Source organism: Adiantum capillus-veneris, chromosome 19 (assembly GCF_014529385.1).
Source record: "Adiantum capillus-veneris isolate H3 chromosome 19, ASM1452938v2, whole genome shotgun sequence".
NCBI classification, from domain to species: domain Eukaryota; kingdom Viridiplantae; phylum Streptophyta; class Polypodiopsida; order Polypodiales; family Pteridaceae; genus Adiantum; species Adiantum capillus-veneris.
The window spans coordinates 7,803,703-8,092,060 of NC_140949.1; the positions used below are offsets into that span (position 1 = coordinate 7,803,703).

Below are 288,358 nucleotides of genomic sequence, written 5' to 3' on the forward strand. Positions count from 1 at the left end.
CAATCCTTTGTTGTTTTTCACATCTAGATAGAGATGATGTATTTTTTTGATTCTAAAATAGAATATTCTACGAGGGTTATTTTTTAATTTACAAGCATTCGGACCTTCTCTTTGGTTGTCACATTTCTCTTTGGAACCACTGTAGTTTTTTGTGTACAGTAAAATGGAGATTAGTTGTGCCATTCCATTGGCTATTGCAACCAACGGCTTGATATCTTCTGGGATAGCTGGAAGTGGATCAGTGGGTGAAGAGGAGATACTGTCATCTCTTCCTACTATTCGCAATGTGCGTGCAGCAAAGAGAGCAGCTCAAAATGTCGGGAGGAATATTGCATCTGCTAATGAACGGGAGATACTTTCATCTCTTCGTATTTGAAATGTGCGTACGGCAAAAAGAGCAGCTCAAAATGTCGAGTGGAATTCTAAGAAGAAAATTATTGAAACCTTGCTAGAGATCAAAGCCTCCTGCAATAGGATGGGGGACAATGCAAACCAATGTCTCGGATGTGGTTGAAACTTTATGCTCTGCATTGGAGATTGAAAGTGGGATACTATGGAAATTGCGAGAAGAGACAAAAGCATCAAACTTGCAGAGACTAGAGAGTGAGGCATACATGAGAGAGAAACTTTCCAAAGTTGAGGATTCTCAAAAGATGATATTGGCATCTATTGAGAATCTTCAAAAAGAGGCTTCGCGGAGTCACCGTGAATCAAAAGGACGAATGCAGGACAATAATCTACGACAAATCGTGCCAGGGCTGAGAAGTATCGTCGACAAGCTTGGTGCTTTGACAAAGGTTCAAGGTTCAAGACTTTCAAATATCCGAGCTACCTCAAATAAATTAAGTACTTTGGCTAGATTAGTTCGACCAAAGAAGCGTCAAGCTTCTCAACGAGCCAATCCTACTAATCCTACTAATTGTAGAAATATATAATTGTAAGAACCAAGAACCCTGCAAGGAAAGGAGCAGAGGATCCCAAAGATTTCCTTGAGTGGATGTTTGCGGAAGTAGAAGCCTTAAAGCTGAAAGAAGCTCAAGAAGCTCAAAGGAAAGTAGAGGAAGAAGTGGCCAAACAACAGAGACAAGCAGAAGCTACTGAACAAAGTGAGTCACATCATGACCACGTGGATATGTCTCCAAGACCCACTTCACCCACTACGGAGCAAGAAGACCATCCCATGCCAAGTGCAAATCCTTCACCAACTGCTAAACCCAATGAAGGCGAGGAAGCAAAGGGAACAGAGAAACAACACGAAGAGGCCAATTTTGAACAGCCAAAAGGAAAAGAAAAGACTGAAGTTGGACCTTCTATAACAACACAACAAGAATCACCCGAGGTATCCGCAACGCCTCAAAGAGGAGAAGTAGAACCCCCTCCATGGCCACAAGCAGAAGCCACAGCACCAACCAAAGACCCACAAATTGAAATGGCCCAGACCTCTAAACAACCCCAGGTAGAGCCTAAATATTGGGAAACAAATGACGAAGTCATCATGCAAGTGAATGAATAAGGAGAATAAGCCCCTCTTTGATCATCACTTTATCAACAATCTGGTCTCAGGCAAAATCAAAGCCAAATCAACCCATCAGCTACCACCCGAAAGAGAATCAACCCCCCTTCCAGTTCTGATGATGAAAACCATAGAATATCCCCAAGATCTTCCCTTGACATCACATAAACTCCCTGGTCTATTATACAAAGAGTTTCTCCAAAAAGAAATAGCATTACAACAAAGGAAAGAATTTCTTGAAAAGCAACAAGCTCTATTTAGATGGAAAACCGATCTACAAGAAAGAGAGAAAGCTCTTCTCTCTAGGTGGAGTGAGAAATATCCACCAACCTCACCAGTTCTAGTTAGACCATCTCCAGCTCCAGTTCCATGGGATATTTTGCTGCCCAAAGAACAATCACTAGAAACAGCTGAAGAGCCAACACCAAAAGGTAATCTACTATCCAAAAAAGACATACAGAGCCTTTAAGAATTATCAACTTTGTCCATGCAACAAAAGGTCCAACCATCTTGTAAAGAGTCTTCAAAACTACCGGTGGCCAACAAATGCCAAATTGGCAATAAAGATATCCTGCCACCAAAGGCGGATATAATGGTAATTGGCAAAGACCCTCTCATAGGAGAATCACATCCAGCTTCTTCAACTAGAGAGTCAGGATCAAGCTCTTCATCAAATAAAGGTAAAGAGTCTAAAACTAAAGATAATGTCTCTATTGCAATAAAAGAAATAAGTGAAGCACAGAGACAAGATATCTTGGAATCTCCATCAATTAGTATTATGGTATTCCTGTGCAGAAGATCTACCATTTCTCACTCCTGCAGAAAAGGTAGACTCCTCTATCCATTACTCCTATAAAAAAGAAGAAACTATTTGATCCAGAATACCCTCTCAGATTCAGACTGATAAAGATAAAGCCAAATGGATTAATACCAATGTGGTAGTACTTAGAACATCATGGCCATTAACCCTCGTGGCTCACAGACACCCTATCGCCTACGACGGACGTATTATTTATTTAGTAGAGTCAGGCACCGGGCTTATCGGTCCAATAGGAAAAGGGTAGAGTGATCGCCGATGAGTGGCGCACTCTAATTGGTGTCAAGGGTTAGTTGGCTAAGCATGGGCGCCCAAGTGTGAATGGGGCGAGCTCATATAAAAGTCACCTAAACCTAAAATTGACCCATTCTCTCATTTGTGCAATAGAAGAGTTCTCTTGCTCCATCTCCATCTTCTTCTTCTTCATCTCCTTGTGTGTGTGTGTGTGTATGCGTGAGAGAGAGAGAGAGAGAGAGAGAGAGAGAGAGAGAGTGAGAGAGTGCGATCGAGCATTGCGACGACGGCACGGCGGCGGCAAAGTGGTTGAGCGCGGCGAAGCGGTGGCTCCTTCTTCTTCGCGGTGAGGAATCCTCCACGAAGCAAGCGTAGAGCGGTGAGTGACACACCATCGCCTTCTTTGAGCTTACTAGTTTAGGCTTGTTGTGTGCTTGGAGCCATTTGTGGCTCGCAAACGGTGTATAGGCAAGTTCCTTGCATTGACACGTGCGACATACGCGCACATTTTTGGTGCCGTTGCCGGGGAATGCCATGCATTAAGCTCGAGTAGCACTCTGTGCTTCTCCGTGGTGCAATTTCAATTATAGGAAAGGTAGGGAAGGAGTGTGTGTGTGTGTGTGTGTTGAGAAGAGGGATTTGGTGTTATACTGTGTGTGTTTTTTTGTTAATGGAGTTTTCAAAGGTACTGTGTTTATTCTCTGTGTATTAAGGTAGTTAGTTTTCTTTGTTAATGGAGATTTCAAAGGTACTGTGTTTATTCTCTGTGTGTTAAGGTAGTTAGTTTTCTGTGTACAGTAAGTAGGAAGTAGATTAGTGAGAGTTAATAGAGTTTGTTAGTGTGTAAGAGTAGGTGTATTAGTTAGAAGTAGGTAGATAGAGTGTGTGTGTGCTCTCGCGCAGGCCACAGCGACCTTATCCTTTTAAAAAATTTAAAAAAAATAAAAATTAAAAAATAAAAAAATTTAAAAAATAAAAAAATTTAAAAAAGTAAAAAATTTTAAAGGTAGGACCGGGATCGGGAATATCTCCTAGATCCAAGCCCAGACCCAAGCCCAAGCTCACGCTCAGGCCTAGGCCTCAGTCGCCTTTTAAAAAAACGAATTTTAGCTTCACACGTAGCTAAAAATCGATTTTTTGAGGACCAACGGAACGTCAGATGCCCGAAAATTGTGTTGTAAAGCACACAACGACCCTCTAAGTGATACGCTCATTTCGAGCTATCACACACTTTAATTAAAAAAATCAAACATTAAAAACATTAAAAATGTAAAAAACACGAGTGAAAACGGACGCTTAAAAAAGGTAAGCGGTTAACCTTTGAGGTTATCCACCGACACTTGTAGGGCACCCAAAGCACATGTATCTACGCTCTGGTCATGTGCTAAAGTCCGAACAACTAGCTAGAGCTTCGATTTACGGGGGTACTCACTGTCCTTCCACGCTAGGGTTTAGGCCCTCGGCGGGGACCCAAGGTAGTGCAACCCAAGACCCAAATATAGCGGCTAGCGACTCTTCCTCTGACTACGATATTATGGAAGAGCATCTTACACAAAGCCCCGGGGGAACAAATGAAACCGTGCCTAGCTAGGCCCAACAACTTGGAACTAGTGTTTTTAGCCGTTTGATGGAAACTTTTAGTAGAGCTACACGCTCTGAACCTACGGCTAGTGAAGTAAACGAAGGGGGTGGGGAAGTAGAATCACCATTCACATCTCCTGTAGACCCCACACTCCCTCAGAGTGTCCACGTGGACATTCTACCTACCTCATTTAATGAGGGCCCTACCGAGCTACCACCTTCCAAAGTCGCCTCTAAGGTAGCGGTGACTAAAAGTCAAAACACGGGAAGCAACATTGCATCCACCTCACGGCAACCCTCTAGTACACCAAGTTTGGACGGGGTATTTCTCAATGAAAAGTGGGAATATGACCTACACACGGAGACTTTGACCGTCTATACATGGGCTACACATACCATGTGGGCTGGTTAGAAGTTGTACAATCCACATCTAGTGCCAATAGTCTAGAGGAACAACAACACACGATCTGCAATGTCATCCATAGGATTATCCAGTCCGAGAGGCAAAATTGAGGAATGAACATACCTTCGACGGGTCCTATGCGATTTTTAGACACGGGCAAAGGGAAACAACCCACTCTATCACAAATGGAGACTCCCCCAGTGAGTCCCATCGATCCCCCATATGTTGTTTCGCTAGGGGTCTCAATGCAATCTGAGCCCACAAGTGATAGCTTTACTTTTCCAAGTCTAGCTCATCTTTCCCTAGATGACACCACGGATACCATGCCTACCCCAATGATGGGCATGCCAAGAAACACACCATGGACCTCGTTTGTTAGTAAAGCACCGCTACATGGTAGCTCAATGCATGCAATAGTACCTACAAGTGTGTACCAATCGTATGCACCTATGGGTCATCGTACTCATGTAGTCTCTACTCCTCCCATTGTTTCAACTACCTATGCTCCACAACCACAATACACAAGTTCTTATTTCCATGGGACTATACCGGCTAGCATTAGCATGTCACATCCAACGTCTGTTATGCCTAGGGCCACCCATATGAACTATGGACCACCACATGGCACAACATCATACCAGACGTGGAACCCAAGGGCTTCCTATGCGCCAAGCCCGATGCCAATACCTACTCCACATGTAGTCTCTGGAGCACCTCCACCCACGGTGCCTGCTCACTTAGGTGACTTGGCAACATTTGCTCAAGCTATTGGTTGATCTATTGTTGAGAATATGCGTAACACGCTTGATAGAGAGCCTAGAAGTAAGGCATTACAAATAGCCAAGCTCACACAAAAATTTAGTGGAGACAGGGATGTGAGAAAGCATATCGAACTGTTTGAACAAATATGCGATTCTCTAGGAGAACACAATGACCTACATAAGAGCAATGCTTTAAGCCTAACCTTAAGTGGAAAGGCTGGGGATTGGTATAGAACCCTAAGGGTGGAAGAAAAAACGATTTACCCTACTCTTAGGAGACTATTCTTAAAAGAATCCATACGAGAGGGAGTTCTTTGGGGTGTAGCCTCTCAGCTCCAGAAAGCCCAACGAGAGGAAGGAGAGTCAGTGAGAGACTTTATAAGTCGCTTGAAGCATTTGAATTCTCGATGTAATCCAAATGAGCGCTTCAACAATAACCAATTTCTTGATAGATTCATTAGGGGATTACGGCATGAGGATATCTACAATGGTCTAGTCATTAGAGGTATCACCACTTGGGAAGCAATCACCACCAATGCGATCCAATTGGAGGATAATTTAATGATTCAAGGAGAAAGAGTGTCTGTTGAGTCTAAATCTATCAGCTCACAAGCATCAGGGCATCAACCAATGACCTTAAAGCCTATTGCTAAAGAGCCAAAGATATATGAGATGACTTTAGCAGATCTCACCAAGGCTATTCAAGAAAGTCTTAGAGACAATCGTGCTCCGCAAAACAATCATATGTATCCAAGAAGGGAGCAACAATGGTGCTCAGTATGCTATGGACCGCATAGTACTAGTGAATGCCCTACTTTTATAGTAAAATTCAATGGGAACTACAATGCATGTGGGAGGTATGGTCATCAAGCTAAGGATTGCATAGTATTTAAGCGTGCGATGGCCAATAGACCAACCTTAGCATGGACAGACACACCTCGATTGCCTGCATTGATGCCGGCCCCACCTCTTGAACAAACATCACAACATATGGTCCCTAGGGCCCAAAATGTTGTTCAAACAACACCCTTACCACCTCCAGTGCTAGGACCGCAACCACCACATCCGAGAATCACTTCTGTGAATCAAGTGGGTTGTGAGTCATCTATTTCTTGTTTGGAAGGTTGTGAGGAAGATATAGATCCTAATATCGCCTATGGGATGGATGTGCTTGAAGAAAGTCCACGATACTACATGGAGGACTATTGGGGACAAGTCAAACCTGTATATCAAGTAGCTGCTCTTGCGGCAAGAGGCCAAAATATCAATTACACTGCTAAGAGACCACCTCTTCAATGCTATGAGTGTGGAGGTCCACATCATGTAGCCGAGTGTCCTATTAGGCTACAAAAGAACGCCACACTAATGCAAACCAATCAAGCGAGCACGTCTACAATGCCGATACTCATGTGTAATCGATGTGGCATAGATCATTTGATTGCCCAATGTTCAAATAATCCAAATGCACCGAAGATCACTCCATTAAACTTGATTGAAGTTACCGAGGAGCCATCACAAAGTACACCTGTGGTACCAGTAAATGTACTCACACAATTGATGCTCCAAAAACAAAATTATATTCTTGAGGAAAGAGACACGGCATCAATTGCCCAATCTCAGAAAAAGAAGAAAACACGAAGAAAGAGATCGCAAAAGCAGCGAAGTCAGACCCCATTTCAAAGACCAACATAGGGACTGGTGACGACCCCGTATATATGAACGACGCTGAAGAAGATTCTAATTCAGGTGAAACCATGGAGACCAAAACGACCACTAACATAGAAACCAACAAGGAAGATCTTCATGAGCCACAATGGCTAGGATCCAAAAAGAAGATAGGAACTTACCCAAACCCTACAGAGGAGATTGAGCGAGTCAAGCAATTAAGGAGTTTGGTAGAAGATACCCAAAGGGATCTAGAACCAGCACCTAGGAAGATCCAGATTACAGACACCGTGTTCCCTACGCAACAACAACCTCACCAAGTCCATAGACCCTTGGACATACCTAGTGTCATCCAAGAAGAAAGTGACTTAAAGTCATGGGAAAGTGGATGTACTCACTTCTTGATGGAAAGAATGTTTACAGAGGGACTACCTGATCCTATCGAAGAAATGGAGATCCCATCTTCCCCAAGTCAAGGGACTCAAGGCCAAAAGGTACCGTTAAACATTGCCAAATTGATGGATTTCATGTCTTCAAAAGTTAGAACCACCATCATGTCCAAACTATATAAAGACCCCGAGCTAGTCTCAGCTCTTCGAGCCTTCCTCAATGGAGAACTGAAGTTTGGGCTACCACAATTTGCACAGATGGATGGAGCTGGGGAGATGCCAATAGAGGAGGAACACTTAGATCCACAACCCAACCTAGATGAGAACCTTGTTATAGAAATACCTGTAAACAAGTTGGGACAATACTTTGAGGGTGATGAATCCAATGCGACCATACCAATCACTACTAAGGGATTAACTGTGAAGGGAATCCTTGATGGTGGGGCTGGGGTTAGCATTGTGACTAAAAATTGCTAGGAAACTATGGGGAGACCTCACCTTGCGACCACAACCATAGTAGTGAAGATGGCCAATGGGTCTATTGCTAAACCTATTGGGATGCTAGAAGATCTCAAGATCAAGGTCTTTGGACATAAAATAAAGATTACCTTTATTGTTATGGATTTCTCCAAACACACTATGGCATCGGAGATGATCTTAGGACGTCCTTTCATGAGGGAAGCAAAAATGGTGCATGACTAGTCTAAAAACCATGTCTACTTGCAGTTCCAAGATTCTGTCATTTGAGTGGATCTTGTGATGGGTCGAGCACATCCTCTAGGAAATAGGTTTATAATTGATCATAGATCTGACACCACAGTTCACTCGGCTCCATTGCAGTATTGTTACATGTGTAAAGCGGACACTGATGTTGGGGAAGATTCTCCTTATATGGATGTACTACCTGGGATGACTGAGTTGGACAATGTGGATTGGGTCCACCTAGCAGCAACCATAGACACTTGGGGAAATAGGGGGACGAACTGGGTAACACCAGAGGGGGATGAAATACCACCACTTGTACCCCTAAATATGCTACAAGCAATGCATATAGCTTTTGACAAGATTCATCCTAATATAACAAAGAAAACATACAAGTGGGTCCCTAAAGCTTCTTTAGCGACCATGGCTGATGCTAAAAAAAAGAAGCCTCGTAAGAAACTCCCCACTTGGCCCAAGAAATGTAAAGAAACGTTGCGATGGATTCCTAAACGATTATTGGAAGCCCAAGGCTACTATCAAGGAAATGATCAAATCTGGGTGTCAAAATGTAAATTGCGCTCTTACTTATCACCGGGCCCATGTGAGCTCACTCCTGTGGCTCCAAAACAAATTGAAGATCGTGGAAAGGAAAAAATCACGAAATGCGACACACCTGCTCCAGAGCTAGTTTGGGTACCAAAGAAAGAACGATTTGTTCCACCTAGCTCAGGAACAGGGAAAGCAAATGAAGCTTCTTACTCTTCATGTAGTTCCTATACGGAAATAGAAGCTTCGACACAACCTCCACCTACCATTGTACATATCCATACAAGCAAGAAAGAGTTTACACCTCCCGTTGTAAGTTCACCACCTACAACGATTTTGCAAATAAAATCATGGGAGAGTACCTTACCACCCTTGCAACTAGATGAAATGCATAGAGCGGTCGAAAACTATTGGTTAAAGCCTTCACCTATAACAACTTGGAACAACTGGTTTCAAAGGGTGACGACATCATTTCAAACGGTATGATCTACCCAAGGAAGGGGGGAGTGTTTGTTGACATCCATCATTCACTTGCTTCCCTCTCAACCTTTCTCCCTAACCTCTTAATCTCCAATCTTAGGGAATGTATATATAAAGCCTTATACTCACAAAAACAAGATAAAAAAGTAAAAGAGCAAGAACCATAACACAAAATCATAAAAACACATTATGCACAAGAACACGACCCTTGTAATATTTGCACTCTAATCATCATCTATTTGCGTGTACAGATATGGCTAGTACGCTAGAGTCATCCACTCTTGCCTTGGGTGAGAGGTATCCTCGTTACTTTTCACAAATGTTTCACATGGTCTTTCCGATGCTTGCATGTGAATGGGATTTGGTAGAGAGACTTGCGCGTGAGCGAAATTTTGAGGAGTTAGAATGGCTGATACGTCTATGGATAACTAGTGATCCCTACCCAGTAGCGAATGTTTCTCCGGTGGCACATGCTTATTCTTTTTCACAAGATGAGTATCCACGCATCACGAGGTTCTTGATTAACACGCTTGCGCAAGAGGATGATGAAGAAGAAATAATAGAGAACGAGGAAGACTATGGCCTCACGGAAAATGATTTCGTTTATCTAGATGATGAGGATAGAGGCCTAGCCTTAGGGTGGCCACCCGGTTTATATAATATCCTCTTTCCTTGATTCTAAAAGGGATGACAGATAGGTAGGTTAGGGGTCTGGATTGTGTTTTGAGTTTGTTTTCTAGGAGCTTTAATTTTTTCACACTGACATGCCTTCTAGAGGTATAGTGCTTGTTTTTTGGATGTGTTAGGTAGGACTTATATGGATTTCCATCCACATGGCTGAGGACATCTGCTTCAACGAAATGAGCAACTCCATACCTCCGGGTGTACTACTTTCCATGATTCATGTTGGTGGATATGTATAATTGCTAATAATGATTGTTCATGGTTTGTTTGAGTGCAATAGTTATGTTTGTTATCTGCCATTATAGATGTATAAATTTGTCTTTGCTTAAGTTGATGGAACTAGAGTTTAATCTTATGGATGAACCTTGAGATTAGGAGACCGTGACTTTAGGTTAACTCATTTACTTGACCACTAGGCCTAGCTGATAAAATTATCTGAGTATTTGAGACCTTAGGAATGTTTAAGGCATAGAGAAGCTTGCTCACTTAAACAACAAAAACACTAGTGAGAATACAAAGGAAATGGAAGCAAAAAACATAAGTGCCACAAATGAAAAATCTAATGCTGGAAGAGAAATCCTGGCTTGATTTGGTACTTCACTCACATGTATTGTCTATGGTACTAGAGCCCTAGAGGTCCCCAGTGTGGGCGCTTTTCTTTGAGAAGCAAAAAGGCCCGGACATTCAAAATAAGCACACACGTCAAATGATTGTGAACCAAAGTAAAAAATGAAAAAAAGAAAAAAATGAATGACATTTAAAAGACTTCCATCGCGCTTACAGTTAACATTTCAAGCTTTTGTTTGTAGTTGTGAGAGCTAGTTGGATAATCAAAGCTGAAAAGCACAATTAGGGAATCTTGCATTTAGATAATCTTCTTAGCTTAGCTAGTACTAGAGTAGTTGTTTTAACCTTAGTCATCTAATTGATAGACTCACCCATAAGCCCAAAACTCTTGATTAATTAATTTACTCAAAGTGCGATTTATTTGTCCTTAATGGCAGTCTAACATTTCATAAATCTTGCATTTACTCATTTCCACATGTACTTTACATTCCCCTCATGATTTATGGCCATATAATTCTGCTTGCTGAAATAGTGACTTTGCCTTGCAGATTCAAATCCAGATGCTCTACAACATGGACATAACAAGCTTCAGCTCAATAGCTTCCGAGGATGGAATCTACATCAGGAAGGGGGGCATGTTAACCCTCGTGGCTCACCGACACCCTATCGCCTACGACGGATGCCGTATTATTTATTTAGTAGAGTCAGGCACCGGGCTTGTCGGTCCAATAGGAAAAGGGTAGAGTGATCGCCGATGGGAGGCGCACTCTAACTGGAACACGCAAGGGTTAGTTGGCTAAGCATGGGCGCCCAAATGTGAATGGGGCGAGCTCATATAAAAGTCGCCTAAACCTAAAATTGACCCATTCTCTCATTTGTGCAATAGAAGAGTGCTCTTGCTCCATCTCCATCTTCTTCTTCTTCATCTCCTTGTGTGTGTGTGTGTATGCGTGAGAGAGAGAGAGAGAGAGAGAGAGAGAGAGAGAGAGAGAGAGAGAGAGAGTGCGATCGAGCATTGCGACGACGGCACGGCGGCGGCAAAGCGATTGAGCGCGGTGAAGCGGCGGCTCCTTCTTCTTCGCGGCGAGGAATCCTCCACGAAGAAAGCGTAGAGCGGTGAGTGACACACCATCGCCTTCTTTGAGCTTACTAGTTTAGGCTTGTTGTGTGCTTGGAGCCATTTGTGGTTCGCACACGGTGTATCGGCAAGTTCCTTGCATTGACACATGCAACATACGCGCACAATGGCATAGAGACTAGAGAAAGTTTTATGTTAACTATGCAAACTCTAATTCAGAAGCAAAAATCTCTGAAGAACCTCACCCTCGTAAGCAATTGGACGCTGAACAAATCAAGCCAATTAATCTTGAATCCATAAAGAAAGCATGGATCAATCCAATCGACATACAAATTTAGTAATGTATTGATGATCCTACATAGCTTCAAGTCTTTGCTTGAATAATAGATGATAAGCAACCACAAGAAGAAAGATTCTACCAAACAATCACCCTTGAAATCATAGACATCCTTAACTATGGAGTAGGGAAAATAAAGTAATAGCTAGTCTTGTTACTTTGGATAGAGAGTCCCTTTTTACCCATTGACATTCTTCCACAGTGGTGACTAATTCCACTTGGTGCTTGGAAGACTTAGACATCGCAAGAATGTCTTTACTTATCCCTTACATCTTCCAAAGTAGGTATGCTTGGTGCTTGAGGGACTAAGCTACCGCAAGCATGTATTTATTGTATGCATACACTTAAATAACTTATGAATATTAAAAAGAAATCTTAGAGTCAAAACAAGACAAAATTCTTTATAAAACATGTTTTTTCATACCTGGTTCTTACCTTTGTCATTAGTCATTGTAAGTATTTACAAGGTTTACATTATCCTTTAGTTGGGTGTCTTGGATTCACCTTGCATCTTAAAAAAAAATAGTTCTTAAATTTGGCAAGATATTGTAAGATAGTCTTACCACTTCTTAAAACCTTCTCTTCAGGTCAAAGAATGCTCTTCGATGCAAGATCTCTTCTTGACCTTCCAACTCGAGCGGTTCTTCAATTATTGGTTCTTTGGGTGGCTAGTCCTTATAAGGTTTCAAACATGACACATGAAAGGTATTATGAATGATCCAAGTGCTTGGTAACCTGAACTTGTAAGTCGATTCATTAATGGGCTTAAGGACTTGAAATGGGCCATAATATTTTTTAGCTAGCTTAGCATAATATTTTTGGTGACCGGTTGGACTTCTTGTGTCCCCTTGCCCGTAGTATGGCTTAGGTATACTTTAGAAAACTTAAGCAATACCCAATCGTTCGCTTTGCAGGTCAATGCTATTGTATGCTTATCAAAAGCAACCTTTTTCTTCTATTGCATGATGATATAGTTTCATTAAAAGATTTTTTAAGGTCTCTACTATACTCATGAGCAACAAAAAATTTCCCAAGTGTCTTGACTATCAATGGGAGCTTGGGTCTTTCTTCACCTCAGGGTTCCTTTCTTTCAGAAATATAGATAGTGTTATTGTATGCATACTCTATTGAGGGTAAATAAACTTTCCATTGATCACTTTGATCTACTTTTGTAACATAGGCTTTGAGTAAATCGATAATAGTTGAATTTTCTATCTCACTTTGGCCATCTATGTGTGGGTGATAGGCCAAGGAGAAATTCAACTTACTACCCAAATTCTCAAAGAGACCCTTTTAAAAATTGCTAGTCATTCTTCGACTTTTGTCAAGGGTGCTATCAATGTTGGTAAGCTGTGATATTTTAAGATCTTTGAGATGAAGAGGGTTGCCATATGATGTGCTTTAACGGAACTTTTGACCAGTACAAAATGCACTTGTTTACTAAACCGATCTACTTTTGTCCATATTCCCTTATTTTCATGAATGGATCTTGATGATCCAAAGATAAAATTCATAGATATACTCTCCCATTGGGAATCAAGTATAGGCAAGGGCTGAAGCAAGCCATGCCACTCCCCTCTGTCATGCTTTGTCTTTTGACATACAATGCATTTGGCAGCATAGCCTAGTATGTCTATCTTCATTGTTGGACAATAAAAGTATATTTTTACTCCCTTAAGAGTAGCTTGAATCCCTCTATGTCCCACATGAGGGGGAACATGAGATTCATACATAACTTTTTCAGGTAAGCTATGTGTAACACATAATCTATTGCCGTAGAGAAGATAACCATCTTAAACATTGTATGGGTCCTCTTTCTTTCCTAGTGCAATAGTTGACATTGCATCTACGAAGTGTGGACCTATAGCATACTCATTTATCATAGAAGATAGATCGTTGTGAGTAGCTATTGATATAGCATTTATCATTGATCTTTGTGGAAGGGAATCGACCACTTGGTGGTGCCTACCACTTATGTGAACAATATGAAAGTTGATGCAGGCAAAGAGCATAGCAAGATAATGGATTCATTTCATCATCAAAATTTAGCCCTTTAGAAGTCAAATGTGTGAAAACACTATTGAATTCGTCAAATGCAAACTGACAGTGCTACCCTCTTTCATATACAAGCGCATAATATTCTTCATTACAAACACTTTGTTTGATACACTCTTACCATCCCAAACTGAGCATAATGACTCCCATAATTTCTTTATAGTAGTTTGTCCATAATTGTAAAGAAAATGGACTCACCAAGGTTTAGACAAATGGTTGCCATGGCACAACCATCAAGCTCCTCCCACTCATCATCAGTGTAAACACCCTCTTTAACAAAATTGAGCCTAAAACAGTGTATAAACCAACAAAGAGTGTTGATTGCGTATAAATTGACATATACTGCTCAAAGAAACTGTTGAATGATTGTTGGTCTCAAAGAACTTATACATATCTATACATGTACTATGGCGAGGCCATGGATGGGATCTCCAGCAACCTAATCCGTTTCACACTAGGTAACCGGGCCCCAGTGCTTGGCTTCAAAAACCCTCATGCAATGACCGTCACAAAAGTCTATGCAGACATGACTAGCCATAGTCTCACAAAGGGCTCTTCTAGACTCAGTCTTAGAAACGATCGGGACTAGCCAAAATCGGCTCCACAATGATATACAATGGCAATCTCTGCAACACATCATACATCCAAAACGTAAAACTACCACTACAAAGCCGTAGGACACGCACTCAAACAAGAGCCAATGAGTATGCAAGCAAAGTCACATAACCAGCTCCCTATAGGGAGTATAAGGCTCTCAATAGAGCATAAGCACTCTCAAGTGCTAGTCACGCATAAACCATATGCATCCAAAACTCACATTGGAATTGTAATGGTTGTCATTGCCAAAGATACTCGTAGAGATTTTGTGTCAAGAGAAACTGTGATTGTCCCTGTGCATGTAAAAACTATATATGAGAGTTGTCTCTGAGAAGCCATCAACGGCTATGCATGAGCAATACCACAAAGAACATGCATCAATGCCAAGAACGCATATGAAAATCTAAATCTGCTCTAAAAAATGCACAGAACTACGACAAAAAAAAACAATTAGTAATCTGCCTCTCACTATCGAGGACAAACTCTGTCTCTGTCTCACTCTCTACAATGCCAGAGAGCATGTGAAAATCTGTAGTCGATGTCTTCGAAGTCGATAAAAGCTAGAAAAATGGGTTGTCGATGCCGAGAATCGAACGGTGTGTGTGTGTGTGTGTTGTACTATGCACATAATTCCTCTTTCTTTCTATCGAGAATCTCATTTCTCTACATCATCAAGAGTGTGTGTATTTGAGGCCTTCAATACTAAAGTTGAGATGAAGCTGTCTCTTTCTCTCTCTCTCTACAATCTCTCTCCTCTCTTACTCAACTCAAATGCACAACCTGCCCTAAACTGAGCAACTTCCTTCTCTCTCTCTTTGAGCTCACAAAAAGCTCAATCTCTTACCCCTTGTGGCTTGTGGAGTTCAGCCCATTTCCACCTTGATATCCGAGCTCTATGTGTCAAGCTCAAAATGCCTCCGTAGTGATGGAAGCTCCGAGCTTCGATTTGATGCCGATGTGAAGCTCACCAAGAAGAGGGAAAGGCTGAGAGAGAAGTAGCATTGCAACCTATGGCTCTGCTACCTCTTGAAGAGTGCACGGTGCATGCAAAGTGTGAGGGAGAAGAAGAGCAGACACAGAGTGTTTAGTCGAGCTCTCAATGAGCATTAGAGTTACCTCACTACTCCTTATTGTTCTATATGTTCAAAAGAATAGATAAGATTATTAGGGTCACTGTGATGGGTGTCCGACTAGTTGGCCTGAACCCTAATTATCCTCCCTTTCAATCTGACAACCAAAAAGCAAGCTCGTCAATCATGCATCAAAATTAGAGGCTAGGAATACATGCAATCTCTTATATATGTAAATTTGATTTGATCCAATGAATCTCCTCTTTTTGGCTCAATGTTGTATAGGAGATCTTTTCAGCCTCTTGACGAAATCTGGAATGTGAATTGAAGATTGTGGTGTCGAACTCTAAGAATTTGGTAATGAAAGCTTCTTCCAATCTTTGCATATACTAACAAGATAAACACTATTTTGTAGGATAAACTACCATCGAAACATTGCACATGGGACTATCAAGGAGATCGTAGCATAGGCCTCTACTATCTTCTATAAAAACAGTCCGTGGGTGGTCTGTTCGGTCTATATCTTTGAAAGCCTCTATGGCAATGACCAACATTTATGAAACTTTTAAGAGTATAAATGACGACCTAATCCTAGTGACTCCCTCAAGAGGTTAAGTGTGGCTTTAACAGTAACGATCGTGAACAGCTTACTTTATAGAACATGAGAAGGTTGCCTGCTAAGATAGCATAATTAAGCATTGTCTTCTCTCAGGACTTCTATGTTGTTAGTAGCTAAGCAAATAGTAGCAACAAAATGCAAATCATGTAGCACTATTTTTGTAATTTTTCCATTATTTGAGAGATTGGTCCCATCATTTTGTCATCTCAAATTGTATATATCTTATTTTTCTGGATGTGTAATTGATTCATTAGTGATTAATTTGGGGCTATGATCTTCCACATTTTTACTTCATTAGTTGGCACTTATATTGTCAGATTATTGAGCCATGCTAACCAACGACTAGATTTTAGACCTTTGGCTAATTATAAAGCCAACTTTGTAAGTTGAACCATAAGTTTTAATGAAATAAGATTTCTAAACATATGAATGTGTACTATTGTATCTACTACAGATTTTTCTACTCGTTCTCCTTCATGTGAAGTTGCATTTTGATTGTGAGAATGGTTTTTCATTACTAGAGGTAAAAGCTCTACATGCTGATGTAAGTCTCTTTCCATATTTCAATAATCTGTGTCTGGATCTCTATAAGTTTTCTTGGTTCATATTTGAATTTTGTAAGTGGTTGTAGATAGATCTCGACATAACTCAATCGTAGGATTCCTTGGTTGTGAAAATAGACCTACTAAAATTAGGTTTATAATTTAGTATTGTTTTTTCCTCTCACCCTTATATGATGGGTTTGAGACCTTGGTGTGGGCCCGAATGGTTTAGTCTATCATCATAGCAAGTTTGGTAGTAATAAAACATCACATGCTAGGTGAAATGAATGAATTAGACTAACGGTCATCTCAATAATCATAGACTAGTCTTTAATGGTTTGGATATCCCTTGAGATCCAATATTTGATTGTAGTGCACTTAAGCCTATTTTTTGAGCATCTCAGACACTCTTGTCACCTCTATGCTCTAGTCAAGTCAACTACATTCCTCTAATTGACATTTTTGTTAAAGACTCTCATTTTTTAAATAAGACTAGCTGAGTTTGGGAACCCTGTAAGTATTTGATCTCATTGTTGATGAAACAACCATCTAAACTAGAGAAAACAATGTATCATTTTTCAATACTCTATTCTCTTCATTTTTTGCACAGTTAATTTTCGGGTTTGATGTCTGTGTTTGGGGATTTGGAAGTACGTGATCTTGGGTGGGCACGTCCTATTATTCTTATCCATGGCATATGTAACACCTCTTAGCCCTATTAGCATGTGTGGCATAATATCTAGCCTAAATAGCCTGTGTGGCACTATGCCAGAAATAATATCTTGGATATTTTCACCACCTTACCTATGATGTCACCTTGTATGTCATTGTATGGCTCTTCTATATAAGAGCACCATTGTACATTTTTATAATCAATCCTTTTTGCAAGCTTTATTTTGTATTTTGCCATTTGCATATCTCATCTCTCTAATTAAGTGTAATTACTCATAATCATGTATCAAGCATGAATGTAACTTACAACACACCGCCTTAATTAGAGCCTTACACCTGGTATCAGAGCCACGTTAGGTCCTAGACTACTTAGGCATAGTCCCCCTGCTTGATTATATAGTTCTTCTTTTAACTAGGAGATTGAATCAATTTCTTTATACTAGCATTATTACTGATTGTAAATATTTTTATCTTTTACTCTTTTTATTTTTTAAGTGTCTCTCTATCTACATGCATGCTAGGTGTAAGAATCTTCATAATCTAGGTGTCTCGTTTAGGTTCTGATAAGTGGCATGGAAAGCATGAGAGAATGAGCCAAGAGTCAAGAAGTTTAGTCATTTTCATTTAATGAAAGAGATTTTTTGAATCTTCAATTTGGGGATATTATCATTTTTCTTGGCTACCCTCGTTTCCTATCTTTATCAAAGACTCCTCACTGCATAAACTACGCCATACCCTCATCTTGCACTGGACACAATCAGCCTGCCACCTTGTCATCATCAGCACACTAGAGCACAATAGTTAACAGCATTATAAGCAAAGCCCGCCTTCAACTATGGCTTCCATATTCAGCACATCAGTGCTGTCTCAATCCCCCATCCGAGTTTGTGGCTTTCCCACTCTCTATAGCTCCTATTGCTACTCCTCGGAATCACACCTACCCACTGCATATACTTGATGCTTTGCACCTTTACAAGATCGACACCTGCAAAGCCTCACTCCGCCATCAAGCCAATTGTGTGGCGTCATTACTGGAATCCGCTTGGATCACCCTCAACACCGCTTGGCTCGCCCTTATGTGTTGTTCTCAATCCATTTCTCTCTTGTCATCGCCTGCAACTACAACTACTCTCGCGCGTCCTCATCATCATCCTGCCCTATTACTTGGCTCATCATTATTTGCGCCATCTGCTCGGCCTGCCGCGTCACCCTACTTGCAGGCGACTATCCAACTGTAATAGCCTTTATTTTTATTTATCTTTTTTAAAAAATCTCCAAAGCCTTATAGGCTGTTCTCACACGAAGTTTCTTTTTAGTAATAGACTCATTATTCCACTCTTGGCTATCCTAGTTACAGCTTGACAATTGAGCATTATCATCAGTTGTTGAACGAAGCATGTTTATGGACTTTTTGCATGGCTAGTAACGGCACCTCCTCAAATCCAAAAGCCAATCAAGAAGATTCAACTGCCTCGACTGCACGAAAAGCAAGAATCTTAAGGAAGGAATATCAAGACCATTGGTGCAAAAATCTTAGGCCGCAACAACCAGCTCCTCAACGTCAACGTTGTACAATTCGACCACAAGTCAACCCCATTGAAGAGGTCAGTGAAAAAATAAAGTGCTTAATTTCTAAGGTCTTCTCAAGACTTTTATGATTTGTATGCTATCACTTCGGTGATTATTTAGTTGTAAAGAGGAAGACACTGGAATTAGGAGAGTCTCCTAAATCTAAGACCCCCAAACAATGGGTGAGAAAGGAGTGGAAAAATTCAACGGTGAAGGATTTCATACATGGCAAACAAAACTGAGAGGATATTTAATGAAAAAGAACTTGTGGACAGTAGTCAAAGCACCTTTAGAGCAAGCAGAACCAGAAGGGGTATAAACTAGGGCTACAACTGCCACAGTGAGCGCACAAACCCAAGGCATCATAATCACTTCTTTGAATGATAATTATGTCCATTTTATAGATGACTGCTATCATGCAAATGAAACTTGGGATATTTTAGAAAAGAACTTTGGTGCAAAAACTAAAAAGAGCAAAATAAGTCTCAAGAAGCAACTTTACAAACTCACAATGCTCGAGGATGAAGACATAGCAAGCCTAGTAAATAGGCTGAAAAGCATTGTTACCCAGCTCATCTACATTGAGTGTGAAGTTCGAGAGGATGATAAAGTCGCAGTTCTTCTAAGTGCATTACCTTCTTCTTATGATCACATTGTCACTATGCTTGAAGAAAAAGAGCCCACACCTGCACTACAAGATGTTGTAAATTCACTACAAGCAGAAGAAAAGAAGCACATGAAAGACCTTCCTTTAAGGGGAGGAGCATATGTAGCATCATCCTTATCAAATAAGGTCAGGAAATGTTTTGATTGTGGTAAACTATGCCACATTGCTAAAGATTGCTACTTGAACAAGTCTTGTAATATATGTGGAAAGAAGGGACACCCCCCTTCTAGATGTTATGCAATGAACTCCAACAATAGCAACAACAATAGCAGCAACAACAACAACTTCAATGACAACAAAACAAAAGGCCACATGAAAGGGAAGAAGAAAGTACAAGGAGCAGTACACATAGTTGAAGAAGATGATGAAGAAGAACCTTATGAAGAAGGAGATAACAACCTTGCACTTGATGATGACATACTTTGAAAACTTTTCTCACCTAAGGGAGGTTTGTCATCCTCAGTGGATACCATTTTGTCATCCTACATGGATACCATGTTTGTCATCCTGAGTGGATACCGTTTTGGATATTGTACCTTGTCTTCATTTTTAGTCCAAGCCCAAGGGGAGGATTGTTGGGTGGACACGTCCTATTATTCTTATCCATGGCATATGTAACACCTCTTATCCCTATTAGCATGTGTGGCATAATATCTAACCTAAATAGCCTGTGTAGCACTATGCTAGAAATAATATCTTGGATATTTCCACCACCTTACCTATGATGTCACCCTGTATGTCATTGTATGGCTCTTCTATATAAGAGCACCATTGTACATTTCTATAATTGATCCTTTTTGCAAGCTTTATTTTGTATTTTTCCATTTGCATATCTCGTCTCTCTAATTAAGTGTAATTACTCATAATCATGTATCAAGCATGAATGCAACTTACAGCAAACCGCCTTAATTAGAGCCTTACACGTGATTCTTGCCAGCAACATTTTAGAGTAGGAATAGACTAGTGGGATATGCTTTTGGGATCTTAAGTGAGTTGAGAGGTATTCCCCGATTCAGAGACTAACGTGTGTTGGTTTCATTATTTTGGCTTTTTGTGAAAATTTTCAATTCTTTAACAAAAGTAGAGTAAGTAGATATAGCATTGAAGGTATGAACCATCCCTAATATTGATCTTTCTTGACAAAATACGCCTTGGTACATTTCACAACCTTATGTGAACTTGGCGGCTTAAAAGATTTTTCTAATTGTTTGCATGAAGTTTTGCACTGGACCAAAGTTCCAAATCACAGCCGGATACACAAAAAAGACCTTCGAATTCAGAATCTCTAACTTTTTTACTATTGTTTAGTATCATGATCTAAACCTCTAGGAAAAAGTGAGCATTGAATGTACTACTTATTTATATGTTGCATGCCAAGTTTGGGGAAATATGAACCATCAAATTCAAACCAACAGAGAAAATCTACAAAGTAATGCAAACAACCCAAGAATCCAGAAAAGTTATATCAAACAAGCTCCAAGTTGTGAAATAAGAATATTCACTCGACTTACCTTGCATAAGGCAATCAATGACACAAGTTTGGTAAAAAAACAGAGCACAAGTTTAGATCATGACACTAAACACTTGGGTCAAATCTTGGGTTTTGTGTATGTTGTTGGTGTACATTGTATGTAAATGCCCTTGGTGAAGTTTGATGAAGCTTGGTGCTTCTGCTTATTTACGAAGACCAAATTTGGAATCAACTAAGTCTGGAAATATAGGAGACTAGCTATCAGGTCAAACAAAGGAGATCCAAATCGAACTAAAATTTGTTAGGGAGCTTAACTTAACATTGGGAACAAGCATATCAAGTCAAACTCCTCACAAAAGTCCAAAAACAAAATAATGATACTAAAGTTACTTCACATTGGGGTATCTGACTTGATAGGCTTGTATATATACTTTAGTATATCTTAAAGTTTAATTTTAGGCTTGAAATAACCACATATCCCAAAATATGGACAATACAAGTTTCAAGGGAATTCATATCTTTGTGTATATTTCAAGTTTTAACGTGCGATTTCTTCGTGTCAATTAGGTCATACAAAAAATGCATATATATAACTTTTGTACTACTCATACATAGTTTTTTTTTTTTGAGATTGGAGCGTTGCTAGAGATGGAAGTTCTCTAGAGTAGATTGGAGCTAAAAATTGATGTGATCAATTGAGCAAGCTTAGCATTCAAATTCACTTGTGATTTGAATTTTTTATGAACCTTAGGTCTTGCAAGTTGCTAGGAAACCTAGGATTGGTCAAAGATTTTGAGAGCCGAGCTTCAAAGAAAGAGTCAATTAGGGGGAAAAGTTATTCACCCTCTTTAAAGAAGTAGCTGACACTTACTCTCACACTAGTTCAGGCATGACATCTCACTTCAGTAATTCTAGAATCAAAACCACTATTAGACACTTAAGTAGCCTGGTATTTTACATGAAAAACAAGCATGGGGCCCATATCTACATAGACCCTTAGGATGAGTATGTGGATCGGAAATCATGATGTAGAATTTGAAACACAGCTATTGATTCAAAAACAAGATAACTATTATATGGACCATAAAGGGATGAGGTTCCTTAAAGTGGAGGACCCCAACAATGTAAATATCTTGGGAAAGATAGTAGTAGTCATGGAGCCAACGAAGGAAGTCCTAAAAAAACCATCTCTTGTGGGTCTAGAGGGGTCTGTCTTTTCACATTGGAGAATTTCACAGAGAATGAAGACACTGATGATAAGAGATTTAATGTTTATCATTGGCAAATTGGGAGCTCAAACAAACTCTTATGGACATTAAAGACCAATCAAAAACACTCCAAGATAGTAAAATAGTGTATTTCTTCATACATGTGGTATTGATGTTTGTAAACACACTTAGGATTGTCAAGGCATTTTTTCCCTCACTAGGAGGTTTTCCCCTGTGCATTGTACATACGCTCATCACTCTAGTGCTAACTTATCTTTCCATCGCACACTAATTAATACACTCTCTGTTGTGTGCCTTGAGCTTCCTTTATCTTTAGAGGCATTCGCCATGGCTCACAACAACACAAATGTATTCACGATGTTTGTTGTTGAGGATAGATTCGATGGGGACAATTACCTATGTGGGCTTACATGATGCAGCATGTCCTTGTGTCAAAGGGCGTTTGGAATATTGTGGAAACATTGATGTTTGTCTTGGTTCTGAGGATGTAAGCGATGTTGCAGGTTTTGGTGGCACGGTTGCTGCTGCCAGAGCTGTTTTGCCTATGGCTGAGCAAGCTCGTTGGGATGTAAGAGATGCGCCGGCTCATGCATTAATTGTAATGTCTATGAAGCGCACTATTACTCCTCGTATTTGTTCAACAAAATCTACAGAACAGGCTTGGGATATTCTGGTTGGTCTTTATGCAGATTGCAATGAGGCTAAAATTGCATTTTTGGGTAAAGAGATGGAGTCAAAGATTAGAAGATGAGATGGACACTTTCCTTGGTGGTGTCAAGGATACTCATGAGCAACTTATTTCTGCAGGCAGACTCACCTCTGCTAATAGAACTTGTGCAGACTGTCCTTGATGCTTTGCCAGATTCTTACTAGACTTCTCCTAGTACTTATGACCCAAGTAAATTCACAGATTGTGCATTATGCACATTGTTGTTGTAAGAGTCACTTTCCAAGAAAAACAGGGCTAAATAGCGCGTGCAATTGAACAGCCTTCATTGTTGCTCAAAGAGAAAGTGGTAACAACAACGTAGCCACTTCTCATGGTTCTTCTAGAGTGGTAAATCACTTGTTCCTAACGCTTCTATGTGGCCACTTCTAGTTGTGAGGCTGAGTACATGGCAATCTTCACAACTACGGGTGAGTGTGTATGGCTCAGATGCCTTATGACCGAATTTGGTGTTGGACAAGACACTGCCAACACCATCTACACTGACAGTCAGAGCGCATTGGCATTTGCGAGGAACCCACTTTTTCATGCTCGCACAAAGCACATTGAGGTGCACTACCACTATGTCATGGAGAGGCTCTCAACAAGAGAGATTAGTGTTGACCGTCGGGTCAACAACACAACATAACTCAAGTTTCGTACCAAAGTCTTATCTTTTGCGAGTTATGAAATGCTGCGGATTATGGCTATAAACATCATTTGTAATGAGTAGTTATTCTAGTTTTAGAAGCCGGGGTGCAATGGCACTTCCAGATTGTAAATACAAAGCCATTTGACCCTTTCAACCCCATTTTTTGTTAAACCTAAGGTAGCCTTAGTATATAAGGTACCTAGGTCATTTTGTGAAAGACTTTTTATCATAATCAAAACTTAGCGCTGCCGTCTACTGTATGTGAGAGAGAAAGAGAGTGAGCGTGAGCTTTATCCTCTTGCTACGCCCGGCTCGCTCAACACATTGGAGATCCGACTGCACCATTGTTGTAGGCTTAAGGAGAGCTACGCGACAATGCCAAGCATTCCACGCGAGACGAAGCGCACACGCCGATGCATCTACGAGCTATTTGTGGTCGTAAGTGTATCAAACGATGTCTATTTTCTGCGTACTAGTAGTCTATAGAATCGTGGTGACATAAGCTATGCATAGGTACTCATAAATATCAGTTTCGGGCACTTTCAAAATTTTGCTCTGTCATCCTACGCGTTTTCCGCAGATGGGTTTAGAGTGAGGGTTTTGAGTGTAGAAGCTTAGGGACAGGTGTATCATAGTGAGGGAATGGTGTTCCTTAAGTTTCGTATGAATCTGTCATGATTAAGCGAGTTACCTTCCGTATGTGTCTATGTGACTAGGTGGTGTAGTTGAGGGCAGTGAGGTTCTTGATTGTGGTTTAGTTGGCCTTCCAGAGTGTTGTATGTGTAGGATGGTCTCAGCCTGACAAGCTAAAGAGATTTCCTCCGTGTGCCTATCGTGTCATCTGTGTCCTCGATTGACATTATGTTGATCTAGGTAGTGTTTGCATGCACTTCATGGGTGTGTGAGTCGCTCCCGTCCAACATTGGCACCACTGCCGGGGACACAAGGACCTAAGTAGGTTTCCTACTAACACTTGTGTGATGGTTGCTTGATTTAGTTTCGGCTAAAGAAAGCGTTTTTCTTAAGTGGATCCGGAAGAGGATATTCGGCGATCAAGTGGATAGCCAGGAAGCGTGTGTCTTGCCGAGGATCTGCGACTAGATAGGTTTAGTTAGGATCTGTGGATTAGAGTAGTTGTTGGTGGTCGAGTGATTTGTGAGGTGATAAAAGCATTTACTAGTCCGTGTGTGGCAGTGAAGCGTTTTTCTACTCATAGATGCAAAACCCCATATGATTTGTAGGAATAGCTTTAGGTAAGTGATCCGATTCTGATCTAGAGCTATTCAGCACTGAATTATTTGCTGAAGTGCTCTTGATTGCATTTGAAATCACGGAAAAGTGTGCTTTTGAGGGTAAAAATGCATTAAACAAGCTTTTGTGGATATTTTTGTATGACTGACTGATGCTGTGCATATAAAAGAGCATTTGCAAGGGTTCTGTGAAGAAAACCTGCAATTCTGTAAACATAGGCATCCTACGCGTAGGATGTCTCAAGGGGGTTCTGGAGACCAAATTTGAAAATTCTGACTGCACCAGTGGGTTCAAAGGGTAGGTTTTACCCTAGTAACATATTGACTTGAGTGTTTTTCCCTATTTTTGTTGACTAAAAGCCAAAAGGCGGAGTCAGAAAACGTAAAATTTCAGCAAAGGCTTAATTGAGTGATTTTTGCATGTTTTTGCAATTGTGAAGCATACTTGCACTTGCTGAGAGCATAAGGAAGCATCAGGGACACTTCAGTCTCAAAAAATCAGCAGTAAACATCCTACGTGTAGGATGTCTACAGGGTGATCTGAGCATTTTTTTGAAAATCTGAGGTTACCAGTGTGTTTAGAAGGTAGGCTTTACCCTATTTTCACCTGGAAAGTGGAAATTTGACCAAATTTTGACAGATCAAAGCCAAAAGACGAGAATTGCCAAACATCCTACCCAAATTGTGTCCAAGGCCTAATTTTGAGACCAAACCATAGGATGACTCCAAAGGCATGTTCTAAATGTTGTATTGAGTGCATATGATAAATTTCATCTCATTTGGGTCAGTGAAAGGAAGATTGAACAGACTAACATTGTTTGACTGAAAAAAGCCAAGAACAGCTAGTTTTGGGGTCTTTTGACATCCAAACTCAAATCTAAGCATAGCATTGGGTTGCTGACATCAAGGGGAAGCTGTGGCTCAAGTTTGGTGCAATTCTAAGCACTTAGACATCCTACGCGTAGGATGTCTTCACCATGATTTAGCACTCCAAATCAACCTCTGAGCATACCACAATGATCAGCACCTTAAGGAGAGTCTGTGATTCAAATTTGGGGCAATTCTGAGCAATTAGACATCCTATGCGTAGGATGTCTAAGGCATGATTTAGAGGCCAAATTCAAATTGTGGACATAGTAGGGTGTTGTATAGCCTTAGGCAAGCCTCCTAGTCAATTTTGGTCCAATTTGGAGTTGATTTGACTTGAGAATTCATCAGAACAGACATCAGGCTTTTGGAACAGATTCTTGATCATTTGACCAACCTATAGGTGTCGGACTCAAAAAGTAAACATAGCTATGAGCTCAGCACATCAAGGGGAAGCTACAGTGCAAGTTTGAGCTGAAACAGAACAAAAAGACATCCTACGCGTACGATGTCTCCAGGGTCATAAAGTGGTCAAAATTCTACTTTGGCCATATAGGGAGGTTCTAAGTGTCTCAAGGATTCCAGAACTTTTTAACAACAACACAACATAACTCAAGTTTCGTACCAAAGTCTTATCTTTTGCGAATTATGAAATGCTGCGGATTATGGCTATAAACATCATTTGTAATGAGTAGTTATTCTAGTTTCAGAAGCTGGGGTGCAATGGCACTTCCAGATTGTAAATACAAATCCATTTGACCCTTTCAACCCCATTTTTGGTTAAACCTAAGGTATCCTTAGTATATAAGGTACCTAGGTCATTTTGTGAAAGACTTTTTATCATAATCAAAACTTAGCGCTGCCGTCTACTGTGTGTGAGAGAGAAAGAGAGTGAGCGTGAGCTTTATCCTCTCGCTACGCCCGGCTCGCTCAACACATTGGAGATCCGACTGCACCATTGCCGTAGGCTCGAGGAGAGCTACGCGACAATGCCAAGCATTCCACGCGAGACAAAGCGCACACGCCGACGCATCTATGAGCTATTTGTGGCCGTAAGTGTATCAAACGATGTCTGTTTTCTGCGTACTAGTAGTCTATAGAATCATGGAGACATAAGCTACGCATAGGTACTCATAAATTTCAGTTTCGGGCACTTTCAAAATTTTGCTCTGTCATCCTACGCGTTTTTCGCAGATGGGTCTAGAGTGAGGGTTTTGAGTGTAGAAGCTTAGGGACAGGTGTATCCTAGTGAGGGGATGGTGTTCCTTAAGTTTTGTATGAATCTGGCTAGGTGGTGTAGTTGAGGGCAGTGAGGTTCTTGATTGTGGTTTAGTTGGCCTTCCAGAGTGTTGTATGTGTAGGATGGTCTCAGCCTGACAAGCTAAAGAGATTTCCTCCGTGTGCCTATCGTGTCATCTGTGTCCTCGATTGACATTATGTTGATCTAGGTAGTGTTTGCATGCACTTCATGGGTGTGTGAGTCGCTCCCGTCCAACAATTAGCTTGGCTTATGTGCCAACACAGGACAACCTTGCAAATCTTTTCACAAATGCATTGTCTCGTGAGAAGTTCCAAGATTTCTGCAAAGCTTTGGGCTTACTCCCCTTTATAGACCGATCATGTCCTTGGGCATGACACTTCCCTATACTCTATGTGACAGCTCTCATTCACTGCATCACTCCCAGGCGGGTTTGTTATCATATACATGTGGTAGTGGTGTGTGTGAACACGCTTAGGACCGTCGGGGCATTTTTTCCCTCACTAGGAACTTTTTTTCCCTGTGCATTATACATACGTCCATCACTCTAGGACTAACTTATCTTTCCATTGCACTCTCTATTGTGTGCTTTGAGCTTCCTTCGTCTTTTCCAAGCTATGTGTGTTTCCCTGCAACCCTAATTCCAACAATTACCTCAACATAAAGGATAAATACAATGGTTCAATATCATTAAAAAATATAAAATTGAGAAAAAGACTGACAAAGGTCATTTTGTCAAGTACTAGATGCCTAACAAGAAGAAAGAAGACCTTGAACTATCATAGGCTTCCTTTGGGAGTACAAACAATGAATAAATGTCTACACAACTTAAGACCAGAATAGATGAGAGCAACGATTTCATCCCCAATATTGGATTAAAGGGTCCAACACCTCGGACAATTTAATATCTCTACTGTGCACATGTATTTTTCCTTGTTTCCTCCTCTCCTGCCCCCTTTTCTCTTGTATCCGGGTGGTGGTGAGGGAAGTGCTGGCAATGATTGTGGCAAAGGCGGTTGCACTGGTTATACATCAAATTATCATGTCTAATTTTCACCAGATGTTCTTGACCATCTCGGTCCAATCCCTATATATGTGGCCTCCGTTGTCTAACCAAGACTTGGAATTGGTGGGACTAGTACCTCCAAGTCATAGACAAGCAAGAGTAGACTCGAAAAAGGTCAAGACTCATGGATTTCCAAAAATGGATTAAAAGTACAACGAAAATGGAGATTCGTACAATCATTTAGCTAGCTTCAACCAAGTGTTACGATTTGAGAGAGTATAGATTTTAATACACAATACGAGGATCTCGGGATGACCATTCAAGACAAAACTAGGACTTGGTTTTAGAATCTAGGAATAGGAAGTGTAACAGATCTTCAAACACTTGCAAGAAGACTTGTGGCTTTCTTTTCTAACTAGAATAGAGCATAACACTATACATTAAACCTATATCTTTAGGAAAAAATAAGGGGAAATGTTTAAATACTGTGCTCGCTATATGTGACAATACCAACGTTGCTCGATGTACGGAATGACAAAATCTTGAGGGATAAAGGCAAGTTTTTAATTATTGGAAGGGATTTTGAACAAGCAACTACATGCTAGCTTGTATAGCTTGTAGCATATGACACTAAAATCGTGCATTCTAGATGTGATAAGACTTGGGAGGCATGTGCAATATGTATAAGTGAGACCACAAGGAAAATCTATGTTTAGGTATCCGCTAAATATTGCTCAAATTTCAAAGCCTGCAGTGGGATTTAAGAAACGTCAAACTATTTAGGTAAACAACCTCCATTGCTGAGAAACAGGGCAATTCTTGTCAAACCTATGCAACCGAAAGCGCATGTACCCATCACTACATATGAAGAGAGTACTCAAGCCTACCATTGAAAGAGGGATAATATATACCACAACCGATGCCTATGGTAGAACCCACCTACTATGCCCCAATAGACGTTGCTCCATTCTATGTTATTGCAAATCAAGGGGTTAGACCTCCAATTACTAGGCAACAACCACCACCAAAGCAAAGGACAAGGGCAAGTGGTAATGATAGTTGTGGAGCATTGGGCCATTAGAAGAATGAGTGTCCTCATTTTGACAAGAACCTAGTGCCGCCAACGATATATTGCTACTATTCTAAAAAGAAAAGTGGACACTTTACAAAGGATTGTCTTAAGAACCCAAGAAACAAGGATAAATGCTATCAACCTGATGGAAGTAATTTCATCAACTTCATCAAACAATGGACCTACCGTAGTAGTAAATGTCGTAAAACAAGAGCTCAAGCTAAGCTCCAAAAACAAGAAAAGAAAATATTGAAGCTTCGTATGGAAGTAAGCAATCACCTAAATTCAAGAGAAGTAGAAAGAATATAACCAATTCGAGAAAATGAGGAAACAAAATACCATAGCTAGGAAAGCTAAAGTCTAGACCATCTATCTTAGTGGATAAAGTGTTGAGCGAGCCAATGCTGCAATGGAAGCATATCAAGCAAGGCAAGTGGTTGGAAAAAGTGGACTTGGTAGATACTCCTTACTTGTTTTCCCTTGAGGTTTTTGGATTGGCAACAACCGTGCTGAGAGCTCAAACAGATTCAACATCGAGTCTAATGTAGTGTCTACTACAAAAGGTGAGTTAGACATTATAATTTACATCTTATACCAACATTGACTATTTACAATAGTCGCTATAATAAAAGTAAATTTTGACTTAATCCCATGCCGACTCAAGACTCTCTACCATTGCAAATTTACAATGAGCTCGGTATGTTTAGACCAAACAAAGCTAGAGTTGACATGATGCCCTCAAGAGGTTTTAAGATGATTTGAGACTGACATGCAAAAAATCATTGCAGAAGAATTCATGTTTTGCTTAGAGTTCCAAATAAAAATACAAGGGCCATGGTCAAAATTGATCTTTAAGGCTAGTATCTAATCAACATTGACGATATCATGTGCACCCGCATCAGTTATTGGAAGCCAAAAAGAATGTACTAGCTCTCGCATTTCTGGATGCCAATTTTTTATTGGACCAAAGAAATATATTACCCTATACCTGCAAGTCTTCAATCTTGAATTGATTTGTTAGAAAATTATACCAAAGTTTAGTATAGTAATGTTTTTGTATCTTTCCAAATCCATGTTGTCAAGATGCCCTTTTGTTCTATTTAGATTGGTTGAATGTACCTCCTACAGTCTACACATTCTAATGCATGGATTTTATTTGAGGTTACATCAATTTAAAAAATGGAATTTGCCTGGCAAAAATAATGTAGTTATCATAGTAAGGACGACTAAAGCACCATTAAAACTACCAAAAACGTAAATTTGTGTAAGGTGTACCCTAGTTGTGACGTAAAGCTATTGACACAAAAAGCAGTAATCTAAATTTTCACCCTTGTGCATAGGGGCAACTCCAAGAGGACCATAGGGGCACCTTGCAATTTTCACCCTTGTGCATAGGGGCAACTCCACTCCTCGATAAACAAATGAACAACATTGAGATGCCCTTTGAGCCTATAAAATTCTGCTATGGCACTTCTCCAAGAGATATGACTTGTCTAGATACATTAGTGAAGTGTTGATGATTTTAGTGCATCAAACGACACATTTGTTAATCATCAATAATAAAGAAATAGATGCTATTACCTCCAAAGTCGATTGCCTAGCTGTGAACTCACTGCAGCTATTGAGGTCACATTACTGGCATGAGCATGGACATTGAAACGATTGGAATTTTCGCTGAAACCACGCAGACCTACCGTGTGTATAATGGATCCAAAGTTTAGCTGGTCAAAATGTGCACTTGGTTTTAAATGGAAGCAGACAGGCAAACATGCATTCATGGGGACGCGAGAGAGAGAGAGAGAGAGAGAGAGAGAGAGAGAGAGAGAGAGAGAACAAGAGAATTTTTAACATCGTGGGAAACTATCCCAAGAGACCTCAAAGATCTAACCGGCCTACGAGAGTTGAACTCAAGACTTGGAGAGAGAGAGAGAGAGAGAGAGAGAGAGAGCTCTCTTGCGCTTCAGGCATGAATGTTCTGTAGCAAGTCAAAAGAACCAGTCCCCATATCTACGACTTGACCTAAAATGATCCGTGATGAAGGGGAATCCAAGTGGTCCCACTGTCTTTTTAATGTGCTCTCCACTAAGAACTTGGATGCTGTTTCAAAGCTCATTTTCAGGAACGGGGAGCTTTTGTCATGAATCCCAATCCTATTACAGGGGCGAAAGCCTCCACTATGGGTCATAAAGTCAGCGATTAGATTCAGGTGTCTTATGTCTACAGAAATGCCATAAGACATGAAAACCTTTTTCACCTCTGATACAATTGTTGCACGGGCTGCTTCTACACCATAAATCTCCAAAACTGCTGCAATACTGTTTGTTGTCAGCCTGTTGACATCAAGGTCATCAGACATTGACCAAAGGCCCTCAAAGTTAATACCCTCCGTCTGCAATGCCGGCGTGCCCACATCACCATTGTAATCAATCACAGATACTCGATCGATCCCTTCCATTGATCTCAATGACACCTGCTTAGCAACCCTTTCAACCGTCTGCAATAGAACATAAAATCCTTCATTGTTGAACAAAATTAGAAGCCTTAACAAAACTCCAAACACAGCGAATGCGAATACCTCTGAAAGAAGGATATGGGGAGTGTCATGCTTCACAGACACACGCATTTCAAAGCATGCACCATCAAATGTACTGCGTACTTTTGCTTGCTTCTTTTTCCCCGTTTCAGCAGAAATATTCTTCTCCAGTTCATCCTCGAGTGTGGCATGCTTGTTTTTGTTGTCTTCCTTTTCAGCCTCATTCTCAACCTCGTCTTCTGATTGCGCATTTTCAACATCAACTCCATCAGTACTTTCCTCCTCATCTGCTTCTTCATCATAAGCTCGTTCATCTGTCTCCTGAGCTCGCCTTTTCTCTGCATCTGCTCCATCTTCTTCAGCTGCAAGATCCCCATCATCCTCCTCAATTTGCTCTCCATGCTCAGTATTCCTGGCCGACTTCGTCACTTTATGGTCTTCTTCATCATCAAGGCCTTTATCCTCTTCCCACTCACCTAACTGAGAGAGTGACAAAACACGAATTGCATCTTTTGCCTTTTCACCTGACCGAAAAGAAACAGCCTTTCCCATTTCTCTTGTGATGATAGGACTGAACTGATGGCGAAGAGCAAGCTCATATTCATGCATCTGCAGTTGCAAGTACGGAGGATACCTTTCCTTGGAGAGGAAAGTTAATTTAATATTGTAAACCTTTCGCATTCTCCCATCCTGCATTGAAAATGGAATAACCCCAACCTCCAGCTTTTCTATCACATCAACCAATCGAACTCTGCGCAATTTCGCTGCCAAGCGTTCTGCATCTTCCCTACCAAAATGATATGAAAATAACTAAATAAAGGCTCCCAGATTATGAAATGATCAAATTTTTCATTGTGCACACAAACTACCTAGATTTTCCAGGTAGGAGAGGACATGTCATGACTGGGGTAGAGATTTTCTTTGCTGCAGTCATAAAAATTTCTCGTAAACGAGGTATTCCAAGAGTCACATTCATCTCTCCTCGACCAGCAAGATGGAAAGTATTCAGCCTGTAAAATGTCATGAATCAAAGGCTTGGACATACAAATAAACTAAAAATCCAGTTACTTTTGTCCTCTAATTTGTTGCCACCTCAACAGAAACTCACGTCATCTGTGTCGATGGCTCACCGATAGACTGAGCAGCTAAGACTCCCACAGGTTCACCTGGCTCAGCACAACTTGATATAAAATTGAGGTTCATTAGGTTTTTGAACTTCCTCCGTTCTTTATGCTTCGCCAAATGTAAAGCCTCTTTCTTGCTTTTTGGTATTGTCCGTAAAAATTGTTTCAACTGCTGATGGAAAGATTCTGAAATCTTTTCAAAAGTTGCATCGGTGTCATTCTGCAGTGTCTCTTCATCTGTCGCGTCAACTCCAATCCTCTGAGACAAAAGGGTGCGATTCTGGCAACAGTATGATCAATGTTATGCATTAGGGTTCAGCCAGACAAAAGCATTGCTACCAAGAGAACTAGCTTTTCCTGTCCCTACACTTTCTTGATGGTCCAACCTGAACGCCCGTCCACCATAGGCACGTTGCATGCATGCACCTGGACCACTCACTTTAACTGACTGTGTCGTGTTGAATCATAAGCACATGCATGCACATACTTAGGCTACTTGCTATAGCAGGGGAAGTCATTAAGTCATCAAGGTCAGAACTGCCTGAAAGAAGCTCAAGGGATGCGTATTGCCTTTTTAGTTCAGTGACAAGACCTTGAATGAATCACCATGTCATTTCTTAATAAAAAAGTCCCACTGTCCCTCTTCCAACACCGCAAAAGAGCTGTAAAATGTAGTCAAAGGAGGAACAACTCTCTAAAAGATGCAAAGAAAAAAAGCCAAGGAAATCCTAAAAGAAATCCTTTCAATGCCAGAGCCAGCACATACAGCACCACCATTATTCTGCAGCCTGATGAACTCAATTGTGGCACTCACTACAAGTCCCTCTTCCAAGGAACAGGAATAATACTTAAGGACTAGACAGAAATTTCCCTGCTTAAATTGCTACACAATCCTACTTCCCTCCGCTTAGCATTGACTTCTTTCTGCCTAGCCACAAACCAAGAAAACACGCTAAAAAAACAAAACAATCCTTGATTTGATTTGAGGGCATTTACCTCCATTAAAACTTGCTTTCTTGCACACACACAGGTCCATGCATCTCGCAAATAAAGATAGCAAGCAGAGCCTACATTCAGCATAGCTCCACATTTTCAATGCCCAAACCTGAAAAAGCAGGAGCTTAGCAAGGCTACTACTCACAGCTGCTAGTGTTTTGAATTGTGTCAGATAGTTCGTCTTCATTACATCCACCCCATCCTCTCCATAGCGGAACTGTATGATAGAACCATCTGAATCGCGAACAGAGTAATCATAGTGTACTCTCAAGCATTCAAGATTCTTTATAAGACACCTCTGCAAATATCCACTCCTTGATGTCTTCACAGCAGTATCAACAAGGCTGCACAATTTAAATAGCGAGTTACTTTCCTTGTTTCTTCACATGCCTATTGAAACATGACCTTTTCGACATTATATACAGAGTTGTTTTGAACATCTACACACTGATCCACTAGTTAGAGAGTTGAACAACTTGGTGATGACTCGACAAGTGCTGACTTTGGTGTGCAAAGATTCAAATACAAAGGATTTGCATTTAGTTGAGAAACTAAAGAGCAAATGCTTCTAAACTTTACGGCTGCAGGATAAAGGGATTATGCCCTGTTGCAACGTATTAATATTCATTGCAGCTAAAACCATATGCTTATAAAATTTAGGGCTGCAGGATAGGCCCTGTTTCTTTTAAGAATTTAGTATAAGGTTATTGATTTGAACTTTGAAGCATGCTTGCCTGCCCACCATTTTCCCATGACTGCATAAAAGATCAAAACTTTGTTTAAAAGCGAGAATTTCAGAGGCAAATTTGGTCGATCTATCCAATAAGTGGTACGGTCAGTTTGCTTAAAATCTCTTCAGGGCAAGGGATGACCTCAAGAACGCCTTTTGCAGACATCTCCGACCAAACAACTCCAGTGAGAAGGCTCTGGACTAGCTAGAGAAAATAGAGCTAGGTGTTGGGGAGACCTCGGTCAAGCTAATGGCCAGGACCAAGGCTCTAGTGGCAAATTTACCTCAACCGCTTAGGGATTTCATTGTAAGGAAATGGATTGAGAAGACCCTGCCACGGGCTACTCAACAAAAGCTACGTGAGACCTTGAGGCAAAATTCCACCTTGGTGGACTTCGTCACAATGACAACTAGAATTGAGGATGCCAGGCTTCTTTTCCCAGAGTCGGGGTCTCCACTACCACACCCGTCAACCACCTGTCCGGCTCCTTGACTACACTAAGGAGAGACAGCGGAAACTAGAATTGAGGATGCCATGCTTTTATTCCCAGAGTCTGGAACCTCCCAATACCACACTCACTAGCAACATGTCTGACCCTTTGGCTGCACAAGAGAGAGCCGTGATGTCCCCTCATTGGTAATTGTCGTCTTATCTATTTTTAGAGATCTTTAAACCACTGGCCAGGTGAGAACTTTAAAGATTCGGAATGTTTGCAAGTCGTTCATTATTATTGACTTAGCATGTTGTTTTCTAAGTCTCTCACCTTACAGAGTGTCACTGCATAGAGTGACGTCTTTTCCTTGAGACTTATGACGAGCACTTAATTGGCCGCCAATCTTAAGCCGTGAGTTTTTACACTCACGTTTTTCTAAAAATAACTTATGGTTATCCCTTTACTTCTTCCTCCCTTGAGGACTTTATCTGTCCTCAGATAAAACTTTATTGTCAAGCGTAACAACCACACCGCCTTCACTTTCTGCCTCTGGAGTCTATGCTCGAAGTTGAGTACCAAAGCATATACGAAGTGCTATCACATGAAACCATTAGTCCCATACCATACGCTTCATTCAAGGTCGCTTGGTTGACAAAGTCTTTTGAGGATCGTAGATCCTATTCATTGAGCCTATTATCCAAATTCTCTCTCTCTATTCGTTTTTTGGTCATTTGTACTGGACTAGAGACCGACTCCTCCCAAGGTAACAATCCAAGAAGCCTCTATCAGCTGAGTGTTCAAAAACGAGGGACTAACTCACATGGATGACTATCCAGGTGTCTCCTGCATGAGGGTCTACTCAGGAACCTAGGTGGCCATGCACATCCACCTTTGGCCAAAGTTTTCATACTCTAGATAGCCACACAAAGACTACCTCTCAATTTGTTACCAAAACTGCCTCTAATTGTCTCAATAGGCATTCCAGTTTTAACGCCTTGACTGAAACTTTACAGACCTTGTCTTGCTTCCAAATGTCCAAGATAGTCAATAACAACTAACCTTTGGTATTTATGTTTGTTAGCATTCTTTTCATCTTTCAAGCACCTTCTTTATTAAGCGGAGTTATGGTGGAGGCATCTTTCCCGACTCTTAAAAATTGCAGCAAAATAAACCATTGCAAATAAACTTTAAGTTGAAACAAACATATCTCTTTAAATGAATGAGTAATGTACCCAATGAATCCTTACCACCCTGATACCGATATAAAAAATTCCGCCACGGAATTCCCTTCAAAGAGCTGCTCATCTGAGCTCTCCACCTTGAAGCACAACATAGAACTGCCGACCCAACCATAGGAGTCCCATACTAATATAATCCTGGCTTGGTCGATCACACTTGGACACGACCCAGGCCTTACAGTGTGCCTCCTCAAATCTTGTGTGGACTCGGCCCCCAAGCTCTAATACCAATATAACGAACTTCGTAACAGAAATTCCTTAGAAGAGCTCTGCTCTGATCACTCTACCTTGGAGCACTACCTAGAACTGTGCCAGCCCACACACCTGTGTGGTGGTCTAGGCCTCCTCAAATCCAGCGTGGTCTCCACCCTCGAGCTCTGCATACACAGTGTATTGTCCGCACCTATCTGTGCATGCCATGAGTGCTCCATGGTCCCGATGCTACAAATGACCTGACACACACCCAATAGTCCTAGTGGCACAAAGTTCACTTTTCCTATCACAAGTTGGTGATGTGGCAAGGGCCACACAACGGATTCGGCTTTTAAACCTAGCCTTTTGCAGATTTCGCCAAGGGGCCTAATAGAAAGAAACTGAAGACTGCTCAACTTGTAAAAGTTTTGTCGACGGACTTAAATAATCGATTGGCCAATAGTAAAATTAAAAAATATTAAAAAAATGATGGCGGGCTGATTGTACAGAATTTCCATGTTTAGCACTGACAGTGCCACGTGGCAGCCTACAGAATTCCGCAATTTCCACTGGTAGGTTTGGGCAAATTTGGCGCAAGATTAGGTTTTGGGGCAGATGCCTTTGGAACCTATTGTTTTTAGAACTTATGCTCTGTTTTTAGCATCCCTTGTACTCTTTATAAGTGCCCCTAGGGCCATTCTTTGACGCACCTCGACACAGAGATGGAAGATCTGGACACAACAAGAGTTGTACCTTTGCAAGTCAATAATAAGAAATACCGAAACGGGCGCCAGTCATTGGGGCCAACGCGTCTACGATCAGAACTCCGTCGTGCCGTGTGTCACAAGACGGGCACCACGTGCCAGTAGAAAAGAACAGACTGAACGGACTTTTAGCACTTCATTAACAACTAAACTGAGAGAGAGAGATAGAGACAACACGCGACACGAAGTGGCGGAATCCACCCCAGAGAGTATTGGCCCCAAACCTTGGCGCCCCTTTCGGTATTTCTTTATATTGCATCAACACAGTACAAGCCAGTACTCCAGACTCTGCACCTTCTCCAAGAAGCATGCCAGAGAATGAGCCCTAACCTCATATTTAAAGGCCCTGGGCACCAAAAGCAGTTTACAGTAAAAAGCCTTCAAACTCAAAAGCATCTGGTCGAAAAGCAAAGCCAAAAAGCTGCTAGCGTAATTTACGAAAATCCGTACAGCCTGCCACGTCATCAACCAATGTAAAACGCGGAATTCCGTACAGCTTGCCATGTCATCATGTCAGCGCAATTTTCAAAAATCTGCCACGTCATCAGTTTGCACAAGTCTTGAGAGTCCAGCTTTATTTAAATCCTTTATGTCACTCGGGGCCCCATCAGACGGGGTCCCCATAAGTTGGTAGGACTTCTTCTTCTGTTACTTGTTCTCTTAGGGTTTAGGCCCCTCGGCCGGCATCTATAAGTTGGCTCAATTCTTTAGGCTTTGACTCGTCAGCAGTTTGTGACATCTCCCCTTCTTGAAAGAGAGTAATCGTCTGCGATTACAGCATATCTGCAAAACAACTCAAGTTCGCTCAAAAAAAAAATCCGAGGGACAATCAGTTTGCTCTTTTTATTAAGGAGTTAGCTTCTCCTTTCGGCTCTTTTGATGAAGGAGTTAGCTTCTCCTCTCGTCCAAATCGGAACTCTTGATATTCCGACGTAGTAAAATTAGCCATCGCACCCAAACCGTACTCATGCAACACAAATTAGGAATATTCAGTAGTTGGCACATCACAATGCAACACAAATGCTCACATATGCATGTTACAAGACATAGAAACATAAAGCCGCCGATGAACACTCCCCCCACAAATAACCATCCAAGTCCGGGCCATGAGCTGTTCAACGACTACCTCATCACTCCTCTCGCAAATAACCTAAACAGGTCTGGGCCATGAGATACAGAGGCCTTTTACAACCAAATGCCCCCCCAGACCGCAGCCTACGTCGTTTGGAGGTGCTGAGAGTAACCACTACTCAAACTTCTTAATACTCCCCCCGTAAATAACCATGCAGGTCCGGGCCATGAATAACAAGAACAATACTCCCCCTGTAAATAACCACAAGGGTCAGGGCCATGAGTATGAACAAGCATTCTCAAACATAATTTCTCACTACTCACCCGGGAGTAAAATTCACCAATCATTGAAACCAGTATTAAAACCAGAGTCAAACAATTCAAATCGGCACCAAGACAAGTTCAAAACAGATACCATCCATTTCAAACAAACTCCAAACAGGATCACCAAACAACTTCTCAAACAAATTCTCAGACAAAATTCAAACTCAAAAAGCAATCTCGACATCAGTCGAGCTCAAAAAGTCGATTGACTTTCCATCCTGAAACCTGCACCAAAAATTAGGGTTAGGCTCCTTCCATGAGGTCGTAGCCGAGCACAGCATGGTCCATCAGCTCTTTGACACACAATGTTTTCTTTGGCGGCGATGGTAGTCCCAAGATAGCAATAGCACTAGACCTTCAAGGTCATCTGCTCGTGAAGAGACATCTATTAAGAGATGTAGAGAAATTTCAAGTTATAATCTGCTAGGGTTTCCATGGCAAGCATTTCAGAATACCCCACTCTGCCAGAAGTTACACTCCGAAGGAAGATTTCAGAAACCATATAACTTCGGGAAATTTTTTTTCTTGAAAGCTTGCCAAGTCCTTGGAAGTGTGCGGCTTGGTAGCTATAGACATCAACATCTGCATGGCACTGTCTCTGAGAAAAATAGTGACTTGAAACAAATCTTGGATCCTTCTTTTGCAAGTGATTTTAATGGCTTATGCCCTGTAAGACATGAGCGGTGAAGACAGGAGCGCACCCGATGCGCGATGAAGTAAGGGTGGGAGTGGCTAATAAGCCCGGGTTGGAGGGCGAAGATCTCTCGAATAAAATTCCAATAGCTCTGTCTGCTCTTTTGTAGGACCGGTATGCTTTCAGAAAAGTACACGCCTGATGCTCTGATACCACTGTCACAAGACGGGCACCACGTGCCAATAGAAAAGAACAGACTGAACAAACTTTTAGCACTTCATTAACAATTGAACTAAGAGAGAGAGAGACAACACGCGACACGGAGTGACGGAATTCCACCCCAAAGAGTATTCGCCCAAACTTCGGCGCCCCTTTCGGTATTTCTTTATATTGCATCAACACAGTACAAGCCGGTACTCCAGACTTTGCACCTTCTTCAGGAAGCATGCCAGAGAATGAGTCCTAACCTCATATTTAAAGGCCCTAGGCCCCAAAAGCAGTTTACAGTAAAAAGCCTTCAAACTCAAAAGCATCTAGTTCAAAAGCAAAGCCAAAAAGCTGCCAACGTAATTTACAAAAATCCGTACAACATGCCACGTCATCAGCCAACGCAAAACGCGGAATTCCGTGCAGTCTGCCACGTCATCATGTCAGCACAATTTTTGAAAATCTGCAACGTCATCAGTTTGCGCAAGTCTTGAGAGTCCAGCCTTCTTTAAATCCTTTATGTCACTCCGGGCCCCATCGGACGGGTCCCCCATCAGTTGGTAGGACTTCTTCTTCTGTTACTTGTTCTCTTAGGGTTTAGGCCCCTCGGCCGGCATCTGTAAGTTGGCTCCATTCTTTAGGCTTTGACACGTCAGCAGTTTGTGACACCATGTCTCTTCTCTCTCTTTGTTTTCAAGTTCTTTTGAAATACTAAAGTGTTGCCAAGTGTGTAGATTACGGTTATCTCTGTGTTTCCATCAGATCCCTTGCCGGAATTGATTAGAGCATCACTTGTATAGTTTATAAGGAGGCCCTTGGGCCACTCTCTGGCAAAGCATCTGGACGTAGAGTTGTGCACAGTTGGACCCTCAAGAGTTCTACCTTTGAGATCGGCAATCAAGAAACAGGGCTGCCCATTGTCTCCTACTCTATTTGGTATGTATGTTGATGAGGTGTCTGAGTACATTGACAGAGAGGGTGACAGGGGTGCCCCGCTGGCAGGGACGTGGATCCCATTGCTACTATATGCTGATGATATTGTGCTGATATCTGACTCAGCACAAGGTATGCAATGACTTTTGGATGCACTACACAGTTTTGCAGAGGATAGTGGATTGTGTGTAAACCTAGGTAAAACTAAGGTTATGGTGTTTAACACCACACCACAATGGATTAGGAGATCTGTAACTACCTTCAAATATGGTCAGGAGATTGTGGAGTATACAGATGCATACACTTACCTGGGGGTAGTCTTTATTGGGCCGAGATTTTCTTTGAGAAGAGCAGCAGAGACTAGACTAACTACAACTGGTGTGGCTCTAGGAGGAATGGAGAGGATGTGTTCGCAGGTTCAGTTCCAGGAACCTAGGACAAAGTTATGGCTCTTTGATACTTTGGTTCCTTCTACTATGTTATATGGGGTGCAGGTTTGGGGACCTTCTATACGCCAAGATGGCTGGAGGCATATGGAGAAGCCCCTAGTATCTATGATCTCTCGGCTAATTAGAGCCAAGGCTTCCGTACCGCATGATATCATTCGAGCGGAATTAGCTGCCCCCCCTATGGAGATTGAGGCGCTTACCAGATCAGTCTCCTTTGTACACAATCTATGGGATACTACTAGAGACAGATATGCCAGGGTGGCTCTAGAGTCCTCCACACAATTAGCTCTTAATGGGGATACATCATGCTGGTTGCACAGATGGCATCATGGTTTCAGACACATGGTTTCACCATGGACAGGTTGCCTCCTTTTCAATACTCTCTTCAGGCACCCTTGAGATCTCTGACACGGGTAGAGATTAATAGACTTATTCGTCAGGATCTGATCCAGTTGGACACGAGGAGGACATGGATAGAGCCGTTACAGGAGTTGGGCACAAAGATGGCTTTCTATAAAGAGCATCTTCTCCACCTCACGGGGGATGGGTTTGTGATTCGACCTAGCTATATGGACACGCATCTTTCTCATGGTCTGCGCTGTGCCATTGGCCAGATACGCACATCATCACATCAACTCGAGATTGAGACTGACAGATTCAGAGGGACACCAACAGATAGCAGGATATGCTGCTTATGCCATCTAGAGCCAGAGACAGAAGTACATTACATATGTCATTGCACAGTGTACTATGAGATACGAGGCCGTTTTCAATGTCTATTGAGAGAAGGTTTTGGACCTCTATCTAGGGTCATGAGTTATGAGGATCAGAGATGTCTTGGGCTATATCTACTTGAGTTACACAAGCATAGAGAAATTTTACTGAGGAGAGTTGAAGAGCGACAACCCCAGAGACAGATCACAGATTTCTTTACACTAGATATTGTACACCCAGAAGAACAGACAGAGGAGCAACCAACAGTGGAGAGGTCTACCCGCACTACTGGCATTCTCATAGACCGAGCATTGGAGCTAGGGAGATCTAGACGACCCCAATGGGGAAGAGGAGCTACACGGTTTCGAAGGAGGCTACAGCAAAGGATTCGAGCCATACTCTTTCATCGTCCACCGTGCAGATGAAGATGGATCCCTATGAAGATGGATCTCTACTCCCCTCCCATATTGCCTTCACATTGTACTGCTTAGTTTAGGGTCCCGCAGTATTTATATTTTGTTATCCTAGTTTAATTTATTTTGTTAATCTGACTTTGTATCAGATACACCGCATTGTAACTTTCTGGTCTCATAGGTCACTTTGGCCACATTTCATTTCTCTCTCTCTCTCTCTCTCTCTCTCTCTCTCTCTCTCTCTCTCTCTCTCTCTCTCTCTCTCTCTCTCTCTCTCTCTCTCTCTCTCTCTACTGGCACTCTCATCGACCGAGCACAGGACCTACGGAGATCCAGACGGCCACAATTGAGGAGAGGGGCTACACAGCATCGACGGAGACCAAGGTTGTACCATACGTACTGTACGTCGTGCCGTATGGATAATTTTTTTAGGTACGTAAAAATACGTACCTTTGTAAAAAAACAACACATGAGAGGAAATTTAAGAAAATTTTATTTTCCTCGTTAGAGGGTTAACCAACCTATATCATGCAAAGTACTTCGGGACACATTACTACACACATTATCCACTAGAAATTCACTTAACTTCAAAACAAGTACCAACCTTCAAGAAACAATATACATTGAACAACGTAAAAACATTTCTACCTGCTGACAAGAGAACTTAGAACAATGACAAACCTTCAAGCATGAAGCAATTGAACGAAAAGTAAGTTGCTGACAATAAACTCAAAACTGTACAAACATTGCTTCAAGACTCAAGTAGCCCACATGGCACAAACTGCTAATAAGGATGGAACCAAAATAATGTCAAATGTCAAGCCAAAATGGCTCTTGATAGAGCGTACATAAAAAACAACATCCTACTGAAATATGTGAAAATGTCTAGACTCTAGACTCGTAACCAGTCACTAGTGCCTAGTGAAACTCATCGTCAGAAGAAGAAGAAGATGATACAAAAGCCTTTCTGTAACGTTCGATAGCGGCATTGGGCAGCGAAAAACTCACGCAATCGATATCCAGAGTCCAGTAGCCTAAAAGGGCTTTAAAATTTTTTATAAAAAAAATCATCGTATTGTACGATCCGTACATGTACTGTACGGATCAATACGGACGTACCGTACTGTACGGTTCCACACGTACGTATTGGTACAACATTGACGGAGACTACAGCAGAGGATTCGAGCCATACTCTATCGACATCCAGAGTGCAGATAAGGATGGATTCTATCAGTAGTAGTATTTTTGTTCTAGTCTTTTTGTACCCAGACATGGTATCAAATTCACAATTTGTAACAGTTTGGTCTCATAGGTCATTTTGGCCTTTTGAAGACGTTAATATAACATTTCATCACATCTCTCTCTCTCTCTCTCTCTCTCTCTCTCTCTCTCTCTCTCTCTCTCTCATGCAACAAAATGTAGGTCGCAAAGCATATGAGGAAAGAAGTAAGAAGGTTCAAGTGTCATCTCAAGAAGAAAAGCCACTTGAGGAGAATGCAAGTCCACCCAACAAATAGAGACACACGATCTATGAGACCAACTCACGCTTGCGAATAAGATTTTGGAACTGTAACGGGTATCTATGGAATGCGGGAATGGGCAATGATGAGCTTACCAATGACTCCAATGTGATACTTCTTGTCGAAACATGGGAGCATGATGCGCAACGAATTCTTGGATTTGACAAATACGATGTGCATTCTTCGATGTGGACCAAAAATGCAAAGCAACGAAGAGGCCAAGGAGGCGTAGCATGTATGACCAAATGTTAAGCATGATAGACCATCAATAGAGCCCAACATTAGAATGCAAGTGGAAAGATTTCAAAGAAGTAATCTTCTCTTGTGCGAAGGAATGCTTTTCGGTGAAACACAAGTCTTGCAAAAGGTCTAAGAAGGGTAGCACCAAGAAGAAATGGTTTGACATGGAATGTAGTCAAGCCCGAAAACACTTGCTAAGATTGGATGCAAGCAAAGACAAGGAAGTCTACTTGGAATGTTCACACACATACAAAGCACTTGTTCAAAAGAAGAGGAGAAGGTGGGAAGTCAAAAAACAACTTCTTTTAGCGCAAGAGAGAGCATATGCATGTGGCAAGTTTTGGCAAAATCTTAAAACGCAAGCGCGTTGAGAGCTTTGGTAACTTGACTCTTGAGGATATGCATATGCATTGCAAGAACCTCTATGAGCAACCCAATGTTGCTCCCTTCCGTTTATGTATCCCTTCTTTACCATTGAAGATGTATGCCACGCGCTTGAGAAATTTGCTACTCGCAAGGCAGGGGACCTTCAAGGTATCAAGGCTGAAATGATTAAATGGACAAGCAAGAAAGCAGGATATTGGGTATACGATATGTTCAACCTTGCACTTCAGCATGGCATGCCTCATGATTGGAGTGCAAATTGGATCAAACCTTTGCACAAAGGAGGAGATGTAAACAATGTGAACAACTATCGCACTATAATGGTTGGTTCTTTGATGGCAAAGTTATTTGGAATGTATCATGGAGATGAAGATAAGTGAATGGGCTGAAAAGAATGGCAAACGTGCGCTTGGCCAAGTAGGTTTTTGAAGGCATCATAGCACTATTGATCACCTTGTCACTCGGAGTTCTTATGGAAGCGTCTCGATTGAAAGGAAAAAAGTTGTATTGTTGCTTTGTGGATTTCAAGAAAGCTTTTGACATGATACAACGAGGAAATCCATGGAGACGTATGCAAAGTCTTCAAGTGTCGAGAGAATTTATGCATGCAGTCTTTCGCATCTACCAAAAAGTGATATGTAGATTACGGATGGGAGATGGAATTTCAGAATTTTTTTGCAAGCACCATTGGTGTCAAACAAGGATGCCCACTTTCCCCAACCCTCTTTGGGCTACTCATTGATGAATTGGAATGTATGGTTCTTGATTTTATGCAGAAAGAAGGCATAGAAGAGGTTAAGATCGGAAATGCGAAGATCATGCTTTTGCTTTATGCCGATGATGAAGTGCTCTTGGCACATACCTTAGAAGATGCACAAAAGCTTATGAGTGTCTTGCAACGCTTTTGCCTACATAGCGGGCTGATCGTGAATTGATTCAAAACCAAGGTTATGCTTGTAAAGACCCTCAATGACGAAAATCCATGCATTGTATACAACAATGAGAAACTTGAAGTGGTAGATCACTTCAAGTACCTTGGCCTTGAGGTTCCATCCAATCATAAATGGAAGGATTGTGCAATGCGTCGCTTGGAAGCCGGAAAGAGGGCTTATTATGCATTTGAGAATGCGTACAATGCTTGAGAGATCAAGTGTTGGGCTCTCAAAAAGTACCTCTTTGACACATTGGTGACAGCGGTGCTTCTTTATGGAGTGGAGGTGTGGGGATGAAGCATCGGGAAGTCTACTTGGAAAGAGTTTGAGAATGTCCAAAAGCGTTTTCTCGCCAACTTTCTCCAAGTCAATACACAAACACCCTACATGCTCTTACTTCTTTAGTCCGGATCGCTTCCCATTGAGGTCTTGGACATGCAAAGGGTTGTGGAGTATATGCTTAAGACACAACGTAGCCTTTTGCAACGACTTCCTAGAATCGCATATGAAGAAAGTCAAAAGGTCCAAAAGACATGCAAGAGCAAAATGGGTGGATGCTTGACATCAAGAAATGGTTTGGAAGATCGGGTGCATGTCACTTGGTCAAGGATGCGTCGATCGACTCCCAAGTTAACGAGGCCTTCTTACAACGCCAATGTATCACGGCTTGCGAGAAATCCAGAGGTTCTCGCTTCAGCCATTACACCACACACGTTGTCCCAAACTACAAATCTCTCTTCTTCTCCGAACGAGGTAACCGAACCCATCCCTACATCCTTAAGCCCATCCCGTTGAGTGCGATCCGCACCATTGCCTTCATTCATCTTAGCTCCCATTCTCTACGCTGCGAGATAGGACGTTGGGGCAATGGCAAGAGTCTCAATGACTTTGCACCTTATGCCCTCGTCAAGTGCGAGAGAGAGAGTACCACACACTACTTGAGTGCTCAGCTTTTGACCACATTAGGTCCTCTTTTCCCCATATATTCAGCCACAAACTCTACCTACATATCTTTCTCTCCCAACCACGATGTGAATCTCTATTGCGATGCTCATTTCAGCCATTTTTGAGCATCGAGAGTCACTTATGACCTCCACTCACACCACGTGACATGTTCATTTGGTCCCATAGATCATATTTGACCTTCGAGGACGATAATAGAACTCTCTCTCTCTCTCTCTCTCTCTCTCTCTCTGCGGGCTGCCCTATCGTTGCAACCCTCTGGGCGCTGCCCTCTTGTTGCATTGCTTGGTCCTTCGATGTTTCTGTTGCACCTGCACGTCACCCCCCTTCTGCCCTCTTGCGCCAAAAAACCGCAACCCCAACCCCAACGCCCCCCCCCCCCAAAACTCAACAAACATACACATCCCCAACTCTCTCTCTCTCTCTCTCTCTCTCTCTCTCTCTCTCTCTCTCTCTCTCTCTCTCTCTCTCTCTCTCTCTCTCTCTCTCTCTCTCCTTCCTACCTACCTCATGAGCATACCACATTAACCCCCCCTCCCAAAGTGCCGACATGCCAAAGAACGCTTCGTAGGAGGAGACCAACCAAGCCGTCGGAGATGAACAAGCCGGATGATAAGATGGCGTCCTACATCGCGGATACTCTCGATGGCTTCACTAATCGGCTATACAAGCTTGAGAAAGAGGTTGAAGGCTTGATCAAGGAGTAGAAAGCATGGCAGAAGGAGAAGAGAAGTGGGAGGAGAAGAGAGAGAAGGAGAAAGAAGAATGAAAGAAAGAAAAGGAAGAGCTTAAGGAGCAAATCGACCTCATCCGTGCTTCTATCGCATCCCTCATCCCCGAAGAAGGAGAGATGAAAAGCGGAAGCCTAGGAAGCCCTCAAAGAGGAGATAACCAAAGCTCTCACGGCAAGCATCGACGACAAATTGGAGGCTAGCAAGGAAGGATGGGTTGAAGTAGTCAAGAACAACATAAAAAAGGAGGCGAAAACGGAAGCCCAATTAGAAGAAGTGCTCATCATACACACAACCATTGAGGAAGAGAAGATGCGACAAGCCCTATGCCTCAATGTACGAGTGACTGGCATCAAAGAGGAGGTCCACACCTAAGAGTGATAGGAAAGCCTTATGCATGAAGCTTGGGTACAAAGAAAACAAGGAGCCACCCTTCTCCAAAGCTTGGAGAGCCGGTAAAGATCCACAAAAAAGAGCCCTCATCCTCCAATTCACCTCCGAGGACTCTCGAACTTCCTTCATCCAAAAGAGGGTCATCCTCAGAGCGCTCGAGGGGCCACCGTTGAGCATGCATGCCTAGAGTCAAGAAAGCTCGCAAAGAAGGGAAGAAGGCGGTATACCAAGATGGTAGGGTCATCATTGATGGCAAGACCATCACAAAGGATCTCGTGGCCTATGGGACACATGAAGAGAACCACCTCGCGGTTTGGAACTGCAACGGAGATCTCAGGACACACCCAGAGAGACTTCAGGAGGTGATGAGAGGACGGGACATCATTCTTCTGACACAGACACATGAGAATCTAGAGCGAAGTCTACCAAAGATTCAAGGCTTTCAGTGGGAGTCCTCACATCGAGACAGCACCCACCAACACACCACACGAGGATCAGGAGGGGTGGCTATACTCTTCAAACACGGATTCCAGAGCACAATACAGATTGTTGCACGAGACCCACAGGCCTGTTACCTTTGTATCCATTTTGAGCTATCACAGGCTAGGACTATCTGCATTGCCCTCTGCCACTTCGCCCCCTCGCTCCAAATTTGCTACCACAGAGACAACAGGGGAGAGGGAGAAGAGACCATTCCCATACACATGCATGTCAGATGAGATTATGGAGTACTCTACACTAGGGGAAGTCTTCCTTACGAGAGACGTCAACGCAAGGACATGTAGGAATCAGTGTAAGACATACGACACAGAGGACCCGGTGGCACTATTACAAGAGGAGGCCACCATGAGAGAGTCAGCTGACACAGCTCACACCGTAGAGTACGGCCATCATTTGCTCAGATTAGGCTCCCAGCACTGCCTCGTTATTTATAACGGGATGGCACAATGGCCTACTTCAGGAGGACTGACATGCATACCACATGGAGTTGCGGCCACGGGGGCAAGCACCGTGGATTACATCATGGGACCCAAAGAGGCCACCCACCTACTTAGCTCTTTCACCATCCCACCCATATCAATTGGAGCCCACCACACCTATATTGCATTCTTCTTTACTGGCGACGCCACATCCCACACACCCATGACGCGCACCCCCCACACCACGATCCATTTCCCACATGAGCTAGTCCCCCTTATACTCAGTAGAGGTCGAGAAGGGACTCCTACTCCACCCTTCTACACCACTACCTATGCTTGCCTCTCACATCACATCTGTTCTTCAGACATCAGCCATCAGCTCTTTCCTACACACCACCCATACAAATCACACTCCCCCCCCCCCCAGGGACCATACCACAGAACCGTTGGTATGATGATGAGTGTAGAGATCTCTACCGCTAGCAACGTTCACAACGGACTCTTGGAGAGACCATTGATCGAGAGTCGAGAGTCGAGAGGCCAGATGAAGACACTCACACGCCGAAAGCGGCAAACTTTCGAGGAGGCACAAGATCTAGAGCTATATCACATGTTCATGAGCATGCACAATGCCGCAACATGGCGCACCCTCCAGAAGCCACGACCAACTACCCTCATCCAGGATCCGCAGGTATGCCATAACCACGCAAAGAAACTCTATGAGGTGCCAAACCAGCCTCCGATTCCACAACCCACCCACGAGCTCCTCCTTCATAGGAGAGATGGTCAAGAAGGCCATCCACTGACAACAGCACCGCCGATCATCAGACCATACATGTTTACAGAGTGAGCATCTCATTTATGCAGCCGCCACGATAGCCCTGTTGATTGCCCATGCATTGAACATTCAATCCGACCATAGGAGAGGGCTTCCCAGAGGAGTGGACCAAGCACACCATTGCCAATCCACAAGACCTGAGACACTCTGGACCCAGGGAATTACAGGACTATCATGATCAGCCATAGAATGGCCAAGCTATATGGGGCAGTTCTTGAGGCTGAGCTTAGTTCCTACGAGGAAGCTGAGGGCGTACAGGCTCCTAGTCAGGCAGGGTTCAGGCGGACCTTCTCTACTATCGACCACATCTTCGTTCTACACTACCTCATTGATGGGGCAAAGGTGCGGAAGAAGAGGCTTTACTGCTGCCTCATGCATGTAACTCATGATGTATGAGTCCAATTCACCGGCTATCAAGCACGACTAAAATTACTCGTTGAAAACCACCTTTTAGAAGTTAGACCAACCCGAAACTCTTGCAAATGACTAAGCAGAACCAAGCCTTTATACATAAATTTTACAAGAGCACTCTAAAAACTCAAAGCATTATGTACATCTATGTACTCGAGGCTAGTGAGCAAGCTTTTTAGCATGGATTAGTGACTTTATCTTTATCCAAAAAATGCCTGACATAGCTTGCCAACCCCCCCAGCCTGCTTGATCATTCATGACAAGTAGAGGTGTCTAGGGTGAACAAGTGCTGCATCTCATCCCTAGAAACCTCATCCACACTTTCAGATGTTTCCACATTGTCTCCTTCTGTTAATAGAATTTCATCAGTCACAATTGTCATCAAACGTGCCAGATACTTTTTCAATCTATAACCATTAACACGATATTTATGTTGCGCACCATTCAAGTCTGCCAATTGAAATGTGTCATTTTCAAATTTATTCACAACAGTAAAAGGACCTTCCCACTTGATTTGAAACTTCTTCTGAAAGGTATTGTCCAACTTACTATTGTATCGCAACACCAAATCACCCTTTTCAATTTTCTTATGCTCTACACATTCATTGGCTTTTAGCTGAGCCTTTCTTGACACTTCCTCATAGTAACCCAAAGCTAAAACTCTATCCAATTGCAAGCATTGTAAATCTAATAACCTTTTGTGCCATGTATTTGTTTGCTCCTCATCTTCCAATGACAATAACTTGCGAGCAAGAATTTCCACTTCAATTGGCAATAAAGCTTCCTTGCCATAAACCAAGTGGTAAGGGGTAGTTCATGTGCTCGTTTTGATAGCAGTTTTGTAGGCCCATAAGGGACAAGGCAACTCTGAATCCAAGTCTTCCCATGTGTCTGAGTCATCTTTGTCAAGATCTTTATCAACTCTCCATTGAACCTTTCACTAAGACCATTGCATTGTGGATAATAGGGAGAACTGTACCTATGTTGTATTTTGACCTTTTCGCATAAGAAATCAAACAGCTCTCCTCTAAATCTTGGTCCTCTATCAGAAAGTAGCTCTAGTGGCACACCAAATTTGCAACATATGTACTCATAAACAAATTTCTGCCCATCGTGACAAATAATCCACTGCGGTCAAGATGTAAGCATTTCTTTTGCTAATCATAGGTAAGGGTCCAATGGCATCGAGACCGCATTTCTCAAACACATCAAAAGCTAGAATTGTCTTCCGCAATTCAGGCTTCAAAATTCTCTTTCCCATCCTATGACAAGGCAAACACGAATTGCATCAATGATTAACATCCCGTTGAATACTAGCCCATATATAACCTTCTTGCAAGACCTTACGCAACATGATCTTCATAGCAAAATGGCCTCCACAAGATCCCTCATGATTTTCTTCCAGGATTTTGTAAATTTCCTCTTTCCAAGGCACACGACGCAAAACCAAATCACATCCTTTCATGTAAATACATCATCAAGCATTTTGTATTTCTTGGCTTTCCGTATGAACGCATACTTTTTAGAAGACGGTAAACCTTCAGGTAGAACACCTGTCAAAAGAAAATCCACTTCCTTTGATAAGATTTCCCTCCCATGATATAAAGGGGCATCTGCTTTTACTACAAACGCACAAGTGATCATCTCTTGGGCAACATCATGAGCTTCTTCATTTAGAGACCTCTCAATATGCTGCAAACTCCATGCTTCAAGGTTTTTGAGCAACGCCTTCACTTTGAAGCATAAATTTTTTAGTTTAGGGTTCTTATTTTTCCATACTCCCAACACTTGCTTCACAACCAACAAAGTATCTCCTTTGATTTGCAAGCGTCTAATTCCCAATTGTAATCAAATATGCAAACCACCTTCAAGAGCCATGTATTCTGCTTCATTGTTACTTTTGGCATCAAGTTTCATCCATTGCTTCCTCATAAGCTTTCCTTGTGCATCATAAATAACAATGCCTCCTCAAGCAACATCATGACTTCTTCGATAAGAACCATCAAAATATAACAATGAAGCATTAGAGATGGCAAGAGGCCCGAATTCCTTCTTTCGTACCACCTCTTCTTTAACCAAAACCGGAGTATCCTTATAAGTGAGAAGATCTGCCAAGGTAGCCCGAGTACTTTCCTCTACCAAAAAGGTGAACTGAAACTCCTAAAGCTCAATAACCCATTTCATCACTGTTTTTGACATATTTGAATTATTGAACAGCTGCGGAAGCAATGAATAACTGGTGAGGAAAGTGAATGACTTTTGCAGCAAGTAGTGTCTGAATTGTGTGCAAGCATAAACCATATTGGTCATCACCAATTCAATCTCAGAAAAATCTCTCTCATGAGGAGTCTTCACTCTGCTAGTATAATGAACAAGCTTCATATACTGAGATTCCTTCCCCCTTTGTAATAACATAGCTCCGATAGCATCATCTCCCAATGGGGAGCATACTCAAAACCTCTTTAACTCTATCAAAAACCTCGTCAGAGTCATGAGACCATTCCAAGGGGTCATTCTTGATTGTTTGCTGCAATGGATATAATAGTTGTGATGCCAAGGGTATGAAGCAAGACAGATATTTACCTTTCTGTATAAAATTGGCCAACTGTCTGCTATCTTTTGAGGATGACAATAATAGCAAAGCCTCCAATTTCTCTGGATCTGTTTCAATTCCATTTTCTAAAATAACATGCCTAAGAAGCTTCACCCGTGGTTGTGCCAAATGACATTTTTTAGGATTGAGCTGACCCCTGCATTCATCATACCTGGCAAAAGTCATTTCAAGCTTTTAAACATGCGCTTTCCTTGAACTGTATACACATAAATCATCTATGGAATGCGCCAAAAATAAAATTTCCGAAAAAGCCCCCACAGCTCGCTGCTGCTGCCCCCACAGCCCCCCCCCCTCGCGTTCCCCTTTGCCTCCCCCTCGCTGCCCTACCTGCCTCGCTGCCTACTTGACAGCGCTGCATGCACGCCCGCTGCCTACCCCGTGCTGCCTACCTGCCACCACTGCCGCCCCGTCACCCCCGCTTGCCCCAGCCGGCTGCCCCTCCCCCCCCCCCCCCCCCCCCCCCCCCCGCCCCCGTCTGCCCGCCCGCCTGGGTTTCATCTCAACAGCCCCTGCAATTCGGCCCATTCAACATTGATTCAATCCTTGGGACGGTGCTCTGTGCGCCTGATTGAAGCGTCCTCCCGTCGACCTCTTCTTACGCCACAGCAATAGACACTGATGGAGGCTCCAGATTCACCACAGAGGGACTCGCCAGAAGCCCCCTCGCCCGACCCCGCTGAGCCCACCATTCGACTTGCTCTCTCGCCGACAGAGCAAGCGAGCCTTGCCGCACAGGTAGAGCGATTGCAGGCGACTTCGGTCATCTGCAAGATTCTCGGGACCCGACCTAGCAGAGGAGAGCTGCGAGACCTTCTCCAGGCCTGCCTTCTTGCAGACATGGGCAAGATCTTGGATGTCCAGATTCTCGGACTGGGTTACTATCAGATCGAGTTTGAGACCTCCGAGATGGCGTCCACGGTCATAGCTATGAGTCCACTAGCCATTCGAGCATCACGCGCCTACTTTCGACAATGGCGACATGGTTTTGACCCGGCTCCCGATGTTCTAGTAGAGGAGGAAGACATCCCCATCTCAGTCTACTTTCCCGGTTTGCGGAGGGAGTACTTACCACCTCTATCCAGAATCGGTTCCGCCATTGGGACGGACCTGGAGACACCTCGTACGGCAGCATCAGTAGCTGCCAAGGCGCACACATGCAAAGCCACCCTCCAAGCCTCGGGCTCCAGCGGAGGAGGGGTGGCAACAGGCCCGTGGTCCACGACGACACGGGCCACAGCGTCAGCCTGGCACTCAGAGTGGCCCTCAGCCGCCTACTCAACAGCAGTGGGTTCCCACGAGGAACCGCTTTGGTCCTCTTGCGCAAGAGGAGATCCCTACACCAGCCCCCACCACCGCTTCACCCACGACAGCCCCGCCCCCCCCCCCCCCCCCCCCCCCCAAAGTTCCCCCCCTCTGCCTCATCCTCCCCCCCGTCTTCTGCTCCCGTCACCTCTCCACCTCGCCCCTCTATCCTATTGCCCATCCCGCCCCTCTTCTCCTCCGCTCCCCCCAGCTCCTTCCCCCCCCCCCCCCCCCCAAAGTTCCCCCCCTCTGCCTCATCCTCCCCCCCGTCTTCTGCTCCCATAGCCTCTCCACCTCGCCCCTCTACCCTATTGCCCATCCCGTCCCTCTTCTCCTCCGCTCCCCCCAGCTCCTTCCCCTCCCCCCCCCCTTCCTGCTCCAGTTCCACAATCGGCCCAAGGGACTCGTCCTTCTCCGGCGGCTAGGAGATCTCTTGGCAACGCCTTTGCCACGAATCACCTAGCGAGAGAGGGTCAGCCTTTCTTACGGCCCCTTTGCAGATTCAGACATCTTCCCTTGCAGCTATCCCTCGTGGTCTGACGAGCATTGACATCCGGCGCCGCTGGGACTTCTTCGACTACGGCTTCACTCATTTTCTCAGCGATTCCGCAGCAGACCATGAGGCAGCCTGCTTCAGGGTCCATGCTTTGTTCCTTGCCACTAGGGGGACAAAGGCCTTGCACTCAACAATTGGTTTCTCCTTCCCCCTCTATGGCAGGGCCGAGTCAGAGTGGACCCTTGACTCAGTGTTGGGATAGTTGCATACACAAGTCCTAGAGTTCTCTCACCACATGGGAGAACTTGGAGTTACAGATATGCTGTTGACTTTGTGGCCATTGGCCAAGTTTGCGGTGACGCCCCCAGACTCAGCAGGATGTAGGCACATTGTGGTGTACTTCTTTGCTGATACGCAGTGTTTTCCTTGCTATGTATACATTCATGAGGACTCCTCTGAGGTATCTGTACGCATGACTCACTCTACTTGGGCTTGGGCTAGGCACTCATTGCAGTCACGCCTATCTAGAGGATGCTCGGATGCGGATTACTCCGCATCCAAGCCATCCTCGAAGATAGCCCGTCTAGCTGCTGCGGCAGCATCTGTTCTCTCTCGCTCCCCATGAGGATCGTCTCATGGAACGTGCAAGGACTAGGTGGGCCCCAGTTTCAGCATCAACGGGGCCGATTGTGTCAAGAGCTTCAGCGTTGTCTTGTGGTAGGAGAGATTGATCTCCTTATGTTTCAGGAGCACCATCTGTGTGAGAGCCGGATTCGGCGATGTGGTCAGATTTTGCGTGGACGATATGATACCTTTTGGTCAGTTGCTTTTGGACCTGGAGGCATCCAGGGTGGGGTATGTATGACTATTGCGGACTCATTGCAGCAAGCCATTATGGGCAGAGGGATTATTGTGCCAAGGAGGGCTCAGTGGATTACTATGCAGGTTCAGGGTAGCCTTGTGGGTTTCCTGCACATCTATGCGCCCAATGTGGCGAGTGCTCGTGCAGAGTTTTGATCAAAGATTGTTGAGTCTTTGCCGAAGGCAGATCATTGGTGCATAGGAGGGGACTTCAACATCTTGGAGGACCCTTTTGACAAGATTGGTGGCAGCCATGCTACTTTGCATGGAGTTGAGTTGGCTGCTTGGGAGAGGTTGTGTATGACTTTGAGGATCTCGGATACATGGCAGCACTCTGGTTTTGTGAGGCCCCCAGACAGTCTTGCCTTCTCTGAATCGGACCGCACAGTGAGAGGAGTGAATCTATCACGGATAGATTGCTTCAACACTAGTGACCACTTAAGTGACTTGGAAGGATCAGTGGGCATCCTGGCAGGGACCTCCTTCTCGGACCATGCACCAGTGATCCTCACAGTGGCAGACAGGCAGAGGAGTGGGAGCACGATGCTCCGCATCCCCGAGAGGGTTTTGTTGGACTCAGCACTCAGAGAGAGGGTAGAGGCTCTCTGGACAGAGGGCATCGACAGACAGGATTCTCCTGCAGACAGAGTGGCCTCAGGCTTGGCTCAGCTTAGCCACTTTTTTCTTCAGGAGTCTCTATCTCGCCACGCTACAGCGACAGAGACGGAGCAACGTCTTAGACGGGCATTGCTTCACTACAAAGGATGCAAGAGCAGCATCCAGACAGTCCATGGTTGGAGGAGCAGTTACAGCAGGCTCGACAGGAGCTTGCTAGCGCAGAGGAGAGGCGCCATGCGTTTGCCTTCAACCGACAAGCATCTCAGTGGACCCAGGTGGGTGACAGAGTGACTGGTGCTTTTTTTGAGATAGTGGGACCTCGGCACTCGCATGCCAAGGTCAGTCAGTTGAGAAGGCCTGATAGGTAAGTTGCTTGTGAGCCCGAGGATATGCGTGCAGTTGCTACTGACTTTTACCGCACGTTACTGTCTGCTGTGCCCAAGTCAAAGCGGCAGGATGCATGCAAGGAGCAAGTTTGGGCACAAATGCCATGTCTTGTGACTGAGGAGATGTGCTAGAGGCTAGAGATGCCACTTCAGCTCGAGGAGCTGCACACGGATCTCAAGGCCCTCCCCCGTGGTAGCTGTCCAGGTGAGGATGGGTTGACTCCCAGCTTTTTCTTGGAGTACTGGGACTTGCTTGGCCCAGATCTCTATAGTGCTTTTCAGTACATTTTTCACACAGGAGTGATGCCTGACAGCATGAGTGAGGGCCTCATCTACCTCATTCCCAAGGAGGGTGGCTCCTTGGATGAGATTCGTCAGTGGCGCCCCATCACCATCCTCAACTCAGCCTACAAAATTCTTGCCAAGGCTCTGAGTTTGAGGATTCAGCCACTGTTAGAGAGCCTTATACATGGGACTCAGACAGGGTTTGTCAAGGAACGCAATATCCTTGACAACATCTTTACTTTTTGGGAGGCTTCTGCCCTGGCACGGCTCCGTGGTGAGGACCTCGTGATTCTTCTTCTCGATTTTGAGAAGGAATACGACAGAGTTCGCTGGGACTTTCTAGAGGGCACTCTACGTAGGATGGGCTTCTCAGATGCTTGGATCAGAGGGGTGTCAGCCTTGTACAGACAGGGTCACAGTCAAGTGCTTTTGGCAGGAGGTAGAGGGCTGTCCTCTTGCCCCTTTTCTCTTTTTGTTCTATGCAGAAACGATGAGCAGATTTTTGGTGTCACAGCAGGTTGGTCTACGAGGCTTAGCACTCCCTATTCGGGGAGAAGAGCTACTGACGCTGAGTTTGCCAATGACTCAACCTTGTACTTAGATGGCCAGGAGGCCAATCTTCACAGATGTGAGCAGGCTTTGGAGACCTTCTGTTGTGCATCGGGCGCATTGATCAACTAGAGAAAGACAGTGGCTTTCTCGGTTGGTACTGCTCTTGTGCCAGATTGGATGCCAGGAGAGGGTTTCAGGTGGATTCCCCCAGGGACTGCAGCTCGGTACTTGGGTTGTCAAGTTGGTCTGGATTTGTCCCCGCGCAGCAGATTGCTCCCCTTCTCCTGTCCATCAGAAGAAAGTTGTTACATTGGAGCTCAGCACGACTTTCTCTGGCTGGTAGAGTAGTAGTTGCCAACCAGGTGTTGTTGGCGACTATGTGGTACATCACCTCCTGCGAGATCTTCTCGAGTTCTTGTATCAGCCAGGTAGAGAGGCTCATCAGGAACTTTCTTCGGTCAGGACGTGACACTCAAATACCCCGAGCCAAGGTGGCTTGGCAGGTCATCACGCTTCCTTGTTCTCCGCACGGGAGAGCCCTTCTTGGGAAGTTCATAGTCAGAGGACTTCTTCCAGGTGAGGAGCCCTGGAAGGAGTTCTTGCTACACAGGCTTCCTGCCACGGTGCCTCAGTCAGGAGACGCTTGGCAACCTTCGACCAGATGGATCTTTACAGAGATGCGCAGAGTTGGTTTGAGCAGGAGACTGGAGGACCCTTCGCTGTGAGTTTGCTTCGATCTTGGGAGCTCTTACGACGTGGCTTGGAGCAGAGACAGCCGACGTGCACGGAGGAGCGCTTACGGCAGCCCCTCGTTTGGAACCCCATGGTTAGCACTCAAAGAGGCCACTTGGTTGGTAGTCGGCCTCATGTTTCCTGGGGTCCCATGGCAGCAAGCCCAGCGCGCTCTCTAGGTGACTGGCTAGAGTTCACAGGTTTGTCAGAGGAGGTGCAGGGTTTCCAGCTCCAAGGCATGAGAGGGGTGCAGAGCATGTGTCAGGACATCTCAGAGTCAGTTCCAGCTGAGTGGCTCACGCTTCTCAAGCCGGTAGCACCCCGGTGGACGGGAGCCTTCACACGACTGGAGGTTCTCATTTCAGTCAAGGCCTGCTCAGAGACTGTCCCAACCTTTTTCTTCAAGCTTCAAGGTGGGGGACGACTACAGCGAGTTGCAGAAGAGGCCCTACAGGTGGCTGAGTGCTGTTTCCAGCGGATCCAAGTTGTGGGCATCTGTGGGAGGACATGCGTCATAGACTCTGACCCAACAGCTCTTGAGACTGGACACTGGAGGCTATGGGCTTAGGAGTGTTGTCCATTGACACGAGTGCAGTGGGATCCTGGTGAGTGGCTATGGAGGGACCCCTTCTCTTCTGCAGACCACCCAGGAGTCCCTTTCTTTCATTACACTGTTCGGCTTGGCTGTCATATACTTGCAACACAGAGAGAGGCCCGCCCCACTGCAGCACATCATTGGCAAGAGAAGGGCCTCACAGTCGAGTTCTTGGCAACCTTTTGGGAGAGGCTGTGGGACTCCAGACAGCCGAGGCGCGTCCCCTTGTTCCAATGGCTGGTCGCACACAGAGCTACAGCAAATAGGGAGTTGGCTAGTGCCTGTGACCATTTGGTGGAGAGTTAGCGACACTGTCTTTGGGACTGTCCCTCGGCCCAGCAGGTGTGGCTACGAGTTCTTCGGCTCATGCCTACTCTCTCCACGGCTAGACAGTACACTTGGGGGGCAGCGGCTTGGTCGACTCTCTCGGGCCCGGCACGAGTTCTTAGGCTGATGCCTACTCTCTCGGGCTAGACAGTACACTTGGCCTGCTACAGAGCTTACTCTCACAGGAGTGGTGCAGTGAGAGAGAGGAGTGTTGGGAGCTCATCAGTGGCCTGACACTTCGGTTCATCTGGCGGGCCTGTTGTTTCCGCATCTTTGAGGCTCGCCCTATGCCACCAGCAGAGACTGTTCGTGACTTTTGGCTAGAGTTGATCTATACTCTCAGAGGACAGCTTGAGGGACTACAGGGCGGCTCCGACCGCATGCGGGAGCGCCGTGAGGCTTTTCTTCGACTCTGGCACCCTGGGTCTTTCTACACGATTCTCCAGGGTGTGCTCAGATGGCACTACCGTCCACCTGTGTGGCTTTTCCCTCCTATCATCTCTTGATTTAGCCTCATTGTATATATGTTGTTTTTTCATTGGGAGAGTCTTCCCATCATGTTTGTTGTAGCCCTCTCTTGCAGAGGTAGTTGTAGCCCTATGGGCAGTTTTCATTAACTAATAGAAGGATCTTTTTCTCGGGGAAAAAAAAAATCATCTATGAATCCTTTGACAAACTTCTCACAAGGAACGGGGTAAGGACCCAATCTACTTTTCTTTCAAAGGCTCCTGGCCCATTTGTCAACCCAAAAGGAAGGCAACAAAAACAGAGACAACCCCATGCCGTGATAAAATTAGTCTTTTTCCTGTCTTTAGGAGCAAGGAATTCTCTCACCACATGGGAGAACTAGGAGTTACAGACATGCTTCAGACTTTGTGGCCACTGGCCAAGTTTGCGGTGACCCCTCCACATACAGCAGGATATAGACATATTGTGGTCTAATTCTTTGCCGATACACATTGCTTGACATGCTATGTACACATTCATGAGGACTCCTGGACAGAGGAGGTTGCTTTACGGACGGCTCGCTCTACTTGGGCTTGGGCTAGGCATTCGTTGCAGTCACGCCTATCTAGAGGACGCTCGGATGCGGATTACTCCCCATCCAAGCCAGCCTCGAAGATAGCACGTTCAGCTGCTACGACAGCATCTGTTCTCTCTCGCTTCCCATGAGGATCGTCTCATGGAACGTGCAGGGACTTGGTGGGCCCCAGTTTCAATGTCAGCGGGGCCGAGTACGTCAGGAGCTTCAGCCTTGCCTTCAGTGCTTTTCAGTACATCTTGCACACAGGAGTGATGCCTGACAGCATGAGTGAGTGTCTAATTTACCTCATTCCCAAGGAGGGTGGCTCCTTGGATGAGGTTCGACAGTGACGTCCCATCACCATCCTCAACTCAGCCTACAAAATTATTGCCAAGGCTCTCAGTTTCAGCATACAACCACTTCTAGAGAGCCTTATACATGGGACTCAGACAGGTTTTGTCAAGGAGCGCAGTATCCTTGACAACATCTTTACTTTTTGGGAGGCTTCTGGCCTAGCGCGGCTCCGTGGTGAGGACCTGGTGATTCTTCTTCTCTACTTTGAGAAGGCATACGACAAAGTTGATCGGGACTTTCTAGAGGGCACTCTCCACAGGATGGGCTTCTCAGATGCTTGGATCAGAGGGGTGTCAACTTTGTACAGACAGTCACACACTCACGTACTTTTGGTAGGAGGTAGAGGTGATCCTTTCATGCTCACACGTTCGGTCAGACAAGGCTGTCCTCTTGCCCCCTTCCTCTTTCTGTTCTATGCTGAGGCGATGAGCAGGTTTTTGGTGTCGCAGTAGGCTGGTCTACGGGGCTTAGCACTCCCTATTCAGGGAGATGAGCTACTGGACGCTGAGTTTGCAGACGACTCAGCCTTGTACTTGGATGGCCAGGAGGCCAACCTTCACAGATGTGAGCAGGCTCTGGAGACCTTCTGTTGTGCATCTGGCGCACAGATCAAGTGGAGAAAGACAGTGGCTTTCTCGGTTGGTAGTGCTCTTGTGCCCGATTGGATGCCAGGAGAGGGTTTAAGGTGGATCTCCCCAGGGACTGCAATTCGGTACTAGGGCTGTGCGGTTGGTTTGGACTTGTCTCCCGAGCAGCAGATTGCTCCCCTCCTCCTGTCTATCAGGAGGAAGCTCTTACAATGGAGCTCAACACAACTTTCTTTGGATGGCAGAGTAGTAGTGGCCAACCAGGTGTTGTTGGCGACTATGTGGTACATCACTTATTGCTGGATCTTCTCGAGTTCTTGTATCAGCCAGGTAGAGAGGCTGATCAGGAACTTGCTTTGGTCACGACGTGACACTCAGATAGCCCGAGCCAAAGTGGCTTGGCAGGTCATCACTCTTCCTTGTTCACAGGGACGGCTTGGAATCATTGACCCAGCACAGCAGAGGCGAGCCCTTCTTGGGAAGTTCATAGTTAGAGGACTTCTTCGAGGTGAGGAGCCCTACAAGGAGTTCTTGCTACAGTGGCTTCGTGCTAGGGTGCCTCAGGCTGGAGGTCCCTGGAGACCCTCGACCAGATGGATCTTCACAGAGATGCGCAGAGTTGGTTTGAGCAGGAGACTGGAGGACCGCTTCGATATCAGCTTGCTTCGATCTTGGGAGCACTTGCGGCGAGGCCTCGAGCAGCGACAGCCTACTTGCACGGAGGAGCGCCTACGACAACCCCTTGTTTGGAACCCCATGGTTAGCACTCAGAGAGGCCACTTGGTTGGTAGTAGGCCTCATGTTTCCTGGGGTCCCATGGCAGCGGGTTCAGCGCGCTCTTTAGGTGACTGGTTAGAGTTTTCAGGCTCGTAAAAGGAGTTGCAAGGTTTCCAGCTACATGGCATGAGAGGGGTACAGAGCATGTGCCAGGACATCTCAGAGGCAGTTCCAGCTGAGTGGCTCACACCTCTCGAGCCAGTAGCACCTAGGTGGATGGGAGCCTTCACACGACTGGAGGTTCTCATCTCAGTCCGAGCCTACTCAGAGACAATTCCATCCCTTTTTTTCGAGTTACAGGGTGAGGAACGTTCACAGCAAGTTCCAGTAGAGGTCTCGCAGGTGGCAGAGTGCTGTTTTCAGAGGATCCGAGTGGTGGGCATTTGCGGGAGGACTTGTGTCATCGATCCTAACCCAGCAGCTCTTCAGACCGGTCACTGGAGACTCTGGGCTTGAGAGTGCTATCCACTGGCACAAGTACAATGGGATCCTGGAGAGTGGCTTTGGAAGGACCCTTTCTCTTCTGCAGACCACCCAGGTGTCCCGTTCTTTCAGTACATTGTTCGACTGGGACGTCACATACTAGCAGCATAGAGACAGGCCCTCCCCGCTGCAGCACCTCATTGGCAGGAGGAGGGTCTTACAGCTGAGTTCTTGGCAACCTTTTGGGAGAGGTTGTGGGACTCCAGACAGCCGAGGCGAGTCACCTTGTTTCAGTGGCTGGTCGCACACAGAGCTACAACAGTTGGGAGTTGGTTAGTGCATAGTGATCTCTCGACCACATGTGCAGCTTGTGACCATCTTGTGGAGAGTCAGCGTCACTGTCTCTGGGATTGTCCTTTGGCACAGCAGGTGTGGCTTCGTGTTCTTCGGCTGATGCCTGCTCTCTCCACGGCTCGACAGTACACTTGGGGAGCAACGGCTTGGTCCACCCTCACGGGCCCGGCACTTGAGTTTGAGCTATCTTCCACCAGCAGGATGATAGTGATGCAGGGGAGGCGACCTACACTCCAACCTACCGCACAGAGCTTACTCCACAGGAGTGGTGCAGTGAGAGAGAGGAGTGTTGGGAGCTCATCAGTGGCTTGACACTATGGTTCATCTGGCGGGCCCGTTGCTTCCGCATCTCTGAGGCTCGCCCTGTGCCACCAGCAAAGACTGTTCGCGATCTTTGGCTAGAGCTAATCCACACTCTCAAAAAACAGCTCGAGAGACTACGGGGCAGCTCCGACTGCATGTGGGAGCGCAGAGAGGCTTTCTTTCGACTGTGGCGTCCTGGGCCTTTCTACACCATGCTCCAGGGTGTACATCGATGGCACTACCGACCACATGTGTGGCTCTTCCCTCCTCCCATCTCTTGATTTAGCCTCATTGTACATATGCTGTTTTTTCATTGGGAGAGTCTCCCCATCATGGTTGTTGTACCCCTCCCTTGAAGAGGTGGTTGTAGCCCTATGGGCAATTTCATTACCTAATAGAATGATCTTTTTCTCGAAAGAAAAAAAAAAAGGGGATAAGCTGAAAGTATCCTGAATACCCATCACAGACACTATATCTCTCAAAACCAGCCACTCCATCTAACAATTGATCAATAAAAGACAAAGGGTAAGGATCTTTCTTGGTCACCGCATTTAGTGGCTTGTAATCAACACAAACTGTCCAACGCCCATCTTTCTTTGAGGTGACTACTACAGGGCTCACCCATTCAGCATTATCCACTGGCACAATGAACCCTGCATCCAAAAGCTTATCCAATTCTTCCTTTAAAGCATTGATATGTTCCTTATCCATCCTTCTTAATTTCTGTTGTATTGGCTTTGCCCCTTCAACTAGTTCGATCTTCATAGGATCCCCAACAAAACCCCTTATTTCTTGATATGAGGTAATGAAAAGATTTAGAAACCTGTCCACCATTGCTAACTACTCCCTTCTTTCTTTTTGTGTCAAATCAGTACCCAACATATTTTGAATCAACTCTTTCTTCACTAGCAGTTCCTGTTTAGGTTGCATCAACTCTTCAAGTTGCTCTAAACGGCTTGAAGCATTCATATTCCCTAATATTTGCAACACTTAAATAATTTCTTTATGTTCCTCATCCAACAACACGAATGACAATTCACCCTCATCACTGGAACTCGAAGTAGTGCTACTTTCTGAGTCTTCAGAATTATCATCACAGGTAGTTTCGGACTCATCATTCTCACTCACATCTTCAAATGCCATAGGCTATTTGGTAGTCATATCAAACACTCTCTTTTCACCCTTCTTGTCATGCACACCGATTGTGCCCTTGCGCCAATCTTGCACGGCACCACAGCTCTCAACAAAGGTCGTCCCAAAATGAGAGGAAAGGCTCCCAGACCAGCTGGCATAACATAAACGTTTACCATAACCTTCACGTTAAAGACTTCGACTTCCAAATTCTTGATCATTCCCAAACATTTTACTTTGGCATGGTTTGCTAGTCGAAACCGAAACCCAGAGCTTCCGCAAGTAATGAGACCCAAACTCTCGACACATGACTGTGTGATCACACAAACTTGAGCACCTCCATCAATGTAGGCTTCTCCCATGCCCACACCTTTGTGCCAAGCGTTCACCACAGGACAGATGTTTGGTAACTCTTCCACAAACAACACTCTGACTTGTACATGCTTCGACTCTTTTTCTGGATTCACTAGTGACTTCCATTGCCTTGTAAGTTTGGGCACCATATTCATCAACTGTCCAAAAGTACAATCTACTTTCCTCCCAATCGGGTCTTCCTTTAAACTGTAAGTTGTTTGGCCTTCTCCCAACGGTAATCCGCCACTTCAAATCGTCTACGAGGCTTTCTCTTTCTCTTGGCTTTGGCATCTTCACCCTCATTCTCCTTCCCTTTCTTTCTGCTAGGCCCTAGTGCTGCATAGCCTTCCCTCTCTCTTTTGACTATTGGCAACACATATGCGTCTTTCTTTTCCACCCGCACAATGCCCACGTGACCACCAAAGGTTGAGGCTTGATTTTCCTGTCCAGTACTTTGATCTCCCCGTATATCTAATGCATAATCATTAGCTCTGTTAAGAATCTGTTGAGGAAGTGGAAACATATCCCCTCCCATCCTTGTTGGCTTTGGACAATAAATGTTGATGTGACCAAGCTCACCACAATTATAACAAGTAGGAATGAACCTCCTCAGCGGCTCAAAACCACCTTGTCCACGACCCGCATTAGCATTAGGATGAGCTTCACATGCCTGAGCAATCCCTGTACCACGTCCACGACCACAACCACCTCCACCCACCAAGAACACTAAGTCGTAATTCCTGCATCATGGTCATCATGTCTTGCATATTTCGTTGCAACTGTTCGGTATTAGCAGCCCTTTGAACAGGTTGGCCTCCAACTTCTGTCTGATTCTCCTCCTTTGGGCTACCATTATTTTGCTCAGGCATCACTTTCCCATATTCATTAAGCCTTTGAGCCTTCCATTCTTCCTCTCTGGCAATGGCGACTGCCTCCTCGAAGGTGACGGGTCTTTTCGGCTCAACTTTGAACTTCAGACTTTCTTTTACGTTTGCCACCAGACGGTCCTTCTTTAACAAGGATGGAGGGATCTCGTTTCCCAAAGCCCGGGCCCATTTATCCCATAAACGGATCAATTGCATAACAAAATCATCAACACTTTGATTAGCCCTCTAAGTGTACCCCAGAATTTCATGTCAAACTTCATCAAGTACTTCGATGGATCGATATTGTGCCAGGAAAGCTTGCTTCACACGATTGTAGTCCAAAACCACCCCTGGATTTTGTGCTTGCATCAACTCCTCAAAATTCTGTAACCAAAATTTTGCCTCATCCTGCAAACTATATTGCAACAGTCGTAACAATATAGCTTGGTCTAGTATATTGTGCAGTAAGCAATTGACTTCCAACTTTTCAATAAACATCTGTGCATTTTCATTAGGCAATCCATGAAACTATGGGAACTCGTCTGCCATGTTTGATTACCACAAAAACACTTACATGTGACGTCAAAAACTCAAGGGACGTCGATGGATCGCTCCAGTACCTAATCCACCTCAAACTGGGTGACCCGGCCCCCAGCGCTTGGCTTCACAAACCTCACGACCCTCCAAAGGATGCAATCCAATTATACGACCGCCTCAAGTGTTGTCCACAATTTGCACATACATAGGTGGTTGTCCATAAGGACCCACATCCCTTTTACATTCACTGCCTGCAGAATAGACATATTTCACAGGAATTGGAGCATAGGATCAATTGCTCCTCAGTGGGGCCACCAAAACGATGTTAGCGTGCAAACAAGAAGGAAAACGAGAACCTCTATATCCTTGCACACACCACACCGTGAGAAGGAAACACCATAAAGCTGCAAAAAACACCTATGTCGAACACCTATAAAACGGGCGGGAAACAATCCTAACCTGAACCATGATTAAAATTGATGAAAACCAAGACCATATAGATGAAGCTCGTGTCGTGTAGACCTCCGTAGAGTATACATATGCTTGAAGTTGATTCCGACAACAGATCAGAGAGTATCTCTCAAAAGCTCCAAAAAAGCTAGTCTCTGTAAGCAAGAAGGGTGTGCAGAGAATTGAAGCTCTTAAAAAGGGGATTTTTTTGGCTCTTATCCCAAGGAATTTTCTCTCTCCTCTTAGCCGACATGATTCTCTCTTTGGGCACCTTTTAATTGGTCCATTTTTTGCCTTTTTTGGGTGGAAAATGAGCTGTCGGTGACCATTTGACCAAGGAATGGGGTGGGGGCAAGTATTCGGGGACCAAAAAGGTGGCCAGGCGCCTGTCCACGCAATGGGAACTCACAATGGGCGTCCCCTCTCTCCCCCAACACCCATGAGCAGCATTAGCAAGGAAAGAGAGCTCCAATTTCCCCTCTGATACAACCTTAGAGGGTACCTACTCCCCTCCTTATACCCCACATTTTCCACTTGCCCCCCCCCCCCCCATGTGGGATTACTTCATTGCCAATGGCATCATCCTTCCATCTCTCCACTTGAGCACAAAAATTTTCCGTTTTGCTCCTTACACCGAGCAATCTTGACGGAGGAGTGGCGGGTGACTCCGAGCACCGAATGCTACGCTATAAAGCTTGGCTTCCATGGAGCTTATCACTTTGGCCATTTCCAAAAATCTTCGACCACACCTTTTCTAATTAAATGTATCAAGTAGGCCCGCTTGCCTTTCCGCGCATGCATCCGCACCCACTTTCTAAGTAAGAAACCGCCCATTTCACATGCATGTAACTCATGATGTATGAGTCCAATTCACTGGCTATCAAGCACGACTAAAATTACTCGTTGAAAACCACCTTTTAAACATTAGACCAACCTGAACTCTTGCAAATGACCAAGCACAACCAAGCCTTTATACATAAATTTTACAAGAGCACTCTAAAACTCAAAGCATTATGTACACCTATGTACTCGAGGCTAGTGAGCAAGCTTTTTAGCATTGATTAGTGACATTATCTTCATCCAAAAAATGTCTGACAACGTTAAAAGCTCTCTCTCTCTCTCTCTCTCTCTCTCTCTCTCTGTGTGTGTGTGTGTGTGTGTGTGTGTTTCTCTTCAAGTTCATTTATTTGCAATTTTTGTTCATGTGTTGCTATTGATTTCTCGCTTAGAGTCTCCAACCTTGTAACAGTGGTATCATTGCTTAGACAAATTTTCTTCTACAAAGGATCCAATCCTTTTTCTGTAGCACATATGGGTTCTAGCACTAAATCCGACAAAGACAACACCCTACCAACTACTTGTCTAAAGAGATGAAGAAAACTCAAATTCCAACCGAGAAACAGAGGAAACCTACGGAGATTCCAATGAGAGCAAGTCTTCTTCCGAGGATTCAAGAGATCATGGCCAGTTTCTTACGGGGGATCTCGACAAGACAAAGTACTGATGTCAACTCTAGGTTGACACGTGGGTGAAAAGAATGATCAAGTACTCTAAGAATCCTGAATATGTGAAGTACCTAGTGAATCATCCACTTGACAAGGTTCACTCATGATGGCAAGACGCCGCCCATTTACCTCTCAAGCCAGCTATGAAGAAGAAAGCAAAACGGAGTGCACAAAAGCAGAAAATGAACCTAGGGAACAATCAGATAGTTCATTGGAGAGTTCCCAAGTTTCAGAATACTCTGCCACAGGACACGAGGCCAAAGTAGCAAGGGAAAGGACAAAGGGGAAAGTTTGCTTGCTTGCTTTTCGACCATCTTTTTGGTCTCCATAATGTCTAGCAGAAAACGGTAAAGCTAAATAAATTGCAACCAACAGGTCCCAAGGCACAAGGAAAAAAAAAACAAAACACAAGAGTATGCTAGCTCCACCAATAATTTGGTCAAGGAACTTTCCGGCTCTCGGTGCAAAGTGGACGCGAGAGGAGGACCTTGCAGATTCTCCTCAATTTTGAGATGTACCTTTAGGCTCCTGGATTTTTAACAATGTCTATTCCTTAAGTGCAGGTAGAATCGACAAGTTGAATCTAGTGTGGTGCGTGGTGCACAAGAGGGGAGTCATTTTTTTTCAAGAAAAAGATTCTTCATTAGTTAACAAACCTGCCCAATGGGCTACTAACTGCCCCTGTAACAGAGGGCTACATCAACAAATGGGGAGACTCTCCCAACCAAAAAACAAGGTATATTCAATGGCTAAATCAGGAGATAGGTGGGGGGAAGAGCCACACTGGTGGTCGGTACTGCTATCCGGGCACGCCCTTAACCATGGTGAAGAATGGTCCTGGCTGCCACAAACTCAGAAAAGCCTCCTCGCGCTCACGCATGCGGTCATAGCTACCCTGGAGCTGCTCGAACTGGCCCTTGAGAGTGTGGACCAGCTCTAGCCAAAAGTCGCGAACAGTCTCCGTCAGAGGAACAAGGCGCGCCTCAAAAATGCGGAAGCAACGGGCTCGCCAAATGAACCAAAGTGTCAAGTGGCAGTTAACCTCCAAACACCTCTCTCTCTCTCTCTCTCTCTCTCTCTCTCTCTCTCTCTCTCTCTCTCTCTCTCTCTCTCTCTCTGCTCCACTTCTGAGGGACGGTCTCTGTGACTGCCTGCTAACTGAAGCCATCTCGAAGCGCAATGTTGGGCCGAAAAGGGTGGACCAACCAGCACCACCCCAAGTATACTAACGAACAGAGGATAGCGCAAGCATCAGTCACAAGACCCGAAGCCACACCTGTTGTGCCATGCATAATCCCACAGATAATGTCGCTGTGTCTCAAGTGGATGGCCGCAAGCTCCGCATGTTGTTGAGAGGCCACTGCGCACCAACCAACTCCCGATTATAGTCGCTCTGTGTGTCACCAGCCCCACTGGAACAAGTAACTCTCTTCGGCTGTCGGCTGTCCCACAACCGCTCCCAAAGTCTGCTAGAAACTCTGTCGTGAGGCCCTCCTCCTGCCAGTGGGTCACTGCAGCAGGTCGAGCCTCTCTCAGAGCTGTCAGTAGTGATGCCCCAGCCAAGCTGTGTACTGAAAAAAGGGGGTCCCACGATGGTCAGCTGACGCAAAGGGGTCTCACCAGAACCACTCCCTTGGGTCCCACTGTAGGCGTGTCAGAGGCCGGCTCTCCCATGCCCAAAGCCGCCAATGTCCTATCTCTAGAGCAGTAGGGTCGGGGTCGATGACACAGGTCCTCCCATTGATGCCCACCACTCGAATCCTTTGGAAGCGGCACTCAGTGGCTCGGCAGGGACGCTAAGAAGACGCCCTCTCTCTGTACCTCAAAGAACAAGCAAGAGTCTGAGTCTGAGTTGGCCCTCACTACTATGAGGACCTCCAGTTGCATGAAGGCCCCCATCCATCGAGGAGGTGACGGCTCCAAAGGGATGAGCCAATCTGCTGATAGGGCCTTGGAAATGTCCTAACACATGTTCTCTGCCCCTCTCATGCCCTGTAACTGTGTGCTCTGAAGCTCCTCTAGAAGACCTGTAAAAATTAGCCAGTCCCCAAACGAACGAGTTCGCCCCTCTGCCATGGGGCCCCAAGAGAAATGTGGTCGGCTCCCGACCATGTTGCCACGCTGAGTGTGGACCAAATGGTTCAGAACCAGTGGTTGTCTTAGGCGCTCCTCAATGTATAGTGGGCTGGTGCTCCTCCAAGCCACCCCTCAACTGCTCCCATGCCTGCAACAGGATCTCTGCAAACCGATCCTTCCACCTCCTACTCAGACCCACTCTGCGCATCTCTGTGAAAATCCACAATGTGGGGGTACTCCATGGGCCCCCCGTCTGAGGGACTCTCGTGCTAATCCGTTGCAACTCCTCCTTGCAGGGCTCCCCGCCTGGAGGAAGACCTCTGATCACCAGCTTCCCAAGGAAGGCTCTACTCTGCCGTGCTGTGTCTATGATCCCGAACCCCCCTAGGAGTAAGGTAGTGTGATGACCTGGCAGGAAACCTTGGCCCAAGCCACGTGTGTATCCCGCCCTGACCACAAAAAGTTCCTGATCAACCTCTCTAGCTGGCTGATGCATGAGCTAGAGAAGATCCAGCAAGATGCAATGTACCACATAGTAGTAGCCAAGAGCCAAAGACAGCCACACTGAGCTCCAATGCAGTAGCTTCCTCCGAATAGACAGGAGAAGAGGAGTGATCTGCTGCTCTGGGGGGACCCACTCCAAGCCAACCTGACAACCAAGATATCGTACAGGTGTCCAAGGGGGGATCCACCTAAAACCCTCACCTGGCGCCCCCTCTGTCGTGGGAGCACTGCCAACCCAGAAAGCCATTCTCTTCCTCCAGTTGATCAATGCTCCCGACGCACACAAAAACACCTCAACAGCCTACTCACACTAGTGTAGGTTGGCCTCTCGGCCCTCCCAAGTACAAGCCTATATCGTCGACTTTGCATCAGGAAGCTCCTCTCCCCTGATGGGCACTTGTAAGCATCGCAGTCCAACCTCCTGTGAAGTGAAAAACCTGCTCATCGCCTCAGCGTAGAAGAGAAACAAGAAGGGGGCAAGAGGGCATCCTTGTCTAACCGATCGCGTGAGGAAAAAACGCCCCCCTCTTCCCCCTGCCAAAAGCACCTGAGTGTGAGCCCGCCTGTAAAGAGCTGACACCCCCCGGATCCAAGCATCTAAGAGCCCCAGTCCAAGAAGAGTGCCCTCCAGGAAATCGCTGCCGAAGACTGTCCAATCCCCTATGCATGAGGGGCACGAGCCGGATCAGGAGAAGCGACTGAAGCCTCAGTGGGGGGCACGGGGAGGCCGGGGGAAGGGGAGGGGGGGGGGGGGGGGGGGGGGGGGGGGGGGGGGGGGGGGGGGGGGGGGGGGGGCTGGGGGGGGCGAGGCTGCCATGGTGGGAGGCTCCACTATGTCCTCCTCGTGAGGAGGGTCGAAATGGTTCCCTCTAGGCTATGGACCTACTGCCAGCCATCTGCTGCTTGGGCACATGGTTCTGCAGAAGTGCCAGCCTGAGTGCCCTGTGTACGTGTCTCTTCTGCCTGCTCCGACCTCGGGGGCTATGTCCGCACCGTAGGTCGATGTCTCCGACGAGGACAGACCCTCACTAGATGGCCCATCTGTCCGCAGATGAAGCACTGATTCGGGAGACCCGAAAACTCTACCTGCTGGCAGGCCAGCCACCACTCACCCTCGCAAGGAGGACTACTTTCAGGAGAGCGTGAGTATCCCGAACCAAAACGTGAATTGTCGGAATGTCCATTGCCTTGGCAGGAACTGAAGCTGCAGTGCGTAGAGTCTCCAAGACTGTTTCAATCGTGGAACCAATCCTAGGGAGGAGCGGGAGGTACTCTCTCCTCAGTCAAGGGAAGCAGACCGAGATGGACAAATCTGCTTCCTCAGCAAGAACATCCTTAGCTGGGTCGAACCCATGGCGCCATTGTCTGAAGTGAGCCCTGACCGCACGAATGGCCAACGGGCTCATTGAGATGACCTTGGAAGCCATCTCGGGGGTCTCAAACTGGATCTGATAGTAGGCTCCCCCAAGAAGCTGAATGCTGACGATGTTTCCACCTCTGCTGCTAGGCTCACTTCATCTGTTGGCGATTAAGTCGGATGGTAGCCTCGGCGGGGTCGATCGAGGGGGCTTCATCTGAGTCCCTGTGAGGTGGAGCATAAGCATCCATCTGTGTCTGCTACTGCAAGCGAAGGCGAAGGACAAACTCGGCTACCACTCACACCGTCAAAAGCCGATGAGACTGTTCACGGTCCAAGTTGCACTCAAGCAGGGGGTGTGTGTGTGTGTGTGTGTGCGCGCGCGCGCGCGCGTGCGCATGCACATGCGCAGGGAGGGGGGGGGGGGGAAGGTCGACGATGAAAAAGGCGACATTCTGGGAGCATGCCCCAGAATAGTTCGTATCACGAGGAGTGCAGAGAAATGAGAGCCCAGCTCCAGAGATATCTTCTTTTAGGAGTCATCACTTACAGACAGTCTCGGATTGCTTCCCCACGCCTTGTGCGACGGAAGAAACAACGTACTTGGTCCAGATGGAACGAGACTTGTATCAACTGTTTTTGAGTAGAGACACAAGAGAGGCATGGCGATTCTTTCATGACCACTCCCCTCCCCCAGTCATTACTTCTCCTGATGTGTGAGGCCAGTATGTGACATCGTTATATACAGTTCCTGGACAGGACCCCCTTCCAGATCCTTCAGAGCCATGCCCACCTACCAGCACCTTCTTTACCATTGAGGTGGTAAAAGAGAGCCATTGACAAGATGAGGACCAACAGGGCATATGATCATGATGATCTAGTAGCATAGCACTTTATACATGCTAGATATATGCTGGTAGAGGTTCTTGCAGTGTTCTTCAATCCTGCCATGTGAGAGATTACCTGAGACTTGGAGGTTGTCTACTATTGTGCATATCTTCAAGGCAGGTGATCTACGGAGCCTAGGAATTACCGCACTATTATGGTTGGACACACATTGGCACGGTTGTATGCATCCATTCTTGAGCAACATTTGAGTAATTAAGCTTCTTATCCGATTTGCGTAATTGAGTGCCGAGCTGCAAAACCCGATTAGAGAAAGACATAACCGGCATATCATTTTTCTTGAGAGCTCGCCAGTCGTCCTTCAGTCGTGCAAGGTACTGAGATGGCATAAACCGCGCCTTGAGCTTGTCTTGGAAATCAGCCCAACTAAGAGAGAGGGCCGTGAAATCGTCGGTTGCCTCTAGGTGCGCGGCTAGCTGTGCCTCTTGCCATGCCTGGTACCAATTTATTGCATCACCGGCAAGGTACATAGCTGCCGTCAAAACATTGCTATTGCTTGTTTTCTTAGTTGTCGCAAAATAAGCATTAAATTGATGCAACCAAGAATGAATAACAGTAGAGTCCATCTTCCCGTCATACTTACTGAAAGTCAACTTCTCTGTGACTCGATTGTGTGTATCCGCATCATGGCTTGCGCCACTTGACGAACTTCCACGATCTTTGGGTGGTACGGTCTTCGACGCTAGGACTTGGAAAATAAATTCTTGATTACAAATCTCCCTTTGAGCTTCTGGCTCGGCGTCCCTTTCTGCTTTGCGTTCTTTGCGTTCAACGTGCTCGCGTTCGAGAGCAAGTCGCTGTTCTTCTTGTTTTGCGGCAAGAGCAATGCGCTCACGTTCTTGAGCAAGTCTATTTTCTTCTTGTTTTGCAACAAGTTTGTCGTTTCTTTCATCGCGCTCGCGTTCTAAAGCAAGGCGCTTGTCTTCCTGTCTATCTATCATGGCCATCATTTGCTTCATCATTGCCTCCATAGAGTCTGGCATAGATAGCGAAGGGGGAGGGTTGGAAAAATCTCCTGGTGGGGAAAATCCTTCGTCGCCTCTCTCATGCTCATCACCTGAATGCGAAATATCCATGCCGCTTCGGGTGACAACCATGCACTATGATCTTGGGGTCTGAAGCTCGCGAGGAACTTGGGTTCTTGAGGTTCTTGAGGTCCTTGACTCGTGAGAATCTTGAGGTTCTTGAGGGGTTCTTTCACTTGCAAATCAAGTTGGAAAAGGATCTTCTCTTCACCCGAGTTCTACTCCTTTCTGCGGTCGCACCCCTTGGCGGCCTTGCTCTCGCACCAAGGTTGCTTTTTCCCACCTCACGTCGATTGGCCGGCCGCTAAGTGCATGGTGCGCTCTCAATGAGTGAAAAGAGACACAAGGGAGGGCTGGACAAGCCCTTCTTTCTTGGGATTCCTATCACTCTTCAACAAAACACGATCGCCCAAGTAAACTTGGGTTGGTGCGATCGCAACAAGCAAAAAAAAATCTTGTGGTTCTTTCCTTGAGTAATGCAGAACACTTCCAAAGCTCTGATACCAATGTAAGGTGCAGCAGAATGAATGTTATATTTTCTCAAGATTAGTGATCTTTACTACTCAAGGTTCCTTTTAGTTCTTAGGGAAAGAGAGAGCTTTCCGTCTTGTGGAGAGTGCTATCATCACAAACAAAGTGAATGGATATTGTGCGTGCAAGTGAAAGAGACTGAGAGAAGGAGAGAGAAGAGATACGACACCAAGAGGTTGTAAAACCCTCCTCCGAAGGCCCCACTCTCGTCGGCGAGAGTGGTCTACTTGATTGCACAATGCGTACAAGGCAAATGCAATAGACTGATGCAAACGGGAACTATGTTGGTGAAGACGATGAAGATTTTAGGGCTGAAATAGATGCTTCTTTATCTGCTGTCCGCAAAGGGGCAAAAGCTGAAAACCTGCGCCACTTTTGGGGCTGAATTGGCTGGTTCCTCGATCTTTGAACTTCAAAAAATACTGTCGTACTTGTTTCTTCGAACCATGGCGAAACCGATGCAACAAGACTTGCTCTGGCTCCATGACTTCTGCTTCATCGATGATCTCCGGTTCTTCTTCTTCCGAAACGTCCTTTGGAGGTGTTCCCTGAAACGCTTTCAACCAAGAAACATGGAAAACGTTGTGCATAGACAATGAGCTAGGCAATTGCAATTTCATTGAAACCTCATTAATCTTTTTGATGACTAGAAATGGACCATACATACGAAAAGATAACTTAGGACATTTCTTTCCAATTTGCTTGAGACGCTGTTTCATAATTCCTAGATACACCCAATCTTCTTCCTTGATCGAGACCTCCTGACGATGCTTGTTAGCCTGTCGCGAATAAGATTCCTGAGTCTTGCTTAGCCGAAGTTTCACACTCTCAGAAATCTCATCCAATGACGGACTCTCAGCATTGGCATCAGTCATTTGACTAATCGATCGAGTCAACAGTGACTGGAATCGGCAGCCAAAAGCTGCCTCATACGGAGTTCGACCAATAGCAAAAAAAAAGGAATCATTTACAATAGCCTGTATCAATGAGAGATAGAGCTCCCATTGAGACTGCTGATCATGAATATAAGACTTCAACACATCAAAAGCCAACTGATTATAAATTTCCGTTTGACCATCTGACTGTGGATGAAAAGTGGATGAAAAATTCAACTTTGCGCCAAAATTTTCAAAGAGTGCACGCCAAAAGTTGGACGTAAACTTAACATCCCTATCTGAAACAATGGACTTTGGCAAACCACAAAGGGCGTACCAATGCTTTATAAACAATCGTGCAACATCTTGTGCAGTAACTGTGGCCTTACAAGGAATCAACATGCACAATTTGCTGAAACGATCAACAATAGTTAAACATTGAGTGTTCCTTGAATGCTGACTTGGTGGTAAGTTAGTCACAAAATCCATAGAGATATCCTGAAAAGGTCCCTCGGGAATAGACAACGGAAGCAAGAGGCCTTGCTCCTTACCTCGAGGAGCTTTTACTTTTTGACATATAGTGCAATGTGTGACATAACTAAACACATCTTTTCGCGTTTCAGGCCAATAGAAAAATCGTTCAATCTTTTCCAATGTGGTGTTCATACCCCTGTGCCCACCCGTGAGAGAGTCATGTGCATCATGCAATATGGCTGGCCTGAGAGAGGGCAACACACATAGACTACAATGTACAATCTCAAGCAGCAAGAGGGCAAGGAAGGGTAGTATGTATGGTTAAGAAAGGATTGGAAGATTTTGTATCAATTGGGAATGATGACAAGTACAAACGTTATGTATGGCTGAAAATTATGACACCAAAAAGAGCACCAATTTTTGTATCCGGTTTCATTATTCCTCATCACGATTGTCCCTTTAATGCTTGCATAGATAGAGACCGACCATTTTTTGATTTAGAAGAGGACATTGTTTATTTTAAAACCGAAGGTGATTCCCTCTTCTGTGCTTGCATAGATAGTGATTATCCATTTTTTGATTTAGAAGAGGACATTGTTTATTTTAAAACCGAAGGTGATTCCCTCTTCTGTGCTTGCATAGATAGTGATTATCCATTTTTTGATTTAGAAGAGGACATTGTTTATTTCAAAGCCGAAGGTGATGTTATTGTATTTGGGGATATGAATGCTCGCACGAAAACATTGCAACATGATAGTCAACAATTTACGAAAAAATAACAATCCATCACGAATGAGATAGTTGTTGGGCCCTTGAGAAGCAAGAGCCTGCAACCAATACTTACCAAACTCTGCATCTGCATACTGATTCTTCATGCTGTCAAAAGACTCACCCTGTATAGAAAATGTGGTTCTGGACTCAAGAGCCAAAATCTGTCCTTTGCGACTCAACGCATCTGCAACAGGGTTAGCTTTTCTAGGCATATACTCAATCAAACCTCCAAATTGCTCAAAAAATTGTGACCACCGTGCTTGGCGATCACTCCAATGTGCACTACGCATAGACTGTAGCCACTTGAGGGCATGATGATATGTGCGCACTGTAAACTCTCTACCATATAAAAAATGCTTCCAATGCTTAAGAGAGTGAATGACAGACAAAAGTTCTTTATCATAAATTGTATAATTCTTTTCGGCACTATTGAGCTTCCGGCTAAGGAAAGCTACAAGACGACCATGCTGCTGAAACGTCCATACCTCAAAGGGATCATCCATAGAAGCAAGGATAAGACACGGAGCTTCCGTAACCGCAATCTTGAGAGCTGCGAAAGCCTCAATCGCTGTCTCGGGCAAGTCTACGCGCTGACGGCAAGTCTTTACCCCTTTCAAAACATCAGTCATAGGTGCAGCAATGCGTGCAAAATTCTCTATGTGCGAACTATATGCTTGACATATCCCAAGAAAAGAACGCACATCATATGCAGTTTTGGGAAAATCCCAATTACGAACATGTTCCACCTTCGCGGGGTCTAGCTTGACGCTTTCTGCAGAAATGATATAACCTAGATAAGTGACTTCAGTAAGAAAAAATTCAGACTCCTTAGCTACAATGTACAACTGACACTCATCCAAACGAGTTAGTACCCTTTCAACATCTCTTTCATGTTGTTCCCACGATGCAGAAAAAATGAGAATATCATCTAAAAAGATGAACACACATACACGTACCATGTCGCCGAAACGACCTACCATGAGACGATTGAACGTACCCACGGCTCCTGTCAATCCAAAAGGCATAACAATATACTCCCATTGCCCTCGCTCGGTGCAAAAGGCAGTCTTAAAAATGTCGCCTTTGAATACCCGTACCTGATGGTATCCACTTTTGAGATCAACCTTGCTGAAAACCTTTGCCCCATTGAGCCTATCAAGGATATACTCAATGCGAGGCATCGGCAACTTGTTCTTGATGGTCATCTTGTTTAATGCCCTGTAATCTACACACAAACGAAACGAACCATCCTTCTTGCGAACGAACAAAATAGGGGCACCAAAAGGATTTACACTAGGACGTATGAATCCTCTAGCCACCAACTCCGTGAGTTGTCGCTCTAACTCTTCCTCCTGTGACTAGTTCAAACGGTAGGGAGCCTTACTGACAGGCTGCGCTCCCTCATAAGCTCGCTGCGATGGTCTTCTGGCCGCTCCACTGGGAGGCGAGGTGGAAGATCATCCTGCAAAAAGAGATGTTTAAATTTCGTAAACAACTCCGAATACTTATATGGGGCCTGAATGCTCTGGGAAACTGGGGCAGCATAAATGAATGCCGCTTGTGCTCCTCCTCCTAATTCACGCTTTACCTGTACATGCGAGATGAGAGGCAAAGAATGCAAGCCCTCCTCAGCACGAATGATGAAGGGGGAATCAGATTTGGCATGTAAAATGAGAGTGTTAGCTTCAAAATCAATGAGAGCGTTGAGTTCACGAAACCATTTTATGCCCAAAATCATATCACATCCTGAGAGAGGAGACACAACAAATTTTCTACAAAAAGAAGCTTGTTGAACGGTAAACATCACATCAAGGCACTCCTTCGTGATGAGACAGTCCATACCAGGAGCAAAGCCAGAAACCTAGAGAGGAGATTTCTGACTAACCTCTAGGCGAGCTCTCTCAACAAGAGGGAGACTAATCACATCATGCATACTGCCTGGATCAAACAATATGATGAAACGTTGTCCTTTTACATGACCATAACACTTCAAGAGAGATTCATCAATGTGTGTGTCAAAGTCAGGAGAAAATGCTGGTTGTGTTGTGACAGAGTTTGTGGTAGTTGTGGGTGCCTTGGGTTCTTTAGGTGGGACTGTCTTAGGACAGTTTTTCTTAATGTGACCAATAATGTGACATTGAAAACGTCTACCTTCTTTAGCATAAATCACTTGTTCTTCAGCCGTGATGTATCCTCCTATGATTCCTTGTGAAGCTTTTTCATCAGGGGTTAGCTTAGGTTAGAGTTCTTTTCCAAGGAATTAGAGGAAGAAGGGCTAGAAGAATTACCATTCTTTCCGTTCTTACCATTTTGTGTTCTGAGAATTCTGCGGGGTTCCTTGAGAAGTCTTGTTTTCCTTAGGCTTGCCTTTGCTGTGCTTCATCTCGTGGGCGAGAGCAATCGCTACCGCTTTGGTGAGATCCGGTAGATCGAGTACCTCGACATCATACTTGATATACTCGTCCAATCCGTAAAGAAATGCCTCCTTGCGCTTCTTATCCGATTTGCGTAATTGAGTACCGAGCTGCAAAACCCGATTAGAGAAAGACATAACCGGCATACCGTTTTGATTGAGAGCTCGCCAATCGTCCTTCAGCCGTGCAAGGTACTGAGGTGGCATAAGCCGCGCCTTGAACTTGTCTTGGAAATCAGCCCAACTAAAAGAGAGAGACGTGAAATCGTCAGGTGCCTCTAGGTGTGCGGCTAGTTGTGCCTCTTGCCATGCTTGGTACCAATTTATGGCATCATCGGCAAGGTACATAGCTGCCATCAAAACATTGCTATTCCCTGTTTTCTTAGTTGTCGTAAAATAAGCATTAAATTGATGCAACCAAGAATGAATAACAGTAGCATCCATCTTGCTGTCATACTTACTAAAAGTCAACTTCTCTGTGACTGGATTGTGTGTATCCACATCGTGGCTTGCGCCACTTGACGAACTTCCACGATCTTTGGGTGGTTCGGTCTTCGAGGCTAGGACTTGAGAAATAAATTCTTGATTACGAATCTCCCTTTGAGCTTCTCGCTCAGCGTCCCTTTCTGCTTTGCGTTCAGCGCGCTCGCGTTCGAGAGCAAGTCGCTGTTCTTCTTGTTTTGTGGCAAGAGCAATGCGCTCACGTTCCTGAGCAAGGCGCTCATGTTCCTGAGCAAGTCGATTTTCTTCTTGTTTTGCAACAAGTTTGTCGTTTCTTTCATCGCGCTCGTGTTCTAAAGCAAGGCGCTTGTCTTCCTGTCTATCCATAATGGCCATCATTTGCTTCATCATTGCCTCCATAGGGTCTGGCATGCACTATGATCTTGGGGTCTGAGCCTCGCGAGGAACTTGGGTTCTTGAGGGTCTTGAGGTTCTTGAGGTCCTTGACTCGTCAGAATCTTGGGTTCCTGAGGTTCTTGAGGGGTTCTTTCGCTAACAAATCGTGTTGGAGAAGGATCTTCTCTTCACCCGAGTTCTACTCCTTTCTGCGGCCGCACCCCTTGGCGGACTTGCGCTCACACCAAGGTTGCTTTTTCCCACCTCACGTCGATTGGCCAGCCGCTAAGTGCACGGTCCGCTCTCAATGAGTGAAAAGAGACACAAGGGGAGGCTGGACAAGCCCTTCTTTCTTGGGATTCCTGTCACTCTTCAACAAAACACGATCGCCCAAGTAAACTTGGGTTGGTGCGATCGCAACAAGCAAAAAAAAATTCTTGTGGTTCTTTCCTTGAGTAATGCAGAACACTTCCAAAGCTCTGATACCAATGTAAGGTGCAGCGAAATGAATGTTATATTTTCTCATGATTAGTGATCTTTACTGCTCAAGGTTCCTTTTAGTTCTTAGGGAAAGAGAGAGCTTTCCGTCTTGTGGAGAGTGCTATCATCACGAACGAAGTGAATGGATATTGTGCGTGCAAGTGAAAGAGACTGAGATAAGGAGAGAGAAGAGATACGACACCGAGAGGTTATAAAACCCTCCTCCGAAGGCCCCACTCTCGTCGGCGAGAGTGGTCTACTTGATTGCACAATGCGTACAAGGCAAATGCAATCGACTGATGCAAACGAGAACTATGTCGGTGAAGACGATGAAGATTTTAGGGCTGAAATAGATGCTTCTTTATCTGCTGTCCGCAAAGGGGCAAAAGCTGAAAACCTGTGCCACTTTCGGGGCTGAATTGGCTGGTTTTTCTCTGCTATATATGGCTGAAATTGACTGCTTTGTTGGCTGAAATTCTGAGGGAAAAACGCTATGAAAAACCTACTCCTTTAGGCTGCGTTTTTGGTGTTGACAACTTGGCTGAAAACGCTGCCACAGAAGGAGGTCTCGGGCTGAAAAACGCTGTCCCAGCAAGTCATATAATGCTGAAAACGCTGTCCCAATGATGATCCAAAAACGCTGGATGTTCTGTCTTGCTAGCGTTAGTAAAGGGCTGAGGTTGCTGATGTTGGGGCTAGGGAAAACGCCAGGAGCATGAGGATGATGGCGATGGTGGCTGGGGGTGGATACACCAGGTATGCAAGAAGCAAAAACGCTGATGGCTGCGGGTGGAAGGGGCCTCACCAAGTCGGCTTGGAGAGGGTCTTGCTGAGAGAGGGAGGGAACACCTATTGCTTGGTAGCCTGCTGTGCTCCTTGGCTCCTCTGCCAATTTGTGCTAACTTGGGTTTGCTTATAAATTAACTTACCCAATTTGCCCTACTGAGTACCCAACAAAAGTCACTTAATAAATAAGTGAAAAATGTCAAAAATAGGGAAAAATGGAATAAAGTCATCTGAAAAATCCCCAAACTGACTCTGATGGAATCTGATGGAAATGCTTATGCTTATGCATGGTGCAACCAGAGGATATGTATCTACACTGAGTGACTGGGCATGCACGGTCTAGGAATAGACTCACAAAAGTGCCAAATTACTTCTAATCTAACTTGACTGGACTTGACGGAAACCTTGCTATAGTGTAGCTTGTCCACGGACAAATAGGGTTGGGATGTGTCACGTGACATCTCGACATCCAGAGTGCAGATGAGGATGGATTCAAGTAGTAGTAGTATTTTTGTTCTATTCTTTCTGTACCAAGACATTGTATCAGATTCACTATTTTGTGACATATTGGTCTCATAGGTCATTTTGGCGTTTTGAAGACGCATATCTCTCTCTCTCTAGGACGACACTGAAGATGGCTACCTAGAACTGTAATGGATCTATGAGGTTGGACGTGGGCGCATTTGAGGAGAGTTGCAAAGACAAGGATATTGTATTCTTCTCAGAGACTCATCAAGCCCCTGGACAGGTAATGCCACATGTGGTGGGATACAGATGGGAAACAGCTCACAGCACAAATGCGAGATCTGAGCACGGGAGTAGAGGTTCAGGAGGAGTAGCAGTGCTATTCAGAGAGGAACTATAACCATTACTGCATATTGTACGAAGAGATGATCATGCTAGATATATGTGGGTGAGACTGAGACCTGACAGGTCGATTCCTATATATTTCCATATGTTACTTTCCTCCCAGTACATCAATGTATGCCGCATCCTGAGGGCAGGCGCCTTTCTCTATCCTAGATGATGACATTTGGGAGTTTTCTACGGATGCTGATATCATTCTCCTAGGGGACTTCAATGCCCGAACGAGGAACTTGCAGATAGTCTTCTACGACACTTCAGATGAGATGCTTAGAGAGCTGAATGTGGGTGAATCGGGGCTTGAAAGATGCTCAGATAACAAAGAGCAAACGGAGTATGGGAGATACCTCATGGAAATGACGACTACACATGGATTAGCTATACTTAATGGCTTACAGCCATTTCCTGGAGCAGCCGGTTTCATATGCTTTCCACATAGACATGGGCCAGTACACTGGATTATGTTATGACACAACCGAGCTTTATCCCCTGCATTCAAGATTTCACAGTGGGAGCCAGGCCAGTGGGCATAGCAGTAGACCATGCTCTCTTGACACTATCCGTTAAATTTCAGTATAGTACAACCTAGACATCAGGAGGCAGGTCACACACCCGCTATACATTTACTCCAGAGATTGATTTCGTTTATTCAGAGGAGATCTGGCACCGTCTATTGGAAGGCACAGCTGGCACAAATGGTACAGGCCTCTCAGTGGAGGAGTGCACCACGCTACTGACTGAGACATTGCACGGGGCTACATCAGTGGCATACCCACACACTCAGCCGGGCAAGAGACGACATTCTGGGAGCATGCCCCAGAATAGTTGGTATGATGAAGAATGCAGAGAGATGAGAGACCAGCTTCAAAGGGATCTTCTTTTAGGAGTCATCACTTACAGATAGTCTCGGATTGCTTTCCAACGCCTTGTGCGACGGAAGAAGCGAGCTTACCTAGCCCAAATGGAGCGAGACTTGTATCAGATGTTCTTGAGTAGGGACTCAGGAGAGGCATGGCGTCTCTTCCATCACCACTCCCCTCCCCCAATGATTACTTTACCTGAGGTGTGGGGCCAATATGCGACATCATTATATACGGTTCCTGGACACGAACCCCTTCCAGACCCTACCAAGCCTTGCCCAGCTACGAGCACTTTCTTTACACCTGAGATGGTACAAAGGGCCATTGACAGAATGAAGACCGGGAAGGCATATGATCATGACGGTCTAGTATCGGAGCACTTTATACATGCCAAGGATATGCTGATGGAGGTTCTCGCAGTGTTGTTCAATCGTGCCATGTGTGAGGGATTACCTGACACTTGGAGATTGTCTAATATTGTGCCCATCTTCAAGGCTGGTGACCCTACAGAGCCAGGGAACTACCGCACTATCATGGTTGGACACACATTGGCACGGTTGTATGCATCCATCCTGGAGCAACACTTGAGTAATTGGGCAGAGGGCGAGGGGGTACGAGCAAAGGGTCAAGCCGGCTTCAGGAGGGGTTTCTCCACTCTTGATCATATTCTGACACTCAGGGCCATCATTGAGGAGGGCAAAGCACATGGGAGACGAATATATTGTAGCTTTGTGGACTTTCGTAAAGCATTTGACATGGTACCAAGAGCTCGACTGATGTGCAGACTACAGGAGATTGGGGTGCCCATAGAGGTGATTTGGGGGATTATGGCTTTGTACAGATGAGTGATAGGACGGGTACACACTCCGGAAGGGGTATCTGATTTAGTTCACTCTACCATTGGAGTGAAACAGGGCTGCCCATTGTCTCCTACTCTATTTGGTATGTATGTTGATGAGGTGTCTGATTACATCGATAGAGAGCGTGACAGGGGTGCACAGCTGGCAAGGACGTGGATCCCATTGTTGCTATATGCTGATGATATTGTGCTGATATCTGACTCACCAGAAGGTATGCAACGACAATTAGATGCACTACGCAATTTTGCAGAGGATAGTGGATTGTGTGTTAACCTAGGTAAAACCAAGGTTATGGTGTTTAACACCACACCGCAATGGGTCAGGAGATCAATACCCACTTTCAAGTATGGTCAGGAGATTGTGGAGTATACAGATGCATACACTTACCTGGGGGTAGTCTTTACTGGGCCGAGATTTTCCTTGAGAAGAGCAGCAGAGACTAGACTAACTAGAGCTGGTGCGGCTCTGGGAGGAATGGAGAGGATGTGTTCACAGGTTCAGTTCCAGGAACCTAGGACAAAGTTATCGCTCTTTGATACTCTGGTTGCCTCTACTATGTTATATGGGGTGCAGGTTTGGGGACCTTCTATAGGCCAGGATGGATGGAGGCGTATGGAGAAGCCCCTAGTATCTATGATCTCTCGGCTGATTAGAGCCAAGGTTTCTGTACCGCATGATATCATTCGAGCGGAATTAGCTGCCCCCCCTATGGAGATTGAGGCGCTCACAAGATCAGTCTCCTTTGTACACAGTCTGTGGGATACTACCAGAGACAGATATGCCAGGGTGGCTCTAGAGTCCTCCAGACAATTAGCTCTTAACGGGGATACATCATGCTGGTATGCTCAGATGACATCATGGTTTCAGACACATGGTTTCACCATGGAAAGGTTGCCTCCTTTTCAATACTCTCTTCAAGCACCCTTGAGGTCTCAGACACGGGTAGAGATTAATAGACTCATCCGTCAGGATTTGATCCAGTTGGACAGGAGGAGGACATGGATAGAGACGTTACAAGAGTTGGACACACAGATGGCTTTCTATAGAGAGCATCTTCTCCACCTCACGGGGGATGGGTTTGTAATTCGACCTAGCTATATGGACACACATCTTTCGCATGGTTTGCGTTGTGCCATTGGCCAAATACGCACGTCCTTACATCAGCTCGAGATTGAGACTGGCAGATTCAGAGGGACACCAGCAAATAACAGAATATGCCGCTTATGCCATCTAGAGCCAGAGACAAAAGTACATTACATATGTCATTGCACAGTGTACTATGAGATACGAGGCCGTTTTCACTATCTATTCAGAGAAGGTTTTGGGCCTCTATCTACGCTCATGAGTTATGAGGATCAAAGATGTCTTGGGCTTTATCTACTTGAGTTACACAAGCATAGAGAAACCTTACTGAGGAGAGGTGAAGAGAGACATCCCCAGAGACAGATCACAGATTTCTTTACACTAGATATTGTACACCCAGAAGAACAGACAGAGGAGCAACCAGCGACGGTGGAGAGGTCTACCCGCACTACAAGCATTCTCATAGACCGAGCATTGGAGCTAGGGAGATCTAGACGACCCCGAGGGAGGAGAGGAGATTCACAATTTCGAAGGAGGCTATGGCAAAAGATTCAAGCCATACTCTTTCGTCGTCCAAAGTGTAGATGAAGATGGATCTCTACTCCCCTCCCATATTGTCTTCACATTGTACTGCTTAGTTTAGGATCCCGCAGTATTTATACTTTGTTATCCTAGTTTAATTTATTTTGTTAATCTGACTCTGTATCAGATACACCGCATTGTAACTTTCTGGTCTCATAGGTCACTTTGGCCTTTTGAAGAAGTTAATATAACATTTCATTTCATTTCATTTCTCTCTCTCTCTCTCTCTCTCTCTCTCTCTCTCTCTCTCTCTCTCTCTCTCTCTCTCTCTCTCTCTCTCATATTGACCAAGCTATAGAGCTGGGGGGATAGAGACGACCACGACTGAGAGGGGAGCCACACAACACCGACGGAGATTGCGGTAGAGGATCCACAGGATTCTAGCACGACACCCAGAGTGTCGATTAGGATAGACCTCATGCTACTGCTATATTGTATCATGGTGACACTTATCCCCATTTTGTACCGTTGTGGCATTACACCATTCCTCAGCTTACCAGCCACCCATAGGAGTCGGTAGCACTCCTATCTCAGTTTCTAATTTCTAGTTTTCTTTGTTTATACCCAGACTTGGTATTAGACTCACCATTGTAATCAGTTTGGTCTCATAGGTCATTTTGGCCTTTTGCAGACGTTAATATATCATTTTATTTCATTTCATCTCTCTCTCTCTCTCTCTCTCTCTCTCTCTCTCTCTCTCTCTCTCTCTCTCTCTCTCTCTCTCTCTCTCTCTCTCTCTCTCTCTCTCTCTCAAACCGGCCCGTGCGGTAGACGTTGGCTTTCACCCGAAATTCTTTACTTTAGACACACACACAGAGCACTTTGCAAAGAGAACCTGCGACGGGAATTAACACTTAATCACACACACGGCTCGGAAGCTAGAATGCTCCAAGCAGACGCCGACAACCTGTAGGCCCCAAAATTGGCGCCCCTTTCGGTATTTCTTTATTCTTTAGGAGGGTAAAGTACAAAGAAGAGTCCTAGGAATTTTTTGACTGTATCCCACTAGATACCGCCTATTTTGGCCAGATTTCGGCAGTATAACAACCCCTAAACTTGCACGAAACCAATTCCCTTGCTGGAACTCGCTTCTACTGGCGTATACCCTCTGGTTCCTGCCCAAAAACAGCGCTGAAAACGCACCTGTACGGTGAGGTTATGACCCTCACCGGTGCCTGCTTTGGAGTAGCAATTAGCTACCCCTGTTCCTACTCAAGGAGGCTCTTGCCTCAGCACAAAAGCATGAAACCACACAGCTGTACATCAATCAAATGAGGAGCCCTTTTGTGGGGCATCACATAACTGCACGTAGGAGAGAGAGAGAGAGAGAGAGAGAGAGAGAGAGAGAGAGAGAGAGAGAGAGCAGTGTGTAGTGTGCAGGGCATCACTCCTAGCACCACATTGTACATGGAGGGAAAGAAAGCACTCCATAGCTCTTAACCTGTGACAGGCTCTCAATGAAGCAATCCCCCAGCATAAATCGAGCCCTTGACCTGTAATGCATCTGTGAACAAATAGATGCAAAAAGGGGAAGATTTCCGTGGCTGCCAAAACCTGCGTATCGCTGAAAACACAGCAAAACAGCCCTGCAAACACGCATCTGATGCCTTCCAATGCTGAAAATGAGCTCCTTGGACCTAGGCAAAGTCATGGGAAGCTCAAAAATAGAGAGAAATGGCTGAAAATCATAGTTAACACCCTCCAAAACTGCTCCCAAAAGTTAGTTATGGATTCTCTTCTCCCAAACTTAGTAAATTGACTAAAAAGTGCCACTTGGCACTCATACATGCAATTTCCCCGCATTGAGCTTCCTGCTTAAAAATCTCTCAACTGGTGCATCAGTTCACTTTGCAGCAGAGTAATAAAATGTTCCCCTGGTCATACCGAAGGTAATGACGCAAACACATTTCACGGCCCAAAATAGCAGTTCCCTAAATTTTAGGAAACGATTCCGTTGGGCTCCCTGTGGTCATCTGACCATCTATCCTCATTGGGACCGCATCCAAAATTGCAATGTGGCCCAACTATCGGATACTTTCTGTTGGTAGTCATACCTTGACTTTAGGCCTTCATTGAGTTCACTTCCTAGTATCCACCAACTTGCTAAGTGCGACGGGGGGACCTGTATGATCTTGCTCTGAGCCTAGACATCCTCTTATTGTACGAATTCCAGTGCCGACCACTACCAATCTGCGGGTGAAACTACCGTTCCCATTGGCCATGCAATGTCCGACCATTTGCAACTTCAAAAAGAGGGTCTCAAAAATTAACCAAAAATCATTGGAAACAAACCAACAACTAAGGTTAGCAGTTGCCACGTCCTCGTGACTCTCTCTCTCTCTCTCTCTCTCTCTCTCTCTCTCTCTCTCTCTCTCTCTCTCTCTCTCTCTCTCTCTCTCTCTCTCTCCACTCGCCTCCTCAGCAACGCACCACTCACCTCCAGCCCACCATCGCCCCTTCACACCTCTAGCCTTGTGCTGCAGCTCCACCATCACAGCAGCCCAGAGACGAGCAGTCCAGGCCACCCCCATATCCATTAGCAGCTCAACATTCAAGGGGATGGGCTGTAAACACTAGGCTTCCCGTGTGCTCAGCCTCGCCTCCTCGAGCTCGACCATGGCACCTCTTGACAGGAAAGAAGTGGAGGACATGGTAGCCAGAGCTATCATACAGGCAAAGAAAGATGCGGACAAGGCACTGAACGCCGAAGTAAGGAGGATGACGGAAAAGATGAAGCAGATGGAGGATAACATCAGAGGCCTCACAGAAGAAAAGCAGGCCTGGAAGAAAGCATTCGAAGAACTCCGTGACACCTCCAACACGGAGATACACCGTATACAAGAAAGCATCAAACACCTCCGGATCTCCAGGGAAGAGGAGGAAATCTCGAGCTTCGAAGATATAGAAGTAGAGATCAAAAATAAATAGAAAGCAGACATCAAAGAAGAGATCCAGACAGAAATGGGGGCCAAACAATCGGGATGGGTGGAAGTAGTTAAAAAGAATATCAAGAAGGAGGTATGCGAGGAGGTTCACATGGGAGAGCACTTGAGGGTTCAGCTTACTCTCGAGGAGGAGCAATTGCACCATATGAGGAAACACAATGTTAGGATGACTCGCCTTAAAGAGGGACCTTCAGCAGAGGAGGATGCACGAGAGCTTTCTAGCCAACTAGGCTACAAAGAGACTATGCCTTTTACAAAGTAATGGCGAGCTGGCCGTGACACCACTCGAGCTCGCCCGTTGATCATGCAGTTACGAGGAGATGAGGACCGCACCACTTTTTTTCACAAAAGGGTGCTCTTACGAGGCCTCCAGGGCGGCCATATCTTTACGGACGAGGACCTCACTAGGATGCAGATCGAGCACAGGAAATCATGCATGCCCAAGGTCCTTCATGCACGGAAAGAAGGTAAAAAGGCCTTCTTTCGAGATGGTAGAATCTTCATCGACGGACGCCCAATCTCATAGGGATTCGGGACCTATGAGACACATACACTAGCACAAGAGACACCACTCAGAGGGGCAGTCTGGAACTGCAATGGTTCTATATGGACACATTCGGAGCGCCTAGAGGAGATCATCAGTGAGCATGACTTTGTATGTTTTACGGAGACCCATGAGAGCCGAGAGAAAGGACTACCTGTAGTCACAGGATTTCAGTGGGAGCGACTTACAGGACCATCACCAGACAGAGTACTGCTCGGGGGTCAGGAGGGGTGGCCATACTATTCAAACAGAGCTTACACAACCGGATACTCACTCGGGAAGTCCTCCTCATGGGGGACATCAACGGGAGGACACAGAGCCGACAATGTGAGATCTATGATACGGAGCAGCCGGAGATCATGAGGGCACTTGATGCAGAGGACATGGGGGTGAGTAGGTGTCTGCAGATGGGGGACAGGACAACACTGGATATGGCAGACACCTTCTTGAGCTTGGCAACAGGCACCATCTCGTTATTTATAACGGGATGGCGAGGTAGCCAGATTCTGGGGGATTCACTTTCTTCCCACACAGTGGCGGAGAGAGCACAGTGGACTATTTGATGGGCTCTACCCAAACAGCAGAGCTTATACTCTCCTTCAACGTTGCACGCACACCGATAGGGGCGGATCATACCTAATCTTACATTCTCCCTTCTTGCTACACAGCTTGCTGACCCCCCCCACACTTCCACTACCATTTCTTTCACTCTTGTTTATATACATCACCTGCATGAGCACCTTATCAACTTAGACCCCATAGCACCTCTGGACACACTCACCACACACATTACATCCATCTTACACGAGTTAGCCACTCAAAGTTTCCCACATCGCATACACACACTGGCAATATGCCACAAAACAGGTGGTACGACGACGAATGTCGAGATCTACACAGACACCTAAGTACATTGGAGATCAGAGGGGAGATTACACATCACCAGGCTGAGCGCAGGATGCAGACACTTACCCGTCATAAAAGACGGGAGTGGGAGGAGCACCAGCATTGGGACATCTATCATTTACTCATGAGCCAAGATAGTGCTGAGGCATGGCGCCGGATCAAACCTCCAGGCCATCCACTCTCCTATTCAGGACCCACCGACATGGCACAGATATGCTGAGAGCCTATACGAGATCCCAGGACAGCCACCCATACCAACGCCATCGGCTACCCGACCCACATCATCTACTTTCTTCACCACCCACATAGTGAAGAAAGCTATATCCCACCTACAGCATGGGAGGGCTAGAGATCAAGTAGGCCTACAGGCATAGCATCTTATATATGGCTATGATGCATTGGCACCACTCATTGCCCACCTCTTCAACCGCACGCTTTCAGAGGGATTCCCAGAGTCGTGGATAGAGCACACCGTTGTGCCTATCGCACTATCATGCTTGGTCCTATACTGGCCAAACTATATGGCGCGGTTTTAGAGGAGGAGCTCAGTTCTCTAGCGGAGGGAGAGGGCATGAGGACACCACGATAGGCAGGCTTCCGCCGACCTTTCTCTACTATTGATCATATCTTCACCCTTCGTTGTCTGATCGACCAGACACGGGTGAGGAAGAGGAGATTATATTGCTGCTTCATGGACTTCCGCAAAGCATTTGACACAGTACCTAGAGAGAGACTTTTCAGACGCCTGGCTGCGCTTGGGATTGGAGAGGAGATGGCATGGGGGATCTATGCATTGTATGAGCATGTATCTGGGAGAGTGAGATGCTTGGGTGGATTATCTGACACCCTTGTGAGCACCATTGGTGTGAAACAAGGTTGCCCTCTATCACCTACACTCTTTGGTCTATACATTGACGAGATTGTAGACTTCATCTTGCACAGGGGTCGAGAGGGTGTGGATATTGCAGGGACTACTGTACACATACTCTTATATGCATATGAAATTGTCCTGATGTCAGAGACGGCAGAGGGACTACAGCTACATTTGCAGGCCTTGGATGATTTCTACTCACAGGGAGGACTCACGGTGAACCTTCGCAAGACCAAGGTTCTCATATTTCATACATCGGCTTAGATTCGCCGACAGAGTAGATTTACAATAATTGGAGGGCATATAGAGGTGACAGGCTCATATGTATATCTGGGGGTTACATTCACCGCAGCATCAGGGACCTTCTCCATGACACAGACAGCCAGAGATAGACTTACCAAAGGATGCGCATCACTAGCTATGATGGAGAGACAGTGCCACCAGGCCCACTTCCATGAGCCCCGGACAAAGGGGTGGCTCTTTGACACACTGGTCACACCTACACGCCTCGGCCATTTGGGGATCGGGACTGGCAGACTCAGTATGGACACAGATAGAGAGGCCACAAATTATTATGATCTCCAGGATGATTCGTGGCAAGCCATCAGTTCCACACGACATTATTAGAGCTGAGCTGGCTGCACCACCGCTGTTGGTAGAGGCACTCTTTCAGACTATTTGCCTTCTTCGCAGATTCAAAGATATGGATCCAGATAGGATCTCTCATAGAGCCTTCATTGCATCTAGAGAGATGGCACAAGCAGCGGACACTAGCTCATGGTATGCCCAGACAGGAGATTGGCTAGCTCAGCACGGTTTTGATATCGATAGACTACCACCACTCCAGTATGACACCCAGGCCCCGACCCATTCTCTCTCACGCTCTGAGAGGAATAGGGTCATCAGACAGGAGATATGGCATACATATATTCAGAGGACATGGCGCAAGCTCAGAGACACCCTACCTACTAAAATGCTATATTACTATGAGCATTTTCTGAGGTTTTCAGAGCAGGGATTCATTGAGAGCATGAGTACATGCCACACCGACTTCGGGTCAGCATTAGCCAGCTACGAGTGTCATCACATCAGCTAGAGATTGAGAGTGGCAGAGCCAGAGGCATACCACAAGAGGAGCGTACATGCCGGATCTGCCAGACAGAGGTGGAGAGTGAGGAGCATTTTGTCATGAGATGCCCAGCATATACAGAGCTAAGAGAGACGTATAATGGCATTGGAGACTCATTACAGCAGCATATGATAGGCCGAGAGCAGAGGAGGTTTGGCCAGTTCCTGGTTGCGGCTTTAGAGGTTCGAGAGTAGTTGTTACAGCCACGACAGACTCAGGATAGCAGGACACAGACTACCATCACACAGTTTTCCCGACGAGCAGGGCCAGACCCCCCCACACTACCTACACAGAGCAGAGGGCTTACCCTTCAGCGGGCAGAGTCTCAGAGGCCACGTCGGAGACCGAGGCTCTCTTAAGGCTCCATCACTGGCAATTACACGAAAGGAGAATAATAAAATCATCCGCCAGGGATCTTATACAGTTGGATACTAAGAGGACATGGGTAGACCCTACACAAGAATTGGGCACGAAGATGGCCGACTACAAAGAAAACTTCCTACAGCTATCTGAAGATGGATTTGTGATTCGCCCGAGCTACATGGATACCCACCTGTCTCATGGTTTGAGATGTGCTATTGGTCAGATTCGTAAATCCTCACACCAACTGGAAATTGAATTTGGCAGATTTAGGGGAATCCCACCTGAGAGCACAATTTGCAAGTTATGCGGAATGGAGCCGGAGACAGAATTACACTACATATGCCATTGCACCGTATACTATGAGATACGTGGGCGTTTCCATTGCCTATTTAAAGAAGTCTTTGGACCTCTAGATAGAGTTATGCAATACCAAGATCAAAGATGCTTAGGCTTTTACCTACTGGAACTACATCGGCACAAGGATAATCTAATGAGAAGACAAAGAGCACTACAGCCTCAGAGGCAAATCACAGATTTCTTCGGATCGAGAGAAGCAGGAGTGAAAGGAGAAGCAAGAGGCCAGCAGCCAGCACAAAGGAGTACCCACATTCATACCAAAGGCACCCTCATTGACAGGGCGATTGAGCTTAGGAAATCGAGACGACCACGATCGAGATGCAGAAGCACACTTCACCGGAGGAGACTACAACAAAGGATTAGAAGCATTCTAGCCAGACACCCAGAATGCTCCTAAGAAGTTTATTTAATACTTTGTATTTAGTTTTTTGCATTTATTTTCACACTTAGTACTTTAGTGCTAAGGTACCCAGACATTGTAACAGATTCACCACTTTTGTATCAGTTTGGTCTCATAGGTCATTCTGGCCTTTTGAAGACATTAATATAACATTTCATTTCATCTCTCTCTCTCTCTCTCTCTCTCTCTCTCTCTCTCTCTCTCTCTCTCTCTCTCTCTCTCTCTCTCTCTCTCTCTCTCTCTCTCTCTCTCTCTCTCTCTCTCTCTCTGCATTGCTATAGATTCCTTGCTTGGAGTTTCCCATCAATATGATTTCAGTTACATCAACTCCACCCCAACCCTTACCCTCTACTTCTGCATGTCCCCAAGGAACACTTGGCCTCACCAAATACCCATGGTGTCCATAACAGAGCTCAAAGGGCTGCACTTGAGCCTTAGGACCACATCTAGATCCTAGCAAAGAGGCTCCTCTCTAGGTAAAGCTAGTGCACCCTCACTAGTAGCAAACATTGATGAAGCTTTTGTAAGCGTTGTTCATAACCTCTAGATGATGCTCTCATGAGCACTCAGACCGCCTAGTGGAGAAGATTCTAAAGAATACCAAAAAGCCCTTCGTCTCGACCCTACATTTTAAAATGATACATTAGCGATGATACAGTCCATTCCCCTCCACCATGATGTACAAAGAAGTGGAGCCACCATTGTACCCATACTCAAGTCTTGGTCTAGAGCTAGGCGTGCTACCATCCAATCGTCAATCTCCGGTCATGGTCTTATAGTCGCCTTATGGCAATGCTAGTACAATGACTTGTTCAATGTTGTCAAGTGTTCTCCTAATGTGCCTTGTTTGTAGCTTCACCGCCTTGAATTGAACATTGTAGTGTACTTCTGTGTGATTGAGAGTTCAGCATACTACATAGGCAACCCCTTGCATTGTACTTTGTAGTGTACTTGTGTGTGATTGAGACTTCAGCTTACTACAAAGGCAACCCCTTGAATTGTACTTTGTAGTGTATTTGTGTGTGATTGAGACTTCAGCATACTACATAGGAAACCGCTCTCATAGAGAGCATAGAACTCACTTTCTTGCTAGTATAATATGCAAGATATAGAGCCTTTTGTCTCTCCGACACATTTGCCTGCTATCACCCTCTTGATGCCCTACCCGTCGAGAGCACCAAGCTTACATATGCCTAGCTCTACTACAAGCACATTAATGTCCTTATTTCCCAATGAAGATAAGCCTTTGTCATGTTTCTTCTCCATTTTTGGTGGGAAGAGAGATAAATTGAGGAGGGTCCTTTAGTCTCGAGAGAGGGATAAAAGATAACTCAAAAAGTGGGGGTCGTGTAACCATGAGACAATGCCTTGCAAGATACATGGCAACGAAGCACTTATCTTCTTTGGCCCAAGAGCAACAAAGAACTTATTCGTCAAAAACTTGGGGGTCGATAGGATCTAGTTGGCTTAGAAACCGACGCCATGCTAGCTACTCGCTAAACTAGCAAAGCCACATCACTTATTGGATTGGGATTCGATCTCTCGACAACTATTCACGGTTACCATAGAACGGTGGACTTTGAGATGATGAAGCTAGAACATTGTGATGCATTAATGGGCGTGCCATGGCATTACCAAGACGAAACTAACATTGACATTCGAAAATGAAACATTACTCTACAGCAAGACGGAAAGCCAGTCACACTTTTGAGTCCAACTGACAAAGACATTTTGTTTAAGAATACTTTCTGAATTTGCTCATTTGGTATTGTTTGAACTTAGAGAATCTTGTTTGGCCCGGTTTTGGTGCTGTCTAAACTTGTTTGATACTTCTCTAAAAAAAGACTTCGACACTCCAAGTCAAGAATCAATCACAATAGCACCAAATAACCACTTCAAAACAGTTCACAATAGATTTGCAATGGCCCGGCGGAGTTCCGTGCCCAGAGATATTGGCCCCAAATACTCGCGCCCCTTTCGGTATTTCTTTATGTATTAATCAGTTGAACGTACAAGAGAGTGGTTAGGCTTCCGATCTCAGACTGTGAGTCCAGATGCTCTCCAGAGTGGGAGCCCAAACCACTTATTTATTGTTTACAAGGGTTGCCAAAAGCAAAGCCCCAAAAGCTTCAAAATCAAAAGCCTAATAATAGAAGCAAAGGCTCTCTCTCTTCTCTCTCAAACGCTCTTGAGTCTTCAAATAAAGAAAAAGCTATTCTCTTTCTCTCTCTTGCGTGGAAAAAAGCAAAACTGCCGCAAATGCTGAAAATCTCCGCAAATTACGAGACTGCCGTACGGTGCTACGTCAGCATGCCAACAAGTTTCACGGAATTTAGTCCTGCTACTTTAAAGGGTTAGGGTTAGGGTTATGGTTAGGGTTAGGTCAGGGCAGATTTTAGGGTTAGCTTTCCATAATTAGGGTTTTCAACAGCAGTCAGGGTTAGGGTTTCCCGCATGCTCTCGGGCAAACACGTCATCACTGTGACCTACCCCCCTCTTGAAAGCATTGTAATCGCCCCCGATTACGCCTGCAAAACAGACAAAGGCCATAAACCGTCTTGGCAGACACTGACTACTACTACCTACGTACTAGGAACACACATCTAGCACATGTACCAATCGACAGTCACATCACATGACATTCAACATCCATTTGGATCTTAGACCATGATATATCGGCAATGTAGCTAGCAATCGGATCTAGATCCAATCGGGACCTCATCGATGTCCGATTGACTAACCCCTATTGCAACCATATCTATTCGAGATCAATCAGACCAAAATGCTGCAGTCATTTCATCTATCAATTCCTGCACTCAAAAGAAGTCAAGAAGAAATCAATATCATAATCAGGAATTCCATTTCATAAAGTCATAGAGCAGAATACTGTCAGCTTTCAGTATCCCTGAAGTTCAAAGAGACATCAGTGACTAGTATCAAAATCGAGGCATCTGTTGACAAGGGAGCGGAGTGACTCCCCTCTTGTGCATCCCACTGCACCAGATCTCCGGCCAAGCTGAATTCTGGGTTCCGTTTGGAGTAGACTATGCTAAACCAAAACATCGAGGTAAAGTTTCACAATCCGAGGAGTATCTGCTAGGTCCTCCTCCTCCATCCACTTCGCATCAAATGCAGGAAAGTTCTTGAACTTAACCAAGAACCGCCTTCGGACTTTACCTTTATTCTTCATATCCTTATGTGTCAAAATTTGTTCAGGAACAAGGATCTCCTCGTTCTCTTCCACTTCGGGTTGCTCATCAGGCTCCTCATCATCAGGCACATCACCTTTAAAAGGTTTCAAGAGACTCACACGAAAGGCATTGTGAATCCTCCAATTATCAGGCAGTTTCAATCGGAAGGAGACATCATTTATCTTTTCACTGATCTGGAAACGTCTGTAGTATCGCATACTAAGCTTTGGAAAAAGCCTCTCCTTTCCCTTTTTCTTCCTCAGGCGTGCCTTCCCAAAACGTAAGAGCATCCAATCATCCTTCTTGAATTTCAAGTCGCAACGATGGCGATCCGCTGCCTTTTTCTATCGTTCTTGATATTTCTACAAAGTCTCGCGAACCTTGACAAAAGCCGTATCCAAGTCTCACATATATTCATCCGCTTCAAAAATCTTATCTTTCGTGCTTAGGAAGGGTGGAACTTTCGCAACACCTTCAACAATCTCAAATGGCTCCTTCCCCGTCGAAGAGTGTATCATGTTATTGTAGGCAAATTCCACCAAAGGTAGGTACTTTTCTCATTGAGTCTTCTGATCCGAGATATAAGACTTCAATAAATCTAGAACAACTGAATGAGCAATCACAAATTGCCCGTCAGTCTGCGGATGGAACAATGACGAGAACTACAACCGCGTGCCAATGTTCTCCCAAATTGCCTTCTAAACAAACTCGTAAATCTGGGGTCCCTATCGGAGACAATCGTCTCAGCCATGCCATGTAATATGAAGATCTGGGCCACAAACAGTGTTGCTAAGTGATCCGGCTTGACTGTTTTCTTCATTGGAATGAAATGAGCCTGCTTGCTAAATCTGTCAATAACAGTCTAGATACCATAGTGACCACTCTGTGTTCTCGGGAGATCAAAAATGAAATACATTGCAATACTTTCCCAAGGGCGGGTGGGTATGGGTAAAGGCTGTAACAATCCTTGTGCTTTATGCCTGTCAAACTTGGCCTTCTGGCATACTAAGTAACTACGCACAAACTCTTCTACATCCTTTTTGAGTGTCGGCCAAAAGAAGTATCTCTCTATCCCTTCCATGGTGGTAGCAATGCCGCGGTGACCAGTAAAAGGTGGACAGTGGCATTCAGTCATAACCTTTTTCCCTCAATGGCTGTGTAACGCACAGCATGGTTTTTCTCATCAAGTAGCCATCCCGAAAGGAGTATCCCACTACTGTCTCCCCATCCCGTATCCGTGTGAAAACGTCTGCAAAATTTGTACCTGTGGCATACTGGTCGACCATATCCTCGAATCTCCTATGATGAATCGCGGAAATAGCCAGAACCAACGACTTCCGAGACAGAGCATCTGCCACCACATTCTTCGGTCCTTGCACATGGACAATCTCAAAGTGAAACTAAGACAAGATGTTCGCCCACCGCATCTGCTTTTCCGAAAGCTGCTTCTGTGACAAGAAGTAGCGCAAACTCTAATGGTCTGTAAAGACAGGAAAATCTGCTCTGAGTAGGTAATGCCGCCACTGAGTAAGAGCATGGATAACCACCAAAAGCTCTTTGTCATAAATCTGTGCTGTCGGCCTTGACAACAATCGGCTCTCGTAAGCAATGACATGGCCTTCTTGCATTAAGACCGCACCTAGACTACGACCACAAGCATCACAATATACTTCAAATGACTTCTACAAGTCCGACAAAGTCAAAACTGGTCCCATAGTCAATTTCTCTTTCAATGTCTGAAAGGCACTCACCTCTGTGGGTCCCCACGAGAAAGGGACTCCTTTCTGTGTCAAGATATGCATAGGGGAAGCAACCTCTGCAAACTTTCAAATGAACCGCCTGTAGTACGAACACAGTCCCAAGAAGCTTCCAACTTCATGGACATTCTTCAAATCAGGCCAATCACGGATAGTCTCTATCTTGGCCGGATCCATTTGCACTCCTATTGATAAGAGAATGTGTCCCAAAAAGTGTATCTTTGGTAGGAAAAATTAACTTTTCTTTCCATTAATCACTATCTTGTAATCTCGTAATGCCTGAAAGGCCAGAAGCAGATGATCTCTGTGTCATAGTAATAGGGAATGGCCATTTTTAGGTCTCCGTTCCCCGTTCGCATCCCAATTTCCCGTTCCGGATTCCCGTTCTGTGTTTCAGACGTGAGTATTCGATACAGGGAATGGCATTTTATGCATGTTGCCATTCCCCGTTCCCGTTTTGATTTCCCGTTCCAGGTATCTATGTTTTGTGTTCTGTCTCATTCTTGGAGAAAACAATGATATCGTCAAAGAAAGTGCCAACAAATAGCCTGTACTCTCGAAAAATCCTGTCCATCATCCAGTTAAATGTCGTAGGAGCATTGATTAAGCCAAAAGGCATAACCAAAAACTCAAATAACCCAAAAGTCGTCCGAAAAGCTCTCTTGTAGACGTCTCTCGATGCAATTCGAATCTGATAATATCCACTCTTCAAATTAATCTTGCTAAAGCACGAGGATCCCTGTAATCTATCGAGTATATCATCGATCCTAGGAATTGGAAATCTGTTCTTGATGGTGATTTTGTTGAGAGCTCTATAATCGATGCACATTCTCCAAAATCCGTCTTTCTTCAAAACCAACAACACTGGAGAGCAATACAGTGAACTACTAGGCTCGACAAGACCCTTTTCCAAGAGGTCTTTCAGTTGGTTCATAATCTCTTCATTCTATGCTCGGCTCACACGGTAAGGTGGCCGGTTCGGTGGTGTGCTTCCAGGTATCAGATCAATGGTATGATCTTCAGGCCCTCTAAAAAGCAATCGGCATGAGTGTGGAGAAAACTCTTGGCGTTCTTTTGTTCAAGTCAAAACATATTCGACTTATTCCATCGTTCGATTCTATCCCAAAAGAATGAGTAAAGAAATTGAAATTCATCAAGTACAATCTCTGAGCCCTTCATTTGTCAAAGTCGCTTTCTCGGCCCGATAGTCAACCACGGCGTAGTTCTTGTGGAACCAAGGGATTTTGAGTAGAACGTCACTCACGTGCCCTGAACACCCCTGTCATTGCAAACAAAGTTTGCCAATGCTCAATGTAATGGCAACATCCCGTCTGAGTGCCACTCGAACTATCTCCGCCTGTGGCCTCAGCCTGTCGAGCGTAGTTCCAAATCGAGCCGCCAATTCCAAGTGAAAAGAAGTTGGCCTTAGCTCCTTCAAAAGAGCTTCCTGATCCTTCACTTTGCCCCAAAAGCGGCAAAAGTTTGTACTTTCATTCATTTGATTCGGTTCAGGTCCCACGCCATGTGGTACCTGTTCTGCTTTTTATCTGCCTTTTCTGCCACGTCTTTCAGCAGCTTTAGAACTTTCTGGCCTTTCTTCATCTTGTTCATTCAGTGCCTTCTAAGGGCACTTCGTGGAGATATGTCCATGTTCCCCGCATCCAAAGCACTTCCCCTCCCAGATGAAGCGAGCTCTCTCCTGACAAGTAAGCTTGGGCCGTGCATCCTTCTTTTCTGGGTTGCTCTTTCTCTTTCTACTTTCATTCGCTGATTTCTGTTCCAAGCAGTGATCTCGGATCTCTATAGGTAGACCCAAGGTAAACCGCTCAGTCTGTTCTCTTAACGAGATCTTCTTCAATGAAGAGGCGGGTAGAAAAGAGCTCCAGAATCTCTCGCAATAAGCATCCACTGTATCTCGCTTGGTCATCCGAAGATGGTTCCAAGCAGCTCGTATATCGCGTTCATACTCTTGAGTCAACCAAGAAGAAATAAAAAGCTTCTTAAATTTCATCCATTTAACTGGCGCAGTCTTGTTTAAAATAAGCGTGGACCACCAAGTTCAAGCATTCCCCTTAAAATAAGAGGCAGCTCTCCAAATCTTGGAGTGCTCTGAGTAGCGTCCTCCCGCGAAAGCGATGTCAAGCTACTGTAAAAAAGACAAAGCCTTTGAATCATCTTTGTATCGTGAAAAAGTGTCAAATTTGATCGACTGTCCACCTTCCTTAAACTCCAGGACTCTCTTGCTTTTATCTTCCAGAAAGTCATACTGGTTGCCTTTATAAAAATTCTTCTTGTTCGAATAATATTTGCCATCATCAGAGTCTGAACTATCCGTAAATGAGTCCTCTGTAGAACTATCACTCATTGGGCGCCTTTTTGTTGCCCTTTCCGAAGCGTTGTTTCTTACTTCGCTTTTTGCCTATTCTGTCTTCTTCGCTCGAATCTGAAGAGCTAGAAGGACTAGAAGAAGAAGAAGAAGAAGAAGAAGAAGAACTGGATACTTCTTCAAATCGAACCCGCTTCTTCTGTTTCTTTGCTTTGTCAAATGTCGACTGACGACCCAAATAACCCAGGAAGTCAGTGCCTTTCTTCTGGCTTTTTGCCATGCTTTTTAGCTTTGTTCTGCGCGTCAAAAAGCTGAGCAAACCGTGCATCAACCACCTCTTCTAATTCCTTCTCTGAATAGGTCTTGTGAGCAGAAGGTTTCTTGAGAGTGGGTTTCGGGGGTGGTGCTGTGGTTTTCTGGCACTTCTCGTGCACTTCCTGAAAAGGAGTCTCGCTCATATATTTGCCAATTTCGGGTCCTTCGCAAAACTGAGCATCATCTTTGTCGCATCCCCAATCAATTGACGACGCTTCATCTCTAGTTACTCCGCCTGAGTAGGCCGAGGTGGGCCATACTCTCTTCCGGAATCTTCGTTGTGATCCCTGCCCGCATCTCCGGATGCAGACGGAGTCGACTGATGCTTGCGTGAAGCCATAGGTGCCGCGGAAAAAAAAAAATTGGGCATTGGATTTCTTGTAGAAAAGAAATCTGCCATGCTTTGATACCACTGTAACAGACTTGGAAACTCCAAGTCAAGAAACAATCACGACAACACCAAATAACGACTTCAAAACAGTTCACAGTTCACAATAGATTTGCACTGGCCCGGCGGAGTTCCGTGTCTAGAGATATTGGCACCAAAGACTGGCGCCCCTTTCGGTATTTCTTTATGTATTAATCAGTTCAAAGTACAAGAGAGTGGTTGGGGTTTCACTCCCAGACTCTACGTCCAGATGCTCTCCAGAGTGGGAGCCCAAACCACTTATTTATTGTTTACGAGAGTTGCCAAAAGGAGAGCCCCAAAAGATTCAAAATCAAAAGCCTAATAATAAAAGCAAAGGCTCTCTCTCAAACTCTCTTGAGTCTTCAAATAAAGCAAAAGCTATTCTCTCTCTCTCTCTCTCTCTCTCTCTCTCTCTCTCTCTCTCTTGTGTGGAGAAAAGCAAAACTACCGCAAATGCTGAAAATCTCTGCAAATTACGGGACTACCGTACGGTGCCACGTCAGCATGCCAACGCGTTTCACGGAATTCAATCCTGCTGCTTTTTAGGGTTAGGGTTAGGTCAGGGCAGATTTTAGGGTTAGGGTTTCTGTCAAAAATTAGGGTTTGCAGGTTTTAGGGTTAGGGTTTCCAGAATTAGGGTTTTCAGCAGCAGTCAAGGTTAGGGTTTCCCGCATGCTCTCGGGCAGACACGTCTTTACTTTGTGACATGTTAGTTGTCTAACCCCGCTTCGATGAAGGGTTCTTACGCTAGTTTTTTTTTATTCGGCGGAGGATTCTACTTTAAGCATGTGCTTAAGCGGTTGGACATCTCCTTAATAGACAGACAAGAGTTTGGATTCTACATCGTTGACCCACCTCTCGTGGATAGACTTCGTGTAATTATGTCTACGTGAATGCATCTTGGACTTAATGGATGGACTTTATGTATTTATGTGTACGTGAATGCATCCCAGCATTTGCATTGACATTGACATGTATTCTTTCGCATTTGTGAACCATTCATTGAATTGTGGTGCATCAAAAGTTCATGCTTGGATGAGATAGACTAGATCGATGGTCTTGGTACTTCAAGACATCTACAAGAGATCACTGAGATTTGGATGTGATGACTCAAACGATCACCATTCTAGAATATCAACAGATCTGAAAAGGATGAGATGATTATATTAAAGTTATAGCATCTGAAGTGAATAGCCCAATGTGTTCCTAGTACTTATTTTATCGGAGAGCTAACATGTAGGTGCCAAGGACCACAAAACGTTGTTGAAAAGTCATAATTCTTTTCTATTTAAATGTCTTGGAGTCTTTGGGTACCTTCACACAAACCCACTTATGCTAGTAAGTGGTAACTGAGCTACCAACTGTTCTTACACTATCCGTGGCCAATTTGTGCATTTCTTGCATGTCATACAAGATATTGCAAGCTTGGCGATCTTTGACTGCTAACAACAATTGGGGACTTCAACTCGGGCTCATATCCATAAATCAGCATGAATGGGCTAAATCCAATGATAAAATGGTTGCTACTATTACAACGAAATTCTAATTTTGGAAGATACGTCTCCCAATTAAATTGCCAATGAAAGACAAATCCTCTAAATACACACTCTAATGTGGGATCATCCTTTATGTCTGTTAGTTAGGCTAAGGCTGATCTCATTACAAAAGTTTGTTTGAAAGCGATCAAATACATCTGGCCAAAATCATCCAATGAACTTAGTGTCTCAATCACTCACATTATCATCTGCAAGTCTTATAGCTTATAAAGCTAGTCATTGAATAAAACCGCCAAATTATTGCCTTTTATTGTCGATGACGTTGGTAAAAAAATTTCCATTTTTGTGAGTCTATCAACCATGACCCAAATGGCATCATTGTCGCAACAAAAAATTGACACACCAACTATAGAATCCAGAGAAAACTCTGTTACTACTTAGCACTAGGGATTTATAACGAATGTGCAAGCCAGCTTTCCTAAGGCGCACTATCTTATTGCCTTGACACTAAGTGCAACCCTTCACATAGCTCTCTAGGTAAGAGTGCGCTTGACCAATGCTAAAGCTCTTTGGATGCCTAGGTGGCTAGCACTATAAACATCAACATTCCAAACAAAAATCCTCTATCAAACCTCATCGATACACAATGGTCCACCTATAACGGGATATTGTCTCTATCTCGTCTCTTTACCAAAACTCACTTCAATGACCATCGTTACCCAAAACTCCACTTTTCCCTCCTTTCATTGTTTCGATTTTTGTTCTTGATTTCATTTTTGTTTCAACTCCCCTCACTCTCTATAGTTCCTGGAAGCTTCCCAAAACTCCAAATTCTTGTCGTTCCCATTTCTATTTCCATTCCTGTTCATGTTCTTGTCTCCCCGTTCCCATAATTAGGCTCGGGTCTCTGGATCAACCAAGCCTGTACGTGAGTCACATTCTACCTTGACCTCATTTCATATCTTGGCAAAATGACAACCCAAATGGCATAGCCTTCGAAGAGAAATAGAGATTTGTTGGGATTTCAGCCATAGACAAAGCGCTAACCTCTAGAATTCCATTGTCATCATCAGCACCTCCATTGTGTGATCCCTTCTTATAGTGCATCTGAAAGTCAAACTCTTCCACAGCATCTAGCCTTCCTCTCTCTAAGATCGTCTTAATCACCGATATGGCATAACCAAAGATGATATCTCCATGCAATAAAAAAGAACCATAAATGTGTGCTTCAACACCTCCATTGTGTGATCCCTTCTTTTAGTGCACCTCAGAGTCAAACCCTTCCATAGGTTCAAAGCGCCTAGCCTTCTGGCCTCTAAGATTGTCTTAAATCACCGATATGGCATAATGAATGTTGACATGTCCATGCAATTAAAAAAAAACAGTCATTAAAGATAGTGCCACTACTTCCTCAAAGTATGGCCCATAGCATAAGGCTATTTCATTGTCAAATGATATGACCCAAACGCACAATCTCTGTCTTGAAGAACTCGCACTTGAAAGCTTTATCAAAAAGCTCCTTTGTTCTCAATACCTCGAGGACAGTGTGTATACATGCAATGTGATCTCTATATGTATATCTTCTTTCCACACCTCTCCATATTTTGTTATGCACCTTGAAAGAATTTGTAGATATTCTTACAAGCTTGAAGGGGAGACAAACTAGCTAGGAAAGGTAAGGGAGTGTGAGAACGAATAAATTAGATCATTGAGAGGGGAAAATTTGCATGCATGTGGCCCACATATATGCTCGTATGTGCCCACATGGGGGAGAGAGACAATTAAAGCTCCTCACAATTTTTTTTCTAGTTTTTATCTTTGGGCCCTTTTGATAAAAGCAACTCGTGTTGTAGTCTTAAGGCCCCATCTTCAATTATGTTTTGTAATTGCATGCATGTGCCCACATATATGCTCGTATGTGCCCACGTGGGGGAGAGAGACAATTAAAGCTACTCACAATTTTTTTAATAGTCTTTATCTTTGGGCCCTTTTGATAAAAGCAACTCGTGTTGTAGTCTTAAGGCCCCATCTTCACGTATGTTTTGTACTTGATTGCTCTAAATTACATCCAGCTACTTTCTAACAACTTTCATGCCCTAACACTAGAAATTCCATAAATGGCGAGCTATAGCATGAACTTTCTCATTAAATTTTCTTTTTGTATCTAAATAATTCAAAATATGTATAATCATGTTTAATAATTTAATTTTCATTGATTCACCTTTGGTCACAATAGTTACAAAGGTTCATGGAGTCAATCTATCAAATCATCGACATGGAGGAGCGGGTACTTATTCTTGACATTGAGTTGTCTTATGCATTTGTACTCCATGAAAAATGTCACAAGTGATGATTGGCAGATAGCTTTTGAGGCGCCAAGTTTTTAGTAGACCTGCGCCTGTTTTCAACAGAGTTGTGGGCGCCTAGCTATTGTAACAGGTGCTTATGGGCCTCACTGACTTGAAATATGAGCCTTGGGGGTCACTTCTGACAAATTAGTGCATGGTTGCACATCTGTAGAGTGACTCCCTGGCAATTGTACTCTATGGAAAAAGATGTACAAAAGGGGCGCCAAACTTTGGGGCCAATGCTTTTGGGAGTGGAACTCCACCACTCTGTGTCTCTCGACTACTTGAGAAGACTCTCTTTCAAGTTCAAGTGTTTAATGTTTCAATTCAATTTTGGTGATTATTGCAGTGATTTTACTGCCTTGCCAATGGCTTGCCGGTTACATAAAAACGCATAGTGCTATCTTTCTTCCAAGAAAGTAACATGGCTACTTCCCAAGGACACTTACTAGGCCCAACAAATACCCTATCAAGAGAATCCTTCAATTGTGGATTATCAATAGAGGTTGGGGGATGCGGCTCTCTAATTATGATGGCTGCATCTCTGTTCATGAATACATGACACCTCATCAGCTTGTCATTGCAACTTGTGAAAACCCGTAAGTTGGCTCATTTGTCTTTGTGTGATGTTCCCCAATGCCTATATTTACGAAGGTGCTCTCTGCAGTACTCATCATACCATGCGCTCTAGGGCCTGCTCCCGAATATAGTTTTGTGTGGAGTGTGTGTAGGCGGGAAAGCTGTTATCGGAGGCCAAGTGCAGCAAGGATGATAACTGAGAGCGTATGCAATTCATCCAAAGTTGGCCATCATGTACATTCAAGATCATATATGTCTTTCATTTCATGAGTAAAGAAGGTGTAAGCTATCAGATCACTTGTGACAGTCAGAGATGAAAGGACAAAGTAAAGATGTTACTTCTAGTGTGTTCTCTAGAAACTCATGATGTAATCTATCCTCTTCCATTTAGGAAAGGACGAGAGTCCCCAGCTAGAATCAGTATTTCCCCTATTACATTTGACAAACATGAGACCACACTCTTTCTCACGAATTTGCCGATGCATCAGCTATATCTGACATGTTTTCCAGATAATACATATTACTTATCAACCTTTCTTGCAGATTTCTATAAAAACACTGATGTGCAAAATGCATTGTTCATAATCCCTGTCATGACGAAGGTCATCTGAACAGCGATTCTACTTGTGTACTTGAATACACAGTAGACAGATTAGGAACCGCAAGCACAGATTTACGCATGAATAGAATTGCATACCCATCTCTGCCTGCCATACAGTGAAAATAATATTCTTGAAGTCGCAAGCCTGACAAGAAACGATCACTTATAAAACCACCTGCACGAGCAGCTGTGTCCCAAGGAGGAAAACATGGAAGAGTTTTCCCAGAGCTCATCCGAGGGACACGTCTTCCTTCCAACTCCTGCTGGCCCAAAAGGGAAGAGATTTGCGTAAAATTGACCTGCACAGCGCCACAATTGAGCTACTAAGCAAGAGTAATGCATGTACACACACACACACACACACACACACACACAGACAGAGAGAGAGAGAGAGAAAGAGAGAGAGAGAGAGAGAGAGAGTCTTATACAAAAATATACATACCAATCCACCTTTTGCCCCTGTTGTTGTCATGAGGGACAAGCAGTTATGAGGAAAAGGCTTATAAAGTCCTCTTGGAAACAACGCATTATTCACTTCTGAAGTGACCACATTCATAGAGCTGGACATTAACCTATCCAACAAAGCGCTTGCCGAAGCCCCTTTTGATTGTAGACTATTCTCAATTTCCAACTTCAGTTCATTGGCACCTAAGAGAATACCAGGAAGAGATGTCCATGCCAACTTTGTTTCGCAAACATAACAGCTTCAAAGACCTTTACTTTGTATTTACTTTTATACTAGAATTAAACAAGTGATAAAGACAATACATGTACAGGATTTCTAGGATAATATGTTTCAACTATGCAGAAGATATTCCTTTTTGTGATGATTCCAGCACGCCCGCTCGCTGCTGCTCACGTGCACCCTCGCCATCGCTACTCCCATCCTCCCCCTGCCCGTCAGCTCGCCCTGCCCCCCCTCCACGGTCGCCCCCGCTACCACCTGCCATCACGCTCCCGCTGCCCCTGCCTGCCAGCCCTCGCTGTCCTTTACACCCCCGCAGGAATTGGTTATATTTCGGAGTGCTTGCCATCGTGGCAAGCAAGCACAAACCGGTCCCCCAGTGGAATGAACCGGCTAGCGTTCATTTGACCAAAATTTTCCACACGGTGGTATTGAACTGAACACCTCTAGCCAGCGAGTGTAATGCTCTGCCACTACGCCCGCATGTGGGCTTGCAGCGACACATAAGTGAAGAAACGTTGGTGGCCCACGAAAAACTAATACCACCGGCCATGCCGGTCACCACCACCCACACGGTAGCTAGCAGGCCGAAATTTATACAGAGCCCCCTCGCGCTGCCCCCTGCCTTTCGCCTTCACTGGTCCCCACCTCCCCCTTCCACTGCTCGTGTTCCCCCTTGACCCCTCAGCCCTGTCGCTCCACCCCCCCCCCCCGTCCTGACTTGCTCTTTTGCCGATAGAGCAAGCAAGCTTAGAGGCAAAGGTAGCGTGCCTTCAGGCCACCTCTATTATCTGCAAGAATATCGGCACCACACCTAGCAGAGCGGAGGTGCGAGATCTCCTCCAAGCCCACCTTTTAGCAGAGGTGGGCAAGATCATCGACGTTCAGCTTCTCGGGCGCGGCTACTATTAGAAAGAGTTTGAGTCTTCCAAGATGGCGTCCAAGGTCGTTGTGATGAGCCCCCTGGCCATCTGAGCATCTAGAGCTCACTTTCGGCAGTGGCACCATGGATTTGATATGGCTGCCAATGTTCTCATTGAGGAGGTAGACCTTCCCATCTCAATCTGCTTCCCCAGCCTGAGGAGAGTACCTCCTGCTCGTTTCTAGGATTGGTTCAAAGATTGGGATTGTCCTGGAGACACCTCGCACGGCAGCTTCTATAGTTGCCAAGGCAGTTGGCATACCTACACTTCGCGTTTTGGTTAGTGACACCCACACCCTCTCGAAGGTCATTCTACTACCTCGAGTGAGTGGTGGTTGGCTCCGCCATAATGTGGAGTACTCGGGCCTCCCGAGACTGTGCTTTATTATTCAACGTATGGGCCATCTAGCAAAGGCCTGTCCACAAAGGAGGCCCAGACCTTCGGCACAGACCCAGATTCACCCTCCTAGGGCTAGGGGCTAGCCAGACACAGCAAATAGAGACACAGGGAGCTAAGGGAGGTTCCTCCTCCGAGCCTAGTACCCAGGCAATGGAGGGATGGCAGCAGGTTTGTGGTCGTCGCCGCGAGGGACCACCACGCAAGTTCGGTCCTCCCGGTGGTCCTACACCAAGCCAACAACAGTGGGTTCTCACAGGGAACCGTTTCGACCCCTAACAACAGGACGAGCCACAGTTCCACCCTACACCTCAGCTTCACCACCAACGGCCCCTCCTCAGTCCTCATGTATATATACATAGCATGGTGGGCTCTGCATCTCATCAAAAAAGTGTATGTTGTGTCCGGAGGTGTCACAGAGAACTTGGCAACCGGCCACAAAGTCTATACCTGTAACCCCCAAGTCTCCCGTGTGATAAGAGAATTCAAGAGCCTGAGCCTGAAGCGAGTCCATCACGGAGTCCAGAGTCCACTCAGACTGGTCCCTACCACAGAGAGGAAAAGAGAAACCAACCGTTGTGTCCAAGGTCTCTATCCCTCTAGCTGTAAGAAACAATACATGGACTCTGAAGCAAGCCGCCTGAAAGTGTGTTGAAGAGTCGTCGAGGAATCGTGTGAAGTCGTAGGCGAGTAAGTCCCACCAGGGACGGATGTCGAAACTCGTCAATGCCATTGGACGGTGACATTTGCAACGGAAGAGGGGTCCGCAACAAAGTCTGCTCCTCTCTCGCCATGCGGCTCAAGACAAAAAGCGCTGCCAAGAGATCTCCTAGCAAACGATAAAGGTCATGTCCCTTGGGCCGGCTGAGGGGCAGGAGCAGGAAAGGATGAGAAAGCAAGAGGGCTAGTGGGTGGAATAGGAGGGAGGAGGCAACAACGGGGGGAATGAGGAGAGGTGGAGGAGATGGAGGCTTTGGGGGGGCGGGCGATGGGTGGCACGGGAGCATCTGAATGTGCGCACGCCTGTAGAGAGTTGAAACACCTCTAATCCAAGCATCTGAAAAACCCATCCTGCGTAGAGTGCCCTCCAAGAAGTCCCAGTCAACTCTTTCCTAAGCCTTCTCAAAATCGAGGAGTATCACCAGATCTTCTCCTCTCATACGCACAAGGCAGATGCCTCCCAAAACCTGAAGTTGTTGTCAAGGATGCTACGCTCCTTGACAAAACCTGTCTGGGTACCATGTATAATGATCTCTAGTATTGGCCGAATCCTCAAGGTCAGAGCCTTTGCTAGAATTTTGTAGGATGAGTTGAGGAAGGTGATGCACCATCAAATGTCATCCAAGGACCCTCCCTGCTTGGGAATAAGGTAAATCAAGCCCTCACTCATATTGTCACGCATCTCTGTGCAAGATGTACTGAAAAGCGCTGCAAAGAACCAAGCAAGTCCCAGTACTCCAAGAAAGAGCTGGGAGTCAAACCATCCTCCCCTGGACAGCTACCTTGGGGAAGTTCTTTGAGGACCTCATGGAGCTCCTCTAGCTGGAGGGGAAGCTGACGCATCTCGTCAATAACAAGGCAAGGCATTTGTGCCCAAACTTGCTCTATGCATGCATCCTGACGCTCTGACTGAGGCTGAGCTAATAGCAAATCACCATAAATGTGACAAGGACATGGCAACTGTTAACTATGTTACGAGGACATGGCAACTGCTAACCTTAGTTGTTGGTTTCTTTCCAATGACTTTTGTTTAATTTTTGAGACCCTCTTTTTGAAGTTGCAACTGGTCGGACATTGTATGGCCAATGTGAACGGTAGCTTCATCCACAGATGGGAAGTTGGTCGGCATTGGAACTCATATAGTACGAGGATGTCTAGGCTCAGTTCAAGGTTATGTAGGTTCCCCCTCCCCCCGGGTCGCACTTGGCAAAGTGGTGGATACTAGAAAGTGAACTCAATAAACGCACAAAGCCAAGGTGGGGCCGCCAAAGGAAAGTACCCGACAACTCGGCCACATTGCATTTTTGAATGCAGTCCCAGTGGGGATAGATGGTCAGACGACAAGCGCGAGCCCACCGGAAGCATCTCCTAAAAATAAGGGACCTGCTATTTTGGGCCACGAAATCCGTTCACGTCATTACCTCCGGAATGACAAAGGGAACATTTTAGAACTACACAGCCTAATCAACTGGGCAACCAGTCGGGAGATTTTTAAGCGGGAAGCCTAAAGCGGAAAATTGCTTATAAATGTGCCAAGTGGCACACTGTGGTGCACTTTCCTCGTGCAAAAGAAGGTAGCGCTGAATTTCTAGCTGGGAGAGCTCATTTGCAATTTTTTGTCACTGGTTAAGAGCTATTGAATGCAAGCTTTCCCTCTCATGTACGGTGTGGTGCAAGAAGTCATGTCCTGCACAGCTCACACTACTCTCTCCCCCCCCTACGTGCAGTAATCTGATGCCCCACAAGAGGGCTCTTCATTTGACTCACCTACAGCTGTGAGGTCTTCTGCGTTTTTGCTGACACAAAAGCCTCTCTGAGCAGGAACAGGAGTAGCTAACTGCTACTCAAAAAGCAAGCACCGGTGAGGGTGATAACCTCACCGTTCAGGTGCATTCTCAGCGCTGGTTATGCGCTGAATTTGGAGCCATACGGATGCCAGAACCATTGAGAACAGTGCCCCACTGTTAGAGAACAGTTCAGGGACTGTTTAAGGCTGAAAACAAGGCAAAAACCAGTAAATACAGCGTGCTGAATTTACTGTTTTTGGGCATAAATCAGAGGGTTTATGTCAATGGAAGTGAGTTCTAGCAGGGAAATTGGTTTCGGGCATGTTTTGGGACTTTATGCTGCCGAAATTTTGTCAAAACAGGTGGTATCTAGCAAAATACAAGTAAACAATTCCCAGGTCTCTTCTTGTAAGTTACCCTCTTAAACAATAAAGAAAAACCAAAAGGGGCGCCAATTTTGGGGCCAACAGGCTGTCGGCGTCTGCTCAGAGCATTCTAGCTTCCGAGCCGTGTGTGTGCATTAAGTGTTAATTCCCGTCGCAGGTTACCTTTGCAAAGTTCTCTCTCTGTGTGTGTCTAAAGTAAAGTAAATTGTTTCGTGTGAAAGCCAAAGTCCACCGCCCAACGGGCAGGTTTCAGTAGCAACTACGCGCATATCCTCAGGCTCTGAAGAATCTGACCCGTGGGTCTCCTCAAATGGCCGACACTAGTGTGAGCATGGCGGAGATCCACCGTCTCAAAGAACTCCCTACTAACTCTATCACCCACCTAGGTCCACTGAGATGCTTGCCGATGGAAGGCACACTCATGACGCCTCTCCTCAATGCTAGCCAGCTTCTGTTGAGCCTGCTGCATCTGCTCCTCCAACCAAGGACTGTCTGGGTGATGCTCCTGCATCCTCTGCAAGGAAACAATGCCCCGTCGCGATGCTTCTCCTCCTCCCTGCTTGCAGCCAAGCGAGTTGCAGACTCCTTGAGGAAGAAGCGACTAAGCTCAGCAAGTCGAGAGGCCACTCTATCAGAAGGGGTGTCTTGCATGTCCAAGCTCTCTGTAAAAAGTGTCACCACATGCTCTCTAAGCTCTGGATCCAACAAGATCCTCTCAGGGATGCGTAGCATCGTACTCCCCCTCGTCTGTCTATCTGTCTGTCTGTCATAGTGAGAATCACTAGCGCATGGTCGGAAAAAGTAGTCCCTGCCAAAATGCAAACAGATCCACCCATGTCACAGATGTGGTCACTCGCGTAGAAACGATCTATCCGAGATAGATTCGCTCCTCCCACTCTCCGGTCAGAGCGAGAGAAAGACAAGCTGTTTGGGGGCCTTACAAAGCCTAAATGCTGCCAAACATTAGAAACCCTCAAGGTATTGGTGCCGTTTGAACCAGTACGACCATCTCGAGAAGAAAATAGGAAAAACAAGGATTTTAGAGGATGGGCAAGCACTTAAGTTTGATACCTTTTCAAGCTATAAGCACACCCACTGAGCTCTTGCATTCATAGAGCAGTTCGGCATCGTCTTTTTGAGAGAACCTTTTTCAAAACACTCCAAAGTGCAAAGAACACCATCTTATCTAAAAGGGAATGTCCAGACGTGGTGATCTACCCTACTATTTCCCAAGGAAGCGACTACAATGTGGTTAAAATTCAAACACGTCTTCACTTCCACTTGGCTTACAAAAGAATACGAAGAGGATGTCATTACAGCGTGGAATCTTCTAAGGATGACCACAGAAGACACCTTGGATGACTATTGCCACAGGTTTTGGGATACTTTTCTACTAGCCTCTTCTTTTAAGAAAATTACCTTCAAGCAACAAGTTGAGCGGTTTTGTTGCGGTTTACCCAAAGAGATACAGCTACATTGCCTACAAAAGAAGACTTATGGGTAATGCCAAACAGGGTTTTGGTATGCATGCCGACACACTAGCGTACCTTGAGACAAGCCAATGTCCGTTCAAGAGGGGCCAGCTTCGTTCAACGGTAACAAGGAGGGTAAATAGCAAAAGAAAAAACCAATTGGCCCAAAACTATTAGTCAAGCAACATGTTGAGTACTACAAAGAGGGCAACGGTTACGGTTGCGAAGTGCAGGAGCACATTCTTGCTAAGTGTCGCATCAAGGGATCAAGTAGAAGACAAACCAGAGAGTTCCAAAGCGGCAGAGGAGCGTGCAAAGAAAGGGAAGACAAAGGTAAGATTGGTTCTGGATTTGTGGAGACAAACCCAAAACAGATAGACGAAAACACAAAGCCTTGTGAACTGAGCTTGTGACGGTCTCGCTGCCTGCTGTGCTCGCCCACCTTCACCCTCTTCGCGTTGCCCTCCCCTCAGCCCGTGCTGCTCCCCCCCACCCCTCCCGCTGCTACACGTTGCCCTCAGCCCGCCATCTCCCCAGTCCGCCTACCCTTAGCCCTCCTTCACCCATCCACCCCTTTCCATCACAGCAGCAGACACAAATGGAGGCTAATGCTCCACCCCAAAGGGACTCTCCAAAAGCCCACCATCCGACTTGCTATATCGCCGACAGAGCAAGTGAGCCTCAGGTGAGTGGTGGTTGGCTCCGCAAGAGCGTGGAATATTCGGGCCTCCCTAATCAGTGTTTCATTTGTTGTTAGATGGGCCATCTTGTGAAGGCCTGTCCACGGAGGAGGCCCCGACCTTCACCTCAAGCTCAGTCCCCACCTCCTAGGGTTGGACAGTAGCACCAGACAGAGTCACAGGGTACTCAAACAGACTCACCCTCCCAGCCTAGGGCTCACGCAGAGGAGGGCTGGCAACAGGTTTGTGGTCGGCATTGACAAGGGCCACAAGTCAGCCTGGCCATCTAGGTGGTCGCCAGGCTCTAGGCCAGCAGTAGTGGGTTCCCACAGAGAACCGTTTCGACCCTCTTTAGTAGGATGAGGTCCGAGCTCCACCCTCCACCTCAGCCTCGCCATCCTCCCCCCCCCCCCACTCTCTTCTATCTCTCCTTCCCCCACCCACTCCTCCATCCCCCACTTCCCCCCTTGCTTCCACATCTCCTCTCGTTCCTACCCCGCAGCTGACCCATGGAGTGGGACCTTCCTCAGCTGCTAAGAGATCTCTTGGCAGCGCTTTTGCCACGAGTCGCTTGGCGAGAGAGAGACAGCCTTTCTTGCCAACCACCCTTCTGGTGCAAACGTCTCCCTTTGCAGTAGTCCCTCGTGGACTGACGAGCTTCAACATTCATCGTAGGTGGGACTTCTTTGCCTACAAATTCACACGGTTTCTCCACGACCCTTCACCAGACATTCAGGCAGCTTGTTTCAGAGTTCATGTACTGTTCCGTGCAGCTAGAGGGATAGAGGACTGGACTAAGCGGTTGGCTTCTCTTTCCCTTATGCGGCAAGGACCAGTCTGAGTGGACTCTGGACTCAGTGATAGAGTGGGTATAGACACAGGCCCTCGAGATCTCTCACCACACGGGAGACTTCGGGATTACACATCTGCTACAGACATTGTGGCCGTTGGCCAAGTTCTGAGTGACACCTCCAGGCTCGGTAGGATGTAGGCACATTGTGGTACACTTCTTTGCTGACAAGCAGAGCCCTCCATGCTATGTATACATACATGAGGACTCCTAGAAAAAGGAGGTTGCCCTGCGCACCACACGCTCTTCTTAGGCCTGGTCTAGGCATTCTTTGCAGTCACGTCTATCTTGCGGACGCTCGAATGTTGATTATTCTCCATCCAAGCCAACCTCGAAGATAGCGCGGTTAGCTGCTACTGCACCATCAGTTCTTTCTCATTCTCCATGAGGATTGTCTCATGGAACGTGCAGCGATTAGGTGGGCCCCAGTTTCACTAACATCGGGGCCAATTGCGGCAGGAGCTTGAGCGATGCCTTGTAAGCGGAGAGATTGTTCTTCTTATGCTGCAAGAGCATCATCATCGTCAGAGCCGCATTACACGATGTGGTCAGCTTTTGCGTGGGCGATATGAGACATTTTGGTCAACTGCTTTTGGACCTGGTGGTATCCAGGGAGGGGTATGTATGACTATTGCGGACTCTTGGCATCAGGCCATTGTGGGCAGAGGTATTATTGTGCCTGGCAAGGCTCTGTGGATTACTATGCACATTCAGGGCTGCATCTTGGGCTTCCTGAACATCTATGCGCCCAATGTGTCAAGTGCACGTGCAGAGTGTTGGTCTCACATTGTAGAGTCTCTGCCTCATGCAAAGCAATGGTGTATTGGGGGTGACTTCAACATGCTAGAGGACCCCTCTGACACAATTAGAGGTAGCCATGCTACTGTGCACAGAGCTGATTTGGCAGCTTGGGAGACTTCAACATGCTGGAGGACCCCTCTGACAGGATTGGAGGTAGCCATGCTACTGTGGCACGGAGCTAAGTTGGTAGCTTGGGAGAGGCTATGTATGTGAAACCGGCCCGTAGGGCGGTAGGCGTTGGCTTTCACCCGAAATTCTTTACTTTATACACACACACAGAGCACTTTGCAAAGAGAACCTGCGACGGGAGTTAACACTTGAATACACACACAGCTCGGAAGCTAGAATGCTCCGAGCAGACGCCGACAACCTCTAGGCCCCAAAATTGGCGCCCCTTACGGTATTTCTTTATTCTTTAGGAGGGTAAATTACAAGGTAAGGTCCTGGGAATCCTTCACGTGTATCCACCTAGATACCATTTGATTTGGCCAAATTTCGGCAACATAACAGCCCCAAAACTTGCGCGAAACCAATTCCCCTGCTGGAACTCGCTTGCACTGTCGTATACCCTCTGATTCCTGTCCAAAAACAGTAAATTCAGCACGCTGTATTTACTGGTTTTTGCCCTGTTTTCAGCCCCAAACAGTCCCCTAACTGTCCTTTGCCAATGGGGCACGATTCCCAATGGTCCTGGCGTCCGTACGGCTGAAAAAAAGTGAATTTACAGCCCATACACAGCGCTGATTTTGCACCTGTACGGTGAGGTTATGACCCTCACCAGTGCCTGCTTTGGAGCAACAGCTAGCTACCCCTGTTCCTGCTCAAGGAGGCTCTTCCCTCAGCACAAAAGCATGAACCCACACAACTGTACATCAGTCAAATGAGTAGCCCTCTTGTGGGGCATCACATAACTGCACGTAGGGGAGAGAGAGAGCAGTGTGTAGTGTGCACGGCATCACTCCTAGCACCACACTGTACATGAGAGGGAAAGGAAGCACTCCATAGCTCTTAACCTGTGACAGGTTGCAAATGAAGTCTCTCCGAGCTTAAAAATCAGCGCCCATTTTTCTGCAAGAGGAAAGTTCACGAAAATGTGACACTTGGCGCATTTTCAAGCATTTTCCCGTTTTGGGTTCGCCGCTTAAAAATATCCCAACCGACGCGTCAGTTGACCTCGCGGCAGAGATATAAAATGTTCCCCTAGTCATACCGGAGGTAATGACGCGAACACATTTCACGGCCCAAAATAGCAGTTCCCTAAATACTAGGAGATGCTTCCGTTGGGCTCCCACTGGTCTTCTGACCATCTATCCTCATTGGGACCGCATCCAAAAATGCAATGTGGCCCAACTGTCAGATACTTTTTGTTGGTAGTCCCACCTTGACTTTACGCCTTAATTGAGTTCACTTCCAAGTATCCACCAACTTGCTAAGTGCGACGGGGGGACCTATATGATCTTGCTCTAAGCCTAGACATCCTCTTACCATACGAATTCCAGTGCCGACCACTTCCCGTCTGCGGGTGAATCTACCGTTCACATTGGCCATACAATGTCCGACCGTTTGCTACTTCAAAAAGAGGGTCTTAAACAAATAAAATAAACCCCATTGGAAAGAAACCAACAACCAAGGTTAGCAGTTGCCACATCTCTGTGACATGGTTAATAACTGCCACGTCCTCATGACAGTATGACTTTGAGGGTTTCAGATGTTTGGCAGCACTCTGGCTATGTGAGGCCCCCAGACAGCTTGGCCTTCTCTGGCTCTGACCGCAGAGTGGGAGGAGTGAATCTATCTCCAATACATCGCTTTCTACGCTAGTGACCAAATTTGTTACTTGGGTGGGTTAGTTTGCATTTTGGTTGCGACATCTTTTTCGGACCATGCACCAATGATCCTCACTATGACAGCTAGATAAAGGAGGGGGAGCACGCTACTACTCATCCCTGAGAGGATCTTGTTGGACTCAGAGCTCAGAGAGCGAGTGGTGGCTCTTTGGACAGAGGGCTTGGACATGCAGGACTCTTCTGCTAAGAGAGTGGCCTTTGGACTTGCTTAGCTTAGTCGATTCTTTCTCCAGGAGTCTACAGCGCGCCGCCTATCTGCACCAAGGGAGGAGGGGCAACGTCTCCAACGAGGCGTTGCTTCCTTGCAGAGGATGCAGGAGTAGCACCCAGGTAGTCCTTGGTTGGAGAAGCAGCTACAGCAAGCTCGCTAGGACCTTGCCACCATAGAGGAGGCGTCATGAGTTTGCTTTCCATCACAAGGCATCTCAGTGGACCCAGCTGGGTGAAAGAAGTGACTGGGCGTTCTTTGAGGCAGTGGGACCCCGTCATGCGCACAACAGAGTCAGCCACTTGAGGAGACCTGACGGGTGAGTTGCTTTAGAGCCAAAGCATATGCGTGCCGTTGCTACTGACTTTTACCGTGACTTCCGGTCAACAGAGCCTCAGTCAGAGCATCCAAATGCATGTAGAGACCAGGTTTGGGCATAGATGCCTTATCTTGTGACTGAGGAGATGCGCTAGAGACTTGAGCTGCCTCTTTAGCTAGAAGAGATCCATGCGGCCCTCAGAACACTTCCCCGAGGTAGTTGTCCCGGTGAGGATGGTTTGACTCCTAGCTTTTTCTTGGTGTACTGGGACTTGCTTGGCTCAGACCTTTGCAGCGCTTTTCAATACATCTTGCCCACAGTACATCCTACAGACGACTCAGATTTGTACTTGAAGGGCCAAGAGGCCAACCTGCACAAGTGTGAGCAGGCTCTAGATACGTTTTCTTCTACATCAGGCGCACTGATCAACTGGAGGAAAACAGTGGCTTTCTGAGTTGGCAGTGCTCCTACACCTGATGGCTGCCAGGTGAGGGTTTTAGATGGATTCCCCCAAGGACTGCAGTTCAATACTTGGGATGTTCGGTTGGCCTGGACTTGTCTCTTGAGCAGCAGATTGCTCCCCTCCTCCTGTCCATCACGACGAAGTTGCTACATTGGAGTTAGGCACGACTCTCTTTGGCAGGCAGAGTTGTAGTGGCCAACCAGGTGTTGTTGGCTACTATGTGGTACGCTACATCTTGTTGGATCTTTTCGAGTTCTTGCATCAGCGAGATAGAGAGGCTGATCAGGAACATTCTTTGGTCAAGGTGCGACACTCAGATAGCCCACGCCATAGTAGCCTGGCAGGTCATCACTCTACCTTGTTATCAGGGGGGGTTGGGGATCCTAGACCCAGCACAACAAAGCAAAGCCCTTCTTGGGAAGTTTGTTGTCAGAGGACTGCTTCTAGGGAAGGAGCCCTGAAAGGAGTTTTTGCTTCAACGGCTTAGAGGTCGAGTGCCTCATGCAGGAGGCCGTTGGAAACCTTCCATCATATGAATGATGCACAGAGTTGGTCTGAGCAGGAGACTTGAGGACCGTTTTGCTGTGACCCTACTTCGCTCTTTGGAGCAGCTACGGAGAGGCTTGGAGTAGCACCAGCCCACCTGCACAGAGGAGCGCTTGAGACAAGCCCTTGTTTAAAACCCCATGGTCAGCACTCAGAGAGACCACTTGGTTGGTAGAAGGCCTCATGTTTCTTGGGGTCCCATGGCAGAGGGTCCAGCATGCACTCTACATGACTAGCTTCAGTTCTGAGTTTTGCCAAAGGAGTTAAAGAGCATCTAGCTGCAGGGCATGAGAGGGGTGCAGAGCATGTGTCAGGTCATCGCAGAGGCTTTACCAGTTGAGTGGCTCACTCCTCTAGAGATAGCAGCTCCCAGATGGATGGGGGCCTTCACGCGAGTAGAGGTCCTCATCGCAGTTTGAGCTTGCTCAGAGACTCTACCATCCATGTAATTCGAGATACAGGGCAAGGGTTGACTACACACAAACTCTCAATAGAGCCTCCATAGGTCGCAGAGTGCTGTTTTCAGAGGATCCGAGTAGTGGGCATCTGCGGGAGGACTTGTGTCATCAATCCTGACCCAGCAGCTCTTGAGACAGGCACTTGGAGGCTTTGGGCTTGGGAGAGCTCTCCACTGGCATGAGTGCAGTGGGATCCTGGAGAGTCATTTTGGAGGGACCCTTTCTCCTCAGCCGACCATCCAGGGGTCCCTTTCTTTCAGTACACTGTTCGACTGGGATGTCACAAAGTGATGACGTGGCTACCGAGAGCAAAAACCCTAACTTTTGCCTGAAATATATATGAGCAAGACTTCTTTTCAAAAAGTGCATGCACAGTGGCAGAAAACCACTACACCACCCCTGAAACCTGCTCTCAAGAAACCTTCTAATCATAAGCAATATTCAGAGAAGGAACTAGAAGAGGTAGTTGATGCACGGATTGCTCAGCTTTTTGACGTGCAAAAAAATCCAAAAAGCACGGCAAAAAGCAGAAGAAAGGCACTAACTTCCCGGGTTATTTGGGTCGTCAGTCGACATTTGACAAAGCAAAGAAACAGAAGAAGCGTGTTCGATTTGAAAGAGTACCCACTTCTTCTTCTTCTTCTTCTTCTTCTTCTTCTAACAGTTCTTCTAGCTCTTCAGATTCGAGCGAAGAAGACAGAAAAGGCAAAAAGCGAAGCAAGAAACAACGCTTCAGAAAGGGCAAGAAAAAGGCAAAAAAGTCTAAATCTCGCCAAGTGAGTTGACAGTTCTACAGAGGACTCGTCTACAGACAGTTCAGACTCTGATCACTGTAACTTTTATACGAACAAGAAGAATTTTTATAAAGCCAACCAGTATGACTTTCTTAAAGATAAAAGTAAGAAAGTCCAAGAGTTTAAGAAAGGTGGACAGTTGATCAAATTTATTACTTTTTCAGGATACAAAGATGCTTCGAAGGCTTTGTCTTTTATACCACAGTTTGACATCGCTTTCACGGGAGGACGCTACTCAGAGCACTCCAAGATTCGAAGAGCTACCTCTTACTTTACGGGGAATGCTCGAACTTGGTGGTCCACGCTTCTTTTAAACAAAACTGCGCCACTTGAATGGCTGAAATTTAAGAATCTTGTGGCTGACGCAAGAGTATGAACGCGATATACGAGCTGCTTGGAACCATCTTCGGATGACCAAGAGGGATACAGTGTATGCTTATTGCGAGAGATTCTGGAGCTCTTTTCTACCCGCCTCTTCATTCAAGAAGATCTCGTTCACAGAACAGATTGAGCGGTTTACCTTGGGTCTACCTACAGAGATCCGAGATCACTGCTTGGAAAAGAAGTCAGCTTCTATTCAGGATTTGATCTCTCATGCGAAACGGGGCTTTGCCATTCACTCTGGCAGTCTAACCTACCCCACCGATGATGTCATGGCACAACGAGCCGAACAGACTTCAGCGAATGAAAGTAGAAAGAGAAAGAGCAACCCAAAAAAGAAGGATGCACAACCCAAGCTTACTCAAAAAGGAGAGAGCTCGCTTCATCAAGGAGGGGAAGTGCTTTGGTTGCGGGGAACATGGACATATCTCTGCGAAGTGCCCTAACAAGGCACCGAATGACCAAGATGAAGAAAGGCCAGAAAGTTCAAAAGCAGCTGAGAGACGTGGCAGAAAACGCAGATAAAAAGCAGAATTGTGGGACCTGCACCGAATCAAATGAATGAAAGTACAAACTTTGCCGCTTTTAGGGCAAAGTGAAGGATCAAAAATCTCTTTTGAAGGAGCCAAGGCAAACTTCTTTTCACTTGAAATTGGCGGCTCGATTTGGAATTACGCCCGACAGACTGACGCCACAGGCGGAGGTAGTTCGACTGGCACCAGGATACGGGATGTTGCCATTACACCGAGCATTAGCAAACTTCGTTTGAAATGACAGGGGTGTTTAGGGCACGCCAGTGACGTTCTACTCGGAATCCCTTGGTACCACAAGAACTACGCCGTGGTTGACTACCGGGCCGAGAAGGTGACTTTGACAAATGAAGGGCTCAGAGATTGTACTTGATGAACTTCAATTTCTTTACTCATTCTTTTGGGAGAGAACTAAACGATGGATTAACGTCGAATATGTTTTGACCTGAACAAAAGAACACCAAGGTTTTTCTCCACACTCATGCCAATTGCTTTTTAGAGGGCCTAAAGATCATACCATGATCTGATACCTGGAAGCACGCCACCGAACCGGCCACCGAACCATGTGAGCCGAGAACTGAAGAGATTATGAACCAAGTCAAAGACCTCTCGGAAAAGGGTCTTGTGCAGCCTAGTGCTTCACTGTATTGCTCTCCCGTGTTGTTAGTTTTGAAGAAAGACGGATCTTGGAGAATGTGCATGGATTATAGAGCTCTCAACAAAATCAACATCAAGAACAGATTTTCGATTCCTAGGATCCATGATATACTCGAAAAATTATACGGATCCTCGTGCTTTCGCAGGATTGATCTGGAGAGTAGATATCATCAGATCGGAATCGCGCCGGGAGACGTCTACAAGACAGCTTTTCGAACGACTTTTGGCTTATTTGAGATTTTGGTGATGCCTTTTCGCTTAACCAATGCTCCTGCGACATTTAACCGCATGATGGACAGGATATCTCGAGACTACAGGCTATTTGTTGGCACTTTCTTTGACGATATCATTGTTTTCTCCAAGAATGAGGCAGAACACAAAGATCATCTGCTTCAGAGATACACTTTTTTTTTGGGACACATTGTCCTAGCAGCAGGAGTGCAAATGGATCCGGCCAAGATAGAGACTATACGTGATTGGCCCGATTTGAAGAATGTCCATATAGTTAGAAGCTTCTTGGGACTGTGTTTGTACTAGAGGCGGTTCATTCAAAAGTTTGCAGAGATTGCTTCCCCTTTGCATATCTTGACACAGAAAGTACTTTCTCGTGGGGACCCACAGAGGTGACTGCCTTTCAAACATTGAAAGAGAAATTGACTACAAGACCAGTTTTGACTTTGTAGGACTTGCAGAAGTCATTTGAAGTATATTGTGATGCTTGTGGTCGTAGTCTAGGTGCGGTCTTAATGCAAGAAGACCATGTCATTGCTTACGAGAGCCGTTTGTTGTCAAGGCCGGAGATGACAGCACTTGATGAGAAAAAACCATGTTGTGTGTTACACGGCCGTTGAGGGAAAAGGTTATGACTAAATGCCACTGTCCACCTTTTACAGGTCACCGCGGCATTGCTACCACCATGAAAGGGGTAGAGAGATACTTCTTTTGCCCGAGACTCAAAAAGGATGTGGAAGAGTTTGTGCGCAGTTAATTAGTATGCCAATAGGTCAAGTTTGACAGGCATAAGGCACAAGGATTGTTACAGCCTTTACCCATACCCACCCGCCCCTGGGAAAGTATTGCAATGGATTTCATTTTTTATCTCCCGAGAACACAGAGTGGTCACGATGGTATCTGGACTGTTATTGACAGAGTTAACAAACAGGTTCATTTCATTCCAGTGAAGAAAACAGTCAAGCCGGATCACTTAGCGAGATTGTTTGTGGCCCAAATCTTCAGATTACATGGCATGCCTCAGACGATTGTCTCCGACAGAGACCCCAGATTTACGAGTTTGTTTTAGAAGGCAATTTGGGAGACCATTGGCACGCGGTTGCAGTTCTCGTCATCGTTCTATCCGCAGACTGATGGGCAATCTGAGATTGCAAATTCAGTGGTTCTAGATTTATTGAAGTCTTATATCTCAGATCAAAAGACTCAATGGGAAAACTACTTACCTTTGGTGGAATTTGCCTACAATAACACAATACACTCTTCGACGGGGAAGGCGCCATTTGAGATTGTTGAAGGTGCTGCGAAGGTTCCACCCTTCCTAAGCACGAAAGATAGATTTTTGAAGCGGATGAATATACACGAGACCTAGATACGGCTTCTGCCAAGGTTCGCGAGACTTTGTAGAAGTCTCAACAACGACAGAAAAAGGGAGCGGATCGCCATCGTCGCAACTTGAAATTGAAGGAGGATGATTGGGTGCTCTTACGTTTTGAGAAGGCATGCCTGAGAAAGAAAAAGGGAAAGTAGATGCTTTTGCCAAAGCTTAGTATGCGATACTACGGACCTTTCCAAATCACTAAAAAGATAAATGATGTTTCCTTTGGACTGAAACTGCCTGATACTTGGAGGATTCACAACGCATTTCATGTGAGTCTCTTGAAACCTTTTAAAGGTGATGTGTCTGATGATGGGGATCCTGATGAGCAACCCGAACTGAAAGAAAACGAGGAGATCCTTGTTCCTGAAAAGATTTTTGCACATAAGGATACGAAGAAAGGTAAAGTCCAAAGGCGGTTCTTGGTTAAGTTCAAGAACTATCCTGCGTTTGATGCAAAGTGGATGGAGGAGGAGGACCTAGCAGATACTCCTCGGATTGTGTTACTTTACCTCGATGGTTTTGGTTTAGCATAGTCTACGCCAAATGGAACCCAGAATTCAGGTTGGCCGGAGATAGTGTGCACTGAGATGCACAAAGAGGGAAGTGATTCCGCTCCTTTGTCAACACATGCCTTGATTTTGATACTAAAGTCACTGATGTCTCTTTGAGCTTCAGGGATTCTGAGAGCTGATAGTATTCTGCTGGATGACTTTATGAAATGGAATTCCTGATTATGATACTGATTTGTTCTTGACTTCTTTTAAGTGCAGGAACTGATAGACGAAATGACTACAGCATTTTGGTCTGATTGATCTCGAATAGACATGGTTGCAATAGGGGTTAGTCAATCCGACATCGATGAGGTCCCGATTGGATCTAGATGCGATTGCTAGCTACATTGCTGATAAATCATGGTCTAAGATCCGAATGAATGTTGAATGTCATGTGATGTCCTGTGATGTCTAGTGATGTCATGTGATGTCGTGTGATGTGATTATCGATTGGTACATGTGCTAGATGTGTGTTCCTAGTACATAGGTACTAACAGTCAATGTCTGCTAAAACAATTTATGGCCTGTGTCTGTTTTGCAGGCGTAATCGAGGGCGATTACAATGCTTTCAAGAGGGGGTATGTCACAAAGTGTTCCTAGTACGTAGGTACTAACAGTCAGTGTCTGCTAAGACAATTTATGGCCTCTGTCTGTTTTGCAGGCGTAATCGAGGGCGATTACAATGCTTTCAAGAGGGGGTATGTCACAAAGTGATGAAGTGGCTACCGAGAGCAAAAACCCTAACTTCTGCCAGAAACCCTAAAACCTGCAAACCCTAATTTCTACCAGAAACCCTAATTTGTGTAAAGTGTGAGCTTTGTCCTAAAGTGTGATTCAAGGAGAGAAGAGTGGAATTATCCCACATGCTGTGGAGCAAGGCTGTAGAGGTACTTAAAGCTCATTTCAGGAATGAATAAACACAACTCTATTTTGCACTACATGCTTGTCTATGGTGAGCTTGTTCTAAGCTAAGTCAATACTCAAGATTATGTTTATGAGTCCAAGGTAATACTATCTTGGAACCTAATTCACTTGAGTGACAACCTTGCTTACACACACACTCACACATTGACGCTATGTTTCTCTTTCATCCACCATAGCTAGCACGATCCCATTCCCAACAATTGGTATCAGAGCTATGGTGTGCTAGCTAGGATTGTTGTTATGTGTTTGTGTGTTAGTACAATTAGCATTACTTTATCATCATTAGATAGATCCATTAGATTTGCTCTTCTATTGCATATTGCATGCCTGATTAGTGTTCCATTGGCTAGCATGAGCATGTTCTTGAGCTAAAGACTGTTGGGCCACTACTCACTAGCTAATTGGAAGATTAATTAGCATAAGATTTCATTAATTTGCCATTAGAACTTGCATTTCGCATTCAATAGTTGCTCCCTATTTTAGCAAAATTAGCACTTACAACTGATGTGTGTGCATAGCCTGTCTCAAGAGCTCTGTACCGACTATCTCCTTAATCAAATCAGGCTCCGTTAGAGCACTTAATCATTTAATCAATTTTTCACTCAAAGTGCATTCTCAGTCTCTCTAATCCCTGCAGCAGTTCAGAATTTTATGTGTATGTGTGTATGCCTAACAGCAGGTACTGCCATGTGCCAAAACTTCTCAAAGTCAATATAAAAGACATTGGGCAATGGGTAGTCCTAATTTGGTGGGTACCCTTCCCCAAGTAGGAGCTCAAGGCCCCACACTCAAAGGGACTCTGTCGGTGGACCTCACATGCCGTCTTAGGCCGAATTGAAAAGAAGTTTCAGATCCGAACGGACCCCGGCCGGCCGCACCAAAGCTAGGAAGCCTCCGGGCGTCCGCTCTTGCCTGCGCTTGCCCGAAAAAGTTGCCCGCTGCCCCGTGCTTGCCCGCACTTGCCCGGGAGTGTTGCACGCCGCCCAACTTGCCCCCGCCTACCCGGTGTCCTGCCCGGCTGCCCGATCTGCCCGACCCACAAAAGAGGCTCTTCCCGCGTGTTGTCTTCAAACCCTTAACATCCCTGCAGAGGGCCCGTTCCCGCGTACGAAGAATGCCACTCCTTGGCCATCTTTCCCAAGCCTCGGATTTATTGGTGCCCCCACAAAGGCAACGATTCTCTTTGACATTCACAGGCGGCCTCAAGCACTAAAGAGAAAGGTAGAAGACCTTCATCAACGGCTTCTTCAAGCATACAAAACAAAGCGTCCAAGGAGTTCTTTCAAACTTCCTTAAGGCCTCTAGCTTTGAGTTCCTTCTCACGGGAAATACCAAGTGAACACTCCACAAGCAAGGCTTGCTCCCACCAAGCTGCAGCAAAGCATCTTCAAGCATTTAAAAAAAGGAGCTCCAAGGGTATCCAAAGTCAACTTCAAAGGCTCATTCCAGTCATCAGAGAAGAGCTCAAGGCTATCAAGGGTGACTTCACCCAAAAGGTGAAGAGGTACTTCACAAAGGAATATTCAAAATAATTCTCTCTCTCTCTCTCTCTCTCTCTCTCTCAACTTGCAATGAAATGAAAACATCCAAGCACAATGAACTTCAAATAATTAATTTTTAAGGGACATTTGTGCTCGTGTAAAGAGGTAGACACTGGCTAGGAGAGCCTCCTAAGCTAAGACCCCTCTATTAGCACAAATGGAAGACAAGCTAATAGAAAAATTCAACGGGAAAGGGCTTCACACCTGGCAAACAAAATTAAGAGGTTACCTTATGAAAAAATGTTCATGGTCTGTCATCATCACTGCCTTAGAGCAACAAGCCGAACCCGATGGAGTGCACACTAGGGCATCTACACTCATAACAAGTGCACAGAATTTGGCCAAAGACGAAGCAACGTTAGGAATCATCATCACCTCCTTGCATGACAATTATGTGCATTTCATAGACGAATGTACGCATGCACATGATGCCTGGCATGTTTTAGAAAGCAATTTTGGAGCCAGGGCCAAAAGAAGTAAAGTTAGTCTCAAAAAACAACTTTACAAGATCACCATGATTGAAGGGGAGGACATTGCAAGCCTAGTAAATAGGCTTAAGAGCATTGTCACGCAGCTCACTTACATCCAGGTCGAAGTACCGGAAGACGACAAAGTGGCCATACTATTAAGTGCACTTCCACTTTTTATGACCACTTAATCACAATTCTTGAAGAAAAAGAACCAGCTCCACCTTTTCAAGATGTCATCAACTCAGTCCAAGCAGAAGAAAGAAAGCAAAGAGGTTCATTAACTCCATCAGGAGGGGCCTTTGTCACAACATCCTCCAGGGGAAGACATTCACCATCGACGTCATCAACCGGAAGAAAGTGTTATGAATGTGGAAGAATGGGACACGTAGCAAAAGACTGCTACACAAACAATCCTTGCAACAAATGTGGTAAGAAGGGACACCCACCTTCTGGATGCTACTCAAATGGAGGCAGTGGCAGTGAAGAAAGCAACAGTATAGCACAAGCAACAGCAGAAGCTACGAAGGCAAGAGACCTAACAAAGGATCAGCTCACATACTAGAAGACGAAGAAGACAAACGAAAGACCAACCTTTGTCTTTTATGAAGACGTACTTTGAAGATACAGCCTCTCTACTTGTAGGGGAGTACTTTTATTTTCCTGTGTGGATATTATCATCCTGTGGGGATTTTGTCAGCCTGTGTAGATTTTACCATCCTGTGTGGATACCAGCTTATCATCCTGTGTGCATCATGCATCTTCAGTATTTTGTCATAGTCCAAACCTCAAGGGGAGGAGTGGAATTATCCCACATGCTGTGGAGCAAGGCTGTAGAGCTACTTAAAGCTCATTTCACGAATGAATAAACACAACTATATTTTGCACTACATGCTTGTCTATGGTGAGCTTGTGCTAAGCTAAGTCAATACTCAAGATTGTGTTTATGAGTCCAAGCTAACTCTATCTTGGAACCTAATTCACTTGAGTGACAACCTTGCTTACACACACACTCACACATTGACGCTATGTTTCTCTTTCATCCACCATACCTAGCACGATCCCACTCCCAACAATTTGCAGAAACCCTAATTTCTGGAAACCCTAACCCTAACAGCTGGTTGAAACCCTAAATGTGGCTGAAACCCTAAATCTGGTGGCAGATATACCACGTGGCAGAAGTACGGATTTCCGGATTTTACGGCGCTAAAATCCCAACTTTTGGCGACGCAATTTGGACATGGAAGAGAGAGAGAGAGAGAGTCCATTGCTTTATTTTAATGAAAGCCCTAAAGAGGGTTTGAGAGAGAAACAGAGTCTGCTTTATTTTTGAAGCTTTTGGGGCTCTGCTTTTGGGCATCCCTTGTAAACTTTAAATAAGTGGTTTAGGGCTCAATCTACAGAGCATCTGGATGCAGAGTCTGAGAGTGAAACCCTAACTGCTCTCTTGTACTTTGACATTGATTAATACATAAAGAAATACCGAAAGGGGCACTAGTCTTTGGGGCCAAATCTCTAGGCACAGAACTCCGTAGGGCCAGTGCAAATCTATTGTGAACTGTGAATTGTTTTGAAGTGGTTATTTGGTGCTCTCGTGATTGATTCTTGACTTGGGAGTGTCCAAGTCTCTTATAGGGACGTCACATACTGGCAGCAAGGAGAGAGGCTCGTCTTGCTGCAGCACCTCATTGGCAGGAGGAGGGTCTGACAGCAGAGTTCTTGTCAGGCTTTTGGGCGAGATTGTGGGACGTCAGATAGCCGCAACGAGTCACTTTGTTCCAATGGCTAGTTGCACATAGAGCTACAGCAGTGGGGAGCTGGCTAGTACATAGTGGCTTTTCGGAAGCATGTGCAACTTGTGACCATCCTTTGGAGAGTCAACGTCACTGTTTCTGGGACTGCCCTATGGCACAGCAGGTTTGGCTTCGGGTCCTTCGACTGATACCAGCTCTTTCCACAGCACGACACTACACTTGGGGGCAACTGCTGTAGTCTAAAATCAGTAAATTAACAAGTAATTCTCTGATTTTCGATGAAAATGATAAAGTGAAGTTGCTGTTTTTTATTAAAAAATCAGCAAAAGACCGCTAATCCTCACCTACGAACACACTTACGAGAAGAAAAACAAGTAATTTCAGCATTTAATCACTAAAATTTACCTCGAACCTATCCGTAGGTGTGCACACGGTCCTCCAACTCATAGGGGATGGGTTTGTGATTCGACCCAGCTATATGGATACACATCTATCTCATGGGTTACGGTGTGCCATTTGTCAGATACGGACATCTTCACGCCAGCTTGAGATTGAGACTGGCAGATACCAACAACTAGCAGGATATGCAGCCTATGCCATACAGAGCCAGAGACCGAGACACGTTATATATGTCAATGCACAATGTCTTACGAGATACGGGGTCGCTACCACTGTCCATTCAAAGAAGGCTTTGACCCTTCTCGAGAGTCATGAGCTATCAAGACCAGAGATGTGTTGGCCTCTATCTACTTGAGTTACACAGACAAACAGATAGTTTACTGAGGAGATCTAGAGAGAGACAATCCCAAAGACAGATTAGAGTTTACTGATTTCTTCACACCAAACACTGGACAGATAGAGGAGCAGCCACCACTACAAAGCTCAGCTCATACTCACACCCGCGGTATTCTCATTGACCGAGCATTGGAGCTAGGGAGATCGAGATGCCCACGACTGAGGAGAGGAGCTTCACAACATCGACAAAGACTACAACAAAGGATTCCAGCCATGCTATCTCGACATCCAGAGTACAAATGAGGATGGATCCATCACCCATAGTATCTTTCTCTTGTATTGGGCACCCACTGTATCAGTGATCACACATGCCCCTCGCAATTCCAACTAGTAGCACTGCTAGATTCATTTTAGTATCTCTTTTTTTTTTTTTGGTACTCAGACACGGTACCAGATTCACAAGTTTGTAACAGATTGGTCTCATAGGTCATTTTGGCCTTTTGAGGACGTTAATATATCATCGTATTTCACTTCATCATCTCTCTCTCTCTCTCTCTCTCTCTCTCTCTCTCTCTCTCTCTCTCTCTCTCTATGCTGCTCCCGCTGCCGCTCGCACTCCATCACTCTCTCTCTCTTTGTGCTCTCGCTCCCGCTCGCACTGCTGCGCGCGCTGCTGCTCCCACAACTCCTGCACCCGCCCTCTGCTGCCCGCACGCGCTCCCCCCCTCCCTACTGCTCCCTCCCACTCGCGCTCTTGTGCCCCTGGCCCCGCTCCCTGCTGCTCCCTCGCGCTCTCCCTGCAACTCCCAAACCTAGCTCGTAGAAAGAGAAAGAAAAATTGCATAGAGAGAGAAAGAGCGAAAAAATACGTAGAGAGAAAGAGGGGGGAAAGTAGCATAGAGAGAGAAAGAGGGGGAAAAAATGTCGCGAAGAGAGAGAAAGAGGGAGAAAAAAGTAGTGTAGAGAGAGAGAGAGATGAATAGCCTAAAGAGAGAAAGGGTAGAGAGAGAGTCTCTACCCACGTAGAGAGACAAAGAGGGAAAAAAAAAGCGATCGTAGAGAGAGAAAGAGTTTGCACGCGTAGAGAGAGAGAGAGAGAGAGAGAGAGAGAGAGAAAAAAAAAACTATTCTTCACTTCTATACCCCTCTCCCTCTCCTGTTGTGGCCTTTCAATCATGAGAAAGCAAAATGGCAAGGATGACCCGGTGGAGGATGCCATCCAAAAATGCAAAGAAGAGTTGAGCGAGTCCATCAACAAGATCAACCGCCACCTCCTAGGTACTATTAACGTACTCGACGCGCGCGTGGCAGCACAAGAAAGCACAATACATACGCTCGAGGATCGCGTGAAGGCCCAAGATGAGGAAATCGCACTACTCAAGAAAGAGCTTGCAGAGGTGCGATCCCAGAATGTCCTCGAAGAGCGAGAGCTTCAACCCTCAGTAATTGAAGAGCTTAACACGATTAAGGAACAAGTGCGGGCCATCAAAGAAGGTGGGGAGCAACAAAAAGAAATGATGACCTCGTGCATAGATGTCATCACAAAGACCCAACAAAAAGCAAAAAAGGCCGAAAAATGGATCGAGATTGCCAAGAAAGGAAAAGGCAAGGAAATAACCCCCACCCCCACACCAACCATCATCTACTTGACACTAGAAGAGGAGCAAAGGAGATGTGTGGGAGCCTTACACGTAAGGATATGTGGCCTCAGAGACCAAGATAATGTGGATGAAGAGGTGAAAGAACTCATGACTCTCGTGGGGGGTCAACGAGCAGACGCATACGAGGGCTTGGAGAGTGGGCACTAAAAAAAGTGGGAGCAACGGAGAAACCCCGAAGGAAAGGACACTCATTCTCCGCTTCCCCTCCATGGAAGCGAAGAAGGACTTCTTGAAGAAGAGACCGACTCTAAAAAAGACTGGCATCTTTCTTGGAGATGACCTCACCCTCTCGCAGATTGCTCATATGCAAGAAGTAATGCGAGAAATTAGAGCAGCAAGGGAAAAGGGGAAGATTGCGTTTTACAGGGATGGAAAGGTGGTGATATTGGAGCGATGCCCCGCATGACGATGCGAGACCTATGGGACCACACTAAAGATGGCAACCTGGAATTGTAATGGGTCACTCCGTCTTGATGTGGAGGCCTTTGAGGATAGCTTCACAGGGAGAGACATCATTTTCTACCCTAAGACGCATCAAGCCCCTGGGCAATCCATGCCACAGGTGAGCCGAAATAGATGGGAGACATCCTGCAGGCAAGAGACCATATCGGAACATCGAGGACGGCGCTCAGGGGGAGTGGCAATTCTATTCAAGGAGGAGTTGCAACCATTGATATATATAGCACGCAAAGAAAAACAGGCTAGGTACATGTGGGTGAGGCTCAGGGTAGAGACGGGGGCAGAGACCTCTACATTGCTATCTGTTACTTTCCTCCGAGTACGTCAGTATATGCATCACCTAGAGGACAATCCCCCTTTGTTATTTTGGATAATGACACATGGGAGTTTTCCAAGGATGACGACATTATCATGCTAGGGGATTTAATTGCTAGGACTACCCACCACCAGATGATACTTTCGAGAAGATGCTTAAGGAGCTCGACGTTACAGAGATGGGTTTATCCAGACTATCACAAGATGAGGAATACACTGAGTATGGCAGATACTTGATAGATATGGGAACCGCACATAGATTGGCCATTTTGAATGGCCTACAAGGATTTTCCACAGCTGAAGATTTTACTTGCTTTCCACACCGACATGGTGCCAGCACACTCGATTATGTTATGGCCCAGCCAGGTCTCATTCCATTCTTTCAGGATTTCATGGTGGGCACTAGGCCAGTTGGAGTAGCAGTTGATCATGCTATCTTGTCTTTCACCCTGACGTTTCAATTCAGCACACACTCGGTATACCTTCATGAGGGAGACGGATTCTGTGTATATGGATGAGGTATACAGCAGCTATGCACCCAGGAGCCGGGACGGCCACTAGATGAACTCACTCAAATACTAACAGAGACGCTCCATGACGCAGCATCAGAGGCATACCCCCAAAGCCAGCCTACACGGAGATGATCTGGGAGCATGCCCCAGAACAGCTGGTATGATGAGGAGTGCGACACGAGGATCAAATTACAGAGGGAAGTGCTCATGGGAATTACCACACATAGACAGTCACGGATTATCTTTTGCCGCCTAGTGCGACGAAAAAAACGGGCTTATCTATCTCAGCTAGAGTGGGATCTGTATCAGCTATTTATAAGTCACGACTCAGGCAAGCATGGAGGCTATTCCACGAGCATTCACCACCACCAGAGGTTGCCTCCAATGAGACATGGGGGAATATGCCACATCTCTCTACACAGCATCAGGGCAACCACCTCTACCGGACCACCCGGAGACATGTTCTTTCTTTACTACCGAGAGGCTAAGGAAAGCCATTGACAGGATGAAGACAAGGAGAGCACATGATCATGATGGTTTGGTAGCAGAGCACTTCATCCATGCCAGAGATATGCTTGCAGAGCTCCTGGCTATGATGTTTAATTGAGCCATGTATAAAGGCTTCCATGAGACTTGGAGTTTGTCTACGATTGTGCCTATTTTCAAGTCAGGAGATCCCATGATTCCTGAGAATCATCGCACCATCATGGTTGTTCACACATTAGCTAGGCTGTATGCATCCGTTCTTGAGCAGGAGCTAAGTAGATGGGTGGAGCGAGAGGGCATAAGAGCATTAGGGCAACCAGGTTTCAGGAGAGGTTTCTCCACTCTTGACCAGATTCTAACACTCAGAGCTATTATTGAGGAGGGTAGACACCATGGCAAGAGGATCTATTGTAGCTTTGTGGATTTCCGCAAAGCTTTTGACACAATGCCGAGAGACAGACTTATACGCAAACTACAGGACATGGGTGTGCCTACAAAGCTGATATGGGGTATTTTGGCTCTATACAGGACAGTGACGGGGTTGGTAGGCACCACTGAGGGAATGTCTGACATGGTCCACTCCACTATTGGAGTAAAGCAAGGATGCCCCCTATCCCCGACTCTTTTTGGGATGTATGTGGATGAGTTTTCGGACTATGTAGAGCGTCACGGAGACAGGGGGGCTCAGCTAGCAGGGCAATGGATTCCGTTGTTACTATATGCTGATGATATTGTGCTGATTTATGACTCTCGAGAGGGGATGCAACATCATTTGGATGCTCTGCATAAATTTGCTCGTGACACTGGATTGTCTGTCAACAAGGGGAAAACCAAGGTTATGGTGTTCAAGACCACACCAGTGGGTCAAGAGGTCAGCACCCACATTTACGTATGGCCAAGAGACTGTGGATTACACAAATGCATATACTTATCTTGAGGTAGTCTTCGGTGGACCGGTGTTTTCACTAAGGAGAGCATCAAAGACTAGACTGACGAGAGCATATGCAACTTTGGGAACACTGGAGAGGATGTGTTCTCAGGTTCAGTTTTAGGAACCACGAACAAAGCTCTGGCTTTTTGACACTCTAGTGACTCCAGCTATGCTCTATGGAGTTCAAGTATGGGGGCCCTCAGTAGACCACCATGGGAGATCTGGCAACACAGATGGATGGAGATGTATGGAGAGGCCTCTGGTCTCTATGATCGCTCGGATGATTCCGGCTAAGGCCTCAGTGCCGCATGAGATTATCCGAGCCGAGCTAGCCGCCCCCCCCCCCCCCCCCCCCCCCCCTCGTGGTGGAGGCATTGACCAGATCAGTATCCTTTATGCACGGTCTATGGGATCTCCCCAGGGACAGATACGCTCGGCTTGCCCTGGAGTCATCTCGACAACTAGCTCTACAAGGCGACAAAGCATGTTGGCATGGACAGATGACAGCATGGTTTCAACATGGATAGATTGCCTCCTTCAATACTCCCTGGATGCACCCTCCCTGTCTCTCACACGGACAGAGATCACCAGACTCATACATCAGGACCTGATTCAGCTAGATACCAGGAGCACATGGATACACCCAACATAGGGCACGAGGATGGCCTTCTACAAAGAGCATCTTCTTCAACTCACGGAGGACAGCTTTGTGACTAGGCTTGCATACATGGATACGCACTTATCTCATGGGATAAGATGCGCTATTGGGCAGATACGCACATCCTCACATCAGCTTCAGATCGGGACTGGCCGATTTCGAGGGGTGCCAGCAAGGGCCACGATATGTCACCTATGTGACTTAGAGCCAGAGACAGAGCTGCACTATACATGTCATTGCCCGGTGTACTATGAGATACGCGGCCGCTTCCATTGCCTGTTCAAAAAACGTTTCGGGCCTTTTTCTAGAGTCATCGGATACAAGGATCACACATGCCTCGGATTGTTCCTACTAGAGCTACACAGACTTAGGGAGAGCTTGTTAAGGACATCGTGGGAAAGACATTCTCAGAGACAAATCATAGGTTTCTTTACACCAGCCAGGGGAGAGCCAGAGGAGCAATCATTACAACAGATCTAAGAGCCCACCCATACTAGAGGTACACTGCTTGACCGATCCACTGAGCTAGGCAGATCAAGACATGCACGACCTCAGGGCATCTCCCACCACCAACGAAGGCTGCATCAGAAGATATAGATCACTCTAGCTCGACATGCAAGACGCCCAACCAGAGTACTGACCATGGAGGAGGTTGATGAGATCCGACAGCGACCGATGAGAGATTTCATCTAAACCCACAAACCCCCCCCCACTGTATCTCGTCTAAATCTCGAATCAACTTCAGATTTATTTCCTTTCTCCTTAGTATTTTAGTGTGAGTTCTTTGTAACTTTGTAATTTCCGTACTGAGACATGATATCAGATTCACCAATTGTAACTTTTTGGTCTCATAGGTCATTTTGGCCTTTCCAAGACGTTAATATAACATCTCTCTCTCTCTCTCTCTCTCTCTCTCTCTCTCTCTCTCTCTCTCTCTCTCTCTCTCTCTCTCTCTCTCTCTCTCTCTCTCTCTGTGGTCGCTGGTCCTCCTACGCGAGCTGGACTCCTACGCGTCGCGCGAGCAGGTCCCCTACGCGAGTTGGTCCTCCTACGCGAGCTGGTCCATTACGCGGGAAGGTGGCGCAGAGCAGAGGTCTGCTGCAGGTCGCAAGGTACCATACTCTACAGGGGCAACAAGTGAAGCATGTAAGGCAAGCAGCGTGAGCAGTGAGGCTTGTAGGGCTGGTGAGGCCTGGACAGCAACGGCAACGCAGGGCAGAAGCCAAGGCACGCGAGGCTAGGGCAGAGCAAACGAGGCTCGGCAGAGAGCGTGAACCGCTCTGCAAGCTCTTCTACGCGTAGAAAGTCCTATCCTACACGCACCCCAGATAAAGCCTTTTAAGATTTTAAGTTAAATATTTAAGTTTTGCCCTATTCTCAGTCTCTCACCCTAGCTAAAGGAACTCCATGTATGGAGACATGATGAGAGAACTAAGGAGAGAGATCCGGGGGACACAGAATGAGGAAATTCAGATCTTGAAAACGGAATTACGAAACCTAATCAAGGCCGAAGTAAATGTAACAGAATGCGTTATGCAAAAGAAACTCGATGAGGCAGTAGCAAGTTTTGAAGCATGGAGAACAAATATGGAAAAGCACATGGGGGAAAACGATGCAATAACCGAGGAGCTAAAAGAAGAACTTGCGGCTTGCAAATGTGCAACTAAGGAGAAGGGAGACGACCAACCTTCGGTGCTGAAGGAGATCGAGGACATGAAGGATCACATGAAAGCTCTACGGGAAGGAGATGAACAGAAATTGAAAACGGCATCTTCATGGGCGGAACGTCTTTTTAAGACACAAGAAAAGGTTGATGAAGCAGAGAAATGGATTGAAGATGCGAAGAAAGGGAAGGCCCAAATGCCTGAGATCACACCTACCTCCACCATTATTAATATGATCATTAAAGAAGAGCAAAAAAGGAAGAATCGGGCTCTGCATGTGCGGGTCACAGGAGTCAAAGACAAAGAGAATGTAGATGAAGAAGTGAAGGAACTGCTACAACGCATGGGCATCACAGAGCCTACTCACACAAGTGCATGGAGAGTGGGCAAGAAAGGAATCGATGAGAAGGGAAACGTAAAGGATAGGGCACTTATTCTCCGCTTCCCGAATATAGAAATAAGGAAAGAATTTCTAAAGAAGAGGCCAACTCTTAAGAAAACCGGTATTTTCCTCGGAGATGACCTTACATTGGCACAAGTGGCACACATGCAAGAGTTGATGCCAGAGATAAGGGCAGCAAGAGAAAAGAGGAAAATCGCCTTTTATAGAGGAGGGAAAGTAGTGGTTCTGGAAAAGAGCTCATCATGACAGTGTGAGACCTATGGGGCGACGCTCCGGATAGCGGCGTGGAATTGTAATGGATCATATCGGCTAGATGTAGGTGCCTTTGAAGACAGCTTTAGGGACAGAGACATAGTTTTCTACTCATAGACACACCAGATACCGGGACAGCTTATGCCACATGTGAAGGGTTATTTATGGGAAACAGCTGGTCGACCAGACAAGAGATCTCTACGGGGTAGCCGGGGTTCAGGAGGAGTAGCAGTCTTATTTAAAGAGGAGCTGAAACCACTACCACAGATTATCAGGAAAGATGAGCAAGCAAGGTATATGTGGGTGAGAATGAGAGCCGAGACAGGTAGATTTCTATATATCGCTATATGCTACTTCCCTCCAAGTACATCAGTCTACTGCTCACCTAAAGGACAGTCCCCTTTCTCCATATTGAATAATGACATATGGGAGTTCTCTAGAGATGGAGACATCGTTCTCTTAGGAGACTTTAATGCCATACCGGCCAACTCTCAAGCAGTATTCTATGATACTTCTAAGGAAATGCTCAAAGAAGTGGATTTATCACAAAAGGGGCTTACTAGAAACTCACCGGATAAAGAACACACTGAATATGGGAGACATCTCAAGGAGATGGCAACTATATATGGTTTGGCCATACTTAATGGTCTAGAGAATTTCCCATTATCTGGGGGATTCACATGCTTCCCACACAGGCATGGGGCCAGTACAATGGATTATATCATGACTTCACCAAGCTTTATTTCTAATATCGAGGACTTTAAGGTGGGACCCAGACCGGTTGGGATTGCAGTGGATCATGCTCTCTTGACCTTATCAATCTCCTTCCAATACAATGCCTCTCAAGTACAAAGAAAGAAGACACACACAAGATATATTTTCACGCCAGAGACTGATTCGGTCTATGTGGAAAAGATCTATAATAGGATGTGGGCAGCCGAGCCAGTATATATCGTAGAGGAGATTACTTCTCAGCTAACAGAGATACTACATGGAGCAGCACAAGAGGCATACCCACATACTCAACCTGATCAGAAGAGAGGACCTGGGAACATGCCTCAAAGCAGGTGGTACGACGAGGAATGCAGAGAGACGAGAACCCAGGTCCAGAAAGAGCTTACACTTGGGATCAACACATATAAGCAGTCTCGGATTGCTCTTCGGCGTATAGTACATCGCAAGAAAAGGGCATTTTTAGCCAAACTGGAGAAGGATTTATATCAGCTCTTCTTGAGTCAGGACTCACATGAGGCCTGGCGTTTATTTCACGAGCACTCATCGCCCCCGACAATTACTTCTCCTGAGATTTGGGGTCAATATGTAACATCATTATATATGGTATCTGGACAGCCTCCATTACCAAATCCGCTAGAGCCATGCCCTGCTACTACTACTTTCTTTACTACGGAAATGGTGAAAAAAGCCATTGATAAGATGAAGACAAGAAGAGCATATGATCATGAGGGTTTAGTAGCAGAACATCTGATCCATGCCAAGGATCTACTTTCAGAAGTCCTTGCTCGTCTGTTTAATCGGGTCATGTGTGAAGGATTACCTGAATCTTGGAAATTATCTACTATCGTACCTATTTTCAAGTAAGGGGATCCTATGATACCCGGGAACTACCATACCATTATGGTAGGTCACACATTGACCCGACCGTACGCATCCATTCTTGAACAAAAATTGAGTAGATGGGCAGAGAATGAGGGCATAAGGGCAAGAAGACAAGCTGGATTCAGGAGGGGTTATTCCACTTTAGATCATCTTCTTACGCTCAGAGCCATTATTGAGGAAGGAAGAGCAAGCGGGAGAAGGATGTATTGTTGCTTTGTGGATTTTCAGAAAGCTTTTGATACAGTACCAAGGGCCAGATTGATGCGCAGGATGCAAGAGTTAGGGGTCCCCAAAGATTATTTGGGGGATCATGGCCTTATACGGGTCAGTAACTGGTTATGTACGTACTCCAGAAGGGGATTCCGACATTGTTCATTCCACCGTTGGAGTAAAGCAGGGATGCCCATTGTCCCCTACTTTATTTGGTATGTATATAGATGAGGTATCAGATTACATTGATAGAGAGGGTGACAGAGGTGCTCAACTTGCAGGGTCATGGATCCCTTTGTTGTTGTATGCAGATGATATTGTATTGATAGTAGAATCACCAGATGGAATGCAGAGGCAATTAGATGCATTACATAAATTCGGGGAGGACAGCGGACTATCGGTAAACTTGGGTAAAACCAAAGTTATGGTGTTTAACACCACACCGCAGTGGGTTAGGAGATCGGCACCTACATTTGCATATGGCCAGGATACAGTAGAGTACACAGATGCATACACATACCTTGGTGTGGTATTTGCACGACCGAAGTTTACTCTTAAGAAAGCAACGGATGCTAGATTGTCCAGAGCCTCTGCGGCCTTGGGAGGGTTGGAGAGGATGTGTTCACAAGTGCAGTTTCAGGAACCACGATTATAACTTTGGCTCTTTGATATTGTGGTGGCTTTGGCTATGCTTTATGAGGTCCAGATTTGGGGACCATCTGTGGATCAAGATAATTGGAAGTCAATGGAGAGACCTTTGGTATCTATGATTTCCCAAATGATTAGAGCCAAGGCCTCCGTACCACACGTGATTACCGAGCGGAACTAGCCGCCCCTCCGATAGAAATTGAAGCTCTTACCAGATCAGTGTCCTTTATACATGGTTTGTGGGATACAAATAATTGCCGATATACTAGATTGGCCCTCGAATCCTCTCGACAATTGGCAATGAAAGGGGATACATCATGCTGGTATGCTCAACTGTCCTCGTGGTTTCAGAGACACGGGTTCAGTATGGAAAGATTACCCCCCTTCCAATACTCTCTTGAGGCTCAATCACTGGCAATTACACGAACAGAGATTAATAAAATCATCCGCCAGGATCTTATACAGTTGGATACTAAGAGGACATGGGTAGACCCTACACAAGAATTGGGCACGAAGATGGCCGACTACAAAGAAAACTTCCTACAGCTATCTGAAGATGGATTTGTGATTCGCCCAAGCTACATGGATACCCACCTATCTCATGGTTTGAGATGTGCTATTGGTCAGATTCGTACATCCTCACACCAACTGGAAATTGAATTTGGCAGATTTAGGGGAATCCCACCTGAGAGCACAATTTGCAAGTTATGCGGAATGGAGCCGGAGACAGAATTACACTACATATGCCATTGCACCGTATACTATGAGATACGTGGGCGTTTCCATTGCCTATTTAAAGAAGGCTTTGGACCTCTAGATAGAGTCATGCAATACCAAGATCAAAGATGCTTAGGCTTTTACCTATTGGAACTACATCGGCACAGGGATAATCTAATGAGAAGACAAAGAGCACTACAGCCTCAGAGGCAGATCACAGATTTCTTCGGATCGAGAGAAGCAAGAGTGGAAGGAGAAGCAAGAGGCCAGCAGCCAACACAAAGGAGTACCCACATTCATACCAAAGGCACCCTCATTGACAGGGCGATTGAGCTTAGGAAATCGACACGACCATGACCGAGATGCAGAAGCACACTTCACCGGAGGAGACTACAACAAAGGATTAGAAGCATTCTAGCCAGACACCCAGAATGCTCCTAAGAAGTTTATTTAATACTTTGTATTTAGTTTTTCGCATTTATTTTCACACTTAGTACTTTAGTGCTAAGGTACCCAAACATTGTAACAGATTCACCACTTTTGTATCAGTTTGGTCTCATAGGTCATTCTAGCCTTTTGAAGACGTTAATATAACATTTCATTTCATTTCATCTCTCTCTCTCTCTCTCTCTCTCTCTCTCTCTCTCTCTCTCTCTCTCTCTCTCTCTCTCTCTCTCTCTCTCTCTCTCTCTCTCTCTCTCTTTTTTTTTTTTTGGAAAAAGTCAGGGCTGTATATTACTGAGTACAAAATAATCCCAGCGGATGCCAAAGTAGCCTATCATGTGGGGTGTACAAGCTGAATGAAAGGAGGAGAGCCACTATAGCGACTACTCGACTAGAACAATCTCATGGTGGTCGGTGTGAGGAGTGGAGGAGAAACCACTGAGGAGGGGGCATAATGCCAAGTAATCTGACCACCCTTCAATGTGAAGAAAAGTGGGGAGGAGGAAGGCAACAAAAGTGGGGAGGAGTAATCTGCCCAACACCGAAGGAAGGCAAATCGACAAGCCTCGGCTGCTGTAGATGTACCGGAGGACGAATCCCACTGCCAAACCAGGGTGTGAATGGTGTCTAGCCAAATGGCAGTGAGGATATCCAGGAGGAGCTGTGGAGCCGCACTGAGAATGTGAAGACAACGAGCTCTCCAAATATTCCATAGTGTAATACTAGTGATGACTGAGAAAACTGCATCACGTGTCTGCGAATCTCCCTGCCAAGCAATCTGTGGTAGCATAGCCAAAGTCCCTCATCGATAACCAGTGGAGGTAAGCATGAAGGCTGGATCTGTGGCTGAGCCCTCGTAGAAAAGATGCGGGCCGGGCATCGACATCAACCATGAGACAGATCCCCAAGTAAGATCTCTCTCTCTCTCTCTCTCTCTCTCTCTCTCTCTCTCTCTCTCTCTCTCTCTCTCTCTCTCTCTCTCTCTCTCTCTCTCTCTCTCTCTTGAGCAGCAGTTGAGTAACTGGGCAGAGGGTGAGGGTGTACGGGCAAAGGGACAGGCAGGTTTCAGGAGGGGTTTCTCCACTCTTGACCATATTCTGACACTCAGAGCTATCATTGAGGAGGGCAGGTCACATGGGAGACGGATTTATTGTAGCTTTGTGGATTTCCGCAAAGCATTTGACATGGTACCGAGAGCTCGACTGATGCGCAGACTGCAGGAGATGGGGGTGCCCACAGTGTTGATTTGGGGGATTATGGCTTTATACAGATCAGTGATGGGACATGTACGCACCCCAGAGGGGATATCTGACTTAGTTCACTCCACTATCGGGGTGAAACAGGGTTGCCCATTGTCTCCTACTCTACTTGGTATGTATGTTGATGAGGTGTCTGATTACATTGACAGAGAGGGTGATAGAGGTGCCCAGCTGGCAGGGACGTGGATCCCATTGTTGTTATATGCTGATGATATTGTCTTGATCTCTGACTCACCAGAGGGTATGCAGCGACAGTTGGATGCATTACACAGTTTTGCAGAGGATAGTGGATTGTCTGTAAACCTTGGTAAAACCAAGGTCATGGTGTTTAACACCACACCGCAGTGGATCAGGAGATCGGCACCGACCTTCACGTATGGTCAAGAGATTGTGGAGTATACAGATGCATACACTTACCTTGGGATAGTCTTCACTGGGCCGAGGTTTTCTTTGGGGAGAGCAGCAAAGACTAGACTGACCAGAGCTTATGCGGCCTTGGGAGGCTTGGAGAGGATGTGTTCGCAGGTTCAGTTCCAGGAACCTCGGACAAAGTTATGGCTCTTTGATACTTTAGTAGCCTCAGCTATGATGTATGGGGTACAGGTATGGGGACCTTCTGTAGGCCAGGATGGTTGGAGACGTATGGAGAGGCCCTTGGTATCTATGATCTCCCGATTGATTAGAGCCAAGGCCTCCGTACCTCACGCGATCATTCGAGCAGAGCTAGCTGCCCCCCCCATGGAGATTGAGGCGCTTACCAGATCAGTGTCCTTTGTGCACAGCCTATGGGATACTACTAGAGACAGATATGCTAGATTGGCCCTTGAGTCTTCCAGACAGTTAGCTCTACAGGGGGACACTTCATGCTGGTATGCACAGATGACTTCATGGTTTCAGACGCATGGCTTCACCATGGACAGGTTGCCCCCTTTCCAGTATTCTCTTCAGGCACCCTCGCTGTCTCTTACACGGGTGGAGATCACTAGACTCATTCGTCAGGACCTGATCCAGCTCGACACCAGGAGGACATGGATAGAGCCGCCTCAGGAGTTGAGCACGAAGATGGCTTTCTATAGAGAGCATCTTCTCCACCTCACAAGAGATGGGTTTGTGATTCGACCCAGCTACATGGACACACATATGTCTCATGGTTTGCGTTGTGCCATTGGTCAGATACGCACATCCTCACATCAGCTCGAGATTGAGACCGGTAGATTCAGAGGGATACCAGCAGACAGCAGGATATGCCGATTATGCCAGAGAGAGCCAGAGACAGAGTTGCACTACATATGTCATTGCACAGTGTTCTATGAGATACGGGGGCGTTTCCACTGCCTATTCAGAGAGGGTTTTGGTCCTCTATCTAGGGTCATGAGTTATGAGGATCAGAGATGTCTTGGACTATATCTACTTGAGTTACACAAGTATAGAGACACTTTACTGGGGAGAGCTAGAGAGAGGCAGTCCCAGAGACACATTACAGATTTCTTTTCACTAGATATGGGACAGCCAGAGGAGCAGCCACCACTGCAGAGCTCGTCCCACACTCATTCGACCACTACTGGCACTCTCATCGACCGAGCATTGGAGCTACAGAGATACAGACGACCGCGACTGAGGAGAGGAGCTACACAGCATCGACGGAGACTACAACAGAAGATTCGAGCCATACTCTCTCGACATCCAGAGTGCAGATGAGGATGGATCCTCACCATTTCTTCCATCTTTGTTTCACACACTGTTACATCCAGTTTACCGGGTACCTATTGTATCAGCTGCTACACCCACGTAGTTTTAGATTGTAGTAGTAGTAGTAGTATTTTGTTCCACTTCTAGTTCTTTTCTAGTTCTTTTGTACCCAGACATGGTATTAGATTCACTATTTTGTAACTGATTGGTCTCATAGGTCATTTTGGCCTTTTGAAGACGTTAATATAACATTTCATTTCATTTCATTTCTCTCTCTCTCTCTCTCTCTCTCTCTCTCTCTCTCTCTCTCTCTCTCTCTCTCTCTCTCTCTCTCTCTCTCTCTCTCTCATTAAAAAAAAAGTGGGGCTTTGACCCTTAGCATTACATAAAATCGATCATAGGTCCATATATAAGAAAATTCGAAAAAACCCCAGAAAGGTGTACAAGGAGATCGCGCCACTCAAATCTGGATTGGTTTCTCACGTAAGAACATACATTCCAGGAGGACCTTGTATCTTTGATGCTGATTTGAGTGGGACCCACCCCCCCTCCCCCAAAAAAAAAAGGGTTCTGATGCTATGGAAGGTTCAGGAAATCAAAACATTCAAATTTAAGGCGGAAAGTTGAATACTACCAGATATCCAGATGGGTGCTTACAGCACTGGCTGCTAGGTATGAGCTGGTCCGTCCTCTATGTGGCTAGAAGGCTTCAGCAAGGATTCATCGGCAATTTCTAAATAGTCTTATGTGATCAGCACACTTTGACTTCGGTCTCTGTATTGGCACTACCTGCACTCTCATCTTGTGCGGTTGGTTGCCTAAGGAAACAACCCTGCACTAGACCAATGTGCGATGGGCTCTCGCCTTTCGGAGTAAGTGCCTTGCGGATAGTAAAAGTAGTGACTGAAGTCCATGGCTTGTATCAGGTCACGCATAAGGCATGGGCATTGACGAAATCTATTTCTAAACAACAGAACAGGTAAAGAACTGGAATGACTGAACAAGTAAATTAAACATAGATTATAGTGATTAGAAGTTACTTGAGTTCTCATCATCATCCAGACCCACAAATCGCTTGTGAACTCTTAGACCCAATTCTTGAGCAGCTGCTAGTTTCATCTGCCTGTGTTGTTCTCCCTCAGGAACCAGAAGCAAATCAGAAATTCCACATGTGAAGCCATACATCTGCCAGGAAACTACCATTCCTCATTTTGTTGAAAGAGCATAAGCTAAGAAGCTTCTATAACTGGAAATAAATACCCAATACCTGTAAAAAGGATGTAAACAGCCTGCTGAAACTTGATAATAGTTGCCCAGCGGCATCAGCTCCATAAAACTCTTTAAAAGCATGTACTAGGCCATACTTTCCAAACTGTGCTTTGTCAATCACACCATGAAGTAGCTCATTCTCTTTAATCCTTAATTTTGTCTCACCACTGTTTCTGCCCAAGTACTCTCCAGAGACCTTTCCCGTGTTCTTTATGGTGTAAGGTAACCTCCCAGATGTGACATAACCTAAAATTGTGGATACGACCTGAGGTCTACATGGTTATAATAACGCACATACAGAATCCAAATAGCTTATCAAACAACATACAAATTTTCAGCAATTTGTACCTGTTTTCCAGTCCATAACTGCTTAGGTTTTAAAATTGCAGGTGCCAAAGGTTTAATAGACCGGTCACGTGCAATGACACCAACTTTTCGCCGGCCTGGTCCTTTTAAGTACGTTGCAGGGATGGAAGAAATGCAAGCTGAGTACACAAGCTCTTGATACTCTTCTCTTGTCAAAAACGTGTCTCTCTTTGTTAACAAAGTACCACTAACAATGTGATCCTGAAAGACATAAGCAGCAAAAAGAAGAACGAGGAAATTTAAGAACAATAGATGCTGGAAAAAGCCCTTTTAACTCAACTATTCACTTTGCACTTTATGCCTAAGGTTTCAACACTATACTCTGTTCACGTGATGTTTTTTATTTGTCCGAAATTTTGGTGACTTACTGGATTCTATCATTTCAATCTATTTAATTTTCATTTTGCCTCTTTTCCCCAAAGCTCTTCAAACCGGCAAGCAGATAGAGTTGGATGTCCAAAGACAATGCATGAGCAGTGTAAACTGGGCCAAAATCGGTGACCCAGTTTGATACAATTTGCATTGAAATCCAAGACGTGTGACCCAGTTTGCAGGGCCTAAACTGCCATCTAAAATCAGGACAAGGTGAACTATAAGATCAGGTGTAGAATGAATTAATGGGAGGACAAATTTGTCCGAGCCACTTACAAATCACAATGTGGAAAGAAGGAGCAGCCAATGGGCTCTGAGGTCAGTTTTTGCATTGTTTTGAGATTAAAAAAATGACAGAAACGTAATCTGGGATTCTCTGACCCCAACTGCTCGCTGCTTGCCGTGCTTCACCCACTCTTCTTCCCCCTCGCTGCCCACCCTCCTGCTCGCGCTCCCCTGCCGATCCCCTTCCAACCCCCACGCTGCGTCCCGCTCTCACCTGCTGGCCCCCCGTGCTGCCTCCCCCCAGCCCTCCCGCTGTCCCTCAGCCCGCCAATCCTCAGCCCTCCATCCCCCTGGCCAGCGCAATTCCCTGCTGCACCATTCATTGCCCCCGCCCCCCCCCCCCCCCCCCCCCCCCCCCCCCCCGGCCTTGCTCTGCTTCGCCTCGTAAGTGATGATTTTGATATTACTCGTCGGAGCTTCTCAGAGGGTTGTCTTCACTCGGCCCCTTTCCATCACAGCAGCAGCACACACATCGAGGCTCATGCTCCACCCCAGAGGGACTCCCAAGAAGCCCCATCGCCCGACCCTGCAGAACCCACCATCCGACTTGCTCTTTCACCGACAGAGCAAGTGAGCCTCGCAGCAGAGGTGGAGCGCCACCAAGCGACCTCCGTCATTTGCAAGATCATCGGCACCCGCCCTAGCAGTGGAGAGGTGTGTGATCTCCTCCAGGCCCACCTTTTAGCAGAGGTGGGCAAGATCCTGGACGTTTAGCTTCTCGGGCTACTACCAGATAGAGTTTGAGACCCTCGAGATGGCGTCCAAGGTCATTGCGATGAGTCCTCTAGCCATCCGAGCAGTTCGGGCTCATTTTCGACAGTGGCGCCATGGTTTCGACCCAGCTACCGATTGTCTTGTCGAGGAGGCAGACCTTCCCATCTCAGTCTGCTTCCCCTGCCTGAGGAGAGGGTACCTTCTGCTCCTGTTTAGGATTTGCTCAGAGATTGATACTGTCCTGGAGACACCTCGTACGGCAACCTCTGTAGCTGCCAAGGCAGCTGACATACCCACTGTACGCATTCTGGTTCGGGACACCCACACCCTCCCAAAGGTCATTTTACTACCTCGGGTGAGTGGTGGTTGGCTCCGCCAGAATGTGGAGTATTCGGGCCTCCGGAATCAGTGCTTCGTTTGTCGACAAATAGGCCATCTTGCGAAGGCCTGTCCACGGAGGCCTCAACCTTCACCTCAAACTCAGCCCCTAAGGCTGGCCAGCATCAGCAGACAGAGACACAGGGTACTCAGGCAGATTCACCCACCAAGCCTGGGGCCCAAGCAGAGGGTTGGCAGCAGGTCCGTGGTCGGCGTCGACGGGTCCTCTAAGTGAGCCTGGCCCTCCAGGTGGTTGCCAGGCTCTAGGCCAACAGCAGTGGGTTACCACAGGGAACCGTTTCGATCCTCTTCAGCAGGACGAGGCCCCAGCTCCACCCTCCACCTCAGCCTCACCACCGACAGCCCCTCCTCCCCTGAGTCCTCCTCCGCCCACCGCCCCCCCCCCCCCTCCTCCATCCCCACCCTCTAGCCCCCCTGCTTCCACATCTCCTCCCGCTCCTACCCCTCAGCCGGCCCATGGGGCAGGACCTTTCTCGACTACTAGGAGATCTCTTGGCAACGCATTTGCCACGAGTCGCTTGGCGAGAGAGGGACAGCCTTTCTTGCGAACCCCTCTTCTGGTGCAGACATCTCCCTTTGCAACAGTTCCTCGTGGACTAACGAGCCTCGACATCCATGGTAGGTTGAACTTCTTTGCCTACGACTTCACACGTTTTATCAACGACTCTTCACCAGACTTTAAGGTGGCTTGTTTCAGAGTCCATGTATTGTTCCTTGCAATTAGAAGGATTGAGGCCCTAGACACAGCGGTTGGCTTCTCTTTTCCCCTATGTGGCAAGGGCCAGTCTGAGTGGACTCTGGACTCATTGATGGATTGAATGCAGGCCCAGGCCCTTAAGTTCTCTCACCACATGGGAGACTTAGGGGTTACAGATCTGGTACAAACTTTGTGGCCGTTGGCCAAGTTCTCAGTGACACCTCCAGACACGACAAAATGTAGACACATTGTGGTACACTTCTTTGCTGACATGCAAAGCTCATCATGCTATGTATACATACATGAGCACTCCTAGACAGAGAAGGTTGCCCTGCCCATGGCACGCTCTTCTTGGTCTTGGGCTAGACAGTCTTTGTAGTCACGCCTATCTTGGGGACGCTCGGATGAGGATTACTCCCCATCTAATCCAGCCTCGCAGTTAGCTACTGTTGCAGCATTGGTTCTTTCTCGTACTCCATGAGGATTGTCTCATGGAACGTGCAAGGATTAGATGGGCCCCAGTTTCAGCGCCAGCGGGGTCAATTGCGTCAGGAGCTTCAGTGATGCCTTGTGGGCGGAGAGATTGATCTTCTTATGTTGCAAAAGCATCATCTTTGTGAGAGCCGCATTAGACGATGTGGTCAGCTTTTGCGTGGTCAATATGAGACATTTTGGTCAGCTACATTTGGCCCTAATGGTATCAACGGAGGGGTATGTGTTGCTAAATTGGCTTTATCTTACAGAGAAATAATTCTAAATGAATTATTGGATTTAAAAGTGAGAGGGTTTTCTCGCTTGGAACACCAAGGAAAAATAATTCTAAATGAATTATTGGAATTTTAAGTGAGAGGGCTTTTCTCACTGGAGACATCCGAGTACAGAGTATTCCTAGTGCGTCATTCAAAGTAATGACGGGAGCACTGAGAACGGGAATATCTGTAAGGCCACCAGGAACAGGTACTTCTGATGCGTCACATCGGATGGGTGACAGGGAGCATCGGAAAGAAGTATCCGACCATCCGGGAACGAACATCTCTGATGCATCATAGGATGGGTGACATAGAGCATCGTGAAGGAGATTGTCGGTAGGAAAGGACTAGGTGATGGGTATTCTTGATGCGTCACAAGGTGGGTGACGGGTGCATCGGAAAGGGAATATCCATAGTTGGGAGGAAATTCCGAACTGTGTTAGAATTGTGCACAAGGAAAAAACAAGCACTTGAATGAAGATGGGTTCAGAGGAAACTTTGAGGAAAAATAGATGCTTTCTGAGAAAGCGGGACTGCTTTTCGGGAAAGCAGATGCTTTTCCGCAAGGAAGTCTATGTCTGCATTGCAACTGTGCATGTGATTGCATCCAAGGACGCCTAGGAAGTGCTGTGAAAGCATTGTTTTTAACTTATAAGGTTTTATTGAGTTTTTGGGCAGGTTCAGACTATTTTTAAAATACGCCGGCCGCCCACTTAATAAGTGGGCAGCCATCTGATAAATAAGGCAACAGATCAGCCAGCGTTTCCTCTCTCTTTTGCTGGCGGAACATCGAAAAATTAAAATTAAAAAAATTAAAAAAAAAGGCCGCGATCTCTACGCGAGCAGCTATTCGTGCCCGTGGCTAGGAGCTCTAAAAGCATCACATGCCCTCACTCAGAGGGGAGGATCAGTTTTTGCAAGAAGGAGATGCGACTGCAGAGTTCACCCGCAAAGAAGACGTTTGCCGATGATGCCCATGGCTGCCCCAAGTGTACCAGATGTCGCCAAGACCCAATGCGCAAGTTGCGTTACGAGCGTCGCGACTTTGCAGGTACGATTTTTATGTTATGATCTCTAAGTATTTGATTGTAGGTGTACTTCCTCTTCGTGAGGGAGTAGGAGCAGAGAAAGGCATGAGCCTCTGCAGGATAAAAGCGCTCTGAGGAACTAGAGCCAGATCAGCCCAAGGGTTTCGTACCCAAGTTTGGGAAGCAGATTCATGGATTGAAGAGAGGTAGACTCTCGAGATGTGATCTGGAAGTTGAAATTTCCAAGAGAAGGACTTCGTGTCCAAGAAAGAGGAGTTATTCTGCAGGAACAGGACTCTGGAAACAAAGTTGGAAAAGAGTTGCAAGGATGCCATGCCCTGAGTCTGGAAGGTGTGATCCAGAGGCGAGAACCTTGGTTCTCAAGGATTTGGAATAAGGAACGGAAGTTCCTTGGAATAGGGTTTTGCCCTAGGAATCGGAAGCCGAGGCTTCCGGGAACCATGAAGTCTTATTCTAGAACGAACATGGTAATACGTTCGGTTCAAGTGCTTGTATAGACTTCTCCTCAGTAATAAAGATACTATTACGGGGGGGGACCAGCCCATCTTTTGGTCCCCAGTACTATGTCGATCTTCTCTCTCTCTCTCTCTCTCTCTCTCTCTCTCTCTCTCTCTCTCTCTCTCTCTCTCTCTCTCTCTCTCTCTCTCTCTATATATATATCTATTTCTCTCTATATCCTTTGGCTTCAGTACTAAGTGATAAAGTCTATTTATCCGAATGTATTTTATATTGTTATGCGCTCCCGTTTGTGACAGTATGTATGAATATTGCAGACTCATGGCAGCAGGCCATTGTGGGCAAAGGTATTATTGTGCCTGGCACGGATCAATGGATTACTATGCAGGTTCAAGGTTGCCTCACGGGCTTCCTGAACATCTATGTGCCCAATGTGGCAAGCGCACGTGCAAAGTTTTGGTCTCACATTGTAGAGTCTCTGTCGCACGCAGAGCAATGGTGCATTGGCGGTGACTTCAACATGCTGGAGGACCCTCTAACATGATTGGAGGTAGCCATGCTATTGTGCACGGGGCTGAGTTGGCAGCTTGGGAGAGGCTATGTATGACCTTGAGGGTTTCGAATGTTTGGCAGCATTCGGGCTTTGTGAGGCCCCCAGACAGCTTGGCCTTCTCTCGCTCAGAGCGCAAAGTAGGAGGAGTGAATCTATCTCGGATAGATCGCTTCTACGCCAGTGACCACATCTGTGATATGGGTGGATCTATTTGCAATTTGTCTGGGACTTCCTTTTCAGACCATGCACCAGTGATCCTCACTGTGACAGAGAGACAAAGAAGGGGGAGCACACTGCTACGCATCCTGAGAGAATCTTGTTGAACTCCCAGCTCAGAGAGCGAGTGGTGGCTCTTTGGACGAAGGGCTTGGACACGCAGGACTCCCCTGCTGACAGAGTGGCCTTGGACTTGTTGAGCTTAGTCGCTTGTTCCTCCAGGAGTACACGGCTCGCCTGGCTGCAACGAGGGAGGAGGAGAAGCGTCTCTGACGGGGCGTTGCCTCTTTGCAGAGGATGCAAGAGCAGAACCCAGACAGTCCTTGGTTGGAGGAGCAATTGCAACAGGCTCGTCAGGAGTTGGCCAACATAGAGGAGCGGCGGCATGAGTTTTCTTTTCATCGACAAGCATCTCAATGGACCCAGGTGGGTGACAGAGTGATTGGGGCGTTCTTTGAGACAGTGGAACCCCGTCATACGCACACTAGTGTCATCCATTTGAGGAGACCCGACCGGTCAGTTGCTTCAGAGCCAAACGAGATACGTGCATTTGCTACTGACTTTTACCGTGACCTGCTGTCAGCAGAGCCTCAGTCAGAACGTCAGGATGCATGCAGAGAGCAGGTTTGGGCACAGATGCCTTGTCTTGTGACTAAGGAGATGCGCCAGAGGCTTGACCTGCCTCTTCAGCTAGAGGAGCTCCATGAGGCTGTCAAAGCACTTCCCCAACGTAGTTGTACTCGTGAGGAAGGATTGACCCCCATATTTTTCTTGGAGTACTGGGACTTGCTTGGTAAGATCTTTGCAGTGCTTTTCAGTACATCTTGCACACAAGAGAGATGCAAGACAGCATGAGTGAGGGCTTGATCTACCTCATTCCCAAGAAGGGTGGCTCCTTGGATGATATTCGACGGTGGCGGCCCATCACCATCCTCAACTCAGCCTACAAAATTCTAGGCAAGGCTCTGAGCTTAAGGATTCAGCCACTTCTAGAGAGTATTATACATGGGATCCAGACAGATTTTTTCAAGGAGCGCAGTATCCTTGACAACATCTTCAATTTTTGGGAGGCGCTTGCCCTCGCGCGCCTCCGTGGTGAGGATCTAGTGATACTTTTTCTCAATTTTGAGAAGGCTTGCGACAAAGTTGACTCGGACTTCTTGGAGGAAACTCTACGCAGGATGGGTTTCTCAGACACTTGGAACAGAGGTGTGTCAACTCTCTACAGGCGTGCACAGAGTATGGTGCTTTTGGCAGGAGGTAGAGGGGACCGGTTCACGCTCACACGTTCGGTCAGACAGGGTTGCCCTCTCGCCCCCTTCCTCTTTCTGCTCTACGTTGAGGCGATGAGCAGATTCTTGGTTTCACAACAGGTTGGTCTGCGTCGCTTAGCGCTCCCTATTCGGGGCGATGGGCTACTGGACGCTGAGTTTGCAGACGACTCAGCTCTGTACTTGGAGGGCAAGAAGACCAACCTGCACAAGTGTGAGCAGGCTCTAGAGACGTTTTGTTGTACATCAAGCGCACTGATCAACTGTAGGAAAACAGTGGCTTTCTAGGCTTGCAGTGCTCCTACGCCTGATGGCTGGCAGGTGAGGGTTTTAGATGGATTCCCCCAAGGACTGCAGTTCGCTACTTGGGCTGTGCGGTTGGCCTGGACTTGTCTCTTGAGCAGCAGATTGCTCCCCTCCTCCTCTCCATCACGAGGAAGTTTCTACATTGGAGTTCGAAACAACTCTCTTTGGCAGGCAAAGTTGTAGTGGCCAAACAGGTGTTGTTGGCTACTATGTGGTACACTACATCTTGTTGGATCTTTTCGAGTTCCTGCATCAGCGAGGTGAGAGGCTGATCAGGAACATTCTTTGGTCAGGGTGCGACACTCACATAGCCCGCGCCAAAGTAGCTTGGCAGGTCATCACTCTACCTTGTTCTCAGGGGGGGTTGGGGATCCTAGACCCAGCTCAGCAGGGCAGAGCAGGGCCCTCTTGGGAAGTTTGTTGTTAGAGGACTGCTTCCAGGGAAGGAGCCTTGAAAGGAGTTTTTGCTTCAACGGCTTAGAGCTTGAGTGTCTCATGCAGGAGGCCCTTGGAGACCTTCCATCAGATGAATGATGCGCAAAGTTGGTCTGAGCAGGAAACTTGAGGACCGTTTTGCTGCGACCTTGCTTCGCCCTTGGGAGCAGCTGCGGAGTGGCTTGGAGCAGCACCAGCCCACTTGCACGGAGGGGCGCTTGAGACAGCCCCTTGTTTGGAACCCCATGGTCAACACTCAGAGAGGCCACTTGGTTGGTAGTAGGCCTCATGTTTCTTGGGGTCCCATGGCAAAGGGTCCAGCACGCACTCTAGGCGACTGGCTTCAGTTCTAAAGTTTGCCAAAGGAGATACAGAGCATCGAGCCGCAGGGCATGAGAGGGGTGCAGAGCATGTGTCAAGACATTACAGAGGCTTTACTAGCTGAGTGGCTCACTCCTCTAGAGACAGCAGCTCCCAGATGTATGGGGGCCTTCACGCGGCTGAAGGTCCTCATTGCAGTTCGCGCTTGCTCAGAGACTGTACCCTCTATGTTCTTCGAGATCCAGGGTGAGGGTCGACTACACAAAGTCTCAGTAGAGGCTCCACAGGTTGCAGAGTGTTGTTTTTAGAGGATACGAGTAGTGGGCATCTGTGGGAGGACTTGTGTGATAGATCCTGACCCAGCAGCTCTTGAGACAGGCCATTGGAGGCTTTGGGCTTGGGAGAGCTGCCCTCTGGCACGAGTGGAGTGGGATCCTGGAGAGTGGTTTTGGCGGGACCCTTTCTCTTCAGCCGACCACCCAGGGGTCCCTTTCTTTCAGTACGTTGTTCGACTTGGGCATCACATATTGGCAGCAAGGAGAGAGGCCCGTCCTGCTGCAGCACTTCAATGGCAAGAGGAGGGTCTAACAGCTGAGTTCTTATCAGCCTTTTGGGCGAGGTTATGGGACTCCAGACAGCCGCAGCAAGTCACTTTGTTCCAGTGGCTAGTTGCATACAGAGCCACAACAGTGGGGAACTGGCTAGTACATAGTGGCCTATCGACAGCATGTGCAACTTGTGACCATCCTTTGGAGAGTCAACGTCACTCTCTGTGGGATTGCCCTATGGCACAGCAGGTTTGGCTTCAGGTCCTTCGGCTGATGCCAGCTCTTTCCACAACGCGAAGGTACACTTGGGGGGCAGCTGCTTGGTCCACCCTCACGGGCCCTGCACTATAGTTTGAGCTATCTTCCACTAGCAAGATGATACTGATACAGGGGGGTCGACCTACACTCCAGTCTGCTACAGAGCTTACCACACAGGGGTGGTGCAGTGAGAGAGAGGTGTGTTGGGAGCTCATTTGTGGCCTGACACTCTGGTTCATTTGGCAGGCCCGTTGCTTCCGCATCTTCAAGGCTCACCTTGTCCCACCAGCAGAGACTGTTCGAGACTTTTGGCTGGAGTTGATCCATACTCTCAGGGGACAGTTTGAGACTTCAGGGCAGCTCTAACCGCATGCGGGAGCGGGAGCGCAGAGGCGTTCCCACGACTCTGGCGCCCTGGGCCTTTCTTCACCATGGTCCAAGGTGAGCCCAGATGGCACTACCGTCCACCTGTGTGGCTTTTCCCTCCTCCCATCTCTTGATTTAGTTCTCATTGTACAAATGCTGTTTTTCATTGGGAGAGTGTCCCCTTATGGTTGATGCTAGTAGAGGTGGTTGTAGCCCAATGGGCAGTTTTATTAACTTATGGAAGGATCTTTTTCTCGGAACAAAACAAAATGATAGAAACAAGCCAAGCCATACTACAGGTCATGGCAGTTGTTGGCATACGCTCCCACACCCCTGTCCACATATACATGTTGGTTTTACAGTTGCACTCACTCAAAAACCTTAGCCTCAATTCGTAGAGCCCATCTCTATATGGATAATGCTGATGGGCTTGACTTTGCTGTGAAAATCGGCAAAACACATGAGGGATGCACTGTTTTGCACATCTACCTTTACATCTCGCAAAACATCATAAAACTTAAGGGGGTGATGCTCCAAAAAATCCTAACATCCAACTTATAGCCATCTACTTGTACAATTGTTTGCCAAAACATGCTCAAATCAAGGCTTAATTTTTTGCTGTGTTTGTACAATTTGGTGATATGAACAAAGACGGGATAGAAAGAGGAGTCATGGCCCATAGGAGCCATTAGATCTCTCGCGGAAGTGATGTGGAGTGAGCAAGGTGACAGCCTACTCGCCAATTTTCTTACAAGCTTTCTAGCACTCTTTAATGACTCTCCATATCAACGATGGATTCGGTGATTGTCCCCGACATAGTACTTCGCTACAGGAAGAAGCAAAATAGCAAAAGGGACATGGATTTTTCAAGAAAAATCCGGTGCCGGTCTCTGTTTCCCTCTTTCTTTCACTCTACATGTGTAAAGTTTTGAATTCCATTCACAAGCTACGAGACACACCGACTTTGTGTTCATAAGCTACAGGGAAAACTGAATAAGAATATTTGGTTCCATTTTATGCTGTACTGCCCTTTGGTGGTCCCATAAGCGGGTTTCATGGTTCCCTTACAGTGACATGCGTCAGCTTTTTGTTGGTCATATTTGGATTTAGATGCTTGATTTTCGCATCACAAGCCTTTTAACATCCAAGTGAGGGGCTGTTATTGACTGAATTTCCAGCAATATGGCTGACAGGAGAGAATACTAAAAAAGCAAATTCTTCACATGGCAACGGGACAAAATCTAAACAGCGCCACAATAAAATTGCTCGCTTGGTAGATTGGTATCTGCACTGTGGGCTTGACCATACGAGGGAGACATGCTGCATACAGCATTAAGGTTAAAAGCAAATGTATGAGATGTTGAAGAGTAGAAGTTGATGCATGCCCCACTAAAGGCACAAATAGCTTGAACAAATTCAAGAAATTTATTCATACACATGTTTCAAGTTTCAACAAAAAATATACATGTTTCAAGGTCACAACAACATACTACCACAATATTTTTTCCTCATATTGCTGCTTGTAAAACATGTTACAAAACTGTACCTGGATAAGTCCTCTAATAGGATTGCCACTTGTGGGTACAACAAATTGTTGATTGGCATTCACTATCTGATAAGCCTCTGCTCTTCCAGCTTCATCTTGGGGAAAGTGAACATTCATCTCGTCCCCATCAAAGTCTGCATTATAGGTGCTGCAGACGCGTCGCATGTCAATAGAAACCAGAGAATACAAAGTCTTCATAAAACGCAAGAACAAATAAAATTAACCTGCAATTTGCATAATGAAGCCGCAAGGTCTTTTCCCCTTTCAAAACACGCGCAATATGCCCCATGAGACTAGGCTTATGAAGAGTGGGCTGTATCCATTGCGTATGACTGTCAGGATCACACATGTATGATTTAGCCATCTCTTTAAAAATTAGAAACAAGTACCTGCCGATTCACCAGTAGTGCATCCCCATCCCGAAGATGCCGGTAGACAATTTTTCCACCTACTTTTACACTGTCAGGGTTACCTCCACCAGTGCTGCCTGTGGTTGAGCTTGGAGTAGATAGAAGGGTTTTACTTAAAGCAAGGCGCTGGGGTCTAGGAACATTATTTAAACTGACGACCACCCCAAGCTCATCCTCCACATGGGTTGCACCAGGATAAACTGAAGCTCCATTTGTTACAGCTTCTCGCAATCTATTAACATTCCAGTGGGTAACCTTCTGTTAACGATACAAAACGCCCAAAAAACAAATTAGTTGGCATATAGTCAATGAAAAAAAAAGAACAAATCTGCTGAAAGAACATACCTCAGGGTAAGTTAATCTGGTTGCAAAATAAGGAGGTATCCCAATTTCATTGACGGCAATGTATGGATCTGGAGATATAACTGATCGACACGAGTAATTTACCCTTTTACCCATCAAATTCATTCGAAAAAGCCCATCTTTTTTTTCAAGCAACTGGCGCACACCATTTTGCTCGCCTTTTTTTCCAATAGCTTCAAGAAATTCAATTAGTTTAGCTTACAATACTGATTTAAAGCTCAAAAGTGTGTGCAGCTTGGGCTAAACTGTTGCGTAGAAACAAGCTGAAGTTCTTTCCGCATCCTTTTGTAAGTTGAAAGGTTTGCGCTTGCTAGAAAGGCATGAAATGGTATTCACCAACATGCTGACATCTAACTGGCTTCTTGAAAGTGAAGAATTAATCAACTTAGTATTTTAATGTATGACGTCATCTGATGCTCAAAGACGAGTGAATTGATAAAGTTCATCACAAAGTTACACCAGCTATGATAAATAAAACCAGCTACGTGCCTTTCCATCTAAACAAGCAAGGCTAACTTCAAAGCAACTAATACCACTAGATACTATTCATGCCATTTCCATTTCCTGTTTTACGTACCAATGCACTTGTTTTGCACCAGACCACAGTCAAGACTTGCTCATTCAGCGCACAACCTTTCAGATGTGCGATTTGAATTCCAGGATAGTAGACATTATGTTCAAATCTAATGCTAAAGAAGACAAAGAGCCAAAACAAAATCTTTCCTTCAGGATAAAACCTTCTCTAACAATTTCTTCAGAAAACAGCTGAAGATAACAAGCTAGGAAGATGGGCTGCCTCATGGGAGCTGAGGCTTGAGCAGAAGAAATTGAAGACAGGAGGCCCAAACAAGATTCAGATTGTCTAACCTGTAGAGCTGTCAATGAGTTTGTTTGTGCAGTTTTGTAAACTTAGCCAAAGGGCCGTCACTTGTGCAGAGTTAATAGCAGCAAAATCCTCTGGCTTGTATTTGATAGAGCCATCACGGAGCACATTCATCAGATTCATGTTAGCTTGAAGAAGGTCAGCATAGAGAACATTCATTGGATGCTCCATCATCTAAAACAAACAAAAAGAGAGAAGATTTTACAATTTATAAGACCTGCCTGCTACAAATATCATTGCATATTTCAGGCTGCCATTGCACAAATGCTACTAATGAAGGGAGAACCAACAATTCCGAGTTTTCCTTGACCTCTTTTGGAATGTTTTAACTCTAGAACAGTATGTTCTTTATGTAGCTACCATCACTACATTCATCACCACATTGCCTGTCACTTACACATAGTATATTGAATGAAAACAATAACTAGTGCAAAAAAGTACAAAGATATTTTCGAAACTTATACATAGACTTGCAACACAGCCCAAAAGCAAATGAAACACCCACCACTCCTTGTAGCCTATTAGGAGGCCGAAATCTATTTGGCGGAACAAGCACTGCTTCAAGAAAGAAATCAGATGATCCCAAAAATGCTTCATTTGATCCTTCATTATAGGCTTTCTGAGCATCCCATATAAGGGAACAAATACGCTTCTCCTTGCTCCATAAACGATTTATATGAACTTTCACCTGTTTTCACAAGCAGAAAGATCTGTTCTTTCTTTATCGAGGGCCATGTAAAGCCCAACAAGGCCACACTGTGATTATATATCAGCAAGCATTATGGATTCTGAAGCAAGCAGTACCTATACCGTCTACTTTCTAAACAGTGTTTATACCTCAAAAGTTGTCAAATACCGCAATTGAGAGCTTAAATCTGCGGTGGTTTCAAGACCTTTGACTGTGGTCAAGACACTGTTTGCATTCTGATCAGAAGCAAGGCCAACTGACCTACCTTCTTCATCCAAATTCCCCTCATCAAGCAAAGCATCATTAATTATCGATGCCATTTCAAGTCTATGGCCACTCATAATGTTTGAGCTCAATTTGCTTTTTTGCAAAGGCATCTGTAATGACAAAAGACATCTGTAGATGCTCAAGTAAAAAAGTCAAAGCATCACTACTTGGCAGAAACAGAACCTGGAAAATTTTCCCAACGCCTTCACTCCTTAATGTTGGAACATTTGCCTCACAGTTCTCACACTTGCTCTTAGGGATGTCCTCCATGAATCTCTTTAAGAGATCTTTAATGGCATTCAAAACCCCAGAAGTTTTGACTTTGGTCTGATAAGCTCCTTCTGTTGAAGACTCCAAATCAGAACTTTCTTCACCCATATTTAAATTGGTCTTTGCAGATTCAGCTTCATGTCCATTATGAAGCAGCTCCAGCTGGTCAGCATATCTCTGAACCTGTAGTTTCAATCCCCAAAAAGTGACAATGACATATAAAGATCTGAAATTCAAAATACTTTTGAACACACTCGAGCCAGTACAAGAAAGGCACTCTCTCAGCCTTGCTCTTCTATAAGATGACCATAAACTCACCCGTTTTCTGTCCATCTTGAAACAGTGGCAAAATAAGCAAACGTGCTTCAAAATCTTAACAAGTGGTGAGAAGACCAATGGATTGTACACGGGAAGAGCAAGATCAATGTGCCCAAAATGCCCAGGACACAGGAGTGTTGGTTCGCCACATGTAGGACATCTAGAGAAACAAAGCAAAAAAAGATATGCTTGTAAATACAAAAGGCACTCTTATTCACATAAAACTTAAAAAAGCATCACAGTAATAGAATACAACAATGGTATCCACCAAAATCATAAGCAAACCAAAAGTAACATTTGGATAATAGAATATCACAATAATGGTATCTAACAATACTTTAAAACACTACTTTTGAATGATGCCTCCTGTAAACAAATCTAGCACTAGCATTTTCGCTTTGACTTCCTTTAGTTAATTATATGTGAAAAAGCTTAATAAAGGACATAATAACTTCAATCTTATGCTGAACAAAAGCATCTGCCTTTTGTAGGCAGAAAATCAGCGTTACTGTCGCAAACGGGAGCGCATAACAATATCTCCCAAGAACTTACACGATGATTCCTTTGTGCTTGTTGTTCTTCAATTGGCTGCACAAAGGATTCCCTTGCCAGATAAGTGCTGAAAATGAGGCTAGGGACAACGGTGTCACCAGATGATGGTGTGGCAGCAGAGGACAGAAGCTCATGCCAGGTATTTGCTTTTCTTCCCTATGTACTGCCTTCTAGCAATTATTTGTAAAGTCACGTATGCTTCTTGATAGCTGCTTTTCAGGGGCAATAAATTGTAACGCAGAGAGGTGAACCGAGCTAGACGCCGACCACGAGTCACAGGCTACAGGGGCGCGAGCTCCCACCACCGACAGATCGAGGAGATCCAAGCCCGGGAGCGCCGTGCCACTGAGGAGCGAGTGGCTCAGATGAGGGCCGACCCGACAGCTTTCATCCGGGTAGCCTTGGCACCAGACCCACCCATGTACCACATCTTACATCCCCCCATTAGTACAGGATGGAGCTAGATAGCTTGATGCATTCTCATGATTGTACTACCTTGAGCATACAGACATGCATATACCCCTAGAGATAGAGCTCCATCCCTCCTCAGATACTCCACTACCTACATTCAGTTCAGTTTTGTATCAATTTTGTTTCATTTGTCTTTCCGATAGACGGATGACATACACACAATGTACATTTGATTTGTCTCATAGGCCGATTTCGGCCTGACATAGACGTTAAAAATCTTTCTTTCTTTCTTTCTTTCTTGTACAGGGAGAAATTGTTGAAACCTTTCTCTCTTGTACAAGAAGAAATTGTTGCAGCCTTTGATGATTAATACTTAAAAACATACCCCCATGGGCACCTATATTGGTAGCCGATGCTTCTCTAGAAAGGAACTCAACCCATCTCAAATAAAGTGATTGTGTCTCAATGTGAAGTGTTTTCAAGCTTCGTACTTTTAAGTCATGTAATTGCAGATCTTGGCAATACTTCACGATATGTCAAGTTGTGCAAGCGGGTTTCAGTGGTAAAACATCTCAGCTGATTGCTTTTCTTCGATTCAGCAGTTGTCACATACTTTCATTGTGAAGAAAAAAAGAACCAGGAGTTAAAGCTAGATGTGCAATGGTTCAAAATGATACACATCCTATGGTCCATGGGAGTCAGTTTATGATGATGAAATTTGCTAATCTAAGACCAGGGGATGTGAAGGACAGATATGGTCTTATATGCAAGAAGCCAAATCAAGCGAAAATTGAATAGATTGCATGCAAGAGGTTTGATCAGATAGCGGTTATAGACTTACCCATGTGAGTTCATTGAAAGTGCAAAACAAGGGGAGGTGCATAAACATACAAGAACCCCTTTTGGATCAAAACTTGCTGACAAAAGAGAGTTAATATTGAAAGCAGCAGATTTACGATTCTGAAGGTAAAAGAAGAATCACGACAAATCCAATAGTTGGTCTATATATACAAAGTGGTGATATACTTGATTAGGTAATGAGATCTTTTAAAAAAGCAAAAGAGAAGAGCTTTCTAAGCTATTCATAGGTGAGTCAAATGGCCATAAACTTGAAGATGTCACCATATTTGATGGAGGAGAGTGACTTGGCACATATCCCTCAGGTAGTCTTTTTTCTGAGACCTTTGGTTTCAAGCTTCCATGTAAAAATCTCAGGCAGGTTGGAACCAGCAGTTAAGTCTAATGTAATTACCTACTAAAAAGGAGCCACTCCACTCCCTCACCAAAGACCAACGCAATTGAAAACATAAAGGTTGCATGGTTGTGTTGTTTAGCACACCCAACGTACTCGACTGGTAATAGTCTCCATATGGAAATTTTTTGGGAGTTGAATGACTGCAGAATTCTATCAAGACACCTCGAGGAGTTCGATGAAAAATGTCAAGCATAGCGGATCAAAGACGTGACACGGAGATAAAATATAACACTATTGACACAAAGATCACATATCACACTAAACGTTCCCCCTATTTTGTGCACCAAGGACAAATTTTCCAGGAAAATCACTTTGTACAGGATCTAAAGACAGCTTGTGCCAAGTTATAGGAGGCTGAGAATGATTGGGTGCGGGTGCTCCTCCCGTTTGAAAAGGCACTCCTTACAAATAGGAAGCGTAAGGAGAGGCTTTTCCTAAAGCTAAGTATGGCCTTCCAGGTCTCAGAAAAGATCAATAATGTGTCCTTCATATTGAGGTTGCCAAATACTTGGAAGATTTACAATACTTTTCATGTGAGTTTGAGACCTTACAAGGGTGAGGTGCCACAGGACAAGGAGCCAATGGTAAAAGAAATTCAGGAGATTCTTATACCAAAATAAGTCCTAGCGCACAACAAAAGGAAAGTGAAGGGTTTTTCTGGTCCTAAAATTGCATCCGTAAGTATTGTGCGGATCCGTACGTGATCATTAAAAAAACAAATTTGATCATCCTCTCTAGAGTCGTGTGGGCGCCTCTACTTCACAACTTTATCACACTTTCAAAATAGACTCGACACAGTCTGGTGTAGTCCCGTGCCCAAAAATATTGGCCCCAAAATCTAGCGCCCCTTTTGGTATTTATTTTTATATTAATGCTTGAGCAAAGTTACAACTCCCGCGGGCCCTCTCTCCTCAGATGCTCGTCAGCACACTGAGTAAAAGAGTGGCCTTGGGTTCTTATTTAAAGGTCGTTGGCCTCAAAATCAGAAGCAGTTACGTGAAAAATTGCTGACTCAAAAGCGCTGGCCCAAAAGCAGCCAGCAGAAATTGCAGAAATCTGTACAGCCTGCCACATGGCATGTCAACGCAAAACGCGGAGTTCTGTATTGTTGCCACGTCAGCATGCTAGGGCAATTTCCAGTCGTCCGTACAGTTCTGCCATGTCATCAGATTGCCACGTCATCAGTTTGTGACATACCCCCCTCTTGAAAGAATTGTAATCGCCCTCCGTTACGCCTGCAAAGTCAGACATAAGCCATAAACCAATTCAATAGACATTGACTCTTAAGTACTGACACACTAGACAACACACTAGACGACACAAATCCAGCACTTATGCCAAGACGATAGTCACATCACATCACATTCAAGTCATATGACATAAAATCCATCCAAATCTAGGACCATGATTCCTGGTAACGTGTTTAGCAATCGCATCTAGATCCACAACGGACCTCACTGATGTCGGATTAACGAATGCTTATTGCGATCATGTCAATAAATTTCTCAAGACCGAAATATTGCAATCATTTCGTCAATCATTCCATCTTCAACCCTCCACTCAAACACAATCACATGTGTGAGTAATCATTTCCGGGAATTTCAGTTCGTCAATCAAACACTAAGTTCATACTGAACAAAATGTTTCAATCATTCAATTTTAGTCATTTTATCCCTGTGTAGCCATCTCATCCCTCGGGAACTCTTGATGCGCTCACCACATATCCAGTCAGAATATTCATCATCAGTCTTCATCATCATTCTAAAGCTGTCATTGCTCCAAATTCATTATCATCTCATTCTCGATTTCACTTGTTAGTTGTACACAAATAGCAAGATCTTCCAGAAAACATTAATTTCATACATAAATCAAAGTCATCTTCGGAAATTTTTCATTTCAAAATTATTCATTCATAAAGTCATAAAGCAAAAATATTCTCAACACATCATTAGTTTTTTTTCAATTTTCTATCCAATATCTGTTCTGGAGCGAGTATCTTGTAGTCCAATTCTATTTCAATCTGTCGGTCGTTCTCATTCTTGTGCCTTTTTGGGGCACCGCGCAGATATGTCTTTGTTCCCCATAGTCAAAACATTTCCTCGTTTTGAGATATTCGTCTTTCTGTTCCTCTGTCAATCGCGGAGACGGTATCTTTGTTTCCTCTTTCTCTGTCATCGCTTGTCGAAGGTTGATCTGTTGGATAAGTCAAGTTACCTGAATGCATAGCAAACCCTTGCTTAGCACCTCCCATCAACTGCTGTATGGACTCAGATTTCTGTAACAAGTAGTAATCTCGTATCTCTTTGGGCAGTTCACAGCAAAATCGCTCAATTTTCTGCTTAAAACTGATCTTTTTAAAGGATGGAGCAGGTAAAAAAACATCCCAAAATCTCTCGCAGTAAGTATCCAGAGTATTTGCCTTCACCATCCGAAGATGATTCCAAGTGGTAATCGCATCACGTTCGTACTCTTAAGTGAGCCATGAGGAAATAAAAAGTCTCTTGAACTTAAGCCACTTTGTTGGTGCTTCTTTTCGTAACAAAAGAGTGGACCACCATGTTCTTGCATTTCCCTTCAAATAGGAGGCTGCCCTTCTAATCTTGGAGTGCTCTGAATAGCGCCCTCCAAAAAAGACTATGTCAAACTGCTGAATAAAAATGAGGGCCGTGTGCGCATCTCGAAAACCTTAAAAGGTATCAAATTTTATTGTTGGTCATTCGAGTCCAAATTCTCAGAAGAGGACGAATCCTCCTCAAAACTGTCAGAAAATTTCCGAGATGAGCAGTGGGATCTGCTTTTCTTGGCCTTCTTGTTATTTCCCTGTCTTTGGTTCTTCTGTCGTTTCTTGGCCTTTCTGTCCTCATCACTAGAATCGGAAGAGGAACAGTTGTCGGGCTTGTCAGAAGACGAACTAGACACACCCTCAAAGCGTACACGCTTCTTGGCTTTTCGTGCATTTGCAAAAGAAGATTGTCGACCCAAATAACCAAGGTAATCTGTTCCCTTGCTACATCTCTTTGAATGCTTCATGGTCTTCAATATTTGGTTGACTCGTCGTTCAATCACATCATCAAGTTCATCTTTAGTGTACATCCGCGGGACACGTGGTTTCTTAAATGCGTACTTTAATGGTGAATCAATGGCCGTATGCCATCGGGAATGTATCTCATCAATCAAGTGCCGGGTCAAAAATTTCGCATATTGGGGATCCTTCGAATATTGTAGCATTCGCTTGGCACAGGCATCAACTTCTTGTTGACGCTACATCTCCATTTGTTCATACCCAGTAGGTCGTGAAGGCCCGTACTATTGTTCTGATTGCCCATATAATTTTACCGTACTTTCATCCGATCCGGAATTGTCGGGTGGGTTCGTCTAATTCTTACGGGATCATTGTTTGAATCCACGTATAAATTGGGGTTCTTTATGGCTTATGCCCTGTAAGAAAGAGCAAGGAAGACGAGAGTGCACCCGATGCGCAATGAAGTAAGGGTGGGAGTGGCTAATACGTCCCGGATCGAGACACGGAGATTCTTTAATATTATTTCCAATAAAGTTTGGCAGATCGGTATGCTTTGAGAATTGCACACGTCGGAAGCTCTGATACCACTATTTTCGACTTGGACACCCCAAGTCGGAAATCGGGCATGACACACGAGAGAAACACTTAAAATACTTCACAACTTTATCACACTTTCAAAATAGAGTTGACCCGACCCAGCGTAGTTTCGTGCCCAGAGGTATTGGCCCAAAATCTGGAGCCCCTTTTGGTATTTATTTTTATATTAATGCTTGAGCAAAGTTACAACTCCCGTGGGCCCTCTCTACTCAGAAGCTTGGTATGGCATATGTAAGGTGCAACGAAGATATTAAGGATTTAGCTCGGATCTAGTACTCCGCACAAACACAAGGGACACTGTCACAAACCAGTGACGTGGCAACCCGGATACACACACTCTCTCTCTTTGGCGGGCACGCAATCCCGGAAAACGCGTTGTAGGGCTGACGTGGCAGCAACGTACGAACCCTCGAAAAAAGTGACGCGAATCGCGGAGAAAAAAGCAGAGACCGTACGGACTGGCTGACGTGGCAAAAGCATACGGACAGACAGCTTTTTGGGCTACGCAAATTCTACGCAATAGCATGCGAGAGTGAGAGCTTTTGACAATTGCTTTATTTTAAAAGTATGGAGGCTTTTGGGGCTCTCCTCTTAGCAACCCTTGTAAACTTATGAATTGGTGGACAGGGCTCCCACTTCTCAGAGCATCTGGACGTAGAGTCTAAGGATGACACCCTCCCACTCCCTTGTACTTTGAGTTGCAGATTAACACAAAAAGAAATACCGAAAGGGGTGCCAATCTATGGGGCTAATATCTCTAGGCACGGGACTATACCGAGCCTGTCGAATCAATTGTGAACTCGAACTGTTTTGAAGTGAATTCCTGTCGTATCGCAGTAGAATCTTGACTTGGAGTGTCCAAGTCTGTTACAGTTGTATCAGAGCACGACCGATTTCTCTTCTACCCGGAAATTCGATCCTTTTTACGCGGCACTTATGGATTCAGACAGAGATCAGTCGACTTCCTCTGCGTCCGAAGAAGCGGGAAGAGATCACGAAGAAGATTCACGTGAGGAGTACGGCCCGCCTCGGCCTACTCAGGCGGAGCTTGCAGAGATGGAGCGTCGACGATTGATTGACGATGCAACAAAGATGATGCTAAATTTTGCGAAGGACCCGAAATTTGCAAAATTTATGACCCAGACCTCCTTCAACGAGGTGCACTCACAGTGGCCACAAACCACAGAACCACCCCTCAAACCGGCACTCATAAAACCTCCTACTCCAAGGATGTTTACAGAGCAAGAATTAGAAGAGGTGGTTGATACACGGATTTCTCAGCTTTTTGACGTGCAGAACAAAGCCAAAAGGCACGACAAAAAGCAGAAGAAAGGTACTGACTTCCCGGGTTATTTGGGTCATCAGTCTACATTTGCCTCGGCAAGAAAGCAGCAGAAGCATGTGCGATTTGAAGGAGTACCCAGTTCTTCTTCTTCTTCTTCTTCTTCTTCTTCTTCTTCTTCTTCTTCTTCTTCTTACAGTTCTTCTAGCTCCTCTGACTCGAGCGAAGAAGACTGAAAAGCGAAGCAAAAAGCAAAGCTTCGGAAAGGGCAAGAAAAAGGCAAAGAATCTAAATCTCGCTCAGTTGTTGACAATTCTACAGAGGACTCATCTTCGGATAGTTCGGACTCTGACGACAGCAGCTTTTATGCAAAGAAGAAGAATTTCGATAAAGCCTACCAATATGACTTTCTGGAGAATAAAAGCAAGAAAGTCCAAGAGTTTAAAGAAGGTGGACAGTCAATTAAATTTGACACGGTTTCTGGATATCGAGATGCTTCGAAGGCTTTGGCCTTCATACAGCAGTTTGACATAGCTTTCTTTGGAGGGCGTTACTCAGAGCACTCCAAGATTCGGAAGGCTACCTCTTACTTCAAGGGAAATGCTCCAACTTGGTGGTCCACGCTTCTATTGAACAAGACAGCGCCAGTTAAATGGCTGAAATTTAAAAGGCTTTTAATTTCTTCTTGGTTGACTCGGGAGTACAAACACGACATACGAACTGCTTGGAACCATCTTCGGATGACCAAGAAGGATACATTGTGAAAGCACAAAGCACCGGTAGGTGCACGTCGCGATGTAGTGCAGGATTGGGGCAAGAAGCAGGAGACACAGTGCAGCAGAGAGCTAGCGCTAGAGATCGAAAGCACAGAGAGAGAGAGAGAGAGAGAGAGAGAGAGAGAGAGAGAGAGAGAGAGAGAGAGAGAGCTCGTATGATTTGGGGAAACTCAATTGTTGAGTTTTTGGGCTTTCTCACTTTTATTATAAGTGACTTTAAAAAATGTGTCCAAGTTCAATGTGAACCTGGACAAAGTATAAAAATATACAATAGAGGTCATTTAGGGCCTTTAACCCAACAACCTCCCACTTAAAGGCATAAATGACGCCTTTAAGTTAACCAACTCCCACCAGCTGTATGCAATGCTGATGTTCAGCCTTAGCAAGACTCTTGGTGATAACATCTACAGGGTTATCCTGTGTATGGATCTTAGTCAAGGTGACTAGACCATCCTCCAATACTTGACGTATGAAGTGGTACCGCACATCTATGTGTTTGGTACGCGCATGAAACATGGCATTTTTGGCTAAGTAGACAGCACTCTGGCTATCACAACTCAATACAGGTGTATGAGCAGGCATGCCAAGTTCTTTTGCAAGTTTGCCCAACCAAATGGCCTCCTTTGAAGCCTCTGTGGCTGAAATATATTCAGCCTCAGTAGTACTCGATGCCACAATTTTCTGCAACCTAGAACACTAAGAGATTGCACCACCAGCAATAGCAAATACATATCCACTGGTAGATTTTTTGGTATCCATGTCACCTGCCATGTCTGCATCACAATATCCCTGCAACTTTAAGTCACTTTTGCCATAACAAATACACTTTGATTGTGTACCTTTCAAATATCTCAGAATGCATTTGACAGCTTCCCAATGCGCTTTGCCAAGATTCGACGTATATCGACTAACAACTCCCACTGCATAAGCAATGTCGGGACGAGTGGCAACCATAGCATACATAAGAGAACCACAAGCTGATGCATAAGGGATTCCCTTCATTGCTTTCAATGCCACCTCATCCTATGGGCAATCTGCCTTGCTAAGCTTAGTGTATGGAGGTAATGGTACTCCAAGAGGCTTAGCATCAACCATATTAAATATGTCAAGTACTTTTGCAATGTACCTTTCTTGAGATAAAAACAGTAATTTCAGTTTCTATCTCTTTTAATACGCATGTCCAAAATATGCTCTGCATCACCCAAATCCTTCATAGCAAATGCTAAATTTAGCTTACGTTTCAGAGCATCAAGACTAGTCTTATGTTTCCCGACTACCATCTTCATCCCTTTTCGTATATAAACAATGATCTACATGGTTGCGTTTAAAGCCTTGAGACACCATAAAAGTGTCAAACTTCTTATACCACTGTCGTGATGATTGTCTCAAACCATACAGAGCCCTTTTCAGTTTGCATACAAGTTCCTCACATGCAGGAACTACAAAACCTTCAGGTTGTTTCATGTATATGTCCTCTTCAATGTCACCATGCAAAAACGTTGTCTTTACATCCATTTGATTCAATTCCAAATCAAGCACCACAACGAGAGCAAAAAGGATACGTAAAGTTGTAAGCTTTACAAGAGGGGAAAAGATTTCTTGAAAATCAATTCCTTCTTTCTGTGCATATCCTTTTGCAATCAATCTTGCCTTGTACTTGGGTTTTTTATCCACAATCTTAATCTTGTACACCTATTTCTTAGGAGGAGCCTTTCTCCCTTTAGGCAATGGCACAACATCCCAAGTATCATTTGCATACAAGGATTTCATTTCCTCTTGCATTGCAAGCTCCCACTTACTGCTTGACTTACATGACTTGGCATCTTTATATGTAAGAGATTCACCCTCATCTGTCAACATTACATGATCCAAAGAGGTGTTAAATCTCTGTGGTTGCCTTCTCAAACGGGTTGACTTGCGTACCGAATGATCTACATTCTCAGGCAACGGTTCTACATCATAAGGCAACTCATTTTCAGCTCTATCATGCTGCTGAAAATCATTTTCAGCCACTTCAAGTGGCTATCCATCCTCATTAGGAGCATCAATATCATATCCTACCTCTTCGGACTCCAGGTTAATCGGCTGATTATCAATTTCAGCTTGCAGTAATGCATCATGAGGCTCTTTTTCAACATCAATGGGTGGCACGGAAGACTGAAATCTAACTGTTTTCTTACCAGCATCAGGTTTTGTAGCATTCTTAAGCAATTTTGCCTGATTGAACACTACATCTCGGCTGCGAATTACCTTTCTAAATTGTGTAACCATACTCTATAGCCCATTTCACCTTCTTCCCCATAACCTAGGAAGACTCCCTTAATGGACTTCATATCAAGCTTTGTTCTCAAGTCATTGCGTACATGAACAAAAGCTTTGCAACCAAATACTCTCAAATGATCATAAGAGGCAGGTTTGCAAACCAAACCTCATCTGGAATGTCATTTTTCAGAGTACTATTAGGAGAGCGATTGCAAATATGAACTGCAGTTTTCAATGCCTCCCCCCAAAACTCTTGGGAAAGATTAGCGGTGGACAACATGCAACGCACTCTCTCGTATAAAGTACGATTATACCTCTCAGCCACACCATTAGAAGACGGATTATAAGGGGCTGTCAACTACCTTTTAATCCCATTTTCATCACAAAACGCTGAAATTCAGCCTCGTCCATTATCAGATCTGAGACATTTAAGCTTAGTACTCTTTTGCGTAGTGACAAAAGCATGAAACTTCTTAAAAGCATTAAAAGTCTCACTTTTACTTTTCAACAAATACACCAATCCTTTCCTAGTACAATCATCAATGAATGTAACAAAATACAATGCACCACCAAAAGACTTAACAAGCATAGTGCATACATCGGAGTGAACAAGATCAAGAGGATTAGCTTTGCGAGAGACACCAGAGTAATAAGAAGATTTCTTTTGCTTTCCATAAAGACAATCGTTACAAAAATCCAAGTTTTTGCCTTTTACATCAACCCTCTCCAGAGAGGAAAGCACATCAATACCCCTTTGGCTCATATGGCCAAGTCTCTTATGCCACAATTCCGTGTGTGAAGCAACTTCAGCAACAGCAAGAAACTTGCAAGGCAAAGCTTGGCATCAAAGATAGTACAAAGTACCTCTTTTAGACCCTTTTGTAACAAGCATAGAGCCCTTGAGCAACTTCCATGAACCCCCAGCAAAAATGGTCGTATAACCATGTACATCCAATTGGCCGACGGATAGCAGACTTTTCTTAATGCCTCGCACATACCTGACATCATTTAATAAAAGCTCTTGACCATTGTTAAGAGCCAAACGCATAGTACCCATTCCCTCAATATTGCAAACAAAATTATCACCAAGGTACACCTTGCCATAATTCCCTGAAGCATATGTAGCAAAACACTCCAAAGATGGAGTCACATGGAAAGAGGCACCTGAATCTACTATTCAAGACTGAGATAGGCCATCATTAGCACTAAGCAATGCATCAATGACAACTTTCTTAGAGATAAGCATGTCTTCTGCATTAGCTATCACTAAAGCTGAGGGGCATGAAGCCGCAATCAAGATTTCCTCAACGTCTGACAACTCATCAATGATCACACTACAAGATACATTTGCATTCTCAGCATCCTTAGAGGAATCACCTGCTGATTTTTCCCCTTTCTTCTCATCTTTCTTCTTCTTATCTTGGATTTCCTTCTTTCTTTCCTGCTCTTTCTCGAAATACCTGCAATCGGATTTCTTGTGACCCTTTCTACCACATTGATAACAAGTGACATCTTTATCCTTTGTCTTGCTCTTACTTCTATTTTGAGTCTTGTTGCCCGCATCACGCTTTGATTTCTACCTCTTGCAGTGTAGGCAAAACTGCCACCTTCCCCACTAGACTTGCGTCTAATCTCTTCATTGAGAATAGACCCTCTCACACCGTCATACGTGAGGGTGGGACTGTTACTCAAGGAGACAACCAATGTTTCCCAAGTATCTGGCAATGTCATAAGCACGAAAATATCTTTCAACTTATCATCAAATTGTTGAAGCCCAATGTCCTGCAACTAACTCAACACATCTATAAAAGCACTCAAATGCTCAGAAGCTGACTTCGAGTCATCAAGCTGCATATTCACCAACTTTCGCATACTTTCGCATCAAATGCGCCTGGTTCACAGGCGTGGTGTTCTCATAATTGGACTTTAGCTTTTGCTATATAACATAAGCAGAGTCCAAATGCTTGATGTCCGTCAAAATGTCATCATTGATAGCCATTTTGATGTAGGTCATAGCCTTCTTATTTAACCTGGCCCACTCTTCGTCAGACAAACCTGGTTGCTTATTCTGTTCCAATGCATCTTCACAATCCTTTAAGAAAAGGACACCTTGCATGCGTTCTTGCCAAAGATCGAAGCCTTGACCATCAAACCATTTGATTTCCATCAAACTTTTAGTGTCAGATGAGAAAGAGGAAGAAGCCATCTTAATTCAACCACAAGTATGTATACAAGAGAGATGCAATAGGCTGAAAATTTCAGCAAATAGTAGCAACCACAAGACTTTGCATACAAAGAGCCACAGTTTCTTTACATGAAACAGTCCAAATCTGAAATTTCAACTGAAATGTGCAATTTCAAGCACCTATACTGAGCTTTTCACTCAATTTGTCGCGACAAACATCGATACATGTGATCCCACAACTTTGGTACACCTACGTATTGCTGTTTTGACCTATAATAACCTGTAAATCACCTGTTTTGGCTTAAAAACAGCATGTTTTGGCTTAAAAACAGCATGTTTTGGCAGTTTTGGTGACTTTTTCGACCCCGGAAGCAAGGGGCTTCGCAATGGAAGCGAAATTGATCGCAGGAGAGCAATTTTAACTTGCTGCCAGCAGACTGCATAGGGCTGTTTTGAAACTCTAGAGCTCTGATACCAGTTGAAAGCGCGAAGCGGAGGATACCGATAGGTGCGCGTCGCGATGTAGTGCAGGATTGGGGCAAGAAGCACGAGGCACAGTGCAGCAGAGAGCTAGCGCTAGAGATCGAAAGCGCAAAGAGAGAGAGAGAGAGAGAGAGAGAGAGAGAGAGAGAGAGAGTACGATTTGGGGAAAACTCAATTGTTGAGTTTTTGGGCTTTCCCACTTTTATTATAAGTGACTTTAAAAAATGTGTCCAGGTTTTAAAAATGGAAGCAAAATTGATAGCGAGAGAGCAATTTTAACTTGTTGTCCAGCAGACTGCGCAGGGTTGTTTTGAAACCCTAGGGCTTTGATACCAGTTGAAAGTGCGAAGCAGAGGGTACCGGTAGGTGCGCGTCGCGATGTAGTGCAGGATTGGGGCAAGAAGCAGGAGGCACAGTGTAGCAGAGAACTAGCACTAGAGATCGAAAGCACAGCACACACACACACAGAGAGAGAGAGAGAGAGAGAGAGAGAGAGAGAGAGAGCGAGCTCTTACGATTTGGGGAAACTCAATTGTTGAGTTTTTGGGCTTTCCCACTTTTATTATAAGTGACTTTTAAAAATGTATCCAGGTTCAATGTGAACCTGGACAAAGTATAAAAATATACAATAGAGGTCATTTAGGGCCAACACATTGGACACATATTGCGAGAGATTCTGGAGCTCTTTTCTACCAGTCTCTTCATTTAAGAAGATCTCGTTCAAAGAACAGATTGAGCAGTTTACCTTGGGACTTCCTACCGAGATCCGAGATCACTGCTTAGAGCAAAAGTCAAATCCCATTCAGGAACTGATAAGTCATGCGAAACAGGGTTTTGCCATTCATTCAGGCAGTTTGACCTACCCCACAGATGAAATCATGACGCAGAGGACCGAACAGACTTCAAATAATGAAAGTAGAAAGAGGAAGAGCAACTCAGAAAAGAAAGAAAAGGATGCACGATCCAAGCTTACTCTTCGAGAGAGAGCTCTCTACATCAAAGAGGGGAAGTGCTTTGGATGCGGGGAAACAGGGCACATCTCCGCGAAGTGCCCTAAAAAGGCACCGAACGAATAGAACGACAAAGATGAATACAGGCATGAGGATTCGGAAGCAGCTGAGAAACGTGGACGAAAAGGAAAGATGAAAGCAGGACTGGTTCCAGATTGCACGGGTACTGACCCAAGCACAATTGACGAGAGTAGAGAACTTTGCCGAGCTTGGTGCAAAGTGAAAGACCAAGAAACCTTGATCTTCTTTGATGGAGGAGCCAAGGCCAATTTCATTTCACCTGAATTGGCGGCGCGGCTCGAGATCACACACGATCGGATGGGACCACTAGCAGAGACAGTTCTAGCGCCACCCGGCAGCGACGTAGCCATTACACTTGTCATTGGCAAACTTTGGTTGCATTATCAGGGGTATTTGGGGCACGAGGATTTCTACATAATGCCCTTGGAAAGTTGTGATGTCCTCTTGGGAGTTCCCTGGTACCACTATCGGGCAAGAAAAGCAACTTTGACTACAGAGAAGGGCCGAACTATTGTACTTGATGTAAAACTTAAGGGCAAGTTTGTCCCTATTGTATCGGCTTCGACCGTTTCAAAATTAATGAAATCCAGTCTGTTTGTTTATTTGATCTTTTTGAAAGAGTTGAATGATGAGAATAGGACAAATATGTCTAAACTTGATAAAGAACGCCAGAATTTTCTCCACACTCATACCGATTGCTTTTCAAAGGGCCTGCCAGGCGAGTTACCACCCGCTCGTCCTAAGGATCATACCATTGACCTGATACCTAGAAGCACACACCGAACCGGACACCTTACAGTGTGAGCCGAGCCCAGAATGAAGAAACTATGAACCAAGTGAAAGACCTCTTGGAAAAGGGTCTTGTCCAGCCTAGTACTTCACCATACTGCTCTCTAGTCTTGTTGGTTTTGAAGAAAGGCAGATCTTGGAAAATGTGCATCGATTATAGAGCTCTCAACAAAATCACCATCAAGAACAGATTTTCAATTCCTAAGATCGATGATATTCTTGATCGACTACAAGGATCCTCGTGTTTTAGCAGGATCGATTTGAAGAGTGGATATCATCACATCCGAATCGTGCTGGGAGATGTCTACAAGACAGCTTTTCGAACGACTTTTGGGTTATTTGAGTTATTGGTGATGCCTTTTGGCCTAACCAATGCTCCAACGACATTTAACCGGATGATGGACAGGACTTTTCGAGAGTACAGACTCTTTGTTGGCACTTTCTTTGACGACATCATTGTTTTCTCCAAGGATGAGACAAAACATAGAGAACATTTGCTACAGCTCTTTCAGACATTACGAGATCACAAGTTGGTGATTAACGCGAAGAAAAGTGAATTTTTACTACCTGAGATGCACTTTTTGGGAAACATTGTCTCAACAGCAGGAGTGCAGATGGACTCGGCCAAGATAGAGACTATCCGTGATTGGCCGGATTTGAAGAATGTCCATGAAGTTAGAAGCTTCTTGGGCTTGTGTCCGTACTACAGGTGGTTCATTAGAAAGTTTGCAGAGGTTGTTTCCCCTTTGCATTTGTTGACGCAGAAAGGAGTCTCTTTCTCGGCGGGACCCACAGAGGTGACTACCTTTCAGACACTGAAAGAAAAATTGACTACACGACCAGTTTTGACGTTGCCGGACTTGCAGAAGTCATTTGAAGTATATTGTGATGCTTGTGGTCGTAGTCTGGGTGCGGTCTTAATGCAAGAAGGCCATGTCATTGCCTACAAGAGCCGATTGTTCTCAAGGCGAGAATTGACAGCACAGATTTATGAGAAAGAGCTTTTGGCGGTTATCCATGCTCTTACTCAGGGTGACATTACCTACTCGGAGCAGATTTTACTGTCTTCACAGACCATCAGAGTTTACGCTACTTCTTGTCACAGAAGCAGCTATCGGAAAAACAGATACAGTGGACTAACATCTTATCACAGTTTCACTTCCAGATTGTCCATGTGTAGGGATAGAAGAATTTGGCGGCAAATGCTTTGTCTCGGAAGCCGTTGGTTCTGGCTATTTCCGCGATTCATCATAGGAGCTTCGAGGATATGGTCAATCAGTATGCCACAGATACAGATTTTGCAGATATTTTCACTCGGATACGGAATAAGGAGATAGTAGCGGGATATTCCATTCACGATGGCTTTTTGATGACGAAAACGATGTTGTGCGTTACACAACCATTGAGGGAAAACGTCTTAACCGAATGCCACTGTCAACCTTTTACGGGTCACCGCGGCATAGCTACCACCTTGAAAGGTGTGGAGAGAGACTTCTTTTGGCCGGGACTCAAGAAGGATGTGGACGATTTTGTATGCAGTTTCTTAGTATGCCAGAAGGTCATGTTTGACAAGCATAAAGCACAAGAATTCTTACAGCCTTTACTCGTATCCACCCGCCCCTAGGAAAGTATTGCACTGGATTTCATTTTTGATCTCCCGAGAACACAGAGTGGTCACGATGGTATCTAGACTGTTATTGACAGATTTAGCAAGCAAGCTCATTTCATTCCAGTGAAGAAAACAATCAAGCCGGATCACTTAGCGAGACTGTTTGTGGAACAGAATTTCAAATTACATGGCATGCCCAAGACGATTGTCTTCGACAGGGACCCTAGATTCACGAGTCTGTTTTGGAAGGCTATTTGGGAGAACATTGGCACGCGGTTGCAGTTCTCCTCATCGTTCCACCCGCAAACTGACGGGCAATCAAGGATTGCCAATTCAATGGTCCTAGATTTATTGAAGTCTTACATCGGATAAGAAGACTCAATGGGAAAAGTATTTACCTTTGGGGAATTTGCCTACAATAACACGATACACTCTTCGACGGGGAAGGCGCCATTTGAGATTATTGAAGGTGCTACGAAGGTTCCACCCTTCCTAAGCACGAAAGATAAGATTTTTGAAGCCGACGAGTACAGGCATGACTTGGACACGGCTTTTGCCAAGGTCTGCGAGGCTTTGTAGAAATCTCAAGAAAGACAGAAAAAGGCAGCAGATTGCCATCGTCGTGATTTGAAATTGAAGGAGAATGATTGGGTGCTCTTATGTTTTGAGAAGGCACGCCTGAGAAAAAAAAGAGAAAGGAGAGGCGTTTTCCAAAGCTTCGCATGCGATACTACGAACCTTTCCAGATTTCCGAAAAGATAAATGATGTCTCCTTTAGACTAAAGCTGCCCGATACTTGGAGGATTCACAATGCTTTTCATGTGAGTCTCTTGAAGCCTTTTAAAGGCGATGTGCCCGAAGATGGGGAGCCTGATGAGCAACCCGAAGTGGAAGAAAACGAGGAGATCCTTGTTCTAGAACAGATATTGGCAAATAAAGACAGACAGATTAAAGGTAACGTGATAAGGCGGTTCTTGGTTAAATTCAAGAACTATCCTCCATTAGATGCAAAGTGGATGGAGGAGGAGGACCTAGCAGATACTCCTCAGAATGTGAATCTTTACCTTGAAGCATTTGGATTAGCATAGTCTATTCTAAATGGAACCCCGAACTCAGCTTGGGCGGAATCTGGTGCAGCAGGTATGCACAAGAGGGGAGTTGCTTCGCTCCTTTGTCAACAGATTGCCTCGAGTTTTTATACTAAAGGCACTGATGCCTCTTTGAGTTTCAGGATATTGTGAGCTGACAGTATTCTGCTGTTTGATTGTATGAACTGGAATTCCCGATAACATGATACTGATGGTATTAAGGGTACTGCAAGTACTAATGGGTACTGCAAGTACTGATGGGTCCTAATGGGTACTGCAAGTACCGATGGGTACTAAGGGGTACTACGGGTACTGAAGATCCTTATCATGAGCTAGGCGAGAGCCAAGCCAGAACACAAGGGTGCTAAATGTTGGGGTACTGTGTCGACAACGACGATGAGGCTAGGGCTGAAGGATGAATCGTGTGGCTGTTTAGGGCTGAAAACGCTGAGGAAACTCTGAGTAAAACGATGGGATCTGGCTGAAAAATGTCACTGAGGCTGAGACGACTGCCGGTACTTCTCCTCTTGCTTTCCTACCTTCCAAGCGCCCCATTCAGGCTACCTATAAACCAACCAAAGGCTGGGTTGAGTAGACACAAGGGAGAGCCCACGACCCTCGAATAATTAGGCTGAAAATCACTTGTTAACAAATGCCATGCTAAGAGGTGGTTCACACGGCAAAACACCTAAATGCTGAAATGTTGTACTATGCAAGAGAGGGTATGCAACTATGACCGGCCTAGACATGCACATCTTGCTAGAGGCTCACAAAGGTGCCAGGCTAGGTCCTAAGCTAAGACTCATGCTAGACTGTAGCAAAAGCATGTCCACGTAGCGCAAGTGAAGTGCGCACATGACATCCCCCCCTATTAACAATTGCCGAACTTTTATCTATACTGCTGATGTTGAATGCTTCTGATGCGTGTGGATGCATAAACCGATGAGAACTCCTCCAAACAGGTGGATACTATGGAGGTAGCTACTGTTGCGATGTAAACACCGACCAACCGAGTTACTAAGTAGCCTTACTACTGTCGCAGAATACCAGCCTTGATGCTCACTTTGCCTTGCGAGCAAGTACGACCACTCAAATAGTCCTGTCGTGAAAACATTACGGGTAAGGGTGAAGATGAAAGGTAAGGGTGCTCGGAGATATTTCCAATGGTTGCTTGTCGACGGAAGTGGATGCACGTTACATGCGAATGCAGAAGAGGGTTAGGGATCCTTTTTCCTACTCCTTCCATATCCGCACACAAGACAAGTAGATCTTGGTACTCAAGATTTCGATTTTCGTGGATCCGATATCGATCTTTGTTCAAAGACATAGCGATGAAGACGGAAGCGCGCCCGATGCACGATGGACTAAGCGTGGGAGTGGCTAATAAGTTCGGGATTATGACACAAAGATTCTTCGAGGGAAAAAAAACTTGAGAGAGGTTCATTGGGTTCTTGGTTTTGCTTGGTGTAAGGTGCAACAGATGTGAATGTTGAACTTTTGCTCGAGATGCATGCTCCGAACTGTAATCAAGATTCCTTTTACTTACGGAAGGGAGAGCCTTCCATTCTTTAGTAAGAGAGTGCAAATGATCACAAACAAAGTGGATAAACACTGTGAATGATGATGGTGCTGAGATTGAGAGAGAGAGAGAAGAATACGATACCAGAATGTTGTCAAACCCTCCTCCGAAAGGCCCCACACTCTATGGCAAGAGCGGTCTACTATTGATTGCACAAATCTCTACAATGCAATGGACTGGCCGATGATGTCGACGACAATCAGGACGACGACGAGACGGGCTGAAATCTAGAAACACTAAGGGCTGAAATCTGCAAATCTTGTATCTGCTGAATTCTGACTCTATGTCGGTGACAATGACGATGCGACGACAACGCGCTGAAAACGCAGATGCTGAAATCTACGTTTTCCGGGCTGAAACTACAAACTTCGGCTAATCTAGCCGTGCGGCGAGGATTTGCTGCGGGAAGGTGAGATCTGTGAAGTTTCGGGACTGCGGTGCGAAGTCTAGATGCTGAAAACTGAAAAGCTGATGCTTATGTTGGTTCGGTCACGGTGGATCTACAAAACGCTAGGTTGCCTGCTGATCCAAAAACGCTAGGGCTGAATCTGTGCCTGATGCAAAAACGCTAGTGATTTGCTGTGTCCTGCTGTCGCCAGGCTGCTGCAAATACAAAATGCTGGGCTGATCTGCAAAGTTGAAAATGCTGGCTTGTTCTTGGGCTGAATGCTAGGTGATCATGCCGAGGGGTCTTGCTGAGAAGGTGCACTGCCAGATGTCTGGTCCATGCTACCTCTTCTGCCAGAAAGTGCTAGCGCTAGGGTTTCTTATATACATGCTTGTCAAAATTGCCCTACCCAGTTTCCCAACAAAAGTCACTTAAATAATAAGTGAAAATTGGCTAAAATAAGAAAAATAGGTCTATGCACTGTAAAAATGCTCCGGATGGGTTCTGACTGTAATCTGATGATCATGTTGTGTGCAACCAGAGGATATCCATCTACTCTAAGTGTCTGGACATGCACGGTCTGAGAACAGACTCACAAAAGTGCCAGAACACTTCCTAATCTATTGAACTTAATTGAATTGAACCCTAGTCATGAAGTAGCTTGTCCACGTACACATAGGGTTAGATGTGCACGTCACATCCCCTCCTTTTCAAAGTGAGGTACTGGTACCGAATTGTATGGCGTCGAGGGCGATCGCCAACAGCGTCTAGAATCCTGGTAAGGATTCTTCGCCGGCCCACTCGGATGCATGGGTTGTGCTATACTTGAACTTCATAAAGGTCTGCAACGCTTGCTTCTTTGGGCCACGCTGAAAGCGACACAAAGTCATATGTCGCTCCTTCAATGCGTCAACTTCGTCGATAGTCATGCGTCTACCTTCTTCAAGAATCTTCGAGGATGAAAATTCATGAAACCACTTTCAACACAAAAACATAAACATACCCATTCCATGTAAAGTGACTGGAAAAATTCTAGTTTTCTATAAAGACTGTGCATGCAATGTAGATGAACATATAGATGGAGTGCCAAACCGTTCATCAAACACACGCAAACAATGGGATTGAAACTTGTCTTTTTTATCTAAATCAATCAACTAGCAAATCACAATGGAAATGCCTATGCTTGATGCTCAATCCTTCTTGTGCTCTTTCGGATACTGTGTCATGCCAAGGAAGAGACAGGGAATGTGAATTCCTTGAATGCAAAAATTTCAGCTTTTCATGAGTAATCTGCATACATCCGTGCTCATTCATGCGTAAATCGTGTTCATCGTACCATATGTCATGCTTATAAAAAGGGATCACATAAGGACGGTGACTAAAATACAGGAAAGCATCACGAATGAAACACTCGAACAATGCGTACTGACTAATCATTTGAACACAGAATACTTCCTGTGGGGGTTCTTTGGCCCTCGACTCGAGAGCCAAGATCGATTCTTCGTGATTGATCGAATCTACAATGAGGTTAGCTTCACTAGACAAAGTATCAACTAAACCATCACCCTTTTGAACAACCACGTCTTTATCCTGCAAATCATCATGCTCATGAATAATCACATCTTGATCATGCAAATCATCTCTGTCGTGCTTTGGAGAAGAAAAGACCGAGAGAATCTTCTTCTCCTGATTCTTTTTTATCTTCGCCTGCACAATAGAAATGAGAGATGAAGAATGAACAACTTGCTCCCCATGAATGACAATGGGAGAGTGACCATGAATGACAACGGGAGAGTCACTCTTGGCATTGAAAGTGAAAGTATTAGCAGCCCAATCAATGAGAGGGTTATGCTGACGAAACCATCGAATGCCTAAAAGCATATCACATCCTGAGAGAGGAGAGACTACAAATATTCTACGGAAGGATGCTTGTTGAACAGTGAACAAAACATCAAGGCACTCTTGCGTGATGAGAGAGTCCATACCTGGAGCGGTCCGACACCTCGAAAGGAGATGTCTTGCTAACCTCCAAGCGGGCTCTTTCGACAAGAGTCACTAATCACATCATGCATACTGCGTGGGTCAAACAATATGACAACGCTGTAGCACAGATAATGTGTCGTGCTCTCTACAGTGTGGGTGTCCCCAGTGCAATGTGCATGACAATCTCACTCAAAAAACAGAAACTCTCTCAACAGAATGAAATACACGAAACAATGGATAATAACAGAGACACAGCAGTAGACTAGATCATGTGGACTCGACTAACTCAAAGGACCATGTACAGACTCTGGAGTGGCAGCACACTCAGCTCCAGCCCAAGACTCACAGGTACAAAATAGGGTGTCGAGGCTCAGATGTGCAAGGATGGTGGAGCAGTGCTCTGTGTAAGACTCGCTACCTCGATGACGCCGGCCCAAAGGCGAAGAAGATAATCCGATGACCAACCGCTACCACTCCTATGTACCACCATAAAGAGCCACCAATGGCTCATAAATGTCAGCCATGTGGTGACCTGGCCACGAGGTCCACTAGACCACCGTCGGTACCCTGCCACGTGTCACTCCTAGGCCAGAGGGTCCAGAGGGTCCGTCCAGTGTGAACCAGCCTGGACCAACTGTACTAACTGTGTCCTGTGAAAGTGACAGTAGCCCGGCTACAGGTTGCCCACCACAAGACCGCTCACCGTCTCGGTGAGGAATACTGAAAAAACTGTGAAGGAAAACCACCAGGTACTGCATCCGTATATCTTTCTGAAGCAGGTGTTAGGCCCATGACCTTACAGACTTCAAAAGTGGAGTTAAAAACACTGCATTGCTTGCAATCGCCTTAAGCCTCTAACTAAGCAGGAACCCAGTATGTATGATTGTAAAGCCTGGGTCATGCTTGTAGTTGCAGATGACCCTTGCCACTCTTTTTGCAACAACACTCTTCTCGAAAAGAGGGATGACCATAAACCCGAGTAACACCGCAAATAGGGTTAAGCTCCATGATGATGACAGAATGAAAGCTGAACTTGAGAGGGCTAGATAGGGTTTAGGGGGAGTGAGGGGTAGGTAGTGGTGAGAGGGGAAGTGAGGGGGTATGGGCGAGGGGAACTGGGTAGGGGCGAGAGGGGTAGGTTGCTAGATAGGGACGAGAGGGAATGAGGGGGTGGGTAGGGGCGAGAGGGGGAGGGTAGGGGCGAGAGGGAAGGTGGGGGTGGGTAGGGGCGAGAGGGGAAGGGTAGGGGCGAGTGGGGTGGGTAGGGGGAGGGTAGGGGCAAGAGGGGTGAGGGGGAGGGGGTAGGGGCGAGAGGGAGAGAGGGGGAGGGTAGGGGCAAGAGGGGGAGAGAGAGGGTGGGTAGGGGCGAGTGGGAGAGGGTAGGTAGGGGCGAGAGGGGGAGGGTAGGGGCGAGAGGGGAAGGGAGAGGGTGGGTAGGGGCGAGAGGGGGAGGGTAGGGGCGAGTGGGAGAGAGTAGGGCGAGAGGTAGAGAGGGGGAGGGTAGGGGCGAGAGGGGGAGGGAGAGGGTGGGTAGGGGCGAGTGGGAGAGGGAGAGGGTGGGTATGGACGAGGGTGTGTTGGTAAGGGCGAGGAAGGTCGGAGCATTATGAAAGTGCAGGTTGAGGACAGAACCAACTATTCTCAGCAAGACTACGAGCAGGAGTAGGGAATTCATCCAGCACATCAAGCAGGACCTGCTCTGTGAAGGGAGTTGGCTAGACACTGAGGTTAGCTTCGTTCTGGTTGGAGAAGCAGACACCAATGGGGCTGATGTCTGAAGGGGGTTGAACTCCTGTAGGGGAGATTTCTTTTTGCTTATATACTTTGTCCCCGGCTTTCCAAATTCAACGGCTTTTCTCAAGGGCTTTCACCGAGAGCGCATCAGGAGTATCTTCTGTGACCTTCAACTCTTGAGTTGGCTCATGTGGCTCATAAGGTTTAGTTACCTTGGAAACATTGGAAGAGGGTGTACTCTCAAGCAAAGAGTGAATAGAGACTCCATAACAAGGCATAGATTTGGTAGCCTCCAGCCACTCCAACAGATCTTCGTTTGACCCTTCAGGTGTAGTAGGCTGTTCTTGTTCAGGGTTGGTTTCCATTGACACGGAAACTTTCTGCACCACTGGATCCATGCCTCCTTCTAAGAGGATGGGTTGCATCGGGGAGCCAGAAGAGGAGCCAGAAGTATGTATCCACATTGCATCGTTTCCCCAATCGTGGAGTGCTTTAGTGTGTCGCAGCCATGGTCTTCCAATAAGCAAGGGAAATCCGCCCTCAACCTGGGGAAGACGAACCACCACAAAATCCAAGTTAAAAGTAAAGTCTTGTACCTGCAGAGGCACATTATTCACTATGCCCACTGGGTAGACTGTCCGCTGGTCAGCCAATGTAACTGTGAAGGGAGCAGGGCGAGTAGGCTGTAGACCTAGAGCTAGCATAGTGAACTCGGGCATCAGGTTGATGCCAGATCCACCATCCACTATCACTCCTGAGAATTGCCGACCTAAAACGGACACTGTAAGGCGAGGGCTTCTATAATCAGTGAGTGGAGCAGCAGGATTGGATATCATATAGGACTCTGACTGTTGCACTGGGAGGTGCCCGCCACTAGGACCTGCTCCAGGGTAAAGTGACTGAATAACTGCAAGGGTGTCACTTCTGAAACTCTCATCTAGTCGAAGCATGTCATAGAGGGACACTTGTTGGAAAGTGTTCTTCAAGACTATCTCTGCTGTATGCTTCTCTTTTTCTACCTGTTGTTGTTCCTCTGGTACTTTGATCTTTTGTAAGTCAGCAACTGCTTCTAAGAGAGCCCCATCAATATCGGAGAGCATAGTAAAAGATCCTTTCTTAGCACTAGGGGATGGCATGTCAGCTGCTGGAGGAGGTGTAGGCATTGGGGAGGAAAGGGCTGTACCTGCTGGAAGATTGAGGCTGAGGGCTGCCCTGTGAGCTCGTGTGAGGACACCAGCTGGCTCCTCTACCAGCTGCAACTTGTCTTGAGAGGCAATCATATGGGCAGAAAGGGGTGGCTTGGGGTTGGTACTAACTGCTATCAAATTGATCTTGGGAAAGGTGAATTCAGGTTGGCTCTCACTTGGGCTCGCAGAGGTAGAGGCGCGTTGTTTTGGACAATCCTTAGTGTAGTGATCCTAAGCCTCAGGGCAAAGTTGGCACGGAGAAGAGCCTTCTGGCAGAGGGCATTTGCTCTGATAATGCCCATACTCTCCGCATCTGTAGCAGAGTATGGGCCGATTGGAAGGACGAAACGGGGGACGAGGTGGTTGCTGCATGGAGTTGGAGGCTGAAGTGTAGAAGCTCTGAGGGGTTGAGGTGGCATTAGCATTATAAAAACTTTGAGTCGAGAAAGTACTTGACATACCTTGGACAGCAGGGGTATTGAGCAAAGGTGGCATGTAGTTGGGATGGCCGTAGTGGGAAACCATGTTGGATGATGGTGCTAACCCTTGTTGGAGAGAAGGACCAAGACTTTGCTGTATTTTGTGCAATCCCTTTAGGTAGTAACAATCCTTGTCCTCATGTCCAGATTTTTCAGAGAAGTGGCAATAAACCCGAAGGGGGCATTCCTGCGGAGGGTGCCCTGGAGAGCGGCATGAGCTACACCAAACCGTAGCCTTAGTCTCTTGCTGACACTTGAGCTCTTCTAGCTCGCGCTTAATCTGTTCCAATGCCTCATGATTTGGAGGCTTCTCTTGTCTAAGAGAGAAGGACCTCTCCTCTTGAAGAGCTCGCTGTAACTTTAGGGCTTCCAATTCCCTGCGTAAAGAAGTTAAAGGATCAGTAGGACTACCTTCCGAGAACACAGAGGGAGTATCTATTTGAGGAGAGTTGTTGAAGAGCTTCCTAGCTCCCTCTATTCTAGTAGCAGCTGCGATGAACTCGTCGAGAGTGGCGTCGGGTCGGAGACTCTCTCGGAGTTTTTGCTGAGAAGTTTTGGGAAGCGCCTTCTCCACCCACTTTTTAACCATGAATTCACCGGGTTGTTGGGGAAGCTTGGCCACCAGCGACTTAGTTTTCATCATAAGCTCCGCAAAAGTCTCCTCAGGTTTGAGCACCATGTTGGCCAACTCATCCAACACCTTCTCCTGGTAGTCACCTGGCCTGAAAGCTGCACATAACTGCTGTCTTAAGGCTGCCCAAGTTGAAAAATGGTTCTCTGCAAATTGGCTGTACCATTTATCTGCTAGGCCATCCAGGGTGGATGGAAATAGTACCAAGTAAGCATCTTCTCTGTTCAGCCCACGTCCCCTACAGAGAGATACAAATCTTCTTGCATGGTCGTCAGCATCTTCTAAAGACAGCCCTTTGAATGTAGGGAACTTGATGTTCACCTTGGCCAAAACACTAGCTAGTGGCTCCATGATTCCTTGCTGAGCCTGTTGCTCTATAGCTTGCTGTATCAGAATAGGAGAGAGCTTTACTGGAGAAGGTGATCGGGAAGATGGGGAACCTGATGAAGGAATGGGTGATGTGGTATGTGGAGGTATAGGTGATGAGGTTGAAGGATTTCTACAAGGTGTCAAAGGTCGTCTTCTATGATAGTACTTCAGAGGGCTCAGTAGTGCGTTTTGACGCTCGACTGACCTCCTTGTATGTGTCATGCACTGACCACCAGTCCAACCAAGCTTGGGGCAAGAAAACTTGTGACGGGTCTAGACTCCACCAGACCAGACCAGGTAAGTGACTAGACCCGGCTGGACCAGGGACGAGACCAGGCACGAGGAGGACTAGACCAGGGTCGAGGAGGTCTAGACCAGGGACGAGGACAGGTTGGACCAGGGCGGGAGAGGACTAGACCAGTTGGACCAGGCGAGAGGGGACTAGACCAGTTGGACTAGGCGAGAGGAGAATAGTGCAAGGCAAGGCTGGCGAAGGTAGGCGAAGCTAGATAAACCTAACTAGCTTCAAGATTTGCACCTCACAGAGTGAGATTTCAGTTGAGGTCCCCAGCATGATCGCCAAAATGAGAGCACCTGTAGCGCGGATAATGTGTCGTGCTCTCTACAGTGTGGGTGTCCCCAATGCAATGTGCGTGACAATCTCACTCAACAAACAGAAACTCTCTCAACAGAATGAAATACACGAAACAATGGATAATAACAGAGACACAGCAGTAGACCAGAACATGTGGACTCGACTAACTCAAAGGACCATGTACAGACTTTGGAGTGGCAGCACACTCAGCTCCAGCCCAAGACTCACAGGTACAAAATAGGGTGTCGAGGCTCAGATGTGCAAGGATGGTGGAGCAGTGCTCTGTGTAAGACTCGCTACCTCGATGACGCCGGCCCAAAGGCGAAGAAGATAATCCGATGACCAACCGCTACCACTCCTATGTACCACCATAAAGAGCCACCAATGGCTCATAAATGTCAGCCATGTGGTGACCTGGCCACGAGGTCCACTAGACCATCGTCGGTACCCTGCCACGTGTCACTCCTAGGCCAGAGGGTCTAGAGGGTCCGTCTAGTGTGAACCAGCCTGGACCAACTGTACTAACTGTGTCCTGTGAAAGTGACGCTGTAGCCCGGCTACAACCGCTGACCCTTCACATGACCATAACACTTAATGAGAGACTCATCAATGGGAGGATCATAAGAAACTTGGGTCACACTCGTATTCTCATTTATGCATTACCAGAGGAAGTGGGTTATGTGGGTTCTTTAGATTCATTAGAGTCAAGCTTAGGACCTGTTCTTTTTATGTGACAATGATAACAACGACCTTCCTTAGAATAAATGCTTTGTTCTTCCGACGTGATGTATCCTCCTAAAATTCCTTTTGCTGCCTTTTCATCTGGAGTGAGCTTAGGTTTAGCAATTGTGTTAGCTTTACCCTTAGGTTCATTTAAAGAGTTCTTTTCTGAGAGACTAGATGAAGATTGGTTAGAAGTGTTACCGTTCTTACCATTCTGAGGGTTCTGAGAAGTCTTAGTGGTACCTGGAGAAGTCTTGTTTTCCTTAGGCTTTCCCTTGTTGTGCTTCATCTCTTGGGAGAGGGCAATTGCTACCACCTTGTTGAGATCCACGGGGTCGAAGACTTCTACATCAAACTTGATATATTTGTCCAACCCAAAGAGGAAAGCCTCTTTACGCTCATCATCCGATTTGCGTAATTGGGTGACGAGCTGCAAAACACGGTTAGAAAAGGACATGACTGGCATACCATTCTGTTTGAGGTTGCGCCAATCCTCTTTCAACCGCGCTAGGTACTGTGGAGGCATAAACCGCGCCTTGAGCTTGTCTTGGAAGTCGGCCCAATTGAAGGAAAGGGGCGCCTCTTCGTCGGCTGCCTCTAGGTGCGCTGCCAACTGTGCCTCTTGCTATGCGTGGTACCAATTAATGGCATCACCGGCAAGGTGCACGGCTGTCGTAAGAACCTTGCTATTCCCTATCTTCTTAGTTGTCGCAAAATAAGCATTAAATTGATGCAACCAAGAATGAATAACACTAGCATCCATCTTACCGTCATACTTACTGAACGTGATCTTCTCTATGACGGGGTTGTTAGAGTCCGAATCTCGGCTTTCGCCACTTGATGAACCACCAACATCTTTGGCCGGCTCGGGTTTCGAGGTGAGAACCTGTCAGACCAACTCTTGCATGCGTAGGTCTCTCTACGCCTCCGCTCTGACTCCAAAGCCGCTCGTCTTTCTTTGGGCCGCCTCCTTTCTTTCTTCGGCCGCCAAGCGCGCTTGCTCACACTCACGCTCAATAGCTGCCTTTCTTTCTGCTTTTCTTTCTTTTCGTTCCTCGGCTGCCAAGCACGCTTCGCGATCCAAGGTAACGCATTGCGCTTCTTGGTGTAGCATCATGTCCATCATCGACTTGACCAAAGCCTCCATAGGATTTGGTGTAATCCTTGGCGTAGATGGGGAAGGGGGAGGGTCAGAAAAACCTCCTCGTGGGGAAAATTCTTCTTCGCCACTTCCATGCTCATCACCTCCATGCGAAGTATCCATTCCGCTTCGGGTAACGAGCATACACTGAAGTCTTGGGTTCGTAAGTTCACAAGGAACTTGGATTCTTGTGGGTCTTGGGTCCTTGGGTTCTTGAGTCTTGAGGTTGTTGAGGTTCTAGAGTCTTGAGGTTCTTGAGGTTCTTCTTTCGCTTGCAATTTGTGTTAGAGAAGGATCTTCTCTTACTCGAGCTCTCCTCTTTCCTACGGGCGCACCCCTTGGCGGCCTTGCGCTCACACCAAGGTTGCTTTTTCCCACCTCACGTCGATTGGCCAACCGCCGCTAAGTGCACGGTCCGCTCTCAATGAAGGAAAAGAGAAACAAGGGGAGGCTGCACAAGCCCTTCTTTCTTGGGTTTCCTGTCACTCTTCAAAAACACAATTAGGAATCAACACGCCCAAGAGGATTTGGGTTACGTGCAACCGCAACAAGCAAAAAAAAAAAAAAATGTGGTTCTTGTGGTTCTTTCCTTGAGTGATACAGAGCACTCCCAAAGCTCTGATACCAATGTAAGGTGCAGCGGATGTGAATGTTGAAATTTGCTCAAGATGAGTGCTCCGAATTGTGCTCAAGGTTTCTTTTACTTACGAAAGGCAGAGCCGCCTTCCGTTCCTTTAGTGAGAGAGTGCAAATGATCACAAACAAAGTGGATAAACACTGTGAATGATGGTGCTGAGATTGAGAGATAGAGAGAAGAATACGACACCAAAATGTTGTCAAACCCTCCTTCGAAGGCCCGACTCTCTATGGCGAGAGCAGTCTACTATTGATTGCATAAATCTCTACAATGCAATGGACTGGCCGACGATATCGACGACGATGAGGACGACGACCAAACAGAATCTGAAAACACTAAGGGCTGAAATCTGTGAATCTTGTATCTGCTGAATTCTAACTCTATGTCGGTGACGACAGCGATGACTACGATGTGACGACGACGTGCTGAAAACGCAGATGCTGAAATCTGCATTTTCTGGGCTGAAACTGCAAACTTCAGCTCGTCTAACCGTGCGGCGAGGGTCTGTTGCGGGAAGGTGAGATTTGCGATGTTTGGGGGCTGCGGTGCGAAGTCTAGATGCTGAAAACTGAAAACGCTGATGCTTATGTTGGTTCTGTCGCGGTGGATCTGCAAAATGCTAGGTTGCCTACTGATCCAAAAACGCTAGGGCTGAATCTGTGCCTGATGCAAAAACGCTAGTGATCTACTGTGTCCTTCTGTCGCCAAGCTGCTGCACATGCAAAACGTTGGGCTGATCTGCAAAGCTGAAAACGTTGGCTTGTTCTTTGGCTGAAAACGCTCGGTGAGCATGCCGGGGGGTCTTGCTGAGAAGGTGCACTGTCGAATGTCTGGTCCCTGCTACCTCTTCTGCCAGAAAGTGCTAGCACTAGGGTTTTTTATATACATGCTTGTCAAAATTGCCCTACCCAGTTTCCCAACAAAAGTCACTTAAAAATAATATGTGAAAATTGCCTAAAATAGGGAAAATAGGTCTATGCACTGTAAAAATGCTCCTGATGGGTTCTGACTGTAATCTGATGATCATGCTGTGTGCAACCAAAGGATATCTATCTACTCTAAGTGTCTGGACATGCACGGTCTGCGAACAGACTCACAAAAGTGCCAGAACACTTCCTAATCTACTGAACTGAACTGAACCCAACCCTAGTCATGAAGTAGCTTGTCCACGTACACATAGGGTTAGATGTGCACGTGAAACTTGGGTTCTTGGTGTCTTGGAATTCTTGGGTACTTGGGGTTTTTCCCTTGAGTTCGCAAACCCAAAGCACGCAAAGAGCTCTAATACCAATGTCGGGTGTTACGGAAGGGTTTAAGGATTTAGCTTGGATCTAGCACAGCGCACAAACACAAAAGACTCTTAAAAGAACTGAACTGAATGAGAGAGACACAAGAGAAAGAGATATATACCTTCATTAGTTCAGAATAGTCTGAACTCATGAATTATAAGAGAGAATAAACCATTCATAAAACTATAAAAGCAAGGGACACAAGAAAAGAAAAGAAAAGAAGAAAAAAACAAAAAAACAATCAAACAAACTAACTAAATCACTTTATTTGCTACAAAACAAAACTAGATAAAACAAAACATGAAGAGAGAGAGAGAGAGAGAGAGAGAGAGAGAGAGACCACACCGAATGTTGGGTCCCAAACCCTCAAGGGCCCCCTTCCTCTGTTGCCAGAGCAAGTACTTTCTTTATTCTTCCACAATGCTGATACAATGATGCTAAATGCTGAGATGCTGATGCTAATGGGTACTCATGCTACTGATGTTGGGTACTACTGAGGGGTACTGCCGGTATTGAGGGTACTGAGAAGTATTGAGGGGTACTAATGGGTACTAGGGTACTGCGGGTACTGACAAGCATTGACAGGTATCGATGGGTACTCGAGAGTACTGCAGGTACTGAAGATCCTTATGCTGAGCTAGGCAAGAGCCAAGCCAGAACACAAGGGGTGCTAGATGTTGGGATATTGTGTCGACGACGACCATGACGACGAGGCTAGGGCTGAATGTTGAAAGGGCTAGCGATGTCGATGGCTAGAATCTGCAACCATGACGAGGCTAGTGCTGAAATCTGACGGCGATCATAGGCTGAATCGTTGGCTGTCTAGGGCTGAAAACGCAGAGGAAACTTTGAGGAAAACGATGGCGATCTGGTTGAAAAACGCCAGTGAGGCTGAGAGGATTGCCGTTACTTCTCCTTCTCTTGCTTTCCTGCCTTCCAAGCGCCCCCTCCAGGCTGCATATAAACCAACCAAAGGCTGGGTTCAGCAGACACAAGGGAGACCCCACGACCCTCGAATAATTAGGCTAAAAATCACTTATTAACAAATGCCATGCTAAGAGGTGGTTCACGCGGCAAAACAGCTATATGCTAAAATGTTGTATTGTGCAAGAGACGGTATGCAACTATGACCGGCTTGGACATGCACGTCCTGCTAGAGGCTCACAAAGGTGCCAGGCTAGGTCCTAAGCTAAGACTCATGCTAGACTGTAGCAGAAGCATGTCCACGTAGCGCAAGAGAACTACGCACGTGAACTTCCCCCTTGCTATAGGTGAGGCACAATTGCCGAACTTCTATCTATACTTTTGATGTTGAATGCTTCTGATGCGTGTGGATGCATAAACCGATGAGAACTCCTCCAAACTGGTGGATACTACGGATGTAGGTATTGTTGCGATGTAACCATCGACCAACCGAGTTACTAGGTAGCCTTAGTACTTACTACTGTCGCAAAATACCAGCCATAATGCTAACTCTGCCTTGCGAGCAAGTACGACCACTCGAATAGTCCTGTCGTGAAAACATTGCAGGTGAAGATGAAAGGTAAGGGTGATTGAAGATATTTCCAATGGTTGCTTGTCGACGGAAGTGGATGCACTCTACATGCGAATGCAAATGCAAATATAGAAGAAGGTTAGGGATCATTTCTCCAACTCCTTCCATATCCGCATACAAGGCAAGTAGATACTGGTACTCAAGATCTGAATTTTCGAGGATCCGATGTCGATCTTTGTTCAAAGACATAGTGATGAAGACGAGAGCACGCCCGATGCGCGATGGACTAAGTTCGAGATCAAGACACGAAGATTCTTCGATGGAAAAAAAAAACTGAGAGAGGTTCCTTGGGTTCTTGGTTCTGCTTGGGTTCTTGGTGTCCTTGGGATTCTTGGGTACTTGTGGTTTTTCCCTTGAGTTCGCTAAGCCGAAGCACGCACATAGCTCTGATACCAATGTTAGGTGTTGCAGAAGGGTTTGAGGATTTAGCTCGGATCTAGTACTGCGCACAAACACAAGGGACACTATCCTTCATTTGAAAGAACTGAACTGAATTGAATGAAAGAGAGAGAGAGAGAGAGAGAGAGAGAGAGAGAGAGAGAGAGAGAGAGAGACCACACCGAATGTCAGGTCCCAAACCCTCAAGGGCCCCCTTGCTCTATTGCCAGAGCAAGTACTTTCTTACTGACGATCCTTATGTTCAGCTAGGAAAGAGCCTAGTCAGAACACAAGATGTGCTAGATGTTGGGCTACTGTGTCGACGACGACGACGACGAGGCTAGGGCTGAATGCCTAAAGGGCTAGCGATGTGGATGGCTAGCATGTGCAACCATGACGAGGCTAATGCTGAAATCTGATGGCGATCATAGGCTGAATCATTGGCTGTCTAGGGCTGAAAACGCTGAGGAAACTCTAAGGAAAACAATGGCGTTCTCGTTGAAAAACGCCAGTGAGGCTGAAAGGACTGCCGGTACTTCTCCTCCTCTTGCTTTCCTACCTTCCAAGCGCCCCCTCTAGGCTGCATATAAACCAACCAAAGGCTGGGTTGATCAGACACAAGGGAGACCCCATGACCCTCGAATAATCAGGCTAAAAATCACTTATTAACAAATGCCATGCTAAGAGGTGGTTCACACGGCAAAACACCTATATACTGAAATGTTGTACTGTGCAAGAGAGGGTATGCAACTATGAATGGCTTGGACATGCACGTCCTGCTAGAGGCTCACAAAGGTGTCAGGCTAGGTCCTAATCTAAGACTCATGCTAGACTGTAGCAAAAGCATGTCCACGTAGCGCAAGTGAAGTCCACATGTGACATCCTTCCTGTTAACAATTCTCTCTATACTTCTGATGTTGAATGGTTCTGATGTGTGTCGATGCATAAACCGATGAGAACTCCTCCAAACCGGTGGATACTACGGCTATAGGTACTGTTGCGATGTAAACACCGACCAACCAAGTTGCTAGGTAGCCTTACTACTGTCGCAGAATACCAGCCTTGATGCTGACTCTGCGTTGCGAGCAAGTACGACCACTCAAATAGTCCTGTCATGAAAACATTGTGGGTGAAGATGAAAGGTAAGGGTGCTCGGAGATATTTCCAATGGTTGCTTGTCGACGGAGGTGGATGCACGCTACATGCGAATGAGAATGCAAATGCAGAAGAGGGTTAGGGATCCTTTCTCCAACTCCTTCCATATCCGCATACAAGGCAAGTAGTCTTGGTACTCACGATCTAGATTTTCGTGGATCGGATGTCGATCTTTGTTCAAAGACATAGCGATGAAGACGGGAGCGCGCCCGATGCGCGATGGACTAAGGGTGGAAGTGGCTAATAAGTTCGGGATCGGGACAGGAAGATTCTTCGAGGAAAAAAAAACTCGGAGAGGTTCCTTGGGTTCTTGGTTCTGCTTGGGTTCTTGGTGTCCTTGGGATTCTTGGGTACTTGGGGTTTTTCCCTTGAGTTCGCGAAGCAAAAGCACGCACAGAGCTCTGATACCAATGTCAGGTGTTGCGGAAGGGTTTAAGGATTTAGCTCGGATCTAGTACTCCGCACAAACACACGGGACACTTTATTTCACTTGAAAGAACTGAACTGAATTGAATGAAAGAGAGAGAGAGAGAAGAGACTCAAGGGCCCCCTTGCTCTGTTGCCAGAGACAGTACTTTCTTACTGAAGATCCTTATGTTGACCTAGGCAAGAGCCAAGTCAGAACACAAGGGGTGCTAGATGTTGGGGTACTGTGTCGACGATGACAACGAGGCTAGGACTGAATGTTGAAAGGGCTAGCGATGTCGATGGATAGAATCTACAACCATGACGAGGCTAGTGCTGAAATCTGATGGCGATCATAGGTTGAATCGTTGGCAATCTAGGGCTGAAAACGTTGAGTAAACTCTAAGGAAAACCATGGCAATCTGGCTGAAAAACGCGAGTGAGGCTGAGAGGACTGCCAATACTTCTCCTCCTCTTGCTTTCCTAGCTTCCAAGCGCCCTCTCCAGGGTGCATGTAAACCAACCAAAGGCTGGGTTCAGCAGACACAAGGGAGACCCCCCGATGTAACAGACTTGGACACTCCAAGTCAAGAATCAACCGCGATAGCACCAAATAACCACTTCAAAACAATTCACAGATCACAATAGATTTGCACTGGCCCGGCGGAGTTCCGTGCCTAGAGATATTGGCCCCAAAGATTGGCGCCCCTTTCGGTATTTCTTTTTATATTAATCAATCATCAAAGTACAAAAGAGCGGTTAGGGTTTCACTCTCAGACTCTGCGTCCAGAAGCTCTCAGAAGTGAGGCCCTCACCACTAATTTAAAGGTTACAAGGGATGCCCAAAAGCAAAGCCCCAAAAGCTTCAAATCAAAAGCAATTGCTCTCTCTCTCTCACAGAGAGTCAAAACATGAAAGCAAAAGCATTCTCTCTCTCTTTCTCATTTAAGTAGAGAAAAAGCGAAATTTGCGTTGCTCGTCATTTTCCAAAAAAAAGTTAAATTTCAACCTCCGCGATTTCCGGAAATAAGGGTTTCTGGCAGAAATTAGGGTTTCTGTTGTCCGCCACGTCATCACTTTGTGGCATACCCCCCTCTTGAAAGCATTGTAATCGACCGCGATTACGCCTGCAAAACCGACAAAAGCCATAAACCGTCTTAGCAGACATTGATTGTTAGTACCTACGTACTAGGAACACACATCTAGCACATGTACAAAATCGACAGTCACATCACACGACATCACAAGACATCACCAGACATCACAGGACATCACATGACATTCAACATTCATTCGGATCTTAGACCATGATTTATCGGCAATGTAGCTAGCAATCACATCTAGGTCCAATCGGGACCTCATCGATGTCCGATTGACTAACCCCTATTGCAACCATGTCTATTCGAGATCAAGTAGACCAAAATGCTGCAGTCATTTCGGCTATCAGTTCCTACACTCACAAGAAGTCAAGAACAAATCGGTATCATAATCAGGAATTCCATTTCATAAAGTCATCCAGCAGAATACTGTCAGCTCTCAGTATCCCTGAAGCTCAAAGAGGCATCAGTGACTTTAGTATCAAAATCGAGGCATCTGTTGACAAAGGAGTGGAGTGACTCCCCTCTTGTGCATCCCACTGCACCAGATCTCCGGCCAAGCTGAATTCTGGGTTCCGTTTGGAGTAGACTACGCTAAACCAAAACATCGAGGTAAAGTTTCACAATCCGAGGAGTATTTGCTAGGTCCTCCTCCGCCATCCACTTCGCATCAAATGCAGGAAAGTTCTTGAACTTAACCAAGAACCGCCTTCGGACTTTACCTTTCTTCGTATCATTATTACCAAAATCAGTTCAGGAACAAGGATCTCCTCCTTTTCTTCCACTTTGGGTTGCTCATCAGGCTCCCCATCATCATGCACATCACCCTTAACAGGTTTCAAGAGACTCACATGCAATGCATTGTGAATCCTCCAAGTATCTGGCAGTTTCAATCGGAAGGAGACATCATTTATCTTGTCAGTAATCTGGAAAGGTCCGTAGTAACACATACTAAGCTTTGGAAAAAGCCTCTCCTTTCCCTTTTTCTTTCTTAGGCGTGCCTTCTCAAAAGTAAGAGCACCCAATCATCCTCCTTCAGTTTCCAGTCGCGACGATGGCGATCCGCTGCCTTTTTCTGTCGTTCTTGAGACTTCTGTAAAGTCTCGCGAACCTTGGCAAAAGCCGTATCCAAATCTCGCGAATATTCATCCGCTTCAAATTTCTAATCTTTCGTGCTCAGGAAGGATGGAACCTTCGCAGCAGTTTCAACAATCTCTCATGGCGTCTTCCCCGTCGAAGAGTGTATCGTGTTATTGTAGGCAAATTTCACCAAAGGTAAGTTCTTTTCCATTGAGTCTTCTGATGCGAGATACAAGACTTCAATAAATCTAAAATCACTGAATTGGCAATCTCAGATTGCCCGTTAGTCTGCAAGTGGAACGATGACGAGAACTGCAACCGCGTGCCAATGTTCTCCCAAATTGCCTTCCAAAACAAACTCATACATCTGGGGTCTCTGTCGGAGACAATCGTCTCAGGCGTGCCATGTAATCGGAAAATCATCGTGATCATTCTGTATTCTCGGGAGATCAAAAAAAAATGAAATCCATTTCAATATTTTCCCAGGGGCGGGTGGGTATGGGTAAAGGCTGTAACAATCCCTGTGCCTTATGCCTGTCAAACTTGACCTTCTGGCATACCAAGCAACTGCGCACAAACTCTTCCACATCCTTCTTCAGTCTCCGCCAAAAGAAATCTCTCTCTACCCCTTTCATGGTGGTAGCAATGCCGCGGTGACCCGTAAAAGGTGGACAGTGGCAATCAGTCATAACCTTTTCCCTCAACGGCTGTGTAACTCACAACATAGTCTTTTTCATCAAGTAGCCTTCCCGAAGGGAGTATACAGCTACTGTCTCCCCATCCCGTATCCGTGTGAAAATATCTGCAAAACCTGTATCTGTGGCATACTGATCGACCATATCCTCGAAGCTCCTATGATGTATCGCGGAAATAGCCAGAACCAACGGTTTCCGAGACAAAGCATCTGCCACCACATTCTTCTGTCCCTGCACATGGACAATCTGGAAGTGGAACTGTGACAAGATGTTCACCCACCGCATCTGCTTTTCCGAAAGCTGCTTCTGTGACAAGAAGTAGCGCAAACTCTGATGGTCTGTAAAGACAGTAAAATCCGCTCCGAGTAGGTAATGCCGCCACTAAGTAAGAGCATGGATAACCGCCAAAAGCCCTTTCCCATAGATCTGTGCTGTCATCTCTAGCCTAGAGAACAAACGGCTCTCGTAAGCTATGACATGGCCTTCTTGCAGCAAGACCGCACCCAGACTACGACCACAAGCATCACAATATACTTCAAATGACTTCTGCAATTCCGGCAAAGTCAAAATAGGTCTCGTAGTCAATTTCTCTTTCAATGTCCGAAAGGCAGTCACCTCTGTGGGTCCCCACGAAAAAGGTACTCCTTTCTGTGTCAAGGTATGCAAAGGGGAAGCAACCTCTGCAAACTTTCGTATGAACCGCCTGTAGTATGAACACAGTCCCAAGAAGCTTCTAACTTCATGGACATTCCTCAAATCGGGCCAATCACGGATAGTCTCTATCTTGGCCGGGTCCATTCGCACTCCTGCTGCTGACACAATGTGTCCCAAAAAGTGTATCTCTAGTAGGAAAAATTCACTTTTCTTTGCATTAATCACTAACGTGTGATCTCGTAATGCCTGAAAGACTTGAAGCAGATGATCTCTGTGTTCTGCCTCATTCTTGCAGAAAACAATGATGTCGTCAAAGAAAGTGCCAACAAATAGCCTATACTCTCGAAAAATCCTGTCCATCATCCGGTTAAATGTCGCAGGAGCATTCGTTAAGCCAAAAGGCATCACCAAAAACTCAAATAACCCAAAAGTCGTCCGAAAAGCTGTCTTGTAGACATCTCCTGGCGCTATCCTGATCTGATGATATCCACTCTTCAAGTCAATCCTGCTAAAGCACGAGGATCCCTGTAACCTGTCGAGTATATCATCGATCCTAGGAATCGGAAATCTGTTCTTGATGGTGATTTCGTTGAGAGTGCTATAATCGATGCACATTCTCCAAGATCCGTCTTTCTTCAAAACCAACAACACTGGAGAGCAATACGATGAAGTACTAGGCTGGACAAGACCCTTTTCCAAGAGGTCTTTCACTGAGTTCATAATCTTTTCATTCTGTACTCGGCTCACACGATAAGGTGGCCGATTCGGTGGCGTGCTTCCAGATATCAGATCAATGGTATGATCTTCAGGCCCTCTCAAAAGCAATCGGCATGAGCGTGGAGAAAAAAAAAATCTTGGCGTTCTTTTCTTCAGGTCAAAACATATTCAACCTTTATCCATCGTTCAGTTCTCCCAAAAGAATGAGTAAGAAAACTGAAGTTCATCAAGTACAATCTCTAAGCCCTTCATTTATCAAAGTCGCTTTCTCGGCCCGGTAGTCAACCACGGCGTAGTTCTTGTGGTACCAAGGGATCCCGAGTAGAACGTCACTCACGTGCCCTGAACACCCCTGTCATTGCAAACGAAGTTTGCCAATGCTCGGTGTAATGGCAACATCCCATCCGGGTGCCAGTCGAACTACCTCCGCCTGTGGCGTCAGTCTGTCGGGCGTAGTTCCAAATCGAGCCGCCAATTCCAAGTGAAAAGAAGTTGGCCTTGGCTCCTTCAAAAGAGCTTCCTGATCCTTCGCTTTGCCCCGAAAGCGGCAAAGTTTGTACTTTCATTCATTAGATTCGGTGCAGGTCCCACGCCATGTGGTACCAATTCTACTTTTCTATCTGCCTTTTCTGCCACATTCCTCAGCTGCTCTCGAACTCTCAGACCTGTCGTCGTTTTTATCATGCTGTTCTTTCTGTGCCGTAATAGGGCACTTCGCGGAAATATGTCCATGTTCCCCGCATCCAAAGCACTTCCCTTCTCTGATGAAGCGAGCTCTCTCCTCAGGAGTAAGCTTGGGTCGTGCATCCTTTTTTTTTCTCTGGGTTGCTCTTTTTCATTCTACTTTCATTCCCAGAAGTCTGTTCGGCTCGTTGTGTCATGGCCTCATCTGTGAGGTAGGTCAGACTGCCATAGTGAATGGCAAAGCCCCGCTTCGCATGACTCGTCAACTCCTCAATAGAAGCCGACTTCTGTTCCAAGCAGTGATCTCGGATCTCTGTAGGTAGACCCAAGGTAAACCGCTCAATCTGTTCTCTGAACGAGATCTTCTTGAATGAAGAGGCGGGTAGAAAAGAGCTCCGAATCTTTCACAATAAGAATTCACTGTATCGCTCTTGGTCATCCGGAGATGGTTCCAAGCAGCTCGTATATCTCGCTCAAACTCTTGAGTCAACCAAGAAGAAATAAAAAGCCTCTTGAATTTCAGCCATGTAACTGGCACAGTCTTGCTTAATAGAAGCGTGGACCACCAAGTACGAGCATTCCCCTTAAAGTAAGAGGCAGCTCTCCAAATCTTGGAGTGCTCTGAATAGCGTCCTCCCGCGAATGCGATGTCAAACTGCTGTATAAAAGACAAAGCCTTCGAAGCATCTGAGTATCCTAAAAAGTATCAAACTTGATCGAGTGGCCACCTTCCTTAAACTCTCGGACTTTCTTGCTTTTATCTTCGAGAAAGTCATACTGGTTGGCTTTGTAAAAATTCTTCTTGTTCGCATAAAACTTTCCGTCATCGGAATCTGAGCTGTCTGTAGACGAGTCCTCAGTAGAACTGTCAGTCTCTGGGCGAGATGTAGCCTTCTTTGCCTTTTTCTTGCCCGTTCCGAAGCTTTGTGTCTTGCTTCGCTTTTTGCTTTTTTCTGTCTTCTTCGCTCTAATCCGAGGAGCTAGAAGAACTGTCAGAAGAAGAAGAAGAAGAATTGGGTACTCCTTCAAATCGAACACGCTTCTTCCGTTTCTTTGCCTTGTCAAATGTCAACCGACGACCCAAATATCCCGGGAAGTCAATGCCTTTCTTCTGCTTTTTGCCGTGCTTTTTGGCTTTCTTTTGCGTGTCAAAAAGCTGAGCAATCCGTGCATCAACCATGTTCTCGAGTTCCTTCTCCGTATATTTCTTGGAGGCAGAAGGTTTCTTGAGAGCGGGTTTCGGGAGTGGTGTTGTCATTCTCTGCCACTCCATCTGTACCTCTTTCAAAGAGGTCTGGTTCATATATTTTGCCATCTTCGGGTCCTTGGCAAAATTGAGCATCATCTTTGTTGCATCGCTGATCAACTGGCGACGCTCTATCTCTTGCCGCTCCGCCTAAGTAGGCCAAGGCAGGCCATACTCTCTGCCTGAATCTTCGTTGTGATCCCAGCCCGCATCTCCAGATGCAGAGGGAGTCGACTGATCATTGCCTGAAGCCATAGGTGCCGCAGAAAAAAATTCGGGGATCGGATTTCCCGTAGAAGAGAAATCCGTCGTGCTCTGATACCACTGTAACAGACTTGGACACTCCAAGTCAAGAATCAACCGCGACAGCACCAAATAACCACTTCAAAACAATTCACAGATCACAATAGATTTGCACTGGCCCGGCGGAGTTCTGTGCCTAGAGATATTGGCCCCAAAGATTGGCGCCCCTTTCGGTATTTCTTTTTATATTAATCAATCATCAAAGTACAAAAGAGCGGTTAGGGTTTCACTCTCAGACTCTGCGTCCAGATGCTCTCAGAAGTGAGGCCCTCACCACTAATTTAAAGGTTACAAGGGATGCCCAAAAGCAGAGCCCCAAAAGCTTCAAATCAAAAGCAATTGCTCTCTCTCTCTCACAGAGAGTCAAAACATGAAAGCAAAAGCATTCTCTCTCTCTTTCTCATTTAAGTAGAGAAAAAGCGAAATTTGCGTCGCTCATCATTTTCCAAAAAAAAAATAAATAAATAAATAAAATTTCAGCCTCCGTGATTTCCGGAAATTAGGGTTTCTGGCAGAAATTAGGGTTTGCAGGAATTTTAGGGTTTCTGGCAGAAATTAGGGTTACTGTTGTCTGCCACGTCATCACTTTGTGACACCCGACCCTCGAATAATTAGGCTGACAATCACTTATTAGCAAATGCAATGCTAGAGGTGGTTCACGCGGCAAAACACCTATATGCTCAAATGTTGTACTGTGCAAGAGAGGGTATGCAACTATGAATGGCTTGGACATGCACGTCTTGCTAGAGGCTCACAAAGGTGCCAGGCTAGGTCCAAAGCTAAGACTCATGCTAGACTGTAGCAGAAGCATGTCCACGTAGCGCAAGTGAAGTGCACACGTGACATCCCCCCATGTTAACAATTGCCGAACTTCTATCTATACTTCTGATGTTGAATGCTTCTGATGTGTGTGGATGCATAAACCGATGAGAACTTCTCCAAACTCGTGGATACTACGGATGTAGGTACTGGTGCGATGTAAACACCGACCAACCAAGTTACTAGGTAGCAAGGTTGCATCCGTACGTATGTACGGATTCTATCTGTACCGTACGGTTCTGTACGTACGGATAGGTTCTGTACATTTTTTAATTTTTTTATCCCCCCCCCCCCTCCCCCCTCCTGGTGGGTCTCCCAATCCTATTTCAGCCGATTTCAGTCCTCATCATCATCTTCATTCCTATTTCAGCCCTGTTCAGCTGAGTGTGCAGTTTTAGTGCTTACTAGTTATTAGAGTCGGGACTCCAAACTTCAATCTTAGATTTATCATTTTCATGATTCATTATGTATTTATTTTGATGCTCTTAGTTTTATGTGACCATGATAGCAAACATCTGATACTATTTGTTTGTAGACATTGATCAATGGTTAGCTAATCTCAGCTTTGCCTTTTCGTTGTTCAGTTAGAGTCGTGGACTCCATTTTTGGTATTTGTAACGGTGTACCTTTGATTTGCTAGTCTTTATTTGAAGTCTTGGTAAATGTATGAAGTACTCTCAGTTTTAGGCTTTGTAAAAAAAAGGACGAATTTTTACGTACCTAAAAACTCAATCCATTCTGTACTACGTACCTTACGTACCGAATTTGTACCGAACACTACGTACCTAACTACCTTGCTAGGTAGCCTTACTACTATCACAGAATACCAACCTTGATGCTGACTCTGTCTTGCGAGCAAGTACAACCACTCGAATAGTCCTGTCATGAAAACATTGCAAGTGAAGATGAAAGGTAAGGGGGGTGCTCGGAGATATTTCCAATGGTTGCTTGGTGGATGCATGCTACATGCGAATGCGAACGCGAACGCGAATGCGAATGCGGAAGAGGGTTAGGGATCCTTTCTCCGACTCCTTCCATATCCGCATACAAGGCAAGTAGATCTTGGTACTCGAGATCTGGATTTTCGTGGATCGGATGTCGATCTTTATTCAAAGACATAGCGATGAAGACAAGAGCGCGCCTGATGCGCAATTGACTAAGGGTGGGAGTGCCTAATAAGTTCGGGATCAGGACACGAAGATTCTCTTCGAGGGGGAAAAAAAACTAGGAGAGGTTCCTTGGGTTCTTGGTTCTGCTTGGGTTCTTCGTGTCCCTGGATTCTTGGGTACTTGGGGTTTTTCCCTTGAGTTCGCCAAGCCGAAGCACGCACGGAGCTCTAATACCATTGTCAGGTGTTGCGGAAGGGTTAAAGGCTTAGCTCGGATCTGGTATTGCGCACAAACACAAGGGACACTATACTTCACTTGAAAGAACTGAATTGAACTGAATGAGAGAGAGAGAGAGAGAGAGAGAGAGAGAGAGAGAGAGAGACCACACCGAACGTCAGATCCAAAACCCTCAAGGGCCCCCTCGCTCTGTTGCCAGAGCAACTACTTTCTTTATTCTTGCACAATGCGGATACAATGATGCTAAGTGCTAAGATGCTAATGCTAATTGGTACTGATGCTATTGGTGTTGGGTACTATTGAGATATTGAAGGGTATTGCGGGTACTGAGGGAGGGGACCCATTGCTGGTACTGATGGGTACTGAGGGGTACTGCAGGTACCTAAGATCCTTATGCTGAGCTAGGCAAGAGCCAAGCAAGAACACAAGGGGTAGGTGCTAGATGTTGGGTTATTGTGTCGACGACGACGATGACGACAAGGCTAGGGCTGAATGCTGAAAGGGCTAGCGATGTCGATGGCTAGAATCTGCAACCATGACGAGGCTAGTGCTGAAATCTGACGGCGATCATAGGCTGTATTGCTGGCTGAACTACGGCAATCTGGCTGAAAAACGCCAGTGAGGCTGAGAGGACTGCCGGTGCTTCTCCTCCTCTTGCTTTCCTGCCTTCTAAGCACCCCCTCCAAGCTGCATATAAACCAACCAAAGGCTGGGTCGAGCAAACACAAGGGAGACCCCACGACCCGGGAATAATTAGGCTGAAATTCACTTATTAGCAAATGCCATGCTAAGAGGTGGTTAACGCAGCGAAACACCTATATGCTGAAATGTTGTACTGTGCAAGAGAGGGTATCCAACTATGACCGGCCTGGACATGCACGCCCTGCTATAGGCTCACAACGGTGTTCCCCTGTTTGCTAGGGCTCTTCACCCCATACCCACCATGGATGCCATCTTACTAATAGAGTTTTGGAGGTCATCTCCTTGGTTTCTTGTGAGTGAGAGCTTCTTTGTCATTGTGTTCGGCCTTGTGCAGCTTTTCCAGATTCTAGGCATATGGAGGATCTTTTCCATATTTGGTCCAACCAGCCACTTGTGGCCTTTTTGGTGGGCGTCCTATTTTTGCTCTTATTTTGCCACATTTTATGGGTTGTGGGGTGTGGGTCGGGCGTTTTTGCTTGGTCCATATATGTTATGTCCCGCTCATAGAAAAGGGGATCTAGCCTAAACGCCGTCGGGATGGGCGTCCAATGTCCGGGCGGACGAAGTGTGAACCCGGCCAGTGTGGCCGGCCATTATTATAAAAGGGAGGCCAAGGCCTCATTTGCAGTTATCGATCCCCACTGGCAGTGTGCCAGTGGCTAGCCCACGAGGCTAAGAGTGCACGAGGTCACCTCGAGGAGATGAGGCCGGGTGGTATGGGATGCTCGGTCTTACAGGTGCACGCCTACGTCCTCGAACGCTGGCCCTGTTGGAATTAGGGTTGCACAGAAACACAGCTTGGAGAAGACGAAGGAAGCTCAAGGCACACAATAGAGAGTGTGTTACTTAGTGTGCAATGGAAAGATCGATAGCCCTAGAGTGATGGGCGTATATACAATGCACGGGGGGAAAAACCTCCTAAAGAGGGAAAAAATGCCCCGGCGGTCCTAGTGTGTTCACACACATCACTACCACATGTATATGGTAACAAATCCCCCCTGGAGTGATGCGGTGAACGAGAGTTGGCACATGAGTAAAGGGAAGTGCCATGCCCTAAGGATCAGTCCACAAAGGGGAGTAAGCCCAAAGCTTTGCGGAAAGCTTCAAGCTTCTCACAAGACAATGCCTTTGTGAAAAGATCTGCAAGGTTGTCCTGTGTTGGCACATAAGCCAAGCTGATCTCTCCTGCTGAGAGCCTCTCCCTGACATAGTGGTAATGCACCTTAATGTGCTTTGTGCGAGCATGAAAAACTGGGTTCCTCGCAACTGCCAATGCGCTTTCACTGTCAGTGTAGATAGTGTTGGCAGTGTCCTGTCCAACACCCAAATCAGCCATAAGGCGTCTGAGCCATACACACTCAACCGTAGCTGTGAAGACTGCCCTGTACTCAGCCTCACAACTCGAAGTGGCCACATTAGGTTGCTTCTTGCTCAACCATGATATACATGTGCCAAGCATGAAACAAAAACCACTTGTGGACACTCGCGTGTCAAAACAACCAGCCTAATCTGAGTCCCAAAAAGCATGTAAGTCTGGCGGCAATGATCCCCCCTTGGGATAAAACAAGCCAAGATGTAAAGTGCCACTAAGGTAGCGGAAAATCCTCTTGACAGCCTGCCAATGCTTAGACCCTGGGCTATGCATAAATTGCTGACCTATGAGACTGCAAACTGAATATCCGGCCTCGTGTTGCATACATAAATGAGGCAGCCAACAGCAGTTTGGTAAAGAGTGACATCAGCAGGATCGCCGGCATCATGTAGACTCAACTTCAAACCTGTTTCCATGGGAGTGGCAATAGGTTTGCAATCCTCAAGTCCAAACTTACATAGCAATGTCTCTATGTAACTTTTCTGACACAAGGCAATACCACCATCACACTGCTTAAACTGTATACCCAAGTAATGATGCAACAGCCCCAAATCTTTCATCTTGAAAGTAGCATTCAAATCAGCCTTAAATTCAGCAATATGTCTCTCATTTGGTCCAGTGATCAGCAAATCATCAACATAAAGAACCACACTGAGAAATACATCACCCTCACGCTTTACATACAATGTGCTTTCTGTTGGGCTGTTACGAAAGTCTTGTTTGACCACATGAGTCTCAGCTTTCTCATACCAAGCACGAGGAGATTGATTCAACCCATACAAAGCCTTGTTACATTTGCACACTTTGTCCTTTTATGACAAAACCGCGAGGCTGCGTTACATAAACTTCCTCAAATATGTCACCATTCAAGAAAGCAGTAACAATGTCTGATTGATGTACATCCCAACCAAAATGAGCTGCCAATGCACATAGAAAACTTACAGTAGTCATACGACAAGTGGGAGCAAAAGTCTCTTCATAATCTATGCCGTTTTGCTGTGCATAACCCTTTGCAACAAGTCGAGCCTTACGGCGATCAATCTCACCATCCGGCTTGCGTTTCAACTTGTAAACCCACTTCGTACCAATGGCCTTTTTGCCAGAAGGCAAATCACATAAAGTCCATGTGTCATTTTCTATAAGTGCATCATATTCTGATTGCATGGCAGCCATCCAATTTTCTGAATTGTGCTTCATCAACAGACAGAGGCTCCTCAACATCATGTAAGCTAGACACAGCCAAAGCATAACAATCTCATGCATAAGATGCATGGCGAGAGCCTGAACTAGTATGACTAGACAAAGGTGCATCCAATTTACTGTCACGCAAAGTGTGCACCAGCAATTTTGGCGTACCTCTAGCCTGCTCATTTTCAGCCCTTTCCTCATAAGTACATCATGTACATCTGCATCAGTAATAGGCTGATCTAAAACATTTTCAGAAACCCCCATAGGCTGTACATTTGCCTCATTGGAACTTACATTTGGATTTCCACCACTGAAAAGAGGCAACAAAGTGTCATAAATGTCATGTGAGCTTACATTGTTGTCTCTAGTACATGACAGCAAGGGCTAAACAGAATCTTCCACAAACACTACATCCTGAGAAACCAGAATACGTTTTGTTTGCGGATGATACAACCTGTAACCTTTGCTTTCAGCACTATAACCAACAAAAATAAATTTGACAGCCTTATCATCCAATTTTCTGCGCTGCACTTGTGGCACAAAAGCATATGCCAAACAGCCAAAAACATGCATGTGCTCAATAGAAGGCTTTCTATCATGCCATGCTTCATATGGAGTAACAGACTGCAAAGCTTTCATAGGACACCTGTTAAGTACATAAGTGGTACACATGATGGCCTCAAGCCAAAAAGAATGCGGCAAAGCTTGACTTTTGACCATACATCGTGCCATTTCCGTCAGTGACCTGTTTTTCCTCTCAGCAACACCATTTTGCTGAGGTGTATAAGGCACTGTACATTGGTGTTTTATCCCACGATTAACCAAAAATGCATTAAATTCATGAGACATATACTCCCCCCCTCGATCCGAACGGAGGGTGCCCATAGTACATTTCGAGACATTTTCAACCATAGCCAGAAATTGTTTGAAGCACATAAAAACTTCGGACTTCGCTTTAAGCGGAAATACCCATGCATGCTTGGAGTAATCATCAATGAAAGTCACGAAGTACAGGTAATTGCCCAAGGACCGAGTTTGCATGGGCCCAGAAACATCACTATGCACAAGCTGCAACCTGCATGTGGCTCGAACTGAACCATCCTTTGGAAATTTAGAACACTGCATCTTACCCAAAATACAGCCTTCACAAACATGTTTGACAGGTGCTTCAAGAGGCGGCAAAGAAGCAACCATATCAGATTTCTGCAAACACAGCAAACTGGCAAAATCAAAACGTGCATGCCAAAGTTTTGCATTTGAAATAGCCCTTGAATCTACAACAGCATTTGCAAAATTTTGTCCACACTTGTCATACAAAGTGAGCTTATACAGCCCACGGCACAAAAGCCAAGATGCAACAATTTCATCACCAAAACTGAGATCATGAACTGTATATCTGTCATCCACAAATTTGACTACAAGTCAAAGTCTAGCAAGTGCGGACACAGACAAGAGATTCTTCTTGATCCCAGGTACATAAAGTGCATCAACAAGTGTGAAGGAACTGCCATTAGCAGCAGTGAGCACAATCTTTCCAACTCCCTGAATTGGATAAGAGGCGTTGTTGGCACAAGTGACTAAATTCCCATGAGGGACAGACTCGAGAGAGGTAAACAATTCACGATGTGAGGTAATGTGCTTTGTAACACCACTGTCGAAATACCACACATATGAATCTACAGCAACTGACAAGCATGCATCATGGACAGCAGGATTGGAAGTGCACTCTACGCTAAAAGCCCATTCTGCATCAACATCAGCATTACAGTCTCCTTTCACAGAAGACTCAACAATGGCTGCATTTGTAGTGGCACCAGCATTTGCAGTGGAACCGTCCTCTTTCTTCTTAGCCTCTTTGGCCTTCAACTTAGGACACGACTTGATCAAGTGATCATTGGCTTTACAATAATGGCAACGCATCTTCTTTTTGCCCTTATCACCAGAATTTCCAAACGAATTGTTGCCAGCAGAAGCATCAGGAACATAATTTTTGCCACTCGCAGCAGAACCATAAGAAGTGGTTGCATTGCTGTTACCACCCTTTCTTTGAGAAGCAATAAAAGCCTGTTTAACTGCACGCTGTCTAGTCCTGTTTTTTCTGGAAAGTGACTCTTGCAACAGCAATGTGCATAATGCATAAAAGTTGACAACTTCTGGATTTCCTTGGGTCATAAGTCTCCAAGTACTAGCAAAAGTCTGGTAAGAATCTGGTAAGGCATCAAGAACAGTCTGCACAAGGGAACTGTCTGAAATGACTTCTCCTGCAGAAATAAGTTGCTCATTGATATCCTTGACACTAGCAAGGAAAGTGTCCATATCATCTTCCTCATGCATAATCTTCGACTCCAACTCTTTACGCAGCAAAGCAATTTTAGCCTCATTGCGACTTGCATAAAGACCAGCCAAAATATCCCAAGCCTGTTTTGCAGATTTCGCTGAACGGATGTGAGGAACAATGGTGCGCTTCACAGACAACGCAATCAATGCATGAGCTTGCGCATCCTTACCATCCCAACGAGCTTTTTCTGCCGTAGGCAAAACAACTCTAACAGCTGCAATCCTTGCAGCAAGACCTACAACATCCTCAACATCGCCTACATCCTTAGAACCAGGACGTACATCAATGCCCTGCACAATGTTCCAGACACCCTTTGACACAAGAACATGTTGCATCATATAAGCCCACATAGGGTAGGTGTCCCCATCCAACCTGTCCTCAGCAGCAAACATCTTGAACACATCTGTGGTGTTGTTGTCAGCCATGGTAAATGGTGCACCTGATGTGAAAACTGCCCGAAAATAGGAGAAACGGAGCGGGAACAACCTGTGCTATATAACACAAACCGTAGAAGACTATAAGGCACTTGTATATTCTGCACAAAATGACGAAATAGCCTGTGCAATACTACCTGTAGTGGAAACGGAGGCCGAAATGAGCCCAAATCAAAAATCTGAGCAGACCGCGCTCTTCGAGCTTACCCCAAGTATTTGTCGACCTGCGAACGCTCGCCAAACCTCACTGAAATCGGAGAAAGTGAGCAGGCATGTGCTGGAGCAGCTGGCGACTAAGCCAGGGAGGACGTGACCTGCTCTGATACCAATTGTTGAAATTAGGGTTGCAGAGAAACACACACAGCTTGGAGAAGACAAAGGAAGCTCAAGGCACACAATAGAGAGTGTGTTACTTAGTGTGCAATGGAAAGATCGATAGCCCTAGAGTGATGGGCGTATATACAATGCACGGGGGAAAAAACCTCCTAAAGAGGAAAAAAATGCCCCGGCGGTCCTAGTGTGTTCACACACATCACTACCACATGTATATGGTAACAGGCCCCAGCACGGGGGAGCTGTCGGGTGATAGCTATGGTCGGGTGGTTCGTTCGACGCGTGTCTGTAGGCGGTCCATGTAGCCGGGAGATCCACTCTCTACGTTCATTTCATGGTATCAGAGCCGGCTTGGCTACGGAATGGACCGTGTGCACACCTATAGGCTAGTTCGAGCCAGATAATCATTGTTTCATGCAAAATTGTTGTTTAATTAATTGCTTTACCTTCTCGTATGTGTTTGCGGGTGAAATTTAATGTTCTTTTTGCTTATTTTTTTATAAAATCCAGCAATCTAACTAGTGGAAGTGCTGAAAATTGGAATTTTTTTGCGGATTCTATTGATTTTCAATGGACATCGGAGGATTGCCTATTAAATTGTTGATTTTAGATTGGAATTCTGTTAGGTGCAACGGAATGAATGTTGTTTTTTCTCAAGATTAGTGATCTTTATTGCTCAAGGTTCCTTTTAGTTCTTTAGGGAAAGAGAGAGCTTTCCGTCTTGTAGAGTGATGTGGTCACGAACAAAGTGAGTGGATTGTGCGTGCAAGTGAATGAGACTGAGAGAGGGAGAGAGAAGAGATACGACACCGAGGGGTTGTAAAACCCTCCTCCGAAGGCCCCACTCTCATCGGCGAGAGTGGTCTACTTGATTGCACGAAAGAGTACAATGCAAATGCAATGGACTGATGCAATGGGACTATGCCGATGACGACGACGGTGATGACGACGACGACCTTATGGCTGAAATCTGAGATCTTTCTACTGCTGTCCAAAAACGCTATGGGCTGAAATCTGCAAATCTTCTATCTGCTGAATTTTGACTCTATGTCGATGACGACGACGCGCTGAAAACGCAGATGCTGAAATCTGCGTTTTCCGGGCTGAAACTGTAAACCTTGCGGAAATTGACCGTGCGGCGAGGAACTGCTACGGGAAGGGAGATCTGCGAGGTTCGGGACTTGATCTGCGGGTACTAAGGGCTGAAAACTGAAAACGCTGTAGCTAAGGCTGAATCTGTCGCCGGAAATCTGCAAAACGCAAGACTCGGATGCAAGTTGCAAAAACGCTAGGCCTGTTCTGTTGTCTGCAAAAACGCCAGGCTGATCTGGGAGTTCTGCAAACGCTAGATGATCTACTGCAAAAACGCCAAGGGTTGTCTGCTGCAGAAAACGCTAGCTTGGTCTTGATGAGGAAACGCTAGGTCCTCCTGATGGGTTCTGCTGAGAAGTTGCCTGTTGAGCAAGGTGCTCCTGCTGCCTCTTCTGCCAGAAAGTGTGAATTTTGGTTTGCTTATATATTAACTTAGCAAAATTGCCCTACCTACTTTTGTAGGAAAGTCACTTAAAAATAATAAGTGAAAATCCCAATAAATAAGAAAATAGACTAAATGTACTAGAAAATTCCCCTAACTGATGCTAATGGATTCTGATGGGAATTCCGATGATCATGCTGTGTGCAACCGGAGGATATGCATCTATGCTAAGTGACTGGGCATGCACGGTCTACGAATAGACTCACAAAAGTGCCAGATCACTGCTAATCTAACTTGATCGGACTGACCGAACCCTGCTGTGGTGTAGCTTGTCCACGGACACATAGGGTTGGGATGTGTCACGTGACAAATTCAGCATACTATATCCTTTCAAATCTCTCTCTCTATAATGTTCCTCTGTGCACAGAGCAGAGAGACAGGGAGAGAGAGAGAGAGAGAGAGAGAGAGGTACCTCCCTCTCTATAGCAAGGACTTTCTTTGCAAGCGTGGAAAGACAAAGTAGTGGCGGACTGTTTTTTTTTTCCAGCGTGGAGGACTGAGTTGGCTCCAGCGTGGGCAACTAGTCGCATGCTTGGCACAAGCCCGCACACGCACATAGGCAGGGGAGGATTTGCCACGCGTTGAGCTTTCTCTCTCTACGTGCGTCCCTGCTCGAATTTTGTTTCGCTGTTTCTTTCCAGCGCCGGACGTTTTTTTTAACGCTATATGATGGGTTGTGTTTTTATTTTATTAAGTGGCCCTTTTATTTTAACATGGCCAAGACCTTTTTTAAGGTAAAGTTGGAAACCTGCACATTATTAAAATCACTTACAGAAACTCACCAGTTTCCAGAGAATTCAGTTTTTGGTTATGCTTCTTCTCTCCCACCGCTCCTCTCTCTCAACCACTCGCACTCCCGCGCTCCCGCCATCACCTACTTGCCTTCGGACGCGTACGCCAGCACGTAGCGCTCTTCGAAGTTCAACTTTTCGCGATCGAAAAGTGCATAAAAGGCCCGGTTTCACGTAAAATTTTCAGTTTTTCACACATTTCGCCATGGATTCCTCCAGCTCGGATGCGCAACGTGACAACGCGCCAGGTAACATTCAAATTCCATTCACGCATGCTCTATACACATGGATTACAAGTACTTTCGAGAGCTTCAACCAACATGTTACCGCTCTGGAAAACGCGAACGTACGAACATTCGCTTGGCCTCTCTCGAAGGGGCCAAGGGCGGGCTTAATTCCCGGCTTACCACTCTGGAAAATACAATTCACTCGACGACTGCGCGTATTTCCGAGGGCGAAACCCATCTCCAGCAACTACGGACGCAGATTGCTGCTTTTGGGCGTTCACAAGGTGGTCCAACTGCCACGATTCCATACAAAACTACAAATTCCTCAAGGGAGGAGAAGGAATGTACGGAATTGGCCGTAAATAATTGGCTTCATAGGTGGACCACGTATTTTGGTCTCCATGGGAAGCATGACGAACGGAGGATTCAGACGATTCCTCTTTATCTGTGCAAAAAGGCGCTTACCTGGTGGCGTGATATGACAGAGAAAGCTACAACGTGGGTAGACTTTTGTGTGAAATTCAAGAAGGATTTCACCAAAATGGATCTTTTGAAAGCTTACACCAAATTACAGTCTTTCGATAAAAGCTCTATCTTTTGATAAGTACACAATGGCTTTCAAAGAAGCGGTCACCTTCTGCAAGGTGGATGTACCTGCTGGGATTACATGAAGATTATCGTTGGGCCTTAATCAAGGACAAAGCCCCAACTGACGTCGAGGATACAGTGGCAAAGGCCAGGACATTCCATTTGATAAATGGAGCGAACTATGAGAAGAAAAGAAGTTCAGACCATCAATCTGGTGAGGGCACTTCGAGGAAGCAACATCGATTCCAACAAAAGTCCACATCACGGCCGAGACCTTCTCACGAGAAGAAGAAAGCCAAAAATGCTTCGGTTGCTGATGCAGGGAAGAAGGGGGCTTGCTTCGGATGTGGCCAGACAGGTCACCAAATCAAGGATTGCCCCAAGAAGAAGACAAAGAAACCGCAAGGTCGTCCTTCGGTTCAGATTCACGAGATCTCACGTAACTCTGATGTCAATCAAGTTGAAATCCATCATTTAGCGCATAGTTCATGCACTAATTGTACTTTTAGCCCCAAAGTGTTTGATAAGCACGATCTTTCTCCGTTTCCCCGAGAAGATCAATGGTCATGACGTGACCGTACTCCTTGATAATGGAAGCTCACACAATTTTGTGGCTGCAAAATTGGTGCAAAAACTGGGCCTGCGGATGCGGGACAGTGACCATGAGTATCGCGTGAAGATGGCTCGTGGCAAGGATACGGATGTACGGAATCGGATGGTTCCAGATTTGTCACTCGAGCTAGCTGATTACAAAGAGAACTCGGATTTCCACATCATGAGTCTGGATAGAGCAGATGTTAATTTAGCAATTCCATGGTTTTATGATAAACAAGACTCATTGTATATAGACTATGTACATCACTCTCTTGTTTTTGTTAAGTAGGACATGCCTCATGTATCTGTTTCGCTCTGTAACCAGATTCTGTTAATAATGGTTTTGCAATACCAGTTGTTACTACTTTGGAAATGTATAAAGATACAAAGTCTTCTGATGTTGACTTTTATCAATGTGTACCATCTCCTTGGTTTGATTCATTAGTGCTTGGTACTTTTGTCACTGATTTTCGTAAAAATGTTTCATGTTCTTCCGTTGAGCTTGGAGATTCAGACGAATCCAACCTTATCCGAGAAATCATGACTGATTTCAAGGATGTTTTTCCTAATGATCTACCTCTTGGCTTACCGCCTTCAAGAGGAGTAGATCATGGCATTGAGTTGGTGGCTGGTAGTCGGGCCTTCTCAAAGCAACCCTATCGGTTTAGTAAAACAGAGGAGGACAAGATTCAACGGCAGCTGAAAGTTTTTCTCGACAGGGGCCAAGTAAATCCTTGTGGGGAGCGCCAATGTTACTTTCTCGAAAGAAGGATAACACTATGTGCTGTTGCGTGGATTACAAGAGGTTGAATAAGCTCACTGTCAAGAATAAGTATCCGCTCCTACGCATCGACGATCTGATAGGTCGGCAGAATGGAGCGCTGTATTTTACGAAGATAGACCTGCGATCAGGCTATCACCAGATACCGATCAACCTGGAAGATGTTCCCAAAATGGATTTCCATACGGGTTATGGTCACTATGAGTTTTTGGTCTTGTCTTTTGGTCTGACCAATACTCCAACTACGTTTCAGCAGATGATGAATGATCTGCTAAGACCATTTTTAGGCAACTTCGTTGTTGTATTTCTCGATGACATCTTGATCTACAACCGAAGTTTGTCCGAGCACTTAGCCCATATACGCGCTATTCTTGAGGTACTGAGAACTGAGAAGCTTTATGTTAAGGCTTCTAAGTGTGGATTCTTTAAGAAAGAGCTTCTGTACTTGGGTCACATCATTACTCGCAATGGAATTCGCGTTGACCCTGAAAAATTGGATAACTTGCAAAATTGGTCCATTATGAAGAATGTGCGCCAAGTAAAGTCCTTTTTAGGCTTTACAAGATTCTTTCGCAAATTTATCAAGGATTACTCTAAAGTTGTTGCTCCGCTCACGCAACTTCTAAAAGGAGGGGTGAAAGGACCGAAGTCCTCACTGTAAAGGTACTCGTGTTGTCCGAAATGAGCGTCTCGACGAGAGCCTTTGCACACTAAAGCACTTGGTGACTACTGCGCCAATATTGCACATTGTGGATCCTAGCAAACCGTTTGTGATTGAAACAGATGCTAGTAATTATGCCATTGATGCGGCGTTATACCAAGATGGACGTTCTGTTGCGTTTGAAAGTAGGAAACTTTCTAACGCTGAAATGCGTTATCCAACGTACGAGAAAGAGCTTTACGCCGTAGTCCACGCCTTGAGGAAATGGCGACGCTACCTGTATGGCTCTACGTTTGTTGCATGGACAGCTCATCACTCTTTGTGCTATGTCTGTGATCAGGGTGACCTCAGAGGCGGGAAGGCTAGATGGGTTCAGCTTATGTAAGAGTTTGACTTTGAGATTCGTTATAGAAAAGGATCCAACAATCAAGTTGCCGATGCACTCGACAAGATTCCTGAGGTTAATGCCTTGTCTATGGCTCAATTTTCAACGGATTTCTATCTCTCTCCAAGGGCTATGTCGTTCCAATAGCCATTTTGGAAAGATATGGAACGAGGTCGAAGCGAGGCATGACTCGTGTACAAGCTTGGGTGGTCCGGAGACCCAAGTAAGTCGTGCTGGAGAGACGAGACAGTGACAATACTCCATTAGAGGTGGACTATTGTTCAAAAATGGAAAAGTCTGCATGCCGGAAGTCGATGAGGTTCGACAAAGGATTTTATTCGAATGCCACGATGTTCCTAGCGCTGGGCACCAAGGCACCCACAGAACTTTGGCTTTGGTCAAGCGATATTTATATTGGCCAAGAATGCGCTCTTACATAGAGAGCTATGTAAAGAGATGCACTCAGTGTCAGGTCAATAAGGCAAAGCGCCTTAAGAAAGCTGGCCTGCTACATCCATTGGAAATCCAAGATGCCAAGTGGCAGAGTATTTCCATGGACTTAATCGTTGGTTTGCCAAATACTAGTCACAGCGATGACGCCATTTGGATTGTGGTCGATAGACTTACAAAAATGGTGAGATTCATACCAACGAAGTCGACAGTAAAAAGTCATGAGTTGGCAGTTTTACTTGTCGATCAACTTTAAAGCTGTATGGTCTGCCAGAGGATATCGTCAATGATCGAGATACTAAGTTCATTGGCCGATTTTGGCGAGATGTGTTTGCTCATCTTCGAACGAAGTTGAGTATGTCGTCTTCTGACCATCCTGAGTCCGACGGACAAACAAGAGGATGAACCAATCGTTAGTGGACATGTTGAGAGCTTATGTCTCTCACAGGCAGTCTGATTGGGAAAGGTATCTTCCACAATTAGAGTTTGCCTATAATAGTAGCAAGCATTCTGCTACTGGATTTAGCCCGTTCATGCTGATGTATGCATTCGAGCCTAAATCCCCAATTGCTATTGGCTTAGAGAAAGTCAAGGAACGCCAAGCTCGTGACTTCCTGTATGACATGCAAGAAATGCTCGTATTGGCTAAGGATAGTATAAGGACTCAAGATCAAGTCACTACTTGTGCTAATCAAAACAGATCTCCCACGACTCTAGAGGTTGGACAATGGGTCTATCTGAAGATACCCAAGGATTCCAAGACTATGCGAATTGGAAAGCATTATAAGCTTTCAGCTAGATATTGTGGTCCATTCTTGGTCACAGAGAAGATTAGTTAAGTTGCCTATAAATTGGCTCGTCCTTCGGATGTTAGTGTACATCTGGTGTTTCATGTCAGCCGCCTTAAAGGAAAATTAGGCGAAGCGGACGTTGTTGTTCCTGTCGAGGAAAGTGTACGGCAAGATATGCAAACTATGCATATTCCTCGAGAACCCGAGCCATTGTACCCATCATTCGCGCCAAAAGGCTTATAGCGAGTACTTAATTAAATGGAAGGGTCAATCTGAAATGTTTGCTACTTGGGAACCAATTAGAGCTTTGAAAGCTTAGTATCCCCACTTCATTGATGAGGACACAATGGTTCTTAAGGGAGGAAGTATGTTATGTCCCGCTCATAGGAGAGGGGATCTAGCCTAGACGCCGTCGAGATGGGCGTCCAGTGTCCAGACGGACAAGTGTGAACAAAGCCAGTGTAGCCGATCATTATTATAAAAGGGAGGCCAAGGCCTCATTTGCAAATATCAACCCCCACTGGCAAAGTGCCAGTGGTTAGCCCGCGAGGCTAGGAGTGTGTGAGGTCACCTCGAGGAGGTGAGGCCGGGTGGTATGGGACGCTCGGTCTTACAGGTGCACGCCTACATCCTCGGACGCTAGCCCCAACATGAGGGAGTTGTCGGATGGTGGCTATGGTCGGGTGGTTCATCCGACGCGTGTCTGTAGGCGGTCCGTGTAGCTGGGAGATCCACTCGCTCCGTTCGTTTCAATATATAAATTATACACAGAGAGGGGACGCCCCTCATTTTGGCACTGTCCAACAACCTTGTCCTCTCTTGTTTGCAGAGTTTGTGACCCGCAGGATTTGTGCCTCTTTCTCCATCTCTTCTCTCTAGCATTTCTTGCTCCTCTCTCCCCCCCGGATGTTCCCTTGTCGACACTAGGACCTAGTGGACTCTAATGGCGACTACAAGCACTTTTTACCATTGCTGGACAAGATTGTCTATCTTGAGCCCTCGGTTAGAGGAATATGCTTGATGCAGTGGTGGACTAGAATTACATATTCCTTATTCACTCTTGGAGGTGTAAATCCCAGGTCTGTTGTGTACCCAAGAAGGGCCAAGATGTAAGAGGGTGTTATAGAGTTTTGGAGGTCATCTATTGAGTTTCCCCGTCTAGATCTTGTGAGTGAGGGCTTCTTTGTGGCTATGTCCAGCCTTGTGAGGCTTTTCCATATCTAGGCATGTGGGGTGTTTTCCCCAGATTTGGTCCACCAGGCCACTTGTGGCCTTATTGGTGGGCGCCCAATTTATTCCCTTTTTTCCACATTTTATGGGTCGAGGGGTGTAGGGTGTGGGTCTGGTCTTTTGCTTGGTTCATATGTATGGAGAGGGGGTGCCCCTCATCCTGGCAATGTTCAAGAGCTTGTTTGCAGAGTTTATGCCCCGCAGGACTGGTGCCTCTCTCTCTCTCTCTCTCTCTCTCTCTCTCTCTCTCTCTCTCTCTCTCTCTCTCCAGCATGTTCCCTTGTCACCACTCTTTCCGCTGCACTTTGATACTTACACCATTGGTATGGTACCAGATGGAGCTAGCTAGATACACGCATATCATGATGGTACCCCCTAAGCATATAGCTTTATAGCCAAAGACTTAGAGCTCCATCACATCATCCTCACAAAATTGTTGATCTTTGAAGTTTGGATTCTAATTCACAAGTATCATCACCTTCAAGTTGTGCAAAAACATAGATGACAAAGGCTATGGGCTTCATTTGACAATCAACCAATGGGGGTGAAAAGGCTTTTCTATGGGCATAGCCAAATTCTCGATGTGGAGCTGTCCAAGCGTCTACGAAGGACCAAAAACAAGGCATATCTAAGGGAGGGAATGAGGAGAGAGAGAGAGAGAGAGAGAGAGAGAGAGAGAGAGAGAGAGAGAACTACAACAATGGCAACCCCACTTGCGGTTGACAGCTTCTGAACTTCTACTTCTCCATCTTACGAGTACTTTCAAAATGGCCTAGAGCCTAGCAACCCTTCAATTTCAAGTGACACTTCAAATGAAGGTCATGTGCCCATCTACCCTTCTATTAACAACTCTCCTTGTCACTCTTAATTTTTTAAAGATCATAGAGACCTCCTCCTTGTGTTTTCATTTGTTACCTCTTCATCTGAAATGACTCCCTTTCAGCTTAAAATCCAAGTTCACTATGCCACTACATCTGAGGGGGACTGCACTGGAACCAGACGGTTTCAGACGAGAATCAAACACCCATGAACAATGACTGGAATAATGAAGCCAACAAGAAAGAGTAACTTCAGACAAACCTCCCAGTTTGATCCAAGGGGCCTAAAGCAGGATCATAAAGACCTCCTGGTACTGGATTTTCCATGTTATCTAGCAAAATGGGAGATGTGATCTGCTTAACGCTAATCGCTCGGGCCTCTGCAGTGTTGTAAAAGCTAAAACCCACTCTTTCAATCACCTTACTCACAACCTGCATCCAAAAACCCAATGATCTTTCCACATCTCTCTCTCTCTCTCTCTCTCTCTCTCTCTCTCTCTCTCTCTCTGTGTGTGTGTGTGTGTGTGCACCTGTGCTCTATTCTCTTTCGTAGCCATTGCGACGTGCGGAGCTTAGAGAGTTGGGAGGTAAGCTGCCCAGGCGACTCCAGGGTTTTGTTGTGGTTTTTATTTTTTGTTGTAATAATTAAAAGGTTTCAAACTAGTAGGGTACCAGCTGAAGAAAATTCAAAAAATAAACCATTAGTAAAAGGAGCGGAAGCCTGGAAGGTCTCTCACACACACGTGTGTGGCTCTCTCTCAGCTTTCCCTTCTGGATGTCGCCGCCTCCATGGCTTGAGTCTCTCTCTCTCTCTCTCTCTCTCTCTCTCTCTCTCTCTCTCTCTCTCGCTATAGGCTGGTCGCTTGCGCTGGTGTGCGCGCCAAACAGGGCTGAGAGGATTGGTAGGAGAATCAGACGCCTGTCACATATTTCTTTCTCTCTCTCTCTCTCTCATCTCTGTGTCTCACGGTGACAGTGGTCGCATGAACTTTTTGCCTCCTATCTGCGAGAGTAGTCGCTGCTGAATCGGATGCGTGCTTTGTTGCTGCGTTGTCGGAGGGAAAGATGCGGAAGCATCTCTAAACTATTGCATTTTTGTAAAAAGTCTCCCAATAGTAGACCCAAAATTGGTTGCCAAGCTTTGGAGGGGGCAGAGAAAGGCACCAAGTTGGAGAGTGCATGGGTGTCATGTACGCCCTTTTCCTAGCTCCAAAATCGGATGTCATGCCTATATAAACATGGTTATTGATTTTGCATCTAATAGAGTATATTATGTAGCTCTCTCTGTCTGTCGTTGTCTTTTGGGCGTTGTAGCGACGTCGGAACAGACTTCTTCCTCTTGTGAACTTGTTATATTGTTGGGGAGCTCCTTGCTGGTATCGATGTTGTTGTCCTATACTGCAGTGGTGCGTTCAGTTAGTATTTAATTACATAATTATATTCTTGAAGGGGTGAAGCTCACCATATAGCGGTTCAAGTTTTCGGAATGGATTGATCGTCTCCCCAAACCGGGCATCGAAAAGGTCTTTATTAAAATGCCATGTGAATTTCTCATCAGTTAAGATTGCCCTCTGGTTCCCTTTAAGTTCGTTTCCAGACTCTTTAACCATGTTTGAAAGTGCCTGGCTTGCAGTATTCTTGTCGAGGAGGACAACCAATTTATCGAGGACAATCTTGTTACCTTAGTGAAGTATCTCGATTGCATAGGTGGTGATTCCAACACTCTTCGTGTTCAGTATTTCTTGTGCTTTTGTGTCTAACAGTAGTTTGTTTGACTCGTCAAAATCAATGCCGAAGGATAGCAGTGTCTCTTTTTGTAACCCTGCAAAAAAAGATAGAGGTTGTAGGAGCAACAAAATTTGTTAATGTTTAGTGTTTGTAATACGAGAACATGAAGAGTTCGAAGTACCTGTTGCCAACTTTAGCTCGCTATTTCTATATTATTTGTTTCAGTTGCTACATTTATTGATGTAGATTTGAGGAGCTGAGTCATGCGAAACCCTTCAATAAATGTACCCGAGGCCTCGCCAGCCATATTTGCTAGTCGCATTTGATTTGAAGTTGGGTATACGAATGAACTGTTTTTTGGTTTTGAGGTAGCTGCGATGTTGATGAACCTATCAAATATCTGAATGATAGAGATATATCGTGGTTGAGTCCCCTAAATATTGAATGGCATAAAATGTAGCCACAAAATAGATTAATGCAAGGAATGGTTACCTGGTCAGTGTCCATGAGGAGATGTTGGAGGATGTTGCTTGTGAAGAAAATCTGCAATCAAGAAAACCGTCATTGATTGTATAGTTTACGCACCGAATGAGATCAAAGACCCAAATAAGTAGAACACCTTGTTTGTCAAAAGGAGGGGAGAAATGTCTAACCATTGGGGGAGTATTTTACTGGCCGGCCAGAACATCCTTGGGGTTGGAATGTTCGGTATTTTGAGATGGCGTCTTTCTGTCACACGAGAGAACATGACTTACGAAATCTTGTTTTATAATGAGGATGGCTTTCTTTGATATCGTCACCCCTTGAGATTTGTGTCCAGTGATTGCGTACACGAGTGACAAAGGGAATGTGCTTTTGTGGAACCATTTGCAGTTGATTGCCCTGGTAGCATGCTTAGTCCTTTGTATTGTCATGGTGGCACCAGTGAAAAGTAACATTACTTCTATAGTAGCATTTTGACATGTGCAATCATATGAATAAGAAAGTATACGACAGGTAGAGCCGTTTGTTGCACCTATAGCCAAGTTAATGTTCTCTGTAATCATACATCTAGTCCCAATTGCAATATTGTCCATCCCATGGAAAGTCTTTTCTTGGAGCCATTCATGTAGAAATGGCTTTGGTCTTGAGTGGAATGGCAACTATATCGCATGGCGAGAAAGACTTTTGTAGAATGAAGTTGTTGTACTTATATACATCCTCCCTATGAGTGCATATTAATGTAGTTAAGTTGTCGATTACTCTTAGGAGTTCAGTTTTGTTAATCACACATTGGGATAGCGTCTCTGCTATTTGTTGTTCTGTTGGTTGCTTGACACGGGTCGTATCCAGGAATCGAACATATGCGGGTCTACGGCATGGCGAACTGAGAAGGTCATGTTGTGGGTAGTGGCTGGAACGATGTATGCTGAGTTTTGTATGTTGCAAACATGGCATAATGGCTCCTGGTGATGGCACACTGGAGGAAGCTGCACCAAATCTCCAAAAAGCAAGATGAGTTTCTGACTTAATGGATCGAGAAGTGTTCTATTATTGATGTTAACTATCTGATAAACGATCATATTGAAGATCATACTCGTTAGAATCGATATCTCGTCTATGATAATGATGTTGGCACCATGTATGGCAACAAATCTTTCATCTATGGGATGAATTTCTTGCGGAAAATGCTGTTTGGAACAAGGAAAACTCGAATTGATAGTGGATTGTAGTTGCCAGGCTGCTGAGGCGGGCAGCCGCTGCTCTAGTTGATGCAATGAGGATAACGGTCTTATTATCTTTTATGAATCTTGAGGTGAACAATTTTATGAGGAATGTTTTTCCACATCCTAGAACATCTGTAATGACATGGAGGTCATTACTTAGGCCTGATATACGATCAAAGATTGTTTGTTGTTGTGAGGTCAGAAGTGCATTGTTGGTCTTATCAAATTCTTGTAGTAGTTTCAACATTCTCGCACGACTTTGAGATACTCCTGGATTGATTGTGTCATTCATTGTAGGAGTGGATTTTCACGAGTGAGAATGAACTTTTGTTTTATGCGGTTTAAATTGTGTCTCTTGTATTTTCAGAGATGAGCGTGTTGCGTTGGGTGTGCTCATTTATATACATCTCTAAGTCTTCATCATTAAGAATCATCCCATGGATGTGTTGGTTGGTGATAATAGCTCCATCTCATTCCTAAAGGGAAGTTTTTGCAATAAGATGTTGAAGAAGAATCCCTCTGTTTGATGGCTGGGATCATATTTTGTGAATCTAACGAGGCATTGTTTCTTTGTGATGATGTTGTTGTACACATCACAAAAACTCACTACAGGGGCATGTTTGTGTGGCTTAAGGATTTTGTATCTTCTGTGGTAGTCATAAAATGTAATATTTTCAAGAAAAAATGGCCTTGCACTATATAAATCAATTGGATGCATGACTATAGTTTGGCTTCGAGATAGCAACCTTTGCTGAAGTGATGGTGGAGAGGAGTCAATGTACTTAACCCGTTCACTCCTTGTGATGATTGGTATCTTAAGACAGTTGATTGCTGCCTCTGTTGTAGATATTGGCTTTGATACTACAATTAGTTGAAGCTTGACTTTGTCCAATCCGTGAAGTCTGAGCCTTGTTGCGTCATCTGTGGAGAGGTTCAGTTTCCCAGGGGGTTTCGGTTTCATTGCATACTTGAGAAGGTAATGCAATGTAGATGAATTTGTGACTCTTCGAATATTCATGTGTGCCTTCCTTAGGAGCAAGCCAGTGGGATAATATGGAACAACATTTTGAGGGTCATACCTAGGACGGTAGTAAAGCCATCTAGCGGTGCAGGAATCCATAGTTGAAGTTGTGTTGTATTGTGGTTCGAACAGGAAGCTGTATTTGCACACTCTAGCTGATCCCATGACTCTACAAGAGTCTCTGCATCTATGTATTCATTTTGTGATAACAAGGTTCCGCAGCTCGGTGGTGAGAATGTCTTGTAATTTTGCTGGTATGTATGTAGCAATCTCATTCGTAACTCGGCACAAATCTTCACTAGAGATCTACATTATGATATGTGCATGCAATGGGCCCTGATTCTACACTTCGTAGCGCACCATGTGATGCTCTACATGGCCAAGTATGCTGCTTCCATTGATAATGTATTTATTCAGGAAAGTGTGCAAGTGATGGTGAAATAGCGTTGCACACTCAACAGGGCAATCGTTCCACTTGAAGTCTCGGTTGTACCCTTGAGCAAGTTTCTCGATCGCGGTGACTTGTTGCCACCTTGTTTGGGAAACCTCACAGCAGTGAATGTCAAGAACAGATGTGGTAGTCCCCATGTGTCCACCATTGTTATGAGGTCTCTCAAGTTTCATCGATGCCATGATGGAGTACCCGGCATTGTGGCTAGGATATTGTATCGAATAATATGATTTATTGCATCATGCATAGATGCAATGGTGTGTGTTCGTTTGTAGTTGTCAATATCCCTTTGCAAAAATGTATTATTTGTGGAGTTTGCAATTATGATAGCTTGTTTCAATTGGAACATCATGAGCAAATATGGCTTGTATAATGTGTACACATAGAAGAAAGTTCCGATCCTCATTCTAATGTATTCACTAAAGTCAAATTCTCCTTAGTAGTTTCCTTTTCTTGTGGGAAAGAGGAAAGGGAATATCTCTGATTCTAATGTAATATCCTACACTTCGGATTCATGGGCCGAAAATCCATTGTATTGAAAGGTGGTTGTCCACTCGCTTAGATGAGCGGTATCGCGTATTTGTATGGAACCAAACTCGTGTTTGTCTTTTGCAGTAAATGCAGTCTTTGTTGTGGTGAACAAATTTTGCAATATGCTAATTTCACATTGTGCCTCTGCTTCTTGCATTAGTTCAAATGGATCGTTCTCCAAGTGGTCCCTTACAATATTCTGTATAGCTAATGCCGATAGAATACAAATAGATGTCCTCTTGTTTGGCTGCTCAACGATGCATCGGTACCTCTTGAGAATTGGATTATTCTTTATGTTGTATGCTAGCACTGCTGCTAGTGGCGTGTTTGCAAGTAGTGAAGTTGTCCAATACATGTTTTTCTCCTGACGAGTATATCAGTGGATTGTTGAGTAACGACCTTCTATCAAAGCAAACCTTTTGCAACTGCAATTGATGTTTTTGTGACGCTGATTGTGACATCGATGACGCTAAGGAGCTACACAATTAAATGATTTGTGTTTAGGATGGCTTGTATGTAGTCGGGTTGCAAGATGACAACGCTGCTTGTTCTTGGACTTTTTAGGCAGGCAGGACAACAAGTCCAATTCACTTTGAGATTATGCATTGCAGTCGTTTGCAATAAGGTTGTGTTTGCTAACTTTGTGCGGGTGGTGTTAAGACCATTGTTCTGGATATCTTTTTTTGATAGATTACAAATGCCACAACTTTCGCAAATGGAAATTTTGTGAGCTGCAATATTGCATTCCTCTTGCCAAGCCTCATAAATATGTTGCACACTAAACCATGAAGAAGCAATAGGACAGAGTGGCCTCTCTAGTGACAGACCCTTTCCATTATGTTTACCTGAGAGTAAGAAACTGCCTTCGTGCTTTGTAGTATTGCATTTTCTATATTTGAAGTACATGTGTCATACAATGAGACCATGCTTGCTCTTGGCCAAGTTGGTTCTTGGAGTGTTTGCCCCATCAACACTTCCCTCTATTGTTGTCATGATGCTCCCCCAATGTGCAATACGCACCTTCCACAACTCAACCAAGAGTCCATTGTAGGCATGTTTTTATCTATGCAATTTCAATTTCGTCACCATTGTCGAAGGAGATGACACTTTGTTGCAACTGCCTCTTTAGAGGGGGCTAGAAACCAGTTTTTTCATATGTCTTTGTAATTAGTTTGTTGAGATGAAGAGACAATGTCATTTGTGGTGTGTGCCAGCATGCTTTGTTTCCAATGAAAAAGGCAAGATCGCTCTCGATGTTGTAGAGCATTGTCTCTGGTCACCATTGAACACGGTGCGAGCTGCATTCCAGTTGGCTTGAGCTTTGTCCGCCATGAATCCATGGAAATCTGCTCTCTCACATCCATGACCCTCCATACCTTCATTTATGTAGTGCCAAAAAAGAATTTGTCCTTCCATGCCTTCCTCTTTTATCTCACAAGTTGCAATAGTGAGGAGATCTTGCATGCTACAACATAAGACAAGCACATTAGTAAACACGCTGTTGGTTGTTTCTTAAGATATGCCAAACTTTTGAAATATGTTCCTAAGACAACAGACCCTGGATCGTAAATGTGGCATGCCATGGTCACCCAATCCGCCACTTGGTGAGTGTGATCAAACTGCACCCAAGCATGTCAAAGATCTCCAGGTCCACTTCATCGCATTCGATTAACCAAATCCAACCCACATGCAGGACGAACTACAGACATCTTGAGCAAAAAGCACCGCTCTCCTTTTGCTCCTTGCCTGAGAAACCTGTTTTTTTGAAAAAAAATCATATGTGCAATCTCTTTTTAGCTGCAGAATGGACAAAGCTCTCCTTTGTTGGCCCATTCTTAGTTGTAGCCAACAGACCTTCAAAACCTGTATTTTGAGTTAAATTACTTTGAAATATTATGTCCAAACAAGAGAAACATGTAAGCATCCTCACCAATTGTCCTCCACTAAGGGACCTATTGTCTCAGTAACATTTAGAAATTCTTGCTCACCAAGTACATGACAACATCTCCCCTCTTGCATCAAAGTCGTTGTCACAATTTCCTTTGTCACACACATTTGTACCTTTCTTGCATCTGCATTTCTATCCACACCGAGAACTCGTGCAACCATTTCTTTGGTTTTATTGGTGAGCCCTTTTGATGAACCATTCCTCATGTCATGTTGGTGAGTTCCTTGATGTACCATTAATCTGATCATGCTTTCATCCCTTGGCATGACATAATATACGAAGCAATCACATGTACGCAAATAAATGGGCAATTGACCGCAATAGTGGCAAGTAAGCTTGCCACCAAGTTCGTCGCTAAACTTGCCCATGCAAGGTAATTTTAGCATGCTGCCATTGAAATGCGTTGTGTTTGAACTTCCAAAATTAACCAATTTGGTACAATTTTTATTGAAATGTCTACGGTTGGTGCCGAAGATCTCCAGTCCACTTTGTCACATCGATTAACCAAATCCAATCCAGATGCAAGACCAACCGTAGACATTTTAGAGCACCTGCACACTACCTTTTGCAACACACTCCATGAAATGCGATGTTTGAGGTTTGCAGTTTGACCAATGGTGTCGATCATACTTATGTTCCATAGCATCCATTGGATGAACCTTTCCTAGGGTCGGTGGAAACTCAAAAACCATGTTACTATTGTACACCTTTGGTATTTCGCACACTTGTTTGGTTTCCACTATCTTTGAAAGAAGCTTCGTCAAGATGTTGGGCTTCGTCATTGCATTAAAAAATGACAACATACTTGTTGTACTCCTTACCTCGATAGAGTTTCACAATGCTTGCTCTCCAAAGAGTTGTTCCTTTCTTGGACTAGTAAGGTCTATGTAGGGAACATCCACCAAGGGAGCAGCCATGCCACTTGAATTTGAGACTGTGTCATCTTCGACAAGCACCACGAACTTTGTAGAGAGAGATTTGTCCACAACATAAAACTCCTCTCCCAAGTGATTGCTTGTTCTCTCCATTGGCACTGTCAACTCTTCACTCCCAACCATGACAATTGCATGCAAAGCAGTAAATGTTTGTGGTGCAACATGCTCCTGTAGATATCTAACCCCAAAGATAATCTTCCCATTGGTAAAGGGAAAAGCCATTTTGAAAGAAGGAAAGACTATAGTGCATGACATGATAGTAGAGTAGAAAATATAAGTAGGAGATTGAAAAGATGAGAGTGAAAGTGTTTAGTTGTGTTTAGAGGATTTAAGAGAATTTTATATTGATCTTATTAGTTAGTAGTAATAATTAGTTAATAGTAGTTGTGTTTAGAGGATTTAAGAGAATTTTATATTGATCTTATTAGTTAGTAGTAATAATTAATAATTTTTGAAATCCATATTAAAATTAACTTTTTTAAATTGCATTTCCCTCTCCTGTCGGCCCTCTCTCTCTCTCTCTCTCCTGTGAAAACCGACCGCCCCCTATGTTTCTCTCTCTCTCTCTCTCTCTCTCTCTCTCTCTCTCTCTCTCTCTCTCTCTCTCTCTCTCTTTCTGATGAGTATCAGAGAAACTTTCCTCTATAATAGCTTTTAGAGGATGCAATGGTTTTTGATTCACACTACCTTTAATTAAGTGATTGCTCACTTGGTCTACGACATTGGGGTTCCTATTCTGGTACAATCTTGTTGATCGCAAATACATGAAGAATTGATCCTGCAAAATCCAAACCTTGTTACCTCATTGGCTAACTTGAATTCCCCGATTTGGTCTTACTTGTTGGGTGTTACTCTCTAGCACTTACAACCTGTCCAAAAATGCTTGATGCTATGAGTTTACAACCACTCTTGTTAGTTCAATCTTTCAATCGACAAAATTTAATCAAATACTTCAATAAATCCACAATTTTGCTCACAACATCAACAATTCAAGTCTAATTTCAATTTTGAAAAGACCACCAGGGTCTTGGAGACTATCTCTCTCTTTGGTGAAATTCTGCTCTTATTTTGACTCATTAACATGGATTGCGATCCATGTTGGGAGGCCAAACTGACTTTTCGTGGTGCCAACAAAATAGCATGATTAGTAGGTCATTTGGCACTATAATTTTTAAAAATGGATATCTAGATTGAAAATTATGTCAGTTCTAGCACTTGCTTAGAATGCTTGATAGTTTTAGGCTTGTGCCTTAGTTTTTGATATCTAAATTCGGTTTTGAAATGACCATTAGAGTCCCTGTGATATTCCTTAGCTATGGTGTAGGTTTGGTATCAATTTGTGTCAGAGGAACATGGATCGTGATCCATGTACCTAGTTGGCAGAATGGAATGAAACTTAGCACAACTTCCCTTTGGTTCCTTGATGTCAACTTTATGGTTTTTGTAGGATTTGGACTTTTTTAGGCCAACCAAAAGTCAATCCTTTAGTCTGTTCCAGTGGTTTTCACCTTGAAGTGGCTTCTGCCCTTTTGACCCACTTGTTGAACTTTTTTTGACAATGGTTGTTTTGGGAAATGTAATCCTCAAAACTTGAGTCTGAATTGTAGTTGTTGTTTGCTGATGAAGAAGACTTGCTTGCAAACTAAGCAATGCTGAATTCGAACTCTAAGATATCTCAAGAGGATAGCTCTGAGTAGTTATACCCATCTTCTAGGATTATATATTTTGAATGCCACTGATTTTTTCTTCTTGGGACATTCAGAGGCCCAACGACTTGCTTTGCCCACAAATAAAGCATTTGTTATCATTCTTTGAAGATGTGGACTTACATTTTTGAAAAATCAATGCTTGGGTCATCGTTTGAACTTCTTCTCCTTTTTGCCCTTCTTGGGATGCTTGCACGAGCATTCCTTTTTTTGTTGGTGTATTCAAAATCTCTGGAGTAGTAATTTTGCTTGCAAAACTTATTTGAAGGTTTTGAGTCCTTCAATTCCTTTTCTGCCTACTTTTGAATACATAATTCCTATATTACTACCTGTAAGGCTTTCATCATATCTCCAAGTGTAGCTGATTGAAGATCCAAATTTTGGTTGTCCAATTTCTCAATAAGCAGCTTTGTAATGGTTTTTGGCAGTTTGTGCACAAATTCTGCTTTGATTTCTCCAAAATGGTATTTTTTGCTTTATATATTGAATTTTTGCAATAAATACAAAAATCCCAAATGGAGGAGAAATTACACATTTGAGCTAATGACAATGTTGCTTGATCTTCTCGATGCCCAATGAACTCTTTATAGATACTCTCAATTAGGAGCAAGAGAGGAGAGGCATTTCCTTCAGGTTGCATAATAGATATTTTGACTTCGGGGGTAAGCATTTCCAACCATCGTTTGAGGATGCTTGTAAAACCATTTACTGTAGCTTCTACTGCAGTCTGATGTCTCATGCACCCAAATAACATTTGTTGTTAAATCCAATTATGCATATATTCTAGAACTAGGATGATATTATCATGCTCTAGATATCAATGATGTAGAAGGTAATATCTCCTACCTTTTTTATACCTTGCACAAATTGGGGAGTTTTTTGAGTTTGGGTGGCACTTGTGGATGCTTCTTCCATTGGCTTGTCCTTTTCCATTTGTAATGGAACCAGAGGGTTTTCAAATTGAGAGTCATCTATTTTTGGTTCACCTTCAAGGTTGAAAGGACTTTCATATGCACTGGGAGGAGATAGAAGGCTATCTCGAATGATTTCTGCTTGAAGACCATTGTAGATAGTTTCCTCATAAAAGTTATTAAATTGGTCCCAATTACCTTGGAAGAATACATTGCCATAATCTTTGATTCCTAACCTCTGTTCTGCATTTGACACATCCCAAATTGGTTCTATCTAGTCTTCTTCCCAATTGTAGTCGATTGATTCTGTGACAACTTCTTTAGGGTTTTTTGATGGAGGTGTGCCTTTGTTGTCGATTAATTTGTTGCGATCTTTGTGACAACAAGCAATAGTGTAGAGATCTCTTTCATCTTCCGACAAGCTTCTTTGCATCTTGTGATAAAGCCGCTCCGCTGCTTCCCAATCTTCCCTCCCCAGATCAATGTATGAAGAATGACCCTTTTCTTCTTCAAATTTTGAGACATTTAAGAGCAAACTCTTGTATGAGTGACCCGGACGACGATGCAAGGAAGGTTTAGTGAATGAGAAGTATAGCAAGTTTCTAGAAGATGGTACGATTAAATTAGTATGCCAAGAGGGAGAAGATATTGTGAGCATACTTTGAAGTTTTGTATACAATTGAGTAAGATTCTGGCTTGACTCAGAAACAAGCCTATGTAAGTTCTGTAACTATTTTTCAAGCATATGCAACTTCACAGTCTGATAATTACTTTGAAGTACTTCAGGACTAGGTTTTGTGTGTTCAGTCATTATAATATAAGGGGTAATAAAGACTTTATCATTATCTGAGATAATAAAAGCTGTACCATCAATCATACAAAATTGTATAGAGAATGCACAGGATGACGAGGCAGTTTCTACAAAAGGTTTTATCTTCATTTGTAAAAGTTTTTGAATATTGACAATCCTTTATTCCCATTGATCTAGACTTGGTAGGGGCTTTATGCAGGAGAAGAGATAGGTTTTTGAGAGGTAATAAAATAATTAGATGAGTCTATGTTATCAATATTAAATACTCTATTAACTATTTTTTACTTTAAGGTAGGCTGAATGTCTACCATGCAATTCTCAGGTAAATTTACTTCTGTCCATGCAATTTGATCACATCACAGCATTTGAGAATGATCATCAGAACACATAATTATGTTTTGCCCTTTATGATCTTTTTTCTCTTTTGCTGTCAATTTTCCTTCATAAATTGCAGGAAGTCTGAGTTTACTACTCTTCCTAAAACAGAAAAGGCAATTTCTACATTGGGGGTCATGTGCTTTAGATCACAACCAACTATTTTAATTGCAAGAGTTAAAGCTTTGCTAAAATAGGGGTCGTCAAGTGACACATTATAATTTGGGTGAACTTGTAGATAAATTGGTCCATCTGCTAAGTTGCTTTCAATTCCTTCAAGGAATTGGTCTTGCAGATTTCTATGTCGGGTATCTAGAATCATTACTAAACAAGATACATCTAAACCTGCTCTAAACGAAGGGTTTACTCCTATTTGTACACAACCAAGTTGAACAAAGTAATAGCCCTTTTTAATGGCTTCACCTTTATCATGCTGTAGGATCTCAGTGAGGTTTATGAAATGCATTTGATTATCTGTAGGGATAGATGCAATTGATCTATTATTTAAGTAAACTATTGAGGCTTGAAGTTTCAATAGATTTTAATATTTATATGCATGATAGGTCTCAGGTATGGTATCTGCCATTGGGCAGAGGGCTCTGCTTCTTCTACATCTATGGAGAGATGCGCAAGAGACTAGGTCACTTTTGACAATGATCTATTCAAGAATGCCATTAAAATTTTACATGATATTGGGTTGAGAGATAGGAGTTTCTGCGGGAATTTATCGAGGATTTGTTGCCTATAGCTATATCTCAAAATGCTGATGGCAACTTCGGACCACGAGACCTTTCCTTTCGACACAATACAAAAAAATGGCAATAGCTTCTTAGAGCAGACAATGTTAAAAGAGAACAGTTTCTGCTAATCACTCTTATAGTAGGAGACAAAGAGATTATAGACGTTGATCATTTAGATGAAACTCACAAGAGATACTTTCACAGATAGGTGATACCTTCATACACACACAATAATTACAAGCAGGAGGTGTGTATTATGAAGTAAAAGGATTACAAAGGAAATACACTAACTGTGTAGGGGATTGATATGGTGGATATTTCTCACCCCGCCTAGAGAGAAGAGCTTTCTACCTTTCTTGTACATCGGTTTCCCATCTAAGTAGAGCTTATTGCTTTTCAAGCAATTCTTCCCTTTGTTGTAATGCTATTTCTTTTTGGAGAAACTCTTTGTATGATAGACCAGGGAGTTTATGGAATGTCGAGGGAAGCTCCTAGGGATATTCTATGGTTTCATCATTAGAAATGGAAGGAGACGAGATTCAAGACCCCGTCATGGGATCCATAGAGGAGAACTCCAGGCACAAAAGCAGAGACGTGCGATGTCGTGGGACTTGGGAAAAGTAAACTCATACAAGTTTTGTAAACTCGGACATCCAGAGAGTAATCTCAGACAAGCATAAGTAGATGTAAACACACCTACGTTTCAATGAAATGCATGCGTGCACCTGATTAGGGGATTGGGATGCCGTGGCACCCATCGAGGGGGGGCACTAGCTCCCGATTTTTTGCTTGCCATCATTGAATCTCCTTGAGATCACGCCGTCTGTCGTCCACTGTCAATCCCAAGGCCCCGTGCCATTTAGTCATGAGGGTCTTGATGCTGGTTGAGGACACAATAGGAGAGGTGGTCCAAGTAAACCATGTTCACACATACTTTGAGGTTCCCTTGTTTATCTACACTCTTCCTCGATTGTCCTAGGTGCTAGTTTACCAAGCTTGGCCCATGTTTCGATGGGAGGGAACTGACACACAAAAATAAAAAAGGCGCTCAACCCTTGCATGTGTTGGAGTTTAATTTTTAGGTTCAAGTTTACTTTTCAGCATTTTTGTTTTGCTTTTATGTCTATGTTTTCAATGCACGGATTCCATTTGTCTATGTTTGGTATGCATGCAGAGGTGCATGATGAGGATTTTACATGCATGCCATAATAAAAAAGAACAGGTGCATCCCGCTCCATGGTTAATTTATTGCATTATGTTTATCAAGTTTTTGTTTGATTTTGATGCACTGATTCCATTTAACTATGTCTGGTCTTGATGAAGAGGTGCATGATGAGGATTTTACATGCATGCCTTGGACATGAGCAGGCAGAGGACAATCTCCAAGGAGAGAAAAAGGAAGATGATCTTGGTGATGTGATGAGATCCCAAATGAGCCAGAAGAGGACAATCTACAAGAAGAGAAAAAGGAAGATGGAGGGGTCTTGGAGGGAGAAGGGTCCAAGGCGAAGGAAGATGAGGCTACCACTAGTAGCGGGTCTACTAGCTCTAGCTCCTCCATTGGCCTTGGAGATACGCCACTATATGAGATGCCACCCCGTGATGATGCCAAGGATCTTCCAGTGGTCAATACTGAGGGTCACCAGTGTGATGAACCCAACAATGAGCACATTGTGGACACCTTTGATAGATTCACTTCCATGACATTGAACATCGGTGTTTCCCAAAATGAGGTAAAGATGATTATGGTTGTGTTTTTTACCCGTTTTTTGGGTTGTCACTAATTATGGATGTGTGTTTTTGCTGGATCTGGAGGTTGTCACTAAATGCGATTGTGCTTTTATTTGATGGTTTGATTATGGTTGTGGTTTTTTGTTGGGCTAATCGTTCTAGGAACTTTGTGTAGGGACTGATAATGGAACATTGGCAAAAGTTTCCAATTCGGTCATCTACAAAGACAAGTGTGGTTATCGATGTCTCATCACCGAGCCATGAGACCCATGTATCTCTTAAATTCACCATCGAGACTGGCCAAGTATTAGTTTCGCAAGAGGGGGGCGGTAGGTTGGTCACCACACAAACAAATATTGCGACAGCCAGGTGATTTCATATCCCAGCTTTGCATTTTAAAGAGTGTCGATAAATATTAACATTATTCTAAGTCTTGCATGCTGGTGTTTTAGGCTTGCTTCTAATGCTAGCATCACATTCAATTCCTCAAGATTCAAATTGTCAACGTATGTAGATCAACCCCTGGTCAATGCTATATTGCATGGAGAGGCTATCTCTCGGACCATAGACTTGTTTGGCGAGTAAGTTCCCTCTCTCTCTCTCTCTCTCTGCTGGCAATGTGTTCTTTTATGTGGAGGATTCGTGTATCTAATCTCCAAGGTTGTTGTTTGCATGCAGGTGGACGGAACATGTTTTGCCACCTTCTATTCTTAAGAAGGTTTGCTTTGTTGATGCTTTATGGTACACAATGTTTGGCCACATTCGAGCAATTTCTCTTAGCACAATTTGCTAGTCTTGACTTGTGCGGAAATGACATTATGTTTTTGGCCACTAATTTGTAGGTATTGGTCACATCCAAGAAAGACATTGTGCAATGCTTCAAGGATAAATACTCTTATTCACAATTGTGCTCTTCTTGTTTTAGGCACCATTGGTCGTTGTTTGTTCTTTATGTTAATAGAGGTGCAAAGCTCCTTCGCTTGCCCACAAAGAAGCACTATTTGCTCTATTTTGACTCCTTACATCTCATGAGTCCATTTGAGTGCCTTGAGGCTATGCACATGTCAGTAAGCTTGATACCTATGCATGTACATTTCTTTCTTCTACATGACCTTAAGCAACTAACCCATTTAGTGCCATGAATTTTTTGTAGTGGCCTTCGGAGTCTTGCTCAAGTGGTGCATGATACAACCCTTCAACGTGCCTTGGTTGATGAGTCACAACTTGAGCTTGAGTTTTTGGATAGCCAAATAGTGTTGATTGTGGATATTATGTCATGAAATACATCAGGTGCCTGGCTAGCCAAGGCACACATCAAGTGGATTTTATATGTGTATCTCTTGGAAGGTTTACAAACAATTGGGTTGTTTTACAGGGAGCTTTTTGTGGGAGGATTGGTGGAGAGGCCGCGAAGGAATTGGCTGACATGGAACTGATTTCAACATGACAAAGTATGCAACATGAAGCAACAGCTCCATGATTGGTGTCTGGAGTGCTTGTCCAAGATGTAAGCTTATTGGCGACATAGTATAAGACTTGTAAAGGTTTCTTTCTAAACATGCTATGGTTTAATGTTCGTTGTCATCCCAAATTATGTCTCTGTTGGGAATTTTATGGTTTAGGTTGTTGTCTCTAGGGTTGTCAACTATACGCATTATGTCTGGAATATGGTCATCGGTTGAAAGGTGAAATTGAAATGTGTTGAAGTCCTTGCATTTGAATCTGTTGGTTAGGACTTTGGTATGCAACAGGGTTATGGCATGCGGTTGTGTTCTCAGCAAGTGAAATTGCAACCGTCTCCATGTTCAAACTCATAAGTTATGGCCATTGTCACCTCATTATGCACCCATTTAAATTTTATAGTTAAGGTTGCTAAGTCTCAATATGTTGGTTATGATCATCCTAGATTATGTCCCTGTTGATGATTTTATGGTTTAGGTTGTCGTCTCCCGGGCTGTCACTTATACGCATTATGTCTTGAATATGGTCATCAATTATGCGCATTGTGCCTTGACCAAGGTCACTGCCCGTGGTTTCAAAATTTTTATCTCAATTCATATTGCCCGCCTTTGTTGGTTATGGCTATGCTTTGAAGGTTATGGTTTGCGAATGCATTCTGTAAAGGTGAAATTGAAATGTGTTGAAGTCTTGGCCTTTGAATCTATTGGTTAGGGCTTTGGTATGCAATAGGGTTATAGCATGTGGTTGTGTTCTCAGCAAGCGAAGTTGCAACCATCTCCATCTTCAAACTCATAAGTTATGGCCATTGTCACCTCATTTTGGGCACATTTGAATTTTCGAGTTAAGGTTGCTAAGTCTCAATATGCTGGTTATGATCATCATTTGTATAGTCACTGGTTATGGTTTTTGCATTCTTTACTTCAAGTCTTAGTCTTTGAGGCTACCGGTTATGGCTATGGTATATGAAGGTTGTGTCTTATGCAGTTGTTCTTAGTAGATAGAGTTGCAATGGTTACACTCCATGTTTAAAGGTTATAATCATTACAGCCAGCATGGTGGCCAACCTTTATCATTGGCTATGGTCGGCATAACTTGACGATAGTCACTAGTCATGGTACTCATGGTGGATTTAAACTTGTTTAAGGCTATTGTCACCCACATAACCTTAACTCCTCAGCGCATGAGACATTGAGACACACTGGATCGATTCCAAAACCTATGCAACAATGGTTGTCAATGTCCAAATCCATCTCCCCTACTTTAGCCTTAGACATAACACTACTCACTTGCCCAACAGTTTGGTACGACCTCCAAAGCTAAGAGATGTCGATCTAAAAAGTGATGCAATAAGTGACTAGGCATGGTACGCAGGGGTCTTGAAATCTACAGATATCGGCCCAAAAATTGATGCAATAAGAGAGTCGGCATTAAAAGCTACAAATAACAACCCAAAAAAATCGATGCAATAATTGATTGCAACCTCGAAAACCATCTCCACTACTTCAGCCTTAGACACAACACTATTCATTTGCCCAAAAGTTTGGTATGTAAGCAGGCCTTAAAAGCTACAGATATCGATCCAAAAATCAATGCAATAAGAGATGAGGCATTGAAAGCTACAAATATCAACCCAAAAATATATGCAATAATTGTCGTCAACCTCCAAACCCATCTCCACTACTTCATCCTTAGACAAAATACTATTCATTTGGCCAAAAGTTTGGTATGTAAATAGGCCTTAAAAGCTACATATATCGATCCAAAAGTTGATACAATAAGTGATCGGGCATTGAAAGCTACAAATATCAACCCAAAAATCGATGCAACCTCGAAACCCATCTCCACTACTTCAACCTTAGACCCAACACTGCTCATTTGCCAAAAAGTTTGGTATGTAAGAAGGCCTTAAAAGCTACAGATATTGATGCAATAAATGACCAGGCATTAAAAGCTCCAAATATCGATCCAAAAATTGTTGCATTGTTGGTTGTCCACCAATTTGGTATGTAAGCAATTCTTGCATGTCTGAAGAAAAGGGAAGAAAAAAGCTATCACTAACCAACATGACTGCCTAGCAATGACCATTTAAGACAACAAGACTTTCTTGCATTTGTGAAGTCCAAAGGCCATACATCACAAAAACTCCTAGTCAAAGTAGTATCAATACAAACATGCATTATGAAGATCCACTTACACAATCTTGGCTTGGCATAAATCACCGCATGTACTACTTTGTTATCAAAGAGCAATATTTTCAAAGGGCAAATTCTCTTGGACCAAGCAAAAGACTTTTGCTACAACAATGGGAGCAGAACACTTTAGGCCTCTTTTTGAAGCGTACTTGACTCCTTCCTTGTTGATGTTTGCGTCTTAAAACGCCAATAGTTGAGGTCTTTGGAGGACAAATGAGAAAAACCCAACATTAGCTCCACATCCATTGGCTTCTCGTGCCACAACATGACCTAGCCGAGTTTGTGTTACATGTGCTTGGACCTGTCTGATTGAGCCTCTTGCAGGCAAGTGGATGTGCCTTGGGACAATCAAAGTGGAGAGGCAATCCCTTGAGTTGCACAACTAATTAAAGAGGACTAGTTTTAGGTCACTATCATACTCCCCCAACTGTCCTTCAAAGCTTTGTAGCAGTCCTTTCAAGTCCAAGATGCATCCAAGAATCTGGTTATCAATAATGGCTACACTTTCCTCAACCATGGTGGGTAGCCAGCTTGACATCTCTTGGTCCCCCATTGAATATTGGCCCCCCATCACTGCATCTTGCTCCCTTGCTTGAGCATTGGCCTCCCAAACCACATGTGTTGAGTATGTATCCAACAACTATCTATATCCCATATTAAAAATCTCCTCACTTGGTGCTTGCATTAGATTTGATAAGTGATTATAGACATTAGCTCGCTTGTCCTTAGGGACCTGTGAAATGATTTCAACATGTTGGTTATTAATATTCATAGTAGTTCTTGACACACCAAAGGAAGGGAAAGCTATGCAACAATTACAACAATTGCATACCTGCAGAAATAGGTTCTCCACCTATGCCTTCTTAACATGGAACTAGCATAGTAACACATGGAATGCAACTTGTTTTGGGTTGACGGCTTTATCCTCTCTCTAGCAATATGGATCGGCATTGACCACCTTGAGAATTGCTTCCAGCTCTTGCTGATTCTTGTCAATGCCAATAGCTGCAGGCCAAATTTTGCCTATCTTTGCAAAGACAAACTTGAAGGTCAACTCCAAAGCCACTTTTTCTTGATCAGTGCCCACATCGCTCGTGCATAACGTTAGCCATATTGGCATCCCTACACCAATTTGGTTGGGCAAGACTGCAACATAAAGCGGGGTTTTGAATGTGTTGTCCACTGCCCAAGAGTTATGACGAGAGAAACAAATTGCAATTTCAAGCATGTCCTCATCTTGAATAACAAGAATAAAAGGTCTCTTGCATTCATCATCTGCCCTCGGGTTGTACGGTTGGATAAATATGACCTACAAGAAAGCGCATGCACATGAACAAAAAAGCATGCTGAATGTAACCAGATGTTGAGCTCTCAATGGTACCTTCTTCAAATCTTGCAAGCAAAGTGATTCTATAAGCATGGTAGTCCATTCATGCTGTGAAAATTCTCCTACAATAAGGCCAAGAGATGCAACATAATATAGATGTGTAAAGAATTACTCGTAAAATGATACAATTGAGCCCTTGAGATGCTTTGGGAGAGAGTGAAATACCTTGTGTGCGCATCCGGTGTAGCAATATTCGCACCTCTTTTGGTATCATGAAGAACCGATATATCACACGATCAAGTGTAGATGCATGATCCATGTGAAGGTGTTCTTTTGACTTTGACATTTTTGCAACATGCCGGCAAGTGCCTATATCAAACATGTCCTTTGTGCAACATGCAATTATAGATGGATGCACTAGCAGTTGATAAAGGTCTACACAAGAGCCTGGTACATGTCACTTATGAGTATCTTGGACTTTGATAATCACCTTATCAAATTCTTCAAAGTGTTGGACCACATCCGCATCTTTTGGATTTTCATTCTCGTCGCTTGTCTACACCTTTTCGTTGAATGCTACCCCATTGATGGCACATGTATTCTTACACCCACTTGCTTAATCCATGCTTCTTTGTTGATCTGACCAAGACAAGCCTTGTCTGGTGCTTTATGTAACATTTTAATGGTCTACTAACTTGTGTATAGCGGAAATAATTTAGACATAGTGAGCATTTCATTAACAATAGATTCTTAATGAGCATAGCAAAAGTGCTTGGATGGAGAGAGAAACAAAAGCATAACACCTAGTTAGATAGGCATGAACAATACTTCAAAACGAGAGAGAAATTAAGCTATTGGCAACAGTTGAGGACCAGATTTACATGGAGCCGGTCCCCCCTCCAAAAGGCTTTATATTATAGGTTTACCCCATGAAGGGAGAGATTTTACAATACAATACTTTGTGTTCCTTCAATAACTTGCTGGTGCAATGAAGATGGAAGCTTCAAGCACCAAGTTTACACTTGAAAACACAACATCAATTCCCTCATGGTCTCAGACCCAAGACCTCACATACCTTTGAAGATGGTGAGAGCTAGCGGGGTATGAGAGTAGATCGAGAGGAAGAAGAAGTATTCTTACAAGAAAGAAGTATTTCTCCTTACTTAAGCACTCTTAATAGCTTATCATAGCTTAGTAATTAGCATGGTAGAGGAGATGAGCATGCATTGGAGCTTGACTGTTGGTTGGATTTGCATCACAAAGCCAAGAGTTGTTGGTGTAGACCTCCCTTCTCACAAGCTTTGAGTAGATGATGAGCTTTCCATTAAAGCTTGAGAAGGAGATAGTCTTCTTTACTTCCCACATGAGTTTGTGTGAGTGTGTGTGTGATAATGCCTTGAAAAAATCAGCCCCCTCTCTCTCTCTTGGTCGACCCCTCTTGCTATTTCCTCTTGCTGGCCCCTCATTGGCTCATGCCAAGCTTAGCCAATAGGAAATTAGAAGCATAATTGCTAGCCTTGTGAAATGTGTCCCACTTTCCGTTTTTGTGAGAGCTTTACGTATTTAAATAATTCAATTAAACACTCATTGGACCTCTTCGTCTTCTGGCCAATAGGAATCAGGCAAGCCATTGGGCTGCTGAATGCTCATTGGACCCCTTGGTAGACTGTCCAATAGTCTTCTAGAGAGCTTAATTTCTATTGGTTCTTTTATCAAGTGTTTTTAAATGAATTAAACTAAATTTACTCTAGCCTAATTCTCATTGGTCCACCTCTATGGCCATCCAATAGGATTTGAATGCACCTTGGGGGCAACTAGGTTAGGAACCTGACATGTGTCCACTATGCCCTTTTGTGTAAAGGGAAGCCTTGAGTGGTGTGTGTGTTTCTCTCTCATCCCCTACAAAAATGGCTCGCCCCCTCCTTAATAGGGATGTGGAAAGACTTTTGAGTCTTCCCACAAGCATCCAAATTTCCCTAAGGCTTGACCATTGAGCGTTTGATTTAATTTTGGAACCTAAGCTTTTTGGAAGTCTTAATGGGCTACACCCTAAGGTCTTTGAAGCACCATTCATGCACATTGCTCTTTTGCAGATGGTCCCTCTTTGGATCCCTATTTTCCCTCCTTTGGATCCCTACTGAAGCCGGCCTGCCAGCCTTACCAATATTCTAGCTTTTTCTCCCCTGGAACTTTCCCATATTAAATGATCAGTTTAACATGAGAAAATCATTTAGGAGAATTAGATATTAGTTATGATGACATTACCTTTCTCTTGAAATCATAGTCGTCCTCGACTATGAAGTAGAGACGATAAAGCCTAGTCATTAGTCTGTTTGCTAGCGGGTAGAGGATCCCTATTTTACCCTACGACATCGTCCCAAAATGGAAGACTAGTCCATTTGGTGCTTGAGAGCGTTAGCTGCCGCAAGCATGTCTGCACATTAGTCCGTATCAATCTTCCATAGTAGAGTGACAAGTTCTACTTGGTGTTGGGGAGATGTCATCTCCACAAACATGATCCTAAGCATACATACTTCTTAACATTTGTGCACAATAAAGAAAAAGAGAGTCTTATAAGACAAAAATTTTGTTCATTTAAACATTTTTACGCTTGCTTACTCTAGGGAAGCATTGACAAGGTTTAGGTTATCCTTTAATTGTATGCCTTGCATCCATCGAGCATCTTGAAAAGGATATTTCTTAAACTTAATTAGATATCATCGGATAATCTTACCGCCTTTCAATACCTTGTCTTCATGTCGGAGAATGGTCTCGGGCTGCAACACCTCTTCTTGGTCCTCGATCTCTGGTGGGTCTTCAATAGGCGGTTCTTGAGGTGGCTCTGCTTTGTAAGGCTTTAGTATGCTCACATGGAAAGTATTGTGTATGAGCCAATGACTGGGCAACTTGAGTTGATAGGCCATCTCATTGATTGGTCTAAGAATTTGGAAGGGACCATAGTACCTTTTTGCTAGCTTAGCATAGTACTTTTGGTGTCCCGTAGGAATCTTGCCCGTTGTGTGCCTTAATAGAGCCTTGGGAAATTTAAGCAAGACCCAATTATTTTGTTTAAAGGCTTGAGATCTTCTGTGCTTATCAGCAGAGCAGCCTCTTGCCTTTGCTGTGAGATAGAGATAGCATCCTTAATCTTTTGAAAAGATTCTTGTAGGTCTTGGCTATACTCATCTGCAACGAAGATCTTCCCTTGTACCTTAAGTAGCATGGGACTTTTGGATCTTCCCTTAGTTGCCTCAAAAGGTGCTTTTTCGGTGGAGGTATGTATAGTGTTATTGTAGGCATACTCCACTAATGGCGGTAAGTACTTCTCCCATTGGGACCTTTGATCTACTTTTGTTACATAGACTTTTAGTATATCAAGAATTGTTATGTTAGCTATTTCACTTTGGCCATCCTTTTGCGGGTGATAGGCCGAAGAGAAGTGTAGCCTTGTTCCTAAATTCTCAAAGAGACCCTTCCAAAAATTACTGGTCATTCTAGGATCTCTATCTGACACTATGGACATTGGCAAGCCATGGTACTTGAAGATTTGTGATATAAAGAGGGTTGCCATTTATGGGCTTTGATAGTCTTTTTGACGGGTATGAAATGTGCTTGTTTGCTAAACCTGTCTACTATCGTCCATATTCCTGTATTCCCATGGATACACTTGGGTAATCCAAAGATAAAATCCATGGATATGCTCTCCCATGGTGAATTAGGGATTGGCAAAGGTTGAAGCAATCCAGGTTGCTTCCCTCTATCAAACTTTGTCTTTCGGCATACCACACATTTTGAAACATACTCTTGTATGTTTGCTTTCATGACAGGACAATAGAAATATGTTTCTATCCCTTCTAGGTTAGACTGAATCCCACTATGCCCCGCATAAGGAGGAGCGTGACATTCATACATTACTTTCTCACGTAGTGAGTTAGTAATGCATAGTCTATTGCCATAGAGAAGATAACCATCTTGTAGGGAAAATGTTTGTTCTTTCTTCCCTAGTGCAAGGACTGAAATCACATCTCTAAAATCGGGATCATTAGTGTACTCATCTATCATCATAGAAGATAGATCATTGTGAGTTGCTATGGAAACCGCATTTACTCTCAGGCGTCTTGAGAGTGCATCAGCTATATGATTATACTTGCCAACAATGTGAGCAATATGAAAATGAAATTGCAAAAGGAAATTTGCCCACCTCATATGTTTGTCGGAGAGCTTGGTTTGCGTCATGAAGTACTTAAGGCTTTGGTGATCCATCCGCAGAATGAAAGGAGTCCCCAATAAATAGTGCTTCCACCACTCTAGAGCATGTAGAACTGCTAAGAATTGCTTCTCATATATGCGTAGATCTTGCTCAGCAGGGTCGAGCCTTCGACTTTCATAGGCTATGGCGTGTCCTTCTTGGAGCAAAACAACTCCAAGGCGATCACCACAGGCGTCACATTGGACCTCAAATGGTTTTGAGAGATCCGGTAGTGTAAGCACAGGTTGAGAGATAAGCTTTTCTTTAAGCTTTTTGAAATCATTGTTCTCCTTGGTGGACCATATATACCTAACGTTTTTCTTTGTTAGGTCATGTAATGGTCTCGCGATTTGTGAGAACTTTTCTATGAAGCGTCTATAGTATGCACGCATACCTATAAAGCTTCTTAGTTCATGTAGATTTCTTGGATTAGGCCATCCTTTTATTACCTCTAGCTTTGATGGATCCATTTGGATGCCAGCTTGAGAGACAATGTGACCTAAATATTGAATCTCTTGTAAGAAAAACTCACTTTTCTTTCAATTAATATAAAGTTTATTCTCTCATGAGACTTGAAATATTACCTGGAGGCATTGCTTGTATTCGTCTAGTGAGTTAGATTAGATGATTATATTATCAAAGAACACTCCAGTAAAGGTTCGGTGAGGCCTGAATAGCTTCTCCATCAAGCAATTAAATGTGGCTGGTGCATTAGTCAAGCCAAAAGGCATGACAATGTACTCGTAAAGACCAAACGTAGTACGAAATGCGGTCTTTACAATGTCTTGATTAACTATCCTTATTTGATTTTGTAGTCACTTTTTAGGTCAATCCTACTGAAGTAGGTCGACCCTTGTAGCTTATCAAATAGGTCTTCTACCTGTGGAACAGGAAACCTATTTTTGATAGTGATCCTATTTAGTGCTCTATAGTCAACACACATACGATATGTGCCGTCTTTCTTTTGCACTAATAACACTAGTGAACAAAATGGAGATGAGCTAGGCCTAGCCTTACCCTTCTCATGCACTTGTCGCATAATCTCCTCTTGTTGAGCTTGAGAAACTCTATAAGGAGGTTTATAAGGCGGTGAACTTCCTGGAAGAAGTTCAATTGCATGGTCATCATTGTCCCGTTTAGGAGGTAGTTCACAATGGATGTCATCGATAAAAACATCTTGAAATCCCTTGAGAAAATTGGATAACTTTAATTCCTTGTGATTTTTTGTATTTTCTTTTGCTAAAGCATTAGGTTCATTTTGAGAATCTTTAACAAAAATCATGTACACGGAAATAGAGCTCTTTATTGACTTATTGAAAGCTTGCTTATGTACAATGGGTATGGTGTTACCCAAACTCCTTAGCATCTATGTACATATCTTTCTCCCTCAACCTAAAGTAGATTTTCCTTTCAGGGAATTTAACATTGACAGCCATGCGATCAAACCAATGTGCCCCTAGGATTACATCCTGGTGCTTGAGAGGAGAGATATAGAAATCCTCCTTGCCCACATAGCTTTGGACATGGAGCCTCAATTTCCCAATTAAGGGGGTGATCGAGGCTTCTTGCCCCTTGAAAGCACCATCGACAGGTAGGACATCTCCCACCTCATAGGCTTGGATGCCTAACTTGGTGGCCAACTCTGTGGATATGAAATTGTGAGTAGAACCAAAGTCAAAGAGATGAAAGCATCATGTTCTCTTACCTTTCCCCAAGCATGGCATAGAGGAGATCCTTTGTGGTGAGCATCCTCTTCTTGGATTCGCCCAAGGTAGCTCGAGGAGGCCCATTTCGTGTATTCTTGTGGGGACAAGCACGATAGGCATGCCCTTGCTCCCCGCACTTGAAACAACGATTATCTTTACGATAATGCTCTAGCTCTGTAGGAGAGAGTTTATTTTTGCCTTTATAAACTCCCTTCTCCTTAGCTTTGTTGTTGTTGGCGTTGCCTTTAGGAGACTTTTGGACATTGTCCTTCCCCTTAAGCTCGTTATGGTCCTTGTTTTTCGTGGGCTTAGGATTTTTCTTAGCCCCTTGTTGGAAATTGATTTGTGAAGCCACCATGGTATGGTGTATGACTGCAGATATGGTGCGTGGCCTTTGGAAATTGACATACTCCACCATATCTTCATTTAAATTTGCACAAAATTGTTGCTTTTGCTCTCCAAAATCCATCTTTTTGAAGACAATGGCTTTGAGATGTAAATCCCAAAACTTGTCTACATACTTGTGAATAGATTCGTAGGGAGAGAGCTTCAAGCTTTGCCATTCGGTGAGTACTTTGTCTTTGGCATCGGTAGCCAAAAACTGCTTCATGATGGAAGCTCTTAAAGCTTTCTATGTTCGTGGAGCTTCACCGTTTGCTTGTAGGCTAGACCACCATTGCCTGGCAGACTTTTGAAAATGCATAGCTACATAGTGTAGCTTAGAGGACTCCATGAAGCCCTCATCTCCAAACGCCGCATCGAATTGTTTGATGAAGGCCAAGACTTTGTCCGTAGCACCAAAGGTGCCATCGTAGGTAAGGAAAGAGATGTTCTTTCCTCCCTCTTTGAACTTTTTGAGCTTGGATGACATCTTGCACGCGGCATAGGATTTCCTATGGCCTCTTCTTTTAGGTGGTTTAAGAGCTACACCATCACTTTCTTCAGAAGAGGAAGAGTATGAGGAGGATGGAGAAGAGGTGACCTCTTTCTCACCTTTTTCTTCCCTTGTTCCTCCTTGTCCACACCATCACTTTCTTCAGAAGAGGAAGAGGATGAAGAAGATGGAGAAGAGGGTGACCTCTTTCTCGCCTTTTTCTTCTCTTGTTTTCTCTCGTCCCTCTTTGAATTATGGTGTAGAGAAGTATGTGATGGTCTTCTCTATTTAGGGGGTGTTGGAGAGCGTTTTGCCCACCGTCTTTGTGGAGCCATCTCCACCGAGGTGGCAGGAGATTCACTTGTTTCTCGTTCTTTTAGTGGGGGCTCTATCGTTGAAACTTGAGTTCTCCTTTGGGAAGGAGATGCGTCGTCAAGTAGTAGGTTTTTGAGACCTTCGTATGGATCCTCTTCTTCTCCCCTTATTGGAGAGAGGCCTCTTTTGGAAGTCTCACAAGGAGGCTTCCTAGGTTCTCTCTCTTCTTGGTGGGGAGTTTACAAAATCCCATGAGTACGTAGCTGCCGTTGCACTTTACCTTGGAGGGATGGATTGCCCATGGCTTGTTGAAGCCTATTAACAAGGTAATTGACAAGCATAGGGGCAACATTAGTAGCCTGTTCATTAGCAAAATCAAAGCTATCAACATTAATTTCACTCTCTTTACTATTGTCAGCCATTCTAACAAATTTTAGGTGTAAAATTTTTAAGTGTACTTTGGCACTTCAAGTCCTAGTTGCTACTCCTCTTAACCCTTTAGAAAAGCACTCAAGCTCCTATACCCATGGCTCGAATATCATTAATTGCAAGGAATAGAAGAGAGGGTCTTTCACCACCAAAACAGCACCGGCTCCTGTCAAGATTCTATAGCTCAATAGTGGTTAAGCCGTAGGCAAGCCCTGTAGGACTCCACTATTAAGACCATAGCTCTCGACTATGATGCCCCATTATCTGCACGAAACAGGCGCAATGCAAGGCTGAAAAATCCCTATTCTACTTACTCGATTGCAATTTATAATACCAACTATTTATAGTTAGCTTGAGGACCTCTCTTCATGAGCAAGAAAAGAGAAACCAATAGCTCTGATACCAATCTAACATTTTAATGGTCTATTAACTTGTGTATAGCGGAAAATAACTTAGACATAGTGAGCGTTTCATTAAGAATAGATTCCTAATGGCATAGCACAAGTGCTTGGATGGAGAGAGCAACAAAAGCATAACACCTAAATAGATAGGCATGAACAATACTTCAAAAACAGAGAGAAATTAAGCTATTGACAATAGTTGAGAACCGGATTTACATGGAGCCGGTCCCCCCTCCAAAAGGCTTTGTATTATAGGTTTTCCCCATGAAGGGAGACATTTTACAATACAATACTTTGTGTTCCTTCAATAACTTGCTGGTACAATGAAGATGGAAGCTTCAAGCAGCAAACTTACACTTGAAAACACAACATCAATTCCCTCACGATCTCAGACCCAAGACCTCACACACCTTCGAAGATGGTGAGAGCTAGCAAGGTATGGGAGTAGATAGAGAGGAAGAAGAAGTATTCTTACGAGAAAGAAGTATTTCTCCTTACTTAAGCACTCTTAATAGCTTAGCATAGCTTAGTAGTTAGCATGGTAGAGGAGATGAGCATGCATTGGAGCTTGACTCTTGGTTGGATTTGCATCACAAAGCCAAGAGTTGTTGATGTAGGCCTCCCTTCTCACAGGCTTGGAGTAGATGATGAACTTTCCATTAAAGCGTGAGAAGGAGATAGTCTTCTTTACTTCACACATGAGTTTGTATGTATGTGATAATGCCTTGCAAAAATCAGCCCCCTCTCTCTCTTGGTTGACCCCTCTTGCTATTTCCTCTTGCTGGCCCCTCATTGGCTCATGCCGCTTAGCCAATAGGAAATTAGAAGCATAATTGCTAGCCTTGTGAAATGTGTCCCACTTTCCGTTTTTGTGAGAGCTTTACGTATTTAAATAATTCAATTAAACACTCATTGGACCTCTTCGTCTTCTGGCCAATAGGAATCAGGCAAGCCATTGGGCTGCTGAATGCTCATTGGACCCCTTGGTAGACTGTCCAATAGTCTTCTAGAGAGCTTAATTTCTATTGGTTCTTTTATCAAGTGTTTTTAAATGAATTAAACTAAATTTACTCTAGCCTAATTCTCAGTGGTCCACCTCTATGGCCATCCAATATGATATGAATGCACCTTGGGGGCAACTGGGTTAGGAACCTGACATGTGTCCACTATGCCCTTTGTGTAAAGGGAAGCCTTGTGTGTGTGTGTGTGTGTGTGTGTGTGTGTGTGTGTTGAAGGAGTACGAGAGGAAGTGCGACGCGAGAGAGAGTGCGAGAAGAAGAGCACGATGATATGGTGAGCTCGCTCTACTGTAATGTATAGAGCATAGTGAGTTCTTATTAGGTTTTTACAAAAGAATATGTGTACATACCTGGCGGCCCGCCCACTTACCTGGGCGACCACATTGGGCTTTATACCCCAACAACCTCCCACTTAAAGTCCAATGTGGTACTTTAAGTGTGAGAGAAGCTACTATACAAGCTAATATACAAGAGATGTAGAGAAGTGATGTACTACCATACACCTAACTGCTTGCGAAAATGCACAAAGCTTTCTGAGGGAAGTCCTTTTGTAAGTAGATCAGCAGGATTTTCTGTGGTGTGAACTTTGACAAGTTGAAGTTGCTTATCCTCGAGCATTTCCCTGATGAAATGATACTTCACATCCACATGCTTTGTCTTTGAGTGATACACTGGATTGCGAGCCAATTGTATAGCACTTTGACTATCACAATATAACACAGGCATCTCTTCTTTGATTCCCAAATCTGTTACTAGTCGATTAAGCCAAATTGATTCTTTGCATGCCTCTGATGCTGCAACATATTCAGCCTCTGTAGTAGACTGAGTAACACAATCTTGTAATCTAGAACGCCATGATACTGCTCCACCAGCCAATGTAAAGACATACCCTGACGTAGACCTTCGGTTGTCTAAGTCACCTGCATAATCTGAGTCTATAAAACCCTTTACACTTAGCTCCTGACTCCCATAGCATACACGCATACTCTTTGTAGCTTTCAGGTATCTCAATATTCCTTTCACTGCCTCCCAATGTTTCTTGCCTGGGTTTGACATGTATCGCTTACTACTCCCACTGCAAATGCAATGTCTGGGCGAGTAGCAATCATTGCATACATCAAACTACCCACTGCAGACGCATATGGAATCTTATCCATTTCAGCATGTTCTTACTCAGACATAGGACAATCTTGTTTGCTAAGTTTCACATATGGTGGCAGTGGAACACTCAATGCCTTTCCCTTCTCCATATTGAAACTGTCATGGGAACCGAATAATAGAGATTGATAGCAAAAGATAGAGAAAGAGATCTTTGTATTGATGAATCTTTGTAGAGTTTTGATACAACAGAGGAGCAAAATATATGGGCGCACTTCGTTGTACGGAGCTCGAACCTCCCGACCACCCCCGAGCTTCAGTTCGCTTGCATGCAGCGTCTCACTCGCACTCGCACTCGCACTCTCACTCTCACTCTCACTCGCACTCGCAGAAGAAGAGATCGGTGGATGATCCCCAAACGCACCACCCGTCGTGCTTTTATCCTTCTTTTCCTCGAAAAGCCTGCACGATTTTCGTACCAAGTATACCTGCGAGAATAATATAAGAAGGTGATCGCTAAGCGATCCGTAAAGGTTAGATTTCTATCATGACACTTTGTACAGATCCTGTTTCACACATTGATTTCTGCATCGCCTACAAAATAGCCAAAAGAACATACCTGTGCAACCAATTCAACATGATAATCAAAGCAAAAAATCATAATTATATACCTTCATAATTTCAATTGCCATACTCTACCATGAAGAAACAATCCACTTCTTGGTTGATAGCAGGGAGAACTGTATGATGTTGTATGTCTGTCTGTCCCTGTGTACACTACACTGCAGCTGTCTTCTGTTTGTTTTCATCATAATTTTTACAAACGAACTCAGAACAAAGTGATCCAGGTACTCAAAACGACGGGAATAGGTCTGGTCTACAAGGCAGCGCGAACAGAATTGCAAAAAACATCTCTATTCGGCTAAAAACGCAACTTTTAGGTCGCGACTCATAAAACCTCTATTTTTGGGTCTCCACTACTATTACAACTTATTTTAAGCCTACCCATGCATTTTAAGTTAAAACACATAAATATAAAACATTGATATTAATAAAAATCTCAATTTTACTGTCCATAGACAGACTATCTGTTATTCATTATCTTTATCAAATCCGTCTTTAGTGTATTATTAAAAAAAAAGAATATATGTTCTCTCTTAATATTTCAACTCATTCGTATAAGCTCTATTTAATAGACTATTCAACAATCTTTCAAATCGTGCTAACGAAAGGTATGCCCTGCTACATTCTTTTCGACTTTAAGAACTTCAAATATTAGTCCTATTACATTCTCCCCTTATCAAAATTAACTCTGTCCTCAGAGATGGTCTAAAGAGAGAAAAATTCTCTTTGCAAAACACTAAGATCAACCCATGATGCATCCTCTACTGGATAGTTCTGCCACTTAACCAAAACTTCCACAATGTCTCTATTTCTCATATGTTTAAAACGCCTATCTAGTACTAAGTCTGATTCTACAGTCAATGGTCCGTCATCTTTCAACTTAGAGTTGTCCTCTAAAACATGATGCACATTAGGAACATACTTTTTCAATAAACTCACATAGAATACATGATGCACTTTAACATGAGAAGGCAATTCCAATTTGTAAGCTACTGAACCAATGCGCTTCAAAATTTTAAATGGACCAACAAATCGTGGAGACAATCTTCTATCATTTCCAAGAATCAAATGAGACTTCTCAGGAATAACCATTAAAAAACCATATCACCAGTTTCATACTCCACAACACGATGTTTCTTGTCATAATACAGTTTATGTCTCTTTTGAGATTCCCTAATATTCCCCCTGATTTTGGCCAACTCGTTATCCATTTTCTCAAGCATCTCACGTGACAGTTCTACCTTATTCCTCGAGCTAAGAAAATTTATAGGTGTGGGACAGTTATAGCCATACATTGCCTCAAACGGAGTCATCCTAATAGATGAATGATATGAACTGTTGTATGCAAATTCAAGCAAAGGCAAATATTCATTCCAATTAGATTGGTATTCATTGACATACATTCATAACATATCTTCTAAAATACGATTCACCCTCTCCGTTTCCGCATCGTTTTGAGGATGGAAAGCATTAGACATGCGTAACTGGGTACCTATAGAGTCAAAAGTCGCTCTCCAGAAATGAGAAGTGAACTTAGAATCTCTGTCAGACACTATGCTCTTGGGCATGCCATGCAAACGAAATATCTCTTTCATAAACAAGTATGCAATGGTCAATGCACTATAAGTTATTTTTACAAGAAAGAAGTGAGCTTCTGTTGTGAGTCTATCTACCACCAGAAAGATCGAATCATACCCTCCACGAATAGTAGGAAGTCTAATGATAAAGTCCATGGATATACACTCCAACTTCTGTAAAGGAATGTCTAAGGGTTGAAGGTCACCAAGTATCCTCTTATGTTCAATCTTAACTTGTTGACATTGAAAGCATTCACGCACATAATTCTTAACATCCAATTTTATACGCAAAAAAAGAATGAACTTTTAATCTTTTCATATGTCTTACTCAATCCAGGATGACCAGAAAAAGGTGAGTTATGACACTCATGCAGAATTTGACTCTTAAAAGCAGAATTTGCAGGAATAAAAGCGGTCATAATAATACAGATTTTCCTTATACAAGTGATATCTGTTCTCATACCTCTCACCAATATTCTCACGCAAGAATTTCAAAATAGGCATATAAAAAGAATCATTTTCAACTTCAGCATGCATATCATCAATCAAATTGGATCGCACAACAGTCAACAAATTACCCATGGGCGTACGACTCAATGCATCTGCAACTTTATTTTCTTTTTCACACAAATAATTCAAATCAAAGTCATACTCAGCCAGTAATTCAATCCATCTTCTTTGTCTGTTATTTAACAATGGATGAGTGAAAATATACTTCAAGTTTTGATGATCAGTACGCAATTCAAATTTTACACCAAGCAAGAGATGACGCCAATGCTTCAATGCATGAACAACAGCAAGCAATTCTAGATCATGTGTTGCATAGTTCAATTCATGTCGTCTTAATTTCCTAAACTCATATGCAACCACTCTTCCTTCTTGTGTCAAAACACAACCTAATTGTTCACCACTAGCGTCACAGGACACAACAAATGGTTTGCCCATCTCAGGAACTTTTAAAACAAAATTTTCCGCTATTTTAGCCTTCAAGGTCTCATTAGCAGTCTCACAGCTAGAAGTCCACACAAAACCCTTATCTTTCTTGGTCAATTCGGTAAAAGGACTTGCTATCTTAGAGAAATCTTTAATGTGTGCTCTCTCATATTGTGCTAGACCCATAAAGCTTCTTACATCTCTTACTAACATAGTCTTAACTTTATCAAGATCAATGTGAATCCCCTCTTTAGAAATCACTCTTCCCAAATACACAATCTGATCCTTTGCAAAAGAATACTTACTTGCTTTGGCATACAATTTATGTTCACGCAAAACCTCAAATGTTTTCTTTAAGTGCAATGCACGATCTTCTTCATTCGTAGAATACACAAAAATATTATCCAAGAATACCAGAATGAAGTCATCAAGATACGGGTGAAAAATATTATTCATTAAGCAGATGAAAGTTGTTGGTGCATTAGTCAAACCAAAAGCAAGAACTCTAAATTCATAATGTTCATAACGTGTACGAAAAGAAATCTTTAGAATGTCCTCGACCTTAATGCGGATTTGATGGTAGCCAGAACGAAGGTCAACCTTTGAAAATATTGTGGCACCACTCAAATGACTAAGCAGTTCATCTATGTGAGGAAGAGGATATTTGTTCTTAATGTTCTGTTTGTTTAATCCCCTATAGTCGATGTATAACCTATATGTACCATCCTTTTTCTTTTTGAATAACACAAAACTACCCCAAGGAGATACACTAGGCTTAATGAAACCCTTTTTTCAACAGATCATCAAGTTGTATCTTGAGCTCTTTAAGCTCATCAATATTGAACCTGTATGGAGCTCTTGAATAAGGTGTTGCTCCTGGATATAGATCTATGGCGTGGTCTACCGCTCAAGGCGGAGGCATACCAGGAAGATCGTCCGGAAACACATCCTTAAATTCATGTAAGAGATCCTCTATAAATTTTGGATTTGTCTCTTTATATTTATCCCCAGATTCTCTTTAATCTCATTAGCAAACACAAGCAACGTCTCACACAAGCAAACACAAGCAACGTCTCACACTCTTATCTAAGTCACCTTATCAATTCCATTGCCAAAATTAGATTTAGAATCTCTTTCTTTCCACAAAGAGTGTGACTTATCATCATCAAATGATTAAAGATATATATATTTTTCTTAACAATCAATCAAAACATGATTTTCAATGATCTAATTGATACCAATGATAACATCATGCATATCAATGTTTATGTTATAGAAATCATCTTTATGATTTCGACTCTTCAAAGAAAAAAAAAAAATTTCTACTAACTCTTTCGTGGAACTATTATTACCACTAGTTAAGTCCACAAGTCTTTTAACTTCTCGATTTAATTTCAAGTTTAATTTCTCAATCAATTTAGACGATAAGAAACAATGAATACTATCCAAATCAATTAAGAAATTCAAATTTTAATCTTAACTTCTACGCATAAATTCGATCTCACAGAAGCTTTCAAAGGACGTATCAAAGACATAAAACATCACAAAGAAGAGGTAGATGACTTACCTTTATCGTACGCATCGCCAAAAGTCTCCAATTGAGCCATCTTGGTACGTATTGTCTTATGGGTCACCTTCCTCGAGCATTCGAAAGTCTCGTGGTCGTGTTCTCGATATTGAAAGTATAATCCAAATCTTTGAGTTCTTCAATCCACGCTTCTAAATCTTCGCATATCTTTCTTATGCCATCAAACTCTTTAAGCTTAGCCTTCGTTAAGAATGATTTGGTTGTCGCTTCTCCCATATCGTCATCGTTTCTTTTGGCGGTACCCCAACGCCGCCACGATGATTATTGTTTTCAGGTGGATTAGCATGGTTTTCACCTTTATGTTGGCCATCAAGGTCTACATAGATATCAAGCTCTCGTGCTGCTTTGCCCCGCAGAGCCTCAGCACGCTCCCGATTTGTAATTTTCATATCTTCTCATAGTCGCCGAATCAGGTCTTCTTGCTCCTTCATCCTCCTCTCGTATCCTTCCATGTCCAGAATCAACCGCTTGCTCTGATACCAATTGTCATGGGAACCGAATAATAGAGATTGATAGCAAAAGATAGAGAAAGAGATCTTTGTATTGATGAATCTTTGTAGAGTTTTGATACAACAGAGGAGCAAAATATATGGGCGCACTCCGTTGTACGGAGCTCGAACCTCCCGACCACCCCCGAGCTTCAGTTCGCTTGCATGCAGCGTCTCACTCGCACTCGCACTTGCACTCTCACTCTCACTCTCACTCGCACTCGCAGAAGAAGAGATCGGTGGATGATCCCCAAACGCACCACCCGTCGTGCTTTTATCCTTCTTTTCCTCGAAAAGCCTGCACGATTTTCGTACCAAGTATACCTGCGAGAATAATATAAGAAGGTGATCGCTAAGCGATCCGTAAAGGTTAGATTTCTATCATGACACTTTGTACAGATTCTGTTTCACACATTGATTTCTGCATCGCCTACAAAATAGCCAAAAGAACATACCTGTGCAACCAATTCAACATGATAATCAAAGCAAAAAATCATAATTATATACCTTCATAATTTCAATTGCCATACTCTACCATGAAGAAACAATCCACTTCTTGGTTGATAGCAGGGAGAACTGTATGATGTTGTATGTCTGTCTGTCCCTGTGTACACTACACTGCAGCTGTCTTCTGTTTGTTTTCATCATAACTTTTACAAACGAACTCAGAACAGAGTGATCCAGGTACTCAAAACGACGGGAATAGGTCTGGTCTACAAGGTAGCGTGGACAGAATTGCGAAAAACATCTCTATTCGGCTAAAAACGCAACTTTTAGGTCGCGACTCATAAAACCTCTATTTTTGGGTCTCCACTACTATTATAACTTATTTTAAGCCTACCCATGCATTTTAAGTTAAAACACATAAATATAAAACATTGATATTAATAAAAATCTCAATTTTACTGTCCATAGACAGACTATCTGTTATTCATTATCTTTATCAAATCCGTCTTTAGTGTATTATTAAAAAAAAAGAATATATGTTCTCTCTTAATATTTCAACTCATTCGTATAAGCTCTATTTAATAAACTATTCAACAATCTTTCAAATCGTGCTAACGAAAGATATGCCCTGCTACATTCTTTTCGACTTTAAGAACTTCAAATATTAGTCCTATTACATTGAAACGTTGCAAAACCTTGTCAATATACTCTGTTTGAGATAACCAAATCAACTTCTTTGATCTGTCTCTCTCAATGCGCATACCAAGTATATGACTTGCCTCCCCCATGTCTTTCATGTCAAACGATTTTGCCATCTTTGACTTCAAAGCTGAAATTTCTTCCAAGTGCTTGCCAGCAATCAACATGTCATCCACATACAAAATAAGGATCAGCCAACTGCCATCCTTAGCCTTCTTTGTATATAGATAGTGATCGAACTCACTACGTTTGTAGCCTTGAGAAATCATAAACTTGTGGAACTTATGGTACCATGCCCTCGGTGATTGTTTTAAGCCATAAAGACTCTTTAACAACTGGCATACCAAATCTTCCTTGCCTTTGTCAACAAACCCTTCTGGCTGTTGCATGTAAATTTCCACATCTAAATCACCATGCAAGAACGCTGTCTTGACATCCATTTGGTGCAACACCAAATCTAATATGGCAACCAATGCAAGAAAGAATCTCAATGTAGTCATCTTGACCACCGGAGAGAAGACTTCATCAAAGTCAATGCCTTGTTCTTGCTTAAAGCCCTTGGCAACAAGACTTGCTTTGTACTTTGGCTAACTATCATGAGCGGTGATCTTATAACTGTAAACCCATTTACAAGGTAGAGCCTTTTTTCCCTGTGGTAATTTAACTAGCTTCCATGTCTGGTTTTTATGCAGAGCTGTCATCTCTGACTGCATGGCTAATTGCCAATTCCCGGAGTCCTTCATTTGCACTGCTTCCTTGTAACATGAAGGCTCATTGCAATCAGTCAACATGACATAATTCATAGATGGAACAAACCTATCAGGAGGTCGCGTGATACGTCCAGATCTACGCAAAATAGGTGGCTCAGGCTCAGCCACAACCTGTGGTTCCACTCTATCCTGTCCTTGCTCCTCTTGAGCCCTGACATTTTGTCTTGCACGTGCAGGTCCATCTTCTTGGAAGACAACTCTTCTAATCTCCTCAACCCTCTCTGGTTTAGAATGATATTTGGCTTCATTAAAGTGAACATCATTGCTGCGGATAACCTTTCTGGATTCGGGATCCCAAATTCTGTACCCCATCTCACCAGAATTACCATAGCCTAGAAAGATGCACTTTCTACTCTTTGGCTCAAGTTTGTTCCTAAATTCCTTTGCAACGTGAGTATATGCCTCACAGCCAAAGACTCTGAGATGCTTGTATGAGGACACCTTGCCTGACCATACCATCTCTGCCACTAAATCCTTCTGCAAAACCTTGCTAGGAGATCTATTTATAAGATGAACAGCTGTTGATACAGCTTTAGCCCAAAACCCATTTGGCAGCTGTGCATTAGACAACATACTTCTGACCTTCTCTTGTATGGTCCTATTCATCCTCTCAGCAACACCATTTTGAGGAGGATTGTAAGGAGCAGTAAGTTCACGTTTTATACCTTTTGACTCACAAAAGTCCTGAAAGGCCTTTGAAACATACTCTCCACCATTGTTAGTGCGTAAGCATTTAAGCTTCTTGCCACTCTGATTCTCCACAAGTGTCACAAACGTTTTGAAAACACTAAACGCTTCATCCTTGTGCTTGAGAAAGTAAACCCATACTTTCCTCGAGTAATCATCTATAAATGTCATAAAGTAAGAAGCTCCCCCTAGAGATAGGTTAGGCATAGGTCCACACAAATCACTATGAACAAGTGCCAACTGTGTATCTCTTCTACTTCTTCTGTGCTTATGTGGCTGCTGTGTTTGCTTACCATACAGACAATGTTCACAGAATTCAAAATCATTAAATGACAAGCCAGGCAAATAACCAGAACGAGACAAGATTTCCATTCCCTTCTTGGACATATGTCCTAACCGCTATGCCACAAAGAAACGTTCGGCTGCTCGGTTACATTGATTACATTTTTAGAGACATTTGATACATAAATGATGTAAAGTCTGCCAGACTTTACTCCATGTGCTACTGTCATAGAACCCTTGGATATCTTCCACATGTTGTGTCCAAAAGTGGTGACGTAGCCAGCATCATCAAGTAAACCTGTGCTGATAAAGCTCTTTGTAATTGCGGGAACATGTCTCACATTCTTCAGCCTGAAAGAAGAGCCATTCTGAAACTTCAATTGAACATCTCCAACACCTAAGATCTCACATGTCTGGCCATTGCCTAGCCGAACATGATCTTTAGTGGTCACATAAGAAGTAAACCACTCCTTGTTTGGAGACACATGAAGTGATGCCCCTGAGTCTATAATCCAGTCACTCAGTGCATTTCCATCAGATGCTGTAAGAAGAGCTGAGTCCATTGTATTCTTCAAGAAGTAGATGTCTCCTGACACTAGACTGTCATCCTCTGCAACAATGTTTGTCACATTTATTTCTTGAATCTTCACTGAGGACTTGTTCTTCTCACCATGGTCTTCAGCTTTCTCTTTGCCTTTTTCTGCTTTCCATTCTTTGCAGTCTCTTTTCATGTGACCCTTCTTGCCACAATGGTAGCATTCTATGTCACTCTTGCCTTTAGTACTGCGGGACTTGCTACGAGACTGATTCCTCTTTCCACCTTTGTACTTTTCTTTGGTCCTTCCCCTGACAACTAAGGCTGTTCCTTTGCCTTTGCCCATTGTCTTTCTGTTGGTTTCTTCAGTAAGCAGAGTGCCTTCTACACCTGCTATGGTCAAACCATCTGGAGGTGCAGAATTACTCAAAGCTGTGCGAAAAGTGTCCCAACTTTTCGGCAATGTGATCAACAGGAACATAGCTCTAACAGGTTCATCAAACTTGACACCTTGAGCTGACAAATTGACTGTAGATGGTGTTGAATTCATTCAGATGATTGGACATAGGTGTCCCTTCTTTTATCTTCAAGTCAACAAGCTTCTTAAGCCAGTATACCTGTGAAGCTACACTCTGCTTCTCATAAAGATCACTCAGCTTTGTCCATGCTTGATAAGCCGACATCTCGTCTGCTACATTGAAGTAAACGCTTTCTGCCAAAGTCAGCATAATGGTAGAAAGTGCCAATTCATCCATTTCGCTCCATTCATCTTCGTCTATATCTTGTGGTTTTATCCCCTTGAGATTTATAGGTTTTATCTGCTTCTTTTGTACCAACACGTGCCAAATCTGCTTCTTCCACAATGGGAAATTGGTTCCATCCAGCTTCTTGATATTGTAAAGAGCAGTGTCTTGTGATCCAGCCATAGCTACGCTTCACAGTAGTTTACTTTCCTGGGAAAAATTCAGCAGAGTTTCCCCTGTAAACTGACCTCTGAACCAATATCAACCTGTCACAAATGAACCAAGAAAGCTTCAAATTCTGCAGAAATTTCTGCAGAGTCTCCTTTGTAAAATGGCTCTGGTGTACTCAAAAAATAGACCAAAAAACAGCTCAAAAAACCACTGTCTCTCTAATACTGTAAGCTGTGGGTAAACCTGTCCTGCACCTGTACTGTCTCTCACTGTCCTGTAAGCATAGACTACGACAATGCCTCAACGGCAGTAAAGCAAAGATGCAATCCCAACTGTCTAACTCACAGTCAATACATCCTAGCTGCCTATCTAAGGGTGCTCGAGGGATCGCTCCAAGACCTGTATCACCGAAAGGATCTCAACATTCGAGAATCCCCCATCTCAATAAAACCTCACTCGACCCTCAAAAAGGCCACAGTAAATCTGATAGTACATAGACTTCCCACAAAGTCATACATCCACAAATTTCCCACTATATGCTGTAACCGCTGCGGCGGTTGTTTGCTGCGTGACTCACAGCCAGCAAACCCTCAACAGACATACATCATCTCTGACAATACATCCCATGTGGAAGTACCTGTAATGTCAGGATGAAATCTGGAATATCAAGCAGGAAACACAAGCTACCTGATGAACTAGTGGATGTCGCCTACAATCTGTGTAGATGTGCCCGTGTCGTATGTGACACGCCTCCAAGAACTGTAAGCCGTCCTTCGATGTGTAGACAACCACAAATCAACACTCTGGGAGTGCCGATATCCTCAACACCTGCAGTCGTAGGCCGAAACCCCAAATTTGCAGAGTCGGATCTGCACCCGCCGAGACCACGTAGTCGAAAATGGCATCCGCAGAACTTTGTCGAAGCCGAATGGTGGCTGAGATGACCTCAGAATGAAATTCTGAGAACACCCAGCCCTTTGGGCTGTCCCACAGGATTTGGGGCTGTGTCTTCGCCTGTCGAATCTCAATCCAATCTGAGCAGGTGACTCTGGCTACCTGCAAATGCTGCCTCGAGCCTCGATCTGAGCTCTGATACCAGTTGAAGGAGTACGAGCGGAAGTGCGACACGAGAGAGAGTGCGAGAAGAAGAGCATGACGATATGGTGAACTCGCTCTACTGTAATGTATAGAGCATAGTGAGTTCTTATTAGGTTTTTACAAAAGAATATGTGTACATACCTGGCGGCCCGCCCACTTACTTGGGCGACCACATTGGGCTTTATACCCCAACATGTGTGTGTGTGTGTGTTTCTCTTTCATCCCCTAAAAAAATGGCTTGCCCGCTCCTTGATAGGGATGGGGAAGACTTTTGAGTCTTCCCATAAGCCTCCAAATTTCCCTAAGGCTTGACCATTGAGCATTTCATTTAATTTTGGAACCTAAGCTTTTTGGAAGTCTTTATGGGCTAAACCCTAAGGTCTTTGAAGCACCATTCATGCACATTGCTCTTTTGCAGATGGTCCCTCTTTGGATCCCTATTTTCCCTCCTTTGGATCCCTATTGAGACCGGTCTGCTAGCCTTCCCAATATTCTAGCTTTTTCTCCCCTGGTACTTCCCCATATCAAATGATCAATTTAACATGAGAAAATCATTTAGGAGAATTAGATATTAGTTATTATAACACGTTATCATGATGTTCACCAATTGTTGCTCCACTTGGGATAGGGTTGTCTCAATTGATGTGCTTGAAGTAGTAGTAGACCAGCTACAAATAGGCCTAAAGAAGACATCATGGGAAATAGGTTTTGTTGAAATTAGGGTTGCAGAGAAACGCACACAGCTTGGAGAAGATGAAGGAAGCTCAAGGCACACAACTAAGAGTGTATTACTTTGTGTGCAATGGAAAGATAGATAGCCCTAGAGTGATGGGCGTATATACAATGCACAGGGGGAAAAAACCTCCTAAAGAGGGAAAAAAAGCCCCAACGGTCCTAATGTGCACACACATCACTACCACATGTATATGGTAACAATTCCCCCCTGGAGTGATGCGGTGAACGAGAGTTGGCACATGAGTAAAGGGAAGTGCCATGCCCTAAGGATCAGTCCACAAAGGGGAGTAAGCCCAAAGCTTTGCGGAAAGCTTCGAGCTTCTCACGAGACAATACCTTTGTGAAAAGATCTGCAGGTTGTCCTGTGTTGGCACATAAGCCAAGCTGATCTCTCCTGTTGAGAGCCTCTCCTTGACATAGTGGTAATGCACCTCAATGTGCTTTGTGCGAGCATGAAAAACTGGGTTCCTCGCAATTGCCAATGCGCTCTGACTGTCAGTGTAGATAGTGTTGGCAGTGTCCTGTCCAACACCCAAATCAACCATAAGGCGTCTGAGCCATACACACTCAAACGTAGCTGTGAAGACTGACCTGTACTCAACCTCACAACTAGAAGTGGCCACAGTAGGTTGCTTCTTGCTCAACCATGATATACATGAATTGCCAAGCATGAAACAAAAACCACTTGTGGACACTCTCGTGTCAAAACAACCAGCCCAATCTGAGTCCGAAAAAGCATGTAAGTCTGGCGGGAATGATCCCCCCTTGGGATAAAACAAGCCAAGATGTAAAGTGCCACTAAGGTAGCGGAAAATCCTCTTGACAGCCTACCAATGCTTAGACCCTGGGCTATGCATAAATCTGCTAACTTGTGAGACTGCAAACTGAATATCCGGCCTCACATTGCATACATAAATGAGGCATCCAACAACAGTTTGATAAAGAGTGACATCTGCAGGATCAACAGCATCATGAAGACTCATTTTCAACCTATTTCCATGGGAGTGGCAATAGGTTTGCAATCCTCAAGTGCAAATTTTACATAGCAATGTCTCTATGTAACTTTTCTGACACAAGGCAATACCACCATCACACTGCTTAATTATATACCCAAGTAATGATGCAACATCCCCAAATCTTTCATCTTGAAAGTAGCATTCAAATCAGCCTAAAATTCAGCAATATGTCTCTCATTTCGTCCAGTGATCAACAAATTATCTACATAAATAACCACAATGAGAAGTACATCACCCTCACACTTTACATACAATGTGATTTCTGTTGGACTGTTACGAAAGCCTTGTTTTACCAAATGAGTGTCAGCTTTCTCATACCAAGCACGAGGAGATTGCTTCAACCCATACAAAGCCTTCTTACATCTGCACACTTTGTCCTCTTGTCATTTCTTGACAAAACCGCGAGGCTGCGTTACATAAACTTCCTCAAATATGTCACCATTCAAGAAAGTAGTAACAATGTCTAATTGATGTACATCCCAACCAAAATGAGCCGCCAATGCACATAGAAAATGCAGAGTAGTCATCCGACAAGTGGGAGCAAAATTCTCTTCATAATCTATGCCTTTTTGCTATGCATAACCCTTTGCAACAAGTCGAGCCTTATGGCGATTGATCTCACCATCCGGCTTGCATTTCAACTTGTAAACCCACTTTGTACCAATGGCCTTTTTGCCAGGAGGCAAATCACATAAAGTCCATGTGTCATTTTCTATAAGTGCATCATATTCTGATTGCATGGCAGCCATCCAATTTTTTGAATCCTGTGCTTCATCGAAAGACAGAGGTTCCTCAACATCATGTAGGCTAGACACAGCCAAAGTATAACATTCTGATGCATAAGATGCATGGCGACTAAACAAAGCTGCATCCAATTTACTATCATGCAATGTATGCACCAACCATTTTGGCATACCTCTAGCCTGCTCATTTTCAACCCTTTCCTCATCAAGTACATCATGTATATTTGCATCAGTAATAGGCTGATCTATAACATTTTTTGAAACCCCCGTAGGCTGTACATTTGCCTCATTGGAATTTACATTCGTATTTCCAGCACTGAAAAGAGGCAACAAAGTGTCATAAATGTCATGTGAGCTTACATTACTGTCTCTAGTACATGACAACAAGGGCTGAACAGAATCTTCCACAAACACTATATCCCGTGAAACCAAAATACGCTTTGTTTGCGGATGATACAACCTGTAACCTTTTCTTTCAGCACTATAACCAACAAAAATACATTTGACAGCCTTATATCCACTTTTCTGCGCTGTGTTTGTGGCACGAAAGCATATGCCAAACAACCAAAAACACGCATGTGCTCAATAGAAGGCTTTCTATCATGCCATGCTTCATATGGAGTAATAGATTGCAAAGCTTTTGTAGGACACCTGTTTAGTACATAAGTGGCACACATGATGGCCTCAAGCTAAAAAGAATGCGGCAAAGCTTGACTTTTGACCATACATCGTGTCACTTCCATAAGTGACCTGTTTTTCCTCTAAGCAACACCATTTTGCTGAGGTGTATAAGGCACTGTACATTGGTGTTTTATCCGATGACTAGCTAGAAATGCATTAAATTCATGAGACATATACTCCCCCCCTCGATCGGAACGGAGGGTGCCCATAGTACATTTCGAGACATTTTCAACCATAGCCAAAAATTGTTTGAAGCACATAAAACCTTCGGACTTCGCTTTAAGCGGAAATACCCATGCATGCTTGGAGTAATCATCAATGAAAGTCATGAAGTAAAGGTAATTGCCCAAGGACGGAGTTTGCATGGACCCACAAACATCACTATGCACAAGTTGCATTGTGCATGTGGCCCTAACTGAACCATCCTTTGGAAACTTCAAACGCTGCATCTTACCCAAAATACAGCCTTCACAAACATGTTTGACAGGTGCTTCAATAGGCGGCAAAGAAGCAACCATATCAGATTTCTGCAAACGTAGCAAACTGGCAAAATTCAGATGATCAAAACGTGCATGCCAGAGTTTTGCATCTGAAATAGCCCTTGAATCTGCAACTGCATTTGCAATATTTTGTCCACACTTGTCATACAAAGTGAGCTTATACAGCCCACGACAGAAAAGCCCATATGCAACAATTTCATCACCAAAACTGAGATCATGAACTATACTTATGTCATCCACAAATTTGACTACAAGTCCAAGTCTAGCAAGTACAGATACAGACAAAGGATTCTTCTTGATTTCAGGTACATAAAGTGCATCAACAAGAGTGAAAAAACTGCCATTTGCAGCAGTAAGCACAATCTTTCCAACTCCATGAATCGGATAAGAGGCATGGTTGACACAAGTGACTGAATTCCCATGAGGGACAAACTCGAGAGAGAGGCGAACAATTCACGATGTGAGGTAATGTGCTTTGTAGCACCACTGTCGAAATAACACATGTGAATCTGCAGCAACTGACATGCATGCATCATGGACATCAGGATTGTAAGTGCACTCTCTACTAAAAGCCCATTCTGCATCAACATCAGCATCACAGTCTCCTTTCACAGAAGACTCAACAATGGCTGCATTGTTAGTGGAACCAGCATTTGCAGTGGAACCACCCTCTTTTTTTTAGCCTCTTTGGCCTTAGGACACTGCTTGATCAAGTGATCATTAGCTTTACAATAATGGCAACACATCTTCTTTTTGCCCTTATCACCAGAATTTCCAGACGAATTGCTGCCAGCAGAAGCATTAGGAAAATAATTTTTGCCACTGGCAGTAGAACCATAAGAAGTGGCTGCATTGCTGTTACCACCCTTTCTTTGAGAAGCAATAAAAGCCTGTTCAACTACACACTGCCTAGTCCTATTTTTTCAGGAAAGTGACTCTTGCAATAGCAATGTGCATAATGCATCAAACTTGACAACTTCAGGATTTCCTTGGGTCATAAGTCTCCAAGTACTAGCAAAAGTCTGGTAAGAATCTGGTAAGGCATCAAGAACAGTCTGCACAAGGGAACTGTCTGGAATGACTTCACCTGCAAAAATAAGTTGCTCAATGATATCCTTGACACCAGCAAGGAAAGTGTCCATATCATCTTCCTCATGCATAATCTTTGACTCCAGCTCTTTACGCAGCAAAGCAATTTTAGCCTCATTGGGACTTGCATAAAGGCCATCCAAAATATCCCAAGCCTGTATTGCAGATTTTGCTGAACGAATGTGAGGAACGATGGTGCGCTTCACAGACAATGCAATCAATGCATGAGCCTGCGCATTCTTTACATCCCAACGAGATTGTTCTTTCGTAGGCAAAATAACTCTAATAGCAGTAATCCTTGTAGCAAGACTTGCCACATCCTCAACATTGCCTACATCCTCAGAACCAGGACGTACATCAATGCCCTGCACAATGTTCTAGACGCCCATTGCATCATGTAAGCCCACATAGGGTAATTGTCCCCATCCAATCTGTCCTCAACAACAAACATCTTGAACACATATGTGTTGTTGTCAACGATGGTAAATGTTGTACCTGATGTGAAAACTACCCAAAAAGAGGAGAAACAAAGCGGGAACAACACGTGCTATATAGCACAAACCGTAGAAGACTGTAAGGCACTTGTTACGCAAAAAACGGCACTGACTGAAATTTTGCACAAAATGACGAAATAACCTGTGCAGTACTGCCTGTAGCGAAAACGGAGGCCGAAATGAGCCCAAATTAGAAATCTGAGCAGACTTAGCTCTTTGAGCTAACCCAATTTTTTTGTCGACCTGCGAACGCTTGCCAAAGCTCATAGAAATCGGAGAAAGTGAGCAGGCATGTACTGGAGCTGCTGACGACTAAGCTCGGGAGGACGCAACCTGCTCTGATACCAATTGTTGGAATTAGGGTTGTAGAGAAATGCACACAGCTTGGAGAAGACGAAGGAAGCTCAAGGCACACAATTGAGAGTGTATTACTTCGTGTGCAATGGAAAGATAGATAGCCCTAGAGTGATGGGCGTATATACAGTGCACGGGGGAAAAAACCTCCTAAAGAGGGAAAAAATGCCCCGGCGGTCGTAATGTGTTCACAAACATCACTACCACATGTATATGGTAACAGGTTTCTCTTCCAACAAACAACCGCACGCAATTACCGAATCTCTTATGTAGTCATGAGATATCCCATGTTTTCTCATCTCAATGCACCATTCGGTCTTGATTGTGTTAATAGTGGCAGCCACTGCCAAGTGTTTTTCATGCCTTGAGGGACAATGGGCTGCATGTACAATGCACGCCCAATCTTCTATGTATGCGATTTTCAGTCCTGATGGTTTCAGCCGCAAGTAGAGTTGTTGTGAGGTTGCAATTGGAAAGAGGGAGATATCATCTCTCATTCTATTCCACCTCTTTAGAGTCATCAAACCTCTCACGTCATGTGCGTTCAGAATTAAAAACAACATTGTGATTACCCCAGCCAAATCCTTCACCATTAAGGAGTACATCTTCTCATCGACAAGTGAGAAGAATGTGTTTGAGAAGTATTGTAATGCATCTAAGGAAGCCCTCAAGTCCTCAACATCAGGCAATGGATCCATACAAACATCCATTTCATCCCCAAGATTATGATCTCCAAAAAGCCATACTGATCTAGATCATCATCGCTTGATTGGCCCTCCATAGTAGTGGCAAAACCAAGATAATCTTTAAACGAAAGATTGGTTGCATTGTTGGCTTGATGCACCAACAGGAGCATAATAATGCAAGACTAACGATTTTAACCCCTTGCATGCAACCCAACTTGCTGATATTAAACATGCACACATTAGTGAGATTTTGGTAGACAAAGAGATTGGCAGAATAGTGGAGACATTAAATGCTTATCGCAACGCACACACAAGGGAGAGACATTTGTAGACAAAAGGATCAAAAGAGAACCTAGTTGACATGCCCGTCGGACTCCATTGTGTGTAGCCTCGTCAAAGAGACTTTATTCGTTCCCAACCTGTTCTTTCTCAGACCCTAAACCGGCACCCAAATGGTGCCCCTCCCATCAACAAAACCTTAATGGCCATTACTAATGAGCATCGGTAGCTTTACTGGCTAGCCCTCTTTTTGACAGGCACACTTTGCATCCATACCCATATTTTGCTGAAGAACTGATCTTTGAAAATGGGCGATGGGTGATTTACTGGCTAGACCTCTTTTTGACACGCACACTTTGCATCCAGCCCCATATTTTGCTGAAGAGCTGATCTTTGAACATGGGCGATGGGTGATCTGCAACAAGCAAGGAGGGTGGTCCTGCACCAGAAGCAAGCGTGCACAATATGGCTGATCTGCAACAAGCAAGGAGTGTGGTCTTGCACCAAAAGCAGGTGCGCACAGGTTTCCCAAACTCCAGCCATTTAAAAATGTGCCCCACGCCCAACGAAATCCAAATTTTTTCCAACCGGACACTCAACCCCGCCATGCCACCTAGGTGCGCCACATAACCAGGCCTGTCCGCGTTTACCAATTTTGTCCGAGTTTACTTTTTATGCTGATGTGGAGCGTCAAGATCCCCTCTCCCTGCACGCCCAGCTTCCCTGCTCTTGATCCCACCGCTCGCCCTTCCCCTAAGACCCCATGTAAGTTAGTCATGAGGCTCCCCAAGCCCCTGGAGCATGCATACAACTCCAAAAAGCCGACATGCGTGTTAGCTGCTGCGTCTGCAAGTGCTCACTGGACCAACCAGGTTAAGCCACAATTTTTTTTGTCCGCAATTTGTTTGTGAAAGGTGCCGCAAACGGAATTGCAAAAGGGAACGGACAAGGACTTTGCGGCAATCCACCTTACTAAAATTAGAACCCCCACTACAGTCGTCCAGTCCCCCACGATGCGCCTTCGATCTGTGTTTGGAATTTGAAAAGAAGAAAACCGTTGAGTAACTGCTTGCCATTAGAGAGAGTGATCGATCATGAACTTCTAGCTAAGCTAAACGAAGCAGCAGAAAGAGAGAAGAGATGGGTAAGGTGGTACAGTGCCCGTGGAGGCGGGCGGAAGAGGAAGAAGAGGAAGGCAAATGGGCCGTGGAGAGAGCGAGCGAGCGCGTGGCGAGGGGCGACATGGAGGGGGCCCTGTGGCTGCTGCAAAGGGCCCAGCGTTTGCATCCTGCTGCACGCGGCCTTGCCGAAATCCAGGCTGTCGCGCAAGTCTGCCATGCTGCTACTTGGAATCCCTGCGCTTGCAGCTCCGCCTCCCAGCGTGCTTCTCCCCATTGGTATCGCATTCTTACGGTAATCACGAACAATTCCTTTCTCCGCATGTGACGATGTAGTGAAGCCAAAGTCTTTTGCTTGTTGTGCATAGTGTTCCCAATAGCGAATTGCAGCATTCATCATCTGCTTTGAGTGATGTACCCATGGACATTCATTCACATCATTTGTCATGCAATGACAGGTCAATGAAAAAGCTGATCTTGGTACCATCAAGAAGCGGTACCGTCAACTTGGTATGCCGCTTATTGTTGTGTTCAGTTCGATGCCTTCATATGAGAAAATGTGCAGCTATATATCTAGCTATCTCATTTCTCAGCATATACTGTCTTTTTCTTTCTCTTATTTTGCAGCTTTGCTTCTTCATCCTGACAAGAATAAGCATGCACGAGCTGAAGAGGCATTCAAACTAGTTTCAGAGGTATGCTTGCTGCTATTTCTTAAAGATCAATAAAAATGTCTGTTTTTTGTAAGAAGCAAGGAGAGAACAGTAGCCAAAGGTGCTGCATCAAAGATAGTCGCAAACATCTAAATTTTTTTGTCATAAAGGAAATGTGTATGTGCCGTAGAGATCATGGTGGTAGGTGCTCCGTACATCATGATGAAATTCTGGAGTGTGTCAGCAGTAGAGGTAGTTTACATGCTTAAGAGTGTGGCTATATGCAAGCCTCCCATGATTTCTGGCTGCCATTCAAGATGCATATTTGGGAGGCTAGCTTAGCTCATTGCTGAAGTATGTTGGCTGCTCAATTTAGGTTGGCGGTTGGGACATGGGCTAAGCAAATAGCTGGTCCATGTTGACAAGGAACTCTTTATCAGAACACCCATGGAGAAAGCGGGTTTTGAACATGAAAGCTTTGTGTTTTTGGTCATCTTGGTAGTATTGGGAGAAGTCATTTACCAGTTTGCTTCTGAGAGAGGAAACATAACATGATTCAATACTAGCAAATCGACGAGCATTACTTTTTTCTTTTTGATGACGAGACATCCAAGAACAAGCAAGATGCTATCCTATGGGAAAGTCTTTTTTCGGTTCATTCACTGTATGCAAACCAGCGCCATGAATTTAGGTGTTGATAATGGTGTAAATATCCACCCATCTCCACATTGTTAAGTTATCTTTGCGGGCAGCCAGCTCTTTGATAGTTAACACTGAAGTAGAAATTCCTGGTACAGAAAGACCTGCTGTTTTTTGGCTGTAAATCATGCTAATTTTCCCTCTTTGCAGGCTTATGCACACCTTTCAGACAGCAAGAAACGAGAAGCTTTTGACTCTCTTATCCGAAAAAGGGAATGCAGAAAGTGCTCTAGTGAGTGTCAGCCCGCTTGGGATGCAACAAGGTGCAGCACAGAATCCTTGAAAGGGAGGAATCAAATGGATTATCAGAGCTGTTGTTTCCCTTTTGACTTCCATACTGCAGAGTGGAGAATGGAGCACGAGAAACTTCGAATGTTCCGTGAACAAGCACAGGCAAAAGTTGATTCATTGGCGCACATATTGAAAGAGAGGAGGTCAAGATGGAGTGAGGAGATGGGAATAACGAAAGGAAGATACAGAAAAGCAAGCGAGCGTAGAATGTATGGAAACAATTTTCAGTCAAATGCATACAATGAGATCAAGGATCATGTAGAGGGGAAAGCATTTGACTCGGGATCCCTAGAGGAGCTCTACAATCAATGTAAAGGAGCCACAAATGATGAATCAAGGAGAGAAACATGCAAAATTTCTCAAAGCTCTAGGGTTGGAGGTGAGGAAGCCTTTGTTGAGAAAAGATTGGTCCAAGACCTTGGTTGCAAGTCATCAAATGACACACAGACTCCTCAAGTGTTGCAGAAACTTCAGGGACTGCTGGGAATACTAAAGGAGGAAATGAGTGGAAATGGTAATGAGGATGCAAAGTTGAGAACGGAAAGATTTTGTGGAGAAGGCAGAGCAGCAGAAGTTGCCACAATGTACATCAATGCAAAGAGGGCAGCATGTAGTTCAGCGAACGCACCTCAGCATAGTGGTAACAAGCTTGAGGAAGAGAGGACTGTTATTGATGACTTCCTCGCTGGGCTGAACGAACGCGGAGTGGGGGATCAACCACGGCAACGCAAATATTACACAGGCAATAGCTTGCACTGAACTTTCTAGTGTGGGGAATGCATTGGTGAAGACACTAATGTAAACAACTGCTGTAATGGTTTTACATGAAATCAATGATGGGTGCCTTTGCAGGTTGGAATTTCAATAGGCCTAAAGATACAGTACCTAATGAGAATCCTAAGAGGAATGGTTATAAAGCATCCAGCTCCTTTTACACAGAAAGCAACAGGGCTAGAACAGCCCAGAGTGGTCTGAGTTGCAGTGAGGGATTGAAAATGGCATCGAGTAAAGAGAAAATCATGGGTAATTGTCATCAGGCTGGATCAAATGCGCTAGCAGCAGATGGCAGTCATCTTTGGCAAAAGTCAGAGAGCGTTTGTGGCAATGAAGAGAAGATTCTAGAGAGGCAGAAGAAGGCAAGGGCACTGTTCGCCACATGTTTTCGTCACTTATGGTTTGTGTGTGCATATTACTATGGTGAATGGGTAAGAAGGGCTTTTTTTCTTTTGGGGGGTGGGGGGTTGTGGTGTTAGTGTGCTATTGCTCGTTGCCATGGCTGTGCGTGCTAATAATCCTTTCTAGTCCTATTTTGTGAGTGACTATATGATTATCTCCAATCCTTATGCGTGCAGAAATCAGAGCAGCTGTTGAGGACACTGGAGCGACTACGAGAGGAGACGCAGTCAGTGGTGGCGACCCTGGAGAGCATGAAGGCAGAGGCTCGCATTTTTCCAGCAGCTAGCTGTCATGTGCCTGCCCCCATTGCCACCTGAACCCTCCTGCCACCTCCCTCCCCACTACTCTACTTCATCCTTTCACAAAGGTCATGTACTTACGTAAAGCTCTTTCAAATCCCTTTGGCTGTCTGGATGACCAAGAGGCAAGTACGTTGGCCAGCCTCTCCTCGCCATAGCTCTCATTGCTTGCACACACGCACTACAAATGCCCTTCCCTGCCAGACTCAGCCCACACCAACAATCACAAGCACAAGCACATGCACCCATTATTCCACACGGTGCTATACATACCTCCTGGGTCTTCTTAATCTTATAATAGTTTATTCCCTTTCGTAATTGGACCTTAAAAAGGTGTCCAGTTCTTCCAACCAGTGAAGCTAAAAATCAAGCTTTTGGGCCTTGCTCATTAGGTAAGTAGATGATAGATGATGAGATGACAAATTTTTTTCTTTCACATGCGTTCTCTTAGGTGTCTTCTCCTTCCATTGGGGAGGTTCCTGTGGTTGCCCCTCAAGGTTGTAATGTACAACAATGTGCAATTGTAAATACATGGATATGTATAAAATTTCTCCCTACTACCTTCGTTGTGCTCATGCTTAAAAAGAAAAGAACGCAAGAGAAGTATGGAGATTCATGAAAAGGTTTTAAGGTTTCAATTAAAAATTTCACCAAGCTTTCAATTAAAAATTCCACCAAGCTTTCAATCAACTCCTTGAAGAAATTGTAATTTTTACGTATATAAATTGTTGCTAATAAAAAACAACATTCAAAATAGAAAATGCGATTTTCATTTATTGATATGAAATGAGTGATCGTCACTCCATTTTCTTAAACACAACAAGTGAAATTGATACGTAATATTTGAACTCCCTAAAAATATGAGAGCATGTTAACAATTTTCAAAACCCATCATGTCAAGGGAACCCTTCCATAAAGGCAACATCACCTAAACCTGCAAAAACACAAAGTTACTTAGTCTCATACTTACTACCATGCCCATACTAAGAAAATCTCATATTATATTTCCTAGAGATAAGAAGGAAACTGAGTACATTCCTTCTCATGGCAAAAGCAGATGAGATTTGCCTATCCAACTTTTTCATTAAGATAGTCAGGGTGCTATCCAACTGCAATCTGCTAAGAGTTGATAGAGGACGGCACACTCTCAACGCGCAATCAGGAAACACATGAAGTAGCAAGATTCAACAATGTTGTGATGGTGAAATTCCTATGATCAACCAACTCTAAGTGTAAGATTGATGTTTTCATTACTCAATCCTATACAAATGGTCTTTTTTGGCATGTCTTTGGATCTTAGATAGATAGGTCTTCCCTTATTACTCATTGGAGCCCATAAAGGCCTGTTGTACGATATCAACCTATTAGGCCAGCTAGCACTCATAGAAAACTTGTAACCCAATTACAATGCATTAGGTTTTGATTTCTATTTGTGAGACAAAAAATAAATTTTTTTTCTCATAATGCATCTGTAATTTTGTAAATTTTTGAAAATAAAAGTGAATCTCATTAGCTAGGTCCAATGCATACATTAAACCTTACCTTAGTGTATCTTCATTGCCAACCTTTGTCTTTTAGCTAGGTCTAACATCATGACTAGGTGGTACTACGTGCGGAGTGGAGGGTAGGGCACCGTCAAGGTTAACTGCAGGAGCTGGTTACGATGGTGCTCACGACCTATGAGTTGAGGCACAAGGGGGTGAACGCAAAAAGCAGTGTTGGGTCTTTAAATGCAAGGTTCATCATCTACAAAAGATGATTCACTGAGGGATCACACATCAACGATGATAATAGGCTATGGACAAAGACGGAGTGGTTTTTGTCATCCACAAGTTCACGTATGAAGGCATACAAAAAAGGAGCCTAGCAATTGGTGGGCACTATTGCTTAGTTTTGATTATTGCTTACATTGATAGTTGCAGTAACTTAGATTATACATGTATAGTCCATATAATGGATTATTCAAGATTTTCTATCTGGCTCTTTCATGTCCAATCAAAAACACATGCTAGAAGCAAGTAGACTTGCTCTCAATTGGACATGTGCACATGTTTTGTGAGAGACATCTTAGAGCAAGCTGAGGTAGTCATGGAGGAGTTGCTGTCAATGATCAAGTGAGTTCTCTACAAAGTTATGCATCATTTAGTTTCTTTTGCAAAAGTCATGCTTTCAATTGAGAAATTTACACTGCAAACCAGGATATGTGTGCACTACTACGTCCATGTGTGACATGGGCCTGCGAGCTCTTCCAAAGCTGCATGAGAATTCAATACCAGTAAAAAAAAATGGTGCGTGACTTGAATGAGCTTGAGAGAGAGAGAGAGAGAGAGAGAGAGAGAGAGAGAGAGAGGAATGCAGTTAGATGCTAAAGTAGAGGAACACCTAGAAGCCAAAGAGAGAGCTTTGCATCAACAACCTACAAACCTCCACTCTCGGCATCGCCTCATGATGTTAAGTATGGAGCCTGATTTACCCTTGTAATTTTCTGTGGTAAAATCGCACATTTGTAAGGCCCCCATTATGAGGAGAAGCCATCGTGCGTGAAGGAAAATCACTCACCGGAAACCAAAATTTTCACGGACAAGAATCAGGGGCAACTTTAAAGGCCTCGGGGGCGGAGGCCCCCGAGACTTTTTTTCGCCGGAATATTCTTTTTCGTCGAAATATTATGGCCGGACGGCGGCCGGAAAGTGGTCGGAAAACAATCGGTCGGTTGGCCGGTAGTCAATGGCCAATGGCCGGTGGTCGGAAGTCAATGGCCGGTGGCCGATGGTCGGAAGTCAATGGCCGGTGGCCGGTGGCCGGTGGCCGAATTCAAAAGCGGACTTGTCTTCTCAAGGGCGGCCACACATGGGCGGATTGGAGGGTCCGATTTGGACTTATTCGCACAAGGGCGGCTACACATGGCTGTCTCTCATAAGAGAGGGCAGCCCTTTTGGCCTATAAAAGGAGGCCATTTCTACACACATTTCATAGTGTGAAGTTGATGCAACAAGGTGAGTGTGAGGTGGTGAGAGTGAAGCAAGGCGGGAGCTCCATTAAGGGTATAATCCCTTTGTAAACTACTTCTTGTTTTGAAGTACTAAAGCCATTGAGTGGCTGCTTTCCCGTGGACGTAGCCCACATTGGGTGAACCACGTATATCGTGTGTACTCTCTCTCTCTCTCTCTACTCTATAATCTCGTGTATATAAATCTGTCTCTCTCCATTAAGTAATCTACTCAATTATCTATTTAGCTACGTCTTATTTCCTAACAACTGGTATCAGAGCAAGGTTTGCTCGTAGCTAAATTATCTCAAGGAAAGGATTCCTTGAATTGAGTGGGAGTTATGGCGGAGGAAGGGAAGCTCAAGATTGAGAAGTTCAACGGCAAAAACTACCAACATTGGAAGATGCAGATTGAAGACTATCTCTACCAGAAGGACCTCTATTTGCCACTAGGCGGTCTTGCGAAGAAGCCCGCAACAATGGCAGATGAAGCATGGATTGTCCTTGATCGAAAGGCACTGGGAACAATCCGGTTAAGCTTGGCGTCAACGGTGGCCTTCAATGTTTCGGAGATGAAGACCACGGAGGACTTGATGAAGTCACTTGATGACTTCTACGAGAAACCATCGGCATCCAATAAGGTATTTCTTATGAAGCGCTTGTTCAATCTAAAGATGGCAGAGAATGGTTCAGTTGCAGAACACCTAAATGACTTTAACACAAACATAAATCAACTTCGATCAGTGAAAATCAATTTCGATGACGAAGTGCGAGCTCTCCTTATACTATCATCTGTACCGGATAGTTGGGATAGCCTTGTGATGGCTGTAAGTAATTCTATCTCTGGCACAAATACTCTTAAATTTGATGATGTTGTGGGTGTTCTCCTAAGCGAGGAAATGCGAAGGAGAAGCACATGAGAATCATCAAGTGCTGCACTATCAGTGGAAACAAGAGGAAGGCTTAAGGAGAGGTTCAAAAACCAAAAGGGTCGTGATCGCTCAAGGCGGAGCAAGTCACGCACAAAGTCAGTTCTTGAATGTTGGAACTCCAGCAAGAAGGGCCACGTCAAGAAGGATTGCTGGTCCAAGAAAAAGAAGGAGACAGAGTCTCAAGACAACAAGCCAACATCGGAGGCCAATGTGGCAGGTAAAGTAGAGCAAGATGCTCTAATTCTCTCATTAGACAATGTGTCTAATTCCTGGATAGTAGATTCCGGGGCTTCATTCCATGCGACACCACACAAGCAACATTTCCAAGACTACACCAAAGGTAATTTTGGGTATGTATACTTGGGAGATGATGAAGCTTGTGAGATTGTCGGCAAAGGTACAGTTTCTGTCAAAACTACTAACGGAAATGAATGGAAGCTTAAAGATGTTAGGCATGTTCCTTCTCTTCGCAAAAATTTGATCTCTACAGGACAATTGGATGATGAAGGTCACAACATTGCATTCGGAAACAAACGGTGGAAGATCTCAAAGGGATCTTTGGTGGTTGCCAAGGGTGAAAAAGTCGGTACACTTTACTTGTGTACTGTTAGCACGCAACCTTCAGCTTGTGCAGCAACTACAGAAGTTGATAGTGCGGTGTGGCATTACTGACTTGGGCATATGAGTGCCAAAGGAATGCAAATCCTTCAAACAAAGAAGCTTCTACCAGGTTTGAAAGAAATGGACTTAGAGTTCTGTGAAGATTGTGTTTATGGTAAACAAAAGAGGGTAAAATTTCAAAAATCAGGAAATGAAAGAAAAAATAAAAAACTTGAGTTGGTTCATTCTGATGTTTGGGGTCCTGCAAGTACACCATCACTTGGTGGCTCATTGTACTATGTAACATTCATAGACGATGCGAGTAGAAAAACATGGGTTTATGTCATGAAGAATAAATACGATGTATTTTCCATATTTCAAAGGTGGAAAGCCTTTGTGGAGAATGAAACAGGTACCAAGGTTAAATGCCTCAGATCCGACAATGGAGGCGAATATTGCAGCCAAGCTTTTGAAAGCTTTTGTGCTAGCAATGGCATTCGGAGGCAAAGGACAACCCCAAGGACACCTCAACAAAATGGGATTTCGGAAAGGATGAACAGGACAATCATGGAACGAGCACGAAGCATGCGGCTACATGCAGGCCTACCGCTTGAGCTTTGGGCGGAAGCTGTAAGTACGTCTGTGTACTTAATCAATCGGTCACCCTCAACGGCATTGGATGGGGGAGTTCTAGAAGAGGCATGGACAGGTAAACCGGTGAATTATGCATTTCTCAAAGTGTTTGGGTGTGAGGCTTTCATGCACATAGATAGAAGCCTAAGATCAAAGTTAGATGCAAAGTCCAAAAAGTGTTTCTTCATTGGATATGGAGAAGGAGACTTTGGGTATCGCCTATGGAATCCTGAAGATGGTAAAATCTTAAGGAGTAGGGATGTAATTTTGAACGAAAAAAATATGTACAAAGATTACTTGGAAAGAAAACAAACAAAAGAAACAGGTGATGAGTACATGGAGCTTGAGGACGGTGAAGACTCAAGGACTGCAAACGGTAACAATGTGCAACAACGTCAACCAAATGAGGAGCCTCAACCTATTCCCCGAAGATCTACAAGAGCAAGTAGACCTCCAGAAAGGTTTGTTCCTTCCTTCAACCATCTCTTGATCTCAGATTCTGGAGAGCCGGAATCATATGAAGAAGCTATGCAACATGAATCCAAAGAAGAATGGACGAAGAGCATGCAAGTGGAGATGGACTCACTACATCGCAACCAAACATGGGAGTTGGTTGAGTTGCCTAAAGGTAAGCGGGCACTTCAAAACAAATGGGTGTACAAACTAAAGGAAGAAGAAGGTGGGAAGAAAAGGTACAAGTCTAGGCTTGTGGTAAAAGGTTTTTCTCAAAAGAAAGGTATTGAATTCAATGAAATATTTTCTCCTGTTGTAAAAATGAACTCAATTAGGCTTGTCTTAAGCCTTGTGGCTGCTCATGATCTAAATCTCGAGCAAATGGATGTAAATACGGCATTCCCTCACGGTGACTTAGAGGACGAAATCTACATGCTTCAACCAAAGGGGTATGAAGTAAAAGGTAAGGAGAAAATGGTTTGCAGATTAAAGAAGAGCTTGTATGGTTTAAAGCAAGCATCAAGGCAATGGTACTTGAATTTTGATCGATGGATGTTGGATCATGGATTCACAAGATGCAACTCGGATCACTGCGTCTACACGGAGAATTTGGGAGATGGGAAATTCATCATCCTAATGTTGTATGTTGATGACATGTTGATTGCAAGTGCTAACATGCAGGACATCAAAGACCTAAAAGAGGAGCTGTCCAAATCTTTTTCAATGAAAGATTTAGGTGCTGCAAAGAGGATACTTGGTATGAAAATATCAAGGGACAAGACGAAGAAGACAATAAAGCTATCTCAAGAAGATTACATCAAGAAGGTACTAGAAAGGTTTGCAATGCAAAATGCAAAACCAATTTCTACACCTTTGGCTGGTCATTTTAAACTAACGAAGGATATGTGTCCAAAGACACAAGAGGAGATAGCCTATATGTCTAAAGTTTCATATGCTGCAGCGGTAGGTTCTCTAATGTATGCTATGGTCTGGACAAGGCCAGACATTGCACATGCAGTGGGAGTTGTGAGTAGGTTCATGGACAACCCAGGTAAAGAGCATTGGCAAGCTGTGAAGTGGATACTTAGGTATCTAAAAGGGACAACAACAAATGCTTTGTATTTTGGAGGAACTGATATTTTTCTAGAAGGGTATGCTGATGCAGATATGGCAGGTGACAAAGATACTCGAAGGAGCACTACTGGCTATGTGTTCACGGTTGGAGGCACAGCAGTAAGCTGGGCTTCAAAGCTGTAGAAAGTGGTTTCACTTTCTACCACGGAAGCAGAGTATGTAGCAATGACGGAGGCAAGCAAAGAAATTCTGTGGCTTCACAGATTCTTAGAAGAGCTTGGATTCAAACAAGACAATTGTGTCTTGTACAGTGATAGCCAAAGCGCTATCCATCTTGCAAAGAACTCAGCCTTTCATTCAAGGACAAAGCACATTGAGGTGAGATATCACTTCATACGCACTCTTTTGGAAGAGGGACAACTAAAGCTAGGAAAGGTGCATACAAGTGAAAATCCTACAGACATGTTTACAAAGGTGGTCAACAAGGAGAAGTTGAGCTTTTGCTCATGTTCAATCGGCATTCAAGGATAAGAAGCCAGAATGGAAAGCAGTCACCGGTTTGGTTTGGAGATCAGTCTCCAAGTGGAAGATTGTTAAGTATGGAGCCTGATTTACCCTTGTAATTTTCTTTGGTAAAATCGCACATTTGTAAGGCCCCCATTATGAGGAGAAGCCATCGTGCGTGAAGGAAAATCACTCACCGGAAACCAAAATTTTCACGGACAAGAATCATGGGCAACTTTAAAGGCCTCGGGGGCGGAGGCCCCCGAGACTTTTTTTCGCCGGAATATTCTTTTTCGTCGAAATATTATGGCCGGACGGCGGCCGGAAAGTGGTCGGAAAACAATCGGTCGGTTGGCCGGTAATCAATGGCCAATGGCCGGTGGTCGGAAGTCAATGGCCGGTGGCCGATGGTCGGAAGTCAATGGCCGGTGGCCGGTGGCCGAATTCAAAAGCGGACTTGTCTTCTCAAGGGCGGCCACACATGGGCGGATTGGAGGGTCCGATTTGGACTTATTCGCACAAGGGCGGCTACACATGGCTGTCTCTCATAAGAGAGGGCAGCCCTTTTGGACTATAAAAGGAGGCCATTTCTACACACATTTCATAGTGTGAAGTTGATGCAACAAGGTGAGTGTGAGGTGGTGAGAGTGAAGCAAGGCGGGAGCTCCATTAAGGGTATAATCCCTTTGTAAACTACTTCTTGTTTTGAAGTACTAAAGCCATTGAGTGGCTGCTTTCCCGTGGACGTAGCCCACATTGGGTGAACCACGTATATCGTGTGTACTCTCTCTCTCTCTCTCTCTACTCTATAATCTCGTGTATATAAATCTGTCTCTCTCCATTAAGTAATCTACTCAATTATCTATTTAGCTACGTCTTATTTCCTAACACATGACTCATCAAATTGTCTCTTCTTGCCTTACAGACATCATTTTTTGTATGCCTCCATTTTGTTTACGTGGAAGTTTTCTATTAGTTTCGTGCATCTTTTGCAAAGCCGACTTCAATGAGTTAGGGCTAATAATATGGCCTAGGGTACTACATGCCTGATTCAAAATTTCTACCTTTGTCTGCATGATTCAGTAAGATGAATGCACTCAATCATCCTACAACGAAAAGGGTTTGCTTCTAAATATGATTTCGTGTCAAATTTTCAAGAGAAGACAAAACGTTATGGGGCTCTTTTACTTGTTGCATCTCCCCGCATGCAAGGTGCTTCAAGGTATCTAACTGTGGACCCTTTGTTTTAATGTAGACCTTTTTAATGCCCCACAAGCATCAGCATCAAGCTCCTCTTTACCTTAGTAGGATTAGGAAGAAAAGTAGCACTTTTAAGGTCATCTCGTTGCTCTTGTTATCTGCAAGTAACAATAGACAAAACTTGTTGTTTGATGTCCCCCAAAGCACAAGTAGATGCACCTAAGCCTGGGCTGGTCATGTTGAATATGATGAGTACTTGGTTTTGGTTATTGCTGACATTAATAGTTGCACTAACTTAGATTATACACATGTAGTCCATGTAGTGGATTATCTGAGATTTTCTATAGCTCTTTCATGTCCAGAAAAATTGTTTACAATTCAAATTGTTTGTCCAAACAATTGTCTAGAAGGTGTTGTAAGCATTTTAGTACGCAACCAAAGACCTGTTTTCAAGGTGATAGTCAAGAAATACAAGAGAGACTTAAGCTTATCTCAAAATTTGACGCTTCATTTGGAAGGTAACCATGTTTCACACTCCTTGGCTATCATCTTATCTTGCAGGCATTTGAAATGCCTCACAAGCTTTTGAATCTTGTAGATGTCAGGTGAATATATGCTTGACGACTGTAGTTAAGACTCCCGCTTGCTAGTGTGAGTTGGTGCCCCCTCAACAAGATGTAGCTATCATTGCGAGTATTGCCTTGGTGGTTTATGTTATTTAAGATGACTTTTATGAGATTTGAGAAGAATTTGTTGTACAGGAGATGATAAAATAATCTCGTGTACAACAAAAACATGATAAAATCATGTTTTTTTTTGGTTACGTAGGTACTCTCACACTGGCTATCTATCCACCAACTTGAGCTCATTCTTGACCATCAAGACATTGACACCTTCTCAAAAAATGTTGACAACACAAGAGATGAGGGCTAGCACTTCACTCAAGATTTGGCTTCACTTTTTGAATTTCCATAGCTTTCAAATTTTAATATTGTTTTTTTTTACATGTAGTCTTCGTGGTAATTTAGTTTCTCTTGGTTTGTACATGCAACAGAATAAGAGAATGCTACCCATGTTTGTTGTAGCTAATGTGCTCAGGTAAAGAATTTTAGGGACAAGTGTTTTTTCATGTGATGCATTCTCTCTGGTAGTGATTTTGTTGTAGTGTAGGCCATTGTGGCTGTTATTGTTTTTTTCCTCTAATGATTGTTTTTTCGCTGAATCTTGAATGCTCAGCAAAAATCATCACCAGCTATTAGTAGACTATTCATCATCAGGACTTGAAGATGTTGGTGCTGGCTTTTCATTTTTTGATGTTGATGTTGACTTTTTCTTTCTGATGTTGGTAAGGCTCTTGCAAACACATTAGCATAGGTAATTTCATATGGAAAGATGTATGTCAAATGCCAAGATATTGATAGGGCCACAATCACCATTATCATCATGAATCAAAGGAGCATCTTTTGGTTTCATGTTGGTTTTCTGTTGGTTTCCTACATCTTTTGTAAAGCTCACTTCTCTGAGTTAGCGCTATCAATATGGTCTAGGGTACTACGTGTCTAATTCAAAATTTCCATCTTTTTTTGCGTGATTTTGTAAGATGAATCCACTCAATCATCCTACAAAAAAAGGGTTTTCTTCTAAACACCGTTATGTGTCAGCTTTTCAAGAGAAGACAAAAGGTGACGTTGCTCTTTTTCTTGCTACATCTCCTCACATGCAAGGTGCTTCAAGGCATCTAACTGTGGACCTTCTCTTTTAATCTACACCTTTTTTACACCCCGCAAGCATCAATGTCAGTAGCATCAAGCTTATCTTTACCTTAGTAGGATCAGGAAGAAAAGTAGCACTTTTAAGGTCATCTCCTTGCTCTTGTTGTCTGCAAGTGACATGAGACAAAACTTGTTGTTTGATGACCCCCAAAGAAAAACTATGCATCACTCTAGAGATAATGCATCACATGGTTTCTTCCCTTTTAGAGTGCTTGTGGTGGCGGCCCTCCAGATACACCCTTTGTTGGTTTCCAAGACCCAGTTTTGTTCAGTTGTGTCAACCCGTGGGGACACACTCTACATATAGCATGCAGAGAAGGTCAGTTAAAATTAGAGTTTTGCATGGCAACTGATCCTTTATATATGTAAAGATTTTCAAGTAAATTAACAAGCGTGGTGTTTTCTATTCTTGTATCGTGTCGATATCTCTCTCTCTCTCTCTCTCTCTCTCTCTCTCTCTCTCTCTCTCTCTCTCTCTCTCTCTCTCTCTCTCTCTCTCTCTCTCTCTCTCTCTCTCGCGCGCGTTACCTCCTCCTTACTCTGCACCTGCATGCCATGGCTTCTTCTCCTCGATGGCATCCACCATAGCCCCGACACCAATAGCTGGTACCAGAGCCCAGGAGGGGCACTTATCAAAATGTTGCATCTACTAGCGTTAGGATCCTAGGCATCACCAAGACATTCTAAAATTCTGTCGTCACAAAGCCCTAGGTGGTCGTTGCAAGATATGAGCGTTGCAAGCGGACAAATGACTCCTAGGACTCCTAGGCAAGATATCATTTGAAAATGCCTACCTCAGGGGCACAACGACTGTTTGTAGGCAGCTTTGGTATTTTCTCTACTAGCATATTAAAACGCTACTACAAGCCAATGGTAATAGGCAAAAAACCTCTCTACGTAGTGGTAAAGATAACCTCTCAAAACGTAGGCTTTTTGGTGGCAATGGAGGTGCATGGTGAAACGCTTTGTGCAACACATAGATAGCGAGGACAAGTCATTGGAGCTTGACAATTTTGCAGCATCTCAAAACGCCGGTACTCTTGGGTTTTGTTGGCAACTCTTGACAAAGCTAGGTACTGCTAACAATCAAACTCAGTGTTTTAAAACGCTGTTTTTGATAGCAACCAAGGTTCAATAGTGCACACCTTCGACATAGAGAAGGAAAAGTGGTTGCTATTTGATGAGCTTCTCAAAATGTGCTGCTGAGCTTGGTGTTATTTGATGGCATTTGATTTAAACCATTGCAAAGGGTTGGACCTCCATCTCTCTCAAGTTGGAATATCCAATAAATCAAAAGGGATGGGCCATTTACATCATCAGTTGAAGCAATTTTTTCTACCAAGCCTCCACCACCACAAGTACACATAAGATTTTCTTTTAGATTGTGGTACAAGACTTCGCAAATTGTTTTAACCAATCAAGTCATAGGTTTGTTATAATTTTATCGATTGTCAGTTATTGTCATGCCAAACTTTTGTACGGGTTATAGACACTGCCATGAAGAAAAGTGGTAAGACCTCCCATTTTTGTTTTGGTTCAGAGTCCTTGTTGTCTCACTCTGATAGTTGTTTGAGGGAAGTGCACACACACACACACACACACACACACACACACACACACACACACACACACACACACACACACACACACACACACACACACACACACACACACACACACACACACACACACACACACACACACACATCTATGTTGTTGTCGGGGGGGGGGGGGGGGGGGGGGGGGTTGTACTCAGAGTTTCACGTGATTGATGCCATGGTCTACACCAAAGTCCATTGTCAGTGATTTGGGCTTGAGGGGGGGTTGTTGGGTTCCAAGCCCAAGTCTGGTTCAATTGTGTCAACCTGTGGGAACACACTCTATAGAATGCATGGAAGGTCATTTAAAAGTTGAGAGTTTTTGCATGGCAACTGGTCCTTTATATATGTAAGGATTTTCAAGTAAATTAACAAGCGTGGTTTTTCCTAGTCTTGTATCGTGTCAATCTCTTCTCTCTCTCTCTCTCTCTCTCTCTCTCTCTCTCTCTCTCTCTCTCTCTCTCTCTCTCTCTCTCGCATTACCTCCTATTTGCTCTGCACCTGCATCCATGGCTTCTTCTTCTTGATGGCATCCAACATAGCCCGGACACCAACACCCTTCACATAAGGATAGATAACTTGTCAAGGCTAGAGTGTAGTTTGACACAAAGTGATGTTTTGCCATTAGTTTCAAAGTAAAGGTGCTAAGATGATCAAGGCAATAACACCACAAAAGAGTCTTGTAGGAGTTGTCAGCCTTGTGAACAGAGTAGTAAACTTCAGCAGTAATAACCATGGTTTGGCCTATGATATAGAGGTGACCAACCTTGGGACATACACGGAGTACATATATTAGATACGGAAATTATGTCACATGCTATTGTCGCAAAAGTGTATGGTAGTGTCAATCGAGGTTATTTGATGATGAAAATGAGGTTTTTGGAAATTCCTGGAACATAGTAAACTTGGTTTATGGCTACAATCTTCCCATCCAAAAGCTAGATTTGAGTAGAGCCTACATTGATGGCATGCTTGATGCAATTGTTGCCAGTTCAGACTTCAAATTTTTGGCTCAGTGGATGGTACTGAGATAACCACTTAGGATGAGAGGTCGGATGACAACTAGACCCTGTATCAAAGATCCAAGTGGTGGAGAAATGATTGATTGGGTTATGCTGAGCCATGAAGGTGAGAAAGGAATCTTCATGAGAGGACTCATATGAACAAGTTGTTGAGGTATAGGATTCATGATCATCATCAAAAGGACTATTGGAATTTGAAGCAAGGTTTGCTTGTCTCCTTCTGGAAGGGTTTTTCCCTTTGCATGGAGTGTGCAAGTAATCACGCGTATGGTGATCGGAGCGGGCATAGTTTTTGCAAAAGGTTATGTTTGTGAGATGGAAATCTAGATTAGAGCGAGATCACAAAGCATATTTAGGTGCTTGCCTCATAAAGGACTTATTGTGAGGTTTGTATCGATTGCTGGGATTGGCATCAAGGGCAAGGGATTGGGATGAGGAGGATGGTGCACCACTCCCGAATGAGAGCTTGCAGCACATTTCTTGCTCCTAAATCATAGCGGGTATACCAAATACCACTTGGCATTGATGACTTGCTCCCACCTTAAAATCTTGGGGTATACACCCTCCATGGAAAGACCATACTCAATGTGTAACTCCTCCATTTTTGGTAGAACCTCGTCAGCAAGTGATAGTGAACCTTCGGCTCTTCATCAACCTCTACGACATTAAGACATGAAGTAAAAAAGAATCTACAAGAATCACAAACAAGTCATCAGAGGTTAACATGGCATCACTGGTAGCACCTCACAACCCATAGACATATAAATAAGAACCTGCATGCATTTCTTTCCAAACACATGTAGTACATGTAATCCATACACCTACTTTGCTAAATATATGTAAGAAGGGGTGAACATAACAAAGCAAAACAGGAGAGAAATGCAACTCAACATGTAAGAAGTACTTTCTGGTGGAGTTCTGGTCTTCATTGGGGAGTCCTTGATGGGCAATCAAAACTCCTCCATAGTGGTTGAGGGAGAAGGCTATGCTCTACACTTCTTTTGAAAGAGTTGTTCTACCACAATTGTGAATGCTATTGAATAGATCTAGCATTAGTACTGCTCTATGGAGATGCGAGTTTCCCCCTACCTATAGTACCCCCCCTCACAATCTCTACCCATAACAAGAAACTTTTCTAGTTGCCCCCTACTACTCGTTGCCCCGATTTCCCCTCTCCCTCCCTTTCTTATCATTATGCCACTAGTTTTGTGTCAAGCATCTTTGCCCCAAATGTTAACTCACAAGACTATAAGTGACTAGATGTCCCGCCACCATCATTTGAAATTATGACTTCAAAATACCTTTTCAATTATCCCATAATATTTTAAAAATGATTTCATACAGATCCCACATGTGGTGCTTGCTTCACGTGTTATCTTCCATATATTGAAACATGGATCTCAACTTAGCGGTTATCAACATACAAGAAGAGGTGGACAAGACAAGAAATGAAAACAAGGAGTTGGTTGCAACCAACAGTCTCTTAGAAGAAGACCTCCACCAAAGGGTCTCCCAGCTACAACATGTCAAGAGAGAGAGCTGGTAAAACATAAAGAATGTATGAAAAAGAGAAGATGGCCAGGTAGGTGCAAGAGGGCATAGTGCAAAGCAGCAAGCTTGGAGCAAAAGGAAAATCAATACCAATAGGCCCACTAAAGTGTCAAGGAATCTGTAGCATTGGCTCAAAAGCAAAGGATCTCGCTTGATGTATTGAAGGGATGAATAGCTGATCAATTTTGACAGCTAGAAGCATTCACAGAAGATCCATTACTTATCCCAACAAGCAGTTCTGAGCAGATTTATTTTTGCAAAAAGAAAATGATAGAATTACAACATGCCTTGGAGATTTCTCAGAACACTCTAGAAGAAGATCTACACACCAAGAGAAAGACCATGGGAGAGGAAAATAAAGCAAAGGACGAAAGCATCCAGATGTTGATGAAGGAGGTGGAGGAGATAAGGAAAAAGTTATCAATAGTAGAGAAGTTTTAGAACCTCCCACCTAGAAAGAAAGGACCTTTAGAAACAGGGCTTGAGTTCGAGCAAACAAAAGAGGACACAAAGCAAGAGGACAAGTAGTATGAAGGTGCGATAGATGTGGGTACTTCAACCGGACCCCATAAATCACCTCAAGAGTATTCACATCTACCGGCGGAGGAGCATTGGACAGTGACTAAGGAAGTTGTGACCAGGAACCTCCTCTATGAGCATTGAATATATTAAAGTACATCACCCCAAAATAGCTACGAGTGGAGGTTCCTGATCCAGAACTTTCTTATCCACTACTCAAATGGATAACAATAGAGAAGAAGAAAGAACTGCTGCCATCAGTTCTGCAAAATGCCAAAGAAAGCTATAAATATGTAGATCTTTCAGAATGGACCACTAAACATATGAAAGAAGCTATACCTGAATGGAAGGAGAAATTTATGGGGGAGAACAAGCAAGCAATTACAATAAATTCATTTTCTCCGACTATGTTTGGGAAAAATAATTTTTCCAAACATACAAAATTCCTTCCCTTGAATTTGCCAAGAGGAATTTTTTTAAAATTAGGTTACTTTTTCAGGTTTTTACACTATTTTTCTCTATATTGGGGCGGAATTTCTCCTTTTCCCCTTGCCCTCAACCGGCATTTTGGAAATTGAAAACGACACGATATTAACTTGAGACACATTTTTCGTGAACACTTGCTCTCACCCACATTCAAATTGACGCAACTTATTGCCCAATCATCCGAACAAGAAGGTGGGTTGATTTTGAGCAGCTACTTGCATCTCACCCCACATGGCTGAATTACCTAGTGTTTCCAAAACCAAGAGAGGCACCTTTACTCGCCTACATGAGAAAGGTCATAAAGCAAATGATCAGCTTAGTTCGAGGGAAGCCAGACATGGCATGTAAAATGATGCTAAAAATATGCTATATGCTCTCAGCCTGCATCAAAACATTTAGAAACACAGAGGCCACTAAAGTCAAATGGAAATCATTCTTGGAGGTCTACAAGGTCCTGATCTTCAATTTGAATGATACCCCCAAGATGAAGGTGATTTATGTCCTATTCTCAAAGATTGTGTTCTTGCCCAACCACTACATGCAGACTTCGAGGAGGCATTCTATACGGGCTACTTTGAGATGGTCTCCACAATGTTCATACTCATCTTCAAGGACCTCATATTAAGATTTGTACCAGAATCTACAAGCTATAAGAAGAAGACCAAGTGTAGCAAATAATGTTGGCATTCCATAATTATGTTGACGAGAAAAAGCAAAGAAAGCCCCTTTTAAAAGAGTGAAGTCTTGTCACGGATGACAAGAATCCGGGAGGGGGGAGTGTTGAAGCCAAGGAACCCAATCACGCCTTTTTTCCTCACTCATTTATTTTCCGCCTAATATCCGGCATTGTAAATCTTGAACTCAAAAGAGTTTGATTATTTCTGAACCATTTTTGTACTTAATAAGAGGCTAAATGCCATATCTCCTCACATTTTGGAGATACTTATCCCTTTCTAGCAAAAAAAAATCATTTTTTTTCATCTTAGGTATATAAGCCAAATTTGTAATTATTGAGGAGAGTTGTTTTTACTTTGGAGCTTACGTAGTGAAGAGTACGCCTATGATTGTGCACTCAAACTCTTTGTACGGGTAAGCATTGCTAATGAAATTTCATATGTTGCTTTCTCATGCTCTTGGCATCATATACATGTTCAATGTGCTATGTTACACAAAGAATGGTTGATAACTCACACTTATAAAATGATATCGATGATCTAAAAAAATTTATCAATATTTCTAATCAATATTTTTATTTGGCTAGGTGGTTTTTATCATCCAATAAATCTATCTGGTGGTTTTGCAAGGTGCTTAGAGTCCAATATATTGACTAAGTATAGTGGACAACAAAGCTGTATTTTTACCATAACTCTTTACTCGGGCGGAATTTTCACATGACACATGAAAGAGAAAAGTCTCTAAACAATTTTTTTAATCTTTGGTTCAGAGTGTTTGATCTGATTCATAATGTTTTAGGAGGTATGGCCAAAACAATGTCCCTACCACCTACATGACACGAAAGCAAAAAGTGTTTTTTATGCATCTATGTGATCCATAAACACATTGTATGCATATATCAACATGTTAGTCACAATGAAATAGGCATGGAGCATCCTCATACTCTTATAGCAATCTTGTACATACCTATGTACACAAAAAAGTAACCACTAAGAGACTAATTTCTTGAAAACAAAAGTAGAGAGAGAAAGAGATGATGGCTATGGAGTTTATAGCTTCTTACCCTGATCAAGAAGTTATTACTAGTGGTAAAAATACTTCTTGCTTTTCCACAAGAGAGTAGTGATAAGAGCTATGCAGAGGATTTAACCACACGAAGTTGATGTAGAGCGTGTACACCATGAAAGAAGAAGAGAATATAGTAAGCAAATACAGAGAAATGGTTCTTCTTCTTCTTCTTTTGGAGAACGAGAGAGATATCTCATGGAGATAGTGATGGAGAGCTTGCACCACTTCGTATAAAATGTAGGTAGAGTTTCACTGCATTCTATGCAAATGAGGACACTTAAAACGATTGGCAACATCTAACACAAGCAATCGTTTACCTCTTCTTCATGAGCATATTTTTTCATTTATGATGTATAGGTTTACGGGCTCTTTATGAGTTCCATATCGTATCTATTATTTCTCTTTATGTGCCTTGACGGCCGGCCATTTGTTTTCAAAACCCTAGGTCTATAAGTGAATTGTAGGTCATGTGAAAAGGGGAGATATCATTTTGAGAGGAAAACCTAGAGTTGAGATGAGTAGAAAGAGGCTATGGAGGTGGAGGCTTGGAGCCGCATGTACTCTCTTCATGAATTGATAAGTGCATGCATTGAAGTTGAGTCCTCTTGCTTCTCTCTTGCTTTTCACTAATGTTGTGTATTAGTGTCTTGATGTGTGTAGATTAAGAACTAATCGCTCTCTAATTCTTGACTGCCTATTGTGTGTTTGATTATGGTATTATGTGCATGATTATATTAGTGTGTTGATTATGACTAGTTTGTAGATTAGGATTTGTGCATGCATTTCCTTAATCATAAACCCATGATCTTGGGTGAGCTTGTGATTAAGATATGCCTACAAGTATTAGTACAGAATGCAACGAAGAGCATTTTTGTGATCTGCATAAGGTTTAGAGTGTGTGAAACACTAATCCCTTTCATTAGATTCTCTCTTCTCTCTAATTTAGATGTCCTCTCATGATTTTTCCACTCTATTCCTTCTCATTACTCTCACACACTCATCCATGTGTGATGGTTCCATGTCCTAGCCAGGTAGCTACCGTCCGTGGATTGATAATTTTGTTGATCCGTTGGAGTATGCTACAAAGGGAGGTGCCACATTTTGACACCCTTTGTGGCATAGCTCCAACGGATCAACAGAATTATCAATCCGTGAACGGTAGCTAGATTAGAGAAAAGAGAGAACTATTGAAAGGGATTAGTGTTACACGCTAAAAATTATGCAAATCGCACAATGCTTTTTGTTGCATTCTCTACTAATCCTTGTAGGCATATCCTAATCACTAGCTTACCCAAGCTCATGGGGTTACGATTAAGGCAATGCATGCATAAATCCTAATCTACACACTAATCTAATCATGCACACAATACCATAATCAAACACACAATAGGAAGTCAAGAATTAGAGAGCGATTAGTTCTTAATCTGCACACATCATGACACTAATACACAACATTAGTGAAAAGCAAGAGAGAAGCAAGAGGACTCAACTTCAATGCACGCATTAATCAATTCGTGAAGAGAGTATATGTGGCTCCAAGCCTACACCTCCATAGCCTCCTTCTTCTCCTCTCAACTCTAGGTTTCCCTCTCAAAATGATATCTCCCCTTTTCACATGACCTAAATTCACTTATATTCCTAGGGTTTTAAAAACAAATGGCTGGCCACCCAAGTCACATAAAGTGAAATAATAGATACAATCTAGAACTCTTAAGAGATAGTAAACCTATACATAAAAAATGGAGAAATATGCTCATGAAAAAGAGGTAAATGACTTCTAGTATTGTACAATGCCAACATTCCCCCCCTTCCAAAGATTTTTCGTCCCTGACAAAGCCATGTCATGGTAGATGCTCGAGGAAGGATTTTCCTACAAAAGAAAAATGTGAATGAGGTAGCAAGCTGATTCAATATGGCAATAATGCATGAGGCGAATGCAAAGCACATGTGGAAGTGAGTAAATGCAAATAATTATGAAAGTTTACATTGCCATTAGGACAAATAAATTGCACTTTGCTGAAACTAATCAATCAAGAGTTTTGGGCTTATGAAAGAATGAGTCTCTTGATTAGTTAGATATGACTAAGGGTTAAAACATTCACTCTGACAGTTTAGTTAGGAAGATTATTTAAATTCAAGATTCCCTAGTTGTGTCTTTCCGCTTTCATTAGCTAGCTAACTCTCAAAACTCCCAACAAAAGCTTGAATTGCTTACTTGAAGTTCAATGTAAGTCTTTTCATTTCATTTTTCTTGCTTTTCCTTTTTTTCCTTTTTATTTCTTTCACATTGATTCAAAGTCATTGACGTGTGTGCTTATTTTGTACGGGCTTTTTGCTTCTCAAAGAAAAGCACCCACACTGGGAACCTCTAGGGCTCTAGTACCATAGGCAATACATATGAATGAAGTAACAAATCAAGCCGGGATTTCTCCTCCAGCTTAAGATTTTACATTTGTGGCACTTTTGGTTTTTGCTTCCATTTCCTTTGTATTCTCACTAGTGTTCTTTGTTGCTTAAGTGAGCAAGCCTCTCTATGTCTAAAACACTCCTAGGTCTCAAACATTCAAATAATTTTACTAACAAGGACTAGCGGTCAAGTAAATGAGTTAACCTAAAGTCACGGCCTCCTAACCTCCAGGCTCATCGATAAGACTAAACTTAAAGTCAATTAACTAAAGAAAATACAAATTTATACATATTTAAGCAGGTAACATGATATAATTAAATGCACTTGATCAAACCATGAAAAGCCACAATCAGTAAATATAATTATGCACAAATATGTATCATGGAAAGTAGTACACCTGGAAGTATGTGATGCATCTCCTCAATAGCTGTGGAAGAAAACATGTGAACTGAAGCTTGATCTATCCATGCTATGTGAAAGCTGAAGTCCATCTATGCTACAAAATCATCAACAAAACACTACCACCTAAAAAGGTGTGTGAGCATAAAAATGAAAGTTTTATTACCTAAATACAAGTTTAAAAAAATCATACACTAAGGTCTCATACCTAGATGCCTAGAGGGAAAAAACCAATGGGAGAAAAGTGCCTCTAGTATACGTGCATGTGCATGTGCCTAGAGGAAAAAAAACCCAATGGGAGAAAAGTGTCTCTAGTATGTGTGCATGTGCTTGTTCCTAGAGAAAAAAAACCCAATGGGAGAAAAGTACCTCTAGTATACGTGCTTGTGTCTAGTGCACCATGGTCAATCTGCACAAGTCAAGGGTCTAGTGTAACTAGGAGGGATAAGAGAACTCTCCAAATAGTAAAACCTCTTATCTCCTAGCTCTTTGTCTAATGGTCATCGACTGCTAGCACCTAGCTCCATGTGGATGGTAGAATTTGTAGCACAAATAATCGGTCTAGGGATGACATAAGCTTGTGAGTGTGTGGTCAATGGACTTTGTGGTTCAAGATCCCTCAATGGTTGACTCTTGCCTAGCTCTAAGTCAACAACATGGTCAATGGAAATCTCAAGTGAGCTATGGCTCGTCTGTCAACCTGTGATGTGATAGGTGCTTGGCTCTTTGGTAGCCAAATCTTCAATGTTCGTAGTATCTCATTGAATGTAGGTTGAGCTCTCTTAATCTATGGTCGTGAATATGTAGCTTGTGTTGGCACTCATCGTGGGGTAGGCCTCTCTACAGGTCATGAATATGGTCTAGATCTCTGTAGCATGGGTGTGATCAAAGAAACTGTAGGAGATCTATGAGGATGTGCTATGGTCTATGATCTAGGAACGCAAATTTTTCTATGTCCCCTATAAACTCCCTGTGCCTCTAGTGATTGTCTAGATGTGAGACAACCCTGGGATAAACCATCATATATACTGTTGCTCTCAATCCAAACAAGTGTGTCATCACTAGCTAATGGTTTAGTATGTGTCATCATGTGAGGCACACAAATGTGTCTAGTGGCCCTATAATAAGATCTTTGTGGTGAGCTATAGACATGAGATGCCCTAGGTCATGCATAGGCAGTGCTACTCTTGTGAACATCCTCTAAGGTAGGCTCTACCTGATCTTGGTGTGTCTCAAGTGTCGTAATAGGAGTCACTCTAGGTAAATTGGTCTCTGAATCCTTGAGTGTGACCTCTACTCTAGGGGGATGGTAATAGATTTGGTCTATATGTACCTCATCTATCCCTGTCTTGCATGGGGAATCTAAATGCTCAATCATCACTAGATCTAGTCGTGGATGCCCATGAGCATCTATCCCAACAAAAATCTATGTCTCTATTGTATCTGTAGGTATCTTGGTCTCTACTGTAAGCACTTTCATGATCATGTGCGTTAGTAATATCCTCAAGTGTAGGCTTAGTGGGACATATACCTCTATGATAGATGCAATGGAATCAACCATAAGTGTAGAATTTGGCATGCTATCCATCTCTACTAGCTCAGGTCTCGTCTCTAGCATAGAAGTAATCTCACTAGGCTATACCTCCTCTATAGAACAAATAGCAACCTCTCAAATAGTCACTCTAGGTGGCTCTCTAAGTTGCATTATAAGTTATACAAGATACATATAATACGTCATATATGGACGTATTTTACATGACCTCATATTATATGGGCGTATTATACGATGCCATGTCAGCAAAAACGGGCAACCGTTTTTTTCCTGGTTTTCTGATCGAAAGAAACTTCGATCGAAAATATTTTTGATTGAAAAACCCTTTGTGCAAACTTTTTTTTGATCGAAGAATACACTGATAAAAAAAAAGTATATATAGTGACAGCACGCCTTGTTGAGACTAGCATTCATCACAAAAAGGTATTCTATGTCATTATCAGAGAAAAAAATAAAAATTTTATAGTTCAAAATTATTGAAATTTAGAATAGTTCTAAAATCTTTTGTTTAAAATCAATTTAGTTTTTTTTTAAAAATTGATTGATTCTTTTTTTTAGGTTCAAATTGTGTAAGCTTTGTATGTTGTGTAGAGCTCAAGCTCTCACTCATACAAGGTGTTTATTTTTTAGGAGTCACTTGCTACGTGCTCAGATTACTGACATATGGAAGTGAATTAGTGATATTTAGAGGTTGCCGTTGTGTGCAGAGTGTACTCTCACATGTGATAATCAGTCTGCAAATATAATAGAATAGAGGTCAGCTTTGTTTAGGTAGGTTCGATTTTGATGTGTAGATATTTTCTCACCTCAAAGTGAACATAGGTAGAAGTTTTTGTCCTATGTAGAGCCATCACACTATGCTCTCATTAAACTTAATATTTAGGAATCTCATTTCCAAATACATTAATATTAAATTATCTTTATTTGGATTGCTACATCTATCATACTGTGTGATCGTACACGTGCATCAACTCCAGATAGATAAGCTCTCAAAGATCTACCGTGGAGTGTGAGAAATTTAGGTATGCACTTCAGATAGATATGTCAATTGTCAAGGTTTGCAATTAATCCTCATGTTACAATGAGAATCAATTGCAAGATTTGATCAACATTATCGATTATAATAATGTGTGAAAGCCGTAAGCTTACACTTTAGATAAATCAATATAGTGCAACGTGATGATGAGATTGATTTGTATTGTTATAAATAATTGATTAAGATTATCGATTATCGTAATGTGTGAATTCCAAAAGCTTGCACTTTAGATGTATCGATGTGGTACAATATGAGCATTGTGATTGAAATGTTTGGTTTGAAGTGATGAAGTTATTTTGCGCTTGAAAAGATAATTTGATTGACATGAGTTTATACATGAAGAACGATAAGACTATCATTGCTTATTGTTAATTGATAATGTAGCATAAGTCTAATTGATAATGTGGACAAATTTTGATCACTATATTGATTGATAGAGCATTGATTGTGTAGTTTGTTACTTTGAATTGTTTTTTAAACTCAAAATTGACAACTGGATTGTTGATTCTAGCATATTAAATTCATCTGTGAGCATGGTGAAAGGACACGAGTGGAGTTACGTCCACAAGCTACCTGCCAGAGAGAATACCTCTTAATTCAAAAGCAAGACCTACGGCCATGAGCTCAGTGGTAATGCGACAAGAATCAAAGAGCATCTGTTTAATGTCCCTGGTAATGTGTCAGAGTGTACGGCTCCACCAAGAGATATTCATGCTAGATTGCCAAAGTATGCTCGCATAGAATAACAAATTCTTGCAACTAAAAAGAAAAGTGCTACTGCCAAACAAGTTGCAATGGATGTTGAAATGTCTGTTGTCAATGAGAGGATAGAGAATTTTCCCATGGAAGCAAATGATCACACTCCCCAGTCAACTCCTCTTCATGGACATGCATCAACGTCAGTAGCAGCGGCAGATCCTAGCTCAACTAAAGTTAGTAAAGCATCATCCAATGGACAAACGATGTATGAAGCATTATATAAGCAATGGCTGCTTGAGTTGCACTTGAAATGGATGCAAGATTTTGCGGTGTGTGGTATACCATTCAATGCTATGCATAACCCCATAGATGCTTTAATGAGCACATCTAAAAAAGGGTTTGTGCTTTTCAATTATAATAAGATGTGTACAAAGTATCTAGATAAAGTGAAAGATA

The 288,358-nt window shown here is 44.2% G+C and overlaps 2 protein-coding genes and 1 pseudogene across 5 annotated transcripts; 1 reads left to right on the forward strand and 2 right to left on the reverse strand.

Annotated features, from left to right (window-relative positions):
* Positions 1 to 30,965: 30,965 nt before the first annotated feature.
* NRPA1 (nuclear RNA polymerase A1) lies at positions 30,966 to 214,300 on the reverse strand. Of its 3 annotated transcripts, none has more exons than XM_086490201.1 (21): positions 214,144 to 214,300; positions 213,876 to 214,045; positions 156,186 to 156,345; positions 155,781 to 156,050; positions 155,480 to 155,707; positions 155,148 to 155,330; positions 154,627 to 154,816; positions 153,742 to 153,932; positions 153,376 to 153,654; positions 153,211 to 153,299; positions 152,987 to 153,134; positions 142,428 to 142,646; positions 142,078 to 142,344; positions 141,851 to 141,995; positions 104,844 to 105,049; positions 104,498 to 104,700; positions 33,858 to 34,056; positions 32,701 to 32,996; positions 32,462 to 32,602; positions 31,635 to 32,379; positions 30,966 to 31,553 (listed from the first exon to the last, which is right to left on the reverse strand). In XM_086490201.1, exons 1-21 carry the CDS (start codon positions 214,168 to 214,170, stop codon positions 31,020 to 31,022), a joined length of 4,890 nt encoding a protein of 1,629 aa, XP_086346327.1. In that variant the 5' UTR covers positions 214,171 to 214,300; the 3' UTR covers positions 30,966 to 31,019. The 3 variants fall into 3 exon arrangements, with proteins under 3 accessions (XP_086346327.1, XP_086346329.1, XP_086346330.1); XM_086490203.1 differs by lacking the exon at positions 214,144 to 214,300 and adding an exon at positions 213,711 to 213,779 and having other exon boundaries at positions 213,876 to 214,011; XM_086490204.1 differs by lacking the exon at positions 214,144 to 214,300 and adding an exon at positions 213,711 to 213,784 and having other exon boundaries at positions 213,876 to 213,993.
* An 18,682-nt stretch (positions 214,301 to 232,982) lies between these two features.
* Positions 232,983 to 260,388, reverse strand: LOC147433524 (uncharacterized; annotated as a pseudogene).
* A 1,126-nt stretch (positions 260,389 to 261,514) lies between these two features.
* LOC147433525 (uncharacterized) lies at positions 261,515 to 265,280 on the forward strand. 2 transcript variants are annotated; one of them, XM_086489735.1, is made up of 6 exons: positions 261,515 to 261,910; positions 262,074 to 262,125; positions 262,243 to 262,310; positions 263,118 to 264,000; positions 264,111 to 264,463; positions 264,611 to 265,280. In XM_086489735.1, exons 1-6 carry the CDS (start codon positions 261,638 to 261,640, stop codon positions 264,749 to 264,751), a joined length of 1,770 nt encoding a protein of 589 aa, XP_086345861.1. In that variant the 5' UTR covers positions 261,515 to 261,637; the 3' UTR covers positions 264,752 to 265,280. The 2 variants fall into 2 exon arrangements, with proteins under 2 accessions (XP_086345861.1, XP_086345862.1); XM_086489736.1 differs by having other exon boundaries at positions 264,111 to 264,394; positions 264,611 to 265,279.
* Positions 265,281 to 288,358: the final 23,078 nt, after the last annotated feature.

Bases quoted from the DNA above. Each gene is read 5' to 3' on its own strand.
- NRPA1 (XM_086490201.1), bottom strand. From the start codon at position 214,170: ATGGCTACGAAAGAGAATAGAGCACAG. The intron at 141,996-142,077 runs GTATTGGGTATT...GTTTCCTGGCAG, and splicing joins TGTTTACATCCTTTTTACAG to ATGTATGGCTTCACATGTGG. The intron at 34,057-104,497 runs GTATGCAATTCT...TAAATTGTGCAG, and splicing joins TGTATGGCAGGCAGAGATGG to CCTTGTTGATACTGCTGTGA.
- LOC147433525 (XM_086489735.1), top strand. From the start codon at position 261,638: ATGGGTAAGGTGGTACAGTGCCCGTGGAGGCGGGCGGAAGAGGAAGAA. The intron at 261,911-262,073 runs GTAATCACGAAC...ATGCAATGACAG, and splicing joins ATTGGTATCGCATTCTTACG to GTCAATGAAAAAGCTGATCT. The intron at 264,001-264,110 runs GCAATAGCTTGC...GTGCCTTTGCAG, and splicing joins GCAACGCAAATATTACACAG to GTTGGAATTTCAATAGGCCT.